This window comes from Vitis vinifera, chromosome 19 (genome assembly GCF_030704535.1).
Source record: "Vitis vinifera cultivar Pinot Noir 40024 chromosome 19, ASM3070453v1".
Lineage (NCBI taxonomy): Eukaryota > Viridiplantae > Streptophyta > Magnoliopsida > Vitales > Vitaceae > Vitis > Vitis vinifera.
In genome coordinates this window covers 6,178,496-6,464,263 of record NC_081823.1, presented here as the reverse complement: position 1 = coordinate 6,464,263, position 285,768 = coordinate 6,178,496, and the positions used below count along the sequence as shown (strand labels likewise).

At 36.2% G+C, this 285,768-nt stretch overlaps 24 protein-coding genes, 2 non-coding genes and 3 pseudogenes across 40 annotated transcripts in view; 16 read left to right on the top strand and 13 right to left on the bottom strand.

The window, feature by feature from the left end:
- The window catches only part of LOC100257339 (protein METABOLIC NETWORK MODULATOR 1), a 21,362-nt gene extending 18,341 nt beyond the window's left edge, over positions 1 to 3,021 (top strand). For both annotated transcript variants that reach the window (XM_002278304.4, XM_010646143.3), the window contains 2 exons: positions 1,346 to 2,519; positions 2,621 to 3,021. In XM_002278304.4, the coding sequence (XP_002278340.1) occupies positions 1,398 to 2,519; positions 2,621 to 2,743 (1,245 nt within the window). In that variant the 5' untranslated portion in view covers positions 1,346 to 1,397 and the 3' untranslated portion in view covers positions 2,744 to 3,021. The remainder of the gene's footprint in view (positions 1 to 1,345; positions 2,520 to 2,620) is intronic.
- A 1,470-nt stretch (positions 3,022 to 4,491) lies between these two features.
- LOC104877589 (polyadenylate-binding protein-interacting protein 4) lies at positions 4,492 to 20,253 on the bottom strand. Of its 2 annotated transcripts, none has more exons than XM_059735085.1 (13): positions 19,840 to 20,253; positions 19,056 to 19,181; positions 18,804 to 18,960; positions 17,618 to 17,789; positions 17,462 to 17,496; positions 16,992 to 17,067; positions 16,850 to 16,880; positions 12,110 to 12,399; positions 11,194 to 11,451; positions 9,391 to 9,492; positions 9,210 to 9,260; positions 5,793 to 5,880; positions 4,492 to 4,964 (listed from the first exon to the last, which is right to left on the bottom strand). In XM_059735085.1, exons 1-13 carry the CDS (start codon positions 20,006 to 20,008, stop codon positions 4,792 to 4,794), a joined length of 1,728 nt encoding a protein of 575 aa, XP_059591068.1. In that variant the 5' UTR covers positions 20,009 to 20,253; the 3' UTR covers positions 4,492 to 4,791. The 2 variants fall into 2 exon arrangements, 1 of the variants encoding a protein (XP_059591068.1); XR_009465201.1 differs by lacking the exon at positions 4,492 to 4,964 and adding an exon at positions 8,973 to 9,089.
- Positions 20,254 to 20,983: 730 nt separating this feature from the next.
- Positions 20,984 to 32,890, top strand: LOC100246858 (DEAD-box ATP-dependent RNA helicase 32). Its single transcript, XM_002278337.5, has 8 exons — positions 20,984 to 21,532; positions 22,981 to 23,256; positions 28,817 to 29,140; positions 30,654 to 30,845; positions 30,914 to 31,069; positions 31,316 to 31,734; positions 32,038 to 32,195; positions 32,415 to 32,890. Exons 1-8 carry the CDS (start codon positions 21,152 to 21,154, stop codon positions 32,759 to 32,761), a joined length of 2,253 nt encoding a protein of 750 aa, XP_002278373.1. The 5' UTR covers positions 20,984 to 21,151; the 3' UTR covers positions 32,762 to 32,890.
- Positions 32,891 to 33,605: 715 nt separating this feature from the next.
- LOC100250363 (polyadenylate-binding protein RBP45) lies at positions 33,606 to 42,440 on the bottom strand. 2 transcript variants are annotated; one of them, XM_002280565.5, is made up of 7 exons: positions 41,937 to 42,440; positions 40,156 to 40,630; positions 35,338 to 35,393; positions 35,121 to 35,251; positions 34,926 to 35,022; positions 34,679 to 34,825; positions 33,606 to 33,948 (listed from the first exon to the last, which is right to left on the bottom strand). In XM_002280565.5, the coding sequence occupies exons 1-7, from the start codon at positions 42,279 to 42,281 to the stop codon at positions 33,946 to 33,948; spliced, it is 1,254 nt and encodes a 417-aa protein (XP_002280601.1). In that variant the 5' UTR covers positions 42,282 to 42,440; the 3' UTR covers positions 33,606 to 33,945. The 2 variants fall into 2 exon arrangements, with proteins under 2 accessions (XP_002280601.1, XP_059591058.1); XM_059735075.1 differs by having other exon boundaries at positions 33,606 to 34,825; positions 41,937 to 42,437.
- A 7,384-nt stretch (positions 42,441 to 49,824) lies between these two features.
- Positions 49,825 to 76,770, top strand: LOC100264016 (uncharacterized). Of its 4 annotated transcripts, none has more exons than XM_010646138.3 (14): positions 49,825 to 50,054; positions 50,703 to 51,831; positions 51,953 to 52,688; positions 54,900 to 55,398; positions 56,540 to 56,691; positions 56,768 to 60,187; positions 60,304 to 60,516; positions 61,328 to 61,531; positions 61,763 to 61,966; positions 63,293 to 63,451; positions 72,828 to 73,181; positions 73,849 to 74,287; positions 75,693 to 75,783; positions 76,342 to 76,770. In XM_010646138.3, the coding sequence occupies exons 1-14, from the start codon at positions 49,988 to 49,990 to the stop codon at positions 76,571 to 76,573; spliced, it is 7,899 nt and encodes a 2,632-aa protein (XP_010644440.1). In that variant the 5' UTR covers positions 49,825 to 49,987; the 3' UTR covers positions 76,574 to 76,770. The 4 variants fall into 4 exon arrangements, with proteins under 4 accessions (XP_010644440.1, XP_059591056.1, XP_059591055.1 ...); XM_059735072.1 differs by having other exon boundaries at positions 49,835 to 50,054; positions 75,699 to 75,783; XM_010646139.3 differs by lacking the exon at positions 49,825 to 50,054 and having other exon boundaries at positions 51,680 to 51,831; positions 51,979 to 52,688.
- A 6,774-nt stretch (positions 76,771 to 83,544) lies between these two features.
- On the top strand, positions 83,545 to 87,822 carry LOC100258845 (probable disease resistance protein At4g27220). Its single transcript, XM_002278392.5, has 2 exons — positions 83,545 to 87,328; positions 87,448 to 87,822. The coding sequence occupies exons 1-2, from the start codon at positions 83,684 to 83,686 to the stop codon at positions 87,475 to 87,477; spliced, it is 3,675 nt and encodes a 1,224-aa protein (XP_002278428.3). The 5' UTR covers positions 83,545 to 83,683; the 3' UTR covers positions 87,478 to 87,822.
- A 5,008-nt stretch (positions 87,823 to 92,830) lies between these two features.
- LOC104877588 (probable disease resistance protein At4g27220) lies at positions 92,831 to 97,489 on the top strand. 3 transcript variants are annotated; one of them, XM_010646134.3, is made up of 3 exons: positions 92,831 to 96,630; positions 96,742 to 96,824; positions 97,146 to 97,489. In XM_010646134.3, the coding sequence occupies exons 1-2, from the start codon at positions 93,217 to 93,219 to the stop codon at positions 96,793 to 96,795; spliced, it is 3,468 nt and encodes a 1,155-aa protein (XP_010644436.1). In that variant the 5' UTR covers positions 92,831 to 93,216; the 3' UTR covers positions 96,796 to 96,824; positions 97,146 to 97,489. The 3 variants fall into 3 exon arrangements, with proteins under 3 accessions (XP_010644436.1, XP_010644437.1, XP_059591057.1); XM_010646135.3 differs by having other exon boundaries at positions 92,903 to 96,630; positions 97,173 to 97,489; XM_059735074.1 differs by having other exon boundaries at positions 92,903 to 96,630; positions 96,742 to 97,489.
- A 2,299-nt stretch (positions 97,490 to 99,788) lies between these two features.
- On the top strand, positions 99,789 to 106,327 carry LOC100243461 (purple acid phosphatase 18). The gene is made up of 5 exons (XM_002278452.5): positions 99,789 to 100,249; positions 103,174 to 103,842; positions 104,979 to 105,167; positions 105,251 to 105,339; positions 105,786 to 106,327. Exons 1-5 carry the CDS (start codon positions 100,118 to 100,120, stop codon positions 106,003 to 106,005), a joined length of 1,299 nt encoding a protein of 432 aa, XP_002278488.2. The 5' UTR covers positions 99,789 to 100,117; the 3' UTR covers positions 106,006 to 106,327.
- A 184-nt stretch (positions 106,328 to 106,511) lies between these two features.
- LOC100265780 (CRS2-associated factor 2, mitochondrial) lies at positions 106,512 to 109,102 on the bottom strand. Its single transcript, XM_010646133.3, has 5 exons — positions 108,500 to 109,102; positions 107,738 to 107,865; positions 107,410 to 107,635; positions 107,164 to 107,291; positions 106,512 to 107,065 (listed from the first exon to the last, which is right to left on the bottom strand). The coding sequence occupies exons 1-5, from the start codon at positions 109,011 to 109,013 to the stop codon at positions 106,973 to 106,975; spliced, it is 1,089 nt and encodes a 362-aa protein (XP_010644435.1). The 5' UTR covers positions 109,014 to 109,102; the 3' UTR covers positions 106,512 to 106,972.
- Positions 109,103 to 111,646: 2,544 nt separating this feature from the next.
- LOC100260565 (uncharacterized) lies at positions 111,647 to 113,227 on the bottom strand. Its single transcript, XM_002278487.4, has one exon. The coding sequence runs from the start codon at positions 113,127 to 113,129 to the stop codon at positions 111,738 to 111,740; it is 1,392 nt and encodes a 463-aa protein (XP_002278523.2). The 5' UTR covers positions 113,130 to 113,227; the 3' UTR covers positions 111,647 to 111,737.
- Positions 113,228 to 115,105: 1,878 nt separating this feature from the next.
- On the top strand, positions 115,106 to 125,428 carry LOC100245239 (protein FATTY ACID EXPORT 5). The gene is made up of 3 exons (XM_002280813.4): positions 115,106 to 115,461; positions 117,009 to 117,096; positions 125,107 to 125,428. The coding sequence occupies exons 1-3, from the start codon at positions 115,263 to 115,265 to the stop codon at positions 125,177 to 125,179; spliced, it is 360 nt and encodes a 119-aa protein (XP_002280849.1). The 5' UTR covers positions 115,106 to 115,262; the 3' UTR covers positions 125,180 to 125,428.
- Positions 125,429 to 125,573: 145 nt separating this feature from the next.
- Positions 125,574 to 129,005, top strand: LOC100255495 (taxadiene 5-alpha hydroxylase). Its single transcript, XM_010646132.3, has 4 exons — positions 125,574 to 127,367; positions 127,454 to 127,892; positions 128,178 to 128,363; positions 128,435 to 129,005. Exons 1-4 carry the CDS (start codon positions 126,876 to 126,878, stop codon positions 128,467 to 128,469), a joined length of 1,152 nt encoding a protein of 383 aa, XP_010644434.1. The 5' UTR covers positions 125,574 to 126,875; the 3' UTR covers positions 128,470 to 129,005.
- A 3,040-nt stretch (positions 129,006 to 132,045) lies between these two features.
- LOC104877610 (cytochrome P450 716B2-like) lies at positions 132,046 to 134,477 on the top strand (annotated as a pseudogene).
- Positions 134,478 to 145,667: 11,190 nt separating this feature from the next.
- Positions 145,668 to 149,040, top strand: LOC100262336 (cytochrome P450 716B1). The gene is made up of 4 exons (XM_002278580.5): positions 145,668 to 147,406; positions 147,524 to 147,962; positions 148,120 to 148,307; positions 148,391 to 149,040. Exons 1-4 carry the CDS (start codon positions 146,915 to 146,917, stop codon positions 148,694 to 148,696), a joined length of 1,425 nt encoding a protein of 474 aa, XP_002278616.2. The 5' UTR covers positions 145,668 to 146,914; the 3' UTR covers positions 148,697 to 149,040.
- Positions 149,041 to 149,773: 733 nt separating this feature from the next.
- On the bottom strand, positions 149,774 to 157,219 carry LOC100267545 (uncharacterized). 3 transcript variants are annotated; one of them, XR_002029077.2, is made up of 8 exons: positions 156,815 to 157,219; positions 154,718 to 154,858; positions 154,257 to 154,622; positions 153,154 to 153,399; positions 152,136 to 152,228; positions 151,336 to 151,536; positions 150,166 to 150,280; positions 149,774 to 150,079 (listed from the first exon to the last, which is right to left on the bottom strand). XR_002029077.2 is itself a non-coding variant. In XM_010646131.3 (7 exons), exons 1-7 carry the CDS (start codon positions 157,145 to 157,147, stop codon positions 150,254 to 150,256), a joined length of 1,407 nt encoding a protein of 468 aa, XP_010644433.1. In that variant the 5' UTR covers positions 157,148 to 157,219; the 3' UTR covers positions 149,774 to 150,253. The 3 variants fall into 3 exon arrangements, 2 of the variants coding, with proteins under 2 accessions (XP_010644433.1, XP_002280959.1); XM_010646131.3 differs by having other exon boundaries at positions 149,774 to 150,280; XM_002280923.4 differs by lacking the exons at positions 149,774 to 150,079; positions 150,166 to 150,280 and adding an exon at positions 150,388 to 150,974 and having other exon boundaries at positions 156,815 to 157,218.
- A 3,811-nt stretch (positions 157,220 to 161,030) lies between these two features.
- On the top strand, positions 161,031 to 162,374 carry LOC100257229 (fatty acid desaturase 4, chloroplastic). The gene has a single exon (XM_002280947.5). The coding sequence runs from the start codon at positions 161,189 to 161,191 to the stop codon at positions 162,110 to 162,112; it is 924 nt and encodes a 307-aa protein (XP_002280983.1). The 5' UTR covers positions 161,031 to 161,188; the 3' UTR covers positions 162,113 to 162,374.
- A 35-nt stretch (positions 162,375 to 162,409) lies between these two features.
- On the bottom strand, positions 162,410 to 183,131 carry LOC100241838 (uncharacterized). Its single transcript, XR_009465241.1, has 11 exons — positions 182,746 to 183,131; positions 180,825 to 180,965; positions 180,364 to 180,729; positions 179,302 to 179,547; positions 178,939 to 179,031; positions 178,139 to 178,339; positions 174,525 to 174,660; positions 167,883 to 168,038; positions 163,878 to 163,985; positions 162,918 to 163,007; positions 162,410 to 162,839 (listed from the first exon to the last, which is right to left on the bottom strand). It is a non-coding gene; the product is annotated as an uncharacterized LOC100241838 (transcript).
- Positions 183,132 to 191,580: 8,449 nt separating this feature from the next.
- Positions 191,581 to 192,605, top strand: LOC100264120 (fatty acid desaturase 4, chloroplastic-like; annotated as a pseudogene).
- A 148-nt stretch (positions 192,606 to 192,753) lies between these two features.
- Positions 192,754 to 201,774, bottom strand: LOC100262383 (vacuolar protein sorting-associated protein 22 homolog 1). Its single transcript, XM_002281094.5, has 7 exons — positions 201,585 to 201,774; positions 201,349 to 201,459; positions 197,362 to 197,497; positions 196,254 to 196,408; positions 194,207 to 194,314; positions 193,261 to 193,350; positions 192,754 to 193,182 (listed from the first exon to the last, which is right to left on the bottom strand). The coding sequence occupies exons 1-7, from the start codon at positions 201,633 to 201,635 to the stop codon at positions 193,075 to 193,077; spliced, it is 759 nt and encodes a 252-aa protein (XP_002281130.1). The 5' UTR covers positions 201,636 to 201,774; the 3' UTR covers positions 192,754 to 193,074.
- Positions 201,775 to 203,330: 1,556 nt separating this feature from the next.
- Positions 203,331 to 209,706, bottom strand: LOC100257271 (probable folate-biopterin transporter 4). 3 transcript variants are annotated; one of them, XR_784624.3, is made up of 8 exons: positions 209,508 to 209,702; positions 207,035 to 207,162; positions 206,166 to 206,387; positions 205,367 to 205,828; positions 204,790 to 204,987; positions 204,560 to 204,697; positions 204,005 to 204,324; positions 203,331 to 203,692 (listed from the first exon to the last, which is right to left on the bottom strand). XR_784624.3 is itself a non-coding variant. In XM_002281176.4 (7 exons), exons 1-7 carry the CDS (start codon positions 209,586 to 209,588, stop codon positions 204,063 to 204,065), a joined length of 1,491 nt encoding a protein of 496 aa, XP_002281212.1. In that variant the 5' UTR covers positions 209,589 to 209,706; the 3' UTR covers positions 203,771 to 204,062. The 3 variants fall into 3 exon arrangements, 1 of the variants encoding a protein (XP_002281212.1); XR_009465313.1 differs by having other exon boundaries at positions 203,331 to 203,689; XM_002281176.4 differs by lacking the exon at positions 203,331 to 203,692 and having other exon boundaries at positions 203,771 to 204,324; positions 209,508 to 209,706.
- Positions 209,707 to 210,860: 1,154 nt separating this feature from the next.
- On the bottom strand, positions 210,861 to 214,452 carry LOC100252146 (uncharacterized). Its single transcript, XM_002281200.4, has 2 exons — positions 214,081 to 214,452; positions 210,861 to 211,291 (listed from the first exon to the last, which is right to left on the bottom strand). The coding sequence occupies exons 1-2, from the start codon at positions 214,244 to 214,246 to the stop codon at positions 211,008 to 211,010; spliced, it is 450 nt and encodes a 149-aa protein (XP_002281236.1). The 5' UTR covers positions 214,247 to 214,452; the 3' UTR covers positions 210,861 to 211,007.
- Positions 214,453 to 218,743: 4,291 nt separating this feature from the next.
- LOC109121846 (uncharacterized) lies at positions 218,744 to 222,287 on the top strand. Its single transcript, XM_019217381.2, has one exon. The coding sequence runs from the start codon at positions 220,158 to 220,160 to the stop codon at positions 222,048 to 222,050; it is 1,893 nt and encodes a 630-aa protein (XP_019072926.1). The 5' UTR covers positions 218,744 to 220,157; the 3' UTR covers positions 222,051 to 222,287.
- On the top strand, positions 218,848 to 218,919 carry LOC132253496 (small nucleolar RNA R21). Its single transcript, XR_009465345.1, has one exon. It is a non-coding gene; the product is annotated as a small nucleolar RNA R21 (small nucleolar RNA).
- A 67-nt stretch (positions 222,288 to 222,354) lies between the features above and the next one.
- LOC100258950 (probable serine/threonine-protein kinase PBL23) lies at positions 222,355 to 225,265 on the top strand. Of its 3 annotated transcripts, none has more exons than XM_019217386.2 (6): positions 222,355 to 222,485; positions 223,540 to 223,628; positions 223,702 to 223,871; positions 223,968 to 224,157; positions 224,247 to 224,638; positions 224,740 to 225,265. In XM_019217386.2, the coding sequence occupies exons 1-6, from the start codon at positions 222,463 to 222,465 to the stop codon at positions 225,031 to 225,033; spliced, it is 1,158 nt and encodes a 385-aa protein (XP_019072931.1). In that variant the 5' UTR covers positions 222,355 to 222,462; the 3' UTR covers positions 225,034 to 225,265. The 3 variants fall into 3 exon arrangements, with proteins under 3 accessions (XP_019072931.1, XP_059591534.1, XP_019072929.1); XM_059735551.1 differs by adding an exon at positions 222,671 to 222,715 and having other exon boundaries at positions 223,540 to 223,871; XM_019217384.1 differs by lacking the exon at positions 222,355 to 222,485 and having other exon boundaries at positions 222,494 to 223,628.
- A 96-nt stretch (positions 225,266 to 225,361) lies between these two features.
- On the bottom strand, positions 225,362 to 232,112 carry LOC100247015 (microtubule-associated protein TORTIFOLIA1). The gene is made up of 6 exons (XM_010646119.3): positions 230,771 to 232,112; positions 229,189 to 229,380; positions 228,219 to 228,321; positions 227,425 to 228,137; positions 226,463 to 227,350; positions 225,362 to 225,781 (listed from the first exon to the last, which is right to left on the bottom strand). The coding sequence occupies exons 1-6, from the start codon at positions 231,491 to 231,493 to the stop codon at positions 225,584 to 225,586; spliced, it is 2,817 nt and encodes a 938-aa protein (XP_010644421.1). The 5' UTR covers positions 231,494 to 232,112; the 3' UTR covers positions 225,362 to 225,583.
- A 2,248-nt stretch (positions 232,113 to 234,360) lies between these two features.
- Positions 234,361 to 239,977, bottom strand: LOC132253327 (ATPase 9, plasma membrane-type-like; annotated as a pseudogene).
- Positions 239,978 to 245,377: 5,400 nt separating this feature from the next.
- LOC132253458 (microtubule-associated protein TORTIFOLIA1-like) lies at positions 245,378 to 252,239 on the bottom strand. The gene is made up of 3 exons (XM_059735550.1): positions 250,894 to 252,239; positions 249,398 to 249,503; positions 245,378 to 246,306 (listed from the first exon to the last, which is right to left on the bottom strand). The coding sequence occupies exons 1-3, from the start codon at positions 251,614 to 251,616 to the stop codon at positions 245,606 to 245,608; spliced, it is 1,530 nt and encodes a 509-aa protein (XP_059591533.1). The 5' UTR covers positions 251,617 to 252,239; the 3' UTR covers positions 245,378 to 245,605.
- A 2,240-nt stretch (positions 252,240 to 254,479) lies between these two features.
- On the bottom strand, positions 254,480 to 258,820 carry LOC104877609 (ATPase 9, plasma membrane-type). Its single transcript, XM_010646232.3, is given in 3 exon segments — positions 254,480 to 258,037; positions 258,039 to 258,367; positions 258,778 to 258,820. Coding segments are annotated over 3 exon segments (594 nt in total). The 3' UTR covers positions 254,480 to 257,815.
- Positions 258,821 to 271,073: 12,253 nt separating this feature from the next.
- On the top strand, positions 271,074 to 278,547 carry LOC100241885 (uncharacterized). Its single transcript, XM_002281363.4, has 5 exons — positions 271,074 to 271,339; positions 271,511 to 271,608; positions 273,961 to 274,060; positions 277,019 to 277,201; positions 278,274 to 278,547. Exons 1-5 carry the CDS (start codon positions 271,283 to 271,285, stop codon positions 278,394 to 278,396), a joined length of 561 nt encoding a protein of 186 aa, XP_002281399.1. The 5' UTR covers positions 271,074 to 271,282; the 3' UTR covers positions 278,397 to 278,547.
- The last annotated feature ends 7,221 nt before the right edge of the window (positions 278,548 to 285,768 follow it).

Here is a 285,768-nt window from a genome sequence, read left to right as displayed (position 1 = left end):
GTGGCACATTCTTAGACCTTAACTAATTTGAAAAACATAAGCCTATTTATTTCTTTGTTTTGTATGTTTTCTTGGTTTGTGTTATATATGTTCTTTGTTTTTAGTTTTTCTATATATTTGTTCTTTTAACTCTTCCAAAAGTTTATCGGTTATTCTTTTCCTTTTCCTGTGCCTTTTCCCACTATGTTTGGGGTCTTAGTTCATAAATGTTTGGGTTTGTGAATTTATAGTTATTGAAATCGTGTGTACTTTGTTGCACTTTTTGTGAGGTGGGATTAATATATTTTTTTCTTGCCTATCAAAAAAGAAAAAAAAAATGGTTACTGAAGTCATGTGAGAGTTTGCCCTGTAATTGTGTTACTGCTGCAATATGTTTAGTCTTCTTGTCTAATTTTTTAATTGTTTCAAATCTGAATGCATGCCCATAAGATAATGTCAAATGATTGGGCTGCCTGTAGAATCTGACATTGTACAGTAAATGTCAGATGATTAGGCTGCCTGTACAGAGAACTAAGTCCCCTTTGAATAAAAGACCCCAAAGCTGTTGGTTCTTGCTAGTTGCTACCAAAAAGGGGCTGTTGTATTATGGGGTTCCTTAAACTGTATACTGCTCTTGTGATCAGGCTATCACATATTTCTTACTTTTGGGCATGCTCTGTGTTCAATTTGACACACTTAATTCAGTCTAGGACAAATAAGGCATAAGAGCATGAAAAAGATAAGAAACTTCTGTGTGGAACCTGCATTCATGCTGAATCCAGGTTATTGTTTCTTGCTCTCTATTGGTTACAATATTGAATTAACATGATTGTTGAGATAGGTTCGTCTTTACTTTTTGAAAGCTAAACTAATTGTATGGGCAGGCAATATCAAACTTGGGCTTCTGGGTGAATTTACAATACTTCAGAAGTGAAAATTTTTCTATGGAAGTAGAATGATTAAACTGGGAAATAATTGTATTAATTTATGCAAATGGTAAATGCTGGAAGTTTTTTAATCTGGGGTAGCAAGAAAGTTGAAAGTGGCATGAGACTGGTTAGAGAGAATGTCACACACTTGCTTTGCATAAAACTGTTTTTGGTGGCCTTTTGTTAGGAAGATGTATGAAACTCTATTTTTCTTAACTCACCATGAGATAGAGGGATTATGGGTTCACAGTAGTGTCATAGAGTCCCCCTCCTCCCTTGACTTTCTGTGTGAAACCGAAGTCAGGTAACTTAGGCAAACTTGCTCAATATGTCATCTGAAGCATACCATCTTTAATTCTTGGAGTTTCATATGGACTTTCAACATTAAGCCATTGGTTATTACCTATTAACAAAATGAACCACTCTTATGTCTGCAGGAACAAATAATAGAAAATCTTGTGGGAAAGGCAAGTTACTTCATTCCCAAAGATGAATGAAGCTAACCAAGGAAGCAACCCTGATTTTCCTGGAAATTTCCCAGTAAAGCGCAAAAGGGGTCGTCCTCGAAAGGATCAGAGTAAAAAACGTGGTGAAAATGCTCATATTCCACCTGGATTTGAGGGGGCGGATGCAAACCTGCCCCTTCAGGTAGAACCAATTAATGTTGTAAATGATGCTATGGTGGGCCAGGTAGTTTCTGGAGTAGTTGATGCATCATTTGATGCAGGTTACTTGCTTACTGTTAGGGTTGGCAACTCTGACACCATTCTGAAGGGTGTTGTTTTCAAGCCAGGACGTTATGTTCCTATATCATCTGAAAATGATGTGGCCCCACATGTTCAAATGATCCGGAGGAATGAGATTCACCTCCCAGCTGGAAACCAATCACAGGAGCAAGGCTATAACCCTCAAGCCAGAGAGCGGAATGAGCAGCATGGTAATTTTCAGGGAAATAACACTGCTCATCCATGGAATGGATTACCACCTGCTAACCATGTGCCTAGGGTGGTACCCCGAGCTGCTAAAGTAGCAGTGTCAAAAGGGAAACAAGTGCAAACAGTGGTCACCCAGACTGTTGCTCATCCAGTGGGTGAAAGAGGCACCTTGGTCCCTGTTATACTCCCACCTGCTAGTCAATCTAATGAGGCGCCTCCTGTGAACCTAGTACCTCCACCCGATATCCAAGCTGCAAATCCAGCGGCATCAAAAGGCAAGCAAGTGCTGGCAGCTGCACTCCAAGGTCCTCATTCATCAAATGGCTCAACGTCCAACAGCCAGATCTCTGCAGTTGCAAAGGTCATGAAAAACGAAGATACTTTTCATCAAACCCCTGCTGAGGTTGTGTATGATGCTGAATGCAGATCAATGCGAATGCCTAACATGCCCTTTGAGACACTGCTGGGTGAAGTTGTTAAAAGAATTCAAGTCCCTTCACAATCAGAGGGCCAGATTCAGGATTCTGGCCGCAACTTGGAGGAAGGACATAATATGAATCAAGCCCTCATAGTCAAACCCCTCCAAGCTGTACAGCCAAACCATCATGACCACACTGAATCTGCTCCCCGACATCTGGACAACAACATGACCAGCAGAATGACTGAGTTGTTGCAGGTAAAGGGTACTATAAATTGATCTTAATTATCATTTATTAATTCATTATGAAACTAAAGGTTCAAAGTATATGTACTGAAATCAAACTTTGTTTGTCAAAGGCTTTGCCAGATTATGTAAGGGAGAGTCAGGTACCTGGAGTTCAGGATGCAGCTACTAGCTCTGGACATGATTTTGATGAACCAAGGAACCAGGAAGAGGCTACTGGAGATTCACTACAATAAAATTGTGAAGGCATCAGGTGTTGGATCCCATTAGATTCCAACTTGATCAGGAAATACACCCCTCTGCTTCTCATGTTACCTGCAGTGAAGTGCTGTGCTGGAGCAATCTGGTCAAACAATTCAACTCTGTAAAAGGTTTGTGAATTAAGAACAATTAAAGGGCTGCAGAGGATCATTATTTAAACCTTGGGTTTCAGAATACCCAGTGCTATTTAATAGTAACCTTTTCAGTTTGTAACTAAATACAGACAAATTGCCTGATTACAGTTTTGTTGTCATGATCTTGTCATAGGAATAGGCTTGTTGGGTAATTGCTGTCCTACTATGATTATGAATCATCCTTTTACATGCTTCAGTGGTACAAGGTAACAGTTTCAGAAGCGGACATGTTTTCTTGTAGCATTTACAGGTGCAATAGTTTGGTTGTCTGTTGGTGTCTCTATCATGTAACTAACAGGGACTGTAATGCATCTGAAACTCAGTTTTGGGTTAGGGTTTCTCCAGCTTCTTAAACGGACAGCAGTTTAATGGTGCTCCTCAGTCGATAGACATTCATAGTAGCTTTTCTTTAAATCATTGGGGGGATGTCTAATGTAAGTGTTTTGGTGATGTCTGACTTGAATTTTTCTGGGTTTGGTTTTGGGTTTTTAGTCCTATGGGTGGTTCTCTTTCTTTACTACTGAAAAAATTACCTTTTGGAAAATGTTTTTTCTTTGTGGAGCAGGGCAAAACTAGGAGAATGTTATTTGGTTCACTTTCATCTTACAGCTTCTCCTTCTGCAGCTATTTACAAATGGCATTGCAACAAGCGCATTCTTGTGTGACTATATCTCCAAGCATGATCCTCTTCAGAAGATTGGAGTGGATTGTAGTGATGGGAATCACTTCCTCCATGGAAACAGATGACAAGCACCTGCTTGTGAGTGTGTAGTTAGAGCAGAAATGAGGTATGGAAACTATGGATTTGTTCATAAAAGCATTTTTAGCTTGTAGCCGCACTCCATACACTTTCTATTAAAAACTCTGGGAAATCAAAGTCTTTTTTATCAGAAATCAGAAGTGTGTTTTGAGTGTCTATAGCAATGGAAAAGATTTTTGAAAGTAACCTCAAAACTTTTATCAAATGTCAAATCCTCTTAAAGAAAAGTACTTTCAAGTATTGATAACATTTGGAGCCTCCAAAGAATCACTCCCAAGTACGCATTATTGAAGTTCCTTCTTGGCCACCTCTGCTTGTGAATGGTAAAGTTGTCACAACTCCCTTATGCTGCAGCTTAGCGTTGAGGTCATGCTCCAAACCTTAGTGGGGTCATGGCGCATTTAATCGGATACCCTCTGGGGTTTTGGGTAACCAGGCACCTACTGAGGTATGTCACATGCTGAGGCAAAATCAAACCTTCCCCTCCATGGCAACTCTAACACAACCTTTCACCATCATCTACTAGTTTGAATTGTGTTCCAGGGCCTGATCTCAAACCTGAATGGAGGTCCCATTCACACTCAGATGATTGCTGCTTCCTGGGTTTCCCACTTTGAATATATAGTAGATAAAAAATTCAAAGCCATATCTTGAGAAATTTGGGTAGCTGTTTAAAGAACTTGCTAAAATGATTTGGAGTCCCTTTGATCTCTCATGTCAAACAAAGGTCCAAAGATAAATAACAAAGAGACTTTTGAGTACTTTCACTGCATAATGCACAAAATTATGCTGCAACAACAGCTTAATTTGAGAAAGACAGCTTTCAAGGTGATTTAAACAAAAAGATATTAGACTTACCATATTGTTTCTAATATCATATTTGCCATTCTTGGGATCTTATGAAGTTCATCATAAAAAGAAACATTGCTTCCTCGTGAACGAGGCTTCACAGCATTTAACCCTTCGCACAAGAGATTTTACTTCTCACGTATAATGACAAAAACATCTATGAATACGATTAGAACTCAGCTTATGCAAAAATAACCGATTATAAGACAAAATTTTGTGGAAAAGGTTTTGAAAAGAACAAAACCCTAGGTTTGCCAATGGTAATAGTAGAAGAAACATCTCATGGAAACTTAGTATTGAAGAGAGCATTAGATCCTGGGACTGGGATAGGGCGGTTAGCAGGGAAAGGAGGTTGGACTAGAGGGATGTGACTTGGCACTGCAAATGGCTGCTGTCCATTAGCTAAAACGGGTGGAGGCACACAAAGTTGCAGTGCTTGGGATGGTACACTTCCTGCAATTTAAGATGAATTTGCCTCAGTGAGATATGATAGACACTAAATTTAAGAATACAATTAATAATGTATTAAAGGATGATCAAATAGTCCATTTGATTTTCGATCTACACTGAAAAACACTTGTTTGTAAGGTTTTTTCATAATATACAGCATGCTCTTGCCAAAGTACATGTCAGAACCAGTAAACATCTTTCATAAGTACTACTCTTCATTTTTTTTTTCCTTTTTTCTTTTCAAGTTTAGAGTGTCCAAGCAGGTACAAGCCTCACTTATGAGCTACGAACTCAGCAAGGCTCTAGCCATTAATACTTTCTCTGCTAACTTTACATGATTCAATATTATCAATATTGGGTTAATTTCAGTCACCTCCCTTTAGGATTTGGCTAAATACACTTATCTCTCATTAGTTTGAAATTTCATCAAATATCCCCCTTATTTTGAGTAAGAGTGGAGGTGAGTGAAGGTAAATGAAAAGGATCAAGAAGGTACTTGATGAAATTTCAAACCTACGAGGGTTGTGTCTATTTAGCCAAATCCTGAAGGAAGATAAATGAAATTAACCCTTTCAACATATAAAGCTGTCACCAATCTGCCTACCAGGGAAAAAGAAAACTGTCATGAATTCCGAAATTCAATCATCCCTACATATATATTTTTTTTTTGATAAGTAATTCAATCATCCCTACATATTGATGACTGCATGTCCATATAGGACACCAACATTCAATTTCATATGAGATTGCAACATTAACCAGGGCAGTAGATTTTTTTATTTTAAAATAGGGTACAAATACGAATCTTTCCACCAGAACTTTTGTTCATACCTTGGTGCTTTGGAAATTGGACCTGATTTGGCGTCAACAGAGGACGTGCAGATAGTTGTGAGATAGCTGCTGCACCCGGAACCACATCCTTCAGAAAAAAAAAATATGTAATGCAATGAAAGTAATCAGAGTCACATGGTAATATGCATTCAGAAACAAAGGAAAAGTTAAGAAAAATGAAAAAATAAAAAAGAAACTAAAAGGGATGAGACCAAAATAAAATAAAATAAGTCAGACTGAGTTCCTAGCAAGAAAAGTTGACGCATCAAGTATCCTTCCTTTCTTAGCTGCAGTGTTCATAGCAATGCTCTTCTTGCAAATGGTGTTGGCATTATTCGAGTGAAGGGGAAACACTTTGGCAGAAGGTCATAAGGGGGAAATACGGGGAGAAAGAAGGGGGTAGCGGTCACATAAGGTGAGAGACTCTTATGGGGTCAGATTATGGAAGGCTATAAGGAGTGGGATTTCTTTAACACGGGAGTTTCCTATGCAGTGGGTGATGGGAGCAGAGTGAAATTTTGGAAAGATAATGGTGTAATGAGGAGCATTTAAGTAAGATTTTCCCCTCCTTGTTTTTGCTTTAACCGAATCGATAGAGGCTAGGGAAGCAAATTTATGGGAGCAAAGGGAGGAAGGAGGTAGCGGTCACATAAGGTGAGAGACTCTTATGGGGTCAGATTATGGAAAGCTATAAGGAGTGGGATTTCTTTAACACGGGAGTTTCCTATGCAGTGGGTGATGGGAGCAGAGTGAAATTTTGGAAAGATAATGGTGTAATGAGGAGCATTTAAGTAAGATTTTCCCTTCCTTGTTTTTGCTTTAACCGAATCGATAGAGGCTAGGGAAGCAAATTTATGGGAGCAAAGGGAGGAAGGAGGAGATTGCAACTTCCATTTTGCAAGGAATCAAAATGACTAAGAGTTGGACATTGTGGAGTGTTTCTTGTTTAAACTCCAAGGACAATCAATGAATGAGGAGGACGATAGAGTAGTTTGGAAGGGAGATGGTGAAGGAAGGTTTTCTGTAAAAGCCCTTTACTCTCTTTCAGAACCAGATTGTGTCATCCCTTTTCCTATAGGGATTATTTGGAACTCATGGATTCCTTCTAAAGTGAGCTTTTTCACCTAAGAGGCTCATTGGGGTAAGGTGTTAACTTTGGAGCAGCTTCAAAGAAGAGGTTGGTCGTTAGTCAATAGGTGTGCTTTGTGCAAAGAGGAGATAGAGTCCATTGATCACATTCTTTTTCATTGTGCTAAGGTTAGGATTTTATTGCTGCTAGTGTTCACTTTATTTGGTATCCCTTGGGTTATTTCTGCCTTGATAAGGGACACTCTCCTAGGGTGACATGGTTCCTTAGTCGGTAGAAGGTGAAAGATGGCTTGGAGAGCCACTCCTTTATGTATGTTTTGGACTATTTAGAAGGAAAGAGATTGAAGAGTGTTTGAAGATGAGGAGACGTTAGTTCAAAGACTCAGAAGCTCTTTCCCTAACAATCTATCTTTATGGATTCATATGCACATAGATGAAGCACTATGTCTTTAATTGATTTTGTAGATTGGTTGGGTTCTTGTTGAGAGAGGAAATAATTTTTTATTTTGCCTCTTGATGCTCATTGTATACGTCTAGCGTACTCTCGTCCATTAACTGCACTTTTAATACATTCTCTTACTTATCAAAAAAAGTTTTGAGTCATTTCTCTCACATATTATTGATCATTTCAGTTACATCTGATACTGGATCATCAGCACATTTTTTTTTTTTGATAGATAATCACAAATATATTAAAGGGCAAAGGCCATAAAGCATACAGGGAGTATACAAATCAGCCTAAAACAAGAACACAAAAAACCAGCACCCTCACCCACCCTTAAGTGGCCGCTAGCCACTCCAAAAAGCCTAAGAGCGAAGAGGACTCCTCTCCAATATACACCCTAGCACAACTCCACAAGGTACATACAAAAGAATTTTTGAGTTTTTGTATATCTAAAGAACCTCCCCTAATAGCTAATCTATTCCTCTCCTTCCATACCGTCCAAAAAATACACAACGGAATGGAATTCCAAATCTTTTTCCTTTTTTTCCCCACAAAAAAACCCCTCCAACTGAATAACGCCTCTTTAACTAGATCATCAGCACATATGATAAAGACTTTGTGCTCTTTACTAACTTAGCTCAATGTATTTGAATGCATGCTAATAGATTGCCAGATAATAAAATTTCTAGTTCTCTGCTTAAACAGAGTTCAACTATGGCTTCCATATCAATTATTTTTCCTTACACATTCCAATTGAGCATGGGCAAAAGAAAGCGCACCACCAGCCAACAGAAGGCACAACTAGAATAAACTAAGCAACAAAGGTATGCTTTCTATCACTAATATGCATCTCAACTACTTTAAATCACATTGCATCAATCATGGAGTACAAATCAAATGTAATTGGGATAGAAAATGAAAAAAAAAGGCAAAAGAGAAAGAAAAAAGAAGTATGAGAACCAGCTTCCAACAAGAATAAATGAATAACAAGTAACTTTTATATGAAGTTTGAATCTGTTGTTGGACAAGGACTGCAAATGAATGCACCAAACTGTTCATGCATATAGCTTCTTTGCTGTGGTTTTCAGCTGCTGTGCTTGTTGATTAATATTTTAGCTTCTTTAATAAACAAGCCGAGACAACTTAAGCATGACCAGTTAGATTTATGAACAGGCCCAATGTGCTTGCTTGCATAATTGTATTGTAATGTGAAGGCATTGGGTTTAAACGCTCCTAATGAAGTTCTTGTGCTGTATTCTTGCAATGCATCAAAGATTCAAAATATATTATTTTTAAATTAAGCATTCCCCTTCAAACACAAAACTTGCTTTTGTTGGGACCTACAAGGAAATTGAACTTGAGCTTAATTGACAGGAACAATTAGGCTCATGGGCAACCTTACATTCAAATGAACATAAATAAACCAAGCTTGAATGGACAGGTGGAGCTCACAGCAATACTTGAGCCCAAACCAAATTCAACCAGACCAAGTTTGAGTAATGCAAGAGTGCACTTGGCTTTGCTCATTTGAAATCCTAATAAACCATACCGAAAAGTGATCTATTATTTTGGAGGTCAAATGTTATGCGGTCAGAAAACTAAAGAACTCTTAACTAGGGCTCATGAATTCATGTGTTCTGACATACCCTACACACATGACAGATCTACTGCTGTCTTGTTGGAATTTTTGTCATGATCTACCATCATCTTGTCAAAATTTCCTCCTCTGTGGTTTATTCCCCAGACTAAGTATTGCCTGCTTGCTGCATAAATTTCTACAGTGACCCTCTACCTCTATTTTGGATGAGTTAAATATCAGAAACTTTCAACATCAAATGAATAGAATCACATGTATATGTCATGCTACAGGCAGGGTTTCTTACATATGAAACTGGATGCACATAGACAAGCTGCCCCAACCGTCCAACCATAACCTAGGAAAGAGGCAGGAATTGTCAAATTAGTGAACAGTGTTAGCAAGTACAATAGAAGACCTTCTGATCCAGACATACAAAACTAAGAAACCGGAACAAAGATAACAAGAGAAACCCTCCTACTACTTACAGCTTGAGAATTTGGATGTACATAAGCAGGTCCAGCTTGTACAGGCTGATACTGACCAGCATATCTAACCGGCTGCAGCCTGCTTGCCATATGCCCAATAATCTGCAACAGAAAAGAAAAACCAGCAAGAATTATCATCATTGTTGCCAATAAATCAGAAATAGAAATTCTAGCTGCACCATGGGAACTTAGCATAAGAGTTGGTGTATTGTTCTGATGAATTAATAATACTACAACCTAATACCAGTAAAATGCATCATCATTTGGTAATCCTAAACAAGATGCCATGATAAACGAAATATAACCAGAGATTCCAACAATTTGATTTAGGTTTTCCATTTTTCCTACAAGTTTGCAGACAGTTATTTCATTATTTAATCATGCTTTTGATTTAATTATGCAACTTAATATGTAACTGTAGTTGTCTTCCTGTGCTATGACTTCTAGAGTTTATTGGATACCAACTAACATTTAGATACCTGGCGCGCATACTGTGGTAAGCAGATAAAATGAAAAATTGATGCATGCATGCTCTGCCAAATGAATGACTAGGGCTGGAATCACCTAGAAGTCTAACTGATTAATAGGACCATCTCCAAACATCAAGCAACTTAGATGGAGACATGGTGTTTCAATATTTTAACAGCCCAGATAGGCAGCAATGTATTTAAAGAGAAATTTAGATTAGTTATTTTCTATGTAAGCCATAAGAAGTTTAAGAAGAATTTTGAAAAACATGTGAAATGGCTTCTGAACAGGTGGAGGGCAGTTATAGTATCACAGTTAACCAAATATCAGTGAGACTAACTTGCCTGCTCACTCCCTGGCTTTTGATAAGGAATGCTGATAGAACTTAATAAAGGAGGGATAAGAATAGGAAAAACAAGTGGTTCTTCTGAGAAAATTAAAGCAGGAATCAAATACAATTTTAGAAAAGTAAAAATAAACTAAAAACAATAAAAGAACTGAGTGCCAAACAAAGACAGCTTACAGGGCTAAAGGCCCTTGAACTCCTCCAAAGTGGCATATCCCTTTTCAGCATGTAAATGTTCCTTTCATTCCCAGGAATCTATGTTACTATCAAATAGTTCTAGGTTGATATAAGAAGTATTTTCTTCCAAGCTTGGAACATTGACCAATTGAATTGCTTCTCTAAGTGGAACCAATTATGCTGCAAATATACTAAATTTTATTGAGTGTGAAACATTAAGGGGCTTCTTCTTTTTTTGTGTGTAAATTTTATCTTGCTTCCAGTTCAACACTCATACACAATATGCTGACCAAAGGGACCAGTGGAGGGAAAAGAGTTGGACAGAAATCAATGCTCAGTGTTTCTAAATTATTCCATTATTCATAATTGATGACGTTGCCAGTAGCTATAAAGAATGCATGAACTCTAAGTTACCAAAGGTATCAATTTGTGAGGCAGAGAACCCAATATTAACCCACCAAGAAAAACAAATGTTCAAATATGTATCTTATTGTACTGGTAATGCCTAAATTTTCTTTCTGTCCACCCATCTCAGCACATTCCAAGTAATGTCACTAAATAATACATTACCACAAGTTCTATGTTCCACTGGTTTCAGAAGAACAAAAACAACATGCATGCATACTTAGCTTACCAACACCTACAGATTATGAAAGTAAATCTGCAGATGTAAAGCAGTTTCTTCCTTGTGTTCAAGGGTCAGATTCAGGGTTGAAGGTCATACAAATCTAAAGTTGCATTATAATGAAATAAAATATCTAACTACATTTATAGAATGAAATGAGAACTCATCAACACCAAAAAATACATACAGGTTGTGAATATTGAGAACCACTGCCACCGTTTCCAGCTATCAGGTTGCTGTATGGAACAAACTTGACAGGCAGAGATGAACGAGGTGCAAAAGGGCTAATTCCAATTTCTGGCTGTGAAGAAGCAACAGGAACCACAGTTGAATTGTTTGGTACATAAGCCACACTTGCAACTGCAGGAACTGCCGGAGGAGTAACTGATCTAGGATGTGTAAATGAAGGAGAGAAGACTTTTGCTCCAGGATTGAGCTTGGATTCCTATAAAAAAAATAATATTCAACTTCTTGATCACAAAGAAATTATGTTACTTAACAAAATTAAATGGTAAGGTAAAGTTCCTGTGAGATTATAATGCCATCCAGAATCTTTGTAATGCAAGTATAGTAAACCCTCACTACCCAAATAACCAACTTATTTGAAAGCTCCCAACAATTTGTCAGTTCACATGATTGTATAAGGCTACTAATGTCAAGATGTGTGGTAATGCAACAGCTAGAATATTTCCCGATGAATTGATTATTGGTCATACAAGGGGAGGCCCATCAATTGGATCTTCCTGACAAATTTCCAAAATATTATATGGCTTGTTGAGGATAGCTTTTAACTTATGTGTTTAGCAATAGAAGTAGAAGTAGTTTGTGTTGTTATGTGATTAAATTTTATGTTTGTGAATTTTATTTTAAAAATGCAAATATTCAAAATAAGGATAATTTTGAGATTTAAAAAAAAAAAATCAATTAAATGAGAATCTACTTCTGCATTGCATTTGAGGAAAAGCATAGGTCTCTCCCTAAGTTTGACAAATCTAAATACTCTTAAAAGTTGTCTTCGTCATTTAAAGGCCACTTTTAACGTTTAAGAAGTTCTCCCAAATAAACTATAGTCTTAAACATGGTTATTATAATATATATTTTACCTTAGCACTTTTATTAGAAATTGAACTACGAGGGAGGACCATCTCAGTTGGAGTTGCCAAGGAAGTAGGACATGATACAGAGGTAACACCCACAACCGAATTGGAAGAAGTTGAAACACCTGTAGAAATATCATCCATGACTGCTGCACTGGCCCTCTCAGAACAACTTTTGTTGGGTTTGACACATGAAGGAGCAGGACCATCATGTGATACTCCATTTGGTAAAAGCTCAGATGCCATCTTGCCATCTATTGCCTCAACAGGTTTCATATGGGTGATGCAAGCATCCGCTGCAAATAATTAACAATTGTAAACAACTAAATAAAAAAAAGGAATAAAAGCGCTTAAAACTTGAAAGAGGAATGCTAAGGGCCATTTAGCACAGTTTTTGATTGCTTAAAAGCCCTTTTTGGCTGTAAAAAAGCTTACAGTGTGTTTGGTTACACAATGAAGCACTTTAGAGTGGATAAGAGTTAGGGCCTCAAAGTGCCTACAAGCTCTTTTTAATAAAGCTGAGTAAGATATTTTTGCACAAGAGCTTATAAGAAGAGATTCAATAATTTAAAGTTTGCTCATATGTTAATAAGAAACTTCCCTACTTACATAGATGTTTTCAAAGTTCTTTACTTTAAGTCGCAACTTTTTTTTTTATAAGCAAGCAAGAAAATATTATATATATAAAACATTAAAAAAAATGAAGAAGCTATAAACTAAGATACACTGAACAAATACAATGGATACCAAAAGGCATTGCCAAAAAAAGAGAGAGCACAAAAATAACCACTCCCTTAAGATCCCACCCAATCTATAAAATCAAAGGTATTGAACCTTCTTCTATATACATGCTAACCTATAACACTAGGTTTCTAAGGAAAGAGCACTTTGGACTTGAACCGGCTGCTCCTCACTTTCAAACACTCTTCGATTCCTTTCCTTCCAAATTGTCCAAAAAATGCATAAGGAAATTTGGCTCTCCATACCTTCTTGTTTTTCTTCTCACAAAAAAGTCATGTCAACTTAAAAGAATCTCCCTAGCCATAGAAGGAAGGACCCACATAATGTTGAGCAAAGACAAAAAAAGCTGCCATTTTTTTACCCACTCTTCTAAAGCCGATTCAAAGTTAATACCTTACCCCAACTAGCTTCCTAAGAAAAAAAAAAAAACCTCTTTTTATAGGACCCATGAATTCCAAATAATGGTCATTGGAAAGAAATTGCATGCCCTGCTCCAGAATGGAATATAAGATCTCACAAAGAAGACACTATTCCTAGAATCTATACATATCACTCTATCCTTCTCTCATCTCTTCATAGTCCTTCCTTATAGCCTTGAGAAAAAAAGCCTCTACATTATCTAGCTCCTAATCATTCAAATGTCTAGCAAAACAAGGATTCCAATTTCCCGCCTCACCTGAATCATTCCAAACATCCACCACCCAATCCTTTTTTGACAATGCTAAGGTTTTTATTTATTTATTTAAATCTTAAAGCAAGTCACTTTAAGATTTAAGGTAAGTTAAAAAAAAATCTACTTTTTCCATTAAGCAAAATCGTCAAAGAATTTTAAAAATGACTTTAGTCTTAAAGAAACTTACTTTAAGACTTAAGTTCAAACAAAAAAAAAAGACACATACACACAATAACAACAAACAAACAAACAACTTAATACTTAATACTATTAAGTCTTATTTAAACTTAAATTAAATTAAAGTTTATTTAGATTTAAGAAAAAAAAACAAACATCATCTCAAGTATACAAAAAATGGGAAGACATAGATAAGGGTTTGTCTTGCACCACCTATCCTTCCAAAACTTCATCCTCCTCTCATTTCCCACCTCCAATGGTCTCTATTGCCGACCATTATGATGTTTTTCCATGCCCTAACCCTATACACTTCCCTCACTTTGCAAGATCACCAACCCCCCTTATCTTTCCATACCTTACTTAAACGACCTTTTGCCAAAAGGCTTCTCCTTATGAAGCATTTCTCCAACACCATTTTCACAAGAAACCCTAAGTGAAGAAAGGCATCTTGATTCTAAGCCTTTCTCCCCTCACCCTTTGGTCTTATGCTTCCTTCTACCAAGTATGAAAATATCAATAATCACGGATATATCAGTACTTTGATTTTACAGATATATCAAATATATTGGATATATCGGAGATATATCAACAAATATTTTGAAAAAAAAAATATCAATAGACCTAAAATTGATCAAAATTCATGAAAATATAAGAAAAAACTCATAAAAATGTAATTAAAAGTATAATATACATTTTAAAGTTGTTTTTTAAAATAATTTGATATATGTATGAAATGATTTATCATATTTGATAATAATATCCTATATGTTGATAAAAAAATATGAATTTTATAAGTGTACATTTATTAGTAAATTACATCAAATATTATTTCATAATAATATTGTGATATTTGATTTTAATATATATAATTTTAAAAATATATTTAAAATTAAAATTATGATCCATTTAATTTAATTGTATTAATGATATGAAATAAATGATGATATATGTACAACTTTTTAATATTTAATTAATCTATTAATGATATTTAAAACACTAGGAAGAAAATTATCATAATAATTTTTATATTTTTGGTAATCAATTAAATGAGATTTTTTCATTTAATTATAAAATAATCATAATTAATTTGTTCTCTAAAATATTCTTTTAATATTTTGTTTATATAATGACTTTTACTATATATATGTTTGGTGCACTATATTTAACAAGGGGCAAACTTGCCCCAATGGTAGGCTACTTGCAGGTTAAGCCTTTTGTTGGGGGTTCGAATCCCCTTAACTACAAAATTAAAGCTCATTTTTTAGCTTTGACTATAGCACCCACACGTTGACCACCCAAACCCCACGTTGACCAAGCTGAAATGACCCAAAATATTGGGAAATATCGGAGATTAATAACCATATCATCAATATATGGGGAAATATCGACGATTTTTGGTGATATTTCCCGAAAGATCACCTGGTCGATATTTCTCCACCCAATATCGTTTCCAGAAGTCTTGATACACGATATATCGCCGATATATAGTGAAATTTTCATCCATGCTCTCTACAAACAATTGGTCATCTTTTTCTCCAAAGCTCCGCCTCCCAAAGGAAGTCTCTATGAGTTTCTTCAAGCCTTAATCTAACTTCTTTCAGCATGCCAAACAAGGAAATAAAATAAATAGGTAAATTGGACTTTTTTTGTGTTAGGTAAAATAAGCAAATTGGACAATGTACTTTGAATTAAGGTAAGTCTTCCCCATTATGAAATATATTGCCTTTTCCCCAAAGATAGTCTCCTACGAAATCTTTGTTCCACACCCTCAAACTAACTCCACTCTAAATGGAGGCCCTAGGGGAAGCCCTAAGTGAGTAGTTGGAAGCTCCCCAACCTTGCATCCCAAATCTTGAGCCAAATCCTCCACATTAGCCACCCTCCCTATTGGGATCAATTCACTCTTCTCAAATTTAATTTTCAGCCCCAACAAAGTTTCATAACAACTATTTTAAATGGACATTACTAATACATGGCAGAACCATAGTTGTTAGAAAGATTTGCCACTTTTTGTTTTCTTATTTTAGGATGGGTGGGAATCTACTACTTGCAAATAAAACCATCATCCTGACAGATCTCATCTAAAAAAATGTTCTACTAGAGATATTCACTAAATTGGACAACAGCTACATTACATGACCACTTCAAAGAATGTGAATTACTTGTGTAGGATGTAGCATCAAGAGTTTGGAAGTAGGACATGCATCCAATGTTTCCATTGCTACTATGTATAATCAATACATATGTCCAATAAAGAAAGAAGAATAACTTCCTATCTCATTGTGACCATGGACTCATGTTGGAGAATCATGGGCATACACTTCAATTGGGCCCAAAAGATAGAATAACAGTCAAGAGGAAGTATATTATCTAGTTGTGTTCATGTGTTGATGCAGGAGCACTCAAGAAGAATATTTTTTTTTTGATAGGCAACACTCAAGAAGAATAATGAGACCAAACCACCTTAGTGTAACAAAGATAGGATTAGTTTACAATTAGGAGTTCATTTAGATTGGGTTTCATATAATTAGGTTTCCTATTCTAATTATAGGCCTCTAATTTATGTCTGAATTCAATTATGATTAGGATCGTTTTCTTATTGTTATTTATTCATTAATCATTCAATAAAAAATGGTTGTTTAGAAACTCTCTCTCTTTATTTGAAGATGAGGTTTTATATTCCTTTCTCTATCCCCTCTTTCCCATTCTTTTCCGCTGCATCATGTGTCCTCAGGTGTGGGGATTAATCAAACTAACAACTAGATATACACCAGCACCTGACAGTTGTACCCATGTCCATGTAACATAGGACTTGGGTAAGGAATTGCTACATTTTAATTAGATTAAATATATTGGAGAAAAGATCCATAGATTGTTGAGTCAATTTCTTAATAAGAAATATTCTGATGGGCTTTCATAATGCAGGGTACTGTACCCAAATCCATTGTGTGTATATGTTTGCCATTGCCCAGGCTAGATATCAGGATGACTGGATTATATTAGACATTAACAGCTAGTAATTAAAAATAAAAAATAAAAGAGAGAAGGAAAAAAGAAAAAAAAAAAAAAAACCCTAATGTGGAAAGACATTCTGTTTCAGAATGAAACAGATAATTTTTAAACACAGCAAAGAGCATAATGGATGTTGAACTCACAGCTTGAACTTGAGCCTTGAATTTCATGAGCCTGCACAAAACAATTCCAAACACATATTACTAACATGCAAGTTAATATTCCTGTTTTCTACTGATACTAAACCTTCTAAAATTAAATAGGTTAATGTTTGTTCCAACATACAGTTTCTTTGCGATGAAACTCATATTTTTGTTTGGAATGATCCTGCTTTCCTTGAATCCTATCATCTCCAACCTGTCTGTCAGAACATTTTACTCAAGTCTCAGGATGAAAGAATAACTTAAAAAATAAATGATTACGACAAACATTAGGAACACAAAATGTCATAAAAAATAAAGACAATATAACCAGGAGTTTTGGTGATACACAAAGCCAAGGTATTTTTCATGGAAAGGGAAAAGGCAAAATTGTAGTTTCCTGTTATTTATTATTCATAAAAAATTCATGGCAGGAAAGAAAACACCTTATCCAACAGAAATGCACCCTTGGTGCCAATGCCAAGACGCAAAGGGCTTGAGACCTAAGATTTGACATGGCCCACCAAATATTCGACTACAACTCAAAAGAGAGAGAGACAGACAGACAAAGAAACAGAGACAGAGAGACATAGAGATAGAGTTGGTAATTCATACCTCCCATTGTCTGGGAAGCTGGGAGCTTCTTCACTCTGCATTAAGAAAAATAAAAATATATGAAAATGAAAACTGAGAGATAGAAATCACAACCTGTCATGCATTCATACACATACAAACCCATAGATTTGTATTTATAAATAGCAGAAATCTCACCTTAGCTAAAATTTTGGAATCTCTTTTTCCATTTTCAATTTCCAAGGCACTACCCAAATAACTTGGTTCCTTCCTTCTCACTTCATGCTCCACAATTTTGCTCATCAAGTTATCCTCAGAGGGTGTTGCCATAAAACCATGAGCAAACCCATTTTCATTTTGGACTGAATTCCTGCTTTAATAAGTGAAATTATAAATAGGGTTCCACTGATACTAACGACTGGAGAAATATAGCTTTATAAGAGAACAGATCAATGATCAACTTTATATTAAACCTAGGCATTTCATGGGATGTGAAAATTGTGATAAGGAATAGTAGAACAGATTATTATGAAATAATTCTTTTAAGAGGTATGTTCAGCGAATTAGACCAAAAAATGAAGCTAAGTGATTATTATATATAACAAAGAATAAATACCAAAGCTAACAAAGCTGAAGCTGCTAGTGAAGATATGTTTGAACCCTCAAAATGAGAGCTCCAACATATCAAAGTTCATATTTGAAGTAAGAGTTTATAACCAAGTCATGCTACTTTATTGAGAAGGCTTGCAAAAGAAGGAACATGACATTTTACTGGTATTGGAAGATTGAATCAGACAAAAAGAATTTAGGAAAGAAAAGTTGCTCTTAAATAAGGTGAATCCCTAAAAATCTCTCACGGAAGCAGTTTTTACAAAAAGCATTTTGGGGAGAGGGGAGCAGGTAGGAGCAGGGGAGGGATGGGTGTTGGTTTTGGGGAAGAGTAGTTCTCATAGTGAGGAATATTGAGAAGATGAAGTTCCAAATCAACATATGGCAAGATGAAATTTCTTTTCTTCACTGCGTAGCCAGAATTTTCAAGATCTTCATAGACAGAAAATCAACTTTGGGATATATATAATAGCTCCAAATGGTAGGATAATCTGAAGTTTAAACTTTGGAACAGTAGTCATTCATCTCTATGGACAAATAAAAAAACACGAACCCTCCCCACCCCTGTACCAGTTGAGCCAGACCTCAAGGGCTTGTATCCAGTATTCTATAACCACAGATCCACATCACATCAAAACATCATGACAAAATAAAACTAATGGATTTTCACAAAGGCATCCTTTCCAAAGATCCACCAGATTAATGGTGGGAACCCAAAAGTTTGTGATCTTTTCTGATATTTTCTAACTGTAATGACCAGATATGAAGTCAATACCTTGTGTTGTTAATTTGCTTCTTATGCACAGCAGCATTACCAGGTTTCAACATTTTTGCCTCAGTCCCTAGACATTCAAAAGAAGGAATGGTGCCTGCAACAGCTTCTGTATCCTCGCCAGTTATGTTTCTAACAATATCATCATCCGAAAGCTGGACTCCCTGTTTACAAAACCATATAAACACCAGAAATTGGTCAACACAGCATCAAATGATTATGGGCCAGAGAAAAAAAAAGCATTGAAATGACTACATGCCTTGGCAACAACTTGAACAAGATCTCCTGTCAGGATTACAAGAGTTTCTACCATGCCACCATGTGCCACATTTGCCTCAAGTTTCCCCTTCTTGATCATCCTTGCTTTCTTCAAAATTATTCCTAGACAAAACTCAAACCAATTCAATAAATCTCTCTTAACACGCAAGAGAAATCAGTTCAATGAATCTTCCCCAACATTCTACACTAATTTTCTAAAGAGGGAGGTTGAATTTGAAGCTTAAATACATTGGTCATCAGGTTGGAGACTCTGGGAAAAAAAAGGTATAGAAAAAGAAAAGGCTTTCTGTTTTTATTTTTTTGTTCCATAATACGAAAACCTCATCCCCACTAAACCAAAGCAATTGTATTACAGTTACTTGAATGGGAAGCCAGAGAGCGAAAATTTTAAGATTTAAAAATTCAATTCCTTTAGAAGTTTTCTCACCTTTTTCTCCGCAACCAACCAGAGAATTACACTTTGTTTGGTTGCTGAGAATTGGAAAATAAGAGAAAGCTAGGAATTTTCAGATCCCAAATTCTCCTCTCCTTTATAAACATTCTCGACAATCATCAAAACAAAAAATACTAATACTCCAACAACCAAACCCAGATCACATCCCTACCCGATCCCATCAAACCCAACCAGAACCACCCTAATTTCTCAAGAAAATCAAAACCCATACACATTTTCGGGCGAGAATCAAAACCCAGAAAAGGTTTCAGAAAACTCAACAAATTAAGAGACAGAAAAAAGACGAGATTGGATCTGAAAAAGCACCGTAGTCCTTCCCGAGACAAGCCGTGTGGAGGATTCCTGAGTACACCGAGCCGTCCTTGACGTGAACCTCGACGGGGAGGCCAATAATGCACATGGTGGCGAACACTAACGCTTGGCTCAGAGATGGCGAAACGCCATCGTCGGAGAACTCTCTGGCTCTGGCACCCATCTCTGTTGTCGACGATTCAACTCTCTCTCTCTCTCTCTCTCTCTCTCTCTCTCTATCTCTCTTTTTTAAACCCCGTCGACCGGATGACCTCGATTTCGGAGGCTTTGCAGAAGAGATCTGATGTGACGAAGACGATACGAGGAAGCTGTGGTCGGTACGGCGTCGTTTCACCTCTTACCCAACCTCATGCAGTGTCTCCTTTCTGGGGTGGTGGTATGCCCCTGTGCTTTTGGGGTGTTCTTTTCTTTTTCCTGTATAATATAATGCTTTTCTTTGAATTTTTAATATTTTCTAAAATAATAATTTAATTTATATTTTCGGCTATTTAAAAACTCCATATATTATTTAAAATCTTTATATTTTTAAAATACATTGTAAAAATTTTTATTTTGAATATAGAAATTGTTATTAATTTTTATCAATGTTTTAAAAATCAAACTAATAATTGAACAGAAAAATTATCGATTTAAGACTCAGTTAATATCATGAATATATAATTTATATTTTATTAAAATTAAAAATATTTTTAAAAAATTAATATATATAATATTCTACATGTCAAATTAAATGATAAAAAAAAATATAAATGTATTAATAAAATTAAATTTTATTAAATATAATATGTATAATATTTAAATATAAAATTAAAATTATAATATTTAATTTTATGTAATTTTTTATTTTAAATTTAAAAAAAATTATTATATTAATCCGTTTATATTATTTTCATATTTATTATTAATAGTTATTATAAAAATAAACATAAATGTAAATATTTATATTTATTTAAATGATTTATATGATAAAAATTGAAAAAATGATATATATAGTTGATACGAATTTTTAAAAAAAAAAAAATCTTAATTTTATAATTAAATGGTGAAATATTTTTAGAAATAATTTAAATAAAATTAATATAATATAAATCAGAATTCTCCCGTTTATAAATCTAACGGTGAGAAAACAAATTTTGATGGGTATGGTAGGAATCATGGAATTCTCATACATTTTTGTCATCAAAAAGGGTATAAACGGATAAAGGAGGGGTTGAAGTAGAATTTCCTCACAAAACCTTAAACCCTAACCCTCTCCTTTGTCCTTCAACGATCATCTGCAAAACCCTAGAGAAACCCAAGTCCCAAAATGCGAAGACCCAATTCCAGACCCCAAAAACGACAATTTGTCAAGCAAAAGCGCCTTACTGAGCTCCAAGAAATCGAGCTCCTCGAATCATGGATAGAGTTTGGCAAACCCGATTCGGGCTCCAATCCTCTGTCGCTCGCTCCACCGCCCTCCAATGCACCCATCGGCAGAATCGACGGGGATTCGTTCTCTCCGTACGCCGGCTGTGATAGGTTCGATCGTCTGCCGTTGTCGCAGAAGACCATAGATGGGTTGAAGAAATCAGAGTACGTGACTATGACTGAGATTCAGAGAGCTTCGCTGCCGCACTCACTTTGCGGCCGAGATATTCTCGGTGCGGCAAAAACTGGGTCCGGAAAGACTCTGGCGTTTCTGATTCCGGTAAGTTTGTTTTTAAGTCAGGACTTCGGAGTGTGTGTTGTTTGGTTGTTGGGAAAGTGTGGGAAAAGAATAGAAATTGAAAGTTTGTTTTGCTTTGGCTATAAGTTTCGTATGTCTGGTTCCTGAGTAAGTGTTGGAAAAGTGAAGAAGTTGGAAGATTTTCTATGTTTTGGCTATAACTCATCGTGTAATTAGTTGCAGAGGATGTGAAGAGAAAGGATATTGGAAGTTTGTTTTATTGGGCTACATAGTTGTCCGTTGTTCAGAGAAAGATTTTTTTTTTTTGCATGAATAGGTGTATTTTTAAGAATCTAGGCATATGTTTTTCTAAGTGGTTATGGTCTCTTCGTTTTAGTGTTGAAAAAGAAATGAGATTAAAATTTTTAGTTGTTTGGGTAATGCAAATGATAAGAACCTACTCTACTTAATGCAATAGAGACTAGAGGCATATCAGCTGTGGAGGCAGAAAAGTAGTTTAGGAGGAAGATATTGAACTTTATTCCGAAGGGGGGGAAAAAAAGGCCAAAACTTAATGTGTATTATAGTGGTAATTATCAAATGCATCTAAAATTCTGTCAAATCCCCTTTTATGGATAATTCTATCAAAAATTTCAGGGATGGGCATTTGCATCCCACACACAATGTGGCTCCACCGCTACTGACATATAGTGATGGGTGAGGTATGGTGAACCAGATGGCATGTTACCCGTATCTTTGAGATATTATTAGAATGACAAAAAGTTGGTCTGGGAAGACTAGAAATTTTTTATTTCAGCAATCACTGAGAAATTTGTGTCATGTTTTGTTAGCTAGATATGGTCAGTAGAATTCAGGAAAAGAAAGTAAAGCTTTGAATCTTATATTTTACTTATTTATTTATTTATTTATTTATTTATAGGCAAACTGGAAATATACTAACTTGAATCTTATGTTTTAAGTCACTTGAAATTTGGGTAAAAGGATCAGAACTTGCCTCGCCTAACTAGAATTGTTGTCTAAGGCATAGTTGAGTTTAGGCATTTTGTTGTTAATCAGTTAGTCTGTTTGATTCTTAGAGATAATGATAAGGAATTGGCAAATGCTTGACAAGGGAAGTCATTGTCATATATTTTCCTTTTCCTTGCCTTGCGCTTTCCTAGAACCAAATAAATCCTTCCTCTTATACCAAACAAGGGTAAGGAATAATTTTATTCACAATCCTTTATTTGACTGCCATTTTATGTGATGAGTAGCATGTTTAAAAATGGAAGATTTGCATATGAACTTGTAGATAATGCGAAGTGGGTGTGATTTAACTTCAATGAAACATCAAATGTCCCATTATTTTCACTTGTTCTTAATATCCTACCCTCATGGGCATATGTGCTGGGTTTTTTCTCTTTACCATTAAAAACATTTACAATCATCACAAAAAAGGAACTGTTGATGCCTATCATATTTTTCATTAGGTTCTGGAGAAGTTATACAGATTGAGATGGGGTCCAGAGGATGGAGTTGGAAGCATCATTATATCACCCACAAGGGAATTAACTGGTCAACTTTTTGATGTATTGAAGTCTGTTGGAAAGTACCATTCTTTTAGTGCTGGCCTGCTAATTGGTGGCCGCAAAGATGTTGGCATGGAGAAAGAACATGTAAATGAACTGAACATCTTGGTCTGCACTCCTGGGAGGCTTCTTCAGCACATGGATGAAACTCCAAATTTTGATTGTTCACAACTTCAGGTCAACACAATATTTTTTATTTCAATGTTTTTCTTTCCTTCCACATTCTTTGGCCTTCTGAATTTTCCATTTTTTTTAAGGCTGGGACATAGTTTTAAAAGGTGCAAGGCGCACCTAAGATGCAAAAGTCTCCTATAGCTTAAGCGCAAGGCGCAACACAAATACACATCAATTTTGTAAAATATGATTCAAAATCTAATCCGATCAATAAAAAATTTAAGATTTGAAACATTTAAAAGAAGCATTCAATAAAAAAGTAATGAAATTATATACATTTCGGTATATAATTAGAAATTTCAAAAATAAAAGTGTTTACAAAGGAAGAGTAAAGCTGACAGGGCGCACTTTTTCAATAAGGCACATATCTTGGCAAGCAAGTGCTATAACTTGGGAGTGGTGGCGCCTTGAGCCTAGGCGCACTTAAAGCACGCCTTTTAAAACTATGGGCTGGGAATAAGCCGTGGCTCTTTGCTTTAGCATGTATTGGGGCATGTGTAAATTCTTAAACAGTATATATGTCACCTCTTAGGTTTCATTGCAGGAAATCAACTGTGATGGTTTTCATCATCTCATCATTGTTTCCTTATAAAGTGAGGTCAATTTGAGGAGAAAGAAAGTTTACTGGTTTTTTGCTTATGTAACAATTTCCTACCCATTGTGCCTCACACCAATCATTTAAGATTGTTGATATGATTCCTACCCTACCATAGCTATTAAAAGCTTACGAAACATGATATGATACAACGATACGATATTATTCTTTATGGAAATTGATAAGTATAACTTGTTAACTCGTAAAACAATATTGTGTTTGCTTAGCTACTGGCTTATTTTCATGATACTTATTCTTGGCAAAAGATGATATTTTAGTTAGATCTGAACATCTTGCTAATTCTTTTCCTTTGGTTACTGTTGAATATAATGTATTTATAGTATATTATCTTTCCTTGTTAATATAGGTCACATGTATGGTAGTTAGGACTCCTAGCCTTGTATATATATATATCTCTCAATTGTAAGTTGAGATAACATGAATGAGAATTAAGGTTTTTCTCCTTTCTCTCTCTCTCTTTCAACATGGTATCAGAGCCAAGGAAGAAAACCTAATTCTTTCCTGTTTCCCGTGTCATCAACTCCGGGAAACCTTCCGGTGACTGTGTTTCTTTCCGGTCACCCTCCCCATCTCCCAACACTTTCCGGTCAGTCGGATCATCGTTAGAAACCACTCACCGCCGGCGAAATTTTCCGGCGAACTTTCCGGCGACCTATTTTTCCGACACCGACCATACCAGAAGGAGCGCCTGGAGGAGATCTCCAATCTCCTCCAACTTTTGTGAAGGCACCGGCATCAAAAGAGGATCCACGCGCCATCCACGCGCCATTTTCCGGCCGGCGGCTGCATCTCACGCGCTGGCGCGTGAGGGGGCGTGAGGAATTTTCCGGCGACGCGCATCCTCCTCCAACTTCGCTTGACGCCGATCAGCCTCCCTACATCCCTGGTTCTCCCATCCGAGCCCTGCACGTACCTCTTTTGGGGATTTTTGTCTCCGTCGGCCCTCCAAACAGTCTTTCCGGCGAAGCTCCGGCTACTTTTTCTCCACCCCAATCCCTGCACGTGCCGTGGGAAGTGTTCTTCTACCTTTCTGGTGGTACCACGCTGCGATCTGAGGCCGTCTCCCTCTTTCGGTGGTGCCACGCCGCAATCTGAAGTCGTATTAGGGCTCTCTTCGATCCAAACATACTTCATTCTCCAGATAAGTGGATATGGCCCAGTCCTCTGATTCTCCGCTGCCTCAGCCTCCGAGCTCCTCCGCATCTCAGGCTTCTATTGCCTCTGTTGCCCAGCCTGGTAATGCCTCTGCCTGCCTTACCCACACATCTTCTCTTGGACCCTGGATTCTAGATTCTGGAGCTTCTGATCATCTATCTGGTAATAAGGATCTTTTCTCCTCTATTACTACTACCTCTGCTTTACCTACTGTTACCTTAGCTAATGGTTCTCAAACTGTGGCTAAAGGTATTGGTTTGGCCCTTCCTCTGCCTTCTCTACCTCTCACTTTTGTCCTTTATACTCCTGAATGTCCTTTTAATCTTATTTCCATCAGCAAACTCACTCGTACTCTTAATTGCTCTATTACCTTTTCTGATAAATTTGTGACCTTGCAGGACCGGAGTACGGGGAAGACGATTGGCATAGGATGTGAGTCTCAAGGCCTCTATCACTTCACCTCGGATTCATCTGCTGCAGTTTGCATTTCCACTGATGCCCCTCTCCTCATTCATAATCGTCTGGGTCATCCTAGTCTCTCCAAGTTCCAAAAGATGGTCCCTCGTTTTTCCACTTTGTCGTCGCTTCCGTGTGAGTCATGTCAGCTTGGGAAACATACTCGTGTCTCGTTCCCAAAGCGTTTGAATAATCGGGCAAAGTCTCCTTTTGAGCTTGTCCACACTGATGTTTGGGGTCCTTGTCGGACTACGTCTACTTTAGGATTTCAGTATTTTGTCACTTTCATTAATGACTATTCTCGATGTACTTGGTTATTTTTAATGAAAAATCGGGCTGAGTTATTCTCTATTTTCCAGAAATTTTATGCTGAAATCCAAACCCAGTTCAATATTTCTATTCGTGTGTTACGCAGTGACAATGCCAGGGAATATTTTTCAGCCCCATTTACTTCGTTTATGTCTCATCATGGGATTCTTCATCAGTCTTCTTGTGCTCATACTCCTCAACAAAATGGGGTAGCTGAACGCAAGAATCGACATCTTGTTGAGACAGCTCATACTATCCTCCTCCATAGTAAGGTTCCTTTTCGTTTTTGGGGGGACGCTGTTCTTACCGCTTGTTATTTGATTAATCGTATGCCCTCCTCTGTCTTACACGATCAGATTCCTCACTCCCTTCTCTTCCCTGACCAACCACTTTATTTCCTTCCTCCTCGTGTCTTTGGTTGTACTTGCTTTGTTCATATTCTCACTCCTGGACAGGACAAGCTTTCCGCCAAAGCCATGAAGTGCCTCTTCTTGGGATATTCCAGACTTCAGAAGGGTTATCGTTGTTATTCCCTTGAGACTCATCAATACTTTATCTCCACTGATGTCACCTTCTTTGAGGACTCACCATTCTTCTCCACCACTTCTGAGTCTCTTCCTGTTTCTGAAGTCTTGCCCATTCCCATTGTCTCCCCACCTGATGCTATGCCTCCTCGACCACTTCAGGTTTATCATCGTCGCCCTCGTGTTGTTGCTCCTCTCCCTTTTGCTGAGGCACCTGCTGACTCACTTCCTATCCCTTCGGCTTCACCTGCCCCGGCTCTGCCTTCTCCTAATGACTTACCCATTGCTGTTCGGAAAGGCACTCGCTCTACTCGTAATCCTCATCCTATTTACAATTTTTTGAGTTATCATCGATTATCTTCACCTTATTCTGCTTTTGTTTCTGCTATATCCTCTGTTTCCCTTCCAAAGAGCACCCATAAAGCTCTTTCCCATCCAGGCTGGCGACAGGCAATGGTGGATGAAATGGCTGCTCTGCACTCTAATGGCACTTGGGATCTTGTTGTTTTACCCTCTGGTAAATCTACAGTTGGTTGTCGTTGGGTCTATGCAGTTAAGGTTGGTCCTGATGGTCAGGTTGATCGCCTTAAGGCCCGCTTAGTTGCTAAAGGCTATACTCAGGTTTATGGTTCTGATTATGGTGACACATTCTCCCCTGTTGCCAAGATTGCTTCTGTCCGCTTGCTTCTCTCTATGGCTGCTATGTGTTCTTGGCCTCTTTATCAGTTGGATATTAAAAATGCCTTCCTTCATGGTGATCTTGCCGAGGAAATTTATATGGAGCAACCTCCTGGTTTCGTTGCTCAGGGGGAGTCTGGTTTAGTGTGCAGGTTACGTCGTTCTCTATATGGCTTGAAACAATCTCCTCGAGCATGGTTTAGCCGTTTTAGTTCTGTTGTTCAAGAGTTTGGCATGCTTCGTAGTACAGCAGACCATTCAGTTTTCTATCATCATAACTCCTTGGGATAGTGTATTTATCTGGTTGTTTATGTGGACGACATCGTCATTACAGGCAGTGATCAGGATGGTATTCAGAAACTAAAACAACATCTTTTTACCCACTTTCAGACCAAAGACTTGGGGAAACTCAAGTATTTCTTGGGAATTGAGATAGCTCAATCCAGTTCTGGTGTGGTCCTTTCCCAAAGGAAGTATGCTTTAGACATCCTGGAAGAAACCGGTATGTTAGACTGTAAACCGGTAGACACACCTATGGATCCGAATGTCAAACTTGTACCAGGACAGGGGGAGCCTTTAGGAGACCCCGGGAGATATCGACGGCTCGTAGGTAAATTGAACTATCTCACCATTACTCGTCCAAACATTTCTTTTCCTGTGAGTGTTGTTAGTCAATTCCTACAGTCACCATGTGATAGCCATTGGGATGCCGTAATCCGCATTCTTCGATATATCAAAAGTACACCAGGCCAAGGTGTATTGTACGAGAACAGAGGTCATACTCAGGTTGTTGGTTACACAGATGCAGATTGGGCTGGCTCACCCACAGATAGACGTTCCACTTCAGGGTACTGTGTTTTTATTGAAGGTAACCTAATATCTTGGAAGAGTAAGAAGCAAGATGTAGTGGCCAGATCTAGCGCTGAAGCCGAGTATCGAGCTATGGCTTTGGCAACATGTGAACTCATATGGTTGAGACATCTTCTTCGGGAGTTGAGATTTGGAAAGGATGAACAGATGAAACTTATCTGTGATAACCAGGCCGCATTACATATTGCATCCAATCCAGTCTTTCATGAAAGGACCAAGCATATTGAAGTTGACTGTCATTTCATTAGAGAGAAGATCGCATCAGGATGTGTTGCTACAAGTTTTGTTAATTCAAATGATCAACTAGCAGACATTTTCACTAAATCTCTCAGAGGTCCTAGGATTAAATATATTTGTAACAAGCTTGGTGCATATGACGTATATGCTCCAGCTTGAGGGGGAGTGTTGAATATAATGTATTTATAGTATATTATCTTTCCTTGTTAATATAGGTCACATGTATGGTAGTTAGGACTCCTAGCCTTGTATATATATATATCTCTCAATTGTAAGTTGAGATAACATGAATGAGAATTAAGGTTTTTCTCCTTTCTCTCTCTCTCTTTCAACAGTTACTTTTAATAGTTACAAGCCATTTCATTTATTTTTAATTATTTACATTATATCTATAGATGGACATCAAGTGGTTGATATTATCCCTTTAGGACTAGAACTTCCTGTTTCAGAGGGTGAATCTATTAAACTTGATCATCTATTAATGAGGAATTCCAATATGGGCGTAGTTGGTCAGGGAGATGCAGAAATAGTACTTTAAGATCCATTAAGGCCTTTTGTTCTTCTTGGCTTCTGCTATTTTGGCACAAATCTTTTTGATAATTTGAGTTAGACCTAAATTTTGGATATTGTATTTCGGTAGCTACTGGGTTATTTTCTTTTTTCTTTTTCTGCTTGCCTCAGCTTCTGATTTGGGTGTATTTTCCTGGCCAGGGAACAGGTTTTGGTCCTTGATGAGGCAGATCGAATTCTTGATGTAGGCTTTAAGAAGGCCCTAAATGCAATTATTTCACAGTTGCCAAAACATCGTCAAACCTTGCTTTTCTCAGCTACCCAAACAAAATCGGTTCAGGATCTTGCGAGGCTCAGTTTGAAGGACCCAGAGTATCTTAGTGTTCATGAGGAGTCTGCTACAGCTACCCCCAATCGCCTGCAGCAAACTGCAATGATTGTTCCTCTTGACCAGAAGTTAGACATGTTGTGGAGCTTCATAAAGGCGCATCTTAATTCAAGAATTCTGGTTTTTTTTGCAAGTCGTAAGCAGGTAACTTTCACTTATTGGGTAAAAATAGGTCCTCTAACCTTGTTTGGTTGCTAAGGAAATATTAGAAAGTTCCTAGTCTGTTAGTTACTCATTGATTTTTATATGATGCATCTTTGGATCTGTGCATTTGTGATTAAAATGTGTGTTCAATTATTGAGATTAATTTATTAATTTTCTAATTTTCAATGGCAGAGAATATCAAATCCTATCTTTCTGATTTTTCAAAATAAAGTGGAATTGTTGATAGTAGTAGATGTTTAAACAAGTTATGTTTTGGAATTTTAATGGAAGAAATTTCATTGGAATTGATAATAGTTGATTTATTTTGATTTTGTTGTGTTATAAGGAGCTAAACTTCAAAAAATGATAGTAAATTCATTTCTGATTCAAATTTTATGACTTTATTATTGTTTTTGCTTTTAAATGAAGAGTCTATACAAACTTATGGAACTTAATTTCATTGAGATTTAAATGAGTTATGAAACAAAACAGTGGCTACACGTGGTTAAATCTCTGTTCTGATTTGAAACTTTTAGGATTTATTTTAAATTCATTTATTATCCGAAGTAGGTGATTATTATGTGATGGTTTTGTTGATGAGTGAAGGTTCAGAAAAAAATTTTGGATTAAATTTGTTTGAGAATTAAGGGTTAAAATGATGGAATGTAGATAACTTATATTTTGTTTTTTTCACAATAACTTTTTAGATTTATGGTAAATTCAGTTCTTAGTCAAATTGGATGAAATTGGGGTAGTTTGGTTTATTTATAAATTTTCAAAAGTAAATTTGGTTTTGTTTGGAATGATAAATTGAGTTTGGGTGTTGTAGAAGTTAAAGATTGATTAGTGAAAAAAGAAAAAGTGACTTTTTCACTAAGAGAAAAGTTTAAAAAAATCACTTTTCTATTAAGACAAAATTGAATAAAAAAAACAAACAACTCTAGACTGCTTGAAGTATGGAAGCCTCGCCTCTTCATTTCTGCAAGAGATCGTCCAAGAAGATTTGATATATAAGATACATTTATGGTGGTTGTGACTATGGTCCTGCACCGAAGAAAAATATTTGAGGAATGAGTTAAGTTGATCTTACCCTGTCTCACATCAAGATCTTTACAGGGTAATGCTTTCTGCATGATTTTTACACCGGATACAAAAGGATCTTGTAGTTGCATAGTTGTCATAATACATCGTGTCATGTATGACACAATGTATACATCATGGACACTTTTGTGTGCCCTTTTTAGGCGCTTTAAATACAATTGCTTTTACCTATCAAAAAAAAAAAAAAAAATAGTTGGGCATCTTTTTGTTTCAATGCTTCTGTATTAATAGTCCTCTAATATCTGTTTCAGTCATCTTTCAGTGTCATTTTTACTTCTCTTTTATTATCACGATTTACACTGCATTATATCCCTGTCATCATGTTTACTTGACTGTGCGGTGCATTTTCATCTGTGCATTTTCATCTTTCCTTCTACTATCATAGTTGATGTTGAATTGCACTATTCAATAGGTAAAATTCGTATTTGAAGCATTCAAGAAACTGCGTCCAGGAATCCCATTGAAGTGTCTTCATGGGAAGATGAATCAACAGAAAAGGATGGGAATATATTCCCAGTTCTGTGAGAGTCGTTCAGTACTCTTCTCAACTGATGTTGCTTCAAGAGGTCTTGATTTCAATAAGGGAGTTGACTGGGTCATTCAGGTGGGTTATTTCTGGTGAATTTTGTTTTTACTGATGACTGTGGTCTCAGTTCTTTGTTATATTTCCAGGTAGATTGTCCAGAAGATGTTGCAGCTTACATACATAGAGTTGGTCGCACTGCTCGCTACCATTCTGAAGGAAGGTCAGTTTTATTCCTGGTGCCTTCAGAGACAGAAATGCTGAAAAAATTAGAAGTGGCAAAAATACCGATTCACCTTATCAAGGTAGACTGTTATTATTCCCAAAACCAACCGTTTGTAGTTCTCCTTTGTTTTCAGTTGGATGGTCAAGGCAGCTGATTGATGCTATCATACAAGGGCTGCCTAACAAACAAGATGTTCAAATCTATGTCAACCATGTTGTGCCATGGTGTATATGTGATCTGTTTAGAAGCTGAACTTTCTATGCTATGGCAAATATGTGATTTATTTAGAAGCTAAACTTTCCGTTCATCTGCTCCTCTTTTACAGGCTAACACAAAACGACTGCAACAGGTGTCTAGATTATTACAAGATTTACTAGTTAAGTATGATGATATGCGATATCTGGCACAAAAAGCCTTCATCACATATTTGAGGTCCATTCATAAGCAAGGAGACAAAGAGGTCTTTGATGTGATGAGACTACCAGTTGAGGAGTTCTCTGTATCATTGGGTTTACCAATGACCCCAAAAGTTCGCTTTCTAAATCAGAAAACCAAGAGCAAATTAATGCCAGCAGAAACCTCTCTTCATCTACCTGAAATTTCTGACGAGGAGAATTTGTCAGAGATTCCTAGAAGTAAAGAAGTTACTGTGGGATCCAAGGAGCTGGAGGTGGATAAAGGTTTTCTTTTAACAGAGTCCCCTGATGAAGCTGAAGGACAAGCAACAGAAATTGAAGCTGTTGGGTATGTTACTTTTCTAGAATATTTCACCTAAAGAACCATAATTTGATAGTAGAGCAAATATGAATTGCGGATGAATTCCACTCATCACTAGAATCCAATTAGATGCTCATGACTCTCAATAGTTGGTAGGCTTATTTAGAACGATGCGACAGGTTTGACACCCTCTAATATCCCATCCCGATTGTTCAATTTGTTTGGTGCCAGCTTGCTGTTTAGATTTATTGCTATGTCCTCTGTGCCTATGTTGCAATCTCCATTGACATAGATGCTAAGTGAGAATTTTTTTTCCCCTTGGTTCTGTAGCCTAGGAACTAGGGTTACAAAGAAAAAGAAGCTGAAGATCAATGTTCATAGACCAGTGGGGTCTAGGGTAGTTTTTGACGAAGAAGGCAACACACTTCCTCCATTAGCAAAAATTGCTGACAGAGACAGTGGCAACGACTTGCTTCAACTTGACAAAGGTATAGTCATTCTTGAAGTGCAAATCTTAAAAGCTTTGTTGCAAATCCATACTTTTTTGAACTTGAGGGCAAACAATGTGAGAGAGCTAATGCATAAATATTGCCATGATGAGATAATAAACCTAGTGATTTTCACCAAAAATGTTTGCCTCTAAATATGGTGTGAATGAATAAGATGGTTTTGTGCATTTGTCAATGAGTCAAACTGATCCTGTGCAGTGAAAGAAAGATATGCAAAGCTAAGGGAAGAGATGAAACCGCGAGACAAAGAAGACAAGCTTCTGCACCGTCAGCGTCTCAAAGATAAGCGAATGAAAGAGAAGATGAAGATGAAGAGCAGGAGGAGCGAAGAAGAGTATGAAGAGGACGAGGAAGATCTTTCTGGGTCAGACGCAGAAGCAGCCGCAGGTAGAAAGAGTAAAAGGTCAAAAATATATTTTGACAGCGATAATGGTGAAAGTGAGGGAGAAGGAAATGAGGATAAAGTTAAATTCAGTGCTGAGTCAATTTCTTTGGCAGAGCAAGAAGCCCTGGCTCTGAAGCTGCTGAATTCAATGCACTCTTAATTATCATCAGGCATACTTACATGTATGAGGGCAATTTTGGTTATTATTGGTTGAAGAGAGTTTTGCGTTCTTTCTGGACTGAGGCATTACATGTAATCAGAAATTGGTTAAGAGTATTTCCTAAGGTTATATTGGGTTTCGGAAAATACTAAGGAAAGAAAAAAATGCAAAGAAAAATAATTTTTTCATATTTGATTCTCTTCTGAAAAAATAAAAGAAATCAAATATAATTAAAACTAATTTAAAATTTATGAATTTTTAAATTATTTAATATTTGATGAGTTAAAATAAATAAAATAATTTTAAATAACAAAAAAATAATAATTTATCAATTTTTAATTCATATTTTTATTTTTCTTCATTTTATCTTTCTTTCTATTTTTTTTTTTTGTATTTTCTTTTTTGAGAATCAAACATAGCCTAAATCTTTTATTAATGGGAGGTTGTTTGTTGATGTTTCCCTTCTTTGACTTTCTCTGAAACAATTATATGGAGAAAATTGTGCCTCCCCGGATGGAATGTAAAACCATTTTTCCATTTTTGGAGGAAGATTTGAGAATTGGGTTACAGGATATAACGTCGCAAAAGTATTAAATCTTAAAGATGGCAGTGAAAGCTTCGTCTTCCCTTCATCCCAGTATATGCTGGGCCAGGCCAACAGTTTCAGCAAACTGCAAAGTGAATCACAAGAACAATATATATGCATATATATATATATATATATAGATGGATGTGATGCGTTTCCAGTTCCCAACCACTATAGCCCATGATCCCAAGAGGATCGGATCTGGGCTCATGCTACAACAAAAACAGGAACAACGCCAAGAAAAACAAATTGAGGCAATTTATCGTAAACGGTAGCTGTTATAATTTCTAAATGGCAGCAACTGAAGAGTTCATATTATATATGTATATAAATGTAAACCATATTTTGTCTGCCAAGTGCATTCATGACCTTAAAATAGCCTCCAGCCCACTCATTAGTTTCCACAAAGAACAAAAGAGAGACGAATGAAAGAGGAGCTAAAACAAAACAATGTGTAATGTCTAAGCAAAGCTGATCCCAGAATCGATCACCATCATATTACACCCAGTTTCAACATCCGAACAAAGCCACTACCCCACTAAAGAGTGGAACCCATTAAACCCAGCCATCAAGACCTCTCCACTTCATCAGCAACAGATCACTGCATTTATCCAAAAACAATTACATCATGAATGCCAGGAGAAATAAATATAAATTAGAAGGGGAAAAAAAACGATGAGTACATAATATTTTTCGTAAGTCAGGCCCCACCAACAAACATGTAGCATCCAGTGTCCTACAACTAGCATTTAACTTCCAGCCAACTATTAAGGAGTTGAAATTTGAAATTTTGAACATAAACCAATCAATGAAAGATTGGCATTAGGCCAATATTCCAGAAGTTGCCCAGTGAAATCAGATGAGAGAGAGCAGTTCAGATAATTTTTATAGTTTTTTGAAATCGAGATGAAGGTGATGGCCATAAACCATGACTGCCAGCTTTAGAGGCATAAGAACTTCTCATCCAACCAGGCAGAATGAGAGAGTACTGGGGATTCTAGCTTTATAAGCATAGAAGCTTTTCCCTGAACCAGGCAAAACAAGATGTTCAGTGACCATACTTCCAGTGATAACTTGATTCCATGTCAAAACATAGACAACCCTTTTTCTAGGCGTAAAAATATGGGTGAACTTATTATCAGGCAGCCTATTTTCTGAACTTCAGAATATCCATCTATTTTAAATGAAAGAAAACATTGAACTCAACAAGGTTTGATGAAGGCATCACATGTTCCACAAGTAGTCAAAACACCCTCAGCAAGCTGGTAATGTTATAAAAAAAAGAGCTACTTAAGAAACAAGGAGCTGAAGCTTATATAACATGGTCTTACTTGCTGTGGCTGCTGGTAATTTCCATATCCAGGATAGGCTCCATAGTACATGTTAGGGTCTTGAGGAGGTGGCGCATACCCATATGCCTCATATCCTTGAGCATATCCATAATATCCACCATTCCACTGGGCCTGATCTGGCTGGGCCTGACCAATCCAATAAATGGCTCCTCCAATTAGTCAGATAAACAGGAACATGCAATAAACCAAAAATTCTTTTAAGATATTTGGTACGAGTTTAACAAACCTGTTTGTTCGAAGGACTACGCCCCCATGAAAGACGAATACTCTGTGCTCCTAATTGAGTACCATTTAACCCAGCTAAAGCTTGCTCAGCACAAGCTCTAGACCCATGACATGGGCAAACAAAAGAACAGAGTAAGAAAATGGGGTCAGGGAAAAAAATTAGCACACTTATATGGAAAGTCATAGGCTTGCTTACCTATTAGCGAATTGAACAAACCCACAGCGCTTGCCTACTGGTATTTTCACATGAACCAATTCACCATATTGGCTAAACACTTGTCTCAAATAGTCATCAGTAACATTGGAGTCCAAACCACCAACAAATATCTGTAAAAAAATATATACATATATTAAAGAGTCATTACCACATAGCACAAGAATGAATAATATCAACATTAGAACAGATTACCCACTGTTGTGTTATTTGGATCACTCTCACCCTGATTTCCTTGAGTATTCTGAAAAGAAGCTGCAAATAACAAATTGATGTGAAGGAAACTAGAATATATGATGTGAGTCCAAAAAATTTGATCAGCATACAGATAGAGTGTTGAGGGATTTCTATATGCTTTTAAGAAGCACTAAGCATTCAACTGAGGGGACAGGCAAGAAAAAGGACATGCCTGATTGCCTGGTGATAGTTAAATGTTCAGCCTGAGATAAACTTGGCATGATACAAACATTAATAAATTGTTTAACCCCACAATAAAGAAAAATAGTTAACCAACTTTCTTGACAGGAATATAATCAAAACACAGCATGAACAAGTAAAAACATGGATTAGCACCTCAATATCCTATTTAACATCGCACACTCATATAACAAAACACATAATAATCTATTAGAGACTTCAAATCAGTCTCCCAAGAATCTTATCATATTATTGGTCCTCCGCATCTAAAGACCAATTTCTGAATCAGTCTCAGGTTCATTGTCACTTCAAATGAACACAAACTGTTTATATGCAGGTTTGCTATTTTGAGGTTCTTGGATGGTATAGAGCAAAGTTGACAAGAATTACACCACCACCACTTTGTAGATGAAAGGCTGTATCTCTATCTAATGAAAGCACACGATACTACCACTGTACCAATCATTTCCCACTGAATGAACACTTTTGGAAAACCTATATCTAAAATTTTTTTTGATAGATAAAGAAAGATATGTACGAATTAATAATACAAAAAAAAGTACACCAAAGTACATAGGACATGTACAATGAGCACCAAACGGAAGACCTCAAAAAAGTGCACAAATTCCTGAAGACACTCAAGAAGACCCATCCCACTCTCCAAAATCAAACTAAGGCACTAGACCTTCTCTTACAAGCTAACCCAAGCAGAAAGATTAAAAAGGAACGACAGAAATGACAGTTTTAACTTTTGATCATTTTGTTCCTTGTCCTCAAAAGCTCTTTGATTATGTTTCCTCTAAATTGTCCAAAATATGCAAAGAGGAGTTTTGTTTCCACACCTTTTTCATTTTCTCCACTACAAAGGAGTCATGCCAATTTAAAAGGGTATCTTTGACCACGGAAGAGATCACCCTATCTATACTGAAAAATGGAAAACAAAAGGTGCCAAAGAATCCTTGCTTTAGAGTAGTGAAGAAGAATATGATCAATCAACTCCCCCTCCTGTTTGCACATAAAACATCTATTCACTAGTGATCGCCCTCTCTTCTGAAGATTGTCTAAAGTTAAAACTTTTCCCCCAACTTGCTTTCCACACAAAGAAAAAAAATTCACCTTAGACAGGACCCATGGATTCCAAATAATGTTCTTTGGGAAAAGGACTACCCTCCCCACCTCCAAGGCTGCATAGAAATTTGACTGAAAACAGTCCCTTTTTTGCTTCTTCCCCAATCACCTTGTCATTAACTTCCCTTCTAATCGTCTTTGCTTGGAACAATGAAAAAAATTCTCAACATCTTTCATCTCCTAATCATTAACATGCCTTGTGAATCGCAGTGACCAAAGTCTCCCCGCCACCCCCACCACCCAAGTCTTCCCACAAATCCGCTACCCAAGCTTCCTTTAACGAAGCCAAAGCATACAAAGAGGCAAAGAAGTTACACAAAGGCTCCTTCACACACCATCTATTTGTCCAAAACTTAACCCTTCTATCATTACCCACTTCAAACAAGGTCTTACTAAAGAAAAGATCTCACCCCTTAAAGCTTTCCAAACACCAACCCCATAACCACCGCTGACTTCACAAGTGTGCCAATCTGCTCCTTCTTTCCCATACTTCCCCTCTATAATTTGCTTCCATAAAACTTCTCCTTTAGAAGCATATCTCCAACTCCACTTTCCAAGGAGGGCCCGATTCAGTAAAGAAAGACTTCAAATACCCAATCCCCCCTTTCTTTTATCTGTACAAACAGTCGACCATCTAACCAAATGAAGATTCTTTTCCAAATTCCCACCTCCCCAAAGAAAGTCTAATCTTTTCTAACCTCAATTTTACCTTTCTATGGATTACAAACAGAGATATGAAGTAGATCGACAAGCTCAACAAAGTACTCCTAATCAAAGTAAGTGTTCTCCCCTTTGAGATGTATTGTCTTTTCCACATCAAAAGTCTTCTACGAAACTTCTCCTCCACTTTGTCCCAAACTGCTTCAGATTTGCAAGAGGCTCTTGGAGGCAACCCTAGGTAAAAAGATGGAATTTTCCCCAACTTGCAACCCAATTCCATTGCCAAAATCTCTACTTCCGTAACCCCCCCAATTGGGATCAATTGCCAAAACTTCAGTTATTCTAATTCCTAAGAAAGAACCTTTCATATAAATTAAATTTAGTCATGCAATAGTACTAAACCCAACCATTTGGATTGGAATGGTTTATTAAGTTGAATTAGAAGTCATATTTTCCTTGACAACATTGTCCAACCTTGTGTTGGCTTCATAAATCTTGTTCCAACATTCCGCTCATTGGAAACCATATCTTTGTGTTTTTAAGTCGATAATTCATAATACTGCCAAACCCATCAAAGGCAGAACAATGAATCATATGTCATATGGTTCCTTCCATTTCATACCATCCTCATACAAAGAAATATACTGAAAATGATTCCTTCAATCTCAGCTAAAAAGTTAGCCAAGAAGACATTAAGTTACAACCTTATCAAATATATTCTTGTTCATATTTCATGTACTGAATAATTTTTAGAACACTTTCAACTGACTTCTCTACTAAAGGCTAATTTATTTGCAGCATCACTTTTCCCAAAGACATTTTCATGACAAATTAAACACACAACACTTCATGCCTTAAGCACATTGTGAACACATACCTTTTAGCAAAACATCTCAATAATATTATATAAGTATTTCACATTCAGGAGTTCTTTTCAATAGGCACATCTGCCTAACACTATTTTTCATTGACTTCTGCACAATGAATTAAAAAATCTACAATTCTACCACATTCTGCACAAATATTTAAGTGGGAATGTTTCCACGACTTCATCAACAAAGTAACATGTATTGCATCATATTCAATTCATCTTTTTTATTTGTATGGAGTGAGTGTATCCATCAATATCATCTTATAAGTGAGACACTTGGCTGGTGTCCACTTAGATCTCACTTTAAGTTAGCTTCTAACTAATCCTAATCACTCATTAATCCTGGTACTACCTCCCATCTGTACATGTCCTCTTCATGTTACTTTCTATGATAATCAATGTGGATAAACATGTGCTTGTCCAACAAGACAAACAAACATTGGATCCTATCATCCTAACATGTCATTTCACACAATCACTTTCAAGTCAATCCCATACATGCCTTCTACTTCCAAAGACACATGTTGGAATATTAAATAACAAAATCATACCATGAGAGTACCAAAAAACATGAGGTTAGAAATATAATCAAAGCCACCAAAATGCCAAAAACTCACACTCACTCAGAAATGAAGACAGATGCACAACATATCACATAAAATGTCAGAAAAAAAATTGACAATATCATCAATTTTACTACTGTGGGAAAAATGGCTTTTTGTCGGGTACCTTCAGAAAAATATGGACAACAATGTTATATTCAAATGGAGAGCACAGTATTACAATAGATATATTCACAGATCTGTTCATACGGAAACATTTGAGTGAGGTACAAGAGGATCAACGCTTGCTTTTATAGAAATTTGATAAGGCATTTACTTAAGCTTCTAATGCCCGTCAATTAATTGAGGGAAGTTAAAACTTTATGAACTAGACGGGCATTAAGTCTTTCCTTCCAATTGTAGACATCCTGAGAAGCAATATAAGCATCAAAAAGATAGGGAAATAAATGATAGTGCAATAGGGAGAACATACTTGAAGCACAACCATAAAGAGCCTATCCTAAGAAGGGTAAGATACTGCATGGCCACATGCAAGAAATTGAAGCCATGGCTGCAGCTAGTTCTAGCATTTAACTTTTAAGCAATAAAATGCTCCCAAAAAATGCATTCCCTCATGACAAAAAAGCTGAAAATTGGAAGCGAAATTACCCACGGGAACCCAAAAAAGGAAAGGAAAACTTGTATTCAGATATACGGTAATAGTGTAAAGGAACTGAACCATGACGAAATAAAACAACGGTTCTTCTGGATTTACTAAATAAGAAAAAATTATGGAAAAGGAAATGCAAACTTCGGAAAAATGTATGAAATTTAACTTGACTGGTAGCTCTTCAAATATAAAGAACTGGAAAGTAAGTGAATGTAGCATGATAAATGCCACAAGAAAATGAAGCAAGAAGAAACTTATGACATAAACAAAATAACTGACCTAAAATGAGGCCACGCACTAAAGTGGAATCATTTCAGCTGAAATCAGTTCCAGGCCCCCCAAAATGAGAGCCTCTTGGAGTCCTGCTTTGAGACAACATGAGTTTTATATAAGTTTTTGCATGTTTTAACATAATTAATGCGGCCAAGTTTAAGAACTGGAAGGAAATGACTTTGCAAATTCCGCCTATCTTCAAGTGCTTAACTGAAAGATCGTCAAAATTTTAGAACACTGTTTTGATAGTATCACCTCAAAAAGGTATCAACAAACATTCAGCTCACTACTTCAAGTAATGCTAAATTAGAAAATGTCAAAATCATTGGGAACAAACAACATAACCACCCTGAAACATTAGCCATTTAAATACTGAATCACAACATCACTATAATATTTTCTTCTGCAGCACTAATGAGCATAAATAGAACTTGTAGTAATTACAGAAGTACCTACCTTTCTGGAATTGCTGACCACCAACAGGTTTCTTGGTAGCAGCAGGGCCAATTCGCATGGGTCTGGTTGAACAGAACATTCCATTCATTTCATTCATCGCACGCAGTTGTTCACCTTCATCTCCAAACCTCACAAACCCGTAACCCTTAGAACGCCCAGTGGTCCTATCAGTGACCACCTTTGCACCCTTAACCGATGGATAGTGGCCTCTGAATGTTTCTTGTAACACGTAATCTGTCACATCAGAAGCCAAATCTCCAACAAAGATAGTATAGTCAGGAGTGTCATCTGCACGTCTCTCACCAGCACCAAGAGTGGCCCAGTTCAGTCGGAAGTTCTGTTCAGAATTTGGCATCAATGTGCCATTGTAAGTCTGCAGAATCCTTTCGGCTGCGGCACGAGTAGCCAATTCAATAAAGCCATAGCCCTCACATTGGCCAGTTTGCTTATTTCGGATAACCTTCACTGAAACCACCTGTAGGAATGGCAGCAATGAACAAATGAGAAAAACTAATTAGATACAACATAGGGAAGATAGGTAACAGGCATAAAGACATACATGACAAGTGGTAATAAATAAACTTCCTCCCCACTGAACAAGATTTCATCAAGATGTACAAGAAACATCAAGTACAAGCTACTGTTTCATGTAAGTTCATAAGCCTGATTACCAATTACCGATCAATACTAAATTTGTCACTCAACCAGGATACTAGAAAAAACTAGTGTTCCTTTTGATAAAATTAAGTTGCCAAATAACTAATCTAGAGCACGGAAAATAAGTGGCTCTAACTTCAATAGTAACTCTTGCTGGATCAACTTGGACATACATTACAATCTCATGGGAATTGATTGTCCCACTTGTGTATTAAGTATGAGTTTAGTAATTACAATTCCCTTGGGTGGGGCAACTTTAAATTGGACTAAAAAAAAATTGTTCCAGAAGTAGTAAAAATACTAAACAACATAAAATATAGTTTCAGATGCTACATAAAATTGTTGGACCCGTTTAATTTGCAGGGAACAATAAATCATTTAATTTGCCTGGAACAAGAAATCATACACAAGCTACTGAAAAGGTGTAAGAAATAAACAAATCAATTTTTTATAATCTACCACTCAAATATTAGACTCTTTCATATCTCAGAAACTGAACTGGGATCAACATTTTATTCTTCCCTAGGGTTAGCCCTCTACTAATACCTGGTTGAGACAAGCAACGGTGACAGCTTAATGTTAGAAACTAAAACCGTCACCAAAACAATAAAAACAGTAAATAATAGAAACAAGCATAAACACCCCAGCATAAATCCCATCACAAAGAGTAAAACTACAAAATAAACATGTATGCCTCCATTTATCACTATACACAAACATTTTCCATGGAACCTTTTCTGAAGAAAAAAATCACATGTAAAAAGGAACTTTTTTTCAAAAATATACGCTCAAACATAAAAATAATGTTCATGAAAAATAAATTAATAAATTTCCAGTGTCGAAGAACATCTTTTAAAGCAAGGCAGTGCATTCAGATGAAGCAATATATGCCATGAAAATTTTATTGAGGAAGATAAAATTAAATTTGAAATGCTAAATAGAAACTTTCCCCACAACAAACGCAAATATGACAAACTCTCCCAATAGTAAAGATATTCTATCAAAACCTTTTCCAGATTCCGGCGTAATCAAACGGAACCTAGCTTGTAAAAGAACAATTCCCGTAGTAACAGTTTCCCATCAAACAAATAAAACACAAAGAAAATCACACACATATGGTATACCTCTCCGGTCTGAGAGAAACATCCCCACAGATAGTTCTCTTCCATCCACGGCTGCAAATCTCCGATCCACAGCGACCGAATCTCTTCGGGATTGCTCGCCTGCGGCGCGGCCACATACTGCTGCTGCTGGGGTGGCGGCGCCATCTGGGGCTGGGCCTGGGGCGGCGGAACTGGCGCCTGTTGCGCCCAAGCCGGCGGGGGCTGCGTCTGTTGCTGCTGCTGCGGAGGCGGCATCATCATCCACTGCTGCTGTGGCGGGGGCTGCTGGTACTGCGGCGGCTGCTGCTGATCCATAGGTGCCGGTTGCATCGAAGGTGGGACAACGCCTGGAGCCGGCTGCATCATGGTGTAAGAAGAAGGATAAGAAGAAGAAACCCTAACCCTAAGCTGAATAGTTTAAGCCCTACTGTGGATAAGGGCGTCCGAGATCAGGAGAGTGATCTGTAAACCCTAGCCCTAAACGCTGAAAGAGAGAGATATTCTGGGGGTCGGGTGATCCGTTTTATAGTGTTCTCAAAGACTGCCAGGTGGACATTACTTATCGAATATTCGGGTCCTTTCTCGGGTCCGGTATGAATGGGCCCGGAGTCCATCTCGTCCATGGGCCGCCTAAACGAGGTGACGCAAGCGAAAAATAGAAGGAAATAAAAAATAAATTTAAATTTAATAAATTATTTTTATATCTTTTTCAAACTCATTACATATTTTTCTTTATTATAATAAAATTAAATAATTTAAAATATATATAAATTATAAATTAATTTTAATTATATTTATTTTTTATATTTTTTTGTTAACATATTTTTTTTTTCTTAATATTTTCCAGGAACCAAACATAACATAATGAAAACCGAACATCAAAATTTTGAGAACTCTACCCCATTAAGGGAAAAAGGTTTCTAGAAATTGTAATCCCAACAACCAAATCAAATAAGAATAAATTATTTACAATAATCATAATCATTAAAAAATTACCTACTTAAAATCATGATATTGAAATATTACTAATTCTCTATTGTTTGCAAATTACTTACTAACAATAAATAAAGCTATTTGTTAGTGTTTTAAATTTGATTAGCAGTTTTATTTTTATGGACATATTCTAACACGTCAAAAGAAATCTTTAATAGTAATAATTTCTATTTAGTTCAAGCCACTTGATTTGAATGAAGGTAAGCATGTGTTTGGTGCGACATTGTAAGGCCGACTTAAAAGTGGTAGTTTACATTTATGTCAATTTAATTATTCTATACATTCATTCCATTTACGCATATTTTGAAATACTATGACCATATTTGATTTCTAAAAAGTACTAAATAAATAAAAAAAACTATTAAGGAAAATGATTTTTTTTATGTTCGATGAAAAATATGAAATAAAATAAAATATAATTAAAAATCTTGTGTATTTTTTAATTATTTAATTTTCATATAATATAGAAAAATAAATTAAATGGATTTAAAGGAACATACAAAAATAATTTATTTACTTTTAATTTATTTTTTATTTTTATTTTCTTTCTAGTTTATTTCCCTCGTATTTTCCTTTAATTTTTTGGGAACCAAACATAACCTAATCTTATTAATAATTTAAGATATATACTAATAAATTTTTATTATATTTGAAATATTAGAGTCGGTATTTTCTTTCGCACCTATGTTTTTATTCCTTATTCTCTTAATTTTTTTCTAAGTCAAATTTTTTTCTTCAAAGCCCCATTATTACAAAAAAAAGGTATTTACGATAAGTTCAAAGCTAATTTCAACTATTCTACATTTTTTTTAATCTATATATTAATATTATATGAATAGATTTTAAAAAAGACAACTAATTTTATGATATTCAAACTTGTAAGGCAAACATCAAAAGAATATTTCAAAGTATAGTTTTGAATGTTCTTAAACGTGTTTGAATGCATGGCTCCACATTTAGAACCAAAAATTAAGACAAATGCCAAAAGAATGGAAAATGAAAGGTGAGATAGATTCAAACATAGGATATGAAATGTTGAATGTTGTTGCTTGGTTCAAACCTCCCATGGTCAATTTTTAACACTTGACCATATTCTCACATGGTTCTACATATTTGCTCGTAGTAATTGCTTTAAAATCCATAAATATGTTACTCAAAATATGGTGACATTGAATGTGATAAAAGATTTGACGTACTTTATTTTGACACCAATTGATTTTCAAATAAAATTGTTAAAGTTATATTAGGGTTAAAGTCACGAGAAATGTCTTAATGAAAATTGATTGTTGGGCGTAGTAATTTGGTTAGATGCAATGGTTAAAACCAAATCCAATACTACTTATTATAATTTTTATGTTTTAAAACAAACATTTTGATAACAAAATAAATAAAAATTATACACTAATGGATATAAAAATAATGATAGATCAACCAAATGATAACGTTGTCAGGTGTTATAAAAAGTATTGGCTTACTTTCACAAGATACAAATCAGTTTTAAAATGATATAGTCAAAACTCGATCTAAAATTATGATTTTTTATATATCAAAACTAAGAAATATAAAATATATCAAAATAAATGATTTTACAATATCAACATTCCTTTTTAAATATTATGACTTTGATTGCAATATCAACTTCTAACTAAAACAAAAAACATGAAAACTATCTAAACATGTTATAAGAAACCAATTCTAAATTTAATTAATTGTGCTATTATTTGATTCATCTACATGTAAATCAAAATCGTGTTTAATCATTTTTTTCCCTACTTTTACATACAATTATATACTAATAAGAGTTTCAATTATATTTAAAATTTGTTTGACAGTGATTTTATAAAATATTTTTAGTTTAAAAAGTGTTTTTGAAAAAAATTGAAAAAATATTAAATGTTTCACAAAATTTAAGAAACACTTTTAAAAATTTTGAAAAATTATTTATAGTATTAAAAAATCACTTGTAATATTTTATAGAGAAACACTTTAAATATGATTCTTCTAAAAATACTTCATGAGAAAACACTTTAAAACGAATGGTATAAAATAACCAAACAATGAAGGGTTAGAATGGTAAAAAACTTTCATAGTAAAGAAAACAAAAAAAATCATATTTAATTTACATTGTTTGGTTGTAAGGAAAAATATATTAAAAAATTATAACAAATGATGAGTTTAAAGATTTATTAAATTTATGTTTGCTTCCGGAAAATACAACAAAAAGAAAAAAAAATTGGTTTTCTTATTTTTGGTTTCAACATGAAAAATAAAAAAAATCAAATATAATTAAAATTTTCCAAAAACTTTATATATATATTTAAATTATTTAATATTTATATAATACAAAAAAATAAGTAAAACGAGTATTAAGAAACATGTAAAACTAATTTATTGAGTTTAAACCTATTTTTTATTTTATTTTTCTTACATTTTCTTTCAATTTTTTCGCAAACCAAACATAACCTAAATATCTAAGTAATTTATGAAAGTTTAGATATTGTTTTACAAAACTAAAATCCTTCTATGGACCCCGCATTTCGGCTCAATGCATTTCCCACTCGATGGCGAGCTCGATTTATTATTTGAAAAATTGATTTTAATTATTGTTTGAAAAATGACTTGGAGTCGCCACTTATTTTTGTTTTATTTTTAAAGGGTACACAAAATAAGAAAGAAAAACCCTAAGTGTGACTCCTTATTTTAGAAAAGGCGGTCTGTGAAAAACCGGATCGGGTTCGGGGGTCAGGTTACTTATCGGGAAGGTACGGTAAATACCGTAGCACCCCTCTAAGTCCCTAAAGTCGGGTCTCTACTAATGAGATGAAGCTGACATGGTAATCAATGAGAAAATCAATGAATATCAACATGATTACACACTGAGAATTAAAGCATGCATGAGAGATGGACAAAGTGAAAGAAAATGCGTACCTTAGCAGCAAACAACAACGCGCTATCATGAAAATGAGATTAGTACAAAACAATGATCACAAGATATAGCATACATGTCACTAAACTGAGTATAAAATCATCGATAGCACATGTGTCATTTCACTCAAATTTATTTTGATGAAAATTTATTTGATGTTGGGCCCCCACCAAAGCCCTTTTATTTTGCATGAATCAATTCCATAAATTCCATCACTTGGAATTACGGAATTTAATTCTTACTTATTTTAAAAACAAAGAAAATGCAAAAGTGGCTTACCGGAAGGAAAATGGCAACCAAATTTTATTGAAAATGAGTCTTGCGGTGATCTTGAAAATTATAAGGATGAAATATGAGAAAATATAGATTATTTGAAAATCAGGTTTAGAGAAAGATATTTACAAAATGGGATTTGAGAAAATATTTTCAAAATCGAATAAAAAGAAATCCAAGAATGTCACATGGCCCAAAGGCGGCCCATACTAAAGATGACCAATGCATGGCCTAGTAGGAATAGGGCCCAGTTGACTTATGCATGCCGGGGCTGCTGATAGACACTGTCTGTAGGTCCCAGACCAACAAGTCCAAGTTCCGAGTGGAGCCATTGGGAATTCCAGGTGCCTTTCTGACTGGTCATGTGACTCAGTGAGTCTGGATGGTGCATCAAATAGAACCTCAGAAAGTTCACGAGCTAACTTGCGGTGCAGGCTCCATAGGCAACCTGCCTTTCGGGTTAATTGATTTTGATTTTGATGATTCACTTGCAGAAGTTTCCACTTCAGCAGATCCCATATCAATGATATCACTGTGATCAAGTGGCATAAATCACGAGCACAAGATAACACTTCAGTCATGCTCCTGCCTCTAGCTGCAATTCCTCCCATTCTGTTTTACTTCCTGATGCATTGTTGCCTTGGCGAAACTTGGGGACAGACGGATCACTCCCTCCAGGTGAATAACTTGAGCTCTAACCCTCAACATGGCTCACACTTTCCAGATTCTGAGTACAAAACACGTGGATCATTCAAACCAGCTATAACAAGAATGTTTGGATAATTCTGTGCCTTGGTATTATCCACGAGGGAATATGACTTCATGTAGAAGTAAAACTCCTCCTTCTGATTAAACCCGACACATGGTCTGAGGCTCCATCTCCCAGTTGGGTGCAGTGCTCATGGAAGCTGCTGATGGGCCTAACTGGGCATGCGAAGCATGATGATATGGGAGGAATGAAGATGGGAAAAATGATGGAAGGGTTTGCATGGGTCCATGCACACGGAGAGATGAATTTGGGACGCTGTCAATGGTGATTGAAAGGACTTTGGGGCAGCTATGCATGCGCAGGGATAGACTACGGGTTGGTGGGATGGAAATCGGAGATATGAGCATGGAGATGGGTAACAGTGGGTATTAAAGGTACGGGTCTTGCTCATGGGTGTGGAGTTAGTGAACTGGGTGGTGGGGGTTAATGAGAAATGGGTGTAAGGAATATGGTAAATGGGCTTAAGAAGTGCAACTGACACCACAATGTGAAGTGAGTGATGGCATAAAAAGAATGGGGAGGCATGCTCTTATCCACCTGCTGGAAACCTTACAATATCTATTCCAGTTGCATGTTGACTTCCAGTAACGGTGCTGGTGACTGAATCAAAACCAATGCATGAAAAGAGAACAATCGCTGACCTACCAAACAAGCTATTTGTTCTAAATGGGAAATATCCGTCTTGAAGTTCACATCCAACCCATCCAGTCTTAAAACTCAAGTACCCACCAGACATATATATTAAGCACTCCTCCTTGATCCCAACACATAATAGCCCAGTGACAATGAAAACCAGAATTGTTGTGCATGGATTGACCACAATACCAAGCCAGGAGATGGTGTAGCAGACTAAAAGAGCAGGTAACTTATCCTCGCCTCCGGAAATAAAGCCAGATTCAGAAATATGTCACGAGCAACAACTGAGCTATCAATTGTGTATTCCAATATTAATGCCCAACCAATCAACCAGACGATGCCTTCTCCCACACCTAGGTACAAATAATGATAGGCTCTACCAACAGATGAACAATGTCATGCAAGCCCTGCCCAACAAAAATGTGGAGAGCACAGCAGCCGAGAATACTTCCTTTGTACCTTTCAGCTCATTTTCTGCTTGAACAATTCCTTCTCCTTTCATCCTCAGATGATCTCTCTTCTTTCAAAGGTATCTTTTCTCTCAAAACCCATATAATGAACAAGATCCAGGAACAGGGGTGGCCTCAACCATTAAAAAAAATGCATGAAAACAGAGCACAAAGGGAAACAAATAAAAAGGTCCTCAAAGAAGGCTTCACATCATGAGTTTTCCGGGAACCTTCTCGGGTTAGGGTAAGGAATACAGTATCAAATGCAAATAAATGACAAGACTCTTGGATATTTCACATCAGAGACAAAGCATACCAAGGCTAACAATATGAATCCAAGACTATATCTCAACAAGGAATAGGTGGCCTTCATTATCCACCTCAAGCAAGACAACTAACACTCAAATATCAATAATAAACGGGTAGGAATAATAAGAATCTGAATCAAACCACGTATCAGTTGCATCCATACCTGAAAATGCCCTTCTGCAGTAAGGTCTTGTTAGCCTCCCCAGCTCCAGAAAAGGCTTCTCCTCCCTCCCAAGCTCTCTGTTCTCTCTGGAAAACTCTCACTCTCTGGTTCTTTCTCTCTCAAGTTCCCCTTCTCTCAAGTTCACCGTCCAAAATTACTCCTCTCATGGAAAAACTCCCTGGAATCCCCTCAGCAGCCCCGGTACCTCAAGCTAAAAGAAAATCACCCCCCCCGGTTCTCATGTCTCTCTCACCTTTTTTCTCTCTAGCCCAAAACCAGCTTTTTTTTCCTCCCTCTGGAAATATCTCTCTAACGGCCAGACGACACCCACCTGCCTTGCAGCTGCAAGCCTCCACTACCCCCCTATGCAGCTGGCAGCCTCCCAAAATCAACCAAACAAAAGCTCTGCCCTCCCTCCTGATTTTTCTCCCACCTTCCTCTTCTAGGCCCATCTCTCCCACTACCTCCTTTGCCCCTACAACAATATCTCTGGAAAAAGCCACCTGCAGCACCACTACCCTGCAGCCCCTTTCTGCCAACCAATCCCCTTTTCTCTTATTTTTGTTCTCTCCCGGATATGCCCTCCTAGAAAATATCTCCTAACCAACCTCCCAAAAGCAACCTCACTTTCTGCAGAATATCCCCTCTCTCATACGCTCCTCCTAACCGCCTGCAGATTCTCTTTTACACATGTCAACCTCTTGTTTGCTCCTTGATTCCACCATCTGATGCCATGGCAACCAAACGGGAATCGACACGTGGCTACTCATAGCTGCGACACCTGGCAAAAAGAGCTGCAAAAAATACATGAAAGTGAGGTCCCCAAAATGGGGGTCTACACCTTCATTTTTCTGCCCAAAAGTAAAAAAATTATGCTTTGTTTATTTTTTAATTAAGAGATCTTCAAATAGTTATGTATAGAACACATAATTGGCAAGTGTAAAAACTACGAGGTTTAGTGACCCATATATTCACTAATTATAAAAGATTAAATATAAAATTTACTTTATTAAATGCTACTTATCTCATGAATTTTATGCTAGTTAGGAATTTTTTTTTTTGTTTATGGCATTTACGATAGGACAATTCCATAATTATTAGTGGATTTCTTAATATTTTCGGGGATGCAATCAACTATCACATTATTGATCGAATAATAATTTAACTTTAAGAATGTCGAGTTAACATAAAAATAATGACAATATGCTAGAGGCCATAAAATGATAAAAATAACATAGAATTATATTTTCATAAGAAAAAAAAAAAGATGTAGATAGAATAAATTTAATACGTTCCATTTTAACAATTTATTTATTTAATATATGTTTGATAAATGGGATTATCAATTAATTAGAAATTTGGAATACACGGAACTGAAATACCCAATCCACGTTGGGAACATCATGCCCCTGGAACCAAACAGGTGCTTCTAAAAGCTTTGTCTCCCACCTCTATCCTTAAACCCTAAAACCCATACACCACCCGCCAGTACCCAGCTGCATATGCTCTTAGCCAAGGAAGTGCCCAACTCTGAGCCTCAAAAAATTAGTTACAATGGAAGAGGAAGAAGCAATTTACGGCGAAGATATTCAAAGAGAAGAGAACAGCGACGATGATGAAGGTGGGCTACGGTTTCTAATATGTAATGTTCCGTTTGGCTCCCCATAAAATAGAACCTAATGGAAAGAAAAGGAATTAAACGGTTGTTGGGCTGGGTTTGAGTTACAAACAACAGAGACAAAAGGTTGATCTTTTGTCTTCTGTTTTTTGTTTTTGGTTTTATGTGCCAATTGTTTCCCCGGAAACATCTCTATATGATTGCTTGGAATGAATATCGAAGTTGAAAGACACGACTTTATTGCTTGGAATGGATATTGAAGTTGAAAGACACGACTTTTTAACGAGTATTTTTAATTTTTTCTTGGCTTTGTTGTGTGATCAGAAGTAGGCTATGAAAAAATTGTGTAGGGGGGGAAAGGTTTCTTCATACCCCGTTTGCTGCTAAGAAAGCTAACGAAAAGAAAATAAAAAAAAATTAAATTCTGAATTATATATATATTTTCTGGGTTCCACAATTCAGTTAAGCCAAATGGTGGTATTAGACTCGTATAGCAATAATTTGGCATGTTTAGCCCAGAGTATGGATATGTCTTTAGTCCCGTGTCTGTCTTGTTATTTTTGATGAATAAATTATATGAAAAAAATGTGAGTTTTATAATTTGAAATCAATGGACACGTAAAATTCATTTTGTTATTTGTTTAATTGCAGTTGATGTGAATGACCTGGATAGCGAGGCTGAGGAACAAGAAAATCTGAAATTTGTAGTCAAAGCATCTCATGAAGCTAAACTCAGAGAGCTATTGCATAATATTAATTTGATTGAAGTTAAGTTGTATTCCGATGCTTCAAAGGAGTTCATCAAGTTGCTTCGGCGTAATACAGGGGGTGAACTGCTCCATCAGTATGCACAGACAAGCTCCAAGTTCTCAGAGCTTCAAGATGCTTGGAAGCGTTGGCAGGGGAAACCTGGAATGTCATATATCTTGTCATTAATTTCTGCTATATTGAGTCATCCTGATGGAATCTATAGGCCAAATGACACCAGGAGGATTGCTATTAGTAGGATTATTGATAAGTTTGCACGCTCGATTGTTGAAGAAAAGTTGGAAGATATTTATAAGGAACTGAACAGTAAAGAAGGGAAGCACCAGAAGGCTGCTCTTCTGCTGATGGCTTCAATAGTTAGACGTAGCTCGAGTTTGGCTTCTGAGGTTGCAAAGAGTTTTAATTTCAAATTCCCAGTCTTTCCAAAGCTTGCGGAGTATAAACTGAAGCAAGTTGAAAAGAAAAGGAAGCATTCGACAAGAAAATCATTTATTGGGTTTGCAATGTCATTTTTGGAAGTGGGTAAGCCAGGATTATTGAGGTGGATCCTACAGCAGAAGGAAATGTATTCAGGTGTTCTTCGTGGGCTTGGGAGTGATGATGTTGAAACAGTTGTTTATGTTCTGTCTACATTGAAGGACAGGGTTCTTATTCCAGAATCATTGGTGCCTCCAGGTCTTCGGAGTGTGCTATTTGGGAGTGTTACTCTAGAACAGTTGGTCAGCATTTCTGGAAGGGAGGATGGTGGCCCTGCTTCAGAGTTGGCACACAGGGTTCTGGTTATGGTTTGTACCGACCCTTGTAACGGACTGATGCCAGATTTGAAGAGACACCCATATCCATTAAGGGGTAATCCAAAGCGACTTTTGGGTCTCATGAAGAAGCTCAAAGCAACAGAGGTTGCCTATCACAGAGATCTGCTTTTGTCTATTGTTAAAGGGAGACCTTCTTTTTGTTCAGCATACATGGATGAGTTCCCTTACAAACTTGAAGACCATACATCATCTACCTGGTTAGATTCTCACAGAGTTAAAGGATCTTGTGCATAATCTCTGTGTTTTTCCATTTTTGTTTTTAATCTATTTTGTTTCATCTCTTTCTGTAAGTGTGCATGGTGACTGAAGTACTTGCAGGTTTGCTGCTGTTTCTCTGGCTGCAGATTTGGTTTCCTCAGTTGGTATTGGCCTTCCTTTCAATTTCATCAATTCCGAGTCTCTAGATCTGCCATCCTTTGATAGTTCAGATGTGCAGAGTATTATGAAATGCATTTGTTGTCGTCCATTCAGCCGATTGGTTGTCAATAAGGGGTTACTTCACCCTAATGTTTTTGTGAAGCATGGAACTTTAAGGCTTCTCTTGGAGGAACTGAAGTTCTTGGACTCCTTCGTAAGTGCTATTAACCATACTTCTTGTTCCAGCAATCAAATGATGCATAGACTGGCACCTTTAAAGCAAGAAATTGAGAATGAAGTTCGAATGTTGCTCCCTGATCCTCAAGTTCTATTAACACTACTTTCTTCACTAAGTAGTCAATCCAGAATTCAAGAGTTGGGTTTGAAAAGAAAAGGAAATTCTGAAAATTTTAATGTACATAGAAGAAATGATAGAAAGAAATTGAAAACAGATGTTTTGAATGAAGACACAGATATCATTGTCAGTGGGATAAGTTCTGGTCTGGATATTGCTTTTCATGGAGGTGAAAAGGCTCTTGATACATTTACTGCAGATGACATGGATAGTGGAAAGGATAATGTAAAGATTATTGCAAAAATCTGGGGTTTGCAACCATCCTCCATGGGTGGTATTGCATTAAGGGATGTGGAGACATGCTTCCATTCTAAGTTGCTTGATGCTCTCAAAATTTATGCTGTAAGTTCCAATTCTTTGAATTAATGCATTTCTGGATAATAGGATTTCTGCATTATCATGTTCTTGTAAAGTATTGCTGTTGTGACCTTTAGATTGGGTTCCCTGAGTCAACCAAGTCAATAGTATTTGGGGAACACGAATGGACCAATCAGAGTTTAGAGCATTTCAAGTCTCACCTCTTAACACTTGCAATGATGTGAGGGCAAGGAAAATGCTTGAGGTGTAACCATGAAGCTTAAACTGATACTCACACCCTGAAGCATAAGGCTCTCATTAAGCATTGGCCTCAATCCTAGGGTCTTTACTTATGTCTGAAAGTATTTGCCTCATTATCAAACCAAGTAAGGTCTATGTCAAGTGGACGGTTGAATGTGAGATCCTTTGTGAATTAGCAGCCCTCAGGTCCCTCAAACTTTTGCATCAATGATTAATGTCAAATGTGCCTTCTAATAACCTTTAAATTGCTTGTTAAAGAAATAAAATTAATAGTTTATGTCTAAAGTAGATTGGTGGATGAGGGTAGCAGAAACATAATTTTCACCAGATATAATTACTTGAGTTTCTTGGATTTAGACTTAGTGAAATGTACTTCTTTTTATAGGAAAGTTCTTGGACAGTTTTCCCTTGTTCTTTTTAATCGTGTTTCCCTTTTTTCATTTATTTTACATTGGTGCAATCAATTATGATACTTATGTCCTACAATAAGGTTCATGCCTCCCTTCATGAGAGAATTAAAAGCTTCTCCTCCCTCTCCTTTTTTTGAAACTACACACATCTTTTTAATCAGACTTTGTATAGAGGTGTTTGTACTTGTTGAAGGAATTCTCATCCTCTTTTTACTTATTATTTCAATACAATGAAATGGTTGTTTCTTGTATATATAGAGATGTTAGACCTACAAATGTCAATGTCAATTTTATATTACCTTTACAACTTGGGTATGGAAGGGGAACTCTTCATGTTTGTTTGATCACTTAGGTGAGAAAGAAGTAATTCTTGAAATTGCCAGAGTCCTGATTAGGCTGTTTTCCAGATGGGAGTAATCCTTGTGTCATGTACTGGTAATCTGGATAATGATCTAAAGACGCAGAAAAATTGCTAAATTGTGTTGTGAATTGTTCAATCCAGGACAACCAGAGGACTTGTCCTAAATATTCAAATTTTTAGTGCTTGATAAAAATGACACTTTTTTGTGTTGCACACATACTTGCATGGACTTAATTACATTACCATTTTGGACTCTCTCTCTCTCTCTCTCTTTTTGGATCAGATACCATTTTGGACTTATCATGATTTCTTTATTTGATACTCTATATTCGTTGTTAGCTTGGTATACATTTTGGGACCATTAACTAATAACTTGAGTTTGTGGGTCAAATTGATAGCCTAATATGCTATCAAAGTTTTAGTTAGCCAGAGGTGTCAAGTTTGAGTCTCTTTGTTCCTTTATTCCTCCATCTGTTTATTTGTAATCCAATCTGTACCACATGTGGGTATAGGGTCACATGTGAGAGATGGGGGGGTGTGAACCAGGTATAAATTGTGGGCCTATCATCTAATAGTTTAAGCTTTTGAATTAACATTTGTAACAATCATTGATACCCAAATTAATGCCTTGCATAAAAATATAATAATCAATCATTTTGAATAAATAACATTATTTAATTTGGGTTTATATTGAGTTTTCCTGGGCCTTTTCCCTGTGGGGTCATTGACATAGCAATAACCTCAAGGCTGGATAATGGCATGCTAAATACTTGTCAGGTTATGGTGTATGTTTGCATTCTCTTCACTTTTCTGTTCATTTCCCATTCTTTTGAGTGATTGGGAACCCTTTTTGATAATTCTTTTCTCTTCTTGGATTATAGGGGTATCCAGAAAATATTATGAACTTTCTACTTGTTTGAGCTTTAGTTCTTCACTTTTCTCTTACTAGCATTAGGTTGTATATTGTTCTTATTGCACCAAATTATCCTATGTTGCAGTGCCTGTGATTGCATTTTATGCAGCTCAGATCTCTTGAGCCTCTGGCAATGATTCACTTAATTCTACAGCACCAAATGGAAACCTGGGTTCTATAAATCATAGTGCCAACTAATATTGTAGTTTACTTGAAACATGGAGTTTGATGATTCTATTGAAATTTTAGTCTAACAGTAAAAATGTTCCTGATGATTAACCCTTATAATCATTAAGTTTCTTATCTTGCAGCGAATTATGCCTACTGTGTTGGAGGGATCATTTGATTTCTTCATAAATCTCCTCGGTAACAGTTCAGTGTTATCAATTGATGTGCAGCAGTCTGTATTGTCCCTTCTAATAGAATATATTGGACGGTCTCCTAAGAGTGAGATTCCCATAAGAGTCCCGGCACTTATGTACAAACATCTGCAGCCATTTATCGACTTATTGATTTTTTCATCAACCAGAGATATAAGAGAGCAAGCATTTTATCTGGCACTTGCAGCCATGTTCAGTACCGGTGTATTTGATTCTAACATATCTGAATTAGGTGCATGGTTCTTATTTCTACCTGGCTATGGTAGAGCTAGTAAGTCATCTGTTGACACCCAAGGGGTAGAAGTTTTCCAATCCTTGTCGACAGCTGTTATCTCGTTCTTTTGTGATGCTGTTTCCACCATTGGAAATAACTCATTCAAATATTGGGATCTTATGAGGCTCCATATCTCCCATTTAAAAGGCATTAAAGGTAATTAATTTCATCTTATTATACTATTCTTGTTACTTGTATTATTTTCATGGATTAAGTTTATATCCATGGAGTGCAATTAATATTTTGTAATGCTCCCTCCATATCTTTGCTGCACTCTGGTTTGAGCTGTTCAAATTCTTAGCCTGGTATACATTGTGGGCCTATTATTTAATAACCTAAGTTGTTAGGTAATGGTGAGTCAATAATGCATGTGCTGATTTGGACTAATCCCTAACACCCCGCCTCATGGGCATCCTTCTTTGCGCTTGTTGGGCTCAATAAATGAGGAAAATAAACAAGCAGTGAGATTTGAACTCATGATCTCCCTAAAACAAAGGCTTTGATACCAAGCTAACACAATTTATTGTCCAAAGCTTCCTTGCATTTGGCATGATGAAAACTAAATTGATCAAGTCTATTGGACAAAGTAAGGGTCTTGACTTCCTAGTCTAGAGGTAAACTTGATTAGTTGGAAACATGTGGTTTTGATTTTTTAACTCTCATCATGAAGAAGGCTTTGGCCCTTTTGATTAATATTTCTTATCTAACTTATGAATTCTTTCTTCTGGTTTGCATTTGTATTAGATTGTTTGTCTCAGTCTAAGTAATACTACAGTCAACTTATTTATTTTGTCCCTTCTGCTAGCTACTTTGTCAATGATTCTGCTAGGTTTTATTTCAACAGCACTCAATCCTTAAATCTAGCTTTGAAACGAATGTGTGGTCCTTGGTATCACCATGCAACTATTAATTTTAAAAACTTCCATGCTCATTCAATTGGAATAGGTAAGTGGAAAGAACTAGGGACAGTTTGGTGGTGGAAATGAACTGTTTTCTGTTTTCCAAAACAGCAACAATTAAATTGTGCATGGGATGTGTTTAGCAGCACATTCTAAAAAATTGCTTTCAAATACATTTCCTGAAAATGGACCATTTATAGAAAACGTTAAAAATGCTGTTTCTTATTTTAAAAATGCAATCAGTTTAATGCTTAAAAATGATCCAAAACCGAGCATGTTCATTGTTTCCATTTTTGCAAATGGGAATCTGAAAGAACTTTTTTCATTATTGCTACCAAGTAATTCCCTTACATTTTCCTCTTTCTTTTCTCTAATTTTTTGCATAAAATGTGTGGCAGATGTATCACCTCATTTCAGCCCTCTCATCATCTGTGTCCTAGAGAAGTGTCAAAGGGTGCTCAAGTCTGGATCTGGAACCTTTACGCTAGCTGAGAAATCAATTATATCATTGTATGTGTCCAACACATTAACCTATCTCCTGCAAACTCAGGTAAACTTTAAGCATTTAGCTTTCTGTGACAGGTTTTTGGTATATAATATAATAAAATAACTGAATTTTTTGATAGGTAGATCCTGGATTGTTATCTTCTCTCCTTGATTTAGTTTTATCTGAAAGACTTGAAGATCAATGTCTGGATTCCATGGAGTGGAGGCCGTTGAAGAATCTATTGCTCTTTTCACAAGACATATCACACCAACGACATTATTGCATTTTTTCTATTGATGAAAAAGCTAGGCATACTGACAGTTCTTTTAATGATACACTTGCTGAAGTGCAAAGAATTGTTAGGAGTGGGCATGATAGTGGATTAACTGGAATAGCTAAAATGTTCTCTTCCTCAATTGTTGGTACAACACCTGATGATATATTAAAGAATTTTCCATCAGTTATTACTGTTTCACAGGACCTTCAAGGAGTTCCTTTTGCACTTTTGTCATCTATATCTTTTCATGATCGGAGTCTTCTAGCCAGGGCTTCTAAGTTATGGCCTGATATATTCTTTTCTGGTCTGCAAAGAGTTGGATTGATGATACACTCCAAAGGCAAAGGAGATGATAATTGCAGGATTCCTAGCCATTCCTTGTCTGCCGAGGAAATATTTCCTAAGACAGATTTTGGTTTAAGTGAGTCTGCTTCTGTTGCATTTAGTCTCTTTCTGCAGCAGGCACCTTTTCATGTGTTGTTTCCTGCAATTATGAACATTGATGGTCCATATTTATTGGAGCCCTCTAAAGTACAACAGTTGCTTCTAGCTAAACTATCTGAACAGACCACTGATTACCTCATTCTTTCTCTTCGCCATGTGCTATTCTGGATCCATCAGATACGATCATACTATAGAATAAGGCCATTAGGTGAACTGGAACATCTTTTTGAAGTTTGCTTCATTCTTGTGGAACGAATGCTGGATGAACTATTGGTTCTGAGACCTGATTCTGATTGTTCAACAACTATTGGAGTTCCTTTCTCTACAGTTCAAGAAGTGGCTGAAATCATCTTCTGTCATCCTGCAGTTATGGTGTCATTGTCTTGTCCTTTGAGCTGTCATGAGGAATTAACAAAAGGAACTATTGGAGACAGTTTGGAGACTTTTCTTAGATCATCCAAACATTCAGTTCATAAAATGGACCATCATGTCTTGAACTTGTTGATAAGCACTTCTGATTATCTGGTAGCTCTATGTGATGGCCAGAATCCTATATCTAAAGTTGATGACAGTGCAAAGAAACAACTTGTAAAGGTTTTCAAAGCCCTGTTACAGAGACTACTCCTGGAACTCAGGAGCAGGTTTGATGTGTGTATCAGGACCAAAAATTTTGTGCCCTTTCTCCAGGCATTTTATGCTTCACATATTTTGAGTCATTTTATATCACCCTTCAAGCTGTTTGAGTTAGCGTATTGGATGTTTAGTAGAGTTGATCTGAATGACCTGACAACTGGGGAATTTGACAATATGTCTGCACTCTCTGTTGTATTTTGCATTGCCAGTGGTGCTTTTGACATGTTATCTAGTTATTTTCAGCATCCAATTACAAAGAAAGTACAATTCGATTTGTTTTGGGAAATGGAAGAAAAAAGTTTCGACATTATTGTTTTTGAGAAAATTTATATGAAGGCATTAGAGTTTGCCACATGTTTCAAACTAGAGTTTGCAGATGTATGTTTGCTGAAAGCTGTTAAAGTAATGTACAGGCAGAAATTTGAGCAGCATCAGAGTTTTCTTCTTCCATTGAGTTTGGTATCATCAAGGGTGATAGTGAGTACTCCTGTAAAAATGATTTCGCATTGCATAAACAGGCCAAGCATGATCAGAGCTAAATTATTATTTCTTCTTATTGAAGTGAGTCCCCTGCATTCATCAGTCTTTGGGCACTTATTTTCAGGTCTTCTTAACAAAGGTTTGCCGCATAAGGACAATGTGGTGGAAACTCCTTCAGATGAAGGCTTTATGATGCTTCTCCCTGCTGCGTTGTCATACTTGAAATCAACTTCCTTGAAATTTGGGAAGCAGTACTACACATGTTTTAAAGGTATACCTTCTTTATATTCAAGGATTCTCCTGGATGGTTTCCTTGACTGGAAGGGCTTTGTGTCAAGAAGCATATTTCAGATTGAAGATGGCGAATTCTTACCTTCATCCACTGAGGACCTTTCCAATCTCGTTAACAGTAGTCTTCTGGGAAAATCTATTCATATGTTGTGGTTTTACTTTGCCTTCAGTGGGCATTCAATGAAAAAGAAGAAGCGATTCAAGCTATTTGATGTCATTTTCCCATGCTCTGGACAGGATGGAATGCTAGACTGTGATGTTAGTGAAATTGATTCTTATTCACTTAACCAGTCATTAAACTTTGTTAATAGAGTTGTTGCAAAGATATCTTTATGTAGGATGCTGTTATTTCCAGGGGATTGCCAGGTTAAGTCTCTGTCCAAAGAGTCAGATGGACCTGTGGAGGATACTCCTTTGGAAATGGGATTAAATAGAGAGGACTCATCAAGGATCCGGTTGATCAACATCTTGGTGAATACTTGGCAGAAGATTGTTGAGAGATTCTCCTGTGTCTCTGATAATTCTGGAAAAGTGACAGACACAGACTGTTTGCCCTTGTTCAAGTTCTTGGAAGTCTTTATTTTGAGAAATGTTCTTGAATTAGCCAGAGAAATGCATAATAGTCTTATCCAACTTCATTCTCTTCCCTTCCTGGAGAAACTCACAAGATTGTCTCTTCTTCATAGGTTTGAGGATGCTACAACGTTGAAAATGCTCCGAAGTGTCCTAACTTCACTTTCTGAAGGGAAATTTTCACATGTTTTACTTCTTCAGCTGCTGCTTGCCCACTCCCAATTTGCCCCCACTATTCAATCTGTCTCTAAATCACCTGGTTGCTCTCAGGTTGGTGTGTTTTCGAAGCCTATGTCCAGCATTCTTAGATCACTTACCTTTACTTGCACTGATCAAGGTACTATTGATGGTAATAACAATTTTGAAAGATCAGATCTGTGTGTGAAACAGCTGGAAGTTATTAAGTTACTCAGGTTACTCCTTTGTTTCAAGGGCCACTGGGATGGTTCTGATTTGGAAAAAAATATTGACATAAATGCCAGAGAACTAATCTCATTGCTTTTGTCTTCTTATGGGGCAATGCTCAATGAAGTTGATTTGGAAATTTACAGTCTCATGCACGAGATTGAGTCTAATGATAGATTAAAATCTGGAAGTATTGCTGATATGGATTATCTCTGGGGAAGTTCTGCTTTGAGAATAAGGAAAGAACGAGTGCAGGAGTTGGAGATTTCAGCTAACAACATTCTTGATGCTGAAGCAGTAGAAGAACGCCAAAGAAGTCAATTTAGAGAAAACCTTCCCATTGACCCCAAATTATGCGTGAACACAGTGCTATATTTTCCCTATAATAGAACTGCATCTGATGGACCCATATCCTTGAACAAGGTTCACCCAGATAATGTTAAGGATATGATCCAGGTACATTCCAGATTTTTTAACTACATTAGTGCATCAATCCTCTTTTGGAACACTGTATCAATGGTTTATGTTTTTTGATGGCAGAGAATTCTCAAATAACTTAACTGATTATGCAGGGATATCCTCCTCATGTTGAAAATGTACCACGATATGATCCTGTTTTCATCTTGCACTTTTCAATTCATAGTCTGTCAATGCGTTACATTGAACCTGTGGAGTTCTCTGCGTTAGGCTTGCTTGCAGTTGCATTTGTTAGCTTGTCTTCACCTGATGACATGATAAGGAAATTGGGTTATGAAACTCTTGGGAGATTTAAGAATGCATTGGAGGTAATGCTCTTTGTCCATCAAATAACTGTCTGATGCAAGTTGTCTGTGTTTTGTATTGTAAAATTTTCACTATGTTTAGTTGTTTCATTGTCTAAGAAATGAATTATTATGTTGCATCTGTATGGGTGTTTGAAAATGCATCCACTGAGTAGGTCTTAGAATTCACCATGTATATTTTGGTTTTTGTTTATGAGCTTTTGTGTGACATAAAAGGGCAGTCTTTAACATATAGATGTCAAGAAGTTTGGTTCATCATTACGTTTGTCAATGTTAAACAACCCCCATCCAAATCTACCTACCAAAAAGAGGCCACTGCTACCCACAATGTAAAACAGAAAGTGGAAACATCTACTAATAAAAAAAACCATAAAAAATTAAACATGGTTTCTGTGATTATCAAAGTTCAAAGGTAGAGTTCAATTTTTATCCTACATATGTCTGCATGTGTAAGTGACATGATATCTCAAGTAGATGATGAATCATTCTCATTTGCTTTGAGATGTGATAAACTCAACAGCTTGAAATACTCTGCAGTTGTTAACTCTAAAAGTTGAATCCTGCAGGATAGTAGTCCATTGTTTGTTCTCTTGGTATTGCAATGGAGGGACTATAACAATAGGAGTGCCACTGATAATGGATTCCAATGAGTGCTATGGTGTTCAGTAATTAGGCATAGATAACTTTTTGTTGTTGTTGTTAATAGTATTATTATTATTATTATTATTACTATATTGTAGTTCATAGTTTCCCTTTCTGCATTTGATATGTGTTTAAGTTACTTATAATAAACAGTCCAAACTATTTGTTACAGATGTGCCAAAAGAGGAAGGATGTAATGCAACTACGGCTTTTGTTGACATACATGCAAAATGGAATAGAAGAGCCATGGCAGAGAATTCCTTCTGTAACTGCAATTTTTGCTGCAGAGGCTTCTTTTATATTGTTGGATCCTTCACATGAACATTATTCAACCATAAGCAAGCTTTTGATGCGCAGTACTGGGGTGAATATGAAAGTATATGCTCTATGACTGAAATAATTTTCCAGTTTATACTGTTGTTGTTTCTTTTCATCTTGGTGTTGCACTTCTTAGTGTTTGTTTTATTCATTTTCTTGGGTTCCTTTTTGAGTGATCAGATTTAATCAACACATCAACCAAGCAGTTGTCTTATTGTCTTATTTTATGTCTTTGCTGCTTATATGAGGATGGGCTTTCTTCTTATACATCTTTTAATTTTATTTGCAGTGTATACCACTATTTAATAATTTCATTTGGAGTTCATCCATTAATTTCAAGTCAGAAAGGTTGTGGATACTTCGCCTTTCATATGCAGGACTGAATTTAGAAGATGATGCTCAAATCTATATCAGGAACTCCATTCTTGAAACTATATTGAGTTTTTATGCATCTCCTTTTTCAGATAATGAGTCAAAGGAATTGATTCTTCAGGTAATACTGTGCACATTGTGAATATTTGCTTACTGTTTACTGCCCTGCAAGATTGCTTTGACTTATGTTGTAATTACATTACTCTATGGTGGTTAGGTTGAATTACACTACTCTATGGTTGTTGATATTGTGTTGGTTCATTGAAAATCTTGGAGATGGTATATTTTTTGTGATGCATCCATTAGATCACATGGGCTTTTCTAAATTGTTGGATTCATTCAAACATATTGAGTTTTTAACTGATGGAGGCATTGAGCTTCTTGAAAACTATAAGCCTGGTTCTGTCTAGTTCTTTCTTTCTAGTCTATAGTTTGATGTTGATTCAGGAAGCAAGCTGAAATTCTCAAATGATTTGGTAGGAAGAGGTTTTTTGACAAAATTTTAGTTCATGCAATTTTATGGTTTTCTAGGAATAAGAATGCTGCCATCTTTTAATCACTGCCTTTTCTCGTGATGGTTCTGCCTGAAATTGCAATTATGTGTATAACACAGTGAAGTTGAAAAATTTGACCTGATTCTATGTGATCTCCTCAAACATGTTAATTCATCATCTTCTGTACTGAACCATTGAATTTGGGTTGATGAATTCAATAGAATTCCATTGTTGATCTGCCTTTTTAGGGCACTTATGTCACTTGGTTGTTTAACTTGTAAAAACTCCATCATATTTCTTAAAGGCAACTTGGTTCCCTAAAAGCTCTCCCCAAAACTAAAGCTCTTGTTTTCATAGGAACTTTATCAAAAATGTAAATACAAGGAACATGCTTTAGAGGACACCAAAAAATTGAAACTCTTCCTTAATTGAAGGTGGGGGAATATGATCATCTCATCTTCCATTGTGAATTTGTGGATATATGTCTAGACTCATCTTAATAAAAGCTTATTGCTAGGAATAAGGCTTTGTTGAGTAGAGTTAGTTGATCTCTATATAGTTTTAGATTACTTAGCTGATAGCTAAGTGTTACAAGCTTAAACTCATGAATGCATGCTTTAAACCCAGGCAATTGCAGACTTGCCTACCTTTGCTTTCAGCTAAGCCTCCATTGCCTAGGAATTTTGATATAAATGATACTACATTGTTACACCTTGGTAATGTGTTTACTAAAATAGGTGACGAATGATGATCCTTGGGGCATTTTTTATTTTATTTTATTTTATTTATTTATTCCCAACACCTGACTTAACTTTTTGTTGCTATAATATGTTAGTATGGGGTTTCAAATATGAGTTGAATCTGTAACACATGTTGTACTTTACCATGGTTGCTTATAAACTGCTCCCACTCCCAGTGACGGAATAACAATTATTCTATGTTTTGCATCATAGATAGTGAAGAAGTCTGTGAAATTGCACAAGATGGCTCGTTATCTAGTTGAACACTGTGGTCTAATTTCATGGTTGTCATCTGCACTCTCATTCTTTAGTGAGAGGCTCAGTGGAGATCAGAGAAGTTTTTGGTTAAAGCAGTTGACCATTGTGACAGAGGTAATTACTCCTTTTTCTACTCTATTCTCTCTCCCTCTCTCTATGTGTCGTTTTTCCCTATAGAGCGGTTAGGTTTGGTGGAGAGGACCAAGAGGTTTGCTAAGATATATTTGATTTTGATAAAAAATTGTTTTCTTGAACATATTCACTAAGGAGCATCTTCAAGTATGTTTTATCTTATCAGAAAGAAAGATTACTACTGAAGTGGTTAGGGTTCTATCCTCAGTAAGGTCAAAATATGTCTCTCTCTCTCTCTCTCTCTCTTACACTCTGTAATTCTCTCTAAATTTTGCATGAAGTGGAAGGATTGGATTATCCAAAAATTTATTTTCTGTTGTGCTAGACTGTAGAGTATTTTGACAAGTTCAGCGATTTATGTACAAGTTTGAATAGCCCTTAACATGGGCATGTGTGGTAGCACCTTTCACCCACATGGCCCAAGGCATGTTTGGTGTTGGCATGTCTAAACTCAACAAGGTACTAATAAAAAAAATAAAAACTCAACAAGGTGTTGTGGCTTGGAAAATACATTCATAGTAGAGGTTGTGTCTTCCAAAGATGAGCATGGGTGGGAACCCTTGAAGGATCAAAGAGGGCTAAGTGACATGAGTGGCAGGAAGGGTGTGTGCTGTGGGTAGCGTGGTGCTGCAAGCACACATGACACTGCCAACATATGTTGCAGGACTTATGGGCGTCATATGCAGCAATGGAAACATGTTATGGCATGCTCGTGTGGGCTTTGACAAAGTTACAAGTTTTTGACACTTTAATGATTTCCCTAAGTTTCTAGAGGCCTAAGATGAATATTCCAAATGATGAGGTATTTTTCTGGATTTTCTATATTTAGAAAAAAATCTATTATGCCTGCAGAAGCATCCTTGATGTCTCCTGCTAACAGATTTAAAATTGCTCAGAATTCTCTTTTGGGAGGGAGTGGTAGTCTCACTTAGGATAACCCAAGGGTGTGGGCTATGGAATGATGTGGGCACACCTGAGGGATACCAAGATTCTCCATGGACACTGCAAGGCACCATTAGGGCTTGCACACACCTAAGTGCACAGTGGGTTGGGTGAGGCATAGGAGCTTGGACATAGAGGCATGAATGGAGCATGATATTTTGGATATGGGCTGTTTGGCTGAGGCATAAAGCATGGGATTGTGGCAGACATTTGTGGGCAGTTATTGAGGTAACTGATGCATGGAGTTGTTAACCCTATTCATCAGCAAAATGGGGGTAACTGATGCATGGATAGGGGGCTCTCTATTCGCTTGCAAACATGGGGTCATGCTGGAGAGATGCATGGGTCACTTGGCAACACTTGAAGGATGACTAAAGTTTGTGGGACACCTAGCAGTACTTTAAGGGAAGTTAAGGACCATGATAAATTGCCAAGACAGGTGGCAGAACATGGGCAAGGTCTCTAAAATGTGTGCCTTTGATTGTGTATGTATACCCTATTGTGCATGTAAAAAGGCGGGGAGGGGATTAGTCTCCATAGAGGCTTAGTGCTATTTGTAGGCCGTGGTTTCATTTGTTGTAGGAGGAAATAGTACAAGTTGGGAAAGTGATTTCCTGTACTTCCTTTGTGTGGCATGTGTTGCTGTGTGTGGGCTGGCTAAGATGAGTCTTAGCGCCATTGCAAGAAAAAAAAAATTATGCAATAGTGAATTATTGTGGCACCTAGTGTGTATGGCAGGCCTGGTTGGTTGCTAAAATTATTTATGTTATGTTTCTGAAATTTGGTAGAGTACCTACTTATCAATCTCTCAATACCGCTATTTCTCACATCCCATGTTGGGAGTAAATGGTATGGACTCTAGGAGTGAGATCATGGGTTTTTATTGAAGCTAGCTGGTCTGGACTTTGCTATCAATCCAGAGATTTTAGCCTTACTGTGAGGCTGGAAGAGGCTTTCTCAGTGGGGGTATGAATCTTCTTATAGCTGTCTTCTGGATCAATGCTAGGAAAGAAGGTCCTTTAGCTATGATCATTGGTGAGGAGTGATTTCTTATTTATCATAAGCATGGAGGTTTCTTTCTGTTGGGAGCCTAGACGCTGTAATTGGGCAGTTCATGGGAAGAAAGGTGCCAGTTCCCTGGTTCTGTTTGTGGAGAATTTTTTGGTTGATAAGCACATAGCAAAAAGAGCCTCAACAAAAGCACAATGAAGTACACAGGATGTATAAAAAGGGTGTCAATCAAAGAAAGGACAAAACAAAGAGAAAGCAAAAAACTCCCCTACTCAGCCCCCAATCAATCAACAAAATCCACTGTAGACAATGTTTCCTGCTTTATACTATGCCTAACAAACTCTATTAAATTATAAATAAAAGAGGATTTGAGCAATTGCTTTGATTGCTCCACGTCTTTGAATTCTCTTTAATTTCTCTCCTTCGTAATTCAAAATAAAGACAAAGGAGCAGCCATTGATGCTTTTTTCTGCTTCTTCCCAATAAAGGACTTGTTCCAAGTTAACAAAGTCAGTCTTGTTGAATGCTTATTGACTTCTATGACTGGAGACCTAACATTAATGGGTTGTCATTTGAGTCCTTGATTTGAGAGGAGGCTAGGTGTTTGTAGTCTCTTTCTTTGAGGAGGAAGTCTTCTTAGCCCTATCAGCTTTGAATGGGGACAAAGCCTCGGGTCCTGATGGGTTTACTATGGCTTTTTGGCATCTTTGTTGGGATTTTGTCAAGAGTGAGGTGTTGGGCTTCTTTTAGGATTTTTTTTTATCTTGGGCATTTTGAAAGGAGCTTGAATACTACTTTCTTGGTCTTAATCCCAAAAGGGGGGTGCAGATGACCTAAAGGATTTTAGGCCTATTAGCTTGGTTGGGTGTTTATACAGATTATTGGCCAAGGTTTTAGCAAATAGACTAAAAAAAATGGTGGGAAAGGTAATCTATTCTTCTTAGAATGCTTTTATTGAAGGAAGACAAATTCTTGATGCAATCCTTATTGCCAATGAAGCCATTGACTCTAGGCTAAAGAGTGGTTCTAATGACATTCTTTGTAAGCTAGACATAGAAAAAGGCTATAATCATGCAATTTCTTATTAGCAGTTTTGGATAAGATGGGTTTTGGTCATAAGTGGATTGGGTGAATTAATTAGCGTATTTCTACAACCAAATTTTCTGTTTTGATCAATGGGACCCCAACTGGATTCTTCCATAGCTCTAGAGAATTGAGGTGAGGAGACCCTTTGTCTCCTTGTTTATTTGTTTTCGCTATGGAGGCTCTTACCTTTCTTTTTGATAAAGCCAGGAAGGGGGTTTTATTTCAGGTTTCAAGGTGGGAGGTAGAGGTGGTGAGGGAGTAGAGGTGTCTCACCTTTTCTTTGCGGATGATACTTTGATTTTCTATGAGGCTTTTATGGACTAGCTTTTGCATCTTCATTGGGTTTTGATGGAGTTTGAAGCAATTTTTGTGCTTAAGATCAACCTAGAAAAGAGTGAGCTAATTTTAGTTGGAAGGGTTCCTATTATGGAGGAGTTGGCGGATATTCTTGGGTGTAAGGTCGGGTTGTTACCTTCCAAATATTTTTGGCATTCCTTTGGGTGCTACCTTTAAATTGACGACAACTTGGGACTTGCTAGAAGAGAGGGTGTAGAGAAAGCTTGCAAGGTGGAAGAGACAATAGTTGTCCAAGAGGGGGACGCTTGACTCTTATCAAAAGTACTTTGTCTAGCCTTCCCATTTATTTCATGTCCATTTTTGTTATTCCAAAAAGGGTGTGTCGTGGAAAAACTTCGAAGGGGCTTTCTATAGGGAGGGGGTTCTCTTGAAAATAAGCCCCACTTGGTGAGTTGGCTCAAAGTTTGTAAACAAAAGGTGGAAGGAGGGTTGGACATTCATAATCTTTTTGTTTTGAATAAGGCTCTCTTAGGCAAGTGGACTTGGAGGTTCATGTAAGAAGGGGAGTTGTTGTGGAAGAATAATCATTGGGAAGTATGGGGTGGAAAAAGGGGGTTGGTGCTCTTTGGAGGTGAGGAGGGTCATGGCGTAGGGTTGTGGAAGGCTATAGGAAGAGATTGGGATGTTTTCATAAGCAAGATCTCTTCTGTTGTGGGGATAAGATTTTGGAAGGACATTTGGTGTGGGAACACCCCTTTGAGGACCTTTTTCCCAAAGGATGCTTGGGTTTATGATGCCCGGGAGTAGGTTGAAAATGGGGGGCTATGGAACTCTCATTTCATAAGGAATTTCCAAGACTGGGAGTTAGGTTGTGTTGAAACACTTCTTTTTGAGTTTGCAAGGTAATTCAGTGAATAGGGAGGTAGATGGCAAGGCAATGTGAATGGTTACAAAGGGTGACAAGTTTTTAATTAAATCTTTCTATGATGGGATGGTTCAAAGGGGTTTAGAACCTTTCTTGGCAACAATCGTTTGGAATTCTTGGAACTTTAATTCTTGGTTCTGCTCGCCCCTTCTCTTGGAACTTTAATTTTCATCGTAACCTTTCCGATTCTGAGATAGAAGATTTAGAAAGCCTCATGCGGTCACTTGATTGTTTGCATTTATCCCCATCGGTTTCAGATGCGAGTTCCTGGTCTTTATCTTCTTCAGGGCTATTTACGGTCAAGTTTTTTTTTCTAGCCTTGTCCCACCTTTCCGATTCCTCTCCAGTTTTCCCTACTAAGTTTGTATGGAATTCTCAAGTCCCTTTTAAAGTCAAGTCCTTCGTCTGGTTAGTGACACATAAGAAGGTAAATACTAATGACTTGCTATAATTGAGAAGACCCTACAAAGCTCTTAGTCCTGACATTTGTGAGTTGTGTATGAAGCATGGAGAATCAGCAGATCATCTTTTCCTATATTGTTCCTTGACGATGGGGTTGTGGCACAGATTATTTTAGTTAGCCAAGATGGATTGGGTTCCCCTGAGAAGCATCTCTGACATGATGTCCATCAATTATAAAGGTTTTGGATTATCCAAGAGAGAGATAGTTTTGTGGCAAACTGCATGCATTGTTTTAATTTGGGTTGTGTGGCGGGAAAGAAATGCGAGGATATTTGAGGATAAAGTAAGGGATGCAGAGAATCTATGAGATTCCATTCACTTCCTTGCTTCTCTTTGGGGTTTTTGTTCCATGGTTTTTAAGGGAATTCCCCTTAATGTGTTACAACTAGATTGGCTAGCAGTGTGTAGGTCCAACGGGTTGGTCTAGCTTAGAGAGTTTGTTTATTTTTACATTGTAGCTTCTTGTTTTTGAATTCTTGTCGTTTAGTTTTTTCTTTGGTGGGAGGATTCCTCATCCTTCTCTTGTACTTCTTATTTCTATCAATATATCTCTTTGTCGTTTCCTATCAAAAAATATTCTTGGGCTCCAACAAAAGTGAGTTTTTTTGTTTGGGAAGCAATGTGGAAAGGGATTCTAACTATGGACATTCTGAAGAGGGGAGGGTAGACTTTGGTGAACAAATGTTTTCTATGCAAAGGCAAGGACGAATCTTGCGATCACATTCCTTCTTCATTGTTCTAAGGCAATTTTTTTATGACAATTGGTCTTCTTGTCGTTTGGAGTGGTGTGGGTGTTGAATACCTCAGTCCAAGCAATGCTTCTTAGTTGGCACAGCCACTCCATTGGTAAGAGGAGAAAGAAGGCATGGAATGTTGCTTCTCTTTGTTTGTTTTGGACTATTTTGAAAGAGAGGAATAGAAGGGCTTTGGAGAATGTTGAGCTTTTAGATCAAGAGCTAAAGTTCTCTTTTTTGTTTAACTTATTATAATGGTCTAAAAGGGGTTTAGGGCAAGAGTCCTCTATAATTGATTTTATCGCTTGGTTAGGTTGCCATTAAGGGGAGCGATTTCTTGTTTTTTTCTTTGGATTGCCTTGTATACTTCCTGTGTACTTGGTGTTTGGCTCTTTAATCTATATTGCTCTTTTGCCTGTCAAAAAAAAAAAGTCAGTCTTGTTGAAGAATGGATCATCCAAAATATCCCAAACAAGGAATAAAGTAGCTGCCACAACATTCTTGAATCCTGTTGTTTATTTTGAAGAATGGATCACCCAAAATCCCTTGAGTCGAGGGATTTTGTATGTTTGGCTTTGCATTTTATTCTTGAGTACTGCTGTTTTTCTCTTTGTTCCCTTCTCTGTGAGCTTCTTTTGAAGAATATATCATTCTTTTGTTGTAATGCCTTCTGTTCTTGTTGTGTTTTCCATTAAAGAGAAAAAAAAAAGCAGCAATCTTAATTTTTTTGAAGAACAACTTCTGTTAAAAATGAAGCATTTACGATCTAAGATGGAAAGATAAAGAGTCCTGCAAGGCAAAAGGAAAAGAATTCTAACCAAGGAAAGCCTAAAATCTGCCTCAGGCCATGTGAATGGTTCCAGAAGTCTCAGGACAAAATCTCCTCTAAACTCCTCAGGAGTCTCACCTCCTCTTTTAGCTATGGAAACAGTTTCCTCTTGTGCTCTCTAGCAATCCACCTGTCTGCACTCCCAGCCACGAATAAATATACCTAATTTCCTGCAGTATGGGTCTTGGATTTCCAGCTCTTCTATCTTCCTCTGCTGCTTCTTCATGTATGCATCTAATACTGTTGGTCTTTGTGATGTGGTCTTATTTTCCCTTGAGATAACCTTGAAGGGCCTTGAATGTTCATTTACTCCTATTAAGGGAAAAAACTTTTATTTTTCTCCTATTCGTTTGACTTGTTTTTATTTATATGATAACAATATCATTAGATGAAGAAAGGGACAAAAGGCTAGTACACGTGAAGTACACAAAAACCGCTACCGACTTCTGAAAAACATTACTATCTGTGAGGTTCAAGGACAGGTCTGGTTGAGGGAAGCCAGGACAAGTTTATATGTGAAATAAGCTTTAAGAATTTTTTGAACTTCAAGAAGTCAACTCTACATTCAAAAAATCTATTTGTTCTGTTCAAGATGATCTTATTTGGACCTCCATTTACAATATGCAAATCACACGAGGAATCCTTAACCGATCTAGGTGTAATGCAAAAAAATCCCCAACAAGGGTAAGAAGAGATTGTAGGGTTCTAGAACCACCACACATTAAAAAGAAAAAGATGAAGTTCTTTTCTTCTTAAAAGAGTGCTAAGGAAAGGGGGCACACCCAATGCATACAAGAAGTATGCATAAAAGATAAAACAAAGAATACCAACAAGTAGCTTCCTTCTTCTTCCACCTATTGAAAGAGTGCCCAGGAAAAGGTTGTCTTCTTCTTCTTCTACCTATTGAAAGAGTGCCCAGGAAAAGGTTGTCTTCTTCTTCTTCTACCTATTGAAAGAGTGCCAAGGAAAAGGGCTGTACCTTACGTATACAGGAACTTTACATAAAAGACAAAACAAAGAATACCAACAGGTATCTACAAAAAAGGCCTCAAAGCCCAAGTTATTCTGTACTAAGACTATCTTTGAAGTCCATCATTGAGAATTTTCCCATCTCTAATGAAACGTTGGATCATTCTAAGAGGGATTTAATGAAGCTCATCTTTGACCTCTGATTTGTGAGCTTTTCTTGATTAAAGATTCTGTGGTTTTGCTTTTTCCATATGCACCAGAACAAGTGCAAGGGAGCCATTCTCCAAACATGGTGTCTTTTCTTATACGATCCCTTCAATTTCCACTCAAGGAGCAGATTTCTCATTGTAGTAGAGATCAAAGATTGCTAAAAGTAAAGTCCATAACATAACACCTTTGTCCTCTCATAGTGAATCATAATGTGGTTACTAGACTCTTCACTCTCCCTGCATAAATTACATCTATTAAGTGTTATCCAACCACAATCCCCCCATCATCTCTCTTTCATTTATGTGTAAGTTAACATCTTCCCCCATATTGCTTCCCATATTGCTTCCCATATTGCTTCCCACATTCCTTTGGCTAAGAAGTCCACTCTAGTTTCAGCTCATGTAGAACTACAGTACAACTTTACACTGAAGTTTCCCTTCCTATATCCTCTTTCCAAGCTAAGATGTCTTTTCCTTCTTTTTATTATTTTACTTTTATTTTATTATTTTATTTTTATTGTTTTATTTATTTTTATATTTCTTTCCTCCTAAAGGGATTCTTCACTGATCTAGGCAATGCAAAAATTTTGCAACAAGGAGAAGAAACTCATCAAGTTCTAGACTCGCCTTACAATCAAGAAAGGCAATTGATTGATCCTTTGCCTTTTATTTTTTATATTTTTTTATTTTTTTATTTTAAAATTTTGAAAATTTTAAATTTTAATGTTATTATTTTATTATTCAAAATTTTAAATTAGAATTTTTTGAGCTTAATACACATACAGCGCCATTAGAGCCATTAGTGGTCCACCATCAAATCACTATCCCCTTTTGTCAATCATACAAAAAATGCCACTTTGGAAAAGGGCCTTGCATCCCCACCTCTAAATCCCTCAACATTCAATGAAAAATATTACCATTAAAAAAGCTATCAGGACATCCTCTAGAAACCAATATTTCAGTCTCATTCCTTATAAAATTAGTGGCATATAATCCTATCAATGAAAAGCTAAAGCTCTTCCAGTTCTAGATTTTGAAACAATATTATTAAGAGGCAATATGATCCAAGTTGAAGGCTGGGAAGGACAAAAGTGATATGGATTGAGACAGTTATAGAAGATATATTGGCCTATTAGGAGATGACATATATATGTATATGTGTGTGTGTGTGTATCAGATTATTGAAGCATAATCCTTGTTGATGTATATATGTATGTATGTATATGTATGTATGTATAGCTATTGAGTAAATTCGATTATGAAGTAGGATCCTTGGTGTCAATGATCACATAACTCTTTCTCTTCTTAGGGCAGATAATATGTCCCAGGTTCTGACATCAAGATCACTCAGTTTGAGTTCACAGGCCATTTTTGAATATTATCTGCTTAAATCAACTTGCAGTTAGTCACTATTATATTTGTTTATTGAAATCATTATTTATCTTGTCTATGAATTTAGCCTATAAAAAAAAAAAGAATACAGATCTTGTCTATGAAATTGACATAATTTTCTTTGCTGTAACCTACAGGCAGTTGTTCCTTATTGTGAAAAGTTTGTAGGATATTTCCATAATTTTGTCATCATCTTCATATCATTGTTGTTGTCATGCTTATTCCTGTTACAGTGAGGTATGCTTGTTTTATGAAATAAATGAAATGGTTCTGTGGGCACACTGGAGGGAGTATGCTGTGGTATCTGTGTTGTCTATTTGATTTTCTAGCATTAGCAAGAAGGAAACAATATGTTTTTGGGCAGTTCAATTACTTTAACACTTATATTGTTTTGTGTTTTGCTTCTATACAATCAATGTTCTGTGGACTAGTAGATATTGGAGATGTGGATTGTAGATGCTTGCTCCATTCTTATAACTTTTGTTTGTTTATCTTGATATAGGTTATCAATAATGTTATTTCATCCAGAAACATTATTGGGTGGTTGCAAAAGGATGCCCTTGAGCAGCTCTCAGAAGTTGCATTGCATTTATACAAACTCTTAATAGGTGCAGTGCAATTGATGAAGGACAATGTCACTTTGGTTAATTCGATTCTGCAAATACTGATATCAACATTGAAGTTTTCACAAAAAAGGAAAATATACCAGCCCCGTTTTACCATTTCAATTGAGGGTTTATTTAAAATATATCAAGCTGTTGTTGATGTATCTAGTGTTCCAAGATCGAGTCCTGCTTCAGAATTTGGATTAAAAGTGATACTCATGAGCTCGCCTCCACTGAACATTTTTCAAATGGTATCCTCTCTCTCTCTCTCTCTCTCTCTCTCTCCACCCAGTGTATGAGTTTGTGTGTTGCAGATGTGTGGCCAAGAGCTAAGTGTAACCAGGAAAAGCTACTCTTTACCATAATTATTTCTTGTGATAAGCGGTTTACTTTATTAGAATGAAAAGAAGCAATAGCCAATAGGAAAAGAGTGAAGCAGGTCGTTGAGCACTATACAAGAAGAAAGCCCTACACCCACCAAATAAAGAAAATGAAAAATCAACTATGTGGTTGTTGTTGTTGATATCTCATGTTAATCAGCTCCTCATACATGTTGGATAACACAATAATGTAGCACTCCTATGCACGCTCATACACCACACAACAAAAAAGAGAAAGATGATTTGAGTATCATGTGGGCAATAAACAAAATATAGGGTAAGACGTGATAGCTCATTGGTATCTTATATTTTCAATTTGTTTGTTTCAAAACTGGCCCCTTACACAAATTGGAAAACCCAATCATTTTTGATGTAGCACTTTTCAGTTCAGGATTGAGCTGTGTCCTTGACATGAGTAGTGTATCTCAACACCATTATCTTCTCTCTTCAATTAAATTTTGCATAGTGGACCGCCAAATTTAAGTTCTCCTTATTCTCTTAACTGTGCAATGAAATGTTGTTTCTATGTGCTCTACAGAAGCAAGAAGAGCTTCAAGAGTTTGTAGGATGGACGATTTCTACTGCTTTGCAGCCAGAATGTACAGGAACACTTCAACTTGCAGAGTCTTATCTCCATTTCAGAGTTTTCTCAGAGGAAGAGCCAAGCCAGGATTCTCTATTGTCAAAACTTTTGCGGTGGCTCACTGCTTCTGTAATCCTGGGTATGCTTTCATGGAAGTCTACTGATTTAGACATCAATATTTTAGAAAGATCAAATTCGAAAACTTTGCTATCTTTGCTGGAGCATGTGAAGAAAGGAAGTGGAGAAAATGGCAGGAATGCTTTTCATTGTGAAGAGATATTAGCTGCTTCTATTTTCTACCTCCAACAGCTTCTTGGGTTGAATTCCAGAGTGCTTCCTTCAGTGGTATCTGCACTTTGTTTGTTACTCCTTTCTGATGCCTCAAATTCTGCAGGTAAACTATTTTGATTTAGTGTTAATTTTATTTTTTTGCTTCCTGGAACTGAGTCCTGGAGTTGGTCATTTTGGAATTGGAGTATGGAATGATTCACCTCCTGTGTTTGGTACTATATATATCCAGAGTGTGGTCTTGGAATCCTACTTTAGAAGCCATGAAACTTCCTTAAATTATGTAATCTAGTAAGTGGATGGGGATGCTAAACTGATTTTAGGTTTTAATTTTGGCGCTTAGTTCCCCACATCATCTGTTCTAGTGATGCACAGCTACTTCTTTTAGGAGAATGTAGTAAAGCTCAGTTTGCTACAGGTTGGAGCTACACTACACTGCACTGAAGACTGCTCATGGGTAAAAAAAATGGAAGAATTATTAGTCAGTGAATTAACAAATTGTAAGTGGAAGTATTCTTTTGGTCTCTTGGTTCTTGGGGGGTGGGATGCAAATAGGTGTTTAAAATTTAACTCAATTCTTTTTGAACTTTTTGACCTAACATTTAAAACAAGATTATGATTAAAAGGAATTGCGAAAAAATGAACCACTCAACAACAAGACATGTAGAACCTTATGTGGAAACCTGCTTTAAGGTCAGAAACTGATCCAGAGTGAAAAACTACTAGCCTCTTGGCTGCAATCAAGAACCCACTAAAATATAGAACAGATTACAAGAGTTCTAGTGAGCCTTGAGATAATCAATCCTTCTCTCCGGGCTTAATTCAACAGCCCTTGTACTCATCCATCCTCAACAATAGAATCCTCAGTAGCATGCAAGCAAAAGCTACTTGTGGTCACTCCAAGGTATCACTCTTGTCACAAGAGTGACTTATAATTGCAGTTGATGGAGTTTGAGAGGATGGGTTTTTCAAAACTTGCAATATGATTAAAGATGAATCCTCAGAAAAACTCTAGAACCAAAAGAACCTAGATTAATGCCGGGAGAAAAGCCATGGTAGCTTATGATTTTAGTAGATGTTTTCCTAGATAAATTTACATAGCTAATCCCAAGTGGTTAAGAGTCTTAAGACTGTCCTTTCTTATGCAAATTTGCATATATTTGTAATATATCACATAGGTTATATTCTTCTGTCCAAGAAGACTTGGTAATATGCTACTGTGGCTCATAGGCTGTGGTATTTCTTTTGTAAGTCATATTTGTTTTGCATATTGGATCTGTTTGTTCCATTTTTGTAGAAAAACAAGAGTTTGATTGCTCTAACTGATCAAATCAGCCCGTAGCATTGTAATTCCTGACCTTGCTGAGTTCTGATGTTATGATAAAGTTTTTCTGATTTAATGTCTTGTCCCTGGATTATGTGTTGAGTTAGCTATTCAAATTAACTAGTAGATCAATCTTTTCAAGTAGGATATTTTGATGATTTTCCACTTTTTGTTATTCTTGGGCCAGGATCAGAATTCATGCTTGGTCATGAGAGTCATGTGGCATCACTCTGCTCAAGGATCCATTGTCCTGTGGAAGCAAATCCAGCTTGGAGATGGTAACATTTCATAATTCTCCAAATCTTTTCATTTTTTTTTTTCATTTTTGAGATATTTTTTATAGCTTTATATTCAAGCTAAGTAAACCGTGGAAATCAAAATTGTACTTGTTCTGATCACATAATCTGGATTTTCCTTTTTGAAGCCATTTCTGGAAAGTTTTGACCATTAAAATTTGATGAAAATTTTGATGGATGCCCAAATGTTTAAATCATAGAAAATAGGAACTTCTGGTGCAACCATTCAACCAAGTAAGGTACATCAAATTTCAGGTTTAATCCTTTTTTGGTACTGATGTGGTAGGGATATGCAAAAAATATGATGTAATTCTACAATCATATAGTAGCTTATCATACCTAACAGATGATGTCCATATTCTTTACCTGCTTATGCAGTCTTAGCACATTTACTACATCCATTACTAGTTATGTCAGGTTGGGATCAGATTCCTTGGGTTCAAGTCCTCCAAGTAGGGGTCTGCCTGTTTGGCTCTTACCAGTCTGTTATTTTTTGTTCTCAATATACTCTTATTCAAACTAATTTTCCGACTCCTGCAGGTCATTTTATCAGCCATGGAAGGATCTTACTTCAGAACCAACTGACCTACAGAAGATGGATGAACTCCATGCATGCCAATCTCTTTTAGTGGTAATCTCAAATTTTCTTGGAAAGAAATCACTAGATGCACCATTCCTATCTCATCAAGATGTGGAGAATTCTGGTGTTTATAAGTGGGAAAGAAGTATTATTGAAACTGAAAGCCATTCAAGGCAAAACCCATCTGTCTAATTTGCAATTTGCTGGTCTACTTAGGGTTTGTGGTAATACTAGTCCTCTGTTGTAACATTGTTTTAACCTAAATCTTTACTCGAATGTATATCATACATCGGAGAAAGTTGGTCCACATTGATTTTGGTTGAAACTTCTGCTGGTCTTGTAAAGGAACACTGAAAATAGTTGAAAGGAGAAAAGTTTTTTTTGCTTGAGATTGAGAATACATTGTGGTTCAATGCTTGGGTTAAGACTTGTGTTCTCACAACTAAAAAAAAAAAAAGTTAAATAAGATTTCAGATTTCTGTAATAAGCTAAATATGGAAACCGTGTCCGATATTTATAAAAAAGGCATCATTAATTAAGTGATATCATGTGTAAATCCAGATCTTATTATTTTTTATATACGAGTTTTATTCATTTGTACCACATATGACCGTTACATTATTATGTATCTTAGTCCTATTTATTTGTATCATATTTATTCAATGGTTCGGGTTTTATCATATATTTCAATGGTCTAGATTTGAAGCTTGGTAGACACTGAAGAACATATGTCTAGATTTGAAGCTCGGTAGACACTGAAGAACATATGTCAACCATTGCTGCTTGCCACCATGATAAAGTAGGGAACAGTACGAAGCTAAAGTTTGGGATGAAGCAAGAAGCCTAGAATCGTATAAAGCTGTAAAAAAGGGATTCACAAAAATCGCTTCATAACCATGGAAAATTCTAGGGTACCTCTTCGGTATCTACCGAAAAGTTTTTCTAAGCCATTGGATGTTCAATATTACATCTTGGTCATTCATTTTAAATTTGAAATAAAAATTCCACTTAACCAGTTAAGGGAAGAACCGGTGGCCTTCTTTCTTCCTCCCTTTTCAACAATTTTTGGTTTAAATAAAATAAATATGAGATAAAAAATAGAATTGGAAAAAAATAAAAATAAAAATGATATAAAATTTGAAAACATATTTATTAACAAAAAAAAAAAAATCATCATATATCATAATTACATTATTTTATTTTTAACAAATTATTAATCATTTAAATTCAACATAAAAATGAATATGGTAATATTTTAATATGAAATGAGTATTTTCATTAAAATTCAACATTTTGATAATCATATGTAAAACTTAGGTAATTAGATCGTCCTAATTTTTTTTTCGTACTCTCCAAATTTTACATTTTTTGAATTTAAGGTTTTTAAAGTTAAATTAGAATAAAATAAATTACTAATACTCTTTTGAGTTACTAATGATAGTATTTTTGAAAATAAATTTGTAATTTCAAAAATTTTAAAACTAAAATTCAGTATGAAAAATGTGATGAAAGTACCAAACATGTATTTATCACATTTTTTGTACCGTTCTCATATTTTTCATACCCTAAATTATTTATATTTTAAAAATTTCATATTTACTTTTTAACTTGAAATAACAATAACATAGTTTAATAATATTATTTTGAGTTATTATTGATAGAATTGTTACAAAAAAAAGAATTTTAAAATTTTAAAATTGGAAATAATGTAAATTATCCTCAAAAAAATTAGAAAATTAAAACACTAAAAAATTAGAGAGGATACGAAAAATGTGAGAAAATGTATGAAGATTATGAGAAATCCTCACATTCTTCATACTCTACATCATATTCTCCATATCCTGAAATTTAAAATTTTTTCGATTTTTTCCACTTAAAAATACAAATAATATTGTTTATTGATACTAATCAAGCTTAGAAATGATGAAAACTATTTTCAAGAAAATTAAAAAATTAAAACACTATGTAATTGTAAAATATTATATTTTCAAAGTTTGTACTATCTTTTACAAAGTTCGTATATTCTCTTAGAAAGTTCGTTCTATTTCTTAGAAAGTTTGTACCATGTATTAGAAAGTTCGTACCCTCTCTTAGAAAGTTCGTACCATATCTTAGAAAGTTCGTACACTGTCTTAAAAAGTTCGTATCCTCTCTTAGAAAGTTCGTACCATCTCTTAGAAAGTTCCATGTCTTAGAAAGTTCGTACAATGTCTTACAAAGTTCGTACCATCTTTTACAAACTTCGTACACTCTCTTAGAAAGTTCTTACCATCTTTTAGAAAGTTCGTACCATCTCTTTGAAACTTCGTATATTTTCTTAAAAAGTTCGTTCCATCTCTTAGAAAGTTCGTATACTCTTTTACAAATTCGTACACTCTCTTACAAAGTTCGTACCATCTTTTAGAAAGTTCGTACCCTGTCTTACAAAGTTCGTATCATCTCTTAGAAATTTCGTACACCCTTTTAGAAAGTTCGTACCCTGTCTTAGAAAGTTCATACCATCTCTTAGAAAGTTTGTACCATGTCTTAGAAAGTTCGTACCCTGTCTTAGAAAGTTCGTATCCTCTCTTACAAAGTTCGTACCATATCTTAGAAAGTTTGTACCATCTTTTATAAAGTTCGTACCCTATCTTACAAAGTTCGTACCATTTCTTAGAAAGTTCGTACTCTCTCTTAGAAAGTTCATACCATCTCTTAGAAAGTTCGTACCATCTCTTACAATGTTCGTACCATCTCTTACAAAATATTGATGACAATTTCGTAACAAATGACTAAATGCTCTCAATTTGATTAATAATAACTCAAAAAATAAAATAAAAAATCTAGATGTTATAAATCATTACATATTTAAATGTCATTTAACATGACATTTCTACTTACAATAGTTATATGTAAATGGAAAAAAAAAAATCAAATGTTACCTTTTAACACTTGTAATCACTTTGACATCCTTGAAGACATAAAGCTTCATCTTCAAATTTAATCTATGAACAAAAAAAAAAAAATTATATAAAAATATTAATAACAATTTGATAACAAAATTTTATAATAAACTCATAAAAAATTCTAAAATCGTTATTTAACATCACATTTCTTCCTACAACAATTATATTTGGATAAAAAAAAATTAAATATTACCTTTGACACTTGTAATCACTTGAAATCCTTCATCTTCTTCATATAATACAAACTTTAAATTTTCTCTCTCAAAAAGTTTTAAACTTGATCTTGAAATTTGATTCATCAAAATACATCTTACATATTTTGTAATTTGGTAGTTGAAATTATTTAATTTTCATATTAAATTACTATCCCTTTTTTTATATATGAACAATGAGAGTATAAGAGTAGTTGGTAGAATTTTCTTTTTTTAGATAGAGTTAGGTAATGTATTAAATAACAAATTATATTTGATATTTAATAATAAATTATAAAAAAGTTGTAATATTTAGATATATATGAAATGCATGTGATTATTTTTGACCAACAAGTCATGATACGTACTTTACACATCTCATCTTTTTATTGGGGTCAACATATATTATCTTTTTATTGTGGTCAAATGTGGGTAGGTAAGTTTTTATAAATTTTTTAATGATATATACTTTATACATCTCATCTTTTTATTGGGTCAACATATGTCATCTTTTTATTGTGGTCAAACGTGGGTAGGTACCTCCAATTTGGTACAAATAATTTGAGATACTTATTGTCTCACATTAAAGATGGTAAGCCTTAGAATACCTCCAACATCCGGTCACTCAAAGCTATGTTTGTTCCAGAGGGTACTAACAGGTAAAAAAAGAATATTAAAAAAAATATTTTTCTTATCTTGAATTTTATCATAGAAAATGTGAAAAAAAAATATAATCAAAATTATTTATAAATAATATATATTTTTAAATTATTTAATATTTATATAAAATAATTAAATATTTTTGAGAGTTATCTATCGAGTGTTTCTTTAGAAAATGGTAGGAGATTTTCAACATTACAAGAGATTTTTCAGATTTTTAATAGTATTTTTAAAATTTTGTTAAATATCTAATTTATTTAATTTTTTTTTATTATAAAAATGCTTCTTAAAATCGTTATTAAACGGACTTTTAAAATACTTAAATTTGATAATAAAAAATATTGTTAAAATATTATTTATTTACTTTTTAGACATTGTAATTTTGTTTCATATAAAAGTAGAATATTTTAAAAAAATTTCAAATGATTTTAAAAAGTCATTAATTGTGAATGTAAAAACTACTATTTTCTTATTTTAAAATCAGAAAACGTTTAGAAATTGTGTGCAAACCAAGTAAGATTTTATTGCTCATCTTGTACAATCATCCTGCTCTATGCCCAACCCCCTTCCTACTCACATTCTCATTCCCATCTGCAAATCCCAGCATCAATGAAATCACTTCTGGGCGTTAAAGAGAGGTCCTTTGGGAAGGAAAGTTCGTACTCTCTCTTACAATATTCGTACTATTTCTTATAAAATATTGATGATAATTTCATAACAAATGACTAAATGCTCTCAATTTAATTAATAATAACTAAAAAAAAATAAAAAATCTAAATGTTATAAATCATTACATATTTAAATGTCATTTAACATGACATTTCTACTTACAATAGTTATATGTAAATGGAAAAAAAAAAATCAAATATTATCTTTTAACACCTATAATCACTTGATATCCTTCAAGACATATAAAGCTTCATCTTCAAATTTAATCTATGAACAAAAAAAAAAAAAAATTATATAAAAATATTAATAACAATTTGATAACAAAATTTTATAATAAACTCATAAAAAATTCTAAAATCGTTATTTAACATCACATTTCTTCCTACAACAATTATATTTGGATAAAAAAATATCAAATATTACCTTTGACACTTGTAATCACTTGAAATCCTTCATCTTCTTCATATAATACAAACTTTAAATTTTCTCTCTAAAAAGGTTTTAAACTTGATCTTGAAATTTGATTCATCAAAATACATCTTATATATTTTGTAATTTGGTAGTTGAAATTATTTAATTTTTATATTAAATTACTATCCCTTTTTTTATATATGAATAATGAGACTATAAGAGTAGTTGGTAGGATTTTTTTTTAGATAGATATAGGTAATGCATTAAATAACAAATTATATTTGATATTTAATAATAAATTATAAAAAAGTTGTAATATTTAGATATACATATGAAATGCATGTGATTATTTCTCATCAATAAGTCATCGATTTGATAAATTTTTATAAATTTTTTAATGATATGTACTTTACACATGTCATTTTTTTATTGGGGTCAACACATGTCATCTTTTTATTGTGGTCAAATATGTGTAAGTACATTCAATATAAAGAGTGGGTACCATAGAACAGGTATAAATAAATTGAGCTTGTGATTGATACCAATTTGGTACAAATAAGTTGAGATACTTATTGTCTGACATTAAAGATGGTAAGCCTTGGAATACCTCCAACATCCAATCACTCAAAGCTATGTTTGTTCCAGAGGGTACTAACAGGTAAAAAAAAAAATATTAAAAAAAATATTTTTCTTATCTTGAATTTTATCATAGAAAATGTGAAAAAAAAAATATATGAAAATTATTTAATATTTATATAAAATAATTAAATATTTTTGGGAGTTATCAATCAAGCGTTTGTTTAGAAAATGGTAAGAGATTTTCAACAATGTAAGAGATTTTTCAGATTTTTAAAAGTATTTTTTAAATTTTGTTAAATATTTAATTTATTTTAAAAAAAACCTTTTTATCATAAAAATACTTCTTAAAATCGTTATTGAACATATTTTTAAAATACTTAAATTCGATAATAAAAAATATTGTTAAAATATTATTTATTTACTTTTTAGACATTGTAATTTTGTTTTATATAAAAGTAGAATATTTTTTTTTTAAAATTTCAAATGATTTTAAAAAGTCATTAATTGTGAATGTAAAAAGTAAAAACTACTATTTTCTGATTTTAAAATCAGAAAACGTTAAGAGATTGTGTGCAAACCAAGTAAGATTTTACTGCTCATCTTATACAATCATCCAGCTCTGTGCCCAACCCCCTTCCTACTCACATTCTCCTTCCCATCTGCAAATCCCAGCATCAATGAAACCAGTCCTGGGCATTAAAGAGAGGTCCTTTGGGAAGGAAACCAGAAGAATTGGGTGGATTGTCATGATTCACATGAGGGTGTGCAGCTTTTAACGAGAGCTGTATTCCCATAAAGGTGAAGTTACTTTAAGACTTACCACTCTTGATATATAGGACATGGTGTGTAACAGGTTCTGCTTTTGGCTAATGTCTTTTGGCTTTTGATTTGTGGTTTTATGTCCGATTATGTGAGCTTTGAGTCTATCTTAATGATGGATTGATGCATAATTGGTATCAAAGGGTCTGTAAGGGGGGGGGGGCCCGGGGTATTTTTTGCTTTCAGTGACCTCATAAAGCCATACTTTGAAAATTCTTCTCTTATCTTGTGACTCACCAAACAGATGAAAAGGGAAGCTTCTCTGCCTGATTGGTTTTTCTGTTGCTTTCTTCCTTCTCCTTTCCTTTTCTTTCTTTAAGGGTTTTTTTTTTTTTTTTTTTTTTTTTTTGTGGATTAAAAAATTCGACTCCATCTATCGAGCTTAGTAAAGAAGAAAAAATCATGTAATCTTTAAACTAACATTCAAATTAGTTGTTGAAAAATTCAAGAAGGAAGGACATGTAATCTTTAAACATTCAAATTACACATGTCATCTTTTTATTGGGTCGTAGGTACCCCAAAATGAAGAGTGGGTACCCTAGAGCAACCCTTGTCCTTTTCTCTATTGCTTTGCTTGTGGAGTCATTTATTATTTTGAATTTTTGTCATATTTATTTTTTAAATTTGATATCAAATGTATTGAAAAAACCTTGCATAGTTCAGTCTGACCTAATCTTATCCAATTTGACCTCTACAACTTGATCAATCTAATAAACCCGAGTTTAACCCAAATGTAACCAAGTTTCTAAAAATATAGTCGAGTTGAACAGTTTGGGGGATTTTGAAAAAAATACACTTATTTTTAAAAATGTATTTTAAAATATGACAATTTCGAAACTATTTCCAAATCTATGACATCTTTTGGGACATGAAAAGGAAGTTGTCTTCTACAACATTTTTTGAGACATGACATAAATAGGAGGTTGTCTTTTGAGACAATTTTAATTTAAATTACGTTTATTTTATTTTATTTTATTTTTATCAAACTCCCTACTCCCAGTCCCAGCTAACAACTGCCATTTCTGTGTATGCTAACGTGTGGCTTTTCTCTACACAATTTCTTGTTTCCAACTTCAATCGGAGAGGAATGGTCTTTGCAGTCCAAAGGTAGCCTGAAACCCTCTCGCTCTCTTCTTCATATAACTGTAGTTGCTTTATCCCTGTGTTGTTGCTTTCCTTTTTCATTTATTAATTCATATCTGAAGTCCATTCTCCCCACACCACCTAGAAGAAAGAAAAAAAAGGGAAAAACCAGTATATGTCACAAAATGGCAGAGTGGATCGGCACCGTTGTCTCTATTTTTGAAAAATATGTTGTGAGACCGATCGGATATCAAATCAGTTACCTTGTTTGCTTCCGAAGCAAGGCTGAGGGATGCAGGAAGCAGGTTGAGAAGCTAGAGCTGTTGAAGGATAAGGTGCAACGTTCCCTTGTTGTGGCTAAAAGGAAGGGAGAAAATATTGAGCCTGAGGTTGAGAAGTGGTTGACCGTTGTGGAAAAGGTTACTGGGGATGTGGAGAAGTTGGAAGATGAAGTGAAGAAGAGCAGTTCAAATGGGTGGTGTTCTGATTGGACTTCTCGTTACTGGTTAAGTAGGGAACTGAAAAAGACCACGCTCAGCATTGCTAGGCTCCAAGAAGAAGGAAAATTCAGTAAAGTTTCTTATTCAGCACCTTCTCCCGGGATAGAATCTTTACCTACAGGGGATTGCTGTCCTTTTCAGACCACTGTTTCAGCTATGAATCAAATCATCGAGTTGTTGAAGGGTGAGGAATGCAGCACCATCTGTGTTTATGGCATGGGAGGTGTTGGCAAGACAACCTTGGTGAAAGAAGTTGGAAAGAAAGTGAAAAAAGACAAGCTTTTTGATGAAGTTGCAATTGCAGTGGTGTCTCAGGCTCCGGACCTGATAAAGATTCAAGATGAAATTGCAGATGCATTGGGTCTGGAATTTCATGAGGAGAAAGAAATTGGAAGAGCGGGTCGGCTTCGTGAAAGACTGAAGACAGAGAAGAGGGTCCTAGTAATCTTGGATGACGTTTGGGAGAGACTTGACTTGGGGGCAATAGGAATTCCTCATGGTGTTGATCACAGGGGCTGCAAAATTCTTCTCACTACACGACGTGAACATACATGCAATGTGATGGGAAGCCAAGCAACAAAGATTCTTCTAAATATCTTAAATGAACAAGAATCATGGGCCTTGTTTAGGTCAAATGCTGGTGCAACTGTTGACTCCCCTGCTGTCAATGTTGTGGCAACAGAAATTGCAAAGAAGTGCGGAGGTTTACCTCTAGCGCTTGTAGCAGTTGGAAGGGCTCTAAGTGATAAAGACATAGATGGATGGCAGGAAGCGGCCAAGCAACTTAAGGAGTGTAAACCTATGAACATCCAAGATGTGGATGCAGACTTTTTTTCGTGTCTTAAGCTTAGTTTCGACTATCTTCAAGGAGAGGAAATCAAGTCAATCTTCTTACTGTGCTGTCTATTTCCAGAAGATCGCAACATTGAACTGGAGTACTTGACAAGGCTTGCAATGGGGCAAGGATTGCTTGAAGATGTTGAGACAGTAGAAGAAGGAAGAAGGCGGGTACGAACACTGATCAAGGGACTTAAAGCTTCTTGTCTGTTAATGGATGGCGATAAGAGTAAAGGGTCTCTGAAAATGCATGACCTTGTCCGTGTCTTTGCCATATCAATTACATCCACTGAAAAGTATGCCTTCATGGTGAAAGCTGGGGTGGGTTTGAAGAACTGGCCAAAGAAAGGTACTTTTGAGCATTATGCTTTGATATCATTGATGGCGAACAATATTTCTAGTCTTCCAGTTGGTCTGGAATGTCCAAAACTGCATACTTTATTGTTGGGTGGGAACCGTGGCTTAAAAATATTTCCGGATGCTTTCTTTGTGGGAATGAAAACACTCAAGGTTCTGGATTTAACTGCAATTAGTAAAAAGCTCTATAGGTATTCTCTTCACATCACACCACTACCAGCATCCCTCCAACTCCTTACTGACCTCAGGATGCTTCACCTCCATCATCGGAAGTTAGGTGATATATCTATACTTGGAAAGCTGAAGAAGCTGGAGATCCTTAGCTTTTTTGCTTCACATATCAGCGAGTTGCCCAAGGAGATGGGAGAACTGAAGAATCTGAAGTTGTTGGATCTTACCTACTGCCGATCTTTAAAGAAAATTCCACCTAACTTGATATCAGGTCTGTCAGCATTAGAAGAACTATACATGAGAGGAAGCTTTCAACAATGGGATGTTGGTGGAACAACCATAGAAAGAAGCAGTGCAAGTCTATCTGAGCTTAACTCACTACTCAACTTGACCACTTTACATGTCGAGATAATCAATGCCAAATGTATTCCAAATAGTTTCTTATTTCCAAATCAGTTAAGGTTTCAGATATACATCGGTTCCAAGTTATCTTTTGCAACGTTCACAAGAAAGTTAAAATATGATTATCCGACATCTAAAGCCCTGGAACTCAAAGGTATTGATAGCCCCATACCAATTGGGGTTAAGATGTTGTTTGAGAGAACAGAGGATCTATCTTTGATTAGTTTGTTAGAAGGTTCTCGCAATATTCTCCCCAACTTGGGTTCAAGGGGCTTTAATGGATTGACATCTCTGAGTGTGAGGAACTGTGTTGAGTTTGAATGTATCATTGATACGACACAAGGTGTTCATCCAGTTGCATTCCCCAATATCGAGACAATACATCTCACCCACCTTTGTGGCATGAAGGTACTGTCTAGTGGCACCCTTCCTATGGGGTCTTTTAGAAAACTGAGAGTTCTGACTGTGGAACAATGTGGAGGATTGTCTACTCTCTTTCCAGCTGATCTGCTTCAACTGTTACAGAATTTGGAAATAGTGCAAATAACTTGTTGTCAGGAAATGCAAGATGTGTTTCAAATTGAAGGGATTCTGGTTGGAGAGGAACATGTTCTGCCACTCTCTTCTTTAAGAGAATTGAAATTGGACACCTTGCCTCAATTGGAGCATTTATGGAAGGGGTTCGGTGCTCACTTAAGCCTCCATAATCTTGAAGTTATTGAAATTGAAAGATGTAACAGATTGAGGAATCTCTTTCAGCCTTCTATTGCTCAGAGTTTGTTTAAACTGGAGTACCTCAAAATAGTAGACTGTATGGAGTTGCAGCAAATTATAGCTGAGGATGGGCTAGAGCAAGAAGTATCAAATGTTGAAGACAAGAAATCTCTCAACCTTCCAAAACTGAAAGTTCTGGAGGTAGAAGATTGCAAGAAATTGAAGAGTCTCTTTTCAGTTAGCAGTGCACAAAGTTTTCTGCAACTAAAACAACTCAAAGTAAGTGGAAGCAATGAATTGAAAGCAATTATAAGCTGTGAGTGTGGAGAAATATCAGCAGCGGTGGATAAGTTTGTGCTCCCTCAGTTAAGCAACTTGGAGCTTAAAGCTCTGCCGGTCCTTGAGAGCTTCTGTAAGGGAAATTTTCCATTTGAATGGCCATCACTAGAAGAAGTAGTTGTAGATACTTGCCCCAGAATGACTACTTTTGCTTTAGCTGCTGCTGATGGAGTGCAAAACATGCCAAAACTGAAGTCATTGCAGGTAGATGGTCAAATGATCAACAACCATGATCTGAATATGGCCATCAAGCACCTATACAAAGGAAAGGTACATTTTACAAATTTGATGTATATATTATCCATGGTCAAGCTCACAAAAGGAAAAATATATTCTTCATTATTAAAACTTTCCCCTAGATAACAATAAAGTTGAAATTTTTTATGCAGGATCAGAGCTTGAGTTTGTTCAGAAATTGAACCCAAGTATGAAAGATGAAGATTGCTCCAAAAAAACCCAACACACTAGGAAAACAGTACAATGTGATTCAGGTGTGTTTTCGGGATGAGTTCGCTTGTGGAATGCTAAGCCCTCTGGAGCCTAGAAGCTTGCCACTAACAATAATTTTCTGTTAGTTTCGTCCATATTCATTTGGTTGCAGTGCATCAGCAGCATCACATTGTTTTATGCTTGTACTAACTTTCTTTATTAATTTGTTTCAAGTGGAGAAGTTCCTTCATTACAGTTGGCCAATCATTGTTCAGTGCACTTTGTAATATTTTTTCTGTTATACTCTAAATAGATTAATTCTCTTGTGTCCTTTAGAGTTTGTGTTCCTAGCTGATTCTATTTATTCTGAAGTTTTTCTAATCGATGATGCTAAGAGAACAATTCTTTCATATTTGTACTGAATCATTGCTTAAATTCAATACACAAAACAAGCTCTTTAAATTCATGCTTAATAAATGTCAGTCCCTAATAATCTTGTATGTATCTGTTGAATTTTGACTTAGTATTTGCTGGAATTTGAATTTTGAATATTGCAGCTGGAGTCTTGCACAAAATCTGCAACATCTAGATATTTTCTTATTTTTATTTGGTCAAGATTTGGTTTCTATTTTATAGGAAGTAGTTGTTCATCATCTAGTAGCTTGATTTTCTGCTATTCTAATGTCATTTAAGTTACAAGTTCATGTATAAATTCAGCATTCTTCATCAATAAAATCAGAGTTCCAGCAGCCCAAAAATACATATTTTATATAAGTGTTTAATCCAAATACCAACAAAGTGGTATCAGAGCCATAGTTATCTTGAGGGGCCAGTGAGGTGAGTGAACCCAAACACCTTCTAAAATCATTTAGCAATGGAAGAGTCAAGTCTCACAGTTGCACTATCAATTCTTGATGGAGACAATTATGAAACTTGGGCTGTTAGAATGACAGTTCATCTACAAGCACTTGATGTTTGGGAAGCAGTGGAAGAAAATTATGAAGTTCCTCCCCTAGGAGCCAATCCAACTGTGGCTCAAATGAAGTTGCATAAAGAAAGAAGGACAAGAAAGGCTAAAGCGAAAGCTTGCTTGTTTGCTGCAGTTTCACCATCAATTTTCATCAAAATCATGAAAATTGATTCAGCTGCAGAAATTTGGGAGTATCTCAAGGAGGAATACAAAGGAGATGAAAGAATCAAGAACATGCAGGTGATGAACTTGATTCGAGAATTTGAAATGAAGAAAATGAGGGAGTCTGATGCTGTTAAAGACTATGCTGCACAACTTCTTTCAATAGCAGACAAAGTTAGGCTGCTTGGAAAAGAATTTTCCAATGAGAAGATTGTTCAAAAGATATTGGTTACACTTCCTGAGAAATATGAAGCTACAATTTCCTCTTTGGAGAATTCAAAAGATCTGTCAACTATTAGCTTGACAGAATTATTACATTCCTTGGAGGCTGTGGAACAAAGAAGACTCATGAGACAAGGAGATACTGCAGAAGGAGCATTTCAAGCAAGAATGCAGAAAAATGCAGGTCATAAAAATGGAAAGGTGAACAACAACAAGTCGTGTGGCAACAACCAGAAAAATGGAGTTTTTCCACCTTGTCCTCATTGCAAGAAGACAAATCATTCTCCAAAAAAATGTTGGTGGAGACCAGATGTGAAATGCAACAAGTGTGGTAAACAAGGACATGTGGAGAGGATTTGCAAAAATCAACAGCAGGAAGAAACTAATGCAGTAGTTGACTATTGTCAGGAGGAGCAATTGTTTGCAGCAACGTGTTTTGCTAATAAAAGCACCTCTAAAAGTTGGCTTGTGGATAGTGGTTGTACAAACCACATGACAAATAATCAAGATCTCTTTAGAGAACTTGATAGAACAACTATTTCCAAAGTCAGAATTGGAAATGGTGAGTATATTCCAGTGAAGGGCAAAGGAACGGTTGCTATCGAAAGCCAAACAGGTTTGAAACTCATTTATGATGTTTTGTTTGTGCCTGACATTGACCAAAACTTACTCAGTGTTGGACAGCTCGTTGAGAAAGAATTTAAAGTTTATTTTGAAGATAGGAATTGCATTATCAAGGATGCTGAAGGCAAAGAGGTGTTCAACATAAAAATGAAGGGCAAGAGTTTTGCCTTGAATTTACTGGAAGATGAGCATACTGCTATTTTACAACAAGATAGCACAACAATGTTTTGGGACAGAAGGGTCGAGCACTTTCATCATGATGATGTGCTCTACATGAAGAAAAATCAAATAGTTGAAGGACTTCCTGACTTAGAAAAAGATCTTCCTATATGTGCTACTTGTCAATATGGGAAGCAAACTAAACTTCCCTTTCCAAAGAAAATATCCTGGAGAGCAACCCAAAAACTGCAACTGGTGCATACTGATGTTGGTGGATCTCAAAAAATGCCATCCTTGAAATGGAATGCAAACAATGTTTGGTGGATCTCAAAAAATGCCATCCTTGAAATGGAATGCAAACAATTTTGGGCTAAAACTGCAAGTAGAGCAGTATATTTTCTGAACATATTGCCAACAAAAGTGTTAAAGAAGCAGACCCCTTTCGAAGTTTGGTTTGAGTGTCTACGTGCAAGACTTGGAGTTTGCATCTACGAAGTCAAGGAGGAGTGTTGAATTTTGACTTAGTATTTGCTGGAATTTGAATTTTGAATATTGCAGCTGGAGTCTTGCACAAAATCTGCAACATCTAGATATTTTCTTATTTTTATTTGGTCAAGATTTGGTTTCTATTTTATAGGAAGTAGTTGTTCATCATCTAGTAGCTTGATTTTCTGCTATTCTAATGTCATTTAAGTTACAAGTTCATGTATAAATTCAGCATTCTTCATCAATAAAATCAGAGTTCCAGCAGCCCAAAAATACATATTTTATATAAGTGTTTAATCCAAATACCAATAGTATCTATTCATCTGTAAGTTTCTGAACTTCAATTTTCTTCTTTTCAAAATTTCAACTGAAACCCTTTTTAGGCTGCTGTCATCCAGTTGGTTTGATTCTAGGGTTTGTTGCAACATTTCTTTTTCTTTTTGATAAGAACCTATATTTGTATTTGCAAGGTAAACAAACTATGTATTGTAAGTTGGACACTGTTGAGACTTTTTTCTCCATGCTGAGCGGGAATTTGGTTAGGAGGGAGGATAACTACAAGATGGTTTGGAAAGATGATAAGAAGGGATTGTTTTTTGTCAAATCTTTCTATGAGGTTCTGGATTTGGGGAGGACGGTCATCATTCCGAAGAAAATTATTTGGAATTCGTGGGTACCATCCAAAGTCAGTTTTTTTTTTTTTGCATGGGAAGCTAGTTGGGGAAGAGTTATAACTTTTAATAATCTCTAGAAGAGAGTGCGACCCTTGGTGAATAGATGTTATTTGTGTAAGTAGGAGGGGGAGTCTATTGATCATTTACTTCTTCATTGCTCTAAAGCAAGGATTCTGTGACACCTATTGTTTTCCTTGTATAGGGTGGCCTGGGTGATCCCTTCTTCAGTGAGAGTTTTGCTCTTAAGTTGGCAAGGCTCCTTTGTAGGGAAGAAAAAGAAAAAGGTGTTTTTAGACAATTTGGAGGGAATGGAATCAAAGGGCTTTTAAAGATAAGGAACAAAACAACCAATAGTTAAAACTCTCGTTTCTTTTTAATCTCTCTTCTTGGGTTAGCATGTACATAAGGTAAGACTCCATGCCCTTGTTTAATTTGTAGAGTGGGTGGTGTCCCATTGCGGGTTTGCATTTTTTTGTGCTCTTTTTGGAGGGCTTCCTTTAGGTGTGCTCCTTGTATACGTCCTGTGTACATTGGTGTACTTCGCTTCTTTTTCTAATTTATATATACATTCCTTTACCTATCAAAAAAAAAAAAGAAAAAAAAAAGAAGGATGAGCGACTCTTCAGAAATGAAAATGTAGAATTTCCTTGAGAGGTCCTTCAAATAAAAAACCCCTAAGAAGTGAACTTTTCCCATAACGAACTGCTATGAAAGCTCAGAAAGTAAAGGCCAGAGTAAAAATCTCTAAACAGGATGATCATGAAAAAACAAAAAGTGTTAAAAGGTGCTGCCAAATTAAAAATTCTATTGAGTATGGGCGGAGTTTCGTTTCCAAACTAAACATATTGATGTGGGATGGGCCTCAATCAAGAAAAGAAAAAATCGATATTGATGATCAAAGGTGTCTATTGAGTATGGGTGGAGTCACAGAAGATATAGGATAGTTTGAAGATGCAACCAAATTGAATACAAGGTGTCCTGAGATTTTGTGGTTTCTCTGAAGGCCAGAATCCCAGCTTCCACTCAGACTAGAGACACATTCAAGGATGATCAGAGCAATGCATTGAAATTTATGGTATGAGAGATGTTGGCAAGACTGCTTTGTTAAAAGTACATAAAAAAGGTCCATGAATTGAAGTTATTTGATCAGGCTATTATGGGAGTTTTCAGAGGAGCTAGAGTTGAAAGAGATTCAAGGTCAAATTGAATACATGGTAGGTTTCAATTTAGCAAGGAAATTAAACTGCAACGAGCATGCACGGTCTATGCTAAACTTGAGCATGAGAACAAGACTAAATAATGTTTGCAAAATACTCAAAAAAGAGGCCATGGAGAGCCCCTCCACTTTTGGTCACAATGATTGTAGAATTTTGCTCAGTACATGGTGAAAACATGTGTGTATAAGGAGCCTAACAAGATGGATGACCCAACTCCAATGTATTTGATGTCAGAAGAAGGAATACGATCTTTGTCTAGAGAGCAAAGGGTGCATCTGTTCTATGGTGGATGCCAATCCTAATTTTGATGCCTGCATGGCTAACATAGCTCAACTAGGCCTTAATAAAGAGAAATATCACTGGGGAGGATCTAACTTTCTGAATGGACTCCACTAATTTATAAATGCTTTTTATTTGATTTAAATTTATGAGACTTAGCATCATGTTTGTTAGAGTAGATGTTTGAAGGGTGGAACAAAAGTTCCATTTCTAAATTAAAAATTCGACAAAGGATTAGGTTGCCACTGGAGGATCAACCATGCTAACTTAGAGATCAATTATAAAGGGCTGAAGAGCCTTCCAATCCCACCCATTCCCAGAAAAGCCAGTCCTTGCCTTGTTTACCACTCAGGATACCCATTTGTCATTTGGGCCCCAGAACTTGTGTTTGTTTCCTTACAACTTTTTTCTTTTGGATTTTTCCTTTTCCTTTCTTGATGGGTAACTTTAATAAAAGTTGATTGCTGAAAATGAATTTCACATGGTTGCTTTCTATCCATAATAAAGTTGGGAAAGAAATGAAATGGAATCTTAGATAAAGTGATAAAGCTTTGAAAATGGCTGATGATGCATGTTAGTATGTTTTCTTAAAGGCTAATTTATGATGGTCTTGAGTCAAAGAAGAAATTGTTTTAGTTTGGATGGGGTAGATCGGTGTTATAGATGCCTTTACTCAGAGGCTTGAAAAAGGATACTTTTATCTCAGTAAGAAACGTACACTGTATCTGCCTTTTGTCGCTGTTGCTGGTGTTGGCCTCTACTCTGTATCATCTTCACCTTCAACTTGAAAGTGGAGAGGATTTGTCATTACTGCGCCATGTTCAAATAGCAAAGGCAACCTGATACACTCATTCTCTTCTTTCCCAGCATTGTTGCTTTGCTTGATATATTTCATGTCCATTCTCAACCCCACCTGAAAGAAAGGAGTATAGGTATATGGCTGAAGATATTGTGACCTCTGTTGCCTCTCTGATTCGAGAGGGCTTGTTGGAGCCAATTGGACGTCAGCTTTATTATCTTGTTCAGTTCAACAAAAATGTTCAGGACTTAAGGGAGCAAGTTGACAAGTTAGAGAGTGTGAAATATAAGGTACAACTATCCATTGATACAGCACAAAGAAAGGGGGAACATATAAAACTGGAGGCTGAGAAGTGGCTAACGAATGTGGAAAAGGTCACTGAAGATGCAAGGAAGTTGGAAGACAATGTAAAGAAGAGGTGCTTTAATGGGTGGTGCCCTGATTGGAGTTCTCGTTGCTGGTTGAGCAAGGAACTGTCTAGGAAGTCTATCATCATTTCTGAGCTCCATGAAGATGGAAATTTTAGTGAAGTATCATACCCTGCTCCTTCTCCAGGGATAGAGTCCTTACCCTCTGGAGATTTCCAAACTTTTGAATCAACAAAGTCAGCCATGAATCAAATCATTGAATTATTGAAGTGTGATGACAGCCATACTGTATGTGTATATGGTATGGGAGGCATAGGCAAAACAACCTTGGTGAAAGAAGTTGGCAAGAAGACCAAAGAAGAAAAGCTTTTTGATGAAGTTGTAACTGCAGTTGTTTCTCAGGCTCCAGACTTAATAAAGATTCAAGGAGAAATAGCAGACACATTGGGTCTGGAATTCAAAAGAAAGACAGTAACTGGAAGAGCAAGTCAGCTTTGTGAAAGACTAAAGATGGAGAAGAGGATCCTAATAATCTTGGATGATGTCTGGAAGATACTTGACTTGGCAGCCATAGGAATTCCCCATGGGGTTGATCACAAGGGATGCAAAATTCTTCTCACTACACGTCTTGAACATGTATGTAATGTAATGGGAGGCCAAGCGACAAAGCTTCTTTTAAATATCTTAGATGAACAAGAATCATGGGCCTTGTTTAGATCAAATGCTGGTGCGATTGTTGATTCCCCTGCTGTTGATGCTGTGGCAATGGAAGTTGCTAAGAAGTGTGGGGGATTGCCCCTAACACTAGTAACAGTTGGAAAGGCTCTAATTGATAAAGACCTAGATGGATGGCAAGAAGCAGCCAAGCAACTTCAGGAGCATAAACCTATGAACATCCAAGACATGGATGCAAACATTTTTTCTTGTCTGAAGCTCAGTTTTGATCATCTCCAAGGAGAGGAAATCACCTTGATCTTCTTGCTATGCTGTCTATTTCCAGCAGATTGTGATATTGAAGTGGAGTATTTAACAAGGCTTGGAATGGGGCAGAGATGCTTTAAGGACATTGCAACAGTAGATGAAGCAAGGAGACGGGTACGTACACTGATCAATGGCCTTAAATCCTCTAGTCTATTAATGGAGAGTGATAAATGTCAAGGGTGTGTGAAAATTCATGATCTTGTCCGGGCCTTTGCCATATCAATCACATGTGCAGACCAGTACCGATTCATGGTAAAATCAAGGGATGGATTGAAGAATTGGCCAAAGAAAGACACGTTTGAACATTATGCAGTGATCTCATTGATGGCCAACTACATTTCTAGTCTTCCTGTTGGGTTGGAATGTCCAAGACTTCATACTTTATTGCTGGGGAGCAACCAGGGCTTAAAAATTTTTCCTGATGCTTTCTTTGAGGGGATGAAAGCACTTAGGGTTCTGGATGTAGGTGGAGTTCGTGAAATATTTTACAATCATTCTCTTCATGTCACACCACTACCAACATCAATCCAACTCCTTGCAGACCTCAGGATGCTTCACCTTCATCATCGTAAGTTAGGTGACATATCTGTACTTGGAAAGCTAAAGAAACTTGAGATCCTTAGCCTTTTTGCTTCATGTATCAAAGAGTTGCCGAAGGAAATTGGAGAACTGAAGAGTCTAAGGTTGTTGGATCTTACCTACTGTCGATCACTAAAGAAAATTCCACCAAACTTGATATCAGGTCTATCAGGATTGGAAGAACTATACATGAGAGGAAGCTTTCAACAATGGGATGTTTGTGGAGCAACCAAGGAGAGAAGGAATGTGTGCTTAACTGAGCTTAAATCACTACCCTACTTGACCATTTTGCATGTTGAGATATTCAGTTCCAAGTGTCTTCCAAAAGACTTCCTATTGCCAACTTTGTCGCGGTTTCAAATATACATAGGCTCCAAGTTATCTTTCACAATATTCACAAAGAAGTTGAAATATGATTATCCAACTTCAAGAACCCTGGAACTTAAAGGCATTGATAGCCCCATACCAGTTGGGGTTAAGGAATTGTTTGAGAGAACAGAGGATCTGTCTTTGATCAGCTTGGAAGAAGGTTCTCGCAATATTCTCCCCCACTTGGGTTCCGAGGGTTTTAATGGATTGGTGTCTTTGAGTGTTAGGCACTGTCATGAGTTTGAATGCATCACCAATACAGTGCAAGGAGTTCAGGTAGTTGCATTCCCTAATTTGGAAACATTGCATCTAACCCAACTCAGTTGCCTGAGAGTGGTCTACATTGGCATCCTTCCAAGGGGGTCCTTCAGAAAATTAAGAGCCCTAACCGTGGAACACTGTGACAGATTGTCCACTCTCTTTCCAGCCGATCTGCTGCAAATGTTACAGAACGTGGAAAGAGTGAGAATCAGTTGGTGTCAGGAAATGCAAGAGGTATTTCAACTTGGGGGCATTTTGATAGGGGAAGAATGTGTCATGCCACTCTCTTCTTTAAGAGTATTGCAACTGAATGCCTTGCCTCAACTGGGGTATGTATGGAAGGGGTTCGATCCCCATTTAAGTCTCCATAACCTTGAAGTTCTTGAAATTCAAAGCTGTAACAGATTAAGAAATCTCTTTCAACCCTCCATGGCTCTGAGCTTGTCCAAACTGGAATACTTCAAGATATTAGACTGCACAGAGCTGGAGCAAATTGTAGCAGACGAGGATGAGTTGGAACATGAACTGTCAAACATTCAGGTTGAGAAACCTTTTCTCGCTCTCCCAAAGCTGAAAGTTCTAAAAGTAAAAGGTTGCAAGAAATTGAAGAGTCTCTTTTCAGTTAGCACTGCCCAAAGCTTTCTGCAACTAAAACAAGTCAAAGTAAGTGGGTGTAAAGAACTAAAGGAAATTGTAAGCTGTAAGGAAGGAGAATTATCAGGAGTGGACAAGATTGTGCTCCCTCAGTTAAGCAGTCTGAAGCTAAAATCTCTACCAGTGCTCGAGAGCTTCTGTATGGGGAACATTCCATTTGAATGGCCATCACTTGAAAAAATGGTCCTGAAGAAATGCCCCAAAATGACCACTTTTTCTGTAGCTGCTTCTGATGTAGTAAATCACACCCCTAAATTAAAGAAGATCCGGGTTGATGGTAAAATGATTGACAACCATACTGATCTGAATATGGCCATCAATCACCTCTTTAAAGGAAAGGTATGTGAATAAATGCATCTAACTCTCCATGTAAAGAAAACTAGGATTTCTATGATGCAGTATATTTTCCTTCCCCAGAAATGTCATTGTAGCTGAAACATATATGTGCAGGAAATGGAGTTGGATGTGAAAGCTACCCCAAGTGAGATTGTTGTGGATTCCTAGAAGGCCAAACTGCAATAAGATGACACAAGGTGATGTTTCTCTCTTTCTTTCACGTACATTCTCCATAATAGTCTTTAGTTCTTGCATATATGGAGTCACTGCACTATTTGCACCCCACTTCTGGAGCTGCTAGCTGGTTTCAAAATTTTGATCTCTACCACTGGGCTAAAGGCCAGTTATGGGATGGCATCCTTTTCTAGGGTGATGGATTAGAATGCTTAAGCTAGCAGCCATCCATTTCTACCTTGCCATAGCAAGTGAAAAACAATATATCATGTAGAATAGAATGCATATATATTGTGACTTTAATATACATTTAATCACAAAGCTCCACTTTTCCTGCATTGCAGTTGAAGTATTTCTAATATATGTGTCAGTCTTGCTGCTTATGGGAACCAGTAATGTTATATGCAATTCTGAAGTGGCAGCAAGGGCCATTATCTTCCACATCATGGGCTTCCTTTCTCTGCTATGGTCTGTTTGCTGTGTTGCATTCGGATGTGTGTGTTTGTAATGCGTTTGCCAACTGGCTGTCAAGTGCTTTGGCATTTGAAAGTTTGCGGTCAACAATAATCTTTGGTTACTTTTCTCTCTTTTGGTTTGTTTGTGTGTTTAATCCTTCATAACCTTCTGTAATAATTCAACTAAGCGGACAAATTTCTCATCTGATACTCTTATAAACAACACTTTTCTATTTTGGTTTTCCTTTATTAAATCATAATTCAGCTTGATTATCATCTCACATGTCAAGGCCAGATGAGAAATTTTAGAGGAGGAAATGACTACTATACTTTGATGTTGTTAGCTGCTGCTTCAACAACTTGAAACTGGTCTTCTGCTATAGTTACCACTCCTTAATGCCAACACCTAATGGGCAGAGGTCTGTAGGAATCATTAAACGTCTAATTCCTCTTTGATGAAGCTACTCTCTTCACTTATCTTACCGACCCTATAAGAACTTGTTGGATCCTTTTTCAAATATGTACAAGAGCTTTCCAATGAGACATGTCTTGTAATTTTTTGACAAGAATAGAGAAAAGTTTGTGTTTCATCCTTTGGAAAATGATGGACTGCTCTTGCTTGTGGCCTTCCTCTTCAACGCAAGAGAAAACGATTAGAGTTGGGTGGTTGGTTTGGCCAACCCATCTCTGACTGTCAAATTAGTCATGGATGGTTAAGAAGGCTAGCAGTCGCTTGGCCTGCTCCAGTTGGTTTTTGATCAATGATGGGGATCAGGAGGTCTTCTCATGTCTTTAAGTTGAGCTATAAACTGAGACATCTCCTCACCTTCCCTTGCTCAAAGCCTGTTGCATTATGGCAGTTATGATCAAGGACTTAGCCATCTCATCTAAAAATTCTTTTCATGTGGTTTGATGTCACACTCATCCCGGGGTTTAACCATCCGGACGGAATGTGGTTTGATTCATCCCACACGCCGCACCCATCTCAGGGCCTTCATTCATACCATGGCTCATAGCAGGGCTTCATCATCTAATTTCAAAAGATTTTATAAGGTTAATTAAGGTCAAATCTTTAAGACAAGATTTTCATGTGATGGCTCATGACATAAAGTGTCACGAGATGGATTTGAAAATATTTTAATATATATTTATTAAATGTCATACATATCAACTTGCTTAATATATATTTTTATTTAATTATATAAAAAATAAATATGATTTATCAATAAATAAATATTATAATTTTTATTACTTAGGTTTAATTTTATGAAATTTTATTTTATTTTATATGTATTAAAAAAAAGGAAAAATTGAATAGTAAATTATTTTTATTTAATTATACATATAATTTGAGTATGGAGGATGAGACAAGGTAATATTCGATTTTAAACTCGATCTAGGCTTTTTAAAAAAAATTTCAAATTCACCTATAACCTGTTAATACTTCTCTTAAACCTATTCTATTAGAGATAGAATATGATGAGTACTCCAAACCAACATCCTTCCACTCTAAATTTAAAAGAAGAAAAAATTATGAAGTTGGCCTTAACCGGTAAACTCATCTTATTAGAGGTGGAACATGATGAGTACTTAAAATGATGACCATCAACCCCTCCTTGACCCGCAATTGTTAAAACGATGGCCTTAACTGGTAAACTCATCTTATTAGAAGTAGAACATGATGAGTACTTAAAACGATGACCATCAACCCCTTCTTGACCCGCAATTGTTTGAGCAAAAGAAGTTGTCTTCGCATTTGCTCAGAACCCAACAAAATAGCGGTTGATAGAGTTTTTATACGAATATTCTTAAAAACTTAGATTTGAGAATAGACTACTTATTTTAACATTTCGAAAACTCTAAAATAAGATTTAAATTACGTCTAAAATATGATCAAGTTATTTTCAGAGGTGGCCATATTATTTTTTAATCCGAGAATATGCGAATCAATAAATTTGATTTTATTCCATCCAACCTTGTCTCTACGATATTACACGTAAACTTTGTAACATGATTATCCATTTCAAGGATTACAACAAAAAGATTTGTAGTGTATCATTTATTGAAGAAATGATGAAATGCCAACTATGACCAAATTGTTTAAAGGTGCCAAAATTCCCCACCTTGATTCATGATTCTATAAGCCGACAAACTTTACCAAATTCCATAATTCGTAGAAGATTGTAAACCCTAACAACCTTTTATGCTTTTTGTGTAAATGGGGTACAACTAATGTGAACTTTGACCTTCTTTTTCTACCCTGCCAAACACCTTTCTCTTTTTTCAATTTCTTGCTTAGGAATAGGGTACTCATTTAATTCTATGCTACAAAACATTTTTATCCATGGAAAAGGAGAGGATAGATGGATAGATTTGTTTAGGTTTTCCTTTTATTCTAAATCCAAAAACCCGCTTAATTAAATTGATTATTTTTATTTAAAATAAATAACTTTTTATATTTTTATAAAATATAAATAAATAAATATTATTAATTTTATAAATAGTTGTTTTTATGATTTTATTCAACATGGGACCTATGCATATTTATTCATGTTATGAGATATTTTGACAAAAAATTTTATGATTTTTTATATTTTATTTAATCGTAAAATTCACATGCATAAATACTTTTAATATTATAAACGATTATATGTAATATTATTATTATTATTATTATTATTTTTATTTGTTTGTTAAATGAAAATCACATCATGTGGTCCGATTTTCTGGATTGCCAAACAGCACCACCCACCCAGGTGAATCTGTCATTTTCCTCGAGAATAGAAATCCTTAAAAGGGATGAATGCGTAGCTAAGGCTGCGAGGGCTTCGTTCCGTGTTGCAGATTTTGGAAGGTAAGTAATGGAACCGAAGTTGATATTGATACTGATTCTGGTGATCTCTGTAAGTGTGACAGCCGATTACGTTCGTCCAAAGCCCAGAAAAGCTTTGCATTTTCCATGGAAGCCGAAGGCTCCTTCTCTTCCCCAACAGGTCACTTTATCTCTAATCTCTCTTCAGTTTCTAGGTTATAATCTTCTCATCCATGATCCATCTCATAATTTTCCTGGAAAATTTTGACTCTTGACTTTGTTTCTCAATCCAGTGTTGGGTTTTTCTATGATGTCATATTCTCTGAATTGTGTTGGGTTTCTTGCTTTTTTGCGTTAAAGAGGATAATTTTTGTTTTGGATGGTGCAGTTGTTTGGTTTCAGGGAAAGTGTAAGAAAGGAAAAGACAAGAAAATTTAGTTTGCTTTTTCTTTTTTTTTTTCTTTTTTTTTTTTTTTTTTAAATTTAATATATGGGGAGCACAGTTTGAGGAAGGTTAATAGTTTTGTTAGGCTCTTTTGGGCGGAGGTTTTGTCTTCTGGCTCAAAAGGTTGCTTTCTGTTATTTTCCTGCATTTTCTGGGCAACCAAACAGTGTACATTTCGAAAGGAGGAACTGGTGTGTTTTAGTTCTGGTCTGTTTCCATAGCATTCGTTTGTGTGGAATTGGGATTTTGGAAATGGAAATGGTGTGTGTTAATGCTCATTGCAGTTGTTCTACATTGATATGGTTTTTTTTTTTATGAATAACTCTACATTTATATGGTAGTGGATTTGGAGTTGAATTTAAATTTGATATGCTTGGAAAATTCTCTGCTGCATGTTTAAGTTGGTGGCGCTTTGTGTTCGACTTGAATTCTATTCTCGAGTATATTATTTGTGTTTGAATTTGATCAGATGTGCAGCCTCCTATTTCTAATACTAGTCTGCTATTTTGTCGTATATTGGACAACCACGTCGGATTTTGATTAGATGGGTAGTGTCCTATTTATAATACGAGTAAACTATTTTATTGAAGTATTTACATAATACGTAATGAGGGAGGTGTGCACATTGGCACATCCAGTCAATTTCCCAGCAGCTTCCCAAAACTATAAAGCCATTTTCCATTATTTTGGAGTATTATAGAATTTGTTTTCATGAAAGTATCAAGTTTTGGTCTTTTACCAAGGTGGGGCATACCCCCTCTTTTTTGTGTGAATACCAAGTGGAGACTTTGTCGAAAAGAAAACGTTCCTATTTTATCGGCTATATTTGAATTTACGTAGATGTATAGCGTCCTATTTCTAATATTAGTATTTCTATTTTATTGGATATTGACTGTATGTGAATTTGATTATATGTATAGCCTCCTATTCTCATATATACTATTCTATCGAAGTATTTATGTAATACAAGAAGAGTGAGGCGTGCACAGCAACACAACTAGTCATTTTCCCAGCAGGTTCCCAAAATTTTAAAGCAATCTCCATCGTTTTGGAATGTTATAAAATTTGTTTTCATTGAAGTACCAATCCTTGGTGTATACTGATATGGATAACTTGAATTATTAAAATCATTTCTGATTTTTATTTTTTTAATACGAAACAGAAGACCAAGTTGAAAATAAAGGGTTTCTATCTTATTGGCTATCTTTGAATTTGATTAGATGTGTAGTGTCCCATTTCTAACATTAGTATGCTATTTTCATGATTTTGTTGTGATATAAAATTTGTTTTATCGAAGTATTAATATTTGGTGTTTTATCAATTTAGGTGTAGTGTGAATTATTAGAACCATCCCGGTTTCTATTCTTTTAATACCAAAAAGAAACTGAGTTGAAAACAAGGGGTTACTATTTTATTGGCCATGTCTGAATTTGATTAGATGGGTAGCTTCCTATTTCTAATATTAGCATGCTATTCTCATTGTAAATTGGCTATATTAGAATTAGATTAGATGTATAGCTTATTATCTCTAGTATTAATATGATATTGTATCAAAGTATTTATGTAATATGATATGAATGAGCTATGCATGGTGGCACAAGCAGTCAATTTCCCAGCAGCTTCCCAAAATGATAAAAGCCATTTTCATGATTTTGGAGCGTTACGGATTCTCTTTCCATCAAACTATCACTCTTTGGTATTTTACTAATGTAGGGAAAAATGTGAATTATTAGAATTATTTCTGGTTTCTATTTTTATTTTTTTTAATATCAAACAAAGATGGAGTTGAAAATGAAGGTTCACTTGTGTTACACTCTGCAATTCTTAATTCCTAATAATGCATTGAGGTTCCCTCCAGTGTCTATATTCTCTATTTCTTGGTTTTGATCCTAGAAATGGACTGCTATGGTTTATGAATGATTTACATTAATTTTGAAAGCAACTATGAGAATGCACTTAAGATGGAGGTCCAGTATCATTAGTGTAGGGAAATCTTGAATCTATCGTCTAGTTCGAACTCCTTGTCTTGGATACCACATTTGTCTCTCAGTATTATAGTTCAAACTCCTTTACTTCTTTCTGAGTTTTGGAATACAAATTTATTTCCATTTTATATGTTTTTCTTATGGGTAACAAATTTTCCCGTGGGAGTCAAACTCGGAACCTCCCAAATCCCCACCCCAACTGGCCACTTGAGGCAGGCCCCGAGGGCTTTATTTCTATTTATAAGTTATAAAAAAGCTTTAACTTAGTGAGAATAAATTGTAAGGTAATGGGCTGAAATTAAAGCAAATTTGAGCCTGCTATGTCCAAGAACAAACCCAATCTAGATTTTTGAAGCTACAGTCTGCACCACCACAACTGTCTAGTGCATAAATCATTGGTGCTTACAAAACATGGTAGTGCGAAAATCATGGCAGGGGTGCTTTACTTTTAACAAACCATGATACATTGGATTAATCTGTATATGTAGTGTCATAATGCGGATTAAGAATCCTTAGTTCCCTCATATCATGAATGTTGTCAATTCAACTGGTATGAATATTCGTTTGATTGCAATTGATTTAACTGTCTTCTATGTGCACAATTTTATTTTATTTTTGGCAATTTTAATTTGGAGACTTGTCTATTAACCGTGCTGCAAAAAATTGCTATTGCAGGTGCACATTTCTTTGTCAAGTGAGAAGCACATGCGAATCACATGGATCACTGATGATGAATATGCCCCTTCAATTGTTCAATATGGAACATCACCGGGGAAATACACATCCATAACTCTAGGTGGAAGCACCTCCTATAGTTATTTATTCTATAGCTCGGGAAAGATACACCACACTGTCATTGGGCCTCTGGAACATGACACTATTTACTACTATCGATGTGGAGGACAAGGTCCTGAATTCCAGCTCAAGACCCCTCCAGCTCAGTTCCCAATTACTTTTGCTGTGGCTGCTGATCTGGGTCAGACTGGCTGGACGAAGTCAACACTAGATCACATAGATGGATGCAACTATGACGTGCATCTGCTTCCTGGAGACCTTTCATATGCAGATTACTTGCAGCGTCGGTGGGACACATTTGGTGAGCTAGTGCAGCCACTTGCAAGTGCAAGGCCGTGGATGGTAACAGAAGGAAACCATGAACAGGAGAACATTCCATTTTTTAAGGATGGTTTTGAATCCTATAATTCTAGATGGACTATGCCATATCAAGAGAGTGGATCTCCCTCAAATCTATATTATTCTTTTGAAGTTGCGGGGGTGCATGTTGTCATGCTTGGTTCATATGCTGCTTATGATCTGAACTCAAATCAATATAGCTGGCTAAAGGTTAGTGTGTTTTCTCCATACTTAAATAGGAATCTTCTTTCGCTGCTGCTACTTTGGATTGCAAAAATCGATCAATTCAGTCTTTAATATATGGGGCCAGTATATAAATTGATTGAATAAATGTATTAACTGAAAAAAGAAACACTATTCAAGTATTCGGCTATTAGCTCAATGGGTCCATCCTGTTTCTATGGTCGACTATGGACTCGCATAAATATTATTATTTTATTTATTTTTTGTGCTCTTTCTCACCCTCTGACTTAGAATAAAGAGCAGTTCAGTTATTCATTGGAGCATGGTTGTTAAATATATCAAAGCATTTTGTATATATTGAATAATACTATATATTCATATTTTAGGTTGTATCATGCACTAATTTTTTATTATTTCCTTTCTTTTTCAAACTAAAAAATTAATTTTTTTAATCAAAATTTTTGTTATGCTAAATGAGTGATATAAACAAAATTGAAAAAAAAATGAAGGAAAATGGATGAGATGAATAAATTAGTTATCCATGTGGTATGTATGTCTCATATCTCAACTTATGATTATTATATCCCATATAAAGGAGATATAAAAAAGAGGTTGAATGAATTATTATATCGCTTGTCTTATCCCATGTTTGGTTGAATATAGGATAAAATACGTGATGAGATAAATTATTTCCCATCCCCAACCAACCATGTGATAAGATACGTTATCACATTTCTTATTCCATCTCATGCTATATCTAGCCAACAAGATCTGACCTTAAGTTTTAACTTTTTGTGCTTGTCTTTGACAACACGTGTATAACATGTTCATGTAGGAATATTTACTTCTTTGTTTGCAATTTCTAACCTTAAAGTACATTTTAAACAATTAATAGAATAACTTTTTTAAGAATTTTTTTTTTTTTCAAGTGATTTTTCGTAGAAACTATTACAAATAGTTAGAGGCATTTGTATCGATGTATTGTGTATTACAATGTATTATAAGACACACATTTGATTAAATACATTTTAGTGATACTTATCGTATTACATAAAAATGTATGTTGTATCTTATTGAATATTGTAAGTTTGTAATTGACTATGAATTGGAGCATTGTATCTTTTCTGTGTTGTTACTCATTTCCTTTCATTCTTGATCTATAGACTGATCTTTCAAGGGTGGATCGAAAAAGGACGCCCTGGCTACTTGTGCTATTACATGTTCCATGGTACAACAGCAACAAGGCTCATCAAGGTGAAGGGGACAGGATGATGGAAACCTTGGAGCCATTGCTTTATGCTGCTAATGTTGATTTAGTGTTCGCTGGCCATGTGCATGCTTATGAGCGCTCAGTATGGCCAAACTGGTTCATCTTTTCTTCTCCTCTTTAATTTTCATGGCATTTGCCTTACATTATGTGTTCAATTTTTGACAGAAACGTGTCTACAATGGAAGGTCAGATCCTTGTGGTCCTATCCACATAACAATTGGTGATGGAGGAAATAGGGAAGGCTTAGCTACTAGGTATGTCCTCTCCCTAGCTTTCTTATTGTCAACTTGAAAAATTAAAAAAAAGACCAAATGAAAGAAAATTATATGAATCGTTCAACTCTTTTATGATGTTCAATGAAAGAAATTCTCTTGCTTGTGGATGTTGTCTTGCAAGTGTTTTTTCCCGACAACAATTCTGGGCCATTAGTTAAGCCCAGAATTCATCTAAAAAGGTCAAGAAATTATTACCAACTTTTCAATGCTTTATTTTGAGTGTGCACCCCCTTCACCATATCATGGAACACTGAGAATCTCAAGTTTTTTTCCCATTTGGTTTTGTTTGATCATAAGCTTTCAGTAAATGGAAGTATCATAAATTTAGAAGCTAAATTTTGGCAAGTCTATGTGGGTTCTCTCTTCTAAGTGTTTTGCTGCAACTAAACTGCAAGTAATGTAATGTGTTTAAAACTGATTTACAGGTATAATGATCCACAGCCAGAGTGGTCAGTCTTCCGTGAAGCAAGTTTCGGTCATGGCGAACTCAAGATAGTGAATTTGACCCATGCCTTCTGGAGCTGGCACAGGAACGATGATGATGAGCCAGTGCGGTCTGATGAGGTCTGGATAACCTCCTTGGTCGGTTCAGGATGTCATGCTGGGAAAGGGCATGGACAAAGGAAAATACTCATGGAACCTTAAGAACTGGTGATATCTATAAGGTTACAAGTTTGGAAGAAAGTAGCTATAAGGAGTGCTGTCAATACTAATGGTTGAACGATAATAGTTGTTGTATATTAGTAGTTGCTGCTTGAATTGGTTGTATTTGCCCCTAGATGTGTGCAAGATACCGACATAAGTTGAGCTGTCTAAACTATAGCCTGCTTAATTCTCGTGTATTTGGAGGGCAGAGGATAGCCTTGATCATGTTCAGCCCGCCACCTGGCTTGTTTTGTTGGATTCAGCTTGCAACTTGAACTTATAGGTAAATTTCGAATTAGCTTGATATCAAATTTGGGTTCAATAGCCTGTTATTTATTCTGAGTGAAGAAGAGGTTTTCTTCTAGAGGATTCCTTAGAGCTTTGAACGGTGTCTTCAGAGCAAGTTATTTGCACTCTGCAGCATTGTATTCACATTGTCCACCAGTTGAAAAGTGACTATTTAGGGTTCAATATCAATGTACTAGCCAAGTGATCTATACCAAGTATAGGATTCAAAATTTTTCATCATCCAATTGAATTCAAATTGAACTGTCAAAACAAGTAGTTAGAAAAATGACCAGTAGGGTTTACATTCATTGGTGATCAGGTTTTACATCTTCATTCATCTAATTCAGGCCAACATACTGGCCATGCTGCGGTAGCAAACTTGTTGGCTTTGCATGCTTATTCAAAACCATGGGGTCTAGAATTGATGCACTAATTTCTTTGGTTTGATCTTCAAATCGTGCAAATAGAACAAATGCAGCGACATATTCCAGAAGACCTGCACATCTAACCGTGTAAACATGCTTGCTCTCTTGACCTGCCGAGTATGTGGAGAAGACAAATGAACTCACTGAATATGCAAGAGCTGACTTGAAGAATGCCAAGTTCTGTGCCTGTCTTTCAGTTCTAGAACTGCCTCAGAAATGATTCTCATTTACCATTTAAGAACTCGTTAGTTCCATCAGTGTTGAGAGTCATGTTCCTCACCATTCTTCCCCTTCCATAGTATAATCTGCTCATCCTTGAACAAAATAGGGACACAAGGTACCAAATCCTACATTGATTGGACAAAATAGATGCATAAGCACAACAGCTTGGGACCAGAAGCCAAATTTTAGCCTAAAATAATAAAAGAATAGATAATATTCATACCCTCAACTTCACACCGATCCTTTTGCAGTCACTGCTGCCCACATGAGTACAATCAAGTCTCACAACCTCCTCACTCCTGAATGCCTCCCTCACTCTCTCCACTACATTCACATAGACACCATTTTTGGCTGCAGAATGAGAATTTTCACCAACCAGCATCAATGTCAATGCAAATCATCATCCACACAACTGATTCCAATAGGGAAAAAGCAGTTTATCTTAAGCTTCAAAAATGAAATCGCTTACTGAGTTTCATTACAGGGGGCAAGTTCAGTCCTCTGTTTCTCATTTCCTTGGTCTCTTCAAATGTTAGGCCATCAGCAACAGGCTTCACAAGCTTGGGATAAATGGGTGCATAGGGCTTCCACAGCATCAGAGGAACAACAGGTCTGTTCTTGGGATCATAGTTCCGACCCCGATATAAAAGAATGATATTTATGTTCCTGTATATAATCTTCCCACCACATTTGTCCTGCAGAACACTACAATCTGCATAAGTAAATGAACTCTGAAAACCCAGAAGAGCAAATACAAATTTTCTACCACTGTGAGAGTTGCCGTGTTGAGTCTGTACCTCAAGGTGGAAACAAACATTTTCCATGTCAAGAGTTGGCACCCCCAAACACTTGATTCTCACAGCCTCTGCCCTCTTCCAGTGGTTGTGAATGTCATCCAACATATTGTGAGTAACTCCCCCTTTCCCTAACATAGAATGACAAATTGCTTGTCATTCAATAATGAAAAACACTGATAGAACCGTAGCTCACTCAATCCATACACAAGTGCGTGAACAAGAAAAATTAGATTGATTACTCGGTCTCTAATGGTCACATGGTGAAAGTTCCAACAGAGAAAAAGTGGGGAAATGGGATCAGGAGAATAAAAATGTCTTTAAGTAACTACATTGGGGTTTTTTATTCTTCAAGGAATGAAATGTTTCCTGTTTTACCCATTAAGAGCTTAATGTGGTGACGGAAAAACTACTGCAAATCCAGCAAAATACAAAGCTTGTTTGGTTGCTCAGAAAATGCAGGAAACGATAACTTCCAAACTAACTTCTTTGGAACCATCGACAACAGGGAAAAACATAACTTCACTTAAGGATTTTTCTTTAACTGAGCAAGCAACAGGCTATTATTGTGCCAAACAAGGCCCTCATATGGTGGAGGGAAGGCTTCTGGATATCTAATTAAACACAAACCTAGTTTGGATGCTAGGAAAATGCAGGAAAAGAAACACGTCCCCAAAACTACCATATCAAAAAATAACACAGAGCAACTCCACCTATATTCTGGGCGACCAAACAGCGAAATGCAATAGCAAGCGAAAAATTTACCTAGATTGATCTGGCGAGAGCAATCACTGTGCCTATACCGCTCCACAAGTTCTGCAATTTCATCCTCGGATAGAGGCTCTCCAAGAACCGCCTTCCGCTGCTCTGACACCACCGCCGGATCAACCACCTCTTCGGCGGGGGCCGCAGTTCCAGTCCATTTCCGGTCTAGCCGAGCAGGGCCGAACGGAGAAAACCGAGGCGGTTCGCGAAATCCAATCGGGTGGACTGAAGGATTGGCCTCGGAGTAGGAGTATCGAAAATCGAAGGGAAGATCGGACTTGAAAGGAAAGGTTTGGCCTTTCTTCGATTCTCCATTCTCCTTCTTCTTCTTCTTCTTCTTCTTCTTCTTCTTCTTGACGTTGTCTTTTGGGTTTGAGGTAAGGGAGAATGGGGGGTCGTGGATGTGGTCAGGGAGAGGTGGGGATTGGGTAAGAAGGCGAAAGATGGAGAGAATTGGTGAAGTTAGGGTCAGGGTTTCGTGAGGTGGGCGACGCCATGAGGAGAACTTCAGCATTGGAAGAAGCACCGAGTCTCTGGTGAGTTGTGAGCTGAGTCGGCTGAGGAGGTGAGTTCCCGGCAGGGCACAATTGTAATTTAGTAATTAATCACTTGTATATTTTTTTTTATGATAAAAAGGACCGTTAGGCCTGATTATTGTTTTTGAAAACTATTCTGAAAATTAATTTTTGAAAACAATTTTTTGTGTTTTTAGAAAAAAAATTATGTTTGGAAACTAGATTCTGAAAAACAATTTTTGTTCTCAAAAATAAAAAAAAAATATTTCAAAGTTATTTTTTTAATTAATAAAGTGTTTTTTTCCATTAACTTGATATTATAAATATATAAATAATTTTCATATGCACAATTCATTTAAATAAAAAAAAATATTCAATTTTGAAATTTTTACATAAATTATAATTTTTTTAAAGAAATGATGACTTTGTAACTATGTGTAAGTATATTAATTTCAATAATTTAAGAAAGAAGAAAGGGTTTACGGGTGGGGGTGGGGTGGTTGGGTGGAGCTCACCTTTGTGGAAACACAAAAAGCAGCTAAGAAAACATAAAATAAAAAAAACACGAAAAACAATCTATTATATGAACAGTGAAAAGATAATGAAAACATCTTTTTATTGTTTTAAAAAAAATGGTGTTTGAGAACACGAAAAACACAAAAAACAAAAACACACCCCCTTCCCCAAATAAGTTTTTTGTATTTTTTGTTTTCAAAAACAAAAAACAGTTCTTGAAAAAAAAAAACCAAATATACCCTTAGATTTCGACTTATAATGATTTTAGAAAGCATTTTTAACATTTTTGATACTTATGTTTGACAGTAATTTTAAGAAACGTTTCTAAATATTCTAACACTTAAATAATAAATTAAAAATGTTATAATTTATTTTTTCTAAAATCATTGTCAAACAGGTTCTAAATATTAAAAATATAAAAAAGATTTTCTAAAATTATTATCAAATACAATTTTAATGAAATAATCAAAATATTGTTGTCTAAAATTTTACTTAAAATATCCTTTTGAACATTCTTTTTATGTCTTTTTTTTTTTACTAATTACATAAACTTATTCAAATATTCTAACACTTAAATAATAAATTAAAAATGTTATAATTTATTTTTTCTAAAATCATTGTCAAATAGGTTCTAAATATTAAAAATATAAAAAAGATTTTCTAAAATTATTATCAAATACAATTTTAATGAAATAATCAAAATATTGTTGTTTAAAATTTTACTTAAAATATCCTTTGGAACATTCTTTTTATGTCTTTTTTTTTTTTACTAATAAAATTTACATAAACTTATTCAAATATTCTAACACTTAAATAATAAATTAAAAATGTTATAATTTATTTTTTCTAAAATCATTCAAACAGGTTCTAAATATTAAAAATATAAAAAAGATTTTCTAAAATTATTATCAAATACAATTTTAATGAAAGAATCAAAATATTGTTGTCTAAAATTTTACTTAAAATATCCTTTCGAACATTCTTTTTATGTCTTTTTTTTTTTTTTTTTTACTAATAAAATTTACATAAACTTATTCAAATATTCTAACACTTAAATAATAAATTAAAAATGTTATAATTTATTTTTTCTAAAATCATTGTCAAACAGGTTCTAAATATTAAAAATATTAAAAAGATTTTCTAAAATTATTATCAAATACAATTTTAATGAAATAATCAAAATATTGTTGTCTAAAATTTTACTTAAAATATCCTTTGGAACATTCTTTTTATGTCTTTTTTTTTTTTTACTAATAAAATTTACATAAACTTATTCATGTGAACTAAAAAAAATGAGGCTGCAATTAGATTTGAACTTATCTCAATTACTTTTTTTTCGCAAAGAAGTTTAATATTAATGTGTGGATTAAAAATATACATAAAAAAACGTAGGAATTAATTTTAAACTTATCTCTAATACTTTTTGTCAACAAACAAGTTTTCCTAAAAGGATTGTTGTTGAGAAGAAAAAAATTGAGAAAATAAATAGGTATATTAAATTTCTTACAATGAATGTTGTTAGTTCACAGCCAATAATGTCCTGCTCCAGCTAACTTCCTCTAAGCGAACGATGAGTGTTCCTGCAATAAGATTATACCTATATGTTCTATATTCGAGGTCAATCCTACTCCACTCGTACCAATAGTCGATATAGGGGAAGAAGCACTACACCTAGGAATCAACAATACAAAAACTTTGTTATAAATTACCCTTTTTCCTTATTGGAATCAGGATTAAGAAAATGGTTGAGACAACAAACATTCATCTCGTTCGTACTTTGAACACCTATATAACAATTCTGTTGAAGTAACTAATTCTTGAAAATTAGGGGGCATTGAGGACAAAGAAATTGTTTTTCGAGTGCAACTTAAGTTAGTTTTTGTTAATAAAATTGATATTTTAAAGTGAATGTGTGAAGTGATTAATGGGATGCAAATATGAATTCTTTTTATGTAAACTTGGCTGTTAAATGCATCAATCCAATCTCTCTACATGTACACATTTTTTTCATTTTAAAAAAAGAATTTAAATATGAAATGACCAAAGGAACCCTCCTTTTCAATCTTTGTCCCACCCCTATTGTCCTTGCAATGGGGGGTGGATGGGGGCTGAAGAATGGTAGAACCTGGGCTACTGCACCATATTTTTGAATTGATGCATAAGCAGATTGATAAAATACAGTTGAAAGTCAGAAAGGCATACAAGGGTTACAGTAGAGATGCTTTGCTCAATCTCTCATCTTTGCATTGCCTTTGATCTCCAACCATGGACTCGAAAACATCTAAGAGACCGTCTAACCCCTCAGGATTATCGCCCACTGCCTTGAGCGAATACACGATGCTCTCAATGGTGGACAAGTATCCAGCCTTTGGCTGATGCCTCACTTCGCTATACAAGCTCATCTTCTCCACCTCCAACTTCAAATGTGGCAAGAGCTTCAACCAGGGGTTCTCATTGTACATTCTCTTTGCTTTAGCCCATGTCCCATCCAACACTATCAGGTTCTTCACCTCAAAATCAATTTCCTCCACTGCAACTGATTTTTCACTTGGGAAGAGTAGTACACTTCCTGGAGGAACAGCAATTTCAAACTCTTCATACTCTTCATACTCTTCAAATTCTTGTCCCTCGGTCACTTGCCTCTTCTGCAACTTTTTTACAACAAACCCTTTTGCTAGATCATCAAGGGCCACTGGAGAGGCCAAAATGTGATCAAAATTGGGTTTCTGTAAATGAGTTTGGGACATCCAAATATGGGTGAGAGAGCTGATGAGGCCATATTTGCCAATGGTTGCAGTGATGACACAGTCTTCCTTCTCTCTGGCAACAGTCTCAATTGGATTACAATCCAATTTCAAAAGCTTGTTCTCATGGCTAACTTCAGTCTTATCATCCAGACCCACATCCAGATTGGCTCGTCTCTTCCCCCCAATGCATTCCTTGACAGTAAATTCATAGTCTGTCTCTGCAACCGAGGCATCACTGGACAATGATAAGCTTGAATTCTGCATGAATTCCCTGTTTTCCCAGGGATTTTCACCGTTCAAAACACCTTTATGATCCATTTCCAGGCTCCATCCCACACTGGTGTCAATAACCTGAGGCCTTTTCTCTACTGAATTGACTCCATTAACATTCTCAAAACCTAGTTTTAGGGTTTCTCTATACCCCGAACCTTGATCAAAATCCAAACTTTCCAAACCATTCCGACCCAAACCCAATTCCAGCAACCGGATTTCGAACTGGGCTTCGAAATTGACATCAGAAACAGACGCTACAGTGAGGTTCTTCAGCCCTAGGGTTGCAATTCTTGTGGAATTAAGAGGATGCTTTCTTTCTAAACTGTGTTGAAGAATGGTAACACCCACCTTATTCTCAAGACCCCGAATCGGGATCCGAGAGCAGAGACAGGTCCGGGCGGGTTTGGAACACGATGGGCAAATGGGTCTCTTGGAATTGGTCTGAGTTGCCATTTGTAGGGCTAGGGTTTGAGAGGTTTGAGAGAGGGTGTGAATTTCGGAACGTACAGGATTGAGAATGGAGTAAATCGGGTTTAAACCGGGAATTGATCCGATTCGGGACCGAATGGGAACCAGCATTGGGTGGATATGGCATCGGACTGTGGATCGAAAATCCTGGTTTTGTGTAAAACCTAGCTGGTAGTGGTGTGGAAGACGACATGTGTAGGGACCTAACGGCGTCGTTCGGGACGTTTGTTGCTTGAAACGACATCGTTTCTTAAAATTAATTTAAATCATTAAAAAGTATAAAGTTTTATCAAACTTTTTAAAGAAGATAAAATATATATATATATAATGATTTTCTCATATTTTGTTTTATAATAAAAAAATAATAAATAAATAAAAATAATTAAAAATTTATAAATTATTTAATATTTATAAATAGAAGATGTAAAATAAATAAAATGAGTTTAAAATAATGTATAAAAATAATTCATTAACTTTAAATATATTTTTATTTTCCTTAATTTTATTTTTTTAAAAATATTTTTCTTATATATATATATATTTTAAAAAAAAAAAAATTGTAAAATATTAGATTATATGAGGTGGTTTAAGTCCATTAGTAAGTGATTTTCAAAGAAGATAAAAACAATTGTTAATGTTGAGAAGGGCTTTCTTACAAACATTAAATAATTGATAAATTTTTTAAAATTACTTCTAAAAATTTATAAAATTACTCAATGTGATCTCTATATAATTATTAAGAATGTGTTTTGTAGTATTTCTACTAAATGTGTTTCTAGTGAAATAGTTTTCTTTAGTGGTCATACTCTTAGTCATATATATCTTTGTAGAGGTAACTTGTTTAAATGCATGTTAACATGATGTATGGCGTTCATTTGTTGGTCCTACTACGAGTCCAAACTTATGAAAAAACACATTGATTAATATATCGTCCTTGATTGTATTTTTCAAGTTACTTTAATAACCCTAACTAATCTCGTAACTTACATTTTAATAAAATATGCTTCAATAATCATGAATGATGTAGCTTCAACATTACAAAAGTTCCTTGTGGAGATACACATGATACAAATATAAGTATACTGTCATATTTATTGTCTCATTAGCTATGTAGATACATATGGTTTAAAAATGTTTCTTAAGAGATGGTTGTGTTTTACTATTTGCTCAACCATGTCCTTCTTTACCCCCGACAAAGCTAATGAGGTGATTAGATTCTTGGAAAAGACTACTTCATGATTTGTAACTTGATTGATTAGGTGAAGTAATTTACGTTTGTCGTTGGGAAGTTGCTTTTACTTTACTTTTAAGTCATGAGGCTAAACCTTTTCTTAGATTCCATTTAAAGATCTTTGATTCGTAAAGAAGAAATGAGAAATAAAGCTTATCCTAGTGGGGTGTAAGAAATTTGTACACACAAATCTCTTTAAAAGAAAAATTAGTAGCTAAATCGATTTTATTTACTAATTTGAAGAATAGATTACAATCTATATTCTGAATATGAGGCTTAAGTGATTAACTTCGAATAAAAAACATTTGAGGTTTAATTTTTGGATAACTCTGAATATGTTCTTAACGAACTTTGAACTCTCAAATTTTTTTTCAATATTCAAATCTTTGCATTTGAATTTGAAGATTTTTATAATATTTAGACTTGGATGTGAAGATTAAAGAGAAGACTTGAAGAGTTTCTTGAGGTATTGAAGTCATCTCTCCAACTTTATTTTTCGATTGTCTTCTAATTTCTTAGAAATATTAGAAATTTGTTTTCCCCCTTAAGTTTAGAATTTTCGGATAAAAAGGGGAAATTTTAGCGATGAGAAGTGGAAGAGGGAAATGAAGGAAGAAAGGGAGGAATGAGAGGTAGAATTACGGTTTTGTCCTTTTATATTTATATTTTATTTAATAGAAAAAGGGTGGGGTGAAAAGAATTGTTGGGGCATTTATTGTTCTTACGTTACACTTTTACCCTCACTTATTGGAAGATTTTAGAAAGCTGCCCATGTGGGAAGGAAAAGGCCTAAGGGCACCTTCGGCAAGTTAAAATTTAATGAGGGCAAATCCGTCCACAAAACAAAAACTAGGAGTTGGTTGACCACACGAACTCCACGCGCCACTTTTCTCCACAGTAGACATGAAGAATATCCCACAAGGTGGTGGAAGAAATAACAGATCGTTTTTCTCTTGACCGAACTGTATTTTCGGTGAAAAATTTCATTTTCCCAAGAAAACCATCTCGCCAGAATGCACGATTTTTGCTTCACAATCCCTTATGGATTGGTCCTGGTTGGTGGGGGCATTGTTGGGTATGCCAAGAAGGGGAGCCTTGCTTCTCTAGGTGGGGGCTTGGGCACTGGATTTGTGCTCATTCTTGCTGGTTATTTGAGTCTCAAAGCCTTCAAGAAGAAGAAGAACTCATACCTTGCCTTGATTCTTGAAACGGGTATTGTTCAGTTCTTTTGAACAGTTTTGGAAATTTGCACTTTTGTTAAATTTAGATTCAGATATGGTGTTTTGTTAAAATTCGGGGGGAAAAAGGTGAGGTGGGTCTGTTTATGATTGTGGTTCTATTGGGTAACTTTGGAATTTTGTCTTCTTTGGAGTCTTGGTTTAGTTTTGAGTGTTGGAAACACGGAATCTATGAATATCAGTTTGGTAATTGACGTTGTTTTTTTTTCGAAGTTTTGGGGAAAAACTGAGGTGGGTCTGTGTTTGGTTGTGATTCTAATTCGGCCCCTTTGTAATTATCTTTTTCTAAGGGTTTTCTTCGTCGTGAGTTGCATAGGAAACAGAAGCTTGAATCTTGTGGTTTGGTAATATCAAAATTTCAGATTATAGATCCATCCCCTGGTCATTGGGGATCACTTGTGAATTCTATCGTATGCTGAGGAGGATAGTTTCATCTGCCAAGTTTATAATTCTGGTCAAATAATATTGAAATCGCTAGATTTCATATTCCTATTCATCCATATCAAAATTTTCGAAGCTCTGTTCTCTTTTTTTTTTTTTTCCCTTTTTTTAGTGACAGATAATGTACACCAGGCAGGAGCCTGATAGCTATTCATTTCAGAATATGGAGCTGGATGAACAGATACGATGACATCCATAGCCATAATACTGAATTATACAATCCAACTGATTTTTCAGACTGTACTATGAGTCTAATTACGCTTTTGGTGTTTCACTTCAAAAGCAAAATTCCAAGCATTTTCTTTTCAAAAGGACTATAGATCATCTGTACTGGAAACTTGTGATGGGTGACTCTATGCCTTTTGCTCCCGATAAGGATTGGTCTCCCTTACATAGATCATGTAGAGTTATTGGTTTGAAGTTGCAAACTGTAGTTGATTGATTGGGCTACTTGAAAGTGTGGTTGATCAGCTCAGTTCATGTTTAGCTTGGTAAGATGTGAAGCTCTCTAATATTGGAAGGAGCTGCCAAGCCATTAGTAGGGATTCAGAGGGAGGTAGATTTACACAATTTGGATGGCATGAGCTTCACTTATCCAAAGCCAAATGTAGCTAGAGGTTGGGTCAGACATTACAAATTTGCTTGTGAAGAGAAGCAAGGTCTAGCAAAAGTGGGAGAATTCATTGATTTCCAATAAATGCTCATCATGAGTTAAGGGCACACCAAATTAGTCAAAGAGTCCTTGATGATGCGTACTGCTCTAAAAAACATAACTGCTTCCTTACTTGCAAGATGTACTCAATGACTTTTCCACATAAAGTTTAGTCGTACTATCTCCTGAGGGTGGTAGTAAAAGGAACACATAAAAAGGAAGGATTTTCATTACTTTGTTAGACCAAAATTAGAATTGGCAGAGAGTTGGGGATTCAGGACTTTGGCTAATTGATACCAGAAGCTTACTAGATGAAATAGATTAGAAATTAAACATTCTTTTCCTTTTCTGCTGAGCTCCTTGTAATTTTAACTTCTCAATTTTTACAAAAGTTGTTACCTGAACTGATCCATCTGCCCTTGAAACAGTTTGTGCTGCTGCACTCACATGGGTCATGGGTCAGCGCTATATGCAAACCTCCAAGATAATGCCAGCTGGCATTGTTGCTGGGATCAGGTAAGCTATGGCAAATCATGCCTTTGCTGTACTCCTGCCATTCATATCTGGGACATTTTTCTTTCTTCAAAAACTTTATGTTGCTTCCATGCCATGTTCTATATTACAGCTAGGTAAACATTAATATTCGTGTTGCATATCTTGTGTAATTGTATGTCATTTTCCTTTGTATAAATTATGGTTCTTTTACGGATGTTTTATGACATCTATAACCTAACTGCTGCAATATTTCAGTAAAATTAAGTCAGAATAGTTAGATTCTTTTCTTACAGTATGGTATTGGCACAAGCTTCGCAGAGGTGGTTCATAATGTATAAGTTCCTTTTATTTTATGAAATCTTAATATCTGAACTGCTTGACTTCAGAGACACATTTTCCAGAAAGGTATCTAGAATGAGAAGTTAAAAATTGTTCTATGGAAGCTAATATGCTAGTTAGTTCCTTATTTGAGTGATTGATTCTTGGTCTGTGCACATATCAATGGGGGCATGTGGAGCTGTATGGATGTGTTGTCTTTATGGTTAGTAGTTGGGAAGGTGGCTTTAATGACATTCCTGAAGAGTAATAACACAGAAACTTCGTGCACAGAAGGTCTACTGGTACAAAAACGTAATTGGCCATGTTGAGAGATTAGGGTATCCATGAGCGCCCGAATTCATACCAAAAAACTCCTTTTGCCAACACTTGGCTTTATCAAATATTCATTATCAGAAACGTTTGAATGGACTTTGTTTCTACTGGAGTTTTTGGAATCATATTTCTATATTTTTTCTGAACATTCATGATTAGACACTGGAGTGGTTCAGTTTTTTCATTCAAAACCTCTTGGTTGAATAAAGTTCAGATTCCTTGCTGTTGATGGAGGATTCTTTGTAAGATAGGAGGTAAGTTACATAGATTTTACATGAATGATGAAGTATTGAGGTCTGATAGAGTGCAGAACAGGTTGAGAGGAGACAGCAGTGGAGCGAGTTAGTGACAAGACACTTGGGAACACTTGGGGACACTTGGGTGAGAACTCCTGAAAATGGGATTAACAGCTCTTGGTGATGGTTGAAAGTTCTTTTTTCAATGGAAAAGATGTCTTCCTCAAAATGAGACCCATAAGTTCTTTGCATAGGATGCCTAGAGGACAACTATTTTGGTGGGAAATAACTTAACTAATGATAGACCACCAAAATCTGGCAAAGACTTTGGCTTAACTGCACTGACAGTTACAAATGTCCCTTGAACACGATGGATCCCTATTCTCAATTTGGTTAAAGGCCTAATGCATGTTGTGGTTTATCTTAGCTTGATGAGCCTCTAGGTACATCCACTAGACCAAAATTCTTATCTGGTCTCAGTTTCTTGATGATGGGTGGGATAAACCCATTTTCAAGATGCATTTATATATGACCTCCTGAGTATTGCTTTCAACTTGACATGGTAGCATCAAGGTGTCACATTGCAAATATAATGTCTTTGAGGATGTGTGCAAACAGTTGGAGTGACCCTGGAGCATAATGAACTTGAAGGGTCTGATACGAAAAATAATAAGTTCTACCTATTAGATTGACTATACACATGGTTTATATAGGAGATTACAAGAGAAGAAATAGGAAACAAGAGACATAATAGGAAACTAACTTATTCCTAAACTAACTTATTTCTAAATCATAAAACTATCTATTTACAGAAATAGAAAACTAATAAACCTATCTATTTACAGAAATAGGAAATTAACATTACAGGAAAAAAAATTCTCCTATTCTATTTACAGCTCAACACTCCCCCTCAAGCTGAGGAATAGATGTCTTCCATTCCCAGCTTGAATACAAGATCGTGAAACATTGAACTGTTCAGCCCTTTTGTTAGAATATCAGCTAATTGATGTTCAGATGGAACATAGGACATACATACTACTCCTTCCTCCAATTTTTCTTTGATGAAATGTCTATCAATCTCAATATGTTTTGTCCTATCGTGTTGTATAGGGTTATGAGCAATATTGATAGCTGACTTGTTGTCACAATAGAGCTTCATAGGACCATCCCACTTGATTCTCAAATCATCTAGAATAATCTTCAACCAAAGTAGTTCACACAACCCTTGAGCAATGACCCTAAACTCTGATTCTGCAGACGACCTTGCTACCACATTTTGCTTTTTACTTCTCCATGTTACTAGATTACCTCCAAGAAAAGTACAATACCCTGTAGTTGATCTTCGATCCACTAGGGAACCTGCATAGTCAGCATCGGTGTATGCTTCTAGAGCAAGAGTATTGTTCTTCTTGAACAAAATTTCTTTCCCGGGGTTGCTTTTCAAGTAATGTAGCACCTTGTAAGCAGTTTGAAGATGAGGTTCTCTTGGATCATGCATGAATTGACTGATCACGCTCACCAAGTAGGCGATGTCTGGTCGAGTGTGAGCAAGGTATATGAGTCTACCAACCAACCTCTGGTACATTCTTTTATCCACCATTGGTTCCTCTTTAGCTTCTCCCAACTTGTGGTTTGGATCCATTGGGGTAGAGACTGCTGTATATGTCTCCGAAACCTGCAATGGCAGCTAAAGAGCCATTGTCCACTATAATTTTCTTGTTACTTGGGCTTGGGGTATAGGTATGGAAAAATTGAGATTTGGAGGTCATATGGTTTGTGGCACCAGAGTCTATTATCCAAGAGTCATCATAAACTCTATGTGAGGCATTTATGCAAAAAGAGAGTGAAGGTGTACCTGAAAGAGCCAAAGAACAAGTTCCAGTAAGTTTGTCAAGGGATCCCAACAAGTTTCTCAGCTTCTCCATTTCTTCACTATTGAACCCGCCTGTTGCTGAATTTTCCTCAGTTTTGGGCTGCTCTGACATGTGTGCTTGAGGCCTTTGTTGCCCTCCACGGTTTCCCCATTCACGACTTGGTGGTTTACCATTCAGCTTCCAACACTTCTCTTTTGTGTGCCTTGGTTTCTTGCAAAAGGTGCACCAGAGATTGTCCTTGTTCTCCTTCCACTGATTGTCTCTACCTAAGTGTTTAGGCAGATTATTCTCTCCTTGTTCTGAATATTCTGTTTTTGCAACTATGGTTGATCCATCCAAGGTTTGTGGTTCAAGCATAACACTCCTTTGGCTTTCCTCGCCTCGAATCAATGCCACCACCTCATTAACGCGTGGAACCTCCTGTTTGCCAAGAATCTGGATTCTCACTTGATCAAATTCTGGGTTAAGCCCAACAAGAAAATCATAGACTCTATCTTGTTCAATGAAATCCTTTAGAATAGCGGCATCCTCAGGACATTTGGTTTTTATCACCCTATAATGATCAAGTTCTTGCCACAAAGCTTTCAATTGATTGGCATATTCAGTAACTGTTTTACTTCCCTGTTTTGCAGCAATCGTCTTCACCTTAACCTCATATACTTGAGCCGCATCTCTAGCTTGTGAATACGTCTGTTGGATTGCGTCCCAAATATCCTTAGCTGTGGCCAAGAACATACATGTGTCGCTAATCTCAGGAGTCATAGAATTCCACAGCCACACTATAATCATAGAATCTTCTTCATCCCATGCTTCAAAACGGGGATCTCCCAGTTTTGGCCCTGTACCCATAAGATGGCTGATCTTCCATTTCCCTTTCAGCACAGTGCGAACAAGTTGAGACCATTTAAGGTAATTTTTTCCATCTAACCTATATGCAGCTTGAATGTTTTGCAATTCCCCGGATTGTTGAGATCGAACAATCTCCTCCAATTGTGCTGTAGTAGTCGTCTCTGCAACCTCCGACATCTACCAAAAAAATCTGATCTCTTGGGAATTAAGGCAGATTGCGATAAAGAAAAACCAGTAGCAATGAAGGCTGGTAAAAGAACACGTGAATAAAAAAAAAAAAAATCCAGCTATGAAGGCTAGAAAAATGGCGATGAAGGCCAGAATGATGCTCAGGTCTTAAAAACCTATAGCTCTGATACCATGACACAAAATATGGGATGAAAAATAATAAGTTCTATCTATTAGATTGACTATACACATGGTTTATATAGGAGATTACAAGAGAAGAAATAGGAAACAAGAGACATAATAGGAAACTAACTTATTCCTAAACTAACTTATTTCTAAATCATAAACCTATCTATTTACAGAAATAGGAAACTAATAAACCTATCTATTTACAGAAATAGGAAACTAACATAATAGGAAAAAAAATTCTCCTATTCTATTTACAGCTCAATAGGATCATCTTTGCATGGAGGGGCACCAACTCATGTGGAGTGTAGGATCTACATTGACACCAACCTTTTAGAGAAAAAATAGGGTCGGGTGGTTGTGTTCATGTTAACATCCATTCTTTTTGTGGGGAGCAGGTCCAAAAAGGACTGGAGAGGAGTAACACCTTACAAGATAGTATCATCTTGTTTGGAGGTGATCCTTCAAGTCTGCTGCAAGTAGACATTTGCATCTCGTGGGCATCCAAGTTACATAGGCATTGGAGAAACCCAAAGCATCTTGAACTAGAAAGTAGACACCTGAAATAGGTGTATTTCCTATTGTTGGATCTTTAAATTTCCAACATTGTAAAAATTTCTTAAGAACAGGGAAAATCCTTGACAATCACACGTAGCTTCCTAAGCATTCAGACCTAAAGTCCCTTAGGAGAAGACAATCATACCTTATGCTTGCTAACCACTAAAAACTTTGTAAATTCTAGTGTTAAATTTGAAAGACTAGATGGGTTTATATAGATTCATAGAAACCTTTTCCCTAAGAAGATTAAGGGTGCGTTTGGAACCTTGGAATAGGGAATGGGAATGTGAAATCCATTCCACTTTCCATTCATTACAATGATCGCACTACAATTAGAAATGTGAATAGGATTAAAAAAATTCATTCTCATGATAACTAAAACACACTCTATGTCCTGTCCCGTACTTATTCTGACATTCCAAATGCACCCTAAGATTCTATTTCCTGTTAAGAATATAATTCCCTGTCCTACTCAAGTTAATAGCTAAAGAAAATATAGAACTTGATAGAAAAACAAACTATTAAGACCCATCCTGATAAAATATTAAAAAAAGGGACTCCAACTAAAACTATGGGTTGCTGGCCTTACACATTCTAACAATAAGAAAATTACTAGACTATCCTGCTGAAAATATATATGTATATATATCTTTTCTTTCATGAGTCTTCAAAGGGTGTTTCCTATGTTGGTTGTAGCCATTTGTTTGAATGCTGGGGTAAATTCAATATATTGGTGAAAAGGACACATTTGTTGACGTAAGGCACATAGAATCACTTATATGGAGGATTGTTCTATGAGTACCATGTGGTGAATGCATCATAGGAAATCAGTAGGAATTCGATGTGTCACATTGAAGGTCATGACATAATTCAAAGGTGCATATGGAGAGCATGAAATTGGACATCAACCTCTATCTCTGGTATGTATTGTATGGCTATGTGAAATTGGATCTATACACCAATGTGATCTCTGCCTGGATTGCATTGTAGTTTATAGTGTAAGTTCTCAACATTATCAGTTGAAGGAGAATCTACTATACTGATATGATCCCTATAATATTGCTTTCAACTTGTTCTCTCATTCTCTTCTAAAGCAGCCACTTGACATGCTTTACACTTTCCCTCGAGAATTGTGGCTCTTGCATCATCATGACTTTTGGGGAAGCTTTATTGAGACATTCCCTAGAGAGTGCTGCATCATTGTTTTCACATCCATGCTCATCATGTTGTCATTACCATCTTGATACCAAGATGGTAAGTTTAGGATGTGAAAATGACATAGACTTTTTTGATGTAAGACAAGCATAAGGTGGTTTTGTTCAATTATGTAAGGTGAGTTATGTTTTCACTCTTTCAGGATTTAAGGAGGAGAGTGATGAATTAAAGTTGTAGTAGTATGGCAAAATTAAAAATGGAAAAAAAAGAAAAAAAACAGAGAAGAGAGATGACAGAGAGGAAGAGACAGGAAAATCCTTAAGAGTCCTCTCTAGGTCTTTTAGGAGTCTCTTCAGGAGAATAATGAATTCTCATCATTAAGGGAAGCAAAGATTTAAATGTTATCATATTACATTGATTAGCCTTATCAATAGTAACTTTTTAAGACTCTTAATTCTTTCCAAGATTCCTAGACATTTCAAATAATGAACTAAACACAAAATAGAACTTTTTAGAATTAGAAATTTCTTGTAATAAGAATTTCCATGAAAGTAACTGTCTAAATTCTAAAAAAGGACTGTAATGGAAATTGTTAGACAATAAAAAGGTTTAGAAACCAAGAAACTTTTTTCAATGAGAAATGTGTTACAACTTTTTTCCAAATTTAATGACTTGCATGACTAACTATTACTAATTATCAGTCTAAGAGAAGTTCTAGATGCACTCCTCATCTTTTTAAAGGAATGAAGTTGTTCAGACTCCTGTGACCTCTTTCTCTTGAGCTAGGTTAAGAAAAAAGTGCTGGGCCAGAGCCTCCGTCCTCTGGCTACCTTCTCAACCTATTCTTTTCTTTTTAAAAACCAAAAGGGCATTGAAATTACCCATTTACCCTCTTATTCAACCTTAAGCCATGCCACCTGAAAACCCTTCCTTTCCCTTCTCCATCTTTCCCTCCCTCTCATCCATCCTCTGCCTCCCCCCCTCATTTTCTTTCCCCCATTCTTCCCATATTCCCATGCCTAATTTAAAGGGAAAAGAAAAAAAAAAATTGGGGAGTGGGAGAGGAAGGGGGAGGGAGATTTAGGCTATGTTTGGTTCCTATAAAGTACCAAGGAAAAGAAAAAAATGTTAAGGAAAACAATTCTCTCATGTTTGAATACTATTAAAAAGGGTAAGAAAAATTAGGGGGAAAAAAGCTGAAAGATTTTCCTCCCCTTTGTTTTGAAAAAATGTGGGGAAAGTTTAGTGAAAGTGCATTCCTCTTAGATTAAATTTTCTTTCCTTTAATTTTTCCATGGACAAATAAACAAGAGAAAATTTTCACAACTTTTCCTTATCTTTTTCCTTTTTGTTTTCTTTCCCTTAAACATAGCCTTAGGGTTTTTGGATGGGGTGGCTTAAGGTTGAGAAGCGGGTAAAGTGGTAGTTTTGTATGCTATTTTGAATTTTTTCTTTAGGCTATGTTTGGTTCTTAGAATGTTTTGGTTTCACTATAGAAAATACAAAACAAAATCAAATATAATTAAAATTAGTTAAAAATTTATATATTTTTAAATTGCTTAGTCTTTATATAATAGAGGAAAATAAGTGAAATAAGTTTGAAGAAGGATATGAAAATAATTTATTGACTCTAAACCTATTTTTTAATTTCCTTCACTTTTTCTTTCCTTTTATTCTTTATTTCTATTTTCTTTCCTTTGCATTTTCCTTCAAATTTTCTAAGAACCAAGCAAAACCTTAGAAAAAGAAAAACAGGGAAAGTGGAAGGTACAAGATTAGAGGGGAATACATTTAGAATTCCTCATATTCCAAATAATCTAAATTTGCTTTAAGTACCCAATTATTCTCAACTCATGATTCCTTTGTTTCTTTTCTTCTTTTTCTTGAATGTCTTAAGTGGCTCATTCGCATCAGTTTTGATGTACTTACTATGCTTTTGGGAAGAGGCTGGCTGTGGAACTGTTAGTTTTATCTCGTAACTGGGAGATTCAATTGCGTGGTGGTGTTTTCTGTTCTGAAAATAAAATTTGAAATTTGTGTTTTGGAGTCGCTTTGGAAATTGTAGTTTGTAGTAGATGTTAATATGGAGAAGAGAACTGCATGATGTGTAGAGATTGTATAAAATGTTGAATCAGTGATAGTTTCATTGAAATTAAAATAAGGAATTATTCTCTTTACTCTTATTGCTTTGGTGAACAAGGTAGCTTTGGGAATTTTCTGTATGCATCTACCTCCAACTATTAATCAAGTTTCTGGTCATTAAATTGTAATGGTTTCCTTCTGTGATTCCTGCTAAACCAACTGTTACATGAACTTTTCCTAGCTAATAAACTTGCCATCTCATTTGATTACAGTGCTCTCATGACTACATTTTATCTGTACAAGATTGCAACCGGTGGCAACCACATCCCAACCAAGGCTGAGTAATGGCATTGAGAATCTATTTCAACAAAGGTCTCACACAAAATGTAACAAGATCACACAAATCCAGATGCTTGTATTGAACACTTCGATGTTCTTGATTGACTGAAATGTTACCACATGCCAAAATTACATCTTGTGTGTATGAAATTGAAGATGACTTGTAGGTGAAAAAACCAGTTCTCTAACACTCTTCATTGTTTTTTCTGAATCAATTAAAGACAGTCTCTAGACTAATGCTAGAGAAAACCCATACACTAATATGCTTGAATGAGGCTGGTTGATAGATCCAATCTCTCTTGGATCATTGGGAGTATATGCAAATGTTAAGCATCCTTTTCTAGGGCTTGATTCTGAACATTCAATCAGTGGTCTGCCTCTTTGAAGGTCTTGGTAGACTATGTAAACGAGTTTGTCTTCTCTGCCTACCTATGGAATCAAATCTTCTTCATTCTTTTATTATTGATGTAACAGTTGGAACAAAGTTGCAAACGATTACCAACTGATTTAAACATCTATCCATAAATCATCTGTTTGGTTGTTCCCGTCATGTGGGTTGAGGACATTCTAGTGATGTATGCAATCCAACAGGGGTAGTCCAGATGATATTTTTTGCCACTTTTACTGTGAAAAATGAAGCCATGTAAAGCAAATTAAGGTATGGATACACAATGGAAACATGACAAACAAGTTTGCCATTTCTGTGTGAAATGTCTGGTATGGAGAACAATATTTCTTCAGGAGATGAGTCATGTTTTCTTTACTTTTTATATACCGGGAGAAAGATATTTTATCAGCAGGGATGTCATTTTGTTTGAAGTTATAGCATTAGTCAAATCATGGGCACGTTCCGCTGAAATACCAGCCCAAAGACCAACAATAGAGTGTCAGTCTCTTTCTTTGGACAGCTATTTCAAATGGGTGTCCAGTGTCCACCCTCCCAAACCCTTGTCCTGCACTCCTCTGTCAACCATGGGTCTCTCTTCACCTTTTTCTTTTTCCTCCTGCCCATTCCTAGTCATGGCCCACCAGGGAGCCCATTTCAAAAAGGGTCCCTCCATGAATAGCACCAATTAGAATTTTATAACTTTTTTTTTTTCTTTTTTTCTCTCTCCAATCAATCAGTGTAAAACTTCCATGCAGAACTTCCATGGTATAATTTAATTTCAATCTGCAGAACTTCCATGGTGTAAAACTCTCAAGGAGCCCAGAGATGAGTTTGTTCTTTCATGCCTTACTTTCCCTGGAATCAAACACTAGAAAAGAATGGAAACACGATTAACGAGTTTGATCTTGTTTCTACCGTCTGTAAACAGTTGCAACCTCAGGTCCAATATCGCAGTCAATTGTATGAAGTTCAACAAAGTAGGTCAGTCCAAGTAATATCAATTTTTGGCTCAAAAATTCATCAAATGAACCAATGAGAGCTTTTTACGTATCATGTGTCATTTTCCCTTCATATTCATCTGGTCAAGCACATATCAACCACAAAAAAAAAGATAAAAAAAATTAAAATCCTCAGGAGATGTCATCGAGTCTTCATTTTTTAAAATTGGATGGATTTCTGATTTGTTTAAGTTAGCATGGTCAAACAGACGCATTATAGAACAATGTTTTAAAAGTTGGATCATGGTAACGATTTTGATTCATTCAATTATAGTTTGGCTAGTCAAAAGTTAAAGCATAGCTACCCTCTTCAGCCATGACTACCCTCTTCACCTTTTTCTTGTTCCTCTTGCCCATCTTGCTTCTCCTGGTTAGGAGGAGGAGTTCAGCAAAAAGGGTCCCTCCAGGTTCCCTAGGACTGCCCATAATAGGCCAAAGCATCAGCCTTCTGCGGGCAATGAGAGCCAACACTGCTGAACAGTGGCTTCAAGAGAGGGTAAGAAAGTATGGTCCGGTTTCAAAGCTCAGCCTCTTTGGCAAACCAGCTGTTTTTATCTTTGGGCCGGCTGCACACAAGCTCATATTTGGCAGTGACGCCAACACTGTTAGTAACCAGCAAGCAAAGTCCAATCAGATGATACTGGGTGACCGGAACTTGCTGGAGCTCATGGGAGAAGATCATAAGCGTGTCAGGGGTGCTCTAGTGTCATTCTTGAAACCAGAATCCCTGAAGCAGTATGTGGGAAGGATGGATGCAGAGGTCAGGAATCACCTTCAGTTGAATTGGGAAGGCAAGCAAAGGGTCACTGTAAGTACAACTTATGGGAAACCTGAATCTTTACGTATAGATTTTTCTATGGAATACATGACAGAACCTCCCTGGTATTTCTGCAGGTGTTGCCCTTGATGAAGGGCCTCACGTTTGACATTATTTGCGGCCTCCTATTTGGGCTAGAGCAAGGAACCCGAAGGGAGGAACTTGTGAGCAGATTCCAGCAGATGATAGCAGGTATCTGGTCAGTCCCGTTCAATTTGCCTTTCACACGGTACAACCACAGCCTGCAGGCTAGTTCAGAGGTTCAAACCAAGATAAAGGAACTTATACACGAGAAGAGGCAGGAACTTGAGAGGGGAGCTTCACCAAACCAAGATCTCATCACCCGCTTGCTCAGTATCCGTGATGAAAACAATCAACAAGTGTTATCCGAGGATGAGATTGTGCACAATGTCATGCTTGTCATGGTTGCCGGGCATGACACTTCAGCTATTTTGATTACTTTCATGGTGCGGCTTCTGGCTAATGATCCCCATATCTATGCAGCTGTTCTTCAAGGTATGAACAATTTATTTTATGTCACCCGCTTTTAACTATGTACATATTTTTCCATTTTCAGCCCTTACAACTTTAAAACGCATTTACAAGGTTAAAAAAAGTTTCTATATATATATATATATATATATATATATATATATATATGTATACGGAAATTTTTTCCTTTATCTAGTATGAGATATAGTACTTCCGAGAATCCATTTTCTTTCTACACTACATGGCCTATTCCCGTCATGATTAGGAAGGGACTGATGGTAGGATGCTTGTTTGTTTCTGTGATCTCAGAACAAGAGGAGATAGCAAAAGGCAAGGCCCCGGGTGAGTTCCTAACATGGGAAGATCTAGCAAAGATGAAGTACACATGGAGAGTAGCATTGGAAACTCTGAGGTTGTATCCTCCTGTTCTTTCTACCTTCAGGACTGCAATGAAAGATATCAAGTTCGGCGGATACACCATCCCTAGGGTGGAAGGTTAGTGAATATAAGAGCATCTTAAGCCGAGCTCTCATAAATACTAGTACTGATGACCTTTCCTTTGACAGATACTCTGGGTTTCAACCATGACCCACATGGATGAAAACATATTCACAGAGCCAACAAAGTTTGATCCAACAAGATTTGAAAACCAAGCATCAATTCCACCCTACTGCTTCATTCCATTTGGAGGGGGCGCTCGGGTATGTCCAGGAAGTGAGTTTGCAAGGATTGAAACCCTTGTTGCCATCCATCATCTGGTTACCAGGTTCAAGTGGAAGTTATGTCACAATGACAACTTTTTCAGCAGGAATCCAATGCCAGAACCAACTGAAGGACTGCCAATCGAAATCATACCCAGAGCCTAAAGCAATATGGATGAGAGCAAATCAAACCAGAGTATGACTCTTATTGTCTCTTTTGCTATGAAAAAGATTGTGGTCAGTTGTTGTTAATTACTCATCACCGTGGCATTGGACATACCAATGCAAAATAAGTTGAACAGAGTCCAGAATATATATGCTATAAAAATAAGAATAGCGGGTTCGCATCGTTTTGTTTGCAGCCTATTCATATGTCTAGTACAATAACTGCAGCTTCATACTAGCAATTCACACAAATATATACACTCATTTACTAGAGATCAAGACAAAAAGCACTAATATAAGATGTGAAAGAGCATCTCCGAACTTCAAACTATAATGATAACTACAAACTCTGTTAATCTTTTCATATGACAATGATAACTCCAAAAAAATCTTAATATCTGAAGTAGATTTAACCCAAATATTTCCAAGTACAAAGAAAGGATTGGGGAAAATACATCCTATCTGCTCAACATTCTTCTTTTATCATGTAAATCATATTAAAAAAATAAAAGGTCACAATGTTTTCCATACCAAACAACCTACTATGATCTCTATCTGAATTGAGTTAGAGTTCATATATAGTACAAGTCCTTAGTATTCTAATGTTATATTTGGTTCCAGGAAGTACTTAACATCATGATGGTTTTCCCATGGTAAGTGCATTAGTGTGTGTGATTATACATTAAATAAGACCTATAGTGAATTATCATATTGGTTATCGGTTAGTCACAATTTACCTATTTATTATATTGCATGGATTCTCAACATTGAGAGGATATTGAGTCTATACTAAAATCAGTAGAAGACTTTGCTCTATGGGTGAGATCTTAAGGTGGTCACATATTCCCCACAGATTAGATCACTATTAATGGAGGTTGGTGACAATAAATATTCTCAATAGAAGCATCGTAATATCTTATAGGATTGACATAATGTGTCCCTTTGGGTGATCATAAGGACATGTGATTAGGATGACTATGGTCATATTAATTTGGTTAGTGGAATTTGATGTATGTTCTTTGAAAGTTAGAGTATGCCAATTGATTACATAATAAGAGGATTTGTAATTCAAGAATTGGCAAGGTAACCTTAAAAGGTTGATAGTAATAACTCATTAGATTATGAATACTAATTCATGGGGAATTTGCATGAAATGGATAGTAAGTCTTAGATCCGTGCTTTGCCTCGTTATAATTACATAGGATATTGAAGTGTAGTCAACTCTCTTTAGTAGAGTGTTGAGTCAACTTCATAATTGAATTATGAGAGAGCAAATATTTTCCTATGAGTCCTAGTGGTCCTCACTCAAGTTCCTATTTCATGGTGACAAGTTTATTTAAAGGATTTTGGGTTTATAGTTTATAAGTATGCATAAAAGTGTTTTGGTAAAAAAACAAGGTTGTACTAGATCTTATGAATGGACTTTTTGAATTGAACTAATTAATTAATTGGAGCCCTCTAAATCCAAGTGGGTTAGATTAAGTGAACCAAGTCTAATTTAAGCTCAAGTCACTTAAGTTTACAGGAAAACCTATAAACACTTCTTTAAGGGTTAGGGCTTCAGACTTTTACCTATTGTATTTTAAATAGAGTTTTTCTAGAGAGAAACTCTAGCCACTTGAGAGAGAGAGAGAGAGAGAGAGAGAGAGAGAGATAAATTTACCCTTTTCTTGTGTCAAGGCCTGTGAAAGGAGAAATCAATTGTAAGATTATTAGATAAACGAGTTTTACAACATCTTCGACATCTTCTGTGGATTGGAATTGTTATGGGAACATTTAAATCACGTGTATGGGTTTTCTATCTCTAGATTCATGTCATAATATGATTTTGTTTGTCATGTTAAATCTAGAGAGCCTAGGATTAGATGCATGCACCCTATATGATCTAGAACTAGAGATAACTAAGCAATCCATCTAAAACGAACTTAGGCAATAGAAGTTTTGCCTTTTGGCTTGGCATTTTCTTTTACACATAAACCCATGAGGGAACTTGACAAAAACTTCTTTAATCAAATTAGGGAATGCTCTCGAACGCCCCTTTGTAATGGCATAAGGCCCATCTCATGCCAATCCTCACCTCTTCTAAAGATAGAGATGAATAAGTCATTTGTGTACAAGAGGTCCATAGTTGTCCTTATAACTATGTACATCTGTGTGTATGTACAATTGTACATATAGCTATGATGTACAACTATGTACAACCGATTGTGAGTTATTATTTCTTTTGTATAGTTGGTTATCCTAAAGTAACCTTGTATACTTTGTATAAATACCCTTGTGATATATGAGAATATTCATTCAACAATTTATCAAGTGAATAGGTGGTACATAATGTGATTAAACCTTCCTAATACCCTAATCAATTTGAACACATTGTATGGACTTGTTCAATGATTTTTCAATAACAATTTTGAACTGTTTAAAAGTAACAATGACTTCAGATCTTTGTTTGAGAAGACAAATCCATGTGAAATTGGTATAGTCATCAACAAAATGAATATAATATCTATTACCAGGAGTTCTAGGAATTGGTGTTGCCCCCCAAATGCTAGAGCACATGATTTCTAAAGGTAAAGCGGTTTTGGTCTCAACAACAGAGAAGGGAAGTACATGGCTTTGCCCATATTAAGAAGCATTGCAAAATTCAAGACTCTTATTTAGTAAAGAATTACACAACTTTAAGACTTGACTAAGAACCTTAACAGAAGGGTGGTCAAGCCTTTGATGCCATGCAATGAAATTTAAAGATGTAGAAACATAAAGACAAACTGAATTAAATACAATCATTCTTAACATAAGTGGGAAACAAAATAAATTGCAACTAGCAACAAAATTTAACAATGGTTTGATGAGTTTAGACTAAGAATTAACCTTGGGTCGCGGATTATCCATCAAGTAAAGACAATCTTTAAACTTCCCTTGAAGTAGAATGGTTCTCATAATTTTGTCCTTCACAAGAAAATAATTAGCATGAAATTCCACAAAAGCTTTGTTATCTTCTTTAAGTTGGAAAATCTTAACTAGACTTTTTGATAATTTGGGGAACATGTAGACATTTTCAAGACAAAGAGGGGAGGAGAAATGTGTTACTTACCATTTCCAACTATAAATTTATCTTAGCCTCCACATTATGTTTTCATTGTACTATTATCCAAGGTGGTAACCACGTGGTTTGTTGCACCATTATCAATATACCAACTAGGATCAAGAATAGTCTCCGGTATAGTCATCAAAGTAGTAGGTTGAGCCTTGGTGTTATAGACATTTAGAGTTTGCAAAAGTAAAGTCAAAAGGTTCTCATCTAGATCATAATGCCAATAGTTAAAGATTATATGACCTTGTTTGTCACAAATCTAGAAAACAGGCCTGTTATTTCCAACACTAGGTCCAGGACGAAGAAAGCAGAAGTTATTGTGATCTCCTCATGGATCAAAGTTGCCTTTGTCACGACCATCGCTGCTGCCATTCTTGTTGACAAAATTCGTAGAAGGATTTTGAAGCTCTCCACTGCATCATTAGTTGCTCAAGTGTACATTCTCGATTCAGTAGAAGCACTTAAACCTCCTTGAGAGAAAGTTAATCCATCGTTCCACAAGTCATAATGTTATAAACGATTGGATCATACGCAAATCCAAGTCCAACAAGCATATAAATCACCAAACCTTCCTTGCTTACAAAGTAACCAACAACACATTGATCTAATATATTTTCCATTTTCACAAAATAATCATTCATAAAAGCTTGTAGTTATATCTTCATTTACAACAATTTTGCCTTAGATCGTGATGAATATGGATGCTCTAAATCAGTCCAAAGCTAGTGTGAAGTATTGCATCAAACCACTTGGCTAAGAATTGTTGTCATCGACAAAGACGAGAGCAACTAACTTAACAACAACTGATCCTCTCCATTCCATTGTTTGTATGCTGGATTTAAATCTTAGACTTGATTTCCAAATGCATCTTAGTTATTAGGAAACTTTGGTATGTTGGGATTGAGCCTTATGGGCCCTCCATAGTTGACGCTTAGCACTTTCGAACCAGCAAGCAAGGTCCAATCAGATGATACTGGGTGACCGAAACTTGCTGGAGCTGAGCGGAGAAGATCATAAGTGTGTCAGGGATGCTCTTTCATCATTCCTAAAACCAGAATCCTTGAAGCAGTATGTGGGAAAGATGGATGCGGAGGTCAGGAAGCATCTTGAGATGCATTGGCAAGGCAAGCAAAACGTCACGGTACATGCTATTTATCAAACACTCCCATCAACCTTGCAAGAATATTCGTAAGCAGTAGTCCTTTTGCATAAGTATTACTATGGAATTTTCAGAAACCTCACCTGTATGGCTGATAGGTGTTGCCCCTGATGTGACCCTCACATTCAACATCATTTGTTGTCTTCTATTTGGGATAAGAGCAAGAAATCCTAAGAGAAACTCGTGGCCAGATTCCAGGATGTTGTCCCACTTAACTTGCCTTTCACAAGCTACAACCGCAGTCTCCGAGCAAGTGCAAAGGTCCAATGATAAAGGAGCTTATATGTGAGAGGGAGGAGCTTGAGAAAGGTGCTTGGCCTCATCAAGATCTCATCACTTGCTTGCTCAGCATTCGTGGTGAAACCAACGAGGCTGTAATATCTGATAAAGAGATCATACACAATGTTTTGCTTATTATGACTGCACTTCCTGGTGCGGGTTCTGGCTAATGATCTCGATGTGTATGCAGCTGTTCTTCAAGGTATGAAAAGTTATAAGCATGGAAACTTGATTACAATAATAGAACATAATGAGGTCAAAGTTAATAAAACTTTCTATAAGTACATATATCCATCCTGTTCAAGAATCTATTTTCCTTTGGAACAAACTGTCCTGCGGTAAAATGGTATATATAGTTCCATATATATAATATAATTGAACAAAAGGGACTGATAGTGGGATGCCTTTTGTAACTGGATTTCAGAACATGAGGAGATAGCAACAGGCAAACTCCCAGGCGAGTTTCTAACCTGGGAAGACCTGGCAAAGATGAAATACACATGGAGAGTAGCATTGGAAACCCTGAGGACGGTTCCTCCCTGAGGACGGTTCCTCCCATCTTTGCTGGCTTCAGAACTGCATTGAAAGACATTGAATTTGGTGGATACCTTATCCCTAAAGGGTGGAAGGTAAGTAAACTTGGTAACAGTATTTTAGCTTGGACTCTGCCCGCTATTTAAGCAAGGCTGATGCCCTTTTCTTTGATATGCAGATATTCTGGGCTACAAGCACGACCCACATGGACAATACCATATTCCCGGAACCAACAAAGTTTGATCCAACACAATTTGAAAACCAAGCATCAATCCCACCCCTACTGCTTCATTCCATTTGGAGGGGGCCCTCAGATATGTCCAGGAATTGAGTTTGCAAGAATAGAAACCCTTGTTGCCATCCATCATTTGGTTACTCGTTTCAAGTGGAAGTTACATCACACCAACAATTTTTTCAGCAGGAATCCAACACCAGAACCAACTGAAGGACTACCAGTCAAAATCATACCCAGAGCCTAATGCAATAATATTCATGAGAGCAAATCAAACCTCATTATAACTTTCGTTCTCTTTCTTGCTATGAGAAAGATTGTGGTTAGTAGTTGTTAATTATTCATCACTCTGGTATTTGACACACCAATGCTGAATATGTTCAAGAGAGTTCAGGACATACACTATAAAAATAAGTATACCAGGGTTCATATGGTTCTTTTTGCAGCCTATATTTTGATATGTTTAGTGTAATAATTCTAGACTGTTGTTCATCAGGTCTGGATGGGTTCCCTCTTGCTTTCTGGCAGTTCTGTTGGGGCTTCGTAAAAGATGAGGTAATGGGTTTCTTCAAAGAATTCCATAAGAAGAGAAGATTTGTTAGGAGCTTGAATACCACGATCTTGGTTTTAGTTCCAAAAAAAGGAGGGGCAGATGATCTGAGAGACTTTAGACTCATCAGTTTGGTGGGAGGATTGTACAAGCTGCTAGCAAAGGTTTTAGCTAATAGACTAAAGAAGGTGGTGGGAAGGAAAGGTGGTGTCTTCGTGCCAAAATGCTTTTGTTGAGGGAAGACAAATTCTTGATACTGCTTTAATTGCTAACGAGGCCATAGATTCTATGCTGAAAAGGAATGAAAGTGGAGTGTTGTGTAAGATGGATAAAGAGAAGGCATATGACCATATTAATTGGAATTTTTTGTTGCTAGTGATGCAAAAAATGGGTTTTGGGGAGAAATGGGCAGGCTGGATTAGTTGGTGTATATCCACTGCAACGTATTCCATTTTGATTAATGACTCATCAATGGGTTTTTTCCATAGCACTAACGGGCTGAGGAAGGGGACCCTCTATCACCTTATTTATTTGTGATCGGGATGGAGGCCTTAAGCTGTCTCATAAATAGAGCAGCAAAGGGAGGGAGGGAGGGAATTCTTAATAGGTTGTAGAATAAGGGGAAGAGGTGGAGATGGGGTTCAAATTACTCACCTGCTATTCGCTAATGATACGCTGGTTTTCTGTGACGCCTCCCAGGAGCATATGATTTTTTTAAGTTGGTTGTTAATGTGGTTTGAAGCCATTTTAAGGCTGAGAATCAATTTGGATAAGAGTGAAATTTTGCCGATGGGGAGTGTGGAGAATGTAGAGTTGTTGGCCCTAGAACTTGGCTGCAAAGTGGGAGCACTTCCTTCCACTTACTTGGGGCTCCTCTTGGGTGCACCGCACAAAGCTATGCCCATTTAGCTCATGTCTTTGATGCATATGCCAAGAGTTGCTAGATTGAGACTAGAGCAAATCCAAAGGAACTTTCTTTGGGATGGGGAAGCTTTGGAGAAGAAGCTTCATCTTGTAAAGTGAGCAATTATTTGTTCAAATAAAAAGAAGAGTGGTTTGGGTGTTAAAAGTCTTTCTATTCTCAATAGGGCCCTTTTGTTCAAGTGGAGTTGGCGCTTTGCGGTTGAAAGGGAGTCTTTGTGGAGGCTTGTCATTAGTAGGAAGTTTGGGGTGCAAGAAGGTGGTTGGTGTACCCGTGAAGTAAGGGAGGGCTATGAGGTGGGGTTATGGAAGGAAAGCTCCCTAATGTTTAAAAATATTGTATTTTCTATGGGGGACGGTAGAAGAGTGAGATTTTGAAAGGACAAATGGTGCCGGAACAATACCCTTTGTGATTATTTTCCTTCTTTGTACGTTTTAGCGGATTCAAAAGATGTGTGGGTAGCGGACTATTAGGATTCTTTGGGGGAAGAGAGGGAATAGAATCCCCGGTTCTCTAGATCTTTCAATGATTGGGAGGTGGAGGTGGTAGAGAGGTTCCTTTTGACTTTACAAGGAAAGAGGCTAGTCATTGACTTGGAGGATAGGGGAATTTTTCTGTTAAATCCCTTTATAGTACTCTTGAACCAAGAAGTGCAGTCCTGTTTCCGTGAAACATCATTTGAAGCCCTTGTGTTCCCACTATGGTGGGTTTCTTTGCTTGGGAAGCATCGTGGGGGAAGGTTCTGACCTTGGATCAACTCAAAAGGAGGGGGGTGGCCCATAACTAACATATGTTTCATTTGTTATGCTGAAGAGAAGTCAATTAATCATATTCTTATCCATTGTTCCAAGGCTAGGGTTTTGTGGGAGCTTGTTTTTGCACTGTTTGGTGTGATGTGGGTCCTTCTGCTTTCGACTAGAGATACATTCTTAGGTTGGCATGGATCCTTTGTGAGCAAGAAACATAGAAAGGCTTGGATGACAGTTCCTCTTTGTTTATTTTGGTCGGTTTGGAAGGAAAGAAACATGATAGCTTTTGAAAATGAGGATCTCTCGATTCACAGGATGAAATATTCATTTGTATGTAATCTTTGGTTTTGATCTAAGTCTTGTATAGATGTAGGACCTTTACCTTTAATCAACTTTTTTGATTGGTTGGATTCTAAATGAGGGCTGGTGAGTTTTTTGTATTCCCTCTTCTTTTTGTTCTTGCCTTTAGGCGCCTCTTGTATACTCCTTGTATGCTTTGGGTTGCCCTTTAGGCGCCTTTTTTTATGTGATTATCTATCAAAAAAAGAAAAAAAAAAGGTTGCCTATAACAAGTGGGATTTGGAAAATGTGTTTTATCGGCACAAAGCTTAGAACTCAACTCAAATGGGATATCAACAACTTTATTGTTTGCCAATACAATAGACAAATGAGATCTTATGCATATTGATATGAGACAAAATATGCTCCCTGGGAGATGTGTCTACCTTAATGCCAAGAAAGTAATGTAGGGATACAAATACAATATCTTGAATCCTATCTGTATCATTTCCTATAACCACCATATTGTCAACATAAAGAAGTAACAACACAATGCCTTGACTAGAGTTTCAAAAAAACATACACAGCTGAATCATATAGACTTTGCATAAATCCAAATCCAGGAACTGCTAAACTAAACTTCTCAAAGCATGAGGTGCCTACTTAAGGCCATACAAGGCACAAACATAGTCTACATACTTGACTCAACGGATGTTGTAGCCTAAGAGAAGATTACATGTGGGCCTTCTTTGAGATCACCATTTAAAAAGGAATTCTTAAAATCCATTTGGGTGTGTATAAGAAGAGATTTTGACTAAAATGGTGAGTCATATTGGATGTAATTGGGACTTGGGACTTAAGAGTTTTAGGATTGTAATTACTCTTTTGTGTATAGTGAATTAATTTCTTTCCTCCCTGCGAATGTAGACATATTGCAGAACCACATTAAATCTTGTGTTCTTCTATGTCTACTTTCTTGCTCATTTTCATTTTCATTATTTTTGTTCACTTGCTTCTGGATATAAGGAAGAAAGTAAACAATGGAAAGAAATGTGCTTTTCTAATTCACGTTGACCCCATAATATCAAGGTATGATGTTGTGATGATCAAATGAATTGATTCCTGACATATTAACAAGATGATGAATGCCTCAATATCCAAATAGATTTTGAATAATTGCTTACATCTTAAGACCTCTATTGATTCTATTTAATCGGTTAAAATTTGATCATGTGCTTTTAGAGGTCGGGATGAATGTCAATAATAAGAAATTTGGATAATTTCATTTAAATGATAAAGATTTTGGCAAGATATGATGATAAAGTAACTAATCTCGTTTTAGAAAATGCCAAAAAAAAATGACAAGTATGCCTCCTTAAAGATTTAAAAAGGAATATTGAACACTGCTACAAACGAAGTGAGAAACATGATTAATGAAAATATTATGTATGCTAATTAAATTTTGTATTCTTGTTGATAAAGCACACAAAAGATATAAAGAGAGCACTTTAAGGAATGTGGATAAGGAATGACTTCATACAAGAACTTTTCTTTTTTCTTTTTTATTTTATATGTTGAAGACACAGTGACAGTAACTCCAAAAAGAGAGTTATCTTTTGTTTTGTCTTGTTATAGTTTTAACATTCTGACCCGTATTTTTAGGTGCTTCCATGTGATGGCAAACCTTTTATTTGAAAATGCTTATTTTGAAATCTATTTTTATTGCTGTTTGGAGTTGCCACTTGTTTTATTTTCTTTAAAAGGGAAAAAAAATTAAAAAAAAAACTCTAAAGTGACTGTCAAAATAGAAAGATAAAATCAACAAATTAGGGATGAGTTCAGAGGTTAAGTTATCCAATGGGAAGGTGTTAAGCACCCCACTAAACTCAAAATAGGAAACTTCGACATTTCATTAATTAATCGATAGACATAATGCCAACAAAAAGAAATACAATGCATCAATGAAACCCCAACGACATGGCATGGTGGATTGCAAATTAATAAAAAGAGAATGAGAGGAACATGTGTATGAGAGAATTGTATGAATAAGACCCAAGATCCATTTTTGAAGACAATCATTTATTGACCAAGAGATTTCTTAATGCAAATAATCCCAAGATGAAATCAAGAATGAATTCTAGCAACTTTAAACCAATGAAAAAACATGCAAGTAGCAAATCCAAGGAAGCACAGAACAACTTGAAAACAATAGCACAGGTTGTGGTATCGGTATTCCAATATAATATTGGATACTACACAAAGAAAAGAAAGGAGTTTTGATACCAGACACAAAGCAATTTTGATATCTATTTTGATACAAAATTTGAAACCGAAAGAGTCTGATACCAAAATTGATGACAAACACAAAAGAAAGGGAATTCTCATACTAGGCACAAAGCAATTTTGAAATCAGTCCTGATACCAAATTCGATACCAAACAAGTTCGATACTATTGATACTAAAACCAATACCAAACACAAAAAAAAAAAAAAAAAAAAAAGCAATTCTGATACCTGGCACAAAGCTGTTCTGATACTATTCCTAATGCCAAATCTGATACCAAAGCCGATACACTCAAGAAAAAGAAAGGACTTCTAATATCTCAATCACAAAGTAATAACCAAAACTAGCTTCTAATACCGAATCTGATACCAGACAAGTCTGATACCAAATACGATATCACAAACATTTTTCATTTCTCACAATATCCGAGACCATAATCGATACAAACTATGTGGTATTGAAATTCCGATATCACATGCATTTTGCCATTTTTTGCATTCAATCTGTTTTCCCCCTTTTTCCACTTGCAAGCTCACAAATAGCTGATACACCATTAGATCTAAGTTCATAAACTAAATATCTCACAAAAGAAAGTCTTCAACTCATGGTCCTTACACAAATCTCATTCATACAATCCATCCACACAAAGCATACATATATTGCAAATACATAAGCATAATGATATTGCAATTTACAAGGCCATTGTTTACAAAGGATCAAAATTAAGAGAGAAAGAATCGAGAAAACATACGGAAGGATGCCTCTAATGGTTGTATTGTTGCTAGTAGAGAATTGGCTTTCTTGAATACACTTTCTGCATCTCACAACTGAAACCCTGCTCTTCAAAGTCCGACTGGAGAAATTGCTCCACTCTCCCATTGATTTCTAAAAGAAAAAAAAAAGAAAAAATTCTTCCAAGTATGATTCTCCTTCATGCCTTTTTTGGGCCAAAGACCTTACACAGATACTGCCACTTGTTTCCCAGAATTTTCATGTGTGAACTCGCTCCTTCCTCTTGCTTTTATCCAAGCAACTCAAAGAGGGATCCTCCGATCTGTGCCACATTCTTCTCCTGTCCCGAGGAACAACGTAGAACATTCTCTACATGGGATGATAAACATGGATGTTCATGTGGTAAAACCTTTATAGTGTCGAATTTGGGGATTTCGACAAAAATGGAAGCTTTTTTTTAAACCGATTTCCAACATTTTTTATGATGCTAGAATATATGTTCTAATAGAGCTTAAATAGACATGAATTTATAAATATTTTCTTTTCACTATTCATTAATTTATGAAATTAATCTACTTGGGTAACGATTTCTCATTTTGTTGTTCTTTTCTCGATGTAAGGATAAAATGTAAAAATCAAATTGATGAAAGGAGGTACATTTTGTATTTAAATAAACTCTAGTAATTGGACATGGATCATGTATGTTGATGCTGGATCAACCAGGAATGATACTTCTCCTTGTTTCAATAGTAAAAGGTTGGTTCCGATGACTGAGACTGGCTCTTACCGCTTTTTCTGCAAAAAGATGTCTAAACAGGTTGTCCGAACATACCATTCGAAATCTAAGTCAATTCCTAGAGAAAGTAAGAAGAGCTACTTTTTTAAACACGATCAAGAGAGTCTTCCCCTATTGCCCTTTCCCTCTCATTTTGGTTGCATGAGGGTTTTTATAGTGTCTAGAGCTAGGTCATATCTATGCTGAGCTGACATCTTGACTTTCACAGTCATGATGGCAAGGTAATCATGACCATTTAGGTGGCTGACAGAGGCTGTCAATGGGAATGTCATGATGGTCTGCTTGTTGCTTTGACCTGCAGAAGGTATGGTGTAGTGTGTGGTAGTACGCCTATGAAGGTAGGGTGACGCCTCCTTACTTCTGCTCCTGACAACGAGGAATGATTATTTGCTGGAGTGGGTCAGAATCTCTATCCAGAATGCATTGTGCAATTTAAAGAAACGCAATGTTGTTGGCTATTGGTATGTATATAGGCCGGATAAGGTTCTCCGGGTCTAATTATGATCGTTCGGGTAGAGATAGGAGGAGGCCATGTGGGCCAGGAGTGAAGTACCAAGTGGGAAAGCCCCACAATGTCTATTTGTATCAAACTTATTGTCGAATTAAGTCAACAACTTTTATAGAGTAAGGGAATATTAATTCTATTTTTTTTTCTAAATGAAGCTTTTTAAAATGACATGTATTATCACATTGGCTCATGTAAAATAATTAAATTCTATTAGTTATTCACTTATTATGTAAAACATTGTGACATATTTGTGTTTTTTCATTCAATATTTACATGTTGTCAATATGAGACTTAATGAATTCATCCCTATTGAAAATGAAAATTTTTTTTATAGTCACAACACTTTTATAAATTTCCATATTAATTCAGGAATAACATGAAATAATATACGTTCTAATAGGTTAAAGGTCATAAATATTTAAATAAGGGAGATCCATCCACATATGTCAATTAAACTATCCTAACCACAAGTGACAATGAATAAGAAATTTTAAAACATTTCACTCTTTAATATTCTCCAGTATCTCATATTAATTATAATATATTATTAAAGAAAAGAAATTTATGTAAGAATTGAGAAGCCGAGGATTCTTAATATAAAGGTGTATCTCCACTTTCACCATAGCATTTATATAAAGGTGTATCATGAAGACTTCACCTTTACCCAATCATTTTATAAACATGGAGATGTTCATGTTAATTTTATTTTTTTATTTTTTTCATTTTGGAATTTTGTAATAATTCTTCAACGAATAATTTTTTATTTTTTATTTTTGAAAGAAACATGCTTAGAAAAAGTTAACATAAAGAATTATTAATGAAAAAACAAATGAAAGGTCTAACGTGAATAAAAAAACAATCTATTTTAAATTTGGTGACATTTGACTTATTTGGCCATTTAGTTATATAATTGTAGATTTGGATTTTGGTCTATGTTTTTTTTATTTGGAGAGTCTTGGACGGAGGTAGATTTTGATGGTTAATCTTATACGTTTTGAATTTTGTTATAGAAAATTGAGATTTAAATTTTAAGGTATGTGAATTATTGCGAGACATTCATAACTTGGTATTTTTATAAATTTAGGATTTGCTTACCTTGAATTTGTTTATGATTTTGGTAGAAATTAGGAATCTGGACTAGAGGGTCTTAGGTGGTGTGTGTTTTTTTTTTTTATACTTAATTTTAAATAGAACTTAAAATTAAATAGTGTTAAGTATTAAACTATTTTTTTTTTGTAATATTTTATTTAAATATTAAAATATAAAGAAAAATTAATATGTTACTTTTTTTTATTTAAAAAAATTAAATATTTTGGTTTTTTTTCCATTCAATAAAAAATTAATAATAAGTCATAAAAAAAATAAAAATAAAAATCTAAAGTTTGAAAGAAAATTATTTTACGGCCCTCTTAGTCTTAGTTTATATAATTATTTGCGTTTTTATTAGTATTTAGAGGTAGATTTTGAATTCCCTTGTGTGGAAATTGGGACGTATTGGTAAATTTGAACAGAATTTTATGCGTATTTCATTTCATTAAAATTAATACTTTTATATTTTGCAAAAAGAAAATTATTGGAAGTAGATGAAAATCACACATAGATTAAAAAAATAAACAAATAAAGTTAAAATTGTTTAAAAATTTTAAACTTTAATAGTAAAATAACTCATCCTTAAATAATTTATTTTAAAGCATAAATAAAAATTAATTAAAACATATAAAATTCTAACCCCTAAATTACATCATGAGGAAGCAATACAAAGAATAAAAGTGGTTATCCTTTATACTTCAAAGTGCCTTAAGTCTTATCTTCTTCCATGGTAGATTGGATGATTTGGTAGACATGCAATCTATTATGGATTCTCAATAAGTCATTGCATCGTCAACATCTTTATAATTACATGGTCTCACAATTTTAACGTTTATTATCGTTGGTAATAAATTGTCATTATCGGAGATATTCACGATTAACATTACAAAAGAGAAGATTTTTTCCACCATTCTTGATCCTTTATAAACACCACTTTATGTAAAGTGATCATATTGTCATAAATCGATTTCAAATGTTGACATTTATATTTGACTAAAAAACATAGAAGAAATCTTAAAAGAATTATGATAAGATATTTTAAGCTAATACTAATAACCAAACATTATGCTAAAAGCAAAATATGCATAAGAAATGGTTAGAGTTTGGACCAGTGGAAGCCGGTTGGAAATGAGCTCTAGGGTAGGACGAGCTAGATGGGATTGGTGAGTGGTAAAGGGAAAAGTGTTTTCAAGAAATTTGACATGACGAGAAATATAAGTTTTAGAGGTGGACAAATTAAGATAGATATAGGCACTTTGTGTTGAAGAGTAACCAAGAAAAACATAAGGAGTGAAACAAGAGTCAAGTTTATGTTGAGAATAAGGATGAAGCCACAGATAACATAAGCAACCGAACACCCGAAGTTTAGTGTAGTTGGGTGGAAATTCAAAGAGTTTGTTAAAAGGAGATGAGAGATGTAGTGTGGGTGTGGGCATACGGTTGATGAGATATACAATAGTGGCAAAGGCGTAAGTCCAAAAAGTTAGAGGCATCGATGCATGAGTGAGAAGAGATAGACCAGTTTCAACAATATGGCGATGACATCGTTCAGAAATACCATTGTGTTCAGGTGTATGTGGTGGTGTAGTAAGATGGGATATACCATTGGTGGAGAGAAAATTATCAACGGCTTGATATTTGCCACCATTATCTGAATAGAGGGTAACAATTCGGTGTTTAAATTGGTTTTCGACTAATGCCTTGAAGAGCACAAAGACATCATACACATGAGATTTCCGTTTAAGGGGATAATACCAAATATACCGTGTATAATGATCAACAAAAATAACATAGTACTGAAAACCATCAACAAAAGAAACAGGAGAGGTCCATACATCATAAAAGAGAAGTTCAAGTGAATGGGATGAGGTTAAGGTAGAAGAAGAAAATGGAATTTTATGACTTTTATTATATGAACAGACATTACAATGTGTAGAAGAGGATAACAGACTAGACAATGGTAAAGAAAACTTAGAGATGATATTTTTTATTATAGTAAATGATGGATGACCTAGTCTAGAGTGTCACTCGGACGAAGTGGTCTTGACACTGGAAAATGCAAGCAACGGTGAAAAGGTAACAGAAGGGAATGTAGTCGGCCACTCATATACGCCATCCTTAGGTTCACCCATCAAAAGGATTGCCCCCGTGTTTAGATCCTTCACCTGAAAAGCAGAGAGTGAGAATTCAACAGAAACATGGTTATTAGTGCAAAATTGATAAATTGAAATTAAGTTCTTTTGCATGGAAGGGACACAAAGGACGTTTTGTAAAGTAAAGGTGCGAGAGGAAGTTGGTATGGTGGTAGAATCGGTATGTGTGATAGGAAGGGTTGATCCATCGCCGATCATGATATCATCAGATCCTTGATACGAGTTATGAAGAGAGAGATTGCTCAAGTCAAACGTAACATGGTGAAATGCTCCACTATCTAGCAGCCAAGTAGGAGTAGTATTGTTGCTGAGAACAACATGATTGGCTCATGGTTGCCAGGGTGTGGAGGGGCGATATCCCTGAGTGCCTTGAGGACGAGGTGTTGGGGATTGTTGATTAGTAACAAGTCGAAACATCGGACATTGCTTGGTAGTGTGTCCTTGAATACCGCATGCTTGACAATGACCCAAATAGGGTTTGGGTTGGCGTTAATCATGAGGAGAAAACGCAGTGGTAGGGCCTGGTTGTTGTGGAATGGTGGCTGGTGGACGCCAATTTGGACGATTCTGGAAGGCAGTAGGATTTGCCGTTGATGGTAGTGATAAAGGAGATGGTTGAGGGGTCTAAAGATATGCTTCTTCGTTGAGAAGTTTCTCATGGAGCTCATCAAAAGAAATTAACGTGTCACGGGCATTAATTGCATCAATGACGGATTTGTACTCATCACTTAGTCCTTCAAGAACCTGATCAATAAGATCCTCATCATCAATTGGCTTCCCCAAAATGGCAAGTTCATCGGCACGAGTTTTTATCGCCTGCATATATTCACTAATTGATTTTGAGCCCTTTGTACACCGCTTTAATTGTTCCTTCAATTGTTTAATATGACTACGAGATGATTTGGCATAGGTATTGGCTAAGGTTTACCATGCATCAAAGGAAGTGGTGGTGCAGGCAATAAGCGGTTGTAGTGAAACAAAGATAACACCAAGGAGAGCGCTAAAGATGAGATGATCCTGACGCTTCCAGGTTGTGTATGCCGGATTTGGGGATGAAACACCAGTGACGGTGATGGTGGGTGGTGGTGGAGTATGAGCGCCATCAATGAAGTGATGAAGATCATAACCTTCAAGAAGAGATTGGATTTGAAGGCTCCATGTGAGATAATTGGTGAATGACAATTTGATGATATTGGAAAGATTAATTATAAGGAGGGGATGTTGAGGATCTTGGGAGTTTTGGATGGTAATAGGATTGTTGGTGGAAGAGAAGGATGCACCGGAAGCCATTGAGAAGAAAGAAAAAAAAAGAAGAAAATATGCCTAAGAAGATTAGGTCTTGATACCATGTTGAAGTAGAGAGAGAATTATTAAGAAACAATGACTTGATTTTTCCATTGATTAAGAATGAATATATATACACAAAACCTAAAACACAAAAATAGGAAACAATCTACCCAAAACATAAAAATAGGAAACAATCCTAGAATTAGGGAATTACAATAGAAAATAGGAAGTTACAACTAATTACAAGAATTTGAAAATAGAAAAAAAAAATCTATTGTAATGAATTCTCTAATACTAGAGACTGGATTCTAGTAAATTGTGTTTTCTATTATGAAAATCAGACTTGCATTTTGGAGGTAGTAGGTGTTAATGTGGAACCCTAGTACTGCATGATATATAGAGATCAGCTGGAAGGTGGACTAGATGTATGATAGGGTACATGAGAAACCGTGGTGAGTGGTGTAGCAGCAGGTTCAGTAGGAGTGGGTTTAGAGTCTCCTGAAGTAGAGCTAGAGTGGCTTGTGGTTCAGCTTGAGTGGATGGCTACTGCTTTTAGGAGGTGGAAGTGGAAGCATTAGGCTTGTCTTTCTTCTCAAGAGATTAATTTGTAGCTCGAGTTACACTCTACTTCACCAACCAAAGATGATCATTGGGGTTGAAATTTGCTTCATCTGCTCTCAGGGGAATTTTCATATGGAGAAGGTAGGCTATAACGAATCAAGGTAATGGAAGTTTTACCCTCTGTCTCGGCATTGTCTTTTGCACATAAACCCATGATGGAACTAGATGAAATTTTTTTTATCAAAATTGGGGATGCTCTAAAACTCCCCTTAGTTAAAGGGACAAGGGGCATCTGTTAAATGGTACATAATGTGATCCATACTCCCCTTTTCCAACCACAAGCCCCTCAGAATTTCAATCAGCTCAGATCCTATTTTGGGTGCGTTGTGTGGTTGCTAACAACTCATAATTGATGAGCGCCATTACCTAACCCACCTCTTTTCTCTTACCATGCTCCCCTGCCAAAAGTAAAATTAATGCATGTCAAACTTAGAAGCAATTTTTCGGAGTTGAAGCAAATATATGTTCTGAGGGTGTCACTAAAACAACAGAGTACAATTTCACATATGCAGACCATCCGAAGTAACTCCAAAAGAAGGGGAAAATGAGTGTGCCCTTTTATGCATACTTTTATGGAATCAAATCTTATTTGTTCCTTTATGTTTGACATATCAATTAGAGCAAAGTCACAAACCAACAGCAAATTAGGCCAGTAAAGGAGAGTTCATTAGCGGTATATTCCATCTTCTTTTCATTAATTCTTTATGAATCCAAGAACCTCATATGAAAAATTAATATTTCAACACGTGGATTTCAGATTTTTGTATATATTTAGCCACTTTCAAATGGAATATTATGTCTTAAGGTTCAAAGATACCCACCCAAAAACCAACAAAAGAGGTTGAAATTTTTCTTATATAAATGGGTGCAGTCACCCTCCCAAAACCATATTCTGAACAAGTCTCTCTCAACCATGAGTGCCTTCTTCACAATCTTCTTGGTCCTCCTCCCCATCTTCCTTCTCCTGGCCAGGAGAAGGAGTTTACCAAAAGGGGTCCCTCCAGGTTCACTAGGACTGCCCTTAATAGGCCAAAGCATTGGCCTTCTCCGTGCCATGCGAGCCAACACTGCTGAAAAATGGCTTGAAGAGAGGATAAAGAAGTATGGTCCAATTTCAAAGTTGAGCCTCTTTGGCCAATCAGCTGTCTTTATTTATGGACAGGCTGCAAACAAGCTCGTATTCGCCAGTGATGGCAGCACGATCAGTAACCAGCAAGCAAAGTCTAATCAGATGATAATGGGTGATCGGAATTTGCTGGAGCTTAGTGGAGAAGATCATAAGCGTGTCAGGGGTGCTATTGTATCATTCTTAAAGCCAGAATCCTTGAAGCAGTATGTGGGAAAGATGGATGCAGAGGTTAGGAAGCATCTTGAGATGCATTGGCAAGGCAAGCAAAGGGTCACGGTACATATAACATACCAAAAACTCCAATCCACCATTGCAGGAATACTTATAAGCAGTAATTTTTATGCAATAGTATTACTATGGAATTTATAGAAACCTCCCCTGTATTGCTGATAGGTAATGCCCCTGATGAAGACCCTCACCTTCAACATTATTTGTGGCCTTCTATTTGGGGTTGAGCGAGGAATCCGAAGGGAGAAACTTGTGGGCAGATTCCAGGAAATGATAGAAGGAATTTGGTCAGTTCCGGTTAACTTGCCCTTCACCCGCTACAACCGCAGTCTTCAGGCAAGCACAAAGATCCAAAACATGATAAAGGAACTCATGCGAGAAAAGGAGGTAGAACTTGAGAAGGGTGCGTCTCCTCATCAAGATCTCATCACCTGCTTGCTCAGCATTCATGGCAAAAACAATGAAGAAGTAATTACAGAGAAGGAGATTGTGGATAATGTCATGCTTGTCATGGTTGCCGGGCACGACACTTCTGCTGTTTTGATTACTTTCTTGGTGCGGCTTCTGGCTAATGATCCAGATGTCTATGCGGCTGTTCTGAAAGGTACAAACAATTCATTAACAAGTTTAATAATCATAAACAGAAATTTTTTTAGCTATCCCTCCTGTTCAAGAATCCATTATCCTTCTGATTCTGGAACAAACTATGCATCAATAAAAGGCGTTAAAGGTCTGTTTAATTGTTTGTTTCTGGACTTCAGAACATGAGGAGATAGCAAAAGGCAAGCCCTCAGGGGAGTTCCTAACATGGGAAGACCTGGCAAAGATGAAGTACACATGGAGAGTGGCACTGGAAACTCTGAGGATGGTTCCTCCGGTCTTTGCTGGGTTCAGGACTGTATTGAAAGACATTGAGTTTGGAGGATATCTTATCCCTGAAGGGTGGAAGGTAAGTGAATAACAGCATCTTTCATTGTGCTCTTCTAACTAACCGTGTAAACAACACTGATACACTTCTCTTTGATAATTTAGATATTCTGGGCGACAAATATGACACACATGGACAATAGCATATTCCCGGAGCCAACAAAGTTTGATCCAACAAGATTTGAAAACCAAGCATCAATTCCACCGTACTGCTTCATTCCATTTGGAGGGGGCCCTCGGATATGTCCAGGAATTGAGTTTGCAAGGATTGAAACCCTTGTTACCGTCCATCATCTGGTTACTCGGTTCAAGTGGAAGTTATGCCATACCGACAATTTTTTCGGCAGGAACCCGACGCCAGCACCAACTGGAGGACTACCTATTGAGATTACATCAATGAACCTAATGTAGTATCATCTGATTGTCACTCCCTCCTCAAACCTTGAAACCTCACTATTGCTGTTCCTATTAGACTAAGAATCCTCTATCAACAAGTGCTAGACAAAAATGCATCCCTCAATGTTAGAGCATGTCCAAATTAGGCAGGTTGGTTTGATTCAGAACATTCAGTCAGTGGTTTACCTCTATGAAGTTCACAACAGGCCTTGTCAATAAACAAATGGTACAATTTCACATCTGCAGAACATCCAAAGTACACTGGAAAATGAGTTTGTCTTTCTATGCATACTTTCAGGGAATCAAATCTCAATTTGTTCTTTTATGACGGGCATGTCAGTTAGAGAAAAGTTACAAAGCCACAGCAAACTACACAGGGACAATTACAAAGACTTTGTTTTTACCTACTTATATAAACATCAATCATCTGTTTGGTTGTTATTGTCATGTGGGTTGATAACATTAGAGCGATGACACATGTTAATCCCACAATGTAGGAAGCCAGTTTTGCTGAGCAAAATGAAGACAATCGAAGCAAATTAAGGGGATAGACTTAGAAAACAATGGAAACATGGCAAACAAGTTTGAGCCTGTTCATACAATCAGTAAACAGCATTAAACTGAGTCAGATATTCAGATTAACAGTCAGTTTTTAAGGTTCAATAAGGTGGATTAGTCCAAGAAACACACTTTGGCTCACTGATGCATTAGACCAATCAACAAGATTTCATTAATAGGTATCTGTCGTTTTCTTTTCATCTTTTATGAATCCAATGACTTGTCATGAGAAATATTTTAACGCTTGGTTTTCAGGCACTGCCAAATGGACTAATATTAAGCCTAAACTTGAAAGATACCCATCCAAAAACCAACAAAAGATGGTGAAGTTTTCTTATTTAATTGGGTGTTCACCCTCCCAAAACCAACTGTTGAACACATCTCTCCCAACAATGAATGCCTTCTTCCCAAATTTCTTGTTCCCCCTCCCCCATCTTCCTTCTCCTGGTCAGGAGGAGCAGTGTACCGAAATGGGTCCCTCCATGGAAACATGGCAATCAACAAACAATGGGTGATATGCCACCTTCATTTCAATTTTATGAATAACATTTTATATAGAAAATATTTCAACAGAATTTTATATGTTTAGCATTATCAAGTACAATATTAAGCCCAATGTTGAAACACTGCAAGAATACACATAAACAGTAATACTCTAATACACAATTTTTAATTCTTCTATGGAATACCTTACAGAATCCTCCCTTGTATTGCTCACCATCAATTGCTTGTGCATTTGTGGTGAAAATGATGAAGAGGTAATATCTGAGAAGGAGATTGTGGATAAGGTCATGGCACTTCAGCAGCTTCTGGGTAATGAACTGGATGTCCATGCAGCAGCTGTTCAAGGTACGAATCAGAGGACCTGGACTTCAATAAAAAAACATGTTGATATCAAGGTTAATAACCATCATTGAAAATTCTACCCATTGTTCAAGAATCCATTTTCCGTCCGAAACAAACTGTGCTGCAGTTGTGACTACAGTTGTCTTTAACGTAATGTAATATCTCATCTTATTTTGACTTCTGTTGTCTTTCTTGCTGCAAAAAGATTTGGTTAATATCATCAATTTGGACATTGCCATAGCAAAATTAAAACTAATATGACAGACAAAAGAATGTGCTTTTGAAAATAAGGATAGCAGTAATTAAATTTGCAACCAATTCATATATTTCATATGATCTGCAGCATCATACCAGCAGTTTACACCAGCAAATAGATATTTACACAAAGGGTTCTTTTCAGACATAACAATTTCCATGTGCCAAGAAAAAGAAGTGAAAAGAATAACATCCTAACCACACATCCATTCATTTTCTATCATGTACAACATTCAACAGCCTCTGATCATCAAATTGAAGACTAACATCAACCAACTTTTCCCTTGGCATCTTTGTTCCCTTGACATCAAATAAGATTTGCACACTATGGAAGCGAAGTGAGAACCCAGTATGATATCAGCCACACGTATCATAGCTTCCAAGCGGGGAGGGAAAGATGCAGGACCTTTCATCCTTTTCAGCAATTTGCCGACCTCAAGTATTTTGGAGGCAGGGATGGGCATCTTTCATTCATATGAGGGTATGGATCCAGGGTATTGTACTCTGGCAATTCCATTCGATACTTTCCTTTGATCTGACAATAAGGGAGCTGCACATTGTCCCCATCATTGCACCACTTTGGCAGGCGGCTTGAATTATTTTCAAAAAAATTCAGTGTGTATGCATCTTTTATCTGCATTTTTGGAAATAAAATAAATTGAGACATATGCAAGACAGCAATAACTCTGCTTTTTTCCACAAACAACCCACTAAATCAGATTGCTTTACACTTTGTTTTGGGAACATTATAAGTTAAGTCCCAATGCAGACTAAGGAGGGAATGTGAAACAGGAACAAAGATCATTTATCTGGTTCAGAAAACCTTCTACCCCAAAACCACTAGGATCAGATGATCCTAATCATTTGATGCTGGATAATTTATGTTCAATTTTCTTCATAACATTTATCTACTGATAACCAAAATATATCATGATAATGCTAAATAGTGACTTTTTTTCATCAGGACTAGCAAACTCTGTATTGCTTTGACTCACCGTGAACTCAGTTACTTGAATAGAGCTAGCACTTGGACCAAATAATCCTGCCTCCTTATACATTTCCAGAATGAAAGCAACACAAGATGTTGACTTTCCATCAGTGTAAACCCAATCATCCTGCTCAGGAATTGTCAGCAATTCATCAAATGATGATCCACGCTTTTCAGTTTCAACCAGAATCTCAGGAAGAGCAAGGTCCTGCATTAAGGAAAAAATTACATTGGATGCTAAGAACAACAACAATTTTTCCTTTTTCTCTCAGAAAAATCAACTAGACATTTTTCTTATTTCAAATCTAACATTGAACAATATCAAGTATGATCACAACCATTAGATTTAACTTTTTCCAGAACTACAAGATTTCTGATGACTTGATTTTTAAGATCAGCCATGATGATATCTATGTCAGACCGAGGATACTTAGGAGGATCCTTAAATGCCAAGTCCCAAATTCCTAATACAGTTTACATGGTGAACTTTATTTTTCCAACCAATTATACATCAAAGATTCAGATGTTCAATGTCTTTTTTCCTCTATATGAATAAGAATTAATTTCTTGCCCATGCTGGGACTCACACCTAGAACCTTCCATATCCTCAACCCAACCCCTTGCCAGGTGTGCTTGGCCTCAAGGGCTTCCAAATGTTCCATATGTTATTCATCAATGAAAAAGTTAACGAATTAACAACCATGTACATTATCATTTTTGACATAAGAATGCCATATCAGTAAACCAACACATCAGTAAGATAATTTGTGAATGGTCAAGCAAGGTGAAGAACAACTAATTAAATACCTGAGTTCCAAGCCTCTTGTTCAAGGCCTCATTCCATAAGTTAGCAGCATATGCAGGCTTCATTTGATTCCAAACTGTCATAACCGAAGCAACCTATGCCACATAAAACAAGCGGTCAAAGCTGATTAGTTGAAAATAAAACTCTTACACTACCAGCAATCTGGTTGATTCATCAAGATCCGCTTTTTTAGGTTGGCAGAGGGGTGTTTGATAGGGGGCAGCAATGTACTAAAATGTATTAAACTGCATAAGATGATAGCAGAGCACCTTTAAAAAAATAATCCAAATCTGAGAAACATTTCTGAATCTTGTTTTAATTGCATGTTGTTGGTTAATTTCCGACATTCTGCAGTTCTGAGAAGTTTCAATTTCCAAAAGCAAACTTGAAAAGAAACTTCACATTGTTTTGGGGCACTGCATTTCAATTTTGACTGAACCAAACCAAAATCAATAAAGAAACAAAATTTATAGGCCTGAAGAAGTAAGTTATGCATACAAACATGGCCTAATGTGGACGCCATTTCAGCTTTGTAACAGTTCAAACCAATATTCTTGCGCACCTTAACAGTTTAAACATGACCCAATACTGGGTTAGCATGCATGCTACTAGTGAAAGAAACTGCAATATGTCTGTGCACCTTCCACATGTCATTTTTTTCCCATCTCTAGGAGAAACTTATGAAGTGGGACTCATCACTTTCCCTCCTCACTTGGAAGTTTTATTGTTAATGAGACTCATTTACACCCTCTCTTTCTCTAAAATTTTTTCTTCCTTTTTTTTTTTTTTTTTTTTTGAGGCCATAATTTATTTCAGTAATGAAAAAAAGAAGAGAAAAGAAATTATAGCAACTGACCCATAATTCTGTGAACGAATCACCAAAATATTGTAACCACACACCAGAATCACAGCAATGAAAATTTTGAAAGATATAGAGATAAAAGAAAAGAAATATAGAATCCACCTGTATTGCAGATGTAGCCAGAAAATGAAATATTTAACAATAGAAAAAAACAATACCACATGAGCATCTAAGGGGGGTGGATAGTTTTCATCCAGAGTATCTATCCAGCTAAATATCATGTTATGGTAACCATAAGGTTTGCCTTCACTGCTACGTGCATACTCCCAGGCAGCTGTCTCATTAAACTTGGCTCGGAGGTGAGGATGCAAAGGAAGCAACGCAATATGAGAATTGGAATCATCTTGAGTCAGCACATCATCCCACCATTCGTCCCATGGTAATGTCACAATAACATCTTCTCCCTAGAACAAAAATGTAAAGCACCATTTTTTATTGACTCAAAATCATAGTTGCATATGAGTGCCCATACCTAATTATTAGTTAAGGTTAATGTCTTAGAGAAGTACAGAAAATTGAATAAGGAAAAAAAATATTCTTGAAGAAAAAAAAATGCCACTCAATCTCTGTTAATAATTTAAAAGACAAGGACCAAAAAAATGAAGCTTATTTCTATTAAAACAAAAGTATGTAGCTTATATTATCTGGTAAGGACTGTAGCTTATATTATCTGGTAAGGACTGTAGTTTATATCATCTGATAAGAAACTCATGCAGCTTCCTATAACATAACGAACCAAAAGAATCTTTGATTAATACTATTATTTCAGGTTCCCTCTCTCAAATCCCACATTGAATTATTGTATACAAAATGTGGTAATTTTTCAGCTTTCTAGATGTAATGCAAGCAGAAGAATTAAAGAAATAGTCAACCTTGGCATACCCAAATAGTTTAAGGATTGGTCAGCAAATGGGGAAAAAACCAAATTAATAAATGAAGTAAACAATAAGTGCAGCACTAAAATTAAAGATTTTAAAGAAAAGGAATTATTGCTAGAGCTATCTTGGTTGCTACATGACTGCTTAATGCAGCTCATAGGACATTTTCAACTGAAACACCATGGGAGCAACAGAATAGCCTTAAAATAGCCCCGTGCCTATAGTTATACAGGAAAAAACATGTTAAAAAATTTAAAATAGTAAAAAGAAATTGGAAAATATTACCAAAAGAAACAGAATGAAAAATTGTTGTCAGTAAGAGCTTATGTTTGATAATTCTACTACTTCATTGTCTCATGATTCAGAAAATTGTCAGTGTTCACCTTTTCATTTCTATGTCCTGATTCACCAACCCATAGCTTCCCTTCAGAATCCCTTAAGCAAACTGCGGAATGACCAGCATAAGATCCAGTGACCCACTTCTCTAGAGTCTCAAAACCACCCCACCGTCCACGAATTTTTGATATTGCAAGGAAATCTCCAGAGTGAAGATCATCAACACTAATGTTTGTAACCCATGGCTGAGGACGTGTTTGAAATGAAGCCCCCATATGCTTCTTGAGAAACCCAAGGTTTGCGTTCTCACCCCATCCAGTATTTGTGAATAATGGGAAGACATCCCAGAGAGCTTCAAGGGTTCCCAGCATCCCAGCTTGCATGAGAAAAACTGAAACCCCTTTGTTTTTCACCTGATTTAGTAGAAAGTAAGGATATATTATGAATCAGGAATAAATACTAAGAAACAATTAGAAGAGGTAGTAAGTGCTATCCAGTAGTAACTTACGTATTCAAACTCAGCTTTTTCTTCCCATGCATTGAACTCAATGGTATGCTCCCGAGACAAAAAGTAGTAATCCCATGTCACTTGGTATGGAGTTGCAAAGACATAAAGGTCCATACATGTCCAACTATGGGCACTACTAACCTGAACAAGTAAAGAGTAGCATTTTAAAGCTAAAAATAATCTATTCTTCTGCTGGCCATATTAGGGTATATGATTATACTAATACAAGAAGCTTCCAAGCTAATAAGCAGTGTTGGAGCTAAATCCAACAAGGACCATGTCTATGTTCAATAAGGCCATTATCTAAAATTACAAACCAAAAAATGAAACAACATTAAATCCGAGGAAAAAATTGTTCAAAGACCTTATTAAAGCTATGAGTTACTTTCTACTTATGTTGCATTGGTAATACTTCCAGATGAAAGAAGTAACATTGCTTATGCACTCTATCTGCACCATCGCATTTGCTCTATGTTTCAACATTACACGGGTATGGGTTGTGAATATGAAACAAGCCAATCCACTATTGGACATTAGCAGCAGAAGTATACAACAAATGAAGACAAGAACAAGTTCCTTCCCTAGGATAGCTTCCTACTTTATCCTCATCAATAAATGTTACAAAAAGTATCAAGTTCCAATGTCAAACAAGCTATGTAACAGAGAAATATCATTTTATTTTAAGGAAGACATTGATGAAAGTTGGACATTTTTATGATTCAACCAACTATAAATGTAAAAATTTGGGAATCAGATCTATCTGAAACAAAAGCTAGACCTGGACCTGACACTTGTCCCTGAGTCTGTAACATCACTGGTGTTAGTGCATCATTATTGTGGAGTACTAATATATGTAGGACAAAAGTGGGTTGCAAAAATGGAAGCCTAGCAGCCACCATCAAGTATTAAGAAGCTGTACTACCAATTTGCAACTTCTCCCACATAGATGCAAACATAATCTAATATTAACAAATCCCTCTGATATCTCCTTTAAAAGGCTAATTTTCAGGGCAGTGTCATTCAATATATATTTACAAAAATGGTAGAAAATCAACTAAAATTTAAACCCCAATTGAGTCTCACCACAAACCTCTGAACCAACCATCCAAAGAGGTCCTACAAAAGATAAGTAGTTTTCAATATTACAAATATCTATACACCCAGTTATCCAGATTTCTACAAAAGCAAACTAATACCAAAGAATTATGCATGTCCATTTGACACCTTGATAACAAAAGGTCCGTAGTGTTCACTGCCACCAATACCCAGATATCACTGCCACTGATACCCATATATCCAATACTCTAAAACACTAATTCTATGTTTGGTTCCTGAAAAATACGAGGGGAAAATGTAAGGGAAATAAAATAAACAGGAAAAGTAGAGGGTAGAAAAAAATAATAATAATTATATTTAAAGTGACTTCACTTATTTTTTTTCTCTTCTATTCAAATATTAAATGGTTTAAAAATATTTAAATTTTTTGCTAATTTTAATTACATTTAATTTTCTTACAAATTTTCACTGAGAAAATCATTTTCCTTATAGAAATAAAAAGTAATCCAGAATGAGAAAATCATTCTCCTTAGAAATAAAAAATAAAAAGGTAGGCAAAGATAGTCCCCCAGTCAGGTATTCTCATCACAGACCAGAAAGATTAGTACTGCACAATAACACCAAGACCCAGACACCCAATACTTCACATCCCAGAAAATAAATTACAATATTCAATAATTTAAGGAAAAATATAACAAAAAAAATAGGTATCCGTCTGATAAAAAATCCTCAAATGAAAACCAAGAAAAACACATTGCTATTCAAGAAAAACTAAACCCACCTCCCAATACTCTAAATTTCCAGAAGATCAACCAAAAATCACACAAAATAATCACCAATACTTTAAATATCATAAAATTAAGTAAAATTTAAAAACAAAAAAGAATCAGGTACGTTTGTGACTGCACACCCTCAAATGAAAATCCGGGAAACCTCATGGAGGTCCAATAACAACCAAAACCCACATGCCCAACAATCCCTATTCCCACAAAAACAATCAAAATTAAACAAAGCAATCAAAACCCAAGCCCAAACCCAAACCTTAATATGAAGTGTGCCCCCACCAAATTCGCTCCCACTTTTGTTGTTGAACTCCATCCAAGCCCTGGTCTCGTAAAAGCACGTCCCTTTCCACTCGACAGTGTCGTTGGAGGAGGCAGAGCCCACAAAAGTGGGCAGAAGGTCCACTGCGCTGTGGAGGGAGTTGAGAATCGGCCATGAGAGCTGTCTGGGCAACAACGGCAGAATATCCCGCGGCCGAATTGGGGGTTTCAGCGCATGAATGGGGGGCACAAAGACCAGAAGAGAGATTAAGAGGAAGGTTCTGAGATGGGTGGTTTGGAGGAGACAGGCGGAGGGAGAAGATGGTGCCATGGGGTAGATGAGGGAAGATGGTGTAAGGAGACAAAGGGAGAGAGACTATTGTAGTGATGATGAGAGGTGGATCTAAGTTTGACTCCTATATATAATTTATTCACAATCCATACCCACATGCCTTCATATTTTTGGACTTTTTCATATAAATGAATTAATAAATATTTTTCCTATTTTTAGACACAAATTTTATTATTATTATTATTTATACAAACGTTTTTTATTTCAAAAATGAAAAAAAAATGTGATTATTTTTTTTTATTTTTAATATTTTTAATCATTCAAGTAATTAATTGTATTTTAGAAATAATGATATCAAAAAATAAATTTTCCAAATATGATTTCATTATCATTTACAATTTTTATGTTTTCAAAACTAAAAATTATTACTTTCTTTCATAATTATAATAGGACAAATATCCTAATGATATAGGTTTGAAAATATTTTAGTTTTTATGCTCACTTACTAAATAATTTAATAGCTTGATGATTTAAAATAATTTTTTATTTTTAAAAATAAAAAATTATTTTTAAAATTTTTTAATATTGTATGACCATTTTTCTCAATAAACAATTTTTAGAAAATGAATAAAAATTATTTTCATTTATTTTAAAAAAACAAAAGGAAAACATGTACCGTGTGCAACGGACTAAGTTTTTAAAACATAAAAATTTGTATTAAATAATTTATAAATTTGGGTGTCAAAATAATATTTAAAATGTCATTAAGGAGATGGGTTTGAGAGGTTTGAATGAGTTGAGTCTTAGTCAAATTTGTACAAACCCTAATAGAGGATGATCATGGTCTGAAAATTTAGGTGGTGTCTAACTTGTTAGGTATAGGTTACAATACTTTTGTATAAACCAGATTTCCAACTTTTGTGGGTGTGAACACTTTTGTTTTCTTCTTCTACTAAAAGATAAAAGAAAGGATTGCCCAATACAAAAAAAAATATTTTTGCTTGTTCCATTTGGGGACAAAATGGAAAGAAAAAAAAAATTGATTTTGAAAGAAAGAAGCTTTCCCACACTATGATTAACTAATTATATGGTTGAATTATGAACTATTTTTTTGACCTAATTATACAAAATGGTTTTATTCTAACAATCTTCCAAATTGGATTTTGAAATATTAAGATGATGACTGTTTTTTGTGACAATAACATATTTGATGTGGAGAAGGCAAAAAAAAAAAAAAACAAATGAATGGTCTGATACTAAAAAGTACTTTTAAGTATTAAAAAAATCATATTAATTAAGTGGTCCTATGTTAACGTCATTAGATCTTATTCATTTATACACACTTTTATATATTAACCTCATTTATTTATAGAGTTAATTTCATTCATCTCTTTTCGAGATTTTGGCTAAATACATATGATCTCCATAAATTTAAAATTTTATCATACATCTTTCTTATTTTGAATGAAATAGAAAATAAGTGAAAATAAAAAATAAAAATAATAAAAAAATATATTTAATAAAATTTCAAATCTACTAGAATTAGATATATTTAATTGAAATTTCAGAAAAGTTGAATGAAATCAACAGTCCACTAAATTTCATTACAGAAATCCAATGACTTGAATAAGAAGTTAGTTTACACCATGGTAAGAATTTTACCACATACATCCAAAGCTATTGAATAAGTATAGGTATAGTATGGGGGCATATTCCAAGAAAGAAAAACAAATTACAAGAAGAGTATAGATAGGAAAGTCCTTGCATTACTCAAGGAAAACAATACATCAAATCAAGCTCATTTCCAAAAAGATATGGATGGCCCTGAGCCATTTTGTGTTTTGTCCATGATTGATGACATAAACAAGTGGAAATTATGAGTGTTTTTTATGCCTAAAACCCTAGCATATTCCTCTTTGCTGCTCTTTTACTTCCTAGTGGGGAGAAGTCTTATCCATTTTGTCCATATTCGGGGTTGGAAACTTGAGGAGAACACCCACCACCAGTGTCTCCATCCCCTTCTTTTGCTCATCAACCATCCATTAATTCAAGATCACTACCCACCCTTCTCTTGGACTCTTCCATCTAATTTCTAGGGACAATGATTCCACTCCTTCAATTTGATTCAATTTCTTTCTCCAATGTCTCAAGACGGCATCGGTGTGTACAAATAAATAAAATAAAATTGGTAACGATTTTCAAAAACAGTTGTTTTATAATAGTTTTTAAAATCAATTTGAGAATTCGAAATATTTTTAAATATATTTTAAAAATAATTTTTACATTAAAATACATATTTATATAATTATTTTTTAAAACAGTTTTCAAAAACAAATAAATATTTTAAAAAAATTATATTTTCTATTTTTACCGTTTTTTTATTAAGGAACGTGTTTTTAGAGAAATAATTCAAATAATGATTCTTGTAGAATGTGTGCAATACCAATTGAATGCATGGTCTTGAGGGTTCAATCACAATTTCTCATCGATATCTTGAAATATTTAAAATAATATAAAAGATAATAAAAAAAAATTCTTGAAAAAATAAATGCAATAAAATGCATTCAACAAATTCATAATTAAATAATTACAACATTTGACCACACTAAGCTAGGCATTCTTCTGGAGTCTCTTGAGGTTTGGGACTAATTTCATGTTATTACGTGCAACGCTACTTTCAAAAACAAAATTCATGGAACCTCGATGCATTTATTTAAATTTTTATTTATTTATAATTTTTTTATGGTCCATTTCTCAAATCATTTATGATATTATGTATAACAGAAAATTAGGTCATTTGGTAATTATTTTTTAAAATAATTTTTACAAATCATTTTATGATATTTTATAAAATAGAATTCTGTTTGAGAATTGAAATAATATTTTTAATCATTCTAGATACTTCAACAAGTAAAAATAACATGAAATAATTAAAAGATATTATTTAAAAATATCTTATTTTTTATTTTAAAAATTAGAAAATAGAAAATTGTTTCTGGTTATAATGGTGTTTTCTTTTTTTCTTTTTTTTTTGAAAAACTAATAATTGTTTTCAAAAACAATTATGAAAGCCCTTAAAATCCCAATGAGAGAGTAGAATTTGGTTTCATATTAATATTTTTTTTTTCTTAAGATTATTGTACCAAGGAAGAAAAAACTTGATCTAAACACCCGGAATCTACGGCCCGCACTATATGGTTTGCTGTACGATAGAATAGAATAGACCCAGTTGCCATTATCATCTTAGTCATTCATTACTTCCAACTGAATTTTGAAACAATTCCATGGTCATGATTCAAAGTCAGCAAAATAAGTAACAAATTCAGATGGGTCTCGAGATGGGCTGACAAGTTTTTCTTTACCTCTGGAAAATAAAAAGCAGAGGGCACTTGAACACCCTCCATGATGAGACACTTGAGCTCCCTAAAGAACTTCATCGTTTTGCATTGGATGCTCGGATGTCATCTATGATTTCCCCTTTTGATGTTTAAAGTTTGTTTGTTTGGTCTGCTTTTTTTTCTTTGTAGACTCAAATACCACTAAAATTTGCTCCCAATTTCCCCATTCCTTATGGCCCAAATCCAAACCGAAGATGTATATATAGTGCAACTTTATCATAATTAAGGTGAATCATGGCTTGATTGTACCAGTCATGATTCGATTTTCTTAGTCAAGTCAGTGTTGTAATTCGAAATCATTGCATCCAGTCTCATGATATTACTACTTACTGCAATTAGTGGTAAAGTTGAACACGACTTGGCTGAGTCGTGTCCAACTCTACCATTGCTTTGAGCCTTGGTTGATTGATGATGACCAGTGGATGGTGTACATTGGTGTAGCTTGAACCTTGATGAATAATAGCCAATTGATGATGTATATTGGTAGAGTAGTTGGGGAATCATCCTGGATAGCCTCTTAAGCAATGTGTGACACACATTCTCCACACACCACTAGCGACTTCCACAGCCCCACGCTGCATCTTCTCACACCACACTGCTTTCTCTATCTCCACAGCCACTATTTCCACCTTTATTTACTCCCTCTTGCGGTGGGTTTTCTCTTAGCCTCTCACGCCCTTCAATGTCCACCTCCTTCCCACACCACAAGTACTACTCTCTAAGGTCTCCCAACAATGTCGGAAGACGCCACCATAGACGCTTCCCCGCCCTTGTCCACTGCTCAGCCACCTCCACTGCAAAGGCCAAGCACAAAGCTGACCAACTAGTCATTGAACCAAGACCCTTAACCCCAACCCCCATTGCCAAAACCCCTGACCGCCCCTCGATCAAGGACCCGGATTTATTATCTACATGGCCTCATCGAGCGTGGGTGGCAAGCGGGTGCACCACCGTGCTCATTTCTTTATTGAAGTGTGCCACGGGTTCAGCCCATTCACATATGTGGCTAGAACCTGTTTTGGCTGGCCTAATTGGCTATGTGCTTGCAGACCTTGGCTCAGGGGTTTACCATTGGGGCATTGATAACTATGGTGATGCCTCAACTCCTGTGTTTGGTTCTCAGATTGAAGCCTTCCAGGGCCATCACAAGTGGCCCTGGACGATCATCCGCCGCCAGTTTGCCAACAATCTACATGCCCTGGCTCGTGCTGTAACCTTTACCGTGCTTCCTCTAGATCTTGTCTTCAATGATCCAGTTGTACATGGCTTTGTTTGGGTGTGCTCAGGCTGCATTATGTTCAGCCAGCAGTTCCATGCCTGGGCTCATGGCACAAAAAGCCGCCTCCCTCCGCTAGTGGTGGCGCTGCAAGATGCTGGACTGCTAGTGTCGAGATCACAGCATGCTGCCCACCATCATGCACCTTATAACAACAACTACTGTATTGTGAGCGGAGTTTGGAATGAGTTCTTGGATGAGAATAAGGTTTTTGAGGCCTTGGAGATGATCTTGTTCTTCCAGCTTGGTGTGCGGCCGAGGTCTTGGAGCGAGCCCAACTTTGGCTGGATCGAAGAGATTGAAACACATTCACAAACTACAGTCTACTGATCATTTTTTTTTCTCCCTCTCTTTGCTAGAATTGCAGGGTTTGGGGACAATAAAAAAATTGCATCATGTATTTAATTTGGAGATTCATTCCTAAAAAGTGAATATGTATATGGTCATCGGCTGCACAACCAGGAGGAACACATTCATGCTATAATCACTCGATCCAGTTTAATGTTATATCTCCGGATCGCTTCCATCCTTTTCTCCATTTTCTTAGCAACCAAACAATTAAAGCTTTTCTATAAAGTTCGTTTCAGGGTTACTATTCACTGTTTCATTGTTTTGCCAGTCATCAAATGGAAGGGAATAACTATAGTTGGAACAGATGATAGCCGTGGAGAGATGCTTCGTGTTCTGACAATCACATCTTTAAAAAGATGAAACATTAGTAACAAGGAAAACAAAGTGGTGGAGCGGGGTTGTGGGGTGGAACAAACACCCTTTTTTTCCTTTCAGGTCCCCACATCAAATGTCTATATCACAAATGGGGTTTTTATTTTTATTTTTTTGCATTTTTTCCTGATAAATAAACAAAAATACTGGATTCCAATGCTAGACCTATCCCATACACACCCTTTTACCAGACAATGCCCAGGGCAGAAAACATGGTGCTGAAAAATCAAATCTTGAGAATATCAGCTCCTACAGCAGAGAGTGAAGATGCACAGGGAAACCAGTACCGGCGTTTGCCATCTCTGTGACCATTATCAATCATTGCAAGACCTTCCTGCATCACCCAACAGAGTTTCATGAGCATCAATTAAAATGAATATTAGGACTGATTGATGATCAACGAAAATCTTACGTCCAATAAAGTTTCAAGGGCATCAGTGGCGCGCCCAGAGGGCCAGGAGAGCCGTCCTTCCACCTCTTCAATAGTAACAAAGCCTTGAGCCTGGAAGGAAGAGTAATTGCAACACAATTGTGACAATCATTATAGTGGAAATAGGGAAAGAACTATGGTTTTGTTCTGTGTTTAATAGACCAGAGCCGATCAGTTGGTTAAGGTCCCCAAGTTTGCCATAAATGAAAGTGCTTCATTTACATGTAGTAAAGCAAACAAGCTACCTTTACCACAGGTAAACTTCCCTACGTTCAGAATGAAGTCTTTGTACACTGTCTCCAACTTTTCAGAACCACCTTAGCAAACTAGGCTAGTTCAGCAATAAAGTCATCCCAACTCACCACATATATGTGTATGTGTGCACGCGTGTGAGAAAGCGAAGAGATAGACAGACAGACAGACGGATGCTGAGCAAGGATGAGGTTTCACTAACCCATATGGTCATACCTACAACACACTAATATAAATCGCTGTAAAATATGGGTCTTCACTCTTTGCTAGGTTTTTTTATTCATCATTACTAATAACTGCTTGGCTATTAAAACAAGCATATTTAGGTTGACAACATGAAACAAGTGCTCAGTCCATGGATTCCATGAGAAGACCTTTAGAATATGGCCTACTTAGCTAATAAAACGAAGGTCTTTGCATGTTTTTTGCAATTTTTTGCCCCATATCTTAGTGGTTAAATATGATAAGAAAGATAGATCCACTTCTTTATAGTTGGTCCTCTCCAATGACACACATAGAGCAAATCTGACTCAGACCAGTCCTATAATCTGAAACTAACATATGCATGGATTTTAAAAGTTTTAACAATGTCAGGCAAGCAATAGAGGAGAAGAAAAAATAGCAATAAGTTTTATATAAGAGAATATTGCATCAAGAAGTCTTAAGGGAAAAATTGAAAACAATCATAACCTGAGCCAGCTCTAGAATTGAATTATGGTCTTTGTTCAACTCTGTAGGGACAGACCTAACAAGCTTTCGCTTTCCAACAGATATCACCTCAAAACCACTACCCAATACCTGGAAAGGTTCGAGCACCGAATGTTAATACAGTGTATCATAAACATCAAGAACACTGCTTAGGAGATGCATCCTGACGTTTATATTAAAGAAGTTCGCTACTGATCAAACCATGCAAACATTCCATTTACTTCTGGCAAGAAATAGTAATGGCACCAATATATATCAAAAAATTAATAATACTGAAAATAAAAGAAATCAAGTATAGATGTCAGCATTAGATGAAAGTCTTAATCATTGATAGATGCTCCAAGAAAGTCCTAATATCCATCCATAGATGTTTAATGGGAGCAGTTATCTTTTAATCTAGAAGAATGTTATAGAGGTGAGATTGATTGAATTGGTTAACTATTGACCAGGGAAATCCCTTGGGATGCATATGGCTTCTAGTTACCATCATTAAAAACTTATGATAAACAATATGATACAAAAATATAATACATTCTTTATGAAATTCAAATACGTATTGACAATCCGTATCTTAAGTGTATCAGACGACGCAAACAGGATACATGATATGACATAATACAACAATATAATAATACATGCACCTTTAGCTATTTTTCATAGTTTTTTTAAGAATAATCAAATTCAACATTTTTTTTTCTTAAAAGCATTATTAATTATGTGTTTAAAATGTACTTTAAGGTTAAAAATTGATCATAAAAAAGAGAAAATAATCATACATGAGAAGTTATATTCTTGTTGTTAAAAGACACATAAAATATTGAGAGTTCAACTAAAATTATTCTTACAATGAATATTGGGGAATTGCAATTTTAATTATTTGAAAATTGACATTGAAATAATGGCGATTTGTAAATAAAAATCTTTTATTTAATAAATTAGTTTTTCTTCTTTTAGTTTCAAGATTTCTTTTCTAGTGAGAAACGAACGATGACAAAACACAAAAAATTAAAATTTTGGTGATCACGCATAAAAACACACATATCACAAACATATGTAAGTACATATTCCTAATCTCAATTTGGAACTAAAAATCATATCTGAATTTTCAAAAAGTTTATTTTAGTAGATTTTGTAACTAACCTATGCATTAAACTCATATTTTGTAAAATTGAACTTTTCAAAACTCTAGCGTTCATTTTTTTTTTTTATATGGTATGACATAGTTTAACTCTTGAAATCCTACCACCTTTCATGAAATTGATTATACATTACTATATACTTTTATTCTTCCAATAAATATGTATTCCATATATGTATGTGTATTTTTTCTTCTTATTTTTCATTATGTAAGAAAACTTAGGAAACATGATATGATAAGATACAAGATATAGAAAAAATAGAAAAATGAAACAGGATACATTTTATGAGTGAACAACCATGTCAATTTGTCAAAGGACAACTTGCTGTCCACACTTCTTCTTTCCTTATTTTAGCCCACACTTCTTTTCTTATTTTAGCCCACAATTGTTTCTTTATTTCTCCATTTATTATTCTGTACAGTTAGCATATATTATTTGACAGATTATAATTTACATATATAGGGCTAGAATCATGCGGGAATTTATTTGCTTTTATTTGCTTTCCATGTATAGCATCCTTGTAAAGTCTATATATAATATACAAAACTCAAGGTCAAGGGATTCGGCCATTCATACAATATTTTGACATGGTATTAGAGCTTGTGTTCTGAACCTAGAGTTTACACGCTTTCTAGTTTTTCTTTAGGTTTTCTCGGATTTAGCCCTAAGGGGCTCTCGGATTTAGCCCTAAGGGGCTCTCGGATTTAGCCCTAAGGGCTCTCGGATTTAGCCCTAGGGGCTCTCGGACTCTAGCCCAGCTTTTCGGTTCTTTTTCTTTTTTTTCTGGTGGTTGTGACAACACATCTGTGATGTGATCTTGGAGTTTTCTTTGGGTTTCTTCGATTCTAGGCTCTTGGAGATCTTCGATTATTTGGAGGTTTGTTATCAGATTTAGGCTCTTTGACGATGTTTTTTTTGTTTCCTAGGCTATTTCTGTTTTCGTAATGTCTGAAGAATATTCTATTGTTTGTTTCAATGGCAAAAACTATCTTAGTAGGGAGTTTTAGTTTAAGATGTTTGTGAAAAGTAAGAAGCAAGATAGAGTCTCTAAGTCATCTACGGAATCTGAGAACCGGGCGATGTCTCTTGCTTATTCTAAAATCATTTGGCTTCGAGGTTTGCTTGTGAAGTTAGACTTTTTTGAGACCGATCCTACACCTCTACATGCCGATAATACAAGTACTATTCAGATCACGACTAATCCTGTCTATCATGAGCGCACAAAGCATATTGAAGTGGACTGTCACTCTATCCGTGCAACCTTTGAAGCTCATGTTATCACTCTTCCACATATTTCCACTGACTTACAAGTTGCTGATATCTTCACCAAGGCTCTCCCTCGTCATCGACATTGCTTGCTAAGTAGCAAATTGATGCTTGTTGATTAACCTGCATCAATTTGAGGGGGGCTGTCAAAGGACAACTTGCTGTCCACATTTCTTCTTTCCTTATTTTAGCCCACAATTGTTTCTTTATTTCTCCATTTATTATTCTGTACAGTTAACATATATTATTTGACAGATTATAGTTTACATGTATAGGGCTAGAATCATGCGGGAATTTATTTGTTTTTATTTGCTTTCCATGTATAGCATCCTTGTAAAGTCTATATATAATATACAAAACTCAAGGTCAAGGGATTCGGCCATTCATACAATATTTTGACACAATTACCTTTAATAGGGGAATGGCATCCTATATCAAATTATGGGTTTAGCATGTTCTTTTGTGGGGAAAAAAAGAAAAGACACCTGGAATTCCATTCCATTGTGCATTTTTTGGACGGTTTGGAAGGAAAGGAATAGGTTAGCGTTTAGGGGGGGGTCTTTAGATATACAAAAATTCAAGAATTTTTTTGTATGTAATTTGTGGAGTTGGGCTAGGGTGTACATTGGTGAGGATACCTATTCTCTTTTAGGCTTTTTGGAGTGGCTTGCGGCCACTTGAGGGTGGGTGAGGTTCTCCCTCTTTTTTGTTCGGTTCCCCTTTTGGGGCATTTGTGTATACCCCCTGTATACATGCGGCTTTTTAGCCTTTTCTAATATATTCTGATCGTTTATCTATCAAAAAAAAAAAAAAAAAAAAACGTGCATAATTATAAAAGTTTTGTTTACCCTTTCTCTTTTTTTCTTTTTTTGACCAAAACATTCCTGTGCGACGCTGGTATCACATCTATCTAGTTGAGCTGTGGAGCAAGATGGGAGGCAAGATGATAATAGTCATTGTATGAAAGTTTTGATTTCCTTGGATGTGAAATTCCCTCACCTATTTAAGATTGCCTATTCTTTTATTCATATTCTTCAGGGATGAAGATAAAAGAAACATACACACCTCATATTTATTTCTTTTTATATTTTTAACTAAACCCATTTTTGTTAATACCATTTGTGGGATTATCATGTAGATTGACAATAATTTCAGGAATTTATAAGATCAAAAGCCTAGGATTGGAATAAAATGTAAGTGAAATTTCTAATTCAACTTTAACTAAATGTTAGGATAAAAAATCTCAGATTCAATGCATTTTGGGATTTTATTTTAAGAAATATGATTTCCAACTCTTAATTTGGATACTGGCACACTAAACACACTCTTAAACTATATTTGAATGAATATGGGAAAGGTGCAGGGTCATAGACTATGTCTCTCATCCTTTACTTGATTTCCTCAAGACTTCTTAGTTTTAAGAACTTTGAATTAAGCAACACATCTTCACATCAGATTCCAAAACCCTACCACCACCCATGCAGATCTTAAGCATATACCAAGAATTCAAGCCATTTCAGAGCACTTGCTCCATAAACATAGTATGCTGTGAAACATTAAGAGAGAGAATCAACTACAATACCTTCAGCTTACTTATGGCACGCAAGCAGTCATCCTCAGATACAGCTCCATGAGCAACTTTTACGTCTCTGGCAAAGCAAATTGCACAGTTCCTGCAAGTCAATGAAACCTCCATTGTGAACTCTTGTCGCTAAGCATATGTCAACAATTTGCACACCTGTCTAGCCAAGTATACTCACAAACAAAAGTAAGTTTCATCTCTGAAATTGGGTTGATAAATATTTACAGAAAATAGAATCAATATTCCCTAAGAATCTTTAATTCAATATCCATTTTTTTATGGATATCTTCAATTCAATATAAATAAGAAAGTTTTATCTCAAACAAACCACTAAAAAGGACATTATTATTTGAAACTGCAGGAAGCATGAATACTGAATCAGCAGTTCTTTAGAGGTTGCAGCACACACAGGCGATGGTGTTTCATTAAGGTAATTGAAGTAGCTTAAAGTTTTGCCTTTTTTTTTTCTTTTTCCTTGGGGCAGGGGCTGAGGTGGTATGCAAAGTAAAGTACTTATCCAAATATATTTTTTTTTTTATAGGTACTTATCAAAAAGATAAGGTAAGTATTTATCCAAATATATGATGTGGAGTCTGTGAGTGTGTAGGTATGCATATTTGCATGTATGTACCCACACATTTTATCCATTCATATCAGGGGCTACAAAAAGCTATCACCCAGTTTCAATATGCAATAAAGATTCATTAATAATAGAAAATAGAGAAGATAAATGCACAGAGGAATCTTAACCTACGCAACAAATTGATTCATAATTTATGTTCCAAATTCTAATCTAAGATCAGAATTTGGGTCAATTGTGCCCTTGCAACATCTCCTGGAGAACATTTCTGCTCACTTCTCCCCAATACAAAATTTCATTTGAACTGCACTGTGCAAGAATCATACTGACAACATGCATGTTGTTTAGAATAGGCCCGATTCAGTCGCTGGGCCAAGAGATGGGAGGCAAGCAAGACAGATTGTCAAAGGGCCCGTCACACAGAGCTACTCACTCTGCAAAGGGGAAGGCGAAGGTAGGCTACGAGGAATCTGAAAATCAACGGAGGGGCTTCACGGTGAAGTGTGGTTCAAAGAAGCTGTGGAATGTTCTACTTCCATCAAGCTCTGCATGCCGACAAGGGGATCGAAGCCGAGGAGAGCCACTCACGACTGAGAGATCGCCGACAGGTAGCGATACTCTTCCATTGGAAGAAGCCTCCGAGGCGGGATCACAGTTGGTTCAAGGGTGTTTCGAGGAAGGAACGACGCCGACAGAGGAAATCGAGGAACAAAGGAATATTCTTAGGGCTCCTTTTATGTCAAAAGAGAAGGAGAAAATGCGCAATAATGCTATAGGAGAAGACAGAGCAGGTGTTAAGGGCTTTGCGGGTTATTCTCATAGTGGATCTTCAGTCTCAGATCATCCTTCTTATCCCGCAAACAAAGAAAAAGGGCTTATCTTTGAGGGGTACTGTGGAATGACGGAAGTGGGAATTTTCCAGGTATCTTCTCACCATTCTTCTCAGCCTTCTCTGCCTTTACGGTCTCCCTTCTCTGGTGTGGCTCCTCCATACCAAAGTCCTTCTGTTCCCGATCTCTCCATTTCAGCCTTTCATTCCCAGTTTCCTATGAAAGACCGAGTGTTAACTGAAAGTTGTTCAAAAAAAAATGTCGTTGGGGATTATCGTCTTGGGTATGTTGGCAATCCTAATCATGTTGAAGCGGTGTCCCAGCTGGCTAGATTGAATCTGATGTCTGAGAGCTTTAAGTATGATAGGACCAATCCCAACTCGCCTCATGGGGCCCCTATTCTGGGTGCAGTAAGCCAGGGAGACTCAGAATTCTCCCAGATGAGGGGGGTTCCAAATAGAAGGTCTTTCCCCCAGCAAAATGGCTAAAGTTTGTGAGGTCTTAAGCTCCTTGGATATTAAGGTGTATTCAAGACGAAAGAACAGAATTGCCATAGGCAATTGAGCTTTGGTGGTGATGGTTTGGAGATTTAGGGACAGTGAGGTGTTATTATGAGGATCATAAGCTGGAATATAAGGGGGCTGGGATCTAGGAAAAAGAGGAGGGTGGTTAAGGAATTTTTGCGACTTCAGAATCCGAATGTAGTGATGTTTCAGGAAACAAAAAGAAAGGTGTGCGACAGAAAGTTTGTAAATAGTGTCTGGTCGGTTAGGAATAAGGAGTGGGTTATTCTCCCGACGTGCGGGGCTTCAGGAGGGATTTTGATCATTTGGAACTCAAAAAAAATGAGCGGTGAGGAGGTGGTAATAGGATCCTTTTCCGTCTCAGTCAAGTTCTTGTTGGATGGAAGCGGACCATTGTGGTTGTCCGCAGTCTATGGGCCAAACAATCCCTCAATTAGGAAGGATTTTTGGGTGGAGTTATTAGACCTTTTTTGCCTTACTTATCCTTCATGGTGTGTGGGAGGTGACTTCAATGTTATAAGGAGAAGATCAGAAAAACTGGAGGGATCTGGATTCACTTCCAGCATGAGGGATTTTGATGGTTTTATAAGAGAATGCGAATTACATGATCCCCCATTACGGAATGCCTCTTTTACTTGGTCAAACATGCAAGAGTCACCGGTGTGTAAGAGATTGGATCGGTTTTTCTATTCAAATGAGTGGGAGCTTTCCTTCCCTCAAAGCCTTCAAGAAGTTCTTCCTAGATGGACATCGGATCATTGGTCGATTGTCTTGGATACCAATCCGTTCAAGTGGGGCCCAACACCTTTTAGGTTCGAGAATATGTGGTTGCAACATCATAGTTTCAAAGAGTGCTTTAGCAGTTGGTGGAGAGAATTTGAAGGAAATGGTTAGAAAGGTCACAAGTTCACTAGGAAGTTACAATTCGTTAAGGCAAAATTGAAATATTGGAATAAGAATACTTTTGAAATGCTTAAGGAAAGGAAAAAAACCATATTGGATGAAATAGCTTACATTGATGCCATTGAACAAGAAGGGGCTCTCTCTTCTGATCTTGCAGCTCAAAGAGTTGTAAGAAAAGGGGAGCTAGAGGAACTAATTTTGAGAGAAAAAATTCATTGGAGACAAAAAGCTAAGGTAAAATGGGTTAAGGACGGGGATTGTAACTCAAAGTTGTTTCACAAAATGACTAATGGGAGACGAAACAGGAATTTCATCAAATTCTTGGAAAATGAAAGAGGTTTGGTGTTGGATAATTCCGAGAGCATCACAGAAGAGATATTACTTTATTTCAAAAAGCTCTACTCGAGTCCTCCTGGTGAGTCATGGAGAGTAGAAGGTATTGATTGGTCCCCTATATCAGAAGAGAGTGCTTCAAGGCTGGATTCCCCTTTCGCTGAAGTAGAGATCTTTAATGTCATCTTTCAGTTAGATAGGGATAAGGCGTCGGAGCCTGACGGTTTCACCATAGCAGTGTTTCAGGATTGTTGGGATGTGATCAAGGAAGACTTAGTGAGGGTGTTTGCAGAGTTTCACAATAGCGGGATTATTAATCAAAACACCAATACTTCCTTCATAGTCCTTTTGCCCAAAAAGAGTCAGTCAAAGAAGATTTCGGATTTTAGACCTATTAGTCTGATCACTTGTCTATATAAGGTAATAGCAAAAGTCTTGTCAGGGCGACTAAGAGGAGTACTACACGAGACCATCCACTCCACTCAAGGTACTTTTGTTCAAGGGAGACAAATTCTGGATGCAGTTCTTATAGCCAATGAGATTGTGGACGAGAAAAGGCGATCAGGGAAGGAGGGAGTTGTATTCAAGATAGACTTTGAAAAGGCTTATGACCATGTGAAATGGGATTTTTTGGATCACGTGTTGGAGAAGAAGGGATTTAGTTCTAAATGGAGGAGTTGGATGAGAGGTTGTCTGTCGTCAGTCTCTTATGTTATTCTAGTGAACGGTAATGCTAAAGGGTGGGTCAAGGCATCTAGAGGTTTAAGACAAGGTGACCCTTTATCTCCTTTCCTGTTCACTATTGTTGCAGATGTGTTGAGTAGAATGTTGTTGAAAGTTGAGGCAAGAAATTTGCTGGAAGGCTTCAAGATAGGTAGAAACAGATGGGACGATACCATCCTCTTGCTAACCCTAGAAAGGAAGAATTGCAAACTCTTTTTTTTGATAGATAAACAACCAAATATATTAGAAAAGGCTAAGAAGCCGCACGTATATAGGGGTATACAGAAAAGCCCAAAAAACAGAGCTGAAAGAAAAAAGGGGATAAACCTCACCCACCCTCAAGTGGTCGCAAGCCACTCCAAAAAGCCTAAAAGAGAGTAGGTTTCCTCACCAATGTACACCCTAGCCCAACTCCACAAGTTACAAACAAAAAAATTTTTGAATTTCTGAATATCTAACAACCCTCCTCTGAAAGCTAACCTATTCCTTTCCTTCCAAACCGTCCAAAATATGCACAACGGGATGGAATTCCATATCTTTTTTCTTTTTTTCCCACAAAAGAACCCCTCCAGCTAAGTAACACCTCTATAACTGACTTTGGGAACACCCATTGAACTCTGAAGATGACAAGGGTAATCTCCCAAATAGTCTTAACCACTGTACAATGTAAAAGAATATGATTCGCATTTTCTTCTTCGCAGCTGCACAAAAAACACCGATTAGGGAGCTGCCACCCCCTTCTTTGAAGCTTATCCAAGGTGAGGATCTTCCCCCACGAAGCTTCCCAAGCAAAAAAAGACACTTTTTTTGGAACCTTATCCATCCAAATGCGTCTATTCGGATCTTCCCCCAGGAAGAATTGCAAACTCTTAAGAGTTTATTGTTAGTGTTTGGTCAAATCTCTGGGCTTAAGGTCAATCTTGACAAGAGTAATCTTTTTGGCATCAACCTTGATCAGAATCATCTCTCTAGGTTAGCCTTGATGCTTGACTGCAAGGCTTCAGATTGACCCATACTTTATCTGGATCCTCCTTTGGGAGGGAATCCAACTACTTGTGGATTCTGGGATCCAATGATTGAGAGAATCTCTAGGAGATTAGACGGATGGCAAAAGGCTTACTTATCTTTAGGTGGTAGGCTAACTCTCCTACACTCTTACCTTTCCCATATCCCTAGCTACTTCCTTTCTCTGTTTAAGATTCCAACTTCAGTGGTTGCAAAAGTTGAGAGAATGCAAAGGGACTTTCTTTGGTCAGGGGTTGAGGAAGGCAAAAGAGATCATCTTGTTAGGTGGGATGCAGTGTGCAAGCCGAGGGTTAAAGGGGGTTTAGGGATTGGGAAGATACCTTTAAGGAATCACGCTCTTTTAGGGAAATGGTTGTGGAGGTTTCCTAGGGAAAGTACAACTCTATGGCATCAGGTCATTCTTAGCATATACGGGACACACTCAAATGGTTGGGATGCCAATACTGTAGTTAGATGGTCACACCGCTGTCCTTGGAAGGCCATTGCACAAGTCTTTTAGGATTTTTCCAAGTATACTCGGTTTATCATAGGAGATGGGGAAAAAATTCGCTTTTGGGAAGATTTGTGGTGGGGGGACCAAATCTTTAAAGACCAACATCCAAGACTATATCGAGTAGTAATGGATAAAAATATTCATATATCTTCAATTCTCGGTTCGTCTCGCCCTTTCTCATGGAACTTTAATTTCTGTCGTAATCTAACCGATTCTGAGATAGAAGATCTAGAACGCCTCATGCACTCTCTAGATTGTATGAACTTATCCACTTCCGCTTCAGACGCGAGATCATGGTCCTTATTGTCTTCAGGATTGTTTACAGTTAAGTCTTTCTTTACAGCCTTGTCCCAAATGCCTAATTCATCTCCATTTTTCCCCACTAAGTTTGTATGGAAATCTCAAGTCCTTTTCAAAGTTAAGGCCTTTGTCTGGCTTGTGACACACAAAAAGGTAAATACCAATGACTTGCGACAATTGAGGAGACCCCACAAAGCTATTAACCTTGACATATGTAAGTTGTGTATGGAGCAAGGAGAATCAGCAGATCATCTCTTTCTCCATTGTTCAGTGACGTTGGGGTTGTGGCACAGACTTTTTCAGCTAGCCAAGATGGATTGGGTACCTCCGAAAAGCATTTCAGACATGATGTTCATCAATTATAAAGGATTTGGCAAGTCCAAGAGAGGGGTAATTCTGTGGCAAAACGCGAGTATAGCGTTAATCTGGGTTGTGTGGCAGGAAAGAAATGTTAGGATATTTGAGGACAAAACTAGGAATTCAGAGAATCTTTGGGATTCCATTCATTTCCTTGCATCCTTTTGGGCTTTTTGTTCAGCGGGTTTTAAGGGCATCCCCCTTAACGTATTACAACTTGATTGGCTAGCAGTGTGTAGATCCAATAGTTCCAATGGGACGGCCTAGTGTATTGTTATTTTTTCATGTTGTTTAGTTTTACTTTTGGCGGGAGGATTCCTCATCCTCCTTTTGTACTTCTTTTTCTATCAATATATTCACGCGTGGTTTCCTATCAAGAAAAAAATGTTGTTTAGAATACGCACACTGACAACATGCATTAATTATAGCATGAAAAAGTAACACATGCATTCAAACTAGTCTCAGAATAATCAACAAAATAACATATATTTTAAAGAAATGGCAGATCAGAGGTCAGAGACTTCTTTTTAAATAAATTTCAAGAGGTGCACCATCAAGTAGATTGAAACCAACCAAGTTCATAATAGAAGTCACCAATTCCTAATAGCTCTACCCAAAATCCTTTATTCAATGCCAAGGGGTCTACTCCTACTTTAGCGCACATCTCATGGAACTGTGATCTGAAAGCAGGGTTCTTGCGAATGTCATTCTGCACCAACCATATCAACTTCAGTACAATTTCATATTTTCGACATCAAACAATGAAATATCATCATTTTTTTCCCCTGAAAGTATACATGATGTATACAAGGCAACAAGGCCAAAAAGAAAAGGAATAGCAAAAAATCACCCCCTTACTTACATCCCAACCAATCATTGAAATCGAAAATGGACCATGATGAACAATCTACATACATCCTAACCCAATCTGAAAACATGTACAAAAAAGACCGTAAAACAGCTTGATCCGCTAATTCAGTATCTTCAACTTCTACATTCATAGCATTACTTTATACTTTTGAAAATAGGGATTAGCAAACAGGTCACATACTAGTGCTTAATGAGGTCATTTAAATTTTCCTCCAAATCCCAACCTTCTACCTCCATTAGAATTCTTTCGAGGCTACAACATATTCTGCCTGTTTCATTATTCAAATTATTTTTTAATCTTTCACCAAACTCCCAAAACCGAAATCATCTATCATTCAGACCAAAACTCATCCAAATAAACAAAAGGATTATTGCGCCAAGATGTTGATCAAAATTTTCAGACTCTCACAATTCACCAAGTCTAAAATTTGGGGCTCAATGTCTTACGGATCTCACCAATTTTTCACCAAGCTCCAATCCAATAAAGTCATCCCAACTCACCACATATATGTATGTGTGCACACATGTGAGAAAGCAAAGAGATAGACAAACAAACAAACAGATGCTGAGCAAGGATGAGGTATCACTAACCCATATGGTCATACCTACAACGTGCTAATATAAATCGTTGTACAATATGGGTCTTCACTCTTTGCTAGGTTTTTTCATTCATCATTACTAATAACTGGTTGGCTATTAAAGCTGGGATCTTCGTAGGATACAGCAGCCAATCAAAGACTTATAGAGTCTATATGCCTCATGGTGACAAAGTCATTGTCAGCAGAGATGTCAAATTCACGGAGGATGATAAATGGAGCTAGGATGCTAAAAAAATCAGAATCTCGAGTTCCTTGATGAAAATATTAATGACATTCCTATAAAAGGCACCAGATCACTTTCTGATATTTATCAAAGGTGTAATGTGGTTGTGTTTAAGCCTGCAGGGTTTACTAAAGCTGCCGAGGATCAAAAATGGAGAGTTGCAATGCAGGAGGAACTCAACATGATAGAGATAAAAAAACACTTGAGAGCTAGTTGACAGACCAACACATAAAAAGGCCATTGGTGTCAAGTGGGTTTATAGGACCAAACTCAATTTTGATGGTTATGTAAACAAACATAAAGCCAGGCTGGTTGTCAAAGGTTATGCTCAAATGTTCGATGTGGATTTTTCAAAGACCTTTGGACTTGTAGCTAGGTTGGATACAATAAGGATGCTGCTAGCTTTGACTACTCAAAAAGGTTGGAAAATATGTCAGCTAGATGTAAAATCAGCCATCCTAAATGGCTACCTTGAGGAGGAAATCTTCGTGGGACAACCTAAAGGATTTGCAGTAAAAGGGAAAGAAGACAAGGTTTATCAACAAAAGAAAGCCTTGTATGGCTTAAAGCAAGCCCCCAGAGCTTGGTACAGCAGGATTAATGCACATCTGCTTAGTCTGGGGTCTAAAAAAGGTCAAAAGTGAATCCAGACTTTATATTAGAAAAGTTAATTCTGACATACTTATTGTTTCATTATACATTGATGATTTGCTTGTAACAGGGAGCAATCAATGTTTAATGGTTAAATTCAAAGCTGAAATGGAGGAGGTCTTTGAGATGACAGATCTTGGAGACATGTCTTATTTCTTGAGAATGGAAGTGCATCAGAATCAGCACGAGATATTCATCTGTCAGCAAAAGTATGCAAAGGAAACTCAAAAAGTTCAAGATGGAGGAATGCAAGCCCACAGCAACACCTATGAATCAAAAAGAAAAGTTTTGTAAAGAAAATAGTGCTGAAAAAGTAGATGAAGAGTTATACAGAAGCATGATTGGATGCCTAATGTATTTGACTGCAACAAGGCCAAATATAGTACATGTTGTAAGTCTACTCTCAAGATACATGCATTGTGCTAGTGAAATTCACTTGCAGGCAGCAAAACGTGTTGTGAGATATATAAAAGGCACATCAGGTTATTGCTTCAGTTTTGGTTCAGGTTTTTTCTTTTGGTGTTCTAAAAAACAGGATATCGTGCTACAATCCACAGCCGAAACAGAGTACATTGTTGTTGCAGCTGCAAATCAAGCACTTTGGATAAGAAAGCTGCTAACAGACCTAAACATGGAGCAAACTGGAAGCACACAAGTCTTTGTTGACAATCAGGCTGCAATTTAAATTGCAAGTAATCCAATATTCCATGGCAGGACAAAGCACTTAAAAATCAAGTTTTATTTCTTAAGGGAAATACGGCAGGATTGAGAAGTAAATTTGGAACATTGTAAAACAGAAGTACAAAATGTTGATATTCTAACAAAAGCCCTACCGAGAGCTAGGTTTGAATTTCTCATTAAAAGACTTGGAGTTTGTAGCTCCTAAGTCAAGGAGGAGTGTTGAGTAAAATGCCTTAGTACCTACAAACATGCCGGAAGTCGTGTGAAAGCGAATCTGTTAAGAAAGCTGCTGAGGTGTAAAGAGATGCTGAAATTGAGGCTGCAACCATGAAAAACTTAGTCAATGAAGCTGATAGAGTTTCATGGAGCTTAATAACTGTTATGTAGCTGTTGCTATTTTAAAGGAAATAGCTGTTAGTCCCAACATATAGCTATTTTTGCTGCTTTTCTGTTGTTTTCTGTTACAAACTTGTGTATAAATGTTGCATTGATCATTCAATAAGAGTAGACATTTTCGCTAGCTCAAATATAGTTTTTTTTGTTGCTTCTAACACTTCTTGATTCTAAAACCTACAACCTTTCATCCTTTTCAGCAATTTGCAGACCTCGAGTATTTTGGAGGCAGGGATGGGCATTTTTCGTTCATATGAGAGTATGGATCCAGGGTATTGTACTCTGGCAATTCCATTCGATACTTTCCTTTTATCTGACAATAAGGCTGCACAATGTCCCCATCATTGCACCATTTTGGCAGGCGGCTTGAATCATTTTCAAAAAAACTCAGTGTGTATGCATCTTTTATCTGCATTTTTGGAAATAAAACAAATTGAGACATATGCAAGACAGCAATAACTCTGCTTTTTTACACAAACAACCCACTAAATCAGATTGCTTAACACTTTGATTTGGGAACATTATAAGTTAAGTTCCGATGCAGACTAAGGAGGGAATGTGAAACAGGAACACGGATCATTTATCTGGTTCAGAAAACCTTCAACCCCAAAACCACTAGGATCAGATCATCCTAATCATTTGATGCTGGATAATTTATGTTCAATTTTCTTCATAACATTTATCTACTGATAACCAAAATATATCATGATAATGCTAAATGGTGACTTCTTTTAATCAGGACTAGCAAACTCTGTATTGCTTTGACTCACCGTGAACTCAGTTCCTTGAATAGAGCTAGCAATTGGACCAAATAATCCTGCCTCCTTATACATTTCCAGAATGAAAGCAACACAAGATGTTGACTTTCCATCAGTGTAAACCCAATCATCCTGCTCAGGAATTGTCAGCAATTCAGCAAATGACGATCCACGCGTTTCAGTTTCAATTAGAATCTCAGGAAGAGAAAGGTTCTGCATTAAGGAAAAAGTTACATCGGATGCTAAGAACAAGAACAATTTTTCCTTTTTCTCTCAGAAAAATCAACTAGACATTTTTCTTATTTCAAATCTAACATTCAACAATACCAAGTATGATTGCAACCATTAGATATAACTTTTTCTAAAACTACAAGATTTCTGATGACTTGATTTTTAAGATCAGCCATGATGATATCTACGTCAGACCGAGGATACTTAGGAGGATCCTTAAATGCCAAGTCCCAAATTCCTAATGCAGTCTACATGGTGAACTTTATTTTTCCAACCAATTATACATCAAAGATTCAGATGTTCAATATGTTTTTTCCTCTATATGAATAAGATTTATTTTCTTGCCCATGCTGGGACTCACACCTAGAACCTTCCATATCCTCAACCCAACCCCTTGCCAGGTGTGCTTGGCCTCAAGGGCTTCAAAATGTTCCATATGTTATTCATCAATGAAAAAGGTGACGAATTAACAACCATGTACATTATCATTTTTGACATTAGAATGCCATATCAGTAAACCAACACATCAGTAAGATAATTTGTGAATGGTCAAGCAAGGTGAAGAACAACTAATTAAATACCTGAGTTCCAAGCCTCTTGTTCAAGGCCTCATTCCATAAGTTAGCAGCATATGCAGGCCACATTTGATTCCAAACTGTCATACCTGCAGCAACCTATGCCACATAAAACAAACAGTCAAAGCTGATTAGTTGAAAATAAAACTTTTACACTACCAGCAATCTGGTTGATCCACCAAGATCTGCTTTTTTTGGTTGGCAGAGGGGTGTTTGATAGGGAGCAGCAGCATACTAAAATGTATGAAACTACATAAGATGATAGCAGAGCACCTTTAAAAAAATAATCCAAATCTGAGAAACATTTCTGACTCTTGTTTTAATTGCATGTTGTTGCTTAATTTGAGAAACAATAGAGAAAAACAATACCACATGAGCATCTAAGGGGGGTGGATAGTTTTCATCCAGAGCATCTATCCAGCTAAATATCATGTTATGGTAACCATAAGGTTTGCCTTCCATGCTACGTGCATACTCCCAGGCAGCTGTCTCATTAAACTTGGCTCGGAGGTGAGGATGCAAAGGAAGCAACGCAATATGAGAATTGGAATCATCTTGAGTTAGTGCATCATCCCACCATTCGTCCCATGGTAATGTTACAATAACATCTTCTCCCTAGAACAAAAATGTAAAGCACCATTTTTTATTAACTCAAAATCATAGTTGCATATGAGTGCCCATACCTAATTATTAGTTAAGGTTAATGTCTTAGAGAAGTACAAAAAATTGAATAAGGAAAAAAAATATTCTTCAAGAAAAAAAAATGCCACTCAATCTCTGTTAATAATTTAAAAGAAAAGGACCAAAAAATTGAAGCTTATTTCTATTAAAACAAAAGTATGTAACTTATATTATCTGGTAAGGACTGTAGTTTGTATCATCTGATAAGAAACTCATGTAAACATAATGATCCAAAAGAATCTTTGATGAATAAAATTATTTCCCTCTCTCAAATCCCACATTGAATTATTGTATACAAAATGTGGTAATTTTTAAACTTTCTAGATGTAATGCAAGCAGAAGAATAAGAAATAGTCAACCTTGGCATACCCAAATAGTTTAAGGATTGGTCAGCAAATGGGGAAAACACCAAATTAATAAATGAAGTAAACAATAAGTGCAGCACTAAAATTAAAGAGTTTAAAGAAAAGGAATTATTGCTAGAGCTGTCTTGGTTGCAACATGACTGCGTAATGCAGCTCATAGGACATTTTCAACTGAAACACCATCGTAGCAACAGAATAGCCTTAAAATAGCCCCGTGCCTATAGATATACAGGAAAAAACATGTTAAAAAATTTAAAATAGTAAAAAGAAATTGGAAAATATTACCAATTGAAACAGTATGAAAAATTGTTGACAGTAAGAGCTTATGTTTGATATAATTCTACTACTTCATTGTCACATGATTCAGAAAATTGTAAGGGTTCACCTTTTCATTTCTATGTCCTGATTCACCAACCCATAGCTTCCCTTCAGAATCCCTTAAGCAAACTGCGGAATGACCAGCATAAGATCCCGTGACCCACTTCTCTAGAGTCTCAAAACCACCCCACCGTCCACGAATTTTTGATATTGCAAGGAAATCTCCAGAGTGAATGTCATCAACACTAATGTTTGTAACCCATGGCTGAGGACGTGTTTGAAATGAAGCCCCCATATGCTTCTTGAGAAACCCAAGGTTTGCGTTCTCACCCCATTCAGTATTTGTGAATAATGGGAAGACATCCCAGAGAGCTTCAAGGGTTCCCCGCATCCCAGCGTGCATGAGAAAAACTGAAACCCCTTCGTTTTTCACCTGATTTAGTAGAAAGTAAGGATATATTATGAATCAGGAATAAATACTAAGAAACAATTAGAAGAGGTAGTAAGTGCTATCCAGTAGTAACTTACGTATTCAAACTCAGCTTTTTCTTCCCATGCATCAAATTGAACGGTATGCTCCCGAGACAAAAAGTAGTAATCCCATGTCACTTGGTATGGAGTTGCAAAGACATAAAGGTCCATACACTTCCAACTATGCGCATTACTAACCTGAACAAGTAAAGAATAGCATTTTAAAGCTAAAAATAATTTATTCTTCTGCTGGCCATATTAGGGTATATGATTATACTAATACAAGAAGCTTCCAAGCTAATAAGCAGTGTTGGAGCTAAATCCAACAAGGACTAATATGTCTATGTTCAATAAGGCCATTATCTAAAATTACAAACCAAAAAATGAAACAACATTAAATCCAAGGAAAAAATTGTTCAAAGACCTTATGAAAGCTCTGAGTTACTTTCTACTTATGTTGCATTGGTAATACTTCCAGATGAAAGCAGTAACATTGCTTATGCACTCTATCTGCACCATCGCATTTGCTCTATGTTTCAACATTACACGGGTATGGGTTGTGAATATGAAACAAGCCAATCCACTATCAGACATTAGCAGCAGAAGTATACAACAAATGAAGACAAGAACAAGTTCCTTCCCTAGGATAGCTTCCTGCTTTATCCTCATCAATAAATGTTTCAAAAAGTATCAAGTTCCAATGTCAAACAAGCTATGTAACAGAGAAATATCATTTTATCTTAAGGAAGACATTGATTAAATTTGGACATTTTTATGATTCAACCAACTATAAATGTAAAAATTTGGGAATCAGATCTATCTGAAACAAAAGCTAGACCTGGACCTGACACTTGTCCCTGAGTCTGTAACATCACTTGTGTTAGTGCATCATTATTGTGGAATACTAATATATGTAGGACAAAAGTGGGTTGCAAAAATGGAAGCCTAGCAGCCACCATCAAGTATTAAGAAGCTGCACTACCAATTTGCAACTTCTCCAACATAGATACAAACATAATCTAACATTAACAAATCCCTCTGATATCTCCTTTAAAAGGCTAATTTTCAGGGCAGTATCATTCAATATATATTTACAAAAATGGTAGAAAATCAACTAAAATTTAAACCCCAATTGAGTCTCACCACAAACCTCTGGACAAACCATCCAAAGAGGTCCTACAAAAGATAAGTAGTTTTTAATATTACAAATATCCATACACCCAGTTCTCCATATTTCTACAAAAGCAAACTAATACCAAAGAATTATGCATGTCTATTTGACACCTTGAGAATAAAAGGTCCGTAGTGTTCACTGCCACCAATACTCAGATATCACTGCCACTGATACCCATATATCCAATACTCTAAAACACTAATTATATGTTTGGTTCCTGAAAAATATGAGGGAAAATGCAAGGGAAATAAAATAAAAAGGAAAAGTAGAAGGTAGAAAAAATAAATAAATAAAATTAATAAATTATTTTTATATTTAAAGTGATTTCACTTATTTTTTTCTCTTCTATTCAAATATTAAATGGTTTAAAAATATATAATTTTTTGCTAAGTTTAATTACATTTAATTCTCTTACAAATTTTCACTGTGAAAATCATTTTCCTTAGAAATAAAAAATAAAAAGGTAGGCAAAGATAGTGCCCCAATCAGGTATTCTCATCACAGACCTGAAAGATTATTGCTATTCAAGAAAAACTAAACCCACCTCCCAATACTCTAAATTTCCAGAAAATCAACCAAAAATCACACAAAATAATCACCAATACTTTAAATATCATAAAATTAAGTAAAATTTAAAAACAAAAAAGAATCAGGTACGTTTGTGACTGCCCACCCTCAAATGAAAATCCGGGAAACCTCATTGAGGTCCAATAACAACCAAAACCCACATGCCCAACAATCCCTATTCCCACAAAACCAATCAAAATCAAACAAAACAATCAAAACCCAAGACCAAACCCAAACCTTAATATGAAGTGTGCCCCCACCAAATTCGCTCCCACTTTTGTTGTTGAACTCCATCCAAGCACTGGTCTTGTAAAAGCACGTTCCTGTCCACTCGACAGTCTCGTTGGAGGAGACAGAGCCCACAAAAGTGGGCAGAAGGTCCACTGCGCTGTGGAGGGAGTTGAGAATCGGCCTTGAGAGCTGTCTGTCCCGCGGCCAAATTGGGAGTTTCAGCGCATGAATGGGGGGCACAAAGACCAGAAGAGAGATTATGAGGAAGGTTCTGAGATGGGTGGTTTGGAGGAGACAGGCGGAGGGAGAAGATGGTGCCATGGGGGAGATGAGGGGAGATGGTGTAGGAGAGAAAGGGAGAGAGACACTATTGGATGATGAGAGGTGGATCTAAGTTTGACTCATATATAATTTATTCACAATCCATACCCGCATGCCTTCGTATTTTTGGACTTTTTCCTTGCATTACTTAAGGAAAACAATACATCAAATCAAGCTCATTTCCAAAAAGATATGGATGGCCCTAAACCATTTTGTCCATGATTGATGACATAAACAAGTGGAAATTATGAGTGTTTTTTATGCTTAAAACCCTAGCATATTCCACTTTTCTGCGCTTTTACTTGTGGGGAGAAGTCTTATCCTTTTTGTCCATGATTGATGACATAAACAAGTGGAAATTATGACTGTTTTTCATGCTTAAAACCCTAGCATATTCCACTTTGCTGCTCTTTTACTTGTGGGGAGAAGTCTTATCCTTTTTGTCCATGATTGATGACATAAACAAGTGGAAATTATGAGGGTTTTTATGCTTAAGACCCTAGCTTATTCCACTTTGCTGCTCTTTTACTTGTGGGGAGAAGTCTTATCCTTTTTGTCCATGATTGATGATATAAACAAGTGGAAATTATGAGTGTTTTTCATGCTTAAAACCCTAGCATATTCCACTTTCCTGCTCTTTTACTTGTGGGGAGAAGTGTTATCCTTTTTGTCCATGATTGGTGACATAAACAAGTGGAAATTATGAGTGTTTTTCATGCTTAAAACCCTGACATAGTCCACTTTGCTGCTCTTTTACTTGTGGGGAGAAGTCTTATCCTTTTTGTCCATGATTGATGACATAAACAAGTGGAAATTATGACTGTTTTTCATGCTTAAAACCCTAGCATATTCCACTTTGCTGCTCTTTTACTTGTGGGGAGAAGTCTTATCCTTTTTGTCCATATTTGGGGTTGGAAACTTAAGGAGAACACCCACCACCAATGCCTTCATCCCTATCTTTTGCTCATCAACCATCCATTAATTCAAGGTAGTGCCCAACCTTCTCTTGGACTCTACCATCTAATTTCTAGAAACAATGATTCCATTTCTTTTTATTCGATTCCATTTCTTTCTCCAATGTCTCAAGACACTATCAGTATATCAAATCAACTATTCAATTAAAATACTACAAAAAAAATTACTAAAAAAAAGTATCAAACATAAGACTTTGTTTCGACTCTGTTTGGTAACTATTTTCAAAAATAGTTTTTTATTATAGTTTTTAAAAATCGTTTTCTAATGTTTCTTAAAACATAAGTTTATTTGAGAATTTGAATTCTTTTTAACATATTTTTAAATATGTTTTAAAAATAATTTTTATGTCTAGTTGTGGGCCTCGCATTTTTCATGATGTGTTCCCCACTTGATGGCGCGACTACTTTTTTTTTTTTTAACAGAAAACAAAATAAGAAAGAAAACCCTAGGTGCAACTCCTAAAAGGAAAAAATGGTCTATGAAAACCAAATCTGGGTCCGGAGGTCAAGTTACCTATTGAGAAGATACGGTGACGAGCCACAGCACCCCGCTAAACCCCTTAAAAACGAGTTTCTACTAAATAAGGTGAAGTAAGTGTGACAATTGATAAGGAAATCAATTAATATCAAGGAATATTCATACATTGGAAGTCAATCATGCATGGAGAATAAATAAAAAAAGTGAGAGTGGGAGCGTACCTTAGCAGCAAATAAGAATGTGTTATCATGGAAACAAGGTTAGCTCGTGTATAAAATTATCACATGCATATCAAAGAGCATGACAGAGATCAGACAAAATTCATTAAGCATAGCAGTTGACAATCAGAGGAGAAAACTCATATGTAGGGCCCCCACCAAAGCCCAATTGATTTGACATGAATTAATCTCATGAATTCCATTATTTTGGAATTATGAAAATTCATTCATATTTATAAAAAAACGAGAAAATCGGAAAATTATTTTAAAATCAAAGAAAATTTGTGAAAGTGTTTGCTTGGAGGAAAAAGGCAGCAAGTTTATTAAAAACGGGATTTTTGGTGATTCTAGACTTTAAGGAAGGAGAAAAAAAAAAACTAAAATTATTTGAAAACCAGAGTAGAATTAAAATTATTTGAAAAACTGGAGTTTTGAAAATCAAATTTTGACAGCAAAAGATGAAGAAGTGAGAAAATGAGGACAAGGATTTTAAAAAAACTGACCCACCGAAAGGTGGCCATGCATGCCATGCAAGAGTGGGGTCCGGGGTGCAAAGATGGGATTGCATGCCAAAGGTGGCCATGCATGGGTGTAGAAATGGGCCCGGGGTATCTTCTCTAGGATACAAATTTTGAGCAGGTGCAAGCAAGTCTTCGCAAGAATCTGCTGACACTAACGAGTCCATCAACAAAGGAGGTGAGAAGATATCTTGCCTTCTCTTTTACCCAGATCCATTTCACATAATGAAGCTACAGTAGGATCAACTTCAACAAAGTTGGTGACATTTTCCATCCGTGGAGACTTGGGCATACCCATATGCTCCATTTCCTTTCTCACCATCAACATCTGCAGTTCCAAATAATAGTTCCTACGCCACCATTTTGCTATAAATACTTCAGGCTCTCACCAAAATCTGCGCGGGTGATTTGCTTCCTTTAGCTGATGTTCTCTTGAATCAGATGAATTTGGCGAAAGGTACTTAGGACCCTTGTACATGAAAACTACCAGGGATTGTGACTTATTTAGGAACTTGGAAAAGAAAGTCCTCTCTGTACCCATTTCACTGTCGGATGACAGCTCATCTTCAAGACTTAAGATCTTTGCAACAAAGCAAAACAATGGCAAAATGCTTTGGGTAGTGAGAATAGTGATTGACGAGATGCAAAAGGCTCTTCTCACTAGTGCTGGAAAGTGTCGCTTGATTGAACATTTTCCAACTCCAGGGCTAGAATATCCACTGTCTGTTCATCTTTCACATCTTAATCATTGTGTTTCTTCATAAGAACTTCCATGGTCCTCTATTATCATGAGGATAACCAAGTTCAGTTTGTTCGGAACCGCGACTTCTCCGTAAGAATCACATCCATAAGTTCTGGCAGAGGACCAACCAAATTGCAATTTACCAATGATAAACTTCTCAGTTGAGCTGAATTTTGCAATGCAATTCCAGTGAGCCAATGAGAGATGGCGATTAGCCACTGAATTGATTCTTCTGAAGGTCATGGCTTGTGGGCATTGAGAGCTATTTTCAGCAAGAATATGGAGGCAAGTTGCAACCTTGTTCTCATTGCATGAAGACTGTCACCACGATCCAACAGCTAGTTTTGATTTGAACAAAACGCGATTCTTTCTGACAAGTTTTTCTTCCATCTCCATAAGCTCTTTCAGTGCTATTAACCTAGCTCCATGGACGGAAATACAGATAAGGTAAATGACCACCCACATAGTGAAAATGTTAGGTATGATGATTGCTAGAACAGAACACAAGTGTCTTTGATCTACAAGCTTTGAGCCTACCTCGCTTAGGTAATCAAGCACTTCATTTGAGGTTCCGAAATGCAAGAACAGCAAATCATAAGCACAATAGTTGTACATCCTTCGCTTTTCCAATCTTAAGGCATGCTTCGTGTCTTTCGGGCAAAACTCCAAGGTGCTATTGAATTTGTGGAGAAAGCAAAGAGTAAGGGATGAGTGGTGGAAAGGTGTTAAGGGAATCGAGTGGTCTCTAGATACACGCAAAGAAGTTGCTTCATAGTACGCCGATAGATGGAGCATTTAGAAACAGGAAGTGGCCATGCAAAGAGTCAATTGCATTGGAAGCCAAATATGTGGCGCCAACAATTAGAGGTACTGTACTGACTAATGTGGATTCAAATGGTTCATCAATGGCAGTGTTGAACACATCAAAACCTTGTTCGTTAGATGCAAATGGATACCCCCTAGATGGTAGTTGCTGAGCTTCATGGAATATCCACAGTCATTCTCCACATACTGCACAGTCTTCGGATCTGGGATGGCGTTGGGGCACTTGTTGGGTGGAACAGATGGGGTCAGATTGGGTAGAGCAGGCAGACCAGGAGGTGGAGGTTGGAAAGTTTGACGGATGATTGGTTTGAGATTTGGGTTTGGTGGGTATGAAAGATGGGAAGGCGATGAGCTTGTGATGGGGTTGTAGGCGTGGGGTATGGTGTGAAGAAACAAAAATGGGGCTTGAGAGACTAGGGCAAGGTGAAGTATTCATGGACTGCTTGAAAGCTTCCAACCAACAGTGCCTTCCGTCTCATTACTACCATTTAAATTTTTTTTCCCTAGAAAACTATGAAGTTTCATCTGATAACATGATTGGTAAACTAGTGCATGACTTGGATGTCAATTAGCCTCTTTTTCAGCTCTCCTCAATCCCAAGTGAATGTCCATCAAGTTTCTTCTTCATTCAAATAATTACCGAAAATTCCCACCATCTGTTTGCATGATACTTATTAGTCAATCCCATCAATAAGCAATGTTTTAGAACCAGTAGGACCACAATTAAATAAGCATAAAGAGGCTTTCTTGAGGGCTCCACCTGCAAGTCTAATGATGCCTACTTGACAACCATATTCTTGGGTTCTCCTTACTGTCAATATCCGCAAAGAGCGGGGTGGCCATTTTGAGCAGAGAAATCAAGAACTGGGATTGAGGGAATAGATTCTATACCCCACGAATGAGTGTTTATATGGAAGGTCATAGGAGTTAGGATAGGAAGGTTCTTCTTGCATTGATAAGGTTTGATGGTCTTTGGATTTGCAAAACCCATACTCAATCACCAATAAGTTGCTATTTTCATCTCATGCTTGTCGATTACTCTGAGAGCAATCACCACTCTTCTCGAGTGACAAGAACAATGTCCATGGAGCGATGACTTAATCTGGCAAACTTCATCACAGGTTGTGGGTTTGGCTGAACTAGAAGAGGCAATATTCTGCACCATCTCTCTCTCCTTCTTAGCTTTCTGCATTGCCTGCTCCTGTAAGAATCCCCACTTCAGGCTACCCAAGCAATGCTCGATATGGTCAAACCACCAAGAATAAGGCTACCATCATTCAATTTCCTGATCAAATCACCAATCTGCTCTGCAGCAACACCTTGCGACCTAAAATCGAGAAATACCTCTTTCACAGTCGGACCCTCCTCATGCTCAAACATCAGAGTCTGCAGCTAAGGATCCACAGAATATAGTAGTGGAGTTGCAACTCCCAGAAACACCCCAACCAAGATGGCCAACCTAGCTGGAATACTCAACACCCCGAACTTACCACAAATAGAGGAATAGAAAGCAGAGATAGAGGCAGAGTAAGGACTGAAGAAATAACAAAAGGAAATCAAGCGGATAACGAATGTACAGAGCCTCATTTCAGGCGACATCCATGGGCCAAGGACGGGTGGAATTAACAAAAACAACTGGCATGATTTTCAAGCATCAAACACAGATGAAACAGGGACAAAATAATCCTAACAGAACCAAGGCAAAGGAAATGAAACAACTATGGCAATGTCAATACAACCCATAAATCAGCTGGAATCAATGTGTTCTCTGATTCACACATCCAAGCAACAAATGCCAACCAAACACAACAACAAAGAAAGAAAATAGTATGATATGGGAGAAAATGGACAATACAAAGTAAACTTACCTGGAAGTCCTTCCCAATGCTCCTCTTCTGCTCTGGGGAACTCAGAAAAAATCCCCCTTACTCATGTTTCCTCTTCTAGATCCTCCTTCAGCCGGTACTCAATCTGTTCCTCTGTTCAGCTCAAAAAACCACCTCCCGAAAAACATCTCTCCCCAAAAACAGCTCAGTCTCACCGTTTCCGCTCTTCTGTTTCTCCCTCCTTTGCTCCCCAAACCAGCTCACTCTTGCCCCCTTCTTTTTCACGGCCTGCAGAATCCCACCCTAAAGAAACGGCCTCTCAAAAAATCCCTTCACGTGTCGCTCTACCATTGGTCTTCATACCAAAAAACAATTATCAAACCTAATATTTTTATAATATACATAAATTCTTGAAAAAATAATTGCAATTAAATGCATTCAACAAACTCATAATTAAATAATTACAACATTTGACCACACCAAGCCAAGCATTCTTCTGCAGTCTCTTGATGTTTGGGACTGATTTCTGTTTACCACCTTCATGTTATTATGCGCAACACTACTTTCACAAATAAAATGCATGCAACAATGAATTTATTTAAGTTCTTATATATTTATTTATTTTTTTATGATCCCTTTCTCAAATCATTTATGATATCACGTGGCACGGAGAATTAAAATCCCGAGTAGAATTTGGTGTCATATTACTATTTTTTTTATTAGGAAAAGTGACTTATGACTCACTAGTATGAAAAATATGAAAAAAAATAACTCTAAATTTTTTAAATCGTCTAATTATTCCTTAAAATGTCATTTTACTTGTCATGTCATTAACATCAACTAACAACTAAACTCCTCCGCCTAAATGCATCGTCTTGTACTTAGTATGTCTTCTACAATTTGAAAAGGTAGAACTGTCTTCTGATTCATATGCATAGGCTTAGAGCCAATAGTTGCCTTTGAATTCCTCATATATCATTCTAGATGATCTTCTCTTCTAGACAATTAATCAATATCCCTAATATTAACAAGTTGATGAAAGCAAGTACCTTTTTTTTTTCAGATTTGTATCTTTAGTCTATCAATTCCTATGAAAGTGAATCAGGCATACTACTTCCCAACCATTGGAAACCCTTAATATTTACGTGGAGGAGTCTAGTTTTCAATGAATGTTGATGGCAAGTAGAAAGAATATTTTAGGGAATAATTAAATGACTCATTCAAAAATTTGAAAATAAACACAAATTGATAACTCCCGAAAGATAATTCAAGTTTCATGCACTCTAAAATTAAAAGTAGTACTTAGAATGATCAAAGATAGTATCTAAAAATAATTTAAATTTTATGTACTTATAAGTTAAAGATTGTACCTAAGAAGGTCAAAGATAATACTTATCTCATTAAAATGTAATACTTGAATAATCAAAGATAACACATTTTATAAAATAAAAATAAAAAACATAAAATATTAATTATTTTTATATGAGTATTTAAAATTTGTATTTTATAAACTTGCGTTCTTATTTTGTAGTTTTATGGTTTTATAGTCAAAGATAATACTTTTGCCTAAAAGTGTACAAAATCATAATGAGTATTGTATTTGAATTTAATTCTTGTTTTATGATTTTTTATTTTTTTATTTTTATTTTTGTCTTTATAAAGACACTTTTCCCCTACACAAAAAGATATTTTTATATCAAAACCCTAAATTCTAATTATGTAAAACCCCTTTTGAAAAGTGAAAAATTTTCATGACTTTATAAAACCTTTGGAAAATAAAAAGTAGAGGGCACTTGAACACCCTCCATGATGATACGCTTGAGCTCCCTAAAGAGATTGATCGTTTTACATTGAATGCTCAGATGTCATCTATAATTTACCCTTTTGTTGTTTAAAGTTTGTTTGATCGTCTGCCTTTTTTTTCTTTGTTAACTCAAATACAACTAAAATTTATTTTCAATTTCCCCATCGCTTTAGGCCTAGATATGTAGAACGGCATGGTTTTAGAACTTGTAAGGATTGCATACCATATTATACCAGTGTTAGGTCTTGCACGGTTTCAAATTTGCAATTGCAGGCGATGGTCTTGACAACAATGGTGGCTAGCAAGGGTGGGAGATTGGGAGTTCAAATTAGTAAAGTAAAAAATGTCTTTTATATGGATGGTATGAGATATGATTTAATAGTAAGATATTATGAGAATTGAGTGGTTAGAGTAAAATGATATGAAAGGTATAGATGAGATTTAATGATAAATTAAAGTATTTATATGGCAAGATGAGAATTAAATCCCCAATTCTTAATATTATCACAAATAACTTTGAACTAAATGTGAAAAAAAAAAATTGTTTATTAAATTTTTGAGCTTATTTAATTATATCTATTTTTTTATAATTTATATAATATTTTTATAATTTTTAGAAAATTTTAATTATCTTATTTTACGTGTCGCCCAATACCAAATCGAGACGTTGAGACCGATATGCCTCATAACCCTCCAAGTCAATTATCGATACTACAACTTTGAACCATGCATAATACTACTACTTACTACAATTAGTGGTAAAGTTGAACACGACTTGGCTGAATTGTATCCAACTCTACCATTACTTTGAACCTTGCTTGATTGATGATGACTGGTGGATGGTGTACATTGGTGTAGCTTGAACCTTGATGAATAATGTATATTGGTAGAGAAGTTGAGGAATCATCCAGGATAAGCTTTTAAGCAATCTGTGACACATTCTCCACACACCACTAGCGACTTCCACAGCCCCACGCATCATCTCCTCATACCACACTGCTTTCTCTATCTCCACAGCCACTATTTCCACCTTTATTTACTCCCTCTTGCGGTGGGTTTTTTCTTAGCCTCCCACACCCTTCAATCTCCACCTCCTTCCCACATCACAAGTACTACTCTCTAAGGTCTCCCAACAATGTCGGTAGACGCCACCATATACTCTTCCCCGCCCTTGTCCACTGCTCAGCCACCTCCACTGCCAAGGCCAAGCGCAAAGCTGGCCAACTAGTCATTGAACCAAGACCCTTAACCCCACCCGCATTGCCAAAACCCCTGACCGCCCCTCAATCAATGACCAGGATTTACTATCTAACTAGCCTCTTCAAACTTGGGTGGCGAGCGGGTTCACCACCGTGCTGATTTCTTTGGTGAAGCGTGCCACAGGTTCAGCAAATTCACATATGTGGCTTGAACCTGTTTTCGCTGGCCTAATTGGCTATGTGCTTGCAGACATTCGCGCAGGGGCATACCATTGAGGCATTGATAACTATGGTGATGCCTCAACTCCTGTGTTTGGTTCTCAGATTGAAGCATTCCAGGGCCATCACAAGTGGCATTGGACGATCACCCGCCTTCAGTTTGCCAACAATCTACACGCCCTGGCTCATGCTGTCACCTTTACTGTGCTTCCTCCAGATCTTGTCTTCAATGATCCAGTTGTACATGGCTTTGTTTGGGTGTGCTCAGGCTACATTATGTTCAGCCAGCAGTTCCATGCCTAGGCTCATGGCACAAAAAGCCGCCTCCCTCCGCTAGTGGTGGCGCTGCAAGATGCTGGTCTGCTAGTGTCGAGATCACAGCATGCTGCCCACCATCATGTGCCTTATAACAATAACTACTGTATTGTAAGCGGAGTTTGGAAAGAGTTCTTGGATGAGAATAAGGTTTTTGAGGCCTTGGAGATGATCTTGTTCTTCCAGCTTGGTGTGCGGCCGAGGTCTTGGAGCGAGCCTAACTTTGGCTGGATCGAAGAGATTGAAACACCTTCACAAACTACAGTCTACTGATCATTTTTTTTTCTCCCTCTCCTTGCCAGAATTGCAGGGTTTGGGGACAATAAAAAAATTGCATTATGTATTTAATTTGGAGATTCATTCCTAAAAAGTGAATATGTATATGGTCATTGGCTGCACAACCAGGAGGAACACATTCATGCTATAATCACTCGATCCAGTTTAATGTTGATATATATCTACGGATCGCTTCCATCCTTGTCTCCATTTTCTTAGCAACCAAACAATTAAAGCTTTTCTATAAAGTTCGTTTCAGGATTACTATTCACTGTTTCATTGTTTTGCCAGTCATCAAATGGAAGGGAATAACTATAGTTGGAACAGATGATAGTCGTGGAGAGATGCTTCATGTTCTGACAATCACGTCTTTAAAAAGATGAAACATTAGTTACAAGGAAAACAAAGTGGTGGAGCGGGGTTGTGGGGTGGAACAAACACCCTTTTTTTCCTTTCAGGTCCCCCATCAAATGTCTATATCACAAATGGGGTTTTTATTTTTATTTTTTGCATTTTTTTCCTGATAAATAAACAAAAATACTGGATTCCAATGCTAGACCTATCTCATAAACACCCTTTTACCAGACAATGCCCAGGGCAGAAAACATGGTGCTGAAAAATCAAATCTTGAGAATATCAGCTCCTACAGCAGAGAGTGAAGATGCACAGGGAAACCAGTACCGGCGTTTGCCATCTCTGTGACCATCATCAATCATTGCAAGACCTTCCTGCATGACCCAACAGAGTTTCATCAGCATCAATTAAAATGAATATTAGGACTGATAGATAATCAACAAAAATCTTACGTCCAATAAAGTTTCAAGGGCATCAGTGGCGCGCCCAGAGGGCCAGGAGAGCCGTCTTTCCACCTCTTCAACAGTAACAAAACCTTGAGCCTGGAAGGAAGAGTAATTGCAACACAATTGTGCCAATCATTATAGTGGAAATAGGGAAAGAACTAATGGTTTTGTTCTGTGTTTAATAGACCAGAGCTGATTACTTGGTTAAGGTCCCCAAGTTTGCCTAAAATGAAAGTGCTCCATTTACATGTAGTAAAGCAAACAAGCTACCTTTACCACAGGTGAACTTCCCTACGCTCAGAATGAAATCTTTGTACACCTTAGCAAACTAGGCTAGTTCAGCAACAAAGTCATCCCAACTCACCACATATATGTGTATGTGTGCACACATGTCAGAAAGTGAAGAGATAGACAGACAGACAGATGCTGAGCAAGGATGAGGTTTCACTAACCCATATGGTCATACCTACAACATGCTAATATAAATCGCTGTACAATATGGGTCTTAACTCTTTGCTAGGTTTTTTTATTCATCGTTACTAATAACTAGTTGACTATTAAAACAAGCATATTTAGGTTGACAGCATGGAACAAGTGCTCGGTCCGTGGATTCCATGAGAAGACCTTAGAATATGGCCTACCTAGCTAATAAAACAAAGGTCTTTGCATGCTTTTTGCAATTTTTTGCCCCATATCTTAGTGGTTAAATATGATAAGAAAGATAGATCCACTTCTTAATAGTTGATCCTCTCCAAGTGATCTCTCCAATGACACACATAGAGCAAATCTGACTCAGGCCAGTCCTATAATCTGAAACTAACATATGCATGGATTTTAAAAGTATTAACAATGTCAGGCAAGCAATGGAGGAGAAGAAAAAATAGCAATAAGTTTTATATAAGAGAATATTGCATCAAGAAGTCTTAAGTGAAAAATTGAAAACAATCATAACCTGAGCCAGCTCTAGAATTGCATTATGGTCTTTGTTCAACTCTGTAGGGACAGACCTAACAAGCTTTCGCTTTCCAACAGATATCACCTCAAAACCACTACCCAATACCTGGAAAGGTTCAAGCACCGAATGTTAATACAGTGTATCATAACCATCAAGAAGACTGCTTAGGAGATGCATCCTGACTTTTATATTAAAGAAGTTCACTACTGACCATACCATGCAAACATTCCATTTACTTCTGGCAAGAAATAGTAATGGCACCAATATATATTCAAAAAAATAATAATACTGAAAATAAAAGAAATCGAGTATAGATGTCAGCATTAGATGAAAGTCTTAATCATTGATAGATGCTCCAAGAAAGTCCTAATATCCATCCATAGATGTTTCATGGGAGAAGTTATCTTTTAATCTAGAAGAATGTTATAGAGGTGAGATTGATTGAATTGGTTAACTATTGACCAAGGAAATCCCTTGGGATGCATATGGCTTCTAGTTACCATCATTAAAAACTTATGATAAACAATATGATACAAAAATATAATACATTCTTTATGAATTCAAATACGTATTGACAATCCATATCTTAAGTGTATCAGACAACACAAATAGGATACATGATATGACATGCAATACAACGATATAATAATACATGCACCTTAAGCTATTTTTCATAGTTTTTCTAAGAATAATCAAATTCAACATTTTTTTTTCTTAAAAGCATTATTAATTAAGTGTTTAAAATGTACTTTCAGGTTAAATATTGATCATAAAAAGGATAAAATAATCATACATGAAAAGTTATATTCTTGTTGTTAAAGACACATGAAATATTGAAAGCTCAACTAAATTTATTCTCACAATGAATATTAGGGAATTGCCATTTTAATTATTTGAAAATTGGCATTGAAACTAATGGCGATTTGTAAATAAAAATCTTTTATTTAATAAATTAGTTTTTCTTCTTTTAGTTTTAAGATTTCTTTTCCAGTGAGAAAGGAATGATGACAAAACACAAAAAATTAAAATTTTGGTGATAACGCATAAAAACATACATATCACAAACATATGTAAGTACATATTCCTAATCTCAATTTGGAACTAAAAATCATATCTAAATTTTCAAAAAGTTTATTTTAGTGGATTTTGTAACAAACCTATGCATTAAACTCATATTTTGTAAAATTGAACTGTTCAAAACTCTAGTGTTCCTTTTTGACATAGTTTAACTCTTTAAATCCTACCGCCTTTCACAAAATTGATTATACATTACTATATACTTTTATGCTTCCAATAAATATGTATTCCATATGTGTATGTGTATTTTTTCTTCTCATTTTTCATTATGTAAGAAAACTTAGGATACATGATATGATAAGATACAAGATATAGAAAAATAGAAAAATGAAACAGGATACATTTTATGAGTGAACAACCATGTCAATTACCTTTAATAGGGGAATGGCATCCTATATCAAATTATGGGATTAGCATGTTCTAAAACGTGCATAATTATAAAAGTTTTGTTTACCATTCTCTTTTTTTTCTTTTTTTGACCAAAACATTTTTTGTTAATACTATTTGTGGGATTATCATGTAGATTGACAATAATTTCAGGAATTTATAAGATCAAAAGCCTAGGATCGGAATAAAATGTAAGTGAAATTTCTAATTCAACTTTAACTAAATGTTAGGAAAAAAAATCTCAGATTCAATGCATTTTGGGATTTTATTTTCAGAAATATGATTTCCAACTCTTAATTTGGATACTGGCACACTAAACACACTCTTAAACTATATTTGCATGAATATGGGAAAGGTGCAGGGTCATAGACTATGTCTCTCATCCTTTAATTGATTTCCTCAAGACTTCTTAGTTTTAAGAACTTTGAATTAAGCAACACATCCTCACATCAGATGCCAAAACCCTACCACTACCCATGCAGATCTTAAGCATATACCAAGAATGCAAGCCCTTTCAGAGCACTTGCTCCATAAACATAGTATGCTGTGAAACATTAGGACAAAGAATCAACTACAATACCTTCAGCTTACTTATGGCACGCAAGCAGTCATCTTCAGATACAGCTCCATGAGCACTTTTACGTCTCTGGCAAAGCAAATTGCACAGTTCCTGCAAGTCGATCAAACCTCCATTGTGAACTCTTGTCGCTAAGCATATGTCAACAATTTGCACACCTGTCTAGCCAAGTATACTCACAAACAAAAGTAAGTTTCATCTCTGAAATTGGGTTGATAAATATTTACAGAAAATAGAATCAATATTCCCTAAGAATCTTTAATTCAATATTCTTTTTTTTATGTATATCTTCAATTCAATATAAATAAGAAAGTTTTATCTAAAAAAAAAGGACATTATTATTTGAAACTGTAGGAAGCATGAATACTAAATCAGCAGTTCTTCAGAGGTTGCAGCACACACAGGTGATGGTGTTTCAGTAAGATAATTGAAGGAGCTTAAAGTTCTGCCATTTTTTTTTCTTTTTCCTTGGGGAAGGGGTTGAGGTGGTATGCAAAGTAAAGTACTTATCCAATTTTTTTTTTTTTTATATAGGTACTTATCAAAAAGATAAGGTAAGTATTTATCCAAATATATGATGTGGAGTCTGTGAGTGTGTAGGTATGCATATTTGCATGTATGTACCCACACATTTTATCCATTCATATCAGGGGCTACAAAAAGCTCTCATCCAGTTTCAATATGCAATAAAGATTCATTAATAATAGAAAATAGAGAAGATAAATGCACAGAGGAATCTTAACCTACGCAACAAATTGATTCATAATTTATGTTCCAAATTCTAATCTAAGATCAGAATTTGGGTCAATTGTGCCCTTGCAACATCTCCCGGAGAACACAATAGCAGAATATTCTGCACACTTCTCCCCAATAAAAAATTTCATTTGAACTGCACTGTGCAAGAATCATACTGACAACATGCATGTTGTTTAAAATAGGCACACTGACAACATGCATTAATTATAGCATGAAAAAGTAACACATGCATTCAAACTAGTCTCAGAATAATCAACAAAATAACATATATTTTAAAGAAGTGGCAGATCAGAGGTCAGAGACTTTTTTGAAAATAAATTTCAAGAGTTGCACCATCAAGTAGATTGAAACCAACCAAGTTCATAATAGAAGTCACCAATTCCTAATAGCTCTGCCCAAAATCCCTTATTCGATGCCAAGGGGTCTACTCCTACTTTAGCACACATCTCATGGAACTGTGATCTGAAAGCAGGGTTCTTGCGAATGTCATTCTGCACCAACCATATCAACTTCAGTACAATTTCATATTTTCAACATCAAACAATGAAATATCATGATTTTTTTTTTTTTATAAGTAAAAGCAATTGTATTAAGAAAGCCTGATGTACACCTGAAAGTATACATGATGTATACAAGGCAACAAGGCCAAAAAGAAAAGGAATAGCAAAAAACCACCCCCTACTTACATCCTAACCAATCAATGAAATCGAAAAATGGACCAATTTTTTTTTTTTTTGATAGATAAAAAGAGATGTATTCAACGAAAAGAGGAAGCACCAAAAATAGTACCCTCAAAGCATACAGGGAGTATACAAAAGCAATCCAAAGGCTCGAAACCCCTACTTAGAGCCTAACCAATCCAAAAAACTATAGACACCCTAACCCAAGACCAAAGATTACATACAAAAGAATATTTCAATCTATGAAACGAAAGCTCCTCATTCCCAAAAGCTAACAAGCTCCTTTCCTTCCAGACTGACCAAAAAATACATAAGGGGGCCATTTGCCAAGCCTTTTTACGAGTTTTCCCCACAAAAGCTCCATGCCACCCAAAAAGAGTTTCCTTCATTGAACACGAAAGAACCCAAGCCACATCAAATAAGGAGAAAACAAGATTCCATAAAACCCGCGTCTTTACACAATGAAGTAAAAGGTGATCCACCATCTCTACTTCAGAGAGACATAGAAAACACATGTTTGCCATAGAGTACCCCCTCCTCTGAACTTGCTCCAAAGTTAAGATTTTATCCCAAGAAGCCTCCCAAGCAAAGAAGGCTACCTTAGGAGGTGCCTTTACTCTCCAAATACTATTACAAGGGAACAAATGAGAGTCTCCGAGCACCGATATAGAATACAACAACTTGACTGAGAAATCACCACTCTATGAAGCCGTCCAAACCACTCTACTTCATCCTCTCTCTGTACCCTAAAAGCTTTGATCTTGAGCATAAAACGCTCCACCATCTCAATCTCCCAATCATTGAACGCCCTTGAGAAAAGAGGGGCCCAACCCTCCCCATCATTGTCTAGGTTCCAAACATCCGACACCCAAGCATCTTTAGACAGGGATATGGAATATAAAGAGGGGAATGACTCACAAAAAGGCTTATCTCCACACCACTTGTCCTTCCAAAATTTCACTCTCCGCCCATTACCCACTTGGTAGGCTAGTCTACTCTTCAGAAACAACCACTCATTTCTGATTGCTTTCCAAAGCCCAACACCATATCTCTCACTTACGGCCCGAGTGCACCAATCCCCCTCCTCCACACCATATTTCTGACTGATAACTTGCTTCCAAAAAGCCTCTCTTCATTGGCATAACGCCAATTCCATTTACTTAAGAGAGCTCTATTCATCAAAGCTAAATTTCTCACACCCAACCCACCTTTCCTTTTTTCCAAGCAAACCAAATTCCACCTAACAAGGTGTGGCCTCTGCACAAGAGCTCTCCCTCCTCACAAAAAATCCCTCTGAATTTTCTCCAATCTCAACCTAACTTTTCTGGGCAAATAAAAGAGAGACATGAAATATATAGGCATGCTAGAGAGTGCTCTGAATTAGAGTGAGTCTCCCTCCTTTAGAAATATACCGTCTCTTCCACATTGCCAATCTTTTTCGAAACCACTCTTCAACAACATCCCAAACCGCCTCTAATTTGAAGAAGGCCCCCAAAGGTAGACCTAAATAACAAAAAGGGAGACCACCCACTCTACAGCCCAACTCCAAAGCCAAATCCTCTATATCATGCACCCTCCCCACCGGGATCAACTCGCTCTTCTCCAAATTGATTCTCAACCCTAAACAAGCCTCAAACCACATGAGAGTCAGCTTAAAAAAGTCATCTGGTCCTAGGACTCCTCACAAAACACCAAAGTATCATCCGCAAATAACAAGTGCGAGATCAGAACCCCCTCACCACTCCTACCTCTCACCCTCCACCCAGATAAAAAAACCCCCTTAATAGCCCTTCTCAACAAACAACTAAACACCTCTATAGCTATCACAAACAAATAAGGGGATAGGGAGTCTCCTTGTCTCAATCCCCTCGAACTTTGGAAAAAACCGAAGGAAAACCATTTATTAGAACAGAAAATTTCACAGTAGAAATGCACCATTCTATCCACTTTAACCTTCTCTCCCCAAAGCCCATTTTTTTAAGCACTGCCAACAAGAACTTCTAGCTTACATGATCATAAGTCTTCTCTATATCCAACTTACATAGCACACCCACTTGATTACTTTTCAACCTTGAATCCACTGCCTCATTTGCAATCAAAACTGCATCTAAAATTTGCCTACCGTCCACAAAGGCATTTTGAGACTCCGAAATCACTTTTCCCATAACCTTTTTAATTCTATTTGCCAACACTTTGGCCAACAACTTGTAGAGGCTTCCCACAAGGCTAATTGGCTTGAAATCTTTCAAATCTTCTGCCCCTCCCTTCTTTGGGGCTAAATCCAGGAAAGTAGCATTCAAAGACTTTACAAATCTGCCCCTCTCATGGAAATCTCTAAAAAAACCCATTAGCTCAACCTTCACCACATCCCAACAAAATGACTAAAAAGCCATGGTAAATCCATCCGGACCAGAGACTTTATCATTGCCTAAATCTGATAGAGCTACAAAGACCTCTTCTTCCGAAAAAGGAATCTCCAGCCCCTCAGCCTCACTTCTGTTTAACCCCAACAAAGACAGCCCTTCAATACTTGGACACCACCCCTCTTCTTCTGAATAGAGCTTTTGGAACGCCCCCAGCACACTAGTTTTTAAATTAATCTCCTCCAAATGCCAACAGCCATCTACTTTCAACTTGGACAACCAGTTTCTTCTACTATGAGCGTTCGCCATCCTATGAAAAAAACTGATATTATTGTCCCCTTCCTTCAACCATAATTCCCTAGACTTCTGCCTCCAGGAAATTTCTTCCCTCAACACCCAAGACTTATAAGACTCTCTCGCCTCTTTTCTTACTTCACACTCTTCTAGATTTAAAGCTGAGCATTTCTCCTTTTCATCCCAAAACGCAACCTGTCTGAGAGCTTCTCCCTTTTTATTCTCAATGAGACCAAACACTTCTTTATTCCAATTCTTCAAAATATCTTTTAAGGATCTCAATTTTGCGTTGAAAATGGACCATGATGTACAATCTACATACACCCTAACCCAATCTGAAAACATGTACAAAAAAAACCGTAAAATAGCTTAATCTGCTAATTCGGTATCTTCAACTTCTACATTCATAGCATTACTTTATACTTTTGAAAATAGGGATTAGCAAACAGGCCACATGCTAGTGCTTAATGAGGTCATTTAAATTTTCCTCCAAATCCCAACCTTCTACCCCCATTAGAATTCTTTTGAGGCTATAACATATTCTGCCTGTTTCATTATTCAAATTATTTTTTAATCTGACTTTCCCCAAACTCCCAAAACCAAAATCATCTATCATTCACACCAAAACTCATCCAAATAAACAAAAGGATTATTGCGCCAAGATGTTGATCAAAATTTTCAGACTCTCACCATTCACCAAGTCTAAAATTTGGGGCTCAATGTCTTACGGATCTGACCAATTTTTTACCAAGCTCCAATCCAATTATAATTCGATCCGATGAATTTTCAGCCTAGCGAATAAAAGCATCAAAATACCAAATTTCCACACTTTTTATTAAAAAATTTCCAAGTTCCAAACTTCCCCACTTAATTTCTGGAAATGTTTTCTAAATCCCATGGGAGAACAAATTCAATATGGGATTAAAACAAGCTACCAAAATTTCTAATATAATTAAAAATCAAAGGAGAAAAAAAACAACATCAGACATTACGAGGAAAAAAGACCTTGTGTTTGCGAGCAAAATCTTCCAACTGAGATCGAAACGTGGTGAGTTGCTCCTTCATGAGATCTGTTCGTATCTTCGCTACATTTTCTCCGAGCAACCGATACTGATCCTGCAAAAAAAAGGTAAAAATAAAAATTAATCATTAATACAAACAAATTAACAGCAAAGTGCAAAATATATATATATATATATATATATATATATATTTAAGAAAAACAAGGGATTGAAGGGAACCCTAGTGGCAGCAGCGGTCTGTAAACCGCCAATTCCAGGTCGTCGTCTCATCCTCGATTGCGATCGATTCGATCACGGAGGCGTCGATGAAGGAGCCCAACTTCACCAATTACAGAACACAGCTTCAGCTTGTCTGCAGTGCGTTTGGGAAAGGAAAAAGAGGTCATCCCAATACGTATGCGAAGTAGATTATTCATTTTCTTTAAAACTTTTTTTCGGTGATAAATTTTATTTTTCTTCTTACCCTTAAAATAAAGACATTATTCTTGAAAAAAATAAAAAAATAATCACGTAAAAGCAACGATTAAAATATCCATATATGTCGAGGTACTGACATAATTTATCAAAATTTTTTGATAATTTTTCAGTAGTTATCGATATTTTACTGATTTTTTTATGGATATTTCTCGATATTTCAAAGGAGTCAACGCAGATCAAAATTAAATAAATATTTTACATAAGTACCAAAGTTTAAAGTTTAAGGCATGAGTAAACTCAAATCATTTAAGCGTACAAGAAGGAATATATAAACCCTTTAAACCGTATTTAGTAAATAAAAATAAGGAATGAAAATAAATATTTTATTTTTATTTATATTTATTCTTAAGTAAAAATCAATTTAATAATTTCAATTTTTAGATGCGTATAGGATTATAAAGTTAAAATAATAATTTATTTTCATTTCAATATTAAATAAAAATGAGAATTAAAATAGAAAATAAATAAATAAATTATCAGTATATATAATTATTTTTTTATTTTTAAAAAAAAGACTCATAGTTTAAAATAATTCTTTATTTTCATTTTAAAAACTGATTGAGAGTTTTTTTTTTAAATAATAAAACCTATTTTGAAGTGTGATTTAAAAGCAAAATTGTTTTTTAAAAACAATTTTTAAAAAAGAAAGTAAAATAGAAGATTGTTTTTCTGATTTTTGTTATTAGAGAAAATGAATTTCAAATCAAGTGAGATTTTGTATTGAATTTATTAATAAGTGTAATAATTTTTAAAAATAATTTAAAACTCAATATATATAAAAATCATAGACATAATTGATGATTTAAATCTTTTAATAAATCTTATAATTCTTAAGAATAATTTGAAATTCAAAAAATTGATTAATTAAATATAAATTAAATAAAATAATTTAAACGTAATTGAGTAATAAATGTATGCAAATAATACAAAATTTTGGCTCATTTATACCTTAAAAAAAATTAAATTCTATTTGTTTTATATTCATTTCAAATAGAATAGCATTAACAATTATTAACTTTGAATAATTATTATTTATTTTAATAAAATAAATTCATTATGCTTTTATAATATGTTAATATCCCTATTTTTATAATATTTATAAAATCATATAAATAGTATTAGAAGTTATTAATTTTGAATTATTATTATTTATTTTTAACAAAATAAATCAATCAATGTTAATAAATATACTTTTATAACATTTATAAAAAATATATAATTTATGATTTTATTATATTATTAATATTCATATTTTTATTAAAAACTATTTATTTTTAATTTATTTATAATCAAAATTTTATTTTTATTTTCAATAAGCCGTGAATTAAATTTAATTTACATTATATAAATTGAATCTATAATTTGTATTTTTACCAAATAAAAAAAAATTGTTTTTAAAAATAACTTATCTAAAAATGTATTTAGCTTTTTAATTTTAGAAAAGTATTTTTAAAATGACTTGCATTAAAAAAATCAAAATATCTCGGATAAATTGAAATCCCAAGTTTTCATTTCCATTGAAATAACTCGAAAAAACATTCCCACTCCTAATTCCCAAGTCTTCCAGAAAAAGCCACCCAGGCTCATCCCCCTCAAGAGGGTTGTGTAATCATCCTACACAAGTGCGGGGCAAAGAACTAGCGATTGGGTGAAGATCATTGCTGTAATCATAAGCATCTTCATCGTTCGCTGAAATGAGAGTAAGCCATTTTTAGAATTGAAGAGACCTTTATGGGATGCTTGGTGCCACATACATTCTCTTCTGTAAATGCACTCAATATATCCCTATGACCCAAAGCCTGGGATGAAAGCCATAACAGGGGCTTTGTCATGCCAGAACTGCATTCCTGCTATATGAGCAAAGGCCCAGATAAGTATGCACACACTGGAGTTGATACTTGTACACCAAAGGATGAACACAATCTAACTATGGTGAAGTGATCCTTGCTTTTAATCAATATCAGTATCACACCATTAAGCAATATCCTATGTATTTTGAATTCATCTACTAAAAAAAATGATGTAATATGTTACAAAGACAACCTCAAAATGGAGTATTAAAGCTCAGGAATTCTAGCTTGGATGTTTTTGTTTGATATATTATTTTCAACTGCTATCTGAGTCGAAAAGAGCTTGTGAGTCAAAAAAAGAGAAAAGTGTACCTGTTTCATCTTCAGTTTCTTGGTGATTCCTGTTTCACTTTATCATTTGCTAACTAAATTATGTCGATATCCCTGTAGCCTCCTTTGGTATCAAAAATAGGAAAGCAATTGGGATGAAAGTGCAGAGGACTTGAATCACCATGCCCAAAAGAAGGTTGTCAAAAGAACCCGAAGAGATGTTTAGAACTGAAGCCAACCCAGCACCCATAAATGATCCGATGGTGGCCCCAAGATTGTTTATTGACATGAACAGGGCAAATAAAGTCCCTTCAATACCAGGCGGGCATAGCCGTCCAGATAATATGAGGAATGGCATAAACCTGCAGTTGCATGAAGAACAATCCAGATTCATAAGAAAAAAATAAAGGAGGATTCACCATCTATTTTCTGAAACATGCTTGTTTGTCAAAGCATGCATGCCCAGATGAAGGATTGCTGGATCTACACGTATTTTAAGCTCAAGTATGTATGCATGAACTCAAACATAGAATGCTTATGTTTCGACCAAAATAAATTAGCTGAAGAAAATAGGAGACTGAGAAAAAACCCGCATACTTGAATTGATGGATGGCATCATGAAAAGCAGAACCACATAGCACCATGATCTTATCCGATATGCCAAATACAACATTTGTTCGAGCCACTAAAGCAATATTTAGAAGACTCATGAAAGAATAACCAACATGAGCCAACCTGCATCATGTTTTGTAAATCAGGATTGTACCGCCATTAGAGAATTACCAACAAAACAAATTTATCAGAGAAATATAAACTAAACTACTTACATCAGAATTCTTCTTAGTCTCATCTTCTTCAAGTAATGATTATAAGTGAATGTTCCAAGCATGAGGCCTAACCACCCAACAACACGGACAGTCCCCAGAAATGATGCTTCCAAGTTCAAGAACTCTGTCTGGTAATAGAACATGACAGTTGAAAGGTTTGGAACAGAAACATGTGCTAGGAAAAACCACGCCATTGGTCTGGCATTCCCAGAATGAAGGAGAACAAAAGGTAACCATATGATTAGAAAGAAAACAAATCAATAGGGAAGAAAAAAGACAAATATATATATATATATATATAGGGTATCAGCCAGAAGAGATCCATGGACAACTACCATTGGTGGACAGGCACGTTTAGGATGCATCTCCACCAGGTAGATCTTTGCCAAAGCTTGATCCTCTAAGATGATTTGACTACTCATTCTACAGACTCACACTGTATCTGCTTGAGTGATCATCATCATAGCAATGGACCACCTTAACTATCATAGAGCTCCTAGAGAGGGACCCCATGACTAGTGACTTTAGAATACCATAGGATCAACTAGCTGGTACCATAAAGTTTCTCAGTAGTTACCTCAAAATGATTGGCTGTCTAAAAGCAGAGTACAAACTACAAGCGGCCATTTTCAGAGTGTGGAACCACTGTAACGCCAATGATCCATCTTTTTCTGAGATCTGGGATTTACTTTTAATGACCACTCTCTTCTTTTTGTTTGTTCGTCTCTTCTTTCTCCTCGAAGTACTAATTCTGGACCTTTCAGAATTGGAAGAATCTTCATCCAGAACATTATTGTCTCCATTCACTATCTGGGAGCTTCCTGAATTAGAAAGCTCGGGCAAAAATTTACTGCCTAAAGGATTCTCCTTGACCAAACCACATGATAATAGCTGTATGGATGGAAGTAAAGAGAATAAAAGAAATATTTGACCTATTTCTATGTTAGTTAATGCATATCCTCCCAACAAACTCCCACATATTCCTCCAATAGCCATTGCCAACCAAGATAGTGACTGGAGGTCTCCAGTAAATGCAGCCCTGATCAAAGGAGAGTTGTAAAATCTCATGTTATATTCTTCAGATGACAATACAAAAATAAACCAATTATAGAAAATAAGCACATTGTATTACAAACTTGGATCAAACACACATGTAATCCATGATGCAGATCCATTCAACAAGGATAGACTCAAATCCAAAATATAGTCATCTCTTCTAGGATGGGAGATGTCAATATTCTACCATTCTGAATTTGATGGAGTAAATTATTTTGAAGATTCCCAAGGTAGGCAAATAAAAATCACAGTGCCATTAGATTTTATACCATTACATGTGAACTTTCATGCACAGAATCAATTCAAATGTATAAACCTACCTTTCAAATCTTACTGCCTCTGCAATCATCGCATCAACCACAACATCTGCCATGGCTGAGCCAAGGTTCTGCACTGTTAAGGAGATCATGAGGTGCACTTTGGAATCCATTAGGGGTGCATTTAGGCCTAAAACGAGCCATGGAAAAAGAGAGAATATGGATGCAACCACCAAGTATGGAATCCTTTTTCTTCCTCCAATTGGAATACAGTCGGACAAAATTCTGCATGTAAGATATGCATTCAAATTTAACAAAAAAAAAAAAAAATAATAATAATAAAAGAAAGAATAAAATACACTTCAAAAAGAAAGTGTAGCTTTGACATTTTGGGCCCCGGCAGCTTATCAGTTAGGTAGAATAAAAGTTTCAGTTATTTAGCTATGTTTCGTCACTGCTAAACATAGGTTTTCATGTACCAGCATCAATGCCTTCTGTTGTGTTTCATGCAGAGTTTGACACAGGTCAATGTTCTTACCCATCACATCCAAAGGAGAGTTAGTTAAGTCTTTTTCTTTTCCCTCTCAAGACATAACATCATGCACTTGTTATCAGTTTCTTTTCTTTGTGCAGAATGATTTCATTTTAAATTATAATCATGTCCTGAAATACTATGGACACCAAGATGAATGGTAGCATCACGTGGAGCAATGAAACAAACCTTTGTTTATTTTTCATTGTAATTACCAATACCACCATTATAAAATATTAAGACTTCAACTTACTTGAATATATTTGCATTAGTTCATGCACAGTCATTATACAACAGCCCTTGGAGTTGCTAAACAGAAAACTCTTTTTTGTTTATGACACCAATGCACACATATAAAAAATAATAGACAAAAAAGAGCACAAGATAAATAAATGCATACCCATATAATGGTTTTATGCTCCATGGGAAGATTGCTATTGAATACACAAATTGAGAGGCTGAGGGTGACAACTTAAGCCTGTCTTTTAGCTGGTAGGAAACTGCTGTCCATACAAAAGTTCTGAAACCCTACATTCACATATTCATGATAAAAGATAAGTAAATAGAATGAAAATTAAAAAAGAAAAAAATACTGTTGCATTGGGGCCCAAATGCCACCAACACACATAAAAAAATGTTCAGCATAACATAACCAGCCATTTAAGTTTCAATACTTACATTCAGTATTATAGCTCATCTTAAACTTTAAAATATGAATTCCAATTTCTCCCAATCATTTGGTGTGCTAGTCATAATTTAGCAATCACAAAACTCCATTTGGGAGAACAAGGCTGCAGGCATTTCCAGGTGGCTAAAAATAATCAACACTAGCTCTGTAATTTTAACGACTTACGTTATCCTATTGAGATTAAAGAATTTTCTCCATGAATTAACTCTAAATAATTTGATTTTGCAAGGCCCCACTATATATTTTTCAAGTAACGCATCTTTAAATATTATGCCTTTAGAACAAATGATACCAATGAATGTTCCTGTTGGCATAGGTTCAAAACAGACTAGTAATTAATGATTATAAGGTGGAATAAAACCATGAAAAAGTATCTATTTTTTCTTGAATAGTCAAAAACTACAAGTGACAAAATTAAGGAACAATTAACTAGATATACCCTTTGGGAATTTCCAGCTGAAGAAGGTTCTATCTTCTTGTTTAATGCCAAAGGTGTGCCCTCTAAAAGAGATTGGATACAAGAGGCGAAGCCAATCAAAAGATATGGGTGCAGATGAGCTTGCTTCACACCAAAACTGTTCTTCTATATCATGTTTCCAGGGAAACAAAATTATACCTTGGTTTCCATAATTACACCCATTGAGGGGAGTACCATCATATCCCTCCATCTTGTAATTACCTCATAGAACTTAAGGGTTTGTTTGGCAACATTTTCTAAAAACAACTCCTTGTTGTTTTTAGGAATAAAATTCTGTTAGGGAAACCAATTATGAAAAACTGCCATATTCTACGTGTTTCAGAGCAAGATGGTGTGAAAAACAAGTGAAATTTGTTCTTAGAATGACTTTATTCCCTGTGTTTCCTTGATTCTTAGAATAATCTACAAAAAACAAGTGAATACATCTAAAATTTGTTCTAAAAAATCACCATGTTTTGAGAACAAATTCTAAAAAAACCATATTCAGTAAAAAAATTTCCAAACATGTTTTTTAAGTTGATAAAACTATTTTATGTTTTAAAGAACAAAAAACTGTTTTTAAAATCAGTTCCCAAACAAACTCCAAGGCATTCTTCTTTTTCTTTGATGTAGTGATCATGGATGGTTACCTTGGGAAATAAAAACAATGGAGCATAGAACCCAGCTAAAGACATTTTTCCTTTCTAATAGATAGCACAAGATTGCAAATCTATATGATCCCTAAGCCTCCCAACCTAAAATCATAACACAAGCAAAGCATAGTTATTGGATATCTCTTTCCAAGAGTGAATCCTTCTTCCCATCCCTAAACGTCCCAACTTAAAATAAGAATGCATGCAAAGCATAGTTACTGTATATTATTTTCCTAGCTGCAACTTATGGGATACCTGTAAGAAAATTCTCAGAAAACCCATCTAAAATAATGGTTTCACAGCAATGAAATGACATGAAATCTTAAGGATTAGTACATGGGTGCCAACAAGGCAAACATGACTGTTATTCAGGTCTTTAAGGATTCAGTCTGTCTCAAATACTATTACACCTATAATATGTCCATGATAAAGATTAAACAGTTCCATCTAAGTGAACTGTGTTTTATACAGTCATTTGGTTGTGGCAGCAATAATCATAACCATTTCACTACTAACCAAATTCATCACAGACAAGAACAATCCAGCAAGTCATGAAACTCATCAAAGAGCATAATTCAGCAACTTCTACCTTTAAGTTCATTCCCTCTATACAAATTGAGCTCAATGCACAAAGCTAGAGACATAAGACCTCCCATTTTATAACATTTTCAATACAAATTCTCACAAAACCCAAACCAAACATGAAGTCTTCCCCACATAATCACCCTCAAAACCCTCTAAAACCATAAATCCCAAACCTAGAAATCCAAACTACTAAATCCCCATATGGTCACCCTCAAATGTCTCTGCTACTTTTCAAACCCGCAAAGCCGAAAGAACTAATACCCAGATAATCACTCCCAAAAGTCTCCAAAACTATAAACCTTCCCAAAACCAGAGACCCAAATTAACAAATCCTCAAATGTAGGATCCGAAAACCAGAAACCCTCAACACCCAGCAACCAACAAGCTTCAATTCCCAGGAACATGAGACCCATCGACAAAACCATATTCATACACACACGTAAATAAAAAAAGAAGCAAAACTAGATAAAGGGAGGATTGAAAAACCTACCTGGGTGAAGTAAATCAAGCAGATAAGCCAGAGGAATGAAAACCCAAATGATTTTCGTAGTTGTTTTAGCCATTCTATCATTGTTGAAATTCACCAACCTCCAACCCCTCTCCCTCCTCTCTCTCTCTCTCTCTCTCTCTCGCTACGCGCCCGCATATATAGTTCCGACTTAGAAGCAAATTCAATATTTTCTCCCGTTTTAACGGTTTTCCCTCTTCAGTCTTCACGTCTCCATTTTGACTTTCCTCTACAATCCTTTCCCCTAGAGTCCATGCTCCTGTTGAGTCCCCTGCGACCACTTGGCGTGCTCTAGGGCCTTTCAGTCACTTCACCCAGGATTTGGTGGGAGCCGTTTGGTTTGGGCAGCATTTAACCCTTACGATCGGGCCACGTCAACACTTCGTCCAAAAAAGAGACCAAGTGGTTGTGGTCGCTGCCGTACGTGATCATGTTTAGTACCTTGTGAGTTTAATACGGGAGTGCTTGACGTGTGGGGACCAATAAAATTGTTACACGTAATCAGCACATTACAATCATACGGCGGCTTCTTTTTTTTATTCTGTTATCTAAATACACGTGTGATGTGATGAAATTTCATACTCTGGGATATACTTAGCCCAGATCGTGAGAGATGAATGAAATTAATTATAATTTTGTTATCTTTAATTCTCATCATCTTTCGGTTTTTTTTATTTACGAAGATATCTTTTGATAATTTGTTGATATAAACAACCTTTAAAACATTCAGATATATCTTCGATATATTCTCTATATATCTAATATTTATGAATCCTTTGACAAAATTCGAAAGAATATATCTATCAATTTGTATTTTATTCTAATTATTATTTTTATTTGATTTAATTTATTGTCAAAATATAAAAACATAATTTTGTTAACATGTATTTTATATATATATATATTGATATCATTGAATATATTTAAATTAAAATATATCATAAGAAACATATTTTAGAATTAGACATGTTATTATAATATTATTATAAAAAATTATAAATATAATGTTGTACACTTATAAAATTTATAATTTTTATAGAAGTAAAGGATATTATTATAAACAAATTATATATATATATATATATTAAATGTGTACTTTTACTTCTTATATAAATTTTTAAAAAAAATCTTAATATTTCATGATTTTTACATCATCGATGTTTTGACATATATTGGTAAAATTAAAACACCAATATATCAGTAATTATCAATATTTTCAACCATAGAAAAAGACTAATTACAACAACTATGATTTAGATTTAAAGAACAATTACTTTTGCTGGAAGCCAATTTAATTGAAAGCATCACCTCCCTGTTGAAATGCTGAAACCTGAGTTGAAGTCCAACATGAAGATTCATATTTGAACGGTAAACAAGTTCAGTATGGCATCCATAATCTGAATAAGGTCGGCCTCCTTGTTCTATTTCTCCTTCCAATTAAACCAAGCACATAGTCTGAAATGTACATCAAGTTTTCATCATTCAAACACAGTACAGTGGAGCATTTGCTGGCCGATAAACAAAGGGCCTGATGGTGTGAGAATAGCCTGATGGTCGACTGTAAGTGAACTTGATGCCTGAGGTACCATCTCCCAGATGGGTGCAGTGCTCATGGAAGCTGCTGATGGGCCTGGCTAGGCATGCATCCCACCTGTCACTCTCTGGCATCGTCTCTGCCACTCTGTATATTCCCTTTGCGTCAGTGAAGGCCTGATAATTTAGAACTTCCCCGGACTTCGTTATGCACAGAACAGCTACCTCAGCACCTGCACCAAGGCAACTAGATATTCAGTAAGCTCTCCAATACTATTTGTAAAGGTCTACTCCTTCCAGTATAAATATTATCTGTTTTGAGTCTACTGAGCCCTCACAGTTTTGAACCCGTCTACATGGTTAAGAGAATTTATCCTTAACTGATGTAGGACATCAAAGCATTACAAAATGAAACAGGACTAAGCCCCAAATCACGAAGAGGAAACCTCTAATGAGCTCCTCTAATACTCTCAACCATTGTCATAGGAAGTGTAAGAAATTCAGTTGTGTGGCAGCCTGATGCTTCAGAGAGCTGTAAACCGATTTTAAACAGTTTTGACAGTGTTTTACTTGGCATCAAACAGGCAGTAGTATAATGAGATGCATAAAGTCGTTACTGCACAGGGTAGCGTGTATATAATCAGCAGCACCATGTGTGTGTTTATGCAAGGTGGTAAGCAGTCTTATCAAGCACAACAGCCTGTGCTAATGGAGATTCTATACATCGAATAGGGTGGATAATCTTGAAGCTGAAATATGGATAACACGGGCATATTTCCCTCTTAACCAGAAGGTGCAAACCCCAAAGAAAGGGAGATTCATTTCCTTGCATAAATTGCTCATATCTGTGACAATGCACAAAGGCTCTCTTCCCTAGTCTAATGAAAGACAATAATAATTTTCATATAGCAAGGCTATTGTTTAGGTGCGAATAACCTTCTAAAATTTGGTTTATGTAAAACAAAACCAATAAGTGAAGGTAGGTCTGAATAAAAACTGTGATGCTTTAACCCGTAATCATGGGCTGCAAACATAAAATACTGCAACTAAGCCAATTCTAAGGATTCTAACCCTATGTTTGGTTCTTAGAAAAATTGAGGGAAAAAGTGAAAAAAAGAAAATAAAGAAGAAAAATACAAGAAAATAAAAAGACGAGAGTAAAAAATAAATTTCAAATCAATAAATTATTTTCACATGCTTCCACAAACTTATTCCACTTATTTTTCCTCTTTTATATAAAGATTAAATAATTTGAAAATGTATAAATTTGTAACTAATTTTCATCATATTTGGTTTTCTTTTGCATTTTCCATGATAAACCAAACAAGAGAAAATCATTTTCCTCATTCCTTCGTATTTTCCAGGAACCAACCATAGCCTAAAGCTACCAACAGCATGAGATGGAGCTTGAGGATTGAACTTTGCTTCGTGTTAAAAGTCAATCACTCAAGAAGGTAAATTTATTGTCTTAAATGGTAAGTGGAACACCTGCAACTTTGCCAATCGGTTCAGGCTAATTTGTGTTTTCAAAATGCATTTGCAGGTTCTAGCGCTATTAAGCCATTAAAGAGGCAGGGACTACCAAAACCGGGAAACAAAAGTAAACAAAATAAGGACATTTGGGTAAAAGGAGGCAAATACAGATAGTTAAAAGAATGAATCTGATCCTAGAAATCATTCAATCCCATAAATGATCGAAATGTGATAGAAGGAATAAAAACCTCGAGCAGAACCCAACCTCAGAATAACAGCAGGCCCAATGAAAGCAAGATTTTAGCACGTCACTGGTCACTTTCACTACTATCATAAAGATAGACAAAGTTTAAGAACACCGCTATTTGTCATCAGACAAATCATGCAAAATTGGCCTACACATGTGCTCTTTCCCAAATCAAAACAAAAGATACTATACAATAGATGATTGGAAGGAAAGTCCCTTCTAATCATGGAAGAACCACAACCAATAAGACCCTGGACCAAGAAACCCCAATGCTATCAAACTACAGCCAACAGAACCATTTTTAGCCTATAAATTGGAAGCTCCTCTCTTCCAAACACCCCCTTATTCTTCTCCATTCAGAAAGACAAAGAGGTGTAATCATTATAAACATGGAGTCATCACACCAATCAACAGCAGTATGCAATTTTACAATCACTTCACGTAATCCAAATCAATCTAATCTGATCTAAGAAACCCCATAAACAAAGCCCATAAAACCATTTCCATACGAAACCTCCAACAGATTGGAAATAACAACAACAACAACAACAAGACTCCAAGAGAAACCCTAGATTTTTTTTTCTTTTGCAAGACAAAATCAAAGGGCCAAAACAGAAATTTCAATGAACAAACATTCATAAGCAGAGAGGAGAAGAAATCAATCTTCCAAAAATGCACGCTATGCAGTCATAATAAACAACAAAAACACAGATAAAGCAACCTAATCATCCCCATGAAGAGCTATGAACTTTCTCCAATCTTTTTCCACAATCTGCATCAACTAATCAAATTACAAACACTATAAGCCCATAAACACCCTTCTATCTACCACCATCGACATAAGAAAAAACAAAAAAACAATAATAAGAAAGGGGGAAAACCCAAAAAGAAGTGAAGAATTTTGCTGATTTTAACAGCAATCTATGAAGTATTACAAATCAAAAACAAAAACCCAACTTCGAAATTTGGTTGAACAAAAAGTTAATCATAAAAGAAAAGAGGACTTGATAGAAACAAACCCCATTTAAAAAATAAAAATAAAACGATTTTAATGATTTCAACAGTGGCCCATGAAGATTTAAAACAAAAAGATCACCAAAGATCCAACTCACAAATTTGAGTGAAGGAAAAGCTAATCATGAGAAAAAGAAAAAAAGAGTACTGAGAGAAAATTGATACCAAGACCGACCCATGAAGAATTACAGTCAAAATAAAAAGCACAACCCACAGAATTTGAGAAAACAAGAAGCTAATCACAAAGAAGAGCGAAAATAAGTATAACCAAAAAAAAAGGGGGATGACCTTCCAAGATATGGTCTTCAGGGCCAATAGAAGAGTCCCCACAAACATCACAGACAACTCTGCCATGGATTTCACCGGTCCAAGCTCTCACACAGGAAAAGAACATCGTCATCATGACAAACAGGGTCAGCACCATCACCACTTTCCTCTTCCTCTGTGCCTCCATTTGCTGAATGTTCACTGACTCCACAGTGCTTTTCTCGACACATTTATATGGAGGTGTTGCTGGATCTGCGTTCTGGGTCCGTTTGTGATGGGTGATGGGTCATCCATTTTCTTTTTTCTAACCAATTAGGAAAATAAAAATAAAAATTGTATGGTATTGAAATGACCGATTCAAACCGTATAATGAAATGTCGGCTGCCAAACAAGATTTCAAAATGATAATATATATAAAAAAAATAATGAGATTAGATACCAAGCAAACATGATTATTTGATTGATCATACATTTTGGATATCAAAAATATATATATATTTTTTTATCATCATAGTCCAAGAAAACAATTTTTTTTACAGAAAACAAAATAAAATATAATTTGAGGGAAAACAATTATTAAAAAAAATATATAAAATTTATTTTATTAAAAAAGTATTTATATTTTAAATTAATATTTTTTATTATTTATTTTTGCATTATTACCATATTGATATTAGGGTTAGCTTATAAATAAGGATATCAGAGTTAATAAAGAGAGATCATTATAGGTATGCAATCTTACTTTCATCGAACCCTTGAATTCCAAAAGATGCATGAAAAATGATAGTCCATTGTATTATGTTTTTATTATTCCAATTTTTATTTTCTTTGTCTTTTTTGTTTTTATAAGACAATTCCTATTGATGATTACGTCACGACCAAAAGTTATATATATGATCTTTAATTCTCTTATATAGTTAAAAATCATATAAAAAATATTTTTCAATTAATAATTTTGTTATCAGATGTTACAGATATAATTTCTAATCTGTCATGGAGCTAAAAGTTATGTGAAAATATATTTTTTGTTTTTCAAATTTTTATAACAACACTCCATGAAATTTTGATTAATTTATATACTGAAGTTATGTCTAAAAGGTTAGTAAATTAATAAATGTTAAAATTCATATAGTTAGAAACTATATAAAAATATTGTATTATAAATTTAAATTATATATAGCATGAAGTTATGTAATTATTATTATCCATAACTAAGGTTATGAAAAGAAAAAAAATCATATTTTTTGTATTAGTCAACGGATATATTAAAGTTATTAATATGTATTTTCTTATGATCAAAATTAAAACCAAAATTATTAATTTAACAATTTTATACAACTTTATGAAATTTATATAATAAAAAATTATAAGAAAAACATTTTATAGCAGGAAACTATATAATCATTATTTTTAAAGTAATAAAATTATATAATTTGAAAATTTTGAATAAAATATTTTCATTCTTATTATACAATTTTGATTTTTAAATATTCTAAAAAGCACATATAAGAATTCTTCTTATACCAAAAAAGTTTAAGGTTATGTGTTAAGCATTTAATACTAAAATTTTATGTTGAAAATATTAAAAGCTACATATGAAAATTATTTTTTCATTTTTATTTCCATGAGAATTCATATAAATGATTTATTCAAATTATTTTTAGAATGAGATTATTGATGTATTAAATTAATCCAAAACTATACGAGGATGATTCTAGAATTAATATGGAATTAAGTTATATTTTGATTTTCCTTTTTGACATTTTTTTTTTTATCACAAGTATGAAAATAGATATTACATTTTGATTTTTTTTATTTTATCAAAGTGTTTATATTTGTTTAAATAGAATCATGGTGTTTCATTTCAAAGTTTTGAAGTATGGACAATTTACAAGATATTTTAGATCATATGATAAGTTTCCTTCAATTTTAATTCATGAATCAATTTTATGGTCGACTAAAATAATTGGTCCAGTTAAATTAGTTTGATGATAAAATGATTTTTAATCATTTCATGTATAAATCACCTTACACTTACGAAATCAACTGTATGACAGATGTAAGATATATATATATATTGTGTCATTTATTTTCATTGTTGCTACACAATTTATTAAATTGGGTCCGCAACATGATTGGTGTTTTTCTATTGTACAATATTGATAACACATGATGTTAATATTATATCAAGTAATAAAAATTTGATTAAAAACTTAAGAAGAACTCACATGATCACAAGTAGCATTTGATTCCATGTAAATGATACTTTGTGCTATACTAGATTAAGAAGATTTTTACAAAACCAACTTAGTTCTTCGTGCTAAATAACGATGTATCAACTCATTGAAAAAGTTATATGAACTTACATTATAAAAACCAGAAGTTTTTACCTAGTGACTAGTCGAGCTATACACTTCAAAGGTAACATGGCATATGGTGCAACTTATCATTTTGATGAGATAATTTTCTTACTACAAAATAGAGAAAAGTAGATTCCAAAAAAAATGATGTAAAATTTCATAGAATTTTTTTTATTATGATACAAGTGAATATGATTTGATATCTTGAAAGGATAATTAACCGGTTGTCAATTAACTAGTACTCCAACAAATAAATTTAAAACACACTTAAACTATGATAGATTTATGTCCCTATAGGACAATTAAACAATACAATAATAGATACCCTCCTTAAGCTTGATAAAATAATTAAAACAAAAGATAATCTCTTGAAAAAACAAATATATATTATAACAACAAATAAATTTAAGATACACTTAAAGTGTGACAAACTTGTTAGTTTGAAGGATGTAATTCCTTAGAAAAGGAAAACACATGAAAAATTTGTGCTCTTCAATTGTCCATAAAAAAATGATTGATTAATCTTTAGTAGCCCTTGAGGAGGTACAAATAAAACAAATAACCCTTAAAGAGATATACATCGAATAAGTAACCCCTAAGAACGTACAAATTGAACAAAAAGGTATAAATACCGAAAAGGATCTCTATGTACATGACATAAGAAAGACAACATCATAATAATTTTATCATTAACAATGCATCCATTTTATTTTGAAATGACCATTGACATCATAAGAAATTATAAAGATTCCAAATCATGGATTGTGTAAGAATATCTACGAAGAAATAAATGGTTAAAATGGAATATGCAATACAAACAAGTTAGATTCGTTGACGAAATGAAATTATTTGGACTTGTATAAACACCAAAAGACATTGAGTTTGTTGAATATAAATGAACCTAAAATATAATATCTGAAGACAAAAATATTTGGATGTCAATGAGTTTTTATACAATAGCGTATTTGAGACAATACAAAAATTATAACCTTAGGTTTCCTAAAGAAACCTCATATCGACTCTTGTAATAGCCTAATCATATTCCTAACTATTAAGATCAATCATCTGTAAAGGATGTAATATGTACTATACATCAATCCATAGATGTGTCAAATACATGAAGCAATCAAGTCCTTGAAGGATTTAAAACGTTGAAGCAAATAAATCCTTGAAGGGGGTATAAGATGTATGGAATACATAATTTGAAACTTCGTAACATAAATTCAAAGAGTTACAAATATTCTTGTATGGATTAAACAATCTAAATGCATGTGGGATAATCATCTTGTAAAAAATGTATAGGATATATATATATATATATATATATATATATATATATATATATTTGTTAATCCATATTCATTAAGAACTCAACAATCAAATTCACAATTATTGTAGCATATGTGGGTGATTTAATTCTCATTAAAACTTCTGAAAAACTCATAAGAACAATTGACTATTTAAAAGCGGAATTTAAAATAAAAAATATTGAAAAAACAAAAATTTTTCCTAACATGTAAAATGATTATTTTTCAAATAAACTGTTAGTTTATCGAACAACATATATAGAGAAAGTCTTAAAACACTTTCATATGACACAAATCATATCATTAAGTTTTCCCATAATTGTCTGTTCACTTGAAGTGAACAAAAGACTTGTTTCAAATTTGTTATTAAATATGAAAATTAATTTAATTCTTTTTATTACCACTCATCCATCCAATTATTAATATATATTTCATTATCCTTTAAAATGCATAGGGTGTTTGATTAACTTTTAGTTTGACTAGCCAAATTGAAATTAGATTAAAATTAATCAAAATTTGGATTGTTAGGTTATGTTGATTTTTTTTAATAGTCAATTATTTGCGCTTTCATCATTAGATGAACACAAATTGATCATAGAATTTTGATTTAAATAATATTATTTTTTAAAACTAACAATCTATAAAATATTTATAAAAAAATATTATATTTTTAAATCTTTTTTTCAAATAAAATTATTTTTTGAAATAGAATTTTAATATAAGTATAATTTATATTAAAAACTTTAAATTATTATTCTTTTTAAAAAAATCATAACGAAGTCTATTCATAGAAATTTTTTTAAACAAGCGAACACCCACAAATTGGTGTGAAAATAACCAACTCATCAATGGAGAGCAAGTTGAAATATTGAAACAACTAAGGGTCAATCTGTACTTATCAAAATATTCAAGGGTCAATATGCAAATACCCCTTCTTCTCTTTCCTAATATCAGCCTCAATAACCCTCCAAAAACCCTTTCCCCTCCTCCTTCCCCTTCCTTATCACAGTGGCTCTTTCTTCATACCCAACTGATTTGGGTCTCATTTTCATCTATGATCTCATTTTGACCTTGCTGTTGATATTGTGGATGTGGGTTTCGATTTATTTCCCTTCTTTTTGCATCCCTATGAAGAATGACTGAAAGTAGTGGCCTGACATCTGTTGATGAATAACACTCAGTTCTGAGGGATGCGATATGCTTTGATTTCGTGTGATTTGGTTAGGATATGATGTGTTTTTTGTTCCCAACTATTTGTTGTCCTTTGTTTTCAACTGGGTTCAAGAGTAGAATTCCTGAAAAGCAATTTTTTTCTTTTGGGCAGCCCTGTGATGAATTCTATTCAAAGTAAAAGTAGTACCTTAAACAACATTGTGGATGATAGGGTCTGAGGGAAACCTTTTTGTTTCTTTTTTTAAAGATTTGACTGGTTTTTTTCAAGGGAATTTGGGGGATTTTGTTTTGCCATGCCTATGAAGATTTTTATGTAAAATAAGAGTAGTGGGCTGGTGCTTGGTCTATGCAAAAATGAAGTGTAATAGCTTTTATCTGTCAGGGTGCCCTGCAACTACTTCCCAATGGGCTGAGAGACACTATGTAAAAAAGAGAAATCAAAATCCTGACCTTATAAGTAAATTAATCATGGTAATGAACAAGAAGTAAAAGGGATGATTTGAAGCTCCAAACTTCACTTGAATTTCCTTACAAGACCAAGGAACAGATACTTCAAATTTAAAGCTAAGATGATGATGAGCCAATTATGGGATTTTTCTTCAGCCACTTGTGGGATTATCAATGAATTTACAGGAAATGGGTCTGGTTTACCTGTGACCTACCTCTTTACCAATCTAGTTAATTAAATCAACTCAGTAGAGTTTGAAATTCAAATGGAATGTTCATGGAAATAACATAGGTGCAAGAAAGAAATACCCTCCTAAAGTTGGTGCTTAGGCACAGAAAACAATACTATTTATGTTCCCCCAACTAACCCCTCCTAATTCTTAGTGTCTCAGGGCCTAAAAGGCCTAAAAATTGAAGCAACTTTATGTTTCATGCAATCCCAGGCGGCAGTGACAGGAAGATAGAAATGGTATTGCTATGGGCTTTAGTGCTGTGTACCTGTCCTGAGACTTAAAGGCTTGCCAGGCCTTTACAGGTGGAGACACCACAGTTTATGCAGAAAACACCCCAAACTGGTATATTACTCCTTTTTGATGATTTGGATGGGACAGTGTCAGAGACACAATACTGGCGTTTCGTCTTCTTATGCTTTGCAGATATGAGAGAGAAACCCAGTACAGATAGAGCCTTTATGATTCTTTGGACATGATATAAATTGTGAATGGGTTTTGACCCCTTCCCCAAGTTAGGTCTATCTCTGTTTATGTGTAAGAGGTTGATGGGCCCTTGAACCAGAGAGACCTGTGAGAAAATGGCAGGAGAACAACCAGAGACCATTGTGGAGGAAAGAGAAGAATTCATGGTCCCACTCACTACTGATCCAAACCCAACTCTCAGAACTGCCCATTTCCTCAAACCTTCTCTGGCTTCCATCAACCAACAGCCTCTCTTCAAACCTCCTTCTCTTTCCTCTCCACTGACTGATTTTGAACCTGGTGAATGGCCGTTGAAGCTGGTTTTCACTGGGTGGATAGACCCACAAAAGAATTGGAAAACTTGGGTTGATCAAATGCATCCTCAACACCAATCTACATGGAGGAAAGCTGGAATTAATGAAGCAATCATGTGTTCTACTTACAAAACCCGAAGAAACCATGATCTGTTTTGGGGCCTTGCAGAGAGGTGGTGTCCTTCCACCAACTCATTCATCTTTCCTTGGGGTGAAACTACAATCACACTGGAGGATATCATAGTTTTGGGGGGTTTCTCTGTTATAGGTGAGCCTGTTTCCAAGCCTCTCGAAACAACTGAGTTGATGAAACTTGAAGAAAACCTATTGAAATTGCTAACACAGTTAAAGAAAACCTTGAAGTCCTGCCACCAGGAATGGATGAAGCGATTCATGGGTAAGGGCAGTGAATTGGAGCACATAGCCTTTCTTTTCCTGTGGTTATCAAGGTATGTCTTCGGCCAAAAGTTTCCAAATACTATTGGTGGGAATCTACTGTCTGTGGCAATCCATCTAGCTCGTGGCACCCGACTTGCGCTTGGGCCTGCAGTTCTTGCTAGCATTTACAGAGACTTGAGTTTGTTGAAGGAAACAATTATAGCTTCAACAGAATTACGGATGGATGGAAGTGATGGTGATATTTTATCACTCACTCTCCAGGCTCCTCTTCGCCTGGTTCAGGTTTGGGCTTGGGAGAGGTTTCCTGGGCTGCGGCCAGAGCCTAATGCCATGAATCATGGTGAGCCAAGAATAGCCCGGTGGCATGGATTGAAAAGGTTGAAAATTGAGAATGTGAGGATGGTTTTAGACTCTGCTCAAGACTGTTTTCAATGGCGGCCTTATGCCACCACAGTGAGCAATTGGTCTTTCCCCAAGTTTTACATTGAAAAAGAAGAGTGGATGGTGGTTGATTCTTATTTGGATCAAGAATTGCAATCATTTGCTCAATGCCTAAGGGTCTGTGAGCTGGTTGGAATAGACTGTATAGAACTGTATCTCCCTCATCGCGTAGCAATGCAATTTGGAATTGATCAAGATCTTCCATGTACTGTCACTAAATCCCATGAGAGTCCTGAAACTGCCTGGAGTAACTACGGTAAGCCGATTTGGAATGCGAAGTTGTATGTTCCATCTCGACTCTTTGAGGGCGATGTTACCACCCAATACTTGTCATGGTGGAAGCAGTCCACTTGGCCTTCACAAGCTGCCTTTACGGGTGTCATAAGGCAGCCAAGAAGTTTGCGGAGAAGTAGAAGATCTCTATGGGGTTCAACAGTTAAGAAAGAGGTTGATGATAATGCTGAGGTTCCTCCTGGTTTTCTTCATAAATACAATATGGTGTACCCCAGGACTTCTGAAAGCTATCTCAGGAGTTCAAAAGGAAAGAAAGGAGATAATGATGGCGATGTTCCTCCTGGTTTTGGCCACAGAAGCAACCTGATACATCAGATAGAAAAAACTATGCAGAATGAAGCTGTGCCCAGAGGTTCAGAGGGAGCTGCTGAAGCTGCTAATGAGAGTGATGTTTATAATACTCCAAAAATGAATGATAATGAAGGACAGAACAGAAGCTACAAAGCAGTTGAGATTCCTGGACTGGAACTTGAAGCTCGTATTAGCAGGCTTGAAAGAGTGATTGCTGAGCTGAAAGCAGAAAGATTGGCTGCACGTTTGACTAGCATCACAAAGCAATAGTTAACATGGTTACAGATGATAATCATGTACAGATCTTGGTAGGTTTCCTGTATTCAACAGAAAATATTAGTGTTCAACATGATAGTAGGGGAAAAATATTCAATAGCAACAAAACCATCCCGATTTCTGCTTTTACAACTGTGGCTAGATTTTACCAGAAGAAGCTTTGAATTGTATTGTGAGATTGACTGTCATTCAGCCTCTTCTTTAATCATTTCTTATGATCTTAAGTTACATCCAGCACAGAACATCCACTACATATTTCATTTCCTTTTTTGTTTTGGTTTCTGGTTTTCAAGGCTGGTGAGGAGCAGTGGGAGAGACTGTGAATGTATCCAACTGAGTGAGAAGACTGAGCAGAGAAAAGAAGCTGATTAAGGTGTCGTGCCATTGCTAGACAAGGGAAAAAAGGATGGGCATGAAGATTAGAGCCAGGTAATAAACTATGCTAGTGTTTATATGATTTTCTGTTTTCCTTTTTTGCTTATTTTCCCAGTAAAACATGCAGATTTGGTCTTAGCCATTCAACTTGTGTTGGGATTCTTGTTTTGTGAATCACGGTAATGTTGTAGGGATCCATGGAATGGAATGACTCACAAATCCATTATCCATATATGCAGAAGCCAAGGTTGTGGTGAATGAGCCATGGCTGCATAAGGCAGAAGGTGAAGTCCTAGCCATCAATGTTGAGTAGCGACCCGTTGAATGTTTTGGAACTGGAACACTATGTCTTGATGTCTATGGGACTCCTTACATGATTTGATGATCATACTCCTTTTTCAGAATAATTACAAAGCATTTTGTACCAAATCTTTTTCCTAAAATTGAATGCTGTGAGTTAAATTTTGCAGTCATGGGGGCTGGAGGATTTTTCATATTGATCGATTAATAGAGATCCTTTTTGGCACAAATCTAAAAAAAATCATAGGAACATGGGGAGAGAAAAACAGAGAATACATGCCCATTGGTCCTAAATATCTTCTGAAACTAGTTGTTAAGAGAGAAATAAACCCATTTGCCTTTGACTAATTATTCAAAATTCAGTTAGAGAGGATTTGAACCTCTTTGGCTTTAACTAATTTTTGAAAAATCCGGTAGAGAGAAAGAGAGGTAGTTATGGAATGTTGGTTTCTGAATATAGCAAAGTTGACTACTTCAATTGCCTCTCCGGATTGAATGGGTTTGGAGGGAAATAATGAAGCAAAACAAGTATGGTGGGAAATCTTTTGTTTCCTGCGGGGCCAAAAAAGATCTGGTTCTTTCCATAGCCAAGGTTTTTGGTTTCTCAGCCAACCTAGTCTCTGAATTGGACCCCTCTTCTTGGTCTTTGAATTGAATTCTACAAAATAGGAATTATTGTGAATGTTAACAGACCCTTGAAGATTCAGGTGGAGGCTGTGATGGTTGTTTTGAGTCTGCATTTCATTGGACTGAAGGAAGCAGAGGGAAGAAAAATGAACTGCTTTTCATGTTGTATGTCGGATAACAGGATCGCGAGGAGGTCATTCAAGAAGAGCATTAGGGATTACAAGTTGGTGAAGAGCATAGGTTCATTTGCTAACATCTCCTTCAAATCTGGTAAAGTTCTATCTTTCAAAGTACAGATTGCCCAATTTGAATCTCTTCCCATATCTCATCATGATTCATGCAGCGAGCAGCAAGAGGAGGTACATAACAAAAATTGGACAGGGAAATCTTTCTACCCGGATTTTCACTTTTCGCGAGCTATGTTCTGCAACTAAGAACTTCAAACGTGAATGTTTGCTGGGAGAAGGCGGTTTTGGGAGGGTGTACAAAGGCTACATTGACAACCCAAGCCAAGTACTACTGCTATCCTTTTAAATATTCTCAGAAGAAGATGAGAGATGTTTCTGAAAGCTGACCTTATGGTTTTAATTTTTTGTTCATCTCACTCAGGCTGTTGCTGTTAAGCAACTGGACAGGAATGGATTCCAAGGAAACCGAGAATTCCTCGTGGAGGTTCTGATGTTGAGTCTCCTCCACCATCCCAATCTTGTCAATTTGGTTGGATATTGCGCGGATGGTGATCAAAGGATTTTAGTGTATGAGTACATGGCCAATGGTTCCTTGGAGGATCACCTTCTTGGTATGCCCCAAACTGCTTTTGCTTTTCTCTGCTATATCTTGGTAATGGTTTCTCATGCGTAGAGTGACAGTAGAAACTCCGGTTTCCAGGTTTATCACAAAATAGGAAACCTCTGGATTGGATCACCAGGATGAGAATTGCTGAAGGAGCAGCAAGAGGACTTGAACACTTGCATGAAACAGCCAACCCTCCAGTAATTTACAGAGACTTCAAAGCATCAAACATACTGTTGGATGAGGACTTCAATCCAAAGCTCTCAGATTTTGGACTTGCCAAGGTAGGTCCAACTGGGGATAACACCCATGTCTCCACCAGGGTGATGGGGACATACGGCTATTGTGCACCAGAGTATGCCCTCACAGGCCGGTTGACTACAATGTCCGATGTATACAGCTTTGGAGTTGTGTTCTTGGAGATCATCACAGGACGGAGGGTTATCGACTATTCAAGACCAAGAAATGAGCAGAATCTAGTTACTTGGGTATGTTTCAATCTTCCCAACCAAGCATGCATTCTCTTCTATAAACGCAACATTGTCCATTAACTTCAAGTACTGAAATTGATCATGTTCCTGATCTGCAGGCACAGCCACTGCTTAAAGACAGAAGAAATTTTAAGTTAATGGCAGACCCTTCGCTTGAAGGAAACTACCCAACAAAGGGTCTCTACCAAGCTATTGCAGTTGCAGCCATGTGTCTCCAAGAGGAGGCCAGTACTCGGCCTTTGATCACTGACGTTGTCATAGCTCTAGCACACTTAGCTGGAAACGACATTGAAGATGAGGGTGCAGAAGAAGACGATGTGGCATCAGATACCGTTGATGGAAACAGTGATGATAGAGGTATTGAGACCGAGGATACACCAGAGGCTCGGTAGGTCAGAGAAACTAGGGTTAGTGAATGAGAAAGATCTTAAGAACTGAAAGCATATTGCAGCTTTGGCCTGCTCTATGAAACCAACCACATTACCATTAGCTCAGTACTTGTTTTTTCTTGATGGATGGTTGGGTGAAAATTTTGCACTCTTTCGTCGTTATAGAGCTTGTATTGTAACAGGTATTTTTAAATGGACGAAGACTGGGAGAGGGTGTTCCTTTCTGTTTATGATATCAACTGCTCATTCCTCAATCAACCCAACTGAAACTAAAATCTCATCTGAAACAAAGCCATATATCTACTGCTAAATGACAGAGGCTGGTGACAGATTAAATCTTAAAGATGGAACACATATTCATTGCCAGCTTCAATCAAATCAAATAATGTTGCAATGCTCAATTTGCATATTTGCTCAAAACCATTTCTGTTCATTTTCGAGTTTCTCAACTTACATATGTGACATATAAGATGTATAAACCCAACCAACCAATAAAAAAAGTCTTAATATGAAATACAATCACACTACCTGATAGGCTATAGTAAGCTAGGGCTTACTTCTCAAGCTGTTGCAGATCAATTCCCCAGGCAGATGCCAACTGCAACAAGAGTTGATCAGGTGTTGCACCTTCCCAGTCCTCAGGTGGGTCTGTTGTTGCAGAAGCTTCATTTAAGTTCAATAAAAGCTCCCTCTTTACTTCTATTGGAATTCCCATGATATCTGGTCCATTTTCCATTACTACATCTACCAACTGGAGAGAAGACAATTAAAATAAAACCAAATGCTAAGGCTCAGACTAATCATCTTTATTTAGAAGTTCCAACATATGTTTCATTTGTATAGAGAAAACAGAGAAAGGTACAGAGTACATAGGAAAGCATTTCAATGCAATGAAAGTAACAACTAATTATGAGGAAAGAGAGTATATGGAGCACTAGACCTCCAATCTCTTAAGGTAGAAAACATAGGTCATGTTTGATACGTTCAAATAGAGAAGGAGAATGGGAAATCAATTTCATTCCCATTCATTAATGTGTTTGGATCATTTTTCAGAATGGGTATGTGTACTTTTTTTGCCGCTTCTAGGCTTTTCTAATACAATCTCTTATTTACCTATCAAAAAAAAAAAGAAAAAAAAGAATGGGTATGAAAATAAAATTTTCATTAGTAAGGAAACCAAATTTCACTCTCTCTAGGATTTTGATTTTGATTCTCATCCTATTTCCATTCCAATTCCAAAATACCAAATGCATTGTCTTCCTATTATTTTTCCAGCAGAAGCAAGAGTAAAGATCATATGCTAAACAAGAAAATCCATAATTTTAGAGGACTTATGATATTACTTTTATGGTCTGAATCATTTAGAAGGAATAAATTTCACAGAATGCAAATAAAGCAGTTGAAAAAGAACTAAAAATTGAGAAAAACATACCTGTTGAATCCAAGACAAACAGATATCAAATAAATTCTGCTCCAACAAAAACTGCCCAACGGCATGCAAAATCTCACTTGCTACATCATTTGAGAGTTGATCAATTACAGGGCCTGATCTGTCCATTAGCTTCACAAGCAAAAGGTCATCCCCTGTAGACAAAACTTCGGCATAAGCTGAATCCATATCGCCCACATGAAGTGCATCCATTGCATTGCTCCAAGAAGTCCAGACTGGATCCCGCTCTGGCACAACATTGTCATCTCCCATAGCTTCTGCAGTCAATTCAGGCATAGCTACTCTTGCAGTTCGAGTTGCTCCACTATCTTCCCCAGCCACCCGAATTGCTTCTAGAGTAGCTTCATCTTTTGAAGCTTGCCAGACACTTCTTGCAGAAGGGCCCTCACCAAACCTAACAGGTGCAGCACCTTTATCCCAAGCCCTCCTGTTACCAACCTGATCACTCTCATGTTCAGCTTTTGGTGATCTACCATCTACAGGACCACTCACCAGAGCTCTCCTAGAGCCCATTTGCCCATTTTTGGGAGCACCATATGTTGGAAAATCCCAGGCCTCAGCCATGTCTGATCTCCATGGAGGGCCCCTGCCCCTCATACCTGAAGCAATTCCATCTGAAGGGCCAAATCTTTCCCCAAATGGAATTCGTCCATCACTGCCCCTTCCTAACTTGGCACTTGAGTAATCAGGGTAGCCATTATACTTGCCTAAAGACCTATTGGAGGATCCCTCAAATCCCACCATAAAATTACCACCTCTCCTACCTGATGATATTGACAAATCCCGTGCCATGTCTTCAACAACTCTCTCAAGGCCCCGTACTCTGTTCTCTAAAGTCACCATGCTATCATGAGACCCACCCATGAAATCCTGCCATATAAATATATCGTGAACTAAAATCAGATTTGGAAACCATTTCTTTAATCCAAATTAATTGAACATACCTGCAACATATTCATCAGATGAGCTTGTTGCCTCTCCAGTTGCAATAGTTGTCTCTGTATAGCTAACCAATTTCCTTTGTTATTCATGAAAGATCCCTCAGATTGGACATCAGTTTTGGAAAAACCCACACGACTACCAGATGACTCCCTTTGGTTTATATCAATCCTGTCATCAATATCAAATGCTCTTGTTCTAGAGTCTTTTCCATTTACTCTCTCATCAGCCCATTTATCCCGTGCAACTTCATCAAAATCTCGTTGTTTAGAAAACAAGCCAGCATTTCCTCTCTCTGCATTACGATATTTAATGTTGACAGATCCATGAACATCATCAGGCTCCATGAGATTTGACCTTCCCCTTAAATCTGCATCATTTGGTTCTGATTCTTCTTCATTGTGTGAGTTTGCAGAATTAAGACATCTACGAGGGACAACAACTTCTACAGGCAAATCATCAGAACCCCTCGTTTCAAGTTTCTGGAAAAATTCTGGGTTCAACTCTTTGTCAGTTAAGGCAGCAGGTACTTTCTTCTTTAATATCCCTACTGCTTTGTCTGGAATGCTACCACCCTTAGTTTTGGAAACAGAATCATTAGCAGGGGAAGAACCATTAGATGAATCCTTCCCTGATGCTTCTGCTTTTCTCTCTCCAGGATTCGAAACTTTTGGGCCATTCTTGTCAGAAAACTCAGCTGGCTCTGAATTTTCACCATCTGAAGCATTAAGAAAGTAATAGAACAGGATTAGATAATTGAAAAAAGAAAAAAGAAAAGAAATATTACTTCTGCCTTTACCATGAGATGTAGCTTTCTGATCATCTGAAACCCCATCTCCTTTTCCTGCAACTTTCTTCCATAGCTGCAGTGCTTCAGTCATGCTATCTCTCACAGGCTTTATCTGAAAAAGTAGTTAAAAAATTCATACATGAGCATCCAAACATGAGTAAGATATCAAAGCAAAAAAATTATGATCAGTGTTTAATGGAACCTAATACATAAAAATATCATGAATACATAACCGCTAAAGAGGACTAGCACAAGTGAAAGTAATGACTATTAGGAGATGGACTTCAAACAAGTTAAATATGCTTCCTGAGAAGCTTTCAATGTTGCACCAAGGACAATGGTATGTCCCACTGTAACTCTATTCATGTGTAAGTCACAACCCAATATTTGTTTTTAATGTTCCACTGCTCCTATATACTGTGATTTATTGGGTTTAAATTCTCAAGTTTCATCAGCTTTGGTACTGTTAGCTTGAAACTTAGATTTCTGCTATAATACTGACTCTATCTATAAAAAAAAAAAATGCTATGATACCAACTCCACTTCTGAGTGTGAGAGATTGAATTACATAATTGTACACTGCATGTATTTTTGCATTTGACATTAACTTTTATAATATTAAAGTCCCTACTATTGTTGCCTTTCCGAAAGGGTGGCAGCTCTGGGTTAGATTCTCTTGAAATTATTAGATCTGCGCAGCGTGAGTGTCCATTACAAACACAAGGGGTTCAACCCAATGGCCTCAAAATAGGGATGCTATAAACAAAGGGATGAGTGTTTGATGAGTGATGATGTGGCAAAAAGGGCAAAAACTGGGATTGTCGTTGACATGTCAAAAAGGGCAAACACAACTTGTTCCCAGTGACTTCAAGAGTAGGAAAGCTATAAACACGGAGTAAGTGTTTGATAAGTGGTAATATGGCAAAAAGGGTAAAAACTGGGATTCTTGTGCAGAAGAAAAATAAGTTCAAAATGATACCTTGTCAAAGCGGCAAGCCTCAAGTGCTGCCAGTGTAGAAGTAGCTCCATCCATGATCAAGTTGTTTGAATGCATTGCTAAAGTACTTAATGTATCAGCTGCAGCCTTGCGTGTTGCCCAATCAGGACTCCCAAGGCAGTCATGAATGCTTTGCAACACTGCTTCCAAGCTTTGTGGTGCAATTGCTCCTACCTGCAAAAGTTTATAATCCTTTAGAAGTTCTAAATTTGCTTCTTCATTTTTTTGGTGCAAGTAAAATTTATGACCTTTTGCTTGGTATCTCAATTCTCATTCACCACATAATGAACCAACATCAGAGTTATCAAGCATGACAAGGAATGAAAATTAGGAGCGGTTATGAAGTATCAAATAAAGAAATATAAGTTCATATATCTTATGCACAATGGGGAGATATAAAAGAAACAAATAAAAAGTAAACCAAAAACATAAGGATCTACTTTAAGCATAAGAACTTGCTTATGGTTTCAATACAAACATCATATATAAAGCCAGATGAAGCCATCCTTTCATCTCACTCAAATAAAGCTAAACATGTGTCACTAATATCTGATCAAGTTGTTCATACTCATTCGATTAAATTTCACACCACCTCAAAAACTAGAATTCTGTTGAGACCCATACTGAATCTAATTATATCAATATATGCACACACTAAGGAGAAGGAATAAAAGGCCAATAATCTTCTGTCAGACTAATGAGTTAAACAGGAAAGAGGAACAAAAATTTGGACCTTGGGCATTTTCAGATTGGATTCACAGTCCAATCCTTTTGTCACCTGAATTTCTTAGCAATCAAATGGGGAGAAAATTTCAACCAGATCATCAGTTTCAATGAAGTGTCCAAGTTCTCTTGTCTTGCTGCCTTTGCTAATTAAAACAGTGTCTCACTCTCATTACATCTTCAAATTTGACAATTTATTTTTTGTCAAGCACTTTGATTGATCATCAGGTGGACTACCTATTCTTGGTCAGAACAGTTAGCAGACTCCACCCACCCAGGCTAAAGATAGGGCCCCTCTTAGACAGCTCCCCATCGCAATAGACAGTACTCAATAAGCAAAGCTTCCCACTGGTGAGATGATCTGAATGGCCTCTACTCCACCCAACAAGAAGAATCTACCCTTCTCACAGCTCAACTAAACCATGTGCACATATCCCTTTCCCTTGGGGGACAGAGCACAAAGGTGAAAGCAAATTCCGTGAAGCCACATCTAAGAGAGGGGTCAATGTGGAATGGATCACTGAGAGAACCAGATTATCCGGGCTAAGAAGCAGAGCAAAGCTCAAAAAGAACGAGGCACACGTAGGCAGCTAACCAGGTTTGTCCCCCGCTTATTGTCATTTTCTCGTCCTAAGACTTCTTAATAATCAAAGGGAGCAAAAATTTGAACAGTATCATCAAATTTTTCATAATAAATATTATTAGTCTAAGTTCTAGTTCCTTTTCCTGTGATTCCTCAGCAACCAAATTGACCATATATTTCAACCTCACTATCAAAAGTACATTGCAATAACAAGTCAAAAAACAAAAACTCAAGAATAAATCAACCACATGATCGTACCTGAGACAAGCTCCCCACAACAGGCAAAAGTGCAGCCTTTGCTAAGAAATTCGGATTGTTGAGCAATTTGCAGACCCTCGAGCAGAGCTTCTGAAAGGCGCCTACAGGCGGGTCTGATGCGCATTCCACCATCTTAGCCAAGCACATTGCAGCCCCTGATTGAACCCCCTTGTTCTGCTCAATCATTGCCTCAAACAGAGGCTTCACAAAGAGCGAAACTACAGACCCAAGTCCCCCATTGTCACCCCCACCACCATCACCCTTCAAGTACAGGGAAGACAGAGTACCAATGGCGTCGCGGCACGCATCCCGGACACCGGTATCAGAGTCCTTGAGGCGGCGGACAATGTGGGAGATGATTTTGGTAAGGTGGGAGGAGGTGGAATCGGGGTGGGAGGTGCAGAGGAGAGCGAGAAGCCGGAGAGACTCCTTCTTGACTAAGGGTTTGGGATCGGAGGAGGCCTCATAGAGGCAATTGAGGAGGATGGAGACGCCGGAGTCAGTAGAGAGATTCTGGATGAGATTGTGGAGGTCGTCAACGGCGATTTGGTGGGTGTCGCGGTCGGAGAGCTTGGAGAGGGAGGTCAGAATGCGCTGCTTGAGCTCCACCATCGCGAGGTGAGTGGAGACAGAAGAGGATGTTGATCTGACCGAAGACTGAGAAGTTGAAGATGGGTTTGGGGGTTTTGCAGGTTTTGACGATTTGGTTCCTCCTGAAGCCATTGTTGGGGCGATATATACTAAGAGTGGGAGAGAATGTGCGAGTAACACAAATGCTTAGGGGGAGAGATGCAGATTAACCCAAATGTAGACAGAGAGATTGCAAATTAGAGAAGGAGACGCAAACCCAAATGCGGAGAGAGTGAGAGAGAAACTGGGGTTGCAGAGTCGAGAGAAAGTAAGAACGCTTGCAGATTAAAGAGAGAGACTGATGAGATTAACCCAAATGTTTAAGACACAGAAAGAGAAAGAGTACGAAGCAAGGCTTCTAAGAAGAAGATAAAGTGTGATTGCAGAGGAAGGAGAGAAATAGAGAGGTAGTGTGAGAGCAAAGGCAAGAGAGAACGAGGCGTCACCCACCATCCGAAAGGAAAATCAAGGCTACCATTTCGCAGTCACACCCACATTCAGATCTCCAAGACCCATAACAGTACAGTAGTAATTCAAAAAAAAAAATTGTTTAATTTTTGAAAATTGAGATCTGGGTCTCAAACATCGAATTAGATAGATCCAGATTCATACTTAGACGGGTCATAGTAGGCTATTGGACACTTCAATTTTGTCCATTCTGTGGGTTGTGGCCCCTGTGGGTGACTGGTCATTTCCTCTTCATTCTTCATTTCATATATCCCAAAAAAAAAACCCCAAATGTTATTCATATCCAAACTAAACTATAAAACGTCAACCCTTCTCTGATCTTCACAGCAAATAATAATGATAACAAATTTTTTAACCCACAAAAATCAGTTTTTGAGAATTTATTATGAAAATAAATTATTTTTTTTGGCAAATTTTAAAGATTCTTAGTCATTTTTATATATATTTTTTTGAGTAAAAAAATAAAAATATAAAAAATTAAATCAAATTAATCTAAATATGGAGTCAAATTAAATCACACTTTTGAATATCACATGGAAAGGGTTATCTTTGTTGAACTTTTTTTTAAAAAAAAAAAAAAATTATTCATTTAAAAATACTTTGAAACCAATTGGAATTTACTTTGGAAGGAAGGAGACTCATTGCTCAACTTTCCACGTCTATGGGACTTGGGCCTCTTTGGATATAAAGGAGCAAATGGGACCTCTAATAATGATGTATATTCTCTTTGATAAGTTAGATTGGAAGCTTTAACCTAAATCAATCCCATTTTACAACTATTTTACAAATTTGGATCTTGTTATTATTATTAATTTATTATTGATTCGTAGTTAAATCTTAAATCTTAAATCTTAAATCCTAAATAGGAAATTTTCTCAGTTACAAGATGTTTATTATAACATGACTGATGTAAAATAAGTCAAGTATATCAAGCAATTATTCTCTTTTAAAATCCTAACAAATATGCAATTATGAAGTTAGTTTCCTTTTAACGAGGGTTGGAGGTTTTTTGATTTCATGCCAATGAGATGAGTGATACAATATTTTCCATGCCTCTTGAGAATTGCATATAGCATTTGGGAGCATGTTTGATTTCACATTTAGAGTGTGAAAAAGGCATGCCAAGACTAACCCTATTTTTCTTTAAAAATAGGGTTTGATTTTCATTATTTCTCGGCATCATATTGAAAAATAATCCTCAATCATAAAGTCTTATATGTTCAGAAGGTTGCATTCTTGATCTATATTTCATCATTTACTTGTATGATTTAGATTATAAATTTAAATGAAAAAAATAATAATATTGATATGTTGGAGGGAGCTGAATTTGAATAAGATTTTTCTTAATCTTGGATGGATGATGGTAGGATTTTGTGAGCTATGAAAAAACAAGAGATTTTGTTTTTCTGCGACAAACATTCCAACTTTTTCGAGTCATGCGTGTATTTGTTAACGGGACTAAGAAACTGTCTTTTTTTTTTCTTTATCAGCAATAACAAAAATCAAATTAACCATTTATAAAATTTAATATTACTCTCTTATCAATAGTAAATTATAAATAACACTTTGGATAAAAATTAATTTTTGAAAAGATGATTTAAAAAAAAAATTGAATAAGAGCAAAATGAATTAAATATTTTACAATGAGTTTATATATATATATATATATATATTGTTAAGAAGTTTCATTTCCATGTGTAGGAATATCATAATTACCTATATGCAAACACTAAGTTTCATTGTATTTTAAAGAATTGTAAAACCAAGTAGGGCTAAACAAATTTATACATCAAAAGTCGAAAATTGATTTTAATATCATTTGTAACGATTTATACTCAACTGGTATCTATATTATTTACTTTAAATTCAAAAGAGTTTTTATGACTTTAAAACATATTTATAAGATTAAGAGTAGTCTGTACATATATAACATTACAAAATTTATCCTCAATTTGACGTGGAACATCATAATTAAGCTCATAACGGATACTATGATGTTTTACATCATATAAAATAGAAAGTTCTTTACACTATATATGCATGAACTTCTCTTAATTTTGTAAACGAGTTTTAAAGCCATGAAGACGGAACAAATGTGTAAGAGTCGATCCCCTACTCCAACCCGTGTGTGAGGATTTATTTAGCCTTGTAATGAGTAACTATCTGTTTGGTCTCACAATCTTTTGTATTTATTATTTGATATTTTATAAAACAAAAAATTACTTAAAAACCTAAAATGTTTTTAACACGTTTTATATGTTATGAAATATATTTTTAAAATAATTTCTATATGCAATATTTTATTTTTAATTATTCTTTATATTTATATACTTATTTTTTGAAAAAGATCTTAAAAAATAAATAAAAATTATTGAAAATAACAAAAAATTGCACCTGTTTTTTTGACAACCATCTTATTTTTTATTTTTAAGAACAAAAACCTATTTTTTTGATTTTTTACTTATTGCACATGTTTTTCTATTTTTTAATTTTAAAGAATAAAAAATTGTTTAAAAAAAATTACTAGATAATAAGAGTTTAAGTTCAAAATAATCCATTGGTAGAAAAAAAAATGACAAGAATAGTACCCATCTCAAAATAATCCATGTTTTTTTATTTCATGCCAATGAGATGAGTGATACAATATTTTCCATGCCTCTTGAGAATTGCATATAGCATTTGGGAGCATGTTTGATTTCACATTTAGAGTGTGAAAAAGGCATGCCAAGACTAACCCTATTTATCTTTAAAAATAGGGTTTGATTTTCATTATTTCTCGGCATCATATAGAAAAATAATCCTCAATCATAAAGTCTTATATAGAAGGTTGCATTCTTGATCTATATTTCATCATTTACTTGTATGATTTAGATCATAAATTTAAATGAAAAAAATAATAATATTGATATGTTGGAGGAAGCTGAATTTAGATAAGATTTTTCTTAATCTTCAATGGATAATGGTCGGATTTTGTGAGTAAGAGATTTTGTTTTTCTACTGATTTTTCTTAATCTTCAATGGATAATGGTGGATTTGGTGAGCTATGAAAAAACAAGAGTGTGGACCCCGCATTTCGATTGCTCGATGCGTTTCCCACTCGATGGCGAAACTCGATTTTTTTATTTGAAAATTTTGATTTTTATTGATTATTTGAAAATGACTTGGAGTCGCCACTTATTTTTGTTTTATTTTTAAAAGGGTAAACAAAATAAGAAAGAAAAACCCTAAGTGTGACTCCTTATTTGGAAAAGGTGATCTACGAAAAACCGGATCGGGTTCGGGGGTCAGGTTACTTATCGGGAAGGTACAGTATGGACCGTAGCACCCCTCTAAGTCCCTAAATTCGGGTCTCTACTAATAAAATGAAACTGGTGTGGCAATGATGAGGAAATCAGTAAATACTCAAATCAATCATGCACATATGAGTATCAAAACATGCGTAGAGCAAGACCAGAATAAGAACAGATGCGTACCTGGGCAACGATCTTCAATGCGCTATCAAGAAGTGGGATTAGTGCACAATTAAGGAATAGTCACATGCATATCATAGAGCAGAATAAATCATATATGGCAACCGAATCAACCAATCAATCCATCAATCATAAAATCTCATATGTTGGACCCCCACCAAAGCCCGTTTATTTTGCACTAATTAATTTTGTAAATTCTATCACTTAGAATTACAAAATTAAATTAACGCTTATTTTAAAACGTTTTAAAAAAGAGGAGTTGTGAAAATTGCTGGCCAAAAGGAAAAATGGCAACGAATTTTATTTGAAAAGTGGATTTTTGGAACCTAAAGAAAAAGCTAAAGATGAAAGATGGAGGAGTTAAAATTATTTGGAAAACAATATTGAAAAGCCATTTGCAAGATTGGTGTTTGGGAAGATTATTTTCTAAGTCAAAAGATGATGGGATGGGATGGGATTTAGATCACAGGTGGCCACTCCATGAGGAAGGGTGCTTGAATGATCATCAACCCGGACAGTGGTGACGTGGGGCCTGGCTTGCCATTTGGAACACAAATATAACTGTCTTGGGTAGAACATTCTCTAGAAGGCAGAGGGCACCAAAGCATTTTCCTTTCTTTATTACTTCAACCAAAGCCGTCAACGTTCCATCATCAATATAACCAATGATTGTTGATCCCATGAACCCACGTAATCAAGGTATTCATTGCCATCCATAACTCACACGTGAGAACCTTGATGGAATCAATTAAAATAGTCCTTGATAGAAACGTAGGCTTCATCTCTCAAATCTGGCCTTTCATATCCCCTCATCTGTCCATGTCACAACTACTGTCACCAAGCCATAAGCCTCTTGATCTCATGATAACCCCACTATTCAACCCAATACTTCAATGATGATTTTCTTTCATCTGCATTCCTGACCTCCTCTTATATTCACTACTGATCCCATGGATGTTTACAGGATTGAGTATTTGGACGAGAGCAAGCTTTGATTAGAACCCTGTATCATGTTGAGTCTCTGCCAAAGTCTGAATTTCCATTTGTACTGCAATCTACGTGAGGTAATTCTCTATGATTCCACAAGTCAATGCTAGAGTTGTTTCCAGCTAGGTGCTGCATGTATCACCAACACCACTATCGAGGTCCAGGCTATCACAAGTGTTTTCCTCTGGTCGTGCATGGGAGAGAAAGGTGGTTTATAGGCTTTAAAGAAAAGATGACATGCATGGGAGGTTATGAAAGGTAAGTATGGAAATGGGTATGAGATGGGCAATGAGTGGACTGGCAGAAGGCTTTGGGTTCAGCGCCATTGGATTGGCATCTGGACATAGAAAATGGGTGCTCGCTCGCAGTATTAAGGGTTGGATTGTTCCTTGGACTCCTCAAAGAAACAGATCCAGCAACTGGTGGAGTGACAACAAGAGGGGTTATTTGCTACCCTGCTGCCCATTGTAGGACTCAAGCTATCCTTTGCAGCTAGTGAGATACCATTCCTCTCTCGGGGTGGCTTCAGAACATGGAGCTTCCCTACATTAGACGTCTTCGTAACATCAGATTTTGCAGACCCTCCACGCTGGGAGTGATTAACAAGGCGTAAAGGCTGTAGTCCAATCTTTGATTTTGGTTTATCTGAAGGACTTGGCACCAGGGTTTTAGGCATGGAAATCACAGCACCGGAGCGAACAGAGAGGGGGAGGGACTTGGAAGGGTCACCAAGGAAAAGCTCCCATATCCTTCTCCATTGTTTATTGGACTGCCACCATAAAGCCTTCCAATTTGAAACATGAGAGTAACAGATGAGCATTTGTTATTGTTGCCTTTTGAGTGAGCGCAATCTCCATCAACTTGCAACATGAAGAAGATATCCTTGCTATCATTTCCCATCAAGGTCTTCCCAAGTGTATTCAATCGATTCCCTTTCTCTCTGGGGTAATCATAACAGCATGCACATGCTCGGCGTCATGCTCGAGTGATTGGACAAGCTGTGTTGGGGCGTCAAAATCAGGGGTGTTGAGCCACTGCCCGTGATATATGTCAACTGGGGGTTCTTTTCTTCAAGCTAAATGGGTCCACCTGAACAAAAATCTACTGCTTCCTTGAAAGGGTCACATGGGACATTGAAGAAGAAAGGAACCAATGGCATCAGCAAATTCAATAAGTGACGCGCCAATGCATTCATCTCCTTCTCACCTGGATTCTTGGCCACCAAAAATGGTCATCATCAATAATGACCATAGGTTACATCCATGTCAGCTGTAAGAGCACATGCGACTGCATCCTCCAGTGACTTGATGCGCCCTTGTATGTCACAGCTTTCAGACCGTTTCTGGAGGAATTTGACCCTGCTTCGAAGATCATCGCAAGCTTTTATCAACTGTGCGTCCTCCAACTGTCTCTGATCTTGCCTTCACCGGGGTCAGCCAACATTCCCACAATGCAGGCATCAATGGTATCCTGATTCTCAACCCGGGAAGCCCTAGCCGCAAGCAGAATCACCACATCACTGTCCACGTCCTTTGAAAATATCTCAATCATGCTTTTGTCCACGGTAAGCTTGTTGAAGGTGAGAGTCCCAATCTTGTCACCGCAAAGAAACATCCATTCCAGCCATCTCTTCTATTGCTGTCATCCTCTTTGTGGTAGCACCTTGCTTTGACAGCCGGGGAGAGCCTATGGCCATTGTCACTGACAACACTGTTGGCATGGCAATTGGTATTCTTCCTATGAGAAACACCGAAAGATTATTGATCCCATCCCTGTACTTGCGTCTCTGAATTGGGTACATCATCACCATTTCTACTACTATGCCAAACGCAATGGAGTATATACAGAAGTTCACAATGGCAGTCAACACCTTTTGGAAGTGGCCCTGGTGATTGGTGTTGTCAACAAGGTGAGCAGCCTTACCAAAGAAGGTGTGCACTTAATGGCAGAATGGATGAGTGATAGAGGGTAATGAGGGGAGTATCGGCCATGAGTAGTGGGTTTATGGGTATTAACAGAGTAGTGGCATGCATGGGAAGGTTTAGAGAGAGAAAATAGGTACGAGAGATATTGATGGATGAAGGTGATGAACATGGAATGGGTTTAATGGGTTTGGAGAATGGGTGTGGAGATGATGGGAAATGGGCATGGGAATGACAGCCGGGTTTGCATGGTTCCCATGCACATGGATGGATGGATCTGGGATGTCAACAAGGGCTTTAGAAGGAGCTTTGGACAACCATGCATGTACAGAAATAGGTATCAAGGAGCATTCAACCTCACTCTGATCATTTAAAATGGGCAAGTATCTTAGCAGTAGCATTCTTCATAGTGGATTTCACCCATACCCAATCCACGGGTCAAAAGTGCTTTAAGTTGGGCAAAACCCATCAGCAATAGCAAAAGAAAGAGTTCTTAAGTGATCAGCAATAACCTCGTATACCATGTCAACTTTGTCTGTATCATCTAATCCAACTTTCCCTGAATATGTATCTCGGCGCAAGACCCTCAAGGATCAATATCACTCATCTCCTAGGAATTGTTGTTACAACCAGAGGGCAATACGCGTCCAGGTGGCAAAGCTTGAACAAAAAAAATCCCTGGCTTCAGTATACAGAAATGGACCATGATGTCTTATCATCACCTGATGAATCTCCAGTGCATTAATGCCACAAAACACACTGACCAAATCTTTCAGAAAACATAAGCTCAGAACCAGGGGATTTGCATGACAATACTGCACCTTCTTGCTAGCTGTGACCATGAAACAAGGCGAAAATCCAAATGCATAGTAGCCACTAAGGAACTTGGTCTATTCCAAATAGGCACCCTGTTACAATTTAAAGCTCGATCTCAAATGGGAACAGCTGCAGTCTTCATTACAACCTCATTTGCCAAGGGAAATTGATTTGCCTGAGAACTCCATGGAAGAGAGATCCAATCAACCGAAAATTACTTCAGTTGCTATAATTTTCACCCATTAACCAGTCAAAGCAATGGCTGAAGTATCACCCATATGCATCTCGCCCACTGGGAACCCTGAATCTGTGGCAATAGCTAAAGCACCACCCTCTCCCCTCAAGCACAAACCAGAGCACAAAACCAATAGTCCAAAACAAATCCAGAAACGTGAGCTAGAAACCAAGATATGGATTGAGATACCAGAAATGGAGGAAGAAATAAAACAAGATATAGTGTTCCCATGGCAGAGTAAATAGAGTGAGCCAAGCATTAAGTGGGATCCCCTTTCATATTGAGATCCAGGGGTTCTGACCAGTGGTTTAGCAGAAGAGTTTAAAACCAATACCAAAATGGGAGTGAGCCATGTTAAAATAAACAAATACGAGAGGAGAGTAACACAGTAATCACACTCATATCTGAACAAAAAACTAAGGCTTAGAAAAATAGAGACAATCAGGGAGAATGAAAGATAATAAAAGAAAACAAAAAAAAAAGTGTGATGAGTGAGAATAATCCAAGAAGTTGCAACAAACGTACCTGAGATGCTCTTTCAAATTTTCTTTCCTTACCCACTACCTTCAGCAAAACCAGTTTCCTTTTCTCTTTTACTCGATTTGGGGAATGGCTTTTACTCTAGCTAGAATCCTTTCCCCTGAAGCCAACCGAGCTTCTCCCTGTTTGTCCTCTCCATCTCTCCACTATGGCAGCCAAAAGCCTCTTACCTAGCTTGCTCTCCCTCTGTCTTGACCTCCTGTGAAAGCTCCCCCCTCTCTCTAAAAAAAAATATCTCTAGCGGCAGCACTCCGGACCACCTCTCCCTGCTCTCTCCCTGGTTTGCTTTTCAAAAATATCTCCTCCTACCTCAACAGAATCGCCCCCCTCTCTGAAAAGCACCACCTGCAGGAGACGCTCCCCCTCTAACAGAACGTACCCATCTGCAGCTCCCCTCCAGGTGTCAATCCCTGATTGCTCCTCCAACTCCACTATTGTGATTCTCTAGCAGCTAGTCAAAATGTGACACGTGGCTTCCCCCAGATTGTGACACCTGGCTAAAAGCAAGCTGCAGAAAATGAGCCCCAAATGGGGGTCTACAAATATGCCCCTCTTCGGTAGAGTTCACGAGTGTAAAGAATATGAACACTGAAGTGAAAGGTAAGTGTGAATAGTGAGTGGAATGAAGTGAACTCTACCGAAGAACCAAGGAGACCCCCATAGGGACACTAGTGAGATGTGAACTCACTCAGGCCAAAAGACAAACACAAAGGCTCTAATCCTAAAAAAGAAAGATGGGTGTCTCAAAATGCCTCTGAAGCCACACTAAGGATCCAAGCTCCCTCTAAAACGTCTCTAAAAGTGACCCGAAGATCGATGTCAAAGATGAGTAACGGTCGAACCACCCTAGAGTACGAACAAGAATGCGTCCAAAGGAGATTGCCCTATGTGGACTACGAGATGAATAGGCAATAAGCACAGGGTAACGAGGTGAGGAGAGTGAGAATAAGTGCAAATCCATGAAGGTGAGACATGCAATGCCAGAGAATATGAACGCTAGGAGCTGTGACTCTGCATGACAAGACTGACTCTAAACGCTAAACTAGAAAATAAGAAAATAAAGCTCTGCAAGCCAAACCAAAAAAACTAACTCTAAATGCTAAACTGAGAAAATAAAGCTCTGGAAGCCAAACCAAAAAAACTAACTCTAAATGCTAAACTGAGAAAATAAAGCTCTGGAAGCCAAACCAAAAAAACTAACCCTAAACGCTAAAACTAGAAAATATGAAAATAAAGCTCTGGAAGCCAACCAAAAAGCTAACTCTAAACACTAAACTAGAAAATAAGAAAATAAAGCTCTGGAAGCCAACCAAAAAGCGAACTCTAAACGCTAAAATCGAAGGCCCATAGGTGAAGACCTACGGTGGTGATAATAACTGAAACAAAGGCTCATGGATGAAAATCCATGATGGTGAATCTGAAATGCCCATAGATGTCTGATCTATGGTGGTGAAATCTGAAATGCCCACAGATAAAAATCTATGGTGGTGATAATCTCGAAATGCCCAAGGATGAAAATCCATGGTGGTGATATAATCTCAAAAGCCTAAGGATGAAAATCCATGGTGGTGATATAATCTCAAAAGCCCAAGGACGAAAATCCATGGTGGTGATATAATCTCAAAAGCCCAAGGATGAAAATCCATGGTGGTGATAACTGAAACAAAGGCTCATGGATGAAAATCCATGATGGTGAATCTGAAATGCCCATAGATGTCTGATCTATGGTGGTGAAAATCTGAAACAAAAGCTCATGGATGAAAATCCATGATGGTGAATCTAAAATGCCCATAGATGTCTGATCTATGGTGGTGAAAATCTGAAACAAAGGCTCATGGATGAAAATCCATGATGGTGAATCTGAAATGCCCATAGATGTCTGATCTATGGTGGTGAAAACTGAATGAAGGAGGATGCCCTAGACAAACTAATGGTAGGGGGATGTCCTAAACAAGATGATAATAGGGGGATGCCCTAGACAAGATGACAGTAGGGGGATGCCCTAGGTGATAACTCATAAAGATCGACAAATGCGTCTGACAATCATGAAATTAGCACGAGACATGGCAAACCCAAAGAGAGGGGAATGCCCCAAGTCAAGCGCTAAAAGGGTATGCCCCAGTATGACGACTCGCAAAGATCAAGAAATAGATCGAGTAGTGAGAAAAACCGCAAAAGATCCGACGAACTCAAGGATGGGGGTATGCCCCAATGTAAGATAGTAGTCAACATGGGACACAGAATGTCACCGAACAAGATACTCTGGGATATGCTCATGATGATGCAATGAAAATGATATACATAGCCTCAATGAACCAATGCTAAAACAAGACCAAACATCACCAAAACTATACTGACAAAGCAAAACTAAAATAATGGATCAAACAAACGCTGACCAAAACTCTAGGTCTGAAATGTAAGCAAGTCAAGACACAACATGTCAACTATCAATATGAGTACATCATCACAACTGTATCAACAATATAACAGGCCCTACCATCACAGAAGATGTTGAACCTAATGTCCAAAGGCATGTGAAAACTCAACCAGAAAACCCGAGACTGGTCTACATCCTCCTCTGATCACCAAAGAAAGGGACAAGGTCATGTAAGACGATGAAATATGTGGGCTCAAAAGATGTAAAGCACTGATAAGATGGGTGCAGGTATAACAGAGTCCAATGTAGGATGGATAGGTGTGTAACAAAGGAAAGTGGGTACCCAAATCAAACTAGGTATGCTTAGGAGACTGAGCCTAGGGTATCAATGACTCCATGATCCATCGAAAGCAGCAATCATAAACACGAAATGGAATCTCAATGTCAAAATCGGCAAAGTGGGTATGCCCCAGTATGAATGCATCATCTCAAAATGGGTAAGCTCTCAATGCAAAATGATCATCTGGAAAGTAAGCGTCTGGCATAAACTGTCATATCACAAAATCATCATCAAGACGAGTGGGCTATGCCCCAGTGTAAGCATCTCCAAAACAAACATCCATGAGAAGAGTACAACCAATCATACATCATCTGATCGAAATGAATCTCTGCTCCTCAAAGTCATCGTGGTAATATGAAGAGAATATATGATCTCCTCTAAAGAAAGAGCATGTCTCGATGTGAACTGGTGTCTCTGAGATCCACCTCCGATGAAAGGGTTATGCCCCAGTATAGGGCAAACCCTGGAATGACTAAACTCTACTGCATGCTCTCATAAGTGCCCGTGTCCTGATCCAAGCATCTCAAAAATATGTCAACAATGATGAGAAGGCTATGCTCCTGTGATCATATCAAAGAAATCACACAATCATATCTCGTACTCCAATGTGAAATGAATCTAATTGCCTCCAAGGAACATCTATGCCTAAACAACCATCATCGGCCGAAAGGGGTATGCCCCTGTGTAAAGTACACCAGATGAAATGTGCCAATCATGTCTCATGCTCCAATGTGAAAAAAGACATGGCTCAAAAATCCGTCATCGACTGAGAAGAGTATGCCTCGGCATAATGGTCATCCGATAATAAAACTCTCTGAGATGGCTATGCCCCAGTGTAGGGTCATATCATAACTCCCGGTCTGTCACAATCAGAATGCTCTCGAACCAATCCCAAGTATCGCTCACATAAGAGCTATCAAACATAATGTGTGATGCCATGGCCTCAGGGTGGTCTTAAGACTCAGGACGTAACGAAGGCTAGGGCGATAGGGTGATAGAAATGAAGGGAAACTAGGCCCAAATACCCAATGATCAAAACCCATGCCCTCATGTATAAAATGCAACATGTATAGAAAATATCGTGAGCCATGGACCTGGAGATGCCTACTGTGAACATGGTAACAATGATGATGCAATGAAGAAAAATCGAACTGATGACGAGATGTATAATGATGGCGCGAAGAGGGTATCAAACCCGAAGATGAGGTCACTGTAAGAACGGAATAAGGGGTGGAATGAAAATGATGAAATAGAAGTGAAACGAGGATGATGATGAAGCATAGAATACGAGAACAAGTGATGATCTGCTCAAATCAAATATGAAAGGAGGTTACGTCAATAACGAACACAATGATGGAATGGACAATGACCCAGAGCTCCTAAGAGAAGGCCACTCATCTCACTCTCAAAACATACAACAAAATGAATACGAAGAATGAAAAGTCCCGAGGAGCTCACATACGAACTCCCATGAATAGACATATCCAACAAAGCGACCCCCCGAACACTAATATACACATACTCAATGATAGAGAATAATACACACATGTGTCTCTTTTTCTCTTTTTTTTTTTTTTTTTTTTTTTTTTTTTTTCAATCATTTTTTTTTTTTTTTACATATATACAAATATACATGCTCTGAACGCAAACCAAGAAAGACCCAAAGACGGGATCAAAAATGAATAAACATGCCCTCAAATATCAATATATCACAAACTCTCTCTAATGATGTGACCCTCTCAAGCCAAGGATCCCTGGATCAATGTCCGTATGATAGATAGTGGAAATGACGTGACTACCCTCCATGTAATGAACCGAGGGGGATCACCACTCGGGGTGGAGAAAGTGATGCAAAATGAGTAATAGATAGGATAAAGGACGCAATCGATGAAGTGCGATGAAATGCAATGATGCAATGATAGGAAAAGATAATGAGAAAGATGTGCCCCTCGGTCCAAGGCTCATGAAACTCCTAAACAATGCATGCATACACTGAAGGGCCCCTATCCCGGTGTAGAAGGTGAGCAAGGCTATAAGAAATAAAAAGCTATGATGCTCATGCGAGGCTCAAAGGGCTAGCAATGGTCTAGATGTCAATAAAGGTAATAAGGTGTGAGCTAACCGAAATGAAGGTCACCCATCCTGCGACCACGGTCTCAAACATCGTGCTATCAAGTCCTCAAATGATCAATACTAAATATCTATGTCCATATGATATAACCACGTCAACCCTCTAGAATCATGCACCAACCGTACCCCAAATGCTCTATGATAATCTCAAAGATGATCCTCTCAAGGCAAAGTAAACGGTGATCTCATAGGGCACGACTGCTCATCATAAGCCAACTCTCATCATACAAGATCAATCTCTATACTCATGGCAAAATAAGTGACAGTCCCATCGAGCAATCGACCAATCCTCATATCATAAATCATCCAAAGATCATGAGCTAATCCTCGCCATGCGAGATCAAACCCTGGGCTCAAACTCCTCACACTCTACCTAGTCGAATCAGAGAGGGGAGGTGCAAAGCTGGAAAAGGATGGAAAGGTCATATAATGGTCTCAATGGTGATGCTGTGTAAAGCTCATAATGGATGGATGTAGCTCAACACAAAAACAAGGTGTGGGAAGTGAACGAGGTACTGCTCTGATCATAAGAAGATATGTCACAGTCTCAAACTCCCTAACTCAAATCTCCGATCCTAAGCTAATAGGCTCAATATCTCCCATGATAGGTCAAGCCTCAAGACCACAATGTGCAAGTGAAAAGACGCCAGGAGTCAAAAGTATAACACATCATATCACAAAACACAAACACATGTCCATAAAGGAAAATGCATCCAATGGGATAATCCGATGAGTACATCACGCAAAAGAAGGGTAACAAAGACAATACTCAAGAATCGAGTTATAGTCTCTAAATGTCAAAAGTAAAACAAGACCAAACAAAACAAAACAAAAATAGTGACTGGTCCGGTCATCACATCTCTGGCCACAGAAGGAACAAAAATCTGAGTGCCACCACACCAAGGTAAGCCAATCATGAGTCAATCGCCCAAATCAATAAGATCAGGGACTGCTGGTGAAGGGGTATCTGCATGCATGGCCTGAGCTGAAGTAGGAATAGGAAACATATCGGACTGAGGATGCCCAAACGTCCCAGAATCAACAATGTCCTGTATGGCATGTCGTAGAGCAGTGCAACGATCAGTGTGATGTCCTACTGACTGATGGTACATACAATATAAATCAAGTCGAAACTGTGGAGGCACAGGATCTGGAAGTGCCCTAGGAGCCAGAGGAGCCAAAAATCCCATGGCCTGGAACGTCTCAAAAACTCTGCTCAGGGGTGCGCCCAAACCTGAAAAGTGTCTCCGACATCGTCGATGGGGGGGAAATCGCTCCTGAGGAACTGTGATAACTGGAGGGCCCTGAAACTGGGGCGGAGGTCGTGTCGGCGTAGCCAGCGAAATGGATGAGGAATGCTGCTGGAACACTGAATGTGGGCGAGGTCGTGGATGTGAGGCACCCAAAGTAGCAAACATCGATGAAGTCAAATGTGGCAATGAAGGCATTGCTACTCCTGGAGCTCCTCTCGATGACGATGGATGCCCTGACAAAATGAGCTCAATCCTCTCAACCCTCCGTGTCAAATCCATCATCATCTCATAAAGAGTAGTAAGAGTAATGGGTGCGATCTCGTCCGACATGGTGAACCTCAGCTGAAGAAGTCTAATCTCAATGTACTCTGTATCATAACCATCATACCATCAATATCTGCTTGGGGACCAGCCACGACACTAAAACTGTCCAAGACTCTAAAACAAACACATGCAAGAGACAAAACAAAGCAACACAAGATGCTACACAAGATAACAACACATAAAATGCATGATACGAAACAATGATAATAATAAAAAGAAGACAGAAACACATACCCAAGAAAACAACAATATCACTAAGTGAAATGAGAGTACATCATGCGAAAAATAAGGCAGTAAGGTCTACTCTCGAAACACAGGGTACGAACTCGAATCACTAACTACAAAACAAGACTCAAATATAAAATAAAAGAGAACAAAGACTCAAACGACCAACTAACAAGGTAGTCCCAAAATACACCAACAAGGTATCAAAGTGTCCTGTGAATATCAGTGCCCTGGGTGTCCAAAACGTGATGGTATAAGCCCGAAGGAGGAGGAACTGCATGTGTGGAATAAGCTGGAAAGGAATCAGCAGTCATATCTGGACCAAGATCAGTATCTATGGTCGATATGGGAGAGCTAACTGCACCACTGTCAATAAGATCCTGTATGGTGTGACGTAGAGAAGCACAATAATCGGTACGGTGGCCTGCCATCTGGTGAAATGCACAGAACTCATGAGCACGAAAACGCGGAGACAAGGTACCCGGGAGTGGCCTAGGGGCCAATGGTGCTAAAAAACCAGTAGATCTGAGTCGCTCAAAAGCTCTATCCAAAGGCATCCCCAAATCAGAATAAGTCCTCTGACGTCGCTGATGGGGACGAGACCACTCATGCCGTGGGATGCCAGTCTGTGGACGCTGAAACTGAAATGAAGGTCGCACCATGACAGCATGAGGATGTGTAGAAGGGTACTGCTGAACTGGATGAGGATGACGATGCTGTAAAGGCGGGAAATCACTCCTGGGTATCTGCAATGATCTTGCATAGGGATGATAACCAGGCCGTCGATGCTGAAAGTCCGCAGAACATATGTCTCCATAGCCCTCAGATGATCCACCAACTTTCTTTCCCTCAGTATCTGGGGAAGGAATAATATCTGACCATAATCCTCTAGATATGCCATCATCTGCATCGAATAAAGCCTGAACCAATGATCTGAAATCCTGGAATGGGACCCCTGTCAGATGTCGAGCAAACCTAGGATGCAAGCTCCTCAAAAACATGCTCATCTGATCTCTCTCGGTAGGTCGCTCAATCATCTCCGCAGCCTTCTCCCTCCAACGAGAGATAAAAGAAGAAATAGGCTCATCCGATCCCTGTCTAAGAAACTCAAGCTCTCTACGTGTAACGCTCGTATCACCACCGAATGAATACTATCTCAGAAACTCCTATGCTAAGTCCTCCCAAGTTCTCCGACGAGATGACTCTAATGAAGCGTACCATCTCTGTGTCATGCCGCTCAATGACAATGGGAACAAAGTGAGCAACTGTGCCTCATCTAGACCAAGAGCTCTCATAACTGTGCTATAAAGTCTGAGATGAATACGTGGACATCCGACACCCGTATATCTCTCTATATCAGGCATCCTGAAACCGACTGGCAAAGTGGCCACTGGCACATCGCCAGGGTCATCCCATGAAATCATCTCATCAAGATCTCTCATATGTCCAATCCTCCGCTCGAGTCTGTCCATACGAGAACGAGGGTCCCCAATAACGGTAACTGGTGTGACCATGGGTGGAATGACAGCAGCATGATCATGTGAAGCAGTAGGCAACGCCTGTGTAGCTGGCATCTGAACAGGTATAACAGGTGGCGTCACTATATCAGATGGCGTGTCCTCGAGCACTACATGACTACTCGGCTGAGTATCCATCCTCTAGCTCAAACTGGTCAATGCCCCCTGAATCGAAGCCACAGAAGCGATAAGCTAACCAATCGGAACTAACTGTGAATCTGTCTATAACAGCTCAGCAATACGAATCAACCTCTCTCCTACTCAACCCGGGACATTGAACCAAGACTGGGACTACAAATAGACTCCTACAGAAGAGCCAATCAAAACGACTCAAACACGACTCATACACGACACGGGATGCAATGAACAATGACCAATGCATGATACAACACAATCTACTACATGACATGGTGCAACACACAATCATATGGTGACAATCAAAATTTGGATATACGATAGAATCTCTAGAGTCACATGAGTGTCTGGTGTGAGACAACTACAAATATGACTAAAGAATTTTATCGATGATCCAAAAAATGATCGAGGTGTGAAGAAAGTGAATGGGGTGTGAAGAACAACACTATCACGAGATCGATACTCAATCTATAACAAAATATCCTTGATTCAACCTTCAACTCGAGCTCTATAAGAAAAAGAATGATAAGGTGATCAAGGCGAATCTCTCGAAAAATGTGTGAATATGAAAATGTGTCTTTCACCTTTCTGTAATGAAAATATGAGCATCGAGTTGAAAATCGAACCAAGGATCAAACAAATGATGAGGTACTGAGCCTGTGATAGGTGTACAGTATAAAAAGACGATCAATGAACATATCCCAAAATATCGAGTGAGTGACAACAAAGTGAAGGGGTGTGTCGAGCCAAGAAATGAGAACAAAAAACCCTAGGGAGAAAACATGCTAAACTCATCGAATGAAAAGCATAAACTAAGGCGACAAGACGAAAAGTGATCCAACCGATACTCAAACTCATACCGATCTCCGAGCACTCTCAACTAAAGACTAAAAAGAGGGAATGCTGGATCCGAACTGTAACCACAGAGGCTCTGAAAGCCCTCAGATGCACCCACGTGTAGGGAGGGAGTCCTAATCAAAGGATCTACGGCTCAAACTACAAGGTCATGGTGGCTCTAAATGGATATGGGTGGACTTTAAAGATCCCTAGCAGAAGCGATCGCACCCTCCGGCGGTACGCAACCCTCTGCACGTCTCCGAAGAGACGGGGCGCTTCCATGCAAGGTGGTCATCACCTCCACACATGCACTACCTCGCATCCCAGGGGGCTCCTATAGTGAAAGCTCTCACACTCTCAACACTCAATGGTCGACTAGAGTGCACAGTGATCAAGTTGTTTGAATGCATTGCTAAAGTACTTAATGTATCAGCTGCAGCCTTGCGTGTTGCCCAATCAGGACTCCCAAGGCAGTCATGAATGCTTTGCAACACTGCTTCCAAGCTTTGTGGTGCAATTGCTCCTACCTGCAAAAGTTTATAATCCTTTAGAAGTTCTAAATTTGCTTCTTCATTTTTTTGGTGCAAGTAAAATTTATGACCTTTTGCTTGGTATCTCAATTCTCATTCACCACATAATGAACCAACATCAGAGTTATCAAGCATGACAAGGAATGAAAATTAGGAGCGGTTATGAAGTATCAAATAAAGAAATATAAGTTCATATATCTTATGCACAATGGGGAGATATAAAAGAAACAAATAAAAAGTAAACCAAAAACATAAGGATCTACTTTAAGCATAAGAACTTGCTTATGGTTTCAATACAAACATCATATATAAAGCCAGATGAAGCCATCCTTTCATCTCACTCAAATAAAGCTAAACATGTGTCACTAATATCTGATCAAGTTGTTCATACTCATTCGATTAAATTTCACACCACCTCAAAAACTAGAATTCTGTTGAGACCCATACTGAATCTAATTATATCAATATATGCACACACTAAGGAGAAGGAATAAAAGGCCAATAATCTTCTGTCAGACTAATGAGTTAAACAGGAAAGAGGAACAAAAATTTGGACCTTGGGCATTTTCAGATTGGATTCACAGTCCAATCCTTTTGTCACCTGAATTTCTTAGCAATCAAATGGGGAGAAAATTTCAACCAGATCATCAGTTTCAATGAAGTGTCCAAGTTCTCTTGTCTTGCTGCCTTTGCTAATTAAAACAGTGTCTCACTCTCATTACATCTTCAAATTTGACAATTTATTTTTTGTCAAGCACTTTGATTGATCATCAGGTGGACTACCTATTCTTGGTCAGAACAGTTAGCAGACTCCACCCACCCAGGCTAAAGATAGGGCCCCTCTTAGACAGCTCCCCATCGCAATAGACAGTACTCAATAAGCAAAGCTTCCCACTGGTGAGATGATCTGAATGGCCTCTACTCCACCCAACAAGAAGAATCTACCCTTCTCACAGCTCAACTAAACCATGTGCACATATCCCTTTCCCTTGGGGGACAGAGCACAAAGGTGAAAGCAAATTCCGTGAAGCCACATCTAAGAGAGGGGTCAATGTGGAATGGATCACTGAGAGAACCAGATTATCCGGGCTAAGAAGCAGAGCAAAGCTCAAAAAGAACGAGGCACACGTAGGCAGCTAACCAGGTTTGTCCCCCGCTTATTGTCATTTTCTCGTCCTAAGACTTCTTAATAATCAAAGGGAGCAAAAATTTGAACAGTATCATCAAATTTTTCATAATAAATATTATTAGTCTAAGTTCTAGTTCCTTTTCCTGTGATTCCTCAGCAACCAAATTGACCATATATTTCAACCTCACTATCAAAAGTACATTGCAATAACAAGTCAAAAAACAAAAACTCAAGAATAAATCAACCACATGATCGTACCTGAGACAAGCTCCCCACAACAGGCAAAAGTGCAGCCTTTGCTAAGAAATTCGGATTGTTGAGCAATTTGCAGACCCTCGAGCAGAGCTTCTGAAAGGCGCCTACAGGCGGGTCTGATGCGCATTCCACCATCTTAGCCAAGCACATTGCAGCCCCTGATTGAACCCCCTTGTTCTGCTCAATCATTGCCTCAAACAGAGGCTTCACAAAGAGCGAAACTACAGACCCAAGTCCCCCATTGTCACCCCCACCACCATCACCCTTCAAGTACAGGGAAGACAGAGTACCAATGGCGTCGCGGCACGCATCCCGGACACCGGTATCAGAGTCCTTGAGGCGGCGGACAATGTGGGAGATGATTTTGGTAAGGTGGGAGGAGGTGGAATCGGGGTGGGAGGTGCAGAGGAGAGCGAGAAGCCGGAGAGACTCCTTCTTGACTAAGGGTTTGGGATCGGAGGAGGCCTCATAGAGGCAATTGAGGAGGATGGAGACGCCGGAGTCAGTAGAGAGATTCTGGATGAGATTGTGGAGGTCGTCAACGGCGATTTGGTGGGTGTCGCGGTCGGAGAGCTTGGAGAGGGAGGTCAGAATGCGCTGCTTGAGCTCCACCATCGCGAGGTGAGTGGAGACAGAAGAGGATGTTGATCTGACCGAAGACTGAGAAGTTGAAGATGGGTTTGGGGGTTTTGCAGGTTTTGACGATTTGGTTCCTCCTGAAGCCATTGTTGGGGCGATATATACTAAGAGTGGGAGAGAATGTGCGAGTAACACAAATGCTTAGGGGGAGAGATGCAGATTAACCCAAATGTAGACAGAGAGATTGCAAATTAGAGAAGGAGACGCAAACCCAAATGCGGAGAGAGTGAGAGAGAAACTGGGGTTGCAGAGTCGAGAGAAAGTAAGAACGCTTGCAGATTAAAGAGAGAGACTGATGAGATTAACCCAAATGTTTAAGACACAGAAAGAGAAAGAGTACGAAGCAAGGCTTCTAAGAAGAAGATAAAGTGTGATTGCAGAGGAAGGAGAGAAATAGAGAGGTAGTGTGAGAGCAAAGGCAAGAGAGAACGAGGCGTCACCCACCATCCGAAAGGAAAATCAAGGCTACCATTTCGCAGTCACACCCACATTCAGATCTCCAAGACCCATAACAGTACAGTAGTAATTCAAAAAAAAAAATTGTTTAATTTTTGAAAATTGAGATCTGGGTCTCAAACATCGAATTAGATAGATCCAGATTCATACTTAGACGGGTCATAGTAGGCTATTGGACACTTCAATTTTGTCCATTCTGTGGGTTGTGGCCCCTGTGGGTGACTGGTCATTTCCTCTTCATTCTTCATTTCATATATCCCAAAAAAAAAACCCCAAATGTTATTCATATCCAAACTAAACTATAAAACGTCAACCCTTCTCTGATCTTCACAGCAAATAATAATGATAACAAATTTTTTAACCCACAAAAATCAGTTTTTGAGAATTTATTATGAAAATAAATTATTTTTTTTGGCAAATTTTAAAGATTCTTAGTCATTTTTATATATATTTTTTTGAGTAAAAAAATAAAAATATAAAAAATTAAATCAAATTAATCTAAATATGGAGTCAAATTAAATCACACTTTTGAATATCACATGGAAAGGGTTATCTTTGTTGAACTTTTTTTTAAAAAAAAAAAAAAATTATTCATTTAAAAATACTTTGAAACCAATTGGAATTTACTTTGGAAGGAAGGAGACTCATTGCTCAACTTTCCACGTCTATGGGACTTGGGCCTCTTTGGATATAAAGGAGCAAATGGGACCTCTAATAATGATGTATATTCTCTTTGATAAGTTAGATTGGAAGCTTTAACCTAAATCAATCCCATTTTACAACTATTTTACAAATTTGGATCTTGTTATTATTATTAATTTATTATTGATTCGTAGTTAAATCTTAAATCTTAAATCTTAAATCCTAAATAGGAAATTTTCTCAGTTACAAGATGTTTATTATAACATGACTGATGTAAAATAAGTCAAGTATATCAAGCAATTATTCTCTTTTAAAATCCTAACAAATATGCAATTATGAAGTTAGTTTCCTTTTAACGAGGGTTGGAGGTTTTTTGATTTCATGCCAATGAGATGAGTGATACAATATTTTCCATGCCTCTTGAGAATTGCATATAGCATTTGGGAGCATGTTTGATTTCACATTTAGAGTGTGAAAAAGGCATGCCAAGACTAACCCTATTTTTCTTTAAAAATAGGGTTTGATTTTCATTATTTCTCGGCATCATATTGAAAAATAATCCTCAATCATAAAGTCTTATATGTTCAGAAGGTTGCATTCTTGATCTATATTTCATCATTTACTTGTATGATTTAGATTATAAATTTAAATGAAAAAAATAATAATATTGATATGTTGGAGGGAGCTGAATTTGAATAAGATTTTTCTTAATCTTGGATGGATGATGGTAGGATTTTGTGAGCTATGAAAAAACAAGAGATTTTGTTTTTCTGCGACAAACATTCCAACTTTTTCGAGTCATGCGTGTATTTGTTAACGGGACTAAGAAACTGTCTTTTTTTTTTCTTTATCAGCAATAACAAAAATCAAATTAACCATTTATAAAATTTAATATTACTCTCTTATCAATAGTAAATTATAAATAACACTTTGGATAAAAATTAATTTTTGAAAAGATGATTTAAAAAAAAAATTGAATAAGAGCAAAATGAATTAAATATTTTACAATGAGTTTATATATATATATATATATATATTGTTAAGAAGTTTCATTTCCATGTGTAGGAATATCATAATTACCTATATGCAAACACTAAGTTTCATTGTATTTTAAAGAATTGTAAAACCAAGTAGGGCTAAACAAATTTATACATCAAAAGTCGAAAATTGATTTTAATATCATTTGTAACGATTTATACTCAACTGGTATCTATATTATTTACTTTAAATTCAAAAGAGTTTTTATGACTTTAAAACATATTTATAAGATTAAGAGTAGTCTGTACATATATAACATTACAAAATTTATCCTCAATTTGACGTGGAACATCATAATTAAGCTCATAACGGATACTATGATGTTTTACATCATATAAAATAGAAAGTTCTTTACACTATATATGCATGAACTTCTCTTAATTTTGTAAACGAGTTTTAAAGCCATGAAGACGGAACAAATGTGTAAGAGTCGATCCCCTACTCCAACCCGTGTGTGAGGATTTATTTAGCCTTGTAATGAGTAACTATCTGTTTGGTCTCACAATCTTTTGTATTTATTATTTGATATTTTATAAAACAAAAAATTACTTAAAAACCTAAAATGTTTTTAACACGTTTTATATGTTATGGAATATATTTTTAAAATAATTTCTATATGCAATATTTTATTTTTAATTATTCTTTATATTTATATACTTATTTTTTGAAAAAGATCTTAAAAAATAAATAAAAATTATTGAAAATAACAAAAAATTGCACCTGTTTTTTTGACAACCATCTTATTTTTTATTTTTAAGAACAAAAACCTATTTTTTGATTTTTTACTTATTGCACATGTTTTTCTATTTTTTAATTTTAAAGAATAAAAAATTGTTTAAAAAAAATTACTAGATAATAAGAGTTTAAGTTCAAAATAATCCATTGGTAGAAAAAAAAATGACAAGAATAGTACCCATCTCAAAATAATCCATGTTTTTTTATTTCATGCCAATGAGATGAGTGATACAATATTTTCCATGCCTCTTGAGAATTGCATATAGCATTTGGGAGCATGTTTGATTTCACATTTAGAGTGTGAAAAAGGCATGCCAAGACTAACCCTATTTATCTTTAAAAATAGGGTTTGATTTTCATTATTTCTCGGCATCATATAGAAAAATAATCCTCAATCATAAAGTCTTATATAGAAGGTTGCATTCTTGATCTATATTTCATCATTTACTTGTATGATTTAGATCATAAATTTAAATGAAAAAAATAATAATATTGATATGTTGGAGGAAGCTGAATTTAGATAAGATTTTTCTTAATCTTCAATGGATAATGGTCGGATTTTGTGAGTAAGAGATTTTGTTTTTCTACTGATTTTTCTTAATCTTCAATGGATAATGGTGGATTTGGTGAGCTATGAAAAAACAAGAGTGTGGACCCCGCATTTCGATTGCTCGATGCGTTTCCCACTCGATGGCGAAACTCGATTTTTTTATTTGAAAATTTTGATTTTTATTGATTATTTGAAAATGACTTGGAGTCGCCACTTATTTTTGTTTTATTTTTAAAAGGGTAAACAAAATAAGAAAGAAAAACCCTAAGTGTGACTCCTTATTTGGAAAAGGTGATCTACGAAAAACCGGATCGGGTTCGGGGGTCAGGTTACTTATCGGGAAGGTACAGTATGGACCGTAGCACCCCTCTAAGTCCCTAAATTCGGGTCTCTACTAATAAAATGAAACTGGTGTGGCAATGATGAGGAAATCAGTAAATACTCAAATCAATCATGCACATATGAGTATCAAAACATGCGTAGAGCAAGACCAGAATAAGAACAGATGCGTACCTGGGCAACGATCTTCAATGCGCTATCAAGAAGTGGGATTAGTGCACAATTAAGGAATAGTCACATGCATATCATAGAGCAGAATAAATCATATATGGCAACCGAATCAACCAATCAATCCATCAATCATAAAATCTCATATGTTGGACCCCCACCAAAGCCCGTTTATTTTGCACTAATTAATTTTGTAAATTCTATCACTTAGAATTACAAAATTAAATTAACGCTTATTTTAAAACGTTTTAAAAAAGAGGAGTTGTGAAAATTGCTGGCCAAAAGGAAAAATGGCAACGAATTTTATTTGAAAAGTGGATTTTTGGAACCTAAAGAAAAAGCTAAAGATGAAAGATGGAGGAGTTAAAATTATTTGGAAAACAATATTGAAAAGCCATTTGCAAGATTGGTGTTTGGGAAGATTATTTTCTAAGTCAAAAGATGATGGGATGGGATGGGATTTAGATCACAGGTGGCCACTCCATGAGGAAGGGTGCTTGAATGATCATCAACCCGGACAGTGGTGACGTGGGGCCTGGCTTGCCATTGGGAACACAAATATAACTGTCTTGGGTAGAACATTCTCTAGAAGGCAGAGGGCACCAAAGCATTTTCCTTTCTTTATTACTTCAACCAAAGCCGTCAACGTTCCATCATCAATATAACCAATGATTGTTGATCCCATGAACCCACGTAATCAAGGTATTCATTGCCATCCATAACTCACACGTGAGAACCTTGATGGAATCAATTAAAATAGTCCTTGATAGAAACGTAGGCTTCATCTCTCAAATCTGGCCTTTCATATCCCCTCATCTGTCCATGTCACAACTACTGTCACCAAGCCATAAGCCTCTTGATCTCATGATAACCCCACTATTCAACCCAATACTTCAATGATGATTTTCTTTCATCTGCATTCCTGACCTCCTCTTATATTCACTACTGATCCCATGGATGTTTACAGGATTGAGTATTTGGACGAGAGCAAGCTTTGATTAGAACCCTGTATCATGTTGAGTCTCTGCCAAAGTCTGAATTTCCATTTGTACTGCAATCTACGTGAGGTAATTCTCTATGATTCCACAAGTCAATGCTAGAGTTGTTTCCAGCTAGGTGCTGCATGTATCACCAACACCACTATCGAGGTCCAGGCTATCACAAGTGTTTTCCTCTGGTCGTGCATGGGAGAGAAAGGTGGTTTATAGGCTTTAAAGAAAAGATGACATGCATGGGAGGTTATGAAAGGTAAGTATGGAAATGGGTATGAGATGGGCAATGAGTGGACTGGCAGAAGGCTTTGGGTTCAGCGCCATTGGATTGGCATCTGGACATAGAAAATGGGTGCTCGCTCGCAGTATTAAGGGTTGGATTGTTCCTTGGACTCCTCAAAGAAACAGATCCAGCAACTGGTGGAGTGACAACAAGAGGGGTTATTTGCTACCCTGCTGCCCATTGTAGGACTCAAGCTATCCTTTGCAGCTAGTGAGATACCATTCCTCTCTCGGGGTGGCTTCAGAACATGGAGCTTCCCTACATTAGACGTCTTCGTAACATCAGATTTTGCAGACCCTCCACGCTGGGAGTGATTAACAAGGCGTAAAGGCTGTAGTCCAATCTTTGATTTTGGTTTATCTGAAGGACTTGGCACCAGGGTTTTAGGCATGGAAATCACAGCACCGGAGCGAACAGAGAGGGGGAGGGACTTGGAAGGGTCACCAAGGAAAAGCTCCCATATCCTTCTCCATTGTTTATTGGACTGCCACCATAAAGCCTTCCAATTTGAAACATGAGAGTAACAGATGAGCATTTGTTATTGTTGCCTTTTGAGTGAGCGCAATCTCCATCAACTTGCAACATGAAGAAGATATCCTTGCTATCATTTCCCATCTTCAATCGATTCCCTTTCTCTCTGGGGTAATCATAACAGCATGCACATGCTCGGCGTCATGCTCGAGTGATTGGACAAGCTGTGTTGGGGCGTCAAAATCAGGGGTGTTGAGCCACTGCCCGTGATATATGTCAACTGGGGGTTCTTTTCTTCAAGCTAAATGGGTCCACCTGAACAAAAATCTACTGCTTCCTTGAAAGGGTCACATGGGACATTGAAGAAGAAAGGAACCAATGGCATCAGCAAATTCAATAAGTGACGCGCCAATGCATTCATCTCCTTCTCACCTGGATTCTTGGCCACCAAAAATGGTCATCATCAATAATGACCATAGGTTACATCCATGTCAGCTGTAAGAGCACATGCGACTGCATCCTCCAGTGACTTGATGCGCCCTTGTATGTCACAGCTTTCAGACCGTTTCTGGAGGAATTTGACCCTGCTTCGAAGATCATCGCAAGCTTTTATCAACTGTGCGTCCTCCAACTGTCTCTGATCTTGCCTTCACCGGGGTCAGCCAACATTCCCACAATGCAGGCATCAATGGTATCCTGATTCTCAACCCGGGAAGCCCTAGCCGCAAGCAGAATCACCACATCACTGTCCACGTCCTTTGAAAATATCTCAATCATGCTTTTGTCCACGGTAAGCTTGTTGAAGGTGAGAGTCCCAATCTTGTCACCGCAAAGAAACATCCATTCCAGCCATCTCTTCTATTGCTGTCATCCTCTTTGTGGTAGCACCTTGCTTTGACAGCCGGGGAGAGCCTATGGCCATTGTCACTGACAACACTGTTGGCATGGCAATTGGTATTCTTCCTATGAGAAACACCGAAAGATTATTGATCCCATCCCTGTACTTGCGTCTCTGAATTGGGTACATCATCACCATTTCTACTACTATGCCAAACGCAATGGAGTATATACAGAAGTTCACAATGGCAGTCAACACCTTTTGGAAGTGGCCCTGGTGATTGGTGTTGTCAACAAGGTGAGCAGCCTTACCAAAGAAGGTGTGCACTTAATGGCAGAATGGATGAGTGATAGAGGGTAATGAGGGGAGTATCGGCCATGAGTAGTGGGTTTATGGGTATTAACAGAGTAGTGGCATGCATGGGAAGGTTTAGAGAGAGAAAATAGGTACGAGAGATATTGATGGATGAAGGTGATGAACATGGAATGGGTTTAATGGGTTTGGAGAATGGGTGTGGAGATGATGGGAAATGGGCATGGGAATGACAGCCGGGTTTGCATGGTTCCCATGCACATGGATGGATGGATCTGGGATGTCAACAAGGGCTTTAGAAGGAGCTTTGGACAACCATGCATGTACAGAAATAGGTATCAAGGAGCATTCAACCTCACTCTGATCATTTAAAATGGGCAAGTATCTTAGCAGTAGCATTCTTCATAGTGGATTTCACCCATACCCAATCCACGGGTCAAAAGTGCTTTAAGTTGGGCAAAACCCATCAGCAATAGCAAAAGAAAGAGTTCTTAAGTGATCAGCAATAACCTCGTATACCATGTCAACTTTGTCTGTATCATCTAATCCAACTTTCCCTGAATATGTATCTCGGCGCAAGACCCTCAAGGATCAATATCACTCATCTCCTAGGAATTGTTGTTACAACCAGAGGGCAATACGCGTCCAGGTGGCAAAGCTTGAACAAAAAAAATCCCTGGCTTCAGTATACAGAAATGGACCATGATGTCTTATCATCACCTGATGAATCTCCAGTGCATTAATGCCACAAAACACACTGACCAAATCTTTCAGAAAACATAAGCTCAGAACCAGGGGATTTGCATGACAATACTGCACCTTCTTGCTAGCTGTGACCATGAAACAAGGCGAAAATCCAAATGCATAGTAGCCACTAAGGAACTTGGTCTATTCCAAATAGGCACCCTGTTACAATTTAAAGCTCGATCTCAAATGGGAACAGCTGCAGTCTTCATTACAACCTCATTTGCCAAGGGAAATTGATTTGCCTGAGAACTCCATGGAAGAGAGATCCAATCAACCGAAAATTACTTCAGTTGCTATAATTTTCACCCATTAACCAGTCAAAGCAATGGCTGAAGTATCACCCATATGCATCTCGCCCACTGGGAACCCTGAATCTGTGGCAATAGCTAAAGCACCACCCTCTCCCCTCAAGCACAAACCAGAGCACAAAACCAATAGTCCAAAACAAATCCAGAAACGTGAGCTAGAAACCAAGATATGGATTGAGATACCAGAAATGGAGGAAGAAATAAAACAAGATATAGTGTTCCCATGGCAGAGTAAATAGAGTGAGCCAAGCATTAAGTGGGATCCCCTTTCATATTGAGATCCAGGGGTTCTGACCAGTGGTTTAGCAGAAGAGTTTAAAACCAATACCAAAATGGGAGTGAGCCATGTTAAAATAAACAAATACGAGAGGAGAGTAACACAGTAATCACACTCATATCTGAACAAAAAACTAAGGCTTAGAAAAATAGAGACAATCAGGGAGAATGAAAGATAATAAAAGAAAACAAAAAAAAAAGTGTGATGAGTGAGAATAATCCAAGAAGTTGCAACAAACGTACCTGAGATGCTCTTTCAAATTTTCTTTCCTTACCCACTACCTTCAGCAAAACCAGTTTCCTTTTCTCTTTTACTCGATTTGGGGAATGGCTTTTACTCTAGCTAGAATCCTTTCCCCTGAAGCCAACCGAGCTTCTCCCTGTTTGTCCTCTCCATCTCTCCACTATGGCAGCCAAAAGCCTCTTACCTAGCTTGCTCTCCCTCTGTCTTGACCTCCTGTGAAAGCTCCCCCCTCTCTCTAAAAAAAAATATCTCTAGCGGCAGCACTCCGGACCACCTCTCCCTGCTCTCTCCCTGGTTTGCTTTTCAAAAATATCTCCTCCTACCTCAACAGAATCGCCCCCCTCTCTGAAAAGCACCACCTGCAGGAGACGCTCCCCCTCTAACAGAACGTACCCATCTGCAGCTCCCCTCCAGGTGTCAATCCCTGATTGCTCCTCCAACTCCACTATTGTGATTCTCTAGCAGCTAGTCAAAATGTGACACGTGGCTTCCCCCAGATTGTGACACCTGGCTAAAAGCAAGCTGCAGAAAATGAGCCCCAAATGGGGGTCTACACCTACCTTGTGGTACATCAGGCTGTATGTCCCTACCTGAGGGATTCATGGTAAAGCTACCATAGAGCTAAGCTTATGGGAGAAGAGGATGAATAAAGCTCTTCCAGTTGGTTTGGGTTTGTGCAAAGATCTCAGCTAGGGAGGAAGCAGGGTAATGCTCAAGTTGTACTTTGAGGAAATACTACAGCCGTGGTTGATCTGGATCAGTTTATCACTAAGGATATTATACAGATCAACGAGAAAGAAGCTGTGCTGCCATTAACTCGAGAGTTTCCTAATTTCTGCAACAAGGAGGACCTTGCCTTGCCTAGTGAACTAGAGGCCCTCCATTCGAGGCCGCCTCTGTGCCCAAGAGGGAAGAACAAAGATCGGTGGAATTCAACATGGACTGATTGGTGAATGTGTTTGGAGGAGTGGAAAGGGATTCACTACTATTTGCAGTTCCATATGTATGCAAGTCGTGGTACCAAGTGAGCCTGGATCCTGTGTGCTGGAAACGTTTTGTTTTTCCTCACTTTGAACAGACGATTATGAAAAAGCTCATGAAAGTGTATCAAAGCATGGGACTCTTCTCCGTCACTTCATTCATAAATTCCATACTTCATTGTAGCAATAGATTGGCTACAGCCTTGATGCTCCCTGATTGCTGCACAAAAGAGGCATTGGAGTACGCGGTTGATGAGGGTCCTGCGCTGAAAGTTTTGAGAGGATCTTGGCAGAGGAAGAAGCTCCTGAAACTCATAGAGATGCGTCAAGGTTCAGATTTTGTTCTCAGTATCTTTGCTGGGGAAAGTTAGGCTATCACGCAAGGAATAAGCATGTAAATGGGCACAAATATAAGAGCTCTGCAATGCCAAATGGTGCAGGTCCTTTTCGTTGACTATCTCATACCCACCCCATATATTTATATCTACTCATAGCCTTTTTCTTGCACTATACATGGCTGCTCAAGGCTCTTCAAAGTCACCTATTCACGTACATGGTGGACCATGCAAGCCTAACCTTCTTCCCGTATCTATTTCTCACTAATCGTCACCATCCATTCCACTAATTCATACCTGCACATCTCATTATACCCATACCCACCAACTTCATAATAGTACCCATTTCTTCTTTTCCTTAGATCTCACTTTCTATTCATCACCATTACATCTCTCATATCCATGCTCATGGTAATTTCCCTGTCTGTCACCCTTATTTCTCACCCTTGCATGCCTGCGTACTTTCACTTCATACCCATTTCTCTTCTTTGCTCACCGACCTAAGCTCCCATGCAAATCTGATCATCTCTCTCATACCCATATCCCTACACCTTCACATTCATCCCGCCACATTTTCTCTCTCATCATCCTTTATACCCATTACTCTCTTCACCAATCCACAGTTCTTTTTCTTGTACATGCATGGCTTACCCTTGTATTTATTCCACGTTTTCATGAAGGCTCCTAAGTCATCCATGCATCCTACATGCCACTATCGTTCCCATACCTATTTTTCATCAACCCCGCCACTCCCATCTTCAAACACACTCTCATACCTTTTTCTCTATTTACACTCTCATGCAAGGCAATTCACTCTTCCCAACAACTTCTCATTCCATTTCTTTCTCAAGTTTTCTGGTGGATTTTGAAGGTTTCAGAAAATGCCAATGTTTACATGCCCTTGTCGTGAAATTGGTCCGCACGATGATATTTACGTATTGAAATTCATTGCCCAATGAGTATGCATCGTGAGGTTATATGGGATTATGTATGCGTATTTGTGATGAAATACCCATGGAAATATTGTGTTTTGGACTGTGTTGATTACCAGGTGCTGACGTGCTGATGGGGTTGGGGAACTCTTTGATACCATCCCGACTCTCACATCTCTTAAGAGGTATGATACCTGCTCTATTGAATACATTGGGATTGGCGAGGGAAGCTACAGGACAGGTCTTATTCATAATGAAGAAGCTTTCTCAATTCTGCTAGATGGTGATTGCATTTGATTATATTGCTGGGAATAGGAAAGTTAAAGCTGAGATTGGAACTGAAGTTTCTGCAAAGAAAGGTGCGAGGGCCTCATCCCCTCAGGTGGTCAGAGATTGGTTGATGTCTACAGGAAGACCTTGAAGTCTGACGGTATTGCTGGGTTTTACCGTGGAGTCAATATTTCATGTGTTGGGATCATTGTTTGCCGTGGTCTCTACTTTGGAATATCTGATCCTCTGAAACCAGTGGTCTTTACTGGAGGTTTGCAGGATAGTTTCTTCGCTAGCTTTGCCCTCTGTTGGCTGATCACAAATGATGCTGGCCTTGCTTCCTACCCAATGGAGACGGTTCGTAGAAGAATGATGATGACCTCTGGCGAAGCTGTCAAACACAAGAGCTTCTTTGACGCCTTTGCTCAAGTCCTGAAGAATGAGGGTATCAAGTCTCTCTTCAAGGGTGCTGATGCTAACATTCTTTGTGCAGTTGCTGATGCAGGCGTGCTTGCTGGTTATGACAAGTTGCAGGAGATGTGATTATATTTCAGATCAAATAAAGACGAATATCCCAGGGCGTCTCCCAGCTTAAATTTCAACGCAACCTGTGTTCAGTTTCAGAGAGATTGGTGGAGTGTTTTCAGGAAGAGTATGGGAAGATTCAGTAAGCTAATACGGCTGTTAGTCACCAGAGAATTGTGAAAATCCAGTGATGAATACTCCTCTCGGGACATGATAGTGAGAATTTGAAGAGTAAGGGAGTCAGTGTAATCAGTGTTTCTGTACCTGCTATGGGATTCCTTATAGAGAGTGACCCTCCAGAATGGCACTCCGTTTCTCTTGAACTCAGGTCTGTATACCAAACTGCTACTGCTCATTGAGAAGAGAAGGGGAAGAATACTTCAAAGTTATTCATGCAGTCCAGCTTGTCGAACAGAGATATTTCCTCTGTGTTGATTGGTATGAAGGGTATCATTCAATGCTTGCAGGTCGCTTCAGTGAGTATATACGGTTGAAACATCCAACACAGAAAGGGCGTTACAGAAGGATCAAGCACCACTCTTCTTCCATTGCTATGGACGCTAGTGAACCACAGATGATAGAACTAGAAAGTGAAGTTATGCGGGAAAGCACTCATGGCATGGCCGCCTCTGACTCAAGTGTCATTTTCCCCATCCTATCACCTTTAATCTTTTTTTTAAAAAGTAGTTTTCATATTCTCTTTCCTCAAATAATTTTCCGAATTCTCCTTATTCAAATAATCTTTTGAGAGTCGTTCATCCTTAGGGTTTTAGGTCTCAAAAATTCACTTTTCAAATAAAATTCACCGCCATTCTTTCTTTTGGCTAGTGACTTTCAAAATTCCTCTGATTTTCAAAATGTTTTAAATAAGCTAGGATCGAATTCCGTAATTCCAAGCAAGGGAATTTATGGAATTAATTCATGCAAAAATGAATTGGGCTTTGGTGGGGGCCCTACATATGTGATTTCATGATTGATTTACTGATTAGTTGACTGGCTTTCCCGGCATGATTGATTTGCTCTGTTCTTGATATGCGCTTAATTATATCTGTTCATAATTCACTAACCCTGTTCCATGATAGCGCGTTGCTGTTTGCCGCCCAGGTGCGCATCTATTCATATTTCGCCTATTCTTTATACATGCTTTACTTCTCATATTGTGCATGATCGATTAGGGTATTCATTGTTTTACTCATCAATTGCCACGTCAGCTTCATTTTATTAGTAGAGACCCGACTTTAGGGACTTAGAGGGGTGCTACGGTCCGTACCGTACCTTCCCGATAAGTAACCTGACCCCCGAACCCGATCCGGTTTTTCACAGACCGCCTTTTCCAAAATAAGGAGTCACACTTAGGGTTTTTCTTTCTTATTTTGTTTACCCTTTTAAAAATAAAACAAAAATAAGTGGCGACTCCAAGTCATTTTCAAATAATCAATAAAAATCAATTTTTTAAATAAAAATCGAGCTCGCCATCGAGTGGGAAACGCATGAGCCGAAATGCGGGGTCCCCAGTGGAGTCGCCATTTTGTGGACCCCGCATTTTCGATGGCTCGAATGCGTTTCCCACTCGATGGCGAGCTTGATTTTTATTTGAAAAATTGATTTTTATTGATTATTTGAAAATGACTTGGAGTCGCCACTTATTTTTGTTTTATTTTTAAAGGGTAAACAAAATAAGAAAGAAAAACCCTAAGTGTGACTCCTTATTTTGGAAAAGGTGGTCTGTGAAAAACCGGATCGGGTTCGGGGGTCAGGTTACTTATCGGGAAGGTACGGTAAAGACCATAGCACCCCTCTAAGTCCCTAAAGTCAGGTCTCTACTAATAAAATGAAGCTGACATGGCAATGGATGAATAAATCAATGAATACTCAGAGCGAAACATGCACATACGGGAGTCAGAAAATGCACATAGACTAAATAGAGTAGGAATGAGTGTGTACCTGAGCAGCGAACCACTATGCGCTATCAAGAGAAATGAGATTAGTACAAAACAATGATCACAAGATATAGCATACATGTCACTAAATCGAGTACAAAATCATCAAAGACACGCATGGCACTCCACTGAAAATTCATTTTTATTTTAAAGAAATTTTATTTGATGTTGGGCCCCCACCAAAGCCCATTTATTTTGCATGGACCAAATCTGTAAATTCCATAACTAGGAATTACACAATTTGATTCTTGCGTATTTTAAAACATTTTAAAAAACAAAGAAAATTCAAAAGTGGCTTTCCGGAAAGAGAATGGCAACCAAAATTTATTGAAAATGGGATTTTGAGAACCTAAGAAAACAACTAAGGATGAAAAATGGATGAGTTTGAAATTATTTTAAAACAAACTAAGATCTAGAAAATTATTTGAAGAAAGGGATTTAAAAGAATATTTTTCAAAATTAGAGATGGTGAAATGGGAAAATGGCACTGTGGCCCAAAGGTGGCCATGCACCATGCAGAGAATAGAGCCATTCTGGAGGACAACTCATGCTACTGCCTCTTATTTCAATGTATGGAACCCAACTTGAAAGGCTAGGTCAATTTCAGAACTTGCAGTCTTCCAGCTTCTTTACCACTTCTGAAATTTTGGGGCCATGAGCAGGCAAGTGTAGAGTAGATAATCAAGTCACTTCCCTGGTGTCATCACTCTTCACTTCCTTCTGTCTTGAAGCCTTCCAATTAGCAGCCAAGGATCCCTCCTAAGTGAATCTGGAATTGAGATTTGCCAAGCAATCCTGCAATAGGAGTAACGTCACCGGTTCCCCAAGTAACTATTTGGCAATGAAAGTCGCTCTCATTCAAACAAGTCACGCGCCGAAAGTATGTGAGGGCAGAAACGGAGCTATGTGAAGGCTATTGAGCATTGGTTATTCAGTTTTAGACAAGCCCAGTTTGCTGAGAGAACAAGGCGACGACCCCGAAAATAAAGAACATGAGAAGCATCCCAGAGTGCTCAAAGTCATTCGTGTGAGATGGGTTCAAGACCCCATTCACAAAGAACTTGAGACGAGTTGAATACAAAAACTCTATGCACATATCAATAAAAGCTCCGATTGCCAACACATAAAGCTCCAAGTATCTAAGCCTTCCATCAAAACCAGACACTGGGTTCAAAACCCGAACCTGAAACTCCTTTGGGTTCATCACAAATCCCACTACTGCGCTGCATATGTGCCACAAAGAAACTGACGCGAGAACATTTTTATCAAACACAAATCTCTGGCGAAATCTGGAAATGAATCCATGTGTTTCTCATTCTCTAGTTTGTCTTGCTTGTCAACAATATTATCAGTAACTGGTGCATTATTTTTCTCAACCTGGTCTAAGCCATCATATTTAATGTGGTTTCCTGGGGAACCCAATTCAAACAGTGGCTGGTACTACGACTGTCAGGGGACCGTTCGAACATGATCTTGGGTGGGCAGCATGTCTCCATAGGTCTGGGCACAAGACATTATTCAAATTGGACCCAATACGCCTGTGAATAATGGGTACTTCACGTCTTCATAGCATGTGCAAAGCCTGTTGGTTTATCCAATGCAACAAAACCAAGAAAGTCAATGACGCAAGCAGTCCAGTTCTCAACCTGTAGCACGATATCCCTACCCCAATGAGCAATGGAAATGCCGAAACTGTCATAGCAGCCAACCACTGTGTAATACGAAGTAATGAAGGACATTTGAGTTCAAACATAGGTCAATCATACCAACTTATTGATCACTTTCCTGACCCATCTATCAGATTCTGTCTTTCCTTTCATCGGATTGGTATATACCATGTTAACAACCAAGAACAGGAAGAACGAGATCCCATGCATGAGGTTTGATGGATAATGAGTTTGGAACATATGAAAGTTGGGATGACGGCTTGGATGATGAAGGACAATAAAAATGGCGCGTTCGTTGGTGGAAGAAAGGGAAAATGTGGAGAGTGAAGTAGGAATGTGGGTAAAATAGAGTAGGAAAGGGGATTAAATGGATATGGAGTCAAAAATGAATGAAAGATGCCGAGTATGAAGGGCGCATTCGGATGAGGATGATCACATGTAGGGAAGCAAAGGAAGTGGATTCGTGGGTGACGAATGGTGATGAGAAAAACGGACTTAAACAGTGAGTGGGATGGCTGAAAAGTGATTTAGTAAATGAATGGGTATCGAATAGTGGGATGAGTGGCAGAATGTAGGGATATAACGGGTATGAGGGGTATGGCAATATATATATGTAGGAATTGGTGATATGCATGGGTTTGATAGCAATGGGTGGGGGAGTGTTGATGAACAGCATCAGTAATCCCAGATTGCCCTGCTTTCTGCTGCTGACTCTCTGTATAGATTAATTGAAGCTATTTCTTGTAGAAGGCCTGCAGCTGCTTCACAAGTAGAACTGGAATCTGATTTAAGGAGATTTACTGCGAGATTCAAGCAGCCTCAGGATTGCATTACGGCATCAATATATTGCTTTCCTTCAAGTGAACATTTCCACAATGCTACTACTGCCTGTTCCTTATCAAAAGGATCATTATAGAGATATCTAGCAGAGTCACGTAAAAACTACCATCACCAATGCAAGAAATCATCACCCTCTTCTTGGGCGTGGCCTGTACATACCCAAGTGTGACGCCTACTAACCAACCAATTGATCCGTATTGCATTTGGAACTCATATCTGCATTTCCTAGGCAATTTCAGTTTCTGACAGTTAAACCAAGAATATCCAGTCTCAGCAATGACAGCAATCTCGCCCGACAGCATTTTCTGTATATGCTGGAACAGAACATAAACCCGCAAAGGCTCCTTGGGATCAAACTTAGGAGACTGTCCCTCAGGAACATAGACCCTATGGTAGTTCTCATAACCAGCGATGTTGCCTTTGAGCCTCTTGGAGAGTGACTTGAGGAAATCTTTCATCAAGATGCACTCAAATGCAGGCCCATTAGTACTCCCAACACCATTATTAGATTCACTACATCACCATGCTACGGAGTTTATATAACATGAAGCACTAACTGATGGTGATTCTGGTAGTGATTTCCCAATGGGAACTTGGCCATCAAGTGAACCTGATATCAGAAACTGAAGTTCATGCTTCGTACTCCTCCATTCTTGTCAAATTGAATTTCAACAAATTCCCCAAAATAGACCCAAGTCATTGTTTCTAACAGTTTAGGCCTTGTCAAACTCTCCCAGATGAGACACTACCCACTGGAGATGATAAATTTTCTGGTGCATGTGGAGGAGGTTTGGAGGACACTAGCTGCCGCTAATGCTACAGATTCAAACATAGCCTTGTGGACTGCTCTTTGGCTCATTCCTCTCATGCTCTCCAATATTTCTTCATACGCCCATCATCCCACTCCCGGGAAATTCAAACCACCAGCTTGCAAGGCAACTTTCTGCATAGCTATATGTTATTGTGCCTGGGCCAATATATTATCTTGCTCTGATTTTGCTTGTCCACTTCCAACTGTGGCATGAAGCACTGTGAGAGTCTTATCACTCGTTTTCAAACCATTAAATGCAGCTCAAGCAATGTCAGTCACAGCTGGATCCTGATAAACACAGAAACCATATCCCTTAGAGTTCCCTGTGTCTCCATCCTTGACAAGATCAAAACCACACAGGGGTCTAATGGAATCAAACAATTCTTGTATCTGTTCTTCAGTGAAGTAATAAGGCAATCCACCTCATACAGGCATTTTCAGATTCAGATCCCATAGCTGTCAATCTCCTCTTCATATCATCATCATCCTCCGTAAATCAACCTCTCCAGCTTCCCAATCTTAAAGCCTGACAATCTCCTTCAGGGGAAAACAGAGGAGCAAGAAAAACAGAGAGGAGAACAGAGCATGGAACTTTTAACCAGTATGCTAAACCCGTGTCATTATTTCATTCATGAGTTTAACAATCAGTGGGTTAGGACGGAAGATATTCGCCAAAGTAAAACATAAAATGCAGCAAACTCTTCAAATTTTAAACCAATAATCACCCAATCAAAGCAACTCAACAAGCAAAGTTAAAAATCACAGAGCATGAGATAGGAAAAGTATGAAGAATGGAAACGTACATGAAAACCATAGTAACCAAACCTGAAAGTCTCTTCTTCAGCTGGGTGTTTTGAGTTGTGACTCGTTGCTCTGTCTTCGGTGAATACTCAGCTCAGAATCTTTCTCCCAAAAGGTTCCTCCAGCAATCAGCAACCAAAAGCACCACTACCTCTCACAGTTTCCTGCTCCTCGCTCTCCAGAAATCCCCCTCACAGCTCTCTCATACCTGCAGAATCCCTGCACGCCTCCCTCAAGCAACCTTCTCTCCAAGCTATCTCTCAGAAAAACCACCGGAATCTCACCCTTTCTCACTCTAACCAGCCACGAGCTTTTTCCTTTTTTTCATATCCCTCACCTCTAAAGATCTCTGCAGCCTCTCTAAAAGCAACCACCTCTCTCTGCAGCCTTCCCCTAAGCTCCAGGAAAATCGTCTCCCTACCTCAGCTCAAACTCCAAGACTCTAGAATTTCTCACAGTCGTCCATGGCATCCCCCCCTCCTCTCAAATCTCTCTCTCTCTCTCTTCTGTAACCCGCCTCCCGGAAACTCTCCTCTCTCTCTAAAAAAAAACTCTCCTCGCTGAAAAGGCACCCCCCTGGTTCCTCTAGCTGGCCTGCTGCTCCTCAACAGAAACGTACCTCCTCTCTAACGGCCAGAATATCTCCATGCCACGTGTCAAACTCTCACTCGCTCCTCAATTCCACCATCTGTTTCTATGACCACCAACCACGAGGCGACACGTGGCTCCTTGAGACCCCTCCACCTGCAAAGAATTATAACCTGTAGAGATGCAAAGGAATGAGCCCTAAATGGGGTCTACAAAGAGATTTTGTGTTTCTACCACAAACATTCCAAATTTTTTTGTGATTCATGTATTGGATATTTGTAAACTGTTTTTTTTTTCTTTCTTTCTTTATCAGCAATAACAAAAATCAAATTAACCATTTATAAGATTTAATATTACTCTATTTTGTAAATTATAAATAACAGTTTGGATTTTAAAAAAATGTTATTTAAAAAATGTTATTAAAATATGATAAAAGTTATTTTTTGAAAAGATGAATTTAAGAAGAAAAATTCAAATAAGAGCAAAATGAATTAAATATTTTAATATATATATATATATATATATATTTTGTTAAAAAGTTTCTTTTTTATATAATGTGAAATATCATAATTATCAATATGAAAACATTATATTTTATCGTATCTCAAGGAGTTGTAAGACCAAATAGACAATCATACTCATAGGATTAAACAAACTTCTATATCAAAGTTGACGATTGATTTTGATATCATTTATAATGACTTATTCTCAATTGGTATACATATTGTTTACTTTGAGTTCAAAAGAGTTTTCACGACTTTAAAATACGTTTATAAAATTAAGAATAATCTATACATATATAGCATTAGAAAATTTCTTCTCAATTTGATGTGGAACATCACAATTAGGCTCATAACGGACATTGTAATGTTTTAAATCAGATAAAGAATAAAGTTCTTTACACTATATATATAAACTCTTCTTAATTTTGTAAATGAGTTTTAAAGTCATAAAGACCAAACAAACGGTGTAAGAGTCAATCCCGACCCCAACCTGTGTATGAAGATTTATTTAACATCATAACGAGTATTTGTCTGTTTGATCTCACAATATTGTGTATTTGTTATTTGATATTTTATAAAACAAAAAATTACTTAAAAACCTAAAATGTTTTTAACATATTTTATATATTATGAAATATATTTTTAAAATAATTTTTATATGCAATATTTTATTTTTAATTATTCTTTATATTTATATACTTATTTTTTTTGAAAAAGATCTTAAAAAAATAAATAAAAGTAATAAAAAATAACTAAAAAATTGCTCCTTTTTTTTGACAACCATCTTATTTTTATTTTTAAGAACAAAAACCTATTTTTTTGATTTTTTACTTATTACACATGTTTTTCTATTTTTTTATTTTAAAGAATAAAAAATTGTTTTAGAAAAACAATTTTAAAAAACAGTTACTAGATAATAACCTATTCATTTGTTGAGATGGACGAATGTTAATGATTGCCATAGTTTTAGAAATATTTTCGTTAGAGGAGTGTTTTTAATTTTTATTTATTTATTTTTAAAACTAGTGTATTTGTGCAATAAGCCCCACTTCTTTTCTTCATTTGTAGAAGCTACTCTCTTTAAACGAATCAAGCCATTGAATCAACATCGGCTCAGTTCTCCATCCCCATATTCGTCCTTTCACTTCTAACTCCAGCTTCCATGGCTCCCGCTGCTCCAAGATCTGGAGATGCAATATTCGCTAACGTTGAGCGCGTGGTAAGAAATCCACACATCTCCATTCCAATTTTCATTTCACTTCCTTTGGTTGACGAGGAACACAATAAAATTATATAAAAAAAACCCTAAATCTAACAAAAGGTTTCTGATTCATTTGGCCTGTGAGTGTTCTCGGATTTTTGTTAATTTCTGATATTGACGTGTGGGTAGAATGCGGAACTGTTCACACTAACCTATGGTGCGATCGTGCGTCAACTGCTTACGGATCTGGAGGAGGTTGAAGAAGTCAACAAACAGCTCGATCAAATGTAATCTCTTTGTTTCGATTCCGTGTACTTAGTAATGGTGTTTTTTCTTAAACTTCTGTGTTTCTTAACGCTTTTAATTTTTGTTTTGATTTCATGCTTTGTTACCGTAGTCTGATTTGCTTTCCTGTTGTCCGGTTGTTTTTGTTTAATAATAATGAATTTAATTTGGGAAATTTACAGTTTCTTTGTTTATGAAAATTTTGTGTGTGTGTGTGTTATGTGCGATTTGAATGTGTGGTTAGTTGAGTTGGCGCTTGATGGTCTATTGCGTGCAGAATCTATGGCTTGATTTTCTCTGAATTTTGAACTGTACACTAGTTTACTTTCCTTCTTGCCAATTTCAGAATCTTTGGGAGAAAATTGGTTAGTTCCATCTTATCTACTGAAACTGAGGTGATGGTAATGAAGAGTATTATGTAGGATATTAGTTTTGGGGCTTCTTCAAAGTTTCCAATCAAACCTTGCAGTTTGTGAAGAGAATGTCATAATTCTATGCATTGTTTTTTAAGACTGAAAAGTTATTAGCAAAATTAATGCCATTACTTAAAAGAGTTCAATTCTGAATATATAACATGGGATCATGGCCATTTAAGATAACAAAAATTAAGCCTGTGATGTAACTTTCTTAAAACTAATAACTCTTTGAGGCAAGAAAGCATGTGGACACAAGCATGATTAGGTTTCTTCAAGATCATATTAAGTTTGGTACTCATCTTGAACTATTTGGCATGAGAGCCTTGTTGAAATGCTTTCGCAATTAACATGTTATAGGGGTAATAAGTTTTAAAAAATTGACACATCCTACCCCATGCTGTCCCATTAAGAATCTCATCCATTGTTTTTTTCTTCAAGACTTGGACTTGGATCATAGCAGATTTTTATTTAGTGGAACATAGTATAACATGTGGCTTCCATAGAACATAAATGAAAGAACTCTTACATAAGCAGAAACATGATATATAGGTAAATGAATTATAGTTATTTTCAAATATATCAGGATCATTTGATGTCTGATATAGATATCTATATCTATATAGATATCTATAAGGGATCCTATGAGGGGATATTATTAGTCTAAATGTAACCATTTAGATGAATTACTTCTAAAGATTCACATCAGGTGGTACGAGTTGATAATAGTTACTTTAGAAACAAAGGAAGTAAAGTAAAATTCATTTGGGTTAATTCTCCCAATTACGATAAAATGCAACTGGATTTTGCATGGGTTGGGGATTAGAACACATTTGGATAGAACTTAAAACAGGGTTTTGAAAAATAAGTAATTTCTGGTAGGCCTTTATCCCTTTTTTTGGTTCATCAGGATTCTTATTGTCAGGAAATCCAGTTGGCCTGATAGGAATTTGATATTTTTATTTCCATATCAGAAAATGTTTTTTTTTTCCCACAAGTATTGTGATGTCTTTCCATGGAATAGCCAGTCTCTTTATTAGCTCTCATTTCTGGTGCACAATTTCATAGAATGTAGCTAGTGGTTATGTTCCAGTTTTGGTATGCATGATCAACATTATGCTTTGCAAATTGATAATAAAGAGGACATGTGAGTGTGACATTTTCATCCATGACTACCATGAATCCTTTTGTGTTTGAAGGGTTCATTGGACATTTGTCAGAGATTTCCTTTCTAGTAAAGTACTGAGAAAGGGAAGGAAAGAAGCACTGGGGTAATCTTATAAGAATACCTTTTGGACATGGATCCCTTCCTTATAACAGATGTTGACTTTTTGTGACTGTTAGATCCAGTATGGAAATGCCCTGATGAAGAAAGGAGATTAAACATTCTAGTTTATGTCCATATGATTTTGTCTCCTCCAGATTATACATGAGAGATGGAAGGATTTAGTGAATTGAACACTAAAAATATTGAGAATTGGCATTGTTTCAAAACTATGCAGCTTAAAGAAGAGATCTCAGAAGGAGCATTGGAGCATCATGTTTTAAAGAGAAGATGCTTTGAAGATTGCCCTTTTTCTTTTTTGGATATTCAGTTCTGTCCATCATTCCACCCAATGAGAAGAAAAAGATTCAGTCCTATTGCATTCTTTCAAGCCAACGTCAAGACTTAGTGTTTGTCACTATGATCGTATTTTTGTTGGTAATTTGTTTTGCCTTTTCATGTAAATATGATCTTATTGTTCTGTTTGATAATTCTAGGTATAGTGTTGGCTCAATTTGATACAGAATTGCAATTCTTGGTGACACTTAGCGTTCTTCATGTGTGTACAATATTAGCAGGATAACAAATATTCTTATCAGAACTTAATGAAATTTAGTTGACCACATAATTGCACACCATAGACCTGATGCCCATTTAACCAGTTAGTTATTTTTCAGGGGTTATAATATTGGAATTCGATTGATTGATGAGTTTCTAGCAAAATCTAACGTCTCCAGATGCGTCGACTTCAAGGAGACAGCTGAAGCAATTGCAAAGGTCTATTATTCTTTCACAGTTTAATATAATATTCAAATATTGATGACTGAAATTCTCCACCCTGGATTAATAGTTTCCTTTTGTTAACTATGACCCATTTTTCATTTTAATATAATATTCAAATAGTGTATGACTGAAAGTCTTCCCAACAGGTAAACCCTGGATTAATTGTTTCTTCTTGTTTTAACTAAATGCTTATTCCTTGTATTTACATTTGTATGTGTGTCAGCATGCATGTACTATTTCTTTATTTATTTTTTGTGTTTGCAAATTTATTTATTTATCCAGAATCAGAAGACCATTTTTGGCATTATCTATTTGGAGTAATATTTGAACTAATACTGATCAGAGTGGGATCTTCGACTAGAAAAATTAGATCTAAGGTGCTCAGATTTTACAGCCTATAATTTTGCTAAATGGTGAATTATCTACAAACGTTTCTTCTTTTTTTAACTTTGTGCTTGTTCCTTGTATTTGCATCTGTATGTGTGTCAGCGTATATGTACTATTTCTTTATTTATTAGTTTTTTGTGTTAGCAAATTTATTTATTTATCCAGAATCAGTAGACCATTTTGGGCATTATCTATTTGTAGTAATATTTGAACTAATACTGATCAGAGTGGGATCTTTGATTAGAAAAATTAGATCTAAGGTTTACAGCCTATAATTTTGCTAAATGGTGAATTATCTACAATTGTTGTGTGGGAGAATGAATATATGCTTATTGGAAAAATGCTATAGAATTGAAAGTACTTCAATAAATAATTAATACATGAAAATGAAACTAATTATAAAGCAGATAGAAGATTTTGAAGTAAAATAAGAAAGTGGATTGAACAGGGAAGGGATGCTTAGCTTGATATATAAAAATTCTTTGCATTTTCTGCACTTCACAGGAAGGCTTCAATTGGTAGGAATGAACATGATTGCCTTGCTCCAAAATTCCCTAGGTCTAGGTGCATCAACTCCTAGGTTTTAGACTTGAAGACAAGATGTGTGCATGAATTTATGGAACCTTTTTTTTCCCTAGGTGTTTTAGTTGGTTCATGTGTGTGTATATGCCTGGACCATAGTCCTAAATCCATAACCATGGTACCCAGACCCTCCAACTTCACTTAGCTTATTTGTGTCGACCCAACATGAGTTTGTGTATGAGATCCTTATCAGATACTCCTATTTTGCTTTGGATTTGGTTATTTGACTGTGATTGATATGTTTTTTATTTCTAACTTCCTTAGAAAAAAATTATATTGAAAAGAGAGTTTGCTGGAAGTAAACTTTTATAAAAGTATTCAGGGATAAGAAAAAGATGATAGGGATAAAAATAGGAAAGGAGAGCTTTTATCCAAGATATCTATTTTTTCTTTATTGATATTTAATTGATTTTTTTTTTCCCCTTTTATTATGCCCTATCCAAGTGTTCATATTGAGATTCTTTTAGCCAAAACCTATATCCTAATATTTGGAAGTGTAAAGGATTAGATACCTAAACACATACCCATTCCCAATACCTGGACCCAAGTCCATGCAATGTAGATCCATGGTGAATATGATAGTCAACTCAACAATATCATGTGTCATTGATCAACCATCATAAGTTTTAATGTAATAAAGGAAGTATTTACTATAAGTTCATCATCTCATTCTTGTGGGAATGTATTATGGTTTAATTTTAAGTATCTAGATTTGTGTTGGACACATGTAGTCATGAATCTTTTGTCAGCATATAGTCTGCACTTTTCAAAGCAAAGTAAGGTGAGCTTGTTTGGATGATCTTAACCCGTGTAGAAAATGGGTGGACAAGTATTTTGGTTGACAAGTGGAGATGCTAATCTGCAAGTTAGCTGTGTTGAACCTGGCTAAACCAGGGATTGGCCTGAGCCATTTTTTTTTATAGGTAAAAGCAATTGTACTAAATGCATCTAAAGAAGGGCGCATAAAAGTATACATGATGCATACAAGACACCTAAGACCAAAAAAGAAGAGGGATACACAAAAGACACCACCCTCACCTCACTTACAACCCAGTCACACAATAAAATCAAATAAAGACAACGAGCTAAAACCTAAATGCACCTTGACCCTATCCAAGAACATATACATAAAGGACTGTTAAATAGCTTGGACCATAAATGCACCCTGGCCTGAATCATGCCAAGTTGTTATGTAGTTTTAAGGAATAAGGTAAGGGTTGAATTGAGGTGCCTGAGATCCAACTTGTGCCTGAGCTAGCGCAGACTATGTTAATCTATGTCGAGCAAATACGATATTAGAAGTTAAAGCCCTAATTTGCTTCCTCTGTTTCATACCATGTAATTTGTTTTTGTCCTCTTTATTGCTTTGTATGATGTTTTCCCCTTCTTTCTTGGGTCCAGAAATAGTACCTTTATCCAAAAACTTCTTTAAAGCATGTTTGATACCTGTACATTGCGGAGAAAGGAAATCATTCCACCCCAAACTGTGCAACCTCACCTTATGCAGTCTATGGTCCATCTAGGGTTTCAAAACTATTTTAGCCAATGTCATCCCCACAATAGTTTTACTGGTGCAGTACAAAGGCAAGCAACTATCATGCTCCTCACCACCTAACCTGATGTAATCCCGATTGGGTTGAGCATTCTAACCTGATATATGATAGGGAGACCAGTTCAACCCCTAGGTTGACCTATGGTTTGCTTTCAGCCTGATCCAGCCTTTGGTTTATATCCTTGAAGTTTGTCTGACAAGCAAAAATGTATTCAGTCTAAGGTCTGTAGGTAAGTTGTGATGGATGCATTTGTACCTTGTATTTGAATCTGAGATTTTTAAGTGGTGTAGCTTCCTACAATTTTGTAGATCTGCAATATTGGTTGCATTATATTTGCATTATTGTTACCTATAGGACTGTTCCGACTTCTTTTTTGAAGTATGACGAACATTTAATGTTAACATTGTTTTTTTATAATACTTTTACACAGGTTGGTTTCAAAATGTTCTTGGGGGTCACTGCATCAGTGACCAATTGGGATGCTGATGGTACAAGTTGCAGTCTTGTTTTGGAGGATAATCCACTGGTAGATTTTGTTGAGCTTCCTGATACTTGTCAAGGTCTGTACTACTGCAACATCTTGAGTGGAGTTGTTAGAGGAGCTCTAGAAATGGTGAGTGCCTTTCCTTCTGCTACACAAGTTTGACGCTATCATTCTACCTTGTGAGACTTCATTTTTACATTTTTCCACAAGGCTTCTTATAAGATTGTTTAACAATAAGGACATAACCCTAGTCATGTGCTTTACTTCTGGCTTTGTATAGTGGATCAGGCCTCTGAATTTGTGAGATTGTAGGAAGTGTCATTTCTATATAACTTCTTACATCACATGGTGGAATTTGTTTTGGTCAAAAGAGGCATGGGATAAAAGATCCTATGAAGTGAGGTGACACCAGTGGGTGAATCCAACAAGCTTAGCAATCATTTTCACACCTAAGGTGATGAACAAGAATGAAAGCATGTCCTCCATTCTAAGAAGTTTCCATTCTAGGCCTTGTTGTTGATATGGTGTACTATTTAGTTGTTTTGCCAAGAGAACCATTAAATTTAACAATGTCATTCTCTGAATATGTTTTTTAATTATCTCTACTTTGCCAAAGATTTGTTAATGGGTTGTGAGAACAAATACGTTAATGCATAGTAACTGCTTAATTTTCCTCAAGTCTCTGCGCCTATGGTCTTGGCACAATCCTGGCGAATGAACCCTTTACTTTGGGCTTATGCTTTTCCCATTTTTCTTTCTGTTTTTTTACCCTAGTTAAGGGAGGTCCATTTTTATGACTTTTGTATTTGCCTTTGAAAAATGGTATTCATCCTGAGGGTGAGGGGTGGATAGTGCCTTTGGTTTTTCTGCCATTTCTGGTCTGTATGCATACATGCACACTTTTTGCCTGTGAAATACGGTATTAATCCTGAGGTACATTAGAACAAGTATAGGGTTTATGTCGTTTGCTGTTAATGTAATGGATGTATTACCAAAATAATCATTTATTTCTTTGTTAGTCCACATGCTTCCTTTCCTTTACTCTGTCCTAGGAGTGGGGGTTGGGTTGAGGTGGAAGAACATACTCCAATTTATTTAACTCCTTCAATGCTTTACAATTTCTGTGGTACCCAAGAACTTAATTCCTGTCCTTGTTTATAATGATAGTGGTTTTTTGTGTTTTTCGTAATTTTATGTTCAGGTGTCAATGAAGACTGAAGTCACATGGATCCGTGATATGCTTCGAGGGGATGATGCTTATGAGTTGCAGGTAAAACTTCTGAAGCAAGTTCCAGAAGAATACCCTTACAAAGATGACGAGTAAGAAGCTAGCTAGCTTTCCTTGATGTTGATGAGTACATGCAGTGAGATGTTTTATTATTGTCTTCTAACACAAATGATTCCTCTTTACAGTTTGAAAGATTTTTGTTTCATATAAACTGATCCAATTTTAGAAGGGTTAGTGATTGATCGAACCAAGCCATACCTATCACAATGAAATGCAAAAGAGAAGTAAATAGTAGTCGCGAAATCATCCTAATAAATGATGTCTTGGTTAGGTTAAGTATTAATTTAGGATGATTTTGTTATGGCCTGAATTCTAAATTGAATTGATTGTTCACGTCTAACCTACTAGTTAATTGCTCTACCACGTCCACCCCATGATGGGTCAAACTTGAGAACCTTAGCCCTTTTCATTTGCGATCTATTTCGGTAACTTGAAGGGGTTTTTTTAACTTGCTTTATTTAATTTTTAGAATGGTTTCTTTTTTTTAACTTAATGGTGTAAAAGGATTTTTGGTAAATCAATTCAATAATTTAATATAAACGCATAAAATATAATTGATAAAATAATTTAATATTATAATTAAATTGAAAATAGATTTAAATTAAATTAAGTTAAGAGTAATTAACATTCAATTAAGTTAAAATTATGATTTAAACCATTCAAAAATTAAATTATTTAAAATATTACTCATGCCTTCCTATGCTTTAAGGCTCGCCACCTGACTTAAGCTCACTTTGTAAAGTTTGGTTTTGGTAGTCTGACATGCCAAATTAAAATGAGATTCACAAACCCTATTCCTAAGTTCTAAATTTTAACTTGATATAACTAATTCATCCTTTTTAAAGTTAAAAAAAATGCTTTGTTGTGGCACAAAACATTAAGACATGTAATTTTTATTTTAAATTTTCAACTATTTTAGGAGAGATTTTGAATTTCATCTAATTTATATGAAGCAAGCTTTTGCATGATCATTGTGTTGTGAGAGAGGTATTCTAAGAAGCCTTTTCCATGTCTTTGATATATATATATATATATATATATATATATTAAAATTCCTATCTTTATTTGAAAAGGGATATTGAAGAATCAGGAAAAAACAAGGGGAATTTTTAATATGCATAGAAGAGAAGACTTCATGGCAATGGAAATGGAAATGTTGGAGGAAACTAAAGTTATGAATATACTTTAGTAGGTGATAGTAAAGAATTTATGTATATAAATTAAGTGGTAATAAGTGAAATCATATGAATATGTAACTCATTAGGTCGAAGTCCAATGTCGAAGTGAAAGAACGATAGAAAAAGAAATAGGAAAAGATCAAGGAATGTTAATGGAAAACGAAACTCCGGTACTATCATCTCTGCAAGAATTAGAAAGGTTTTTTAGATTCTCATAACAAAAGCAAAGAATACTTGTTTTTTTAAATTCTCAAAATGAAAGCAAAAAATACTTAATAGTTTTTTAAGATTCTCAAACAAGTGAAGGTTAATATTACATTGTTAAATATAGTAAATTTTTTTTTTGAAAGATTAATGCACAGGGAAAAGGAGGATATCAATTGATAAAAAAATTTTAATTGAGCAATTGAGCATGATTATTGAATGTGAAACACGAGTTAAATATACGGATTTAAGCTTTAATACCATCATTATATCCATTGGTGATTCGTTCATGCAAAAAGTTATTAAAAAGTAATATGGAAGAACATAAAATAAAACGATCGGAACACAAAGATATATAAAGTTTTTATGTTCAACCATACTCACTTCCACATATGAGAGTTAATGTTCCAATATATGATAGAAATATCATAGTAAACATAGTAGATACAATTATTGGATTCTAAAATGTTGTTTATGGACTCTTTGTCCATCTTGAACCATTGAACTAAATAGGTCCACCCTGAACCACTCAACTAAAGAGATATCCATCGCATATAGTCTTCTCAAAGTCATATCTCTCTCAACTTTTTTACCTCATAACCTAAGATATTTATACAAATATTGCTTTTAACTTTCCTTATTCTGTAAATAATTTAATTTCAATCACGAATGAACTTAGTAAATATCTTATATAATATTCATTCTACAAAAAAAAGTATATTTTAATTAGGAATTTGAGACATTTCTTGATAATTTTCACTTTGAATTAAATTTTATTAAGTCAATTTTGTATCTTTCTATGTTGTGTCATTTGTTGTTGTTCTTCTCGTGTGTTATAGTTCCCTTTGCAAATCATGATCTGATTGTGTTGTGTGTTTCTTGTATGACATTTCAATGAGGGAATACTTGACTTCACTTTAACAAAAATTTCTTTTTGCAATCATCTTTTGTGCTTTATTCTTTGCTCTTCTTGAAATATTCAAACAAGGCTCCTCGAGACATCTTCAACCAAGGCTTTTCCAAACTCTTTTAGATATCTTAAACTAAGACTTTTTCAAACATCTTCAACTAAGGCTCTTATGGGCACCTTCAACTAAGACTTTTCTAAACATCTTCAACAAAAGCTTTGATAATACTTACTATGTCAGCTTTGATAATACTTACTATGCCACTTGAACATTTAATGCAAATATATATAAATAGAAGAACATAAATAGAGTCATTAACACACAAAGATATATGAGATTTTTTATATGGTTCAACCAATCATGTATATTTCCGCGGATGAAAGATGACATTCTACTATATGATTGAGAATATTACAAAGTATAAAAACAAATACAACTATAAAGTTTAACATGGTTTAACCAACCATGCTTATATTTCCATAAAATCATAGACGAGATATAACACTCTACCATATAATAAAAAATATTATAGATGACAAAAATAGATATAACTATGAGATTTTGAAACATCTCATGTTTCCTCACTCTTTGTATTTCCACCTCAAACCACGAGTCATTTACTCCACTAGATGTCTCGTTTTATCAGGTGTCTCTCACTCTTTCTCTTATAGTCTTCACAAAGTCATATCTTTGTTATAACTTTTTCTTCTTATTATCTAAAATATTTATATAAATATTCTTACTAACTTTCCTTATGTTATAAGGAATCTAACTCCAATTAATTGAACTTATGAAATATTCTATATAATATTCCTTTTACGAAAAAGAAATATTTCTAATTAAGAATTTGAGATATTTCCAACAAAAGCTTATTTGATGAAGAAGTTAATTAAAATATTATATACTCAAAAATTAAATTAATTAAAATATTATACATGCCTAACTATGCCTCGACAACTCCTATTTTACTATACAAAAAAGGTACGAAATTTAATATGTAAACTAAAATTGACAGATTATGAACACCGTTAATGAAAAATAAAGCCATAAAATTCAGATTGATGGGTGTGATTTATTAAAATTTGGATTGTGTTATTGGAAATCAAAATACCAAATGAATATTTTGTACATTTTGAACTACATCCACTACATATTAGATTGAAATTGCAATGTGTATTATTTTTATTAAATTATTATTCAAATTTATTTTTAACTTCATCCATTATTAAATTATGTTTTCCGTTTGGATGTATTATTTATTAATTATACTCTCCTAGGGGTTTTATTAGTCTATATTTATGCTTGTGTGCATGTGTATGCGTGCCATATTTGGTATGTAGGTCTATGCGCATGTATATGAGCATATACCCATCCAAAATACAATCAAATTGATATTATCAAATTGGTTTGGTTATATTTTTCTACCAATAGAAGTTAGATTTGATTTAATCAAAGCATAAATGATGTTGATTTAAGTAAGTGTTTATATCATAATTGACCAAATCAAACATTTTTATATCCTTAGTTGCAATTTGCAAGACTCATTTCAGGGTGAGTAGAGTCTACCAAGCTCTCCAAGTCACCTAAGTTCACTTTGTAAAGTTTGGGTTTTGGTGATCAGACTTATCAAATTAAAATGACATTCATAAACCCTAATACTAAATTCTAAATCTCAACTTAATATAATTAAGTAATCTTTTTTAAAGTAAGTAATACTTTGTTATTGTACAATAGTAAGGCATGCAATTTAACTTTCCTCTTAAGAAAACATAGTAAGTGTTTTTTTTTAGGAGAGATTTTGGATTTCATTTACTTTATATGAAGAAAACTTTTGCATGACCATCAATTATAGGCCTTCTTACTTTGACAAATTATGATTGGGTGAAGGCTTTTTAATTTTCAAATATTTTAGGAGAGATTTTGATATGGAGCAAACTTTTGCATGATCATGGATTATTGGCCTTGTTATTGTAACCAATTATGAGTGTGTGAGTGTGTGAAGGTATTCTAAGAGGCCTTTTTCATGTCATTGCTATATATATTGTCCAAATTCTCATCCCTATTTAAGAAGGATGTTAAAGCAAACACAACATTCATGAAAAAAAGCTAGGAGAGTGTTTAATATGCAATGAAGGAAGAACTTCCTGATATGTTGGAGGAAACTGAATTTATGAATATAATTTTATAAGTAATAATAAGGAATTTATGAGCTTGATTTGATTGGTGATAGTAAAAAATTTATATATATATTAACGAGGTGGTTTCACATATGAATTAATTTGTCCCAAGGGTGAAGAAGTTGAAGTGAGAGAACTAACAAAGAAAGGGAAAACAAATATGAGGAGGACTAAATGAGAGAGGAAAAGAAAAATATGAGGAGGGTTACTTTAAAAAAAAAAAAATAGTATACGGTAGGAAAAGGGCCCAAAAATTAAAGTATGGTCTATATAAGTTCCATATTTAAACCATTCACCCAACGAAAGAGTGAAAATTGAGAGTAATGATATTGTTTTTAAAAAATTCCTAAAATACCATTGACTATTAAATGAAAAAACTAACCAATTATCTTACCTTTCTCATTTTCTCATTGACTCTTTTACCTTTCTCTCATCTATTTAATAGTGGAATTAACTTGAATCATTTTTCTTCATCAAATTGAATATGAAAAATGATTAAAAATTATTATTGCCAAATGTATTTTTGAAGTGAATAACTTTTAAATACCTCATCAAATATTTTTTTTTTCAAACTTACATAATATATAATAAATATTTTTTAAATATATTGAAAACTTACATAATATATAATAAATATCATTCTTTATTTCAAACTTATATTATTTCTCATATATATTAAATAATTTTTAAACACCTCATAAAATATTAGTATTATTTGTTTGTTCTAACTTGTAAAATAGGTATCATTAAATATTATATTTTTTCAAATTTATAGAACATATAATAAATACTTTTGAAATACCTTATAAAATATTATTATTATTTTTTTCTAACTTGCAAATTAGACACATGGTGTTTATTATTTCGAAAATAATGTAAACAATCACATGCATATATATATATATATAATATTAATCAAGAAGACAATATTTTTAAGACTAATTTACCAATCACATGCATATATATAAAATATAAATCAAGAAGACAATATTTTTAAGACTAATTTACCAACCTTCCAATAATTTTGAAAGTGTAAATAGGATAATTGACCGAATTAAATTCTTCAAAATATTCAAAATTTCTCCATTCCAAAATTACCTAATTGCTCTCCACACTAATCCTAAATATTTTTTAATAAATATTTAAAATCATTAAAATAAATACTTTCTTATTAAAGAAAATTTTTCAAAGTAATAAGATAAAAATCATGAAATCTTCAAAACTATAATTACAACAAATATTTTTAATTTTAAAACTAATTTTATAATTTAAATTAATGATTTTAAAAAATAAAAATGTTATAAAAATAATTTTTGTTTATTTTTAATTCCATTTAAATATGATTTTTTTTAAATCTCTATTGATAACAAAGAAATTACGTTTATAAAGGCAAAATAATAAAAATATATATTTCATTTAGTTTACTTATAATGAACAATTCAAATATGATTGATTTTAATTTTATTTCCTATGTGTTAATTTTTGTAGGGAATGTCTTAATGACATAGTTTGGTAAAAAAAGAAAAAAAAATTATCAATAATCGTCTTAATGTCAAATTCAAGTTGTTTAAAAATCGTACAAAACATATTAGGAGCATGTACACCCTTGTACACTTAGCACATTTTCCTTGTACAATTAGTGTAATACCCTTGTACAATGACACAAATTTCATGTTTTTCATAAGTTGTATGTTCATGTAGGTGTATTAATCATATTTCCAATGGTTTGATTAAGAAAATGGAGGATGACTTAGGGTCAATTTTTTTTTCCAAATATATTATTGGGGAAAATATTAGAATTTCCAAGTGAGAGTTAAATAAAATGCATGACATAGGCGTACAATCCTTGGGTGACAAGAAAAATAAAAAAAGTGGGTTAGAATTTATTAAAATAATTTACAAAGGGTAATCTTGTACACCTTTATACAATTAGTACATTTCCCTTATACAATTAGTGTAATACCCTTGTACAATGACACAAATTTCATATCCGTCATAAGTTATGTGTTCACGTAGAAGTGTTTAACCATATTTCCAATGGTTTAATTGAGAAAATGGTGGATGACTTAAGGTCAATTTTTTTTCCCCCAAATATCATTATTGAAGAAAGTATTGGAATTTCTGTGCAGAAATTAAATAAAGTACATGACATATATGCACAATTCGTGAGTGATAAGAAAAATAAAGGAATGACTCATAATCTATTATAATCTTTCATAAATGATAGCCTTGTAAGCCTTTGTACACTTAGTGTAATACAATTGTATAGTGACGCAATAAATGAATAAATATTTTTTTTTCATAAAAAAAAAGAGTACTAAACAAGGTTTTCAATTTTCATTTTTAAAAATAGTTTTCATTTTTTAATTAAACGTATTTTCAAAAAGAGACAATATAGAAAATAATTTTTTTTTAAAAATAAAAAATAAAAAATAAGAACTAGAAAAATATTTTAAAACCAAACTCAAATATAATATATATAATTTTTAGTTACTTGTTTTCATCTAAAATAAATAAATATACCTTTCAACCCTTTTATATAAGAAAAATTCAATCTCTACTATGTATCGATATAATCCACTTCTAAAATTAAGTCATATGAAAACATTTTAATTGAATACTTAAAATAAAAACTCTCCATCTATCATCTTTCTTTATTTTTCTTTTTCTTATTTTAATAAATTTTCAATTAATTCAAATCATTAAAAAAAATCCTTAATAAACAAATTTGTAACATTTCATATAACTTATTACTAAAAGTCATAATAAAAAAGTTATTAAAATAAGGAAGGAAGAAGATTAAAAAAAATTAAACCTTTTATTTTATAATAGTAAAAAAAAACTTTAAAATACTTTTTAGAAAAAAATTAAAATAGTGAATATATTTATTTTAAATGGTATTTTAATCATTAAATTATTTACTTCTAAAATGTAAAAGATA

Excerpts from the sequence above, each read along its gene's own strand:
- LOC104877589 (XM_059735085.1), bottom strand. The coding sequence starts at position 20,008 with ATGGGTGCCAGAGCCAGAGAGTTCTCCGACGATGGCGTTTCGCCATCT. Across the intron at positions 17,497-17,617 it reads ATTCCAAAATTTTAGCTAAG|AGTGAAGAAGCTCCCAGCTT; the intron begins GTGAGATTTCTG and ends TTCTTAATGCAG. Across the intron at positions 16,881-16,991 it reads AGTTTCATCGCAAAGAAACT|GCTCATGAAATTCAAGGCTC; the intron begins GTATGTTGGAAC and ends TGTTTTGTGCAG.
- LOC100246858 (XM_002278337.5), top strand. The coding sequence starts at position 21,152 with ATGCGAAGACCCAATTCCAGACCCCAAAAACGACAATTTGTCAAGCAA. Across the intron at positions 23,257-28,816 it reads TTGATTGTTCACAACTTCAG|GTTTTGGTCCTTGATGAGGC; the intron begins GTCAACACAATA and ends GCCAGGGAACAG. Across the intron at positions 31,070-31,315 it reads TACCGATTCACCTTATCAAG|GCTAACACAAAACGACTGCA; the intron begins GTAGACTGTTAT and ends CCTCTTTTACAG.
- LOC100250363 (XM_059735075.1), bottom strand. The coding sequence starts at position 42,281 with ATGATGCAGCCGGCTCCAGGCGTTGTCCCACCTTCGATGCAACCGGCA. Across the intron at positions 40,631-41,936 it reads GTTTCTCTCAGACCGGAGAG|GTGGTTTCAGTGAAGGTTAT; the intron begins GTATACCATATG and ends CCATTCCTACAG. Across the intron at positions 35,394-40,155 it reads TGGTCAGCAATTCCAGAAAG|CTTCTTTTCAGAATACTCAA; the intron begins GTAGGTACTTCT and ends TGTTATTTGCAG.
- LOC100264016 (XM_010646138.3), top strand. The coding sequence starts at position 49,988 with ATGGAAGAGGAAGAAGCAATTTACGGCGAAGATATTCAAAGAGAAGAG. Across the intron at positions 61,532-61,762 it reads GTACTGGGGTGAATATGAAA|TGTATACCACTATTTAATAA; the intron begins GTATATGCTCTA and ends TTTTATTTGCAG. Across the intron at positions 61,967-63,292 it reads CAAAGGAATTGATTCTTCAG|ATAGTGAAGAAGTCTGTGAA; the intron begins GTAATACTGTGC and ends TTTGCATCATAG.
- LOC100258845 (XM_002278392.5), top strand. The coding sequence starts at position 83,684 with ATGCTAACGTGTGGCTTTTCTCTACACAATTTCTTGTTTCCAACTTCA. Across the intron at positions 87,329-87,447 it reads AGCACCTATACAAAGGAAAG|GATCAGAGCTTGAGTTTGTT; the intron begins GTACATTTTACA and ends TTTTTTATGCAG.
- LOC104877588 (XM_010646134.3), top strand. The coding sequence starts at position 93,217 with ATGGCTGAAGATATTGTGACCTCTGTTGCCTCTCTGATTCGAGAGGGC. Across the intron at positions 96,631-96,741 it reads ATCACCTCTTTAAAGGAAAG|GAAATGGAGTTGGATGTGAA; the intron begins GTATGTGAATAA and ends ATATATGTGCAG.
- LOC100243461 (XM_002278452.5), top strand. The coding sequence starts at position 100,118 with ATGGAACCGAAGTTGATATTGATACTGATTCTGGTGATCTCTGTAAGT. Across the intron at positions 100,250-103,173 it reads CTCCTTCTCTTCCCCAACAG|GTGCACATTTCTTTGTCAAG; the intron begins GTCACTTTATCT and ends TTGCTATTGCAG. Across the intron at positions 105,168-105,250 it reads TGCATGCTTATGAGCGCTCA|AAACGTGTCTACAATGGAAG; the intron begins GTATGGCCAAAC and ends AATTTTTGACAG.
- LOC100265780 (XM_010646133.3), bottom strand. The coding sequence starts at position 109,013 with ATGCTGAAGTTCTCCTCATGGCGTCGCCCACCTCACGAAACCCTGACC. Across the intron at positions 107,636-107,737 it reads ATGTTTGTTTCCACCTTGAG|GACAAATGTGGTGGGAAGAT; the intron begins GTACAGACTCAA and ends AGTGTTCTGCAG. Across the intron at positions 107,066-107,163 it reads GGATCGGTGTGAAGTTGAGG|GATTTGGTACCTTGTGTCCC; the intron begins GTATGAATATTA and ends CAATCAATGTAG.
- LOC100260565 (XM_002278487.4), bottom strand. The coding sequence starts at position 113,129 with ATGCTGGTTCCCATTCGGTCCCGAATCGGATCAATTCCCGGTTTAAAC.
- LOC100245239 (XM_002280813.4), top strand. The coding sequence starts at position 115,263 with ATGCACGATTTTTGCTTCACAATCCCTTATGGATTGGTCCTGGTTGGT. Across the intron at positions 115,462-117,008 it reads TGCCTTGATTCTTGAAACGG|TTTGTGCTGCTGCACTCACA; the intron begins GTATTGTTCAGT and ends CCCTTGAAACAG. Across the intron at positions 117,097-125,106 it reads GGCATTGTTGCTGGGATCAG|TGCTCTCATGACTACATTTT; the intron begins GTAAGCTATGGC and ends ATTTGATTACAG.
- LOC100255495 (XM_010646132.3), top strand. The coding sequence starts at position 126,876 with ATGACTACCCTCTTCACCTTTTTCTTGTTCCTCTTGCCCATCTTGCTT. Across the intron at positions 127,368-127,453 it reads AAGGCAAGCAAAGGGTCACT|GTGTTGCCCTTGATGAAGGG; the intron begins GTAAGTACAACT and ends GTATTTCTGCAG. Across the intron at positions 128,364-128,434 it reads CACCATCCCTAGGGTGGAAG|ATACTCTGGGTTTCAACCAT; the intron begins GTTAGTGAATAT and ends TTCCTTTGACAG.
- LOC100262336 (XM_002278580.5), top strand. The coding sequence starts at position 146,915 with ATGAGTGCCTTCTTCACAATCTTCTTGGTCCTCCTCCCCATCTTCCTT. Across the intron at positions 147,407-147,523 it reads AAGGCAAGCAAAGGGTCACG|GTAATGCCCCTGATGAAGAC; the intron begins GTACATATAACA and ends TATTGCTGATAG. Across the intron at positions 147,963-148,119 it reads CTATGCGGCTGTTCTGAAAG|AACATGAGGAGATAGCAAAA; the intron begins GTACAAACAATT and ends TCTGGACTTCAG.
- LOC100267545 (XM_002280923.4), bottom strand. The coding sequence starts at position 157,147 with ATGGCACCATCTTCTCCCTCCGCCTGTCTCCTCCAAACCACCCATCTC. Across the intron at positions 154,859-156,814 it reads GGGGCACACTTCATATTAAG|GTTAGTAGTGCCCATAGTTG; the intron begins GTTTGGGTTTGG and ends TTACTTGTTCAG. Across the intron at positions 151,537-152,135 it reads ACAAGAGGCTTGGAACTCAG|GACCTTGCTCTTCCTGAGAT; the intron begins GTATTTAATTAG and ends TCCTTAATGCAG.
- LOC100257229 (XM_002280947.5), top strand. The coding sequence starts at position 161,189 with ATGTCCACCTCCTTCCCACACCACAAGTACTACTCTCTAAGGTCTCCC.
- LOC100262383 (XM_002281094.5), bottom strand. The coding sequence starts at position 201,635 with ATGAGACGACGACCTGGAATTGGCGGTTTACAGACCGCTGCTGCCACT. Across the intron at positions 197,498-201,348 it reads ATTTTGCTCGCAAACACAAG|AATGACATTCGCAAGAACCC; the intron begins GTCTTTTTTCCT and ends TGGTTGGTGCAG. Across the intron at positions 194,315-196,253 it reads GTGCCATAAGTAAGCTGAAG|GTATTGGGTAGTGGTTTTGA; the intron begins GTATTGTAGTTG and ends GAACCTTTCCAG.
- LOC100257271 (XM_002281176.4), bottom strand. The coding sequence starts at position 209,588 with ATGATAGAATGGCTAAAACAACTACGAAAATCATTTGGGTTTTCATTC. Across the intron at positions 204,698-204,789 it reads AGACTAAGAAGAATTCTGAT|GTTGGCTCATGTTGGTTATT; the intron begins GTAAGTAGTTTA and ends AACATGATGCAG. Across the intron at positions 204,325-204,559 it reads GATGCCATCCATCAATTCAA|GTTTATGCCATTCCTCATAT; the intron begins GTATGCGGGTTT and ends ATGCAACTGCAG.
- LOC100252146 (XM_002281200.4), bottom strand. The coding sequence starts at position 214,246 with ATGGAGGCACAGAGGAAGAGGAAAGTGGTGATGGTGCTGACCCTGTTT. Across the intron at positions 211,292-214,080 it reads TGAAGACCATATCTTGGAAG|GTGCTGAGGTAGCTGTTCTG; the intron begins GTCATCCCCCTT and ends GCCTTGGTGCAG.
- LOC109121846 (XM_019217381.2), top strand. The coding sequence starts at position 220,158 with ATGGCAGGAGAACAACCAGAGACCATTGTGGAGGAAAGAGAAGAATTC.
- LOC100258950 (XM_019217384.1), top strand. The coding sequence starts at position 223,451 with ATGGTTGTTTTGAGTCTGCATTTCATTGGACTGAAGGAAGCAGAGGGA. Across the intron at positions 223,629-223,701 it reads TAACATCTCCTTCAAATCTG|CGAGCAGCAAGAGGAGGTAC; the intron begins GTAAAGTTCTAT and ends TGATTCATGCAG. Across the intron at positions 224,639-224,739 it reads AGCAGAATCTAGTTACTTGG|GCACAGCCACTGCTTAAAGA; the intron begins GTATGTTTCAAT and ends CCTGATCTGCAG.
- LOC100247015 (XM_010646119.3), bottom strand. The coding sequence starts at position 231,493 with ATGGCTTCAGGAGGAACCAAATCGTCAAAACCTGCAAAACCCCCAAAC. Across the intron at positions 228,138-228,218 it reads TCAGAAAGCTACATCTCATG|ATGGTGAAAATTCAGAGCCA; the intron begins GTAAAGGCAGAA and ends TTAATGCTTCAG. Across the intron at positions 225,782-226,462 it reads GTTTGTCTTGGATTCAACAG|TTGGTAGATGTAGTAATGGA; the intron begins GTATGTTTTTCT and ends TCTTCTCTCCAG.
- LOC132253458 (XM_059735550.1), bottom strand. The coding sequence starts at position 251,616 with ATGGCTTCAGGAGGAACCAAATCGTCAAAACCTGCAAAACCCCCAAAC. Across the intron at positions 249,504-250,893 it reads TTGTGGGGAGCTTGTCTCAG|GTAGGAGCAATTGCACCACA; the intron begins GTACGATCATGT and ends AAACTTTTGCAG. Across the intron at positions 246,307-249,397 it reads GGCTGCAGCTGATACATTAA|AGTACATTGAGATTAGACTT; the intron begins GTACTTTAGCAA and ends GTTATGATACAG.
- LOC100241885 (XM_002281363.4), top strand. The coding sequence starts at position 271,283 with ATGGCTCCCGCTGCTCCAAGATCTGGAGATGCAATATTCGCTAACGTT. Across the intron at positions 271,609-273,960 it reads AACAAACAGCTCGATCAAAT|GGGTTATAATATTGGAATTC; the intron begins GTAATCTCTTTG and ends GTTATTTTTCAG. Across the intron at positions 277,202-278,273 it reads TTAGAGGAGCTCTAGAAATG|GTGTCAATGAAGACTGAAGT; the intron begins GTGAGTGCCTTT and ends TTTTATGTTCAG.